This window comes from Typopeltis vanoorti, chromosome 5 (assembly GCF_054136105.1).
Source record: "Typopeltis vanoorti isolate ZY-2024b chromosome 5, IOZ_Tvanoo_1.0, whole genome shotgun sequence".
Lineage (NCBI taxonomy): Eukaryota > Metazoa > Arthropoda > Arachnida > Uropygi > Thelyphonidae > Typopeltis > Typopeltis vanoorti.
In genome coordinates this window covers 31,000,964-31,289,321 of record NC_143553.1, presented here as the reverse complement: position 1 = coordinate 31,289,321, position 288,358 = coordinate 31,000,964, and the positions used below count along the sequence as shown (strand labels likewise).

General features: G+C 35.3%; 1 protein-coding gene across 1 annotated transcript; it reads left to right on the top strand.

Moving 5' to 3' along the window:
• The first annotated feature begins 150,167 nt into the window (after window positions 1-150,167).
• On the top strand, window positions 150,168-266,312 carry Sil1 (Sil1 nucleotide exchange factor). Its single transcript, XM_090392971.1, has 7 exons — window positions 150,168-150,489; window positions 160,519-160,752; window positions 177,116-177,378; window positions 199,770-199,952; window positions 224,594-224,715; window positions 249,011-249,278; window positions 266,241-266,312. Exons 2-7 carry the CDS (start codon window positions 160,545-160,547, stop codon window positions 266,310-266,312), a joined length of 1,116 nt encoding a protein of 371 aa, XP_090249097.1. The 5' UTR covers window positions 150,168-150,489; window positions 160,519-160,544.
• The last annotated feature ends 22,046 nt before the right edge of the window (window positions 266,313-288,358 follow it).

Genomic DNA, 288,358 nt, shown 5'->3' with positions numbered 1-288,358 from the left:
TCATATCCCACTTTTCGAAATCAAAGAAACATTCCTTGAATTTTTTTTCTAGAGAAAGTTCAGAATTATGTCTAGAATGATTTCGAACTTTCTGCCAGTCTGGCTAGCCAAGTGAATAGCGTTTTTGCTCTTCATAGGTGACGGATTAGAATCCCATTACAGTATGGGCGTTTGTGAATGTCTTTAGTTGGTAAATAAAGGTGAATTTAGTTGGTAAATTTAGTGCTACATCTTCTGTAGTTACATACCAGAGACTACAGAAGATGTAGCACTTAGCATGTGGGTGGGGCGTTAAAAACAAAGGCTCAAAAACCTAATTCTTGTTCGGAAATTAACTAAATTTAGTCGTGTTAGCTTCCAGAAATCAATTAAACAATCCCTAGCTTACCTTAACCGGAACCATAGAAACCAAATATACACAACCAAGAATATTAGCGATAAAAAGAGAACAGCATGAGACATAGTCTACAGTCGAATACAAGATGACGAGAGTACAACAAACACAAGTGACAGGTTAATACCACTCGTCCCGAAGTCCGTCCGAATTTTGTGCTTCTAACGCTCCTGACGTTCCTTTTATAAGCATAACATTGTATTAATCAACACAAAAAAGGTGAGATTTATGCTCCATTTTGTAACCTTCAACTGGCCGACTGATATCGGTTGTTAAAAGGGGGAATACTGTACTTTAGTTTTATGAATGCCAATTATTGCTAGTAGCGGGATGATAGCTTCGTTTTTCTTTTGTACGTTTCAGGATAGTCCGTCTTTTATTTGTTCACGGGTTAACAATGTTTCCAGTAGAAGGTAAAGGATTCTATCGCCCATGTGACAAGCTATTTGTTCTCACTCCAGCATGTCATTACACCTAAAGTGTCCGGTAATAGCAGGCACAGAGATGAGTAGCATTCCTTTTGGCAGTCTCCCATATGTGACCGACTCTAGAATAAAGCAATTATCGAGGAACGCCAACGTCTTTATTCCTTAACACACAATTGATTCCTTCAATGGTAGTACTCCTTTCTTCTAAGCAGCTCCGTTAGAATACCGTACACGCTTAACCCCTGAACTCATGGAGGCTGCTTGTGTGGCCTTTTGACACCGTCAATATATCTTTCTAAACACCGGTGTTAGTGACAGCCACCCAACAACAAGAAGATGACCTCTAGGTGTCCGAGTGGGTGGCCTACACGTGAACTGCGCAGCCCCCTCTTTCCAGGTACAGAGCAAGCTTTGCTCGCCGAAATTGTCATTGAAATGTTACTGCCAAGTGCCTTTGGCTGGGGAGGTCTCTCTCTATTGCACGAGACTGCGGTTTATTGAGAGTTCCCACGGTCGCATATCGGGTTTTTATCATCGTAGCCAGAATTATTGTTAACGGTAAAGCTCCGGGATTAAACCGAACAGTGAACGGAAAGCAGTACTGTATTATTTTTAAACGTTTCTGCTCCAAAAAGATCAGGGAAAAAAATTAAACCTTCTGTATACAATTTATCCAATATCACTTGATCACTATTTTTTTTCCAGCAAAATCTTCCAAAATTTTATCAGATTTTAAATTTCTTGCTACATCATGTAGCCTTAACAGGTTCAATCGACTTCTCGTGGTTAAAGCTGCTAGTATTAGCGATTAAAGAGATGTTTTTCATGATAATTTCTGTATTAATATGTATTATATTAACATTTGTTATAATATACAAACAGACAAGTGACTCCAAATATTAACATCATATCATTTGATGCTACGGTTCTTTCCTCGATTTGTTTCTTAATCGAATTCTTTAAGTTTATATTTTACGAAATATTAATTTAAAAACGATTATTCTGTTTAAGAATTTTACTTTTCCAGTAGTTTCGCATTAAAAAAAAAAAAAATGACAAACAGTGGAAATAATGAGTGTAAGGAGATAAGAATCATAACCTTGCCTTCTAATTTTTTAAGTTTGTTCTGCTTTAATGCTTGATCTGGCAGGACAGATCAGAATGCAAAATTGAAAAGAACTAGAGCTTTTTTTTTTTTTTTTTTGGTTAAAACATTAGTAAACATCAGTGGCGAATTCCCCATGTTTGCTGCGCAAGCTCATTAATTGAGAAAGAAGTAATATTTATTTGTTAATAAATGCATGCATTTATAAGCATTCTATTTTAGGCTTTTGTTTTTGTAGACAGAAGACGTCTTAAGCTAGCGCGGCAATAATTGAGCTTTGCGTTGTGTATCGAAGGCCGATGCTTGCTCGTCTAGTCAAAGTTACCTTGGCTTGCTCGGTTGTAGGAGCTTCCAAGTCCTCGCTGCAGCACGGTGATTTCATGCGCTCGCATAGCCATATCCGCTCCCTCCACGTCGTCATAAGGCCATACGCAGTCAAAGTAGCTATAGCCAGTGAGCTTCATCCAGCCTTTACAAGTGTGCGTGTTGCTTGGGAAAATTAAGTTACAACCAAGTTTTTATGGCGATGTTATTAACCAGTTCATAAAGAAGAACCGTAGGGTAGAATTTGTATTCAAGTCGCTAAATTGAAAAAGATAGAATATCATTTGTAAAATAAATGTTGTATTTGTATGATTAGATGTACATAAATTTCTAAATATATAGTTTTAAATGGTCAGTAATTCATTATTCCGCTAATAAGACTTCAATCACACCTCTCACTCCCTGAATGATAACAAGAGCAAGCGTGAATTTCAAGACCAGCATTCGCCCCTGGTAAACATTAATAATCACGTGGATTTGTTTGCTATTTTTATCCAGTTGGATGCTGCTACTTTTAATGAGCACAGTTTGTTGACAATTTGCACCAGTGTGTGTGTGTGTGTCACTATTGGGTGGAACGAGAGGCATTCCCAGAATGCAGTAGGAAACACAATTGATACAAAATACAGCAGAAATAAATAATTAGTTTTCTTTCTTATTTTATAATATTAATGTATTGTTTTTAAAACATGCGATCTCTGAACAAATTATACGTATATACTTTTTTATATCTTAGCCGATAGCAGTTTGGTTGTTTAGTTTCTTTCAGTTCCCTCTTCTAACCTGTGTTATATTTTGTAACGAAACAGCTCACTTATGTTTCTGTCGGAGGTGATGCTAGTTTTCTGTGATTGTGTGTAGTAGTGACAGCGGCGCAATTAGCATGCTGCAAGACTGCGCGGGTTCAAGAGGTAACTGAAAGCACTGAATGGGTGCTACTCAAGGCCTCTTGCGAAGGGATAAAAGAAAGCGTAGATACGATGCTGTAGTCGCTACGGCATCGCAACTACGCTTTAGGAAATGTTCCCATGAAGTTGGGAGCATTTCCAACTTTCATTAACTTTCAGTTAATGAAAGTTGGAAATTAATAACTTCATGGGAACATTTCCATTCTTCTTAAGATTTCTTTTAGTGACAGAGATAGGTATTAAAAACTTAGAACTAATTTCATCATTTGTTCTGACACGTTTTTATGCTTATTGTGTGTTTACATATCGCGTTAAAAATGCGGAGATCATTTTATAGGGAATATGTTGACGTTTTTGTTTTCTTGGAAGCTTTTGAGAGAAAGAAAGGTACGAAAATATCACTTCCTATAATGTACAATTTCATGTTTACTGTACAAAAGATTTGTGAAAAGAATGAGGAGAAAAAAAGAGCGATCCCAATGGATAATTTTTGAAATCAAATCACTGCAGTTTCATTGTTCTAAAATATTTTGCATTTTTAATGTTTTATTGCTAATATTTTTTATTTGTTTGTTTATTCATATTGACTAAAAATAATTCGGTAACTACGGAAGGGTTATAACTTTAAAAGGAGATACTCGCATAATTCTCGCCAATAACTGTTCGATTAAATTCAAATAAATGAGTTTAAAATCGTTTTTTTTCTCTTTTTTTTTTTTTTTGTAAAAAAAAAAGAGAAAAAATCTTGAAACTTTTAAATATTTTTACAGATACAAATCAGTGCATCAACATTTAACAAATAATCCAAAAATACAAGTTCAAGTCGCCCATTAATGCTTTCTTTAATTATACAAATAGCATACGTGTGTGTGTGTTTATCCGCGATATAGACGAGTAGAAGTTTCTTTGGCCCATACCCCAAATAAGATTCGGCACCCTTGTATTAACTCATGATGCCTTCCCGTCCGTATGAAACTACTCCAGAGCGGCAGATGAAATGATTTTGATGAAGCATTATATTTAAGATTTTGAGGGGGAGGGATCCGAGGAAAAGTCCTGCCAACTCCGTGTGAGACGGGTAAATTGGCCGTCAATAATACGGAAATTGCAGTGAAAAGCTCATCCAGGATATTATTGGAACCCCGATCTTTCCAACCTACGGGCATTGTCGAAATCCGCCGAGCTGAAGAAGCTCTTGATATTTCGAACGAGCAGAAATGGTGAATTGACGTAATTCACCATTACATCAATTAAAAACCCCCTTAGTGTAATCCACCCCATAATAGCATAAGTTTGATTATGCGATATTAGAAATGTAGTAAAAAAGTAATAAAAACGCTTGTTTTTCTTTTTAAGGAATATTTAATTTTTAACCAATAATTTTTTAAGGTTGCGGCGACGAGAAAAGAAATACTCAGTGTCCACTATAGCAAACAGAACTGGCTCTGGTTGTTGGGGGGGAGGGGAGGGAAGCGTTGGCTAAAAGACAGTTTAACCGACGCACATCCCCCTTGAATAATTAAATATATACAATAACAAGTATATTAAAAAAAAGAAAAAGAAAGAAAGAAACAGGGAAAATGCTATATAAATAGAAAAACAAATACAAAACATCTGCGATACTAAATAGCGAGTTTTATTTGGCCCTCGGTTTAAACTGTCCCGTGTGAGAAAAGATAAATGCATTTCTCTCTCTCTCCCCCCCCTCTCTCTCTCTTATTTCACGGTGTTTATGTTTTTCTTATTTAAAAAAAAAGTGTTTTTGATTGATTGATGTGTAAGAAGAAGGAAAAGCGTCTGCAACGAGTATTTTCCTTATGAAAAATAATGGATGACATTTATAGCATTAATAGTTTTAGTTCAGAAATTAGATTTCACTTTCTATTTTGAAATATGTGTAGCCATCTGAACGAAAGAAAGTGTTCCTCGAGCATAGATTAGTTGACCATCTCTGCTATACAGATAAAAATAAAGGCGCGTGTTGTACCTTTCGCGGAATCAGATAGAATTCAGATACGGGTGGAGTCCGTCGCCGTTTGGTCATGTTGGCCTGGTTAACAGTGCTAATGGTCTAGTTACTAGACCATTAGCAGTGTTAATGGTCTAGTCTAGTATCTACCAGGAAACGTTTGTTATGTAGGTCGATTTTATAGAATTTTCTTACAGGAAAGTCAGCAGCTAGTAGAATTCCTTACGGTACGTCATATGTATCAGTTCGACAAATACACCTTTTCATTTAGTAAAATTGTCGATTGATTTTGATGACATTTAGGGCAGACGTTGAAATATTTTCATCTGCCACTTTTGCGAAGCCGGAGAATAAACGAAATGTCCGTTGTGAGAAACTGTTGATCGTTTCGAATTTAATGGGCAACCTTTCCAGAGGCTTCTATATTTTGTTGGTGTTGATGCTAGTCAAAAGCACGGATCCCTATCTATTAAGGTCCTTCTTCTCTCTTTAATATGGCGTAACTACTCAAAAATTGTGTGCATCCCATAATAATACCTCGGTATACTGTTTTCAGTAACTCATTTGGTTCATCAACGTTTTTTCAAGTTTAGAAGCAAAATTCAGAACATCAGAACCTAAAATCATGCTCTGTAGCAGTTTTTCTCAACGTAGGGCGTACGCCCCACAGGGAGCAATTTGAATATTTTTGGGAGAAATTTGAACATGTACATATTTATACATATTTATATTATACTTTTTCAGAACTTGGCTGACATTAGGCTAGAGGAAGGGGGGGGGGTGGATCAAAATCTTTGAGACGTTGAGGTGGGACATGATCCAAAAAACGTTGAGAAACACTGCTCTGTAGTGTTATAACAACGGAGTATACGGTTGGCAGTCTTTTCAGGCAGTATCTGGAATGAGAAAGTTTCATTGCCTATTATTGAAATTTTATCAGAGTTTTAGAACAGAAAAAAAAAACTCAAGACAAAATCGCATGCTCCTTTGCAGTAATAACAGCTCAGAATCTGAAGTTCATTTTATTGCATTTAGTACACTCTAATAAAAACCTCATTGAGAAATCATGGAAGTTGATTTTGATGGACATCGTAAACAAGCCGTGTAATTGAAACTTCACGTATAATCATTGTTTTTCCTCCTGTTTGTTTCCCTTACTCTTTTCTCTATGTGGGCGAGCGTGAAAGGAGACCACACAGCTACAAGTTCAGTCCAGTACTTAATCCGTAGTTTAATCCTTGCCTTCTATCCCGGATTAGTTGTCGGCGTCTCTGGACTTGCCCTGTCACTCCTAAAGCCGGCACCGAAGTCTTGAAATTTGAACACTCAGGGTAATAGAGAAGGGTTTGGTATCCTCGTGAACCACATGTCGTCCCACCTGAACTCTAGTGGTGTTTTAGCTTGGATAAAAATAAATCTCATTACTGCATTTTAAAGGCAAGAAAAGCTTTGTATTTGTCATTTTACTCTGTCCTTAGAAGACGCCGTAAGATCAGAATCTGCTTTAAAAGAACTTCATAGAAGTACTCTATTGTGAGAAAGGAAAGGTTTATGTAGGTCAAATAATTCCGCAGGCTGTAATGGGAAGCGCTAAGTACGGAGAGGATAATGCTTAATGAACATAACAGGTACAGGTTTATCTGAGCAAGTCCTGGTTATTGCATTTCAAGTCATACGTATATGCACCTCTACTGATATATAAATTTTAACTTGCCCGTTGTTTTGCCAGATAATCATGAAACTTTTTTAAAATTTATTAAAAAGTATTTAAATTACATCATTCCTCAGTTTGTTCACTCTTCCATGAGTTCCATTAAGTTTCCTGAGGTATCGATTCAATTTTGCATTATTCTTGGAGTCCCTATCAAGAGGAATCGTAGATCTTGAAGAAATACGGCTCTTCACCGTTCGATGTAGGATCCCTACCTTACTTGCTCGAGACCTAAAATGGCTTCAAAAAGTTTAATATTTGGTCTCTAGAGCAGAGTTTCTGGTAGTACCGACTCTCCATATTTTGAGAGCAAACCCTGTGCAAGATAGGATTTTTTTACCCAAGATTTCTTGGGTAAAAAAACGCGCCTAGAAATTTTGTGGACAGAATAACCTCGCATTTTCTTCTCAGTGTTTCGTATTTCGGTCAAAATCCTCAAATTATAAATTTTTAGTTATTCAATATAATTGAAAATGAGGGCAAACGTTCTTGACAAATGAAAGATCGTGAATAATTTTTGATGAGTTTTAAATTTGAGAAAAATCTTTCTGCAAATGCACCTGTCACCGGGTTAATAGGATTTAATTTCGGATAATATTTTACAGATTATAAATTTCAGTACCTCTAAAGTACTGAAAGCATATTTAATTATTAAAATAAATAATAAATAAACTTCGATTAGATCATCTGAATTTAATTTTAAATATATTTCAGCAATGATTTGTATGCGATTCAAAGCTTCTTTTTATCTATCACATCGCAGTATTCATAACTATAAGAATTATAGAATTTCGGAATTTGTAAACGGATAGCGCTTACTGCTTTTAGTTTTAGTGTTGTAAAAAAAGTACCTAATTTAATATAATAGAATTTTTCATATATATATATATATATATATATATATATATATATACTGTACGATGTTTTTTAAACATCGTTCTACTTATTGGAGTTGGAAAAAAAGAGGTTATCGGAGAGAGGATAACGATGATCGGCATTATTCATTATACCACTTGAACCCATAGGTGTTATAGCTCGTGTACTAGAGAAATGTAATTTCGTTTAGCTTAATTTTGCTCTTAAAATAGTCCGATCGAAAGCAAAAACTCAGCTGGTCCAACAAATTTTTGTCGAATTCTTAAGTAAAATATCAAATTTTATTACATTTCCGTCTGGTGAAAACGGAGTTAATGACGTCGTATCATTTGGAATTGTTTTGCCACTTAAATTGCTCCTGTTCAAAGTAAAACTGAGATAGCTTGACATAATACAAGATCGTAATTATAACTCTTATTGAAATCCGCCTCATTAGAGTAGATAAATAACATGCATATACGAACAAAACGAATCTGAAAGATGTTTAATCATTTTGCGAAACTCACCTAAAAAGCCTTTCGTTTATATGCTGATCTTCATTTGATGGAATGATAATCGAATTGTTATGAGTGACTTTTTATTTATTTCGTATGGGATTCTCCCTATCCTCCCCCGTCCCTTAGGAGGACTAAGGGGAAGGGACGGATTCGGAAGAGTGTACCATTTTATGACATGGGGGGGGGTAAAACAGTGTTGCTTTAAACCAGTGGTTTTTAAACTGTGGATCGCAACTCCTTCTGGTTATGGGTGTCGCAGCAAACATTGATAAAAATGCGAAAATAAAACATTTATTGTAGAACTATTGAAATCATTATACCCTACAACCTTTCATTCTACATTTGTTTCGTTTATTGCAGAAATAAACGTCGTCAAGCATGATTACACAAACACAAATCGTTCGTATGATTAACCACTGGAAGCCAAAGGTAAACTTTTGGCTTCCAGTGGTTTTTTTTTTTTTTTTTTTTTTTGTAAGTCTCAATCATATCGCCTTTCTTATCTGCATATGTGAAGTTTGTAAACTAAACTATATAAACATTTAATTATATAATATTAAGCATAACTTTATGCGTGCTTTTATTCCAATAAATATGTTCATTATTTCTATTTCTCATTTTATCGAAAACTGCTCAAAAACTGCCAGATTAATCAGCACTGCCAAGGAGTCACTAATAATTTCGTCTTATGAAAAGGGGAACACGGATAAAAAAATTTAAGAGTCTGTTGGCTTAAATTGTTCATATAGAACACTATCGCCACCTGGACACAGGTACCCCTAAATGAGCTGAGGAAAAAGTTTAAAAATGTCTACATTTTTCTCTTCTGAATCTGGACTTGAAAAATACAATCTTAATAAAGTTCAATTTGGTGAGTTATGGGCTATAATCTGAATATCAATTTTTGGAAATCCTAATCATTGTCCCCCCCCCCACCCACACACTTCCCTAATTTGTACGGAATTATTATTATTATTATTATTATTATTAAGAGAGACCTCCAGGGAGTCAGGGAGTCAGGGACTCATCGGGGGGAGGCCACATACTACCCGTACAAGCTATGGGCTGGTACGGGTATGGGTAATATATCATACTTGTTCTCGAATTCATTGACACTGCTTGCACACACAACATCCAATGGCAATTCATTCCAATCACGCACTACTCTTATGAGAGAAAAATTTAGATCTCATTTCCTTCTTAGCGGCATTCATTCTCAGCTTCCAAGGATGCCCTCTTGTCCTTTCCCAACTCTCCATAAAATGAAAAATTCCATCAACTGAAATCCTGCATGATCCTTTCAGGAGTTTGTAAGTCTCAATCATATTTCCCCTTTTCTCCTTTTTGCTAGTGTCTGCAGTCTACAATTCTCAATCTGTCTTCATAATCAGTATTCCACAATCCTGATATCATTTTTAATAATCTCCTTTGCACTCTCTCCAATATATCAGAATCACAACGGAGACCAGACCTGCAATATGAATAATGAATGAATGATACAATATATGGTATGAATGATGTCCCAGTAAAATAACGGTACTGTGAAACTCAAGTTTTTTATAATTGTCTGGGATCTTTTTTGCTCCCCCCCCCTTTTTCGTTAAGACATGGGAGCGGAGGAGGGAGGAGAAGTCCGCAGCTCTGGTATAGGACACATCATAACAGCGGGAATGTCAAAAAGTTTCGGTTAAAATATGAACTTATTATTTACGGATGAGCAGCTTAGAATGTTGGTCTCTAAACCTGTTCTAGGTGAATTTCATCTGTAAAATTCATTTTAAAAAAATCAAAGTCAGATCAATGATAAGTGACATGTTCAAGCTCCATAGCCACGAATTTTATGTAATTTCTTTCCACCCAAGCAAGTGTGAAACAAGCGCATATAAGATGATACATCACTTATACTTCTGTTTATTTTTACTTTTCTGTATCATCGTCGACATAATATTTCACCGATGTCTGGTTTTATAACTTAATAATAACGAATAGCTATAGTATAGTTAGTAGTTATCTTTAGTGGCCATTGCAAATTTTTACCTTTTTACGAAATAAATGAACATGCAGAATTGATTAGAAATTTAATTTTATTCTTGGCATGATCTTTCACATTTTAGTTGATCCAATAATGTGCATTTAATTGTCAGTACCCCCCCACACCCCAATTCTGAATACAGTATGTATGATGCAATTTATGATCCCACTACTTTATGCTGGAGCAACTATGCTCACTGTTATATATATCGAATTTGCCGAAAGCTATAACTTAATCAAATAAATAAATAATAATAATCTATCTTCATAATTATCTCCATGATTAAATTTTTCAAAATGAATTTCTTCTACTTCTTCAAAAAATGAAAGCAAAATCCCGCATTAAGTATTTCAGACTTAAGTGTGTTTTATAGACGAGGTTGAAACGCTAAAATAAATAAATAATTTCTAAAAATGCGCGGTATACAAATATCCTCATATTTTTCAAAATGCTGCTCAGCATTGAAGGAAGGAGCTATCATGCGGTCATATTTCCTTACTCATTTCGAGGATAACTAACAAAGCAAGCTACAGTGTTTTATAATACATATTAAGTATTCCAGAAAGAATATATACAGCACTTTGTTACAGATTTTCACAGCTCCCGAAAAAGCAATTTTCCGTTCCTTGTCGTGTTTTGATTGGAGGGAAATCTGGTGCTGAAATTTGATTTCTTCTTCGGTGTTAAAAACAACATATGTGTGGCCAACAGTGAGAAGGACATTCACAGTAGAAATTGAGCTGTTCTAGATTACAATATTGTGTAATCATGACTGCAACGTTACATTGAATTTTCAGCGAAAAACTACAGATCCGATTGCTTAAAAGCAAATACGCGCTTTTATTTCGTCATCAATGCTGTACTTAGCGACAGATGCTTTCTGTGACAGCTGTAAACAGCAAAATGAATGTTCAGCCTTGTAGTGTGTTTTCTGTGGGTAGGATCAGCCAGGAGGGATAAACTAAAACCCTTTTCTAGAAAAAAGGACAGAAGAAGAGAAAATGTCATTCGATTCTGAACACTGATAAGCAACAATCCACTTCCGAACAGGAAATTGATTTTGTAGTAGTTTTACGTGGGAGGACTGAATGCAATGAACGGTAACTCACTCCGATGCTTATCTGCTATAGAAGGCTTCAGCAAACGAAATTTTTGAATCAGATAATTAAAATAAGACTAAATCTACAAAGACAAATAATGTTTTGTCCAACGGTAAAGAAAAAACGGTTAAAATTAGGTGTTGTGTATATTATTATTATTATTTTTTTTTTTTTTTTTTGGTCACTCCCCCCACGAACCTGTGGTATATTTACTATCCTCGTTGACTTACGTTTTCTTAAAATTGTTTAATCTTTTTTTTTTTAAAAAAAGTCTATCATTCTAGTTTTCCGGTAATCCGGAAACCTTGCTCTAAACACTGATCTTCAAGCCACTTTAAGTCACCAGTAAACGGGGTGATGGTCTCACACCAGGCGATGAAATTCATCTCCTACTCACAGACATTTACAAAATATCCATACTCATGCGATTCGAATTCCACTATGAGCATTACAATGTAGGACGAGACCTAAGCTCCGTTCTCGTCGTGAGGAAAGAAATCTGTTGGTTGAAGAGTGGTTTCAACTCACCAGGTCGACATATAAAGATTCCTTTCATCGTGATGAGAACTGACCCCAGGTGTTTTGCAGTCGAAGAGCACGTCTTCTTGTTCTTCTAACAACGGAGGCACCATCGATCTTAAACCAGCGACCAGTTCGAATCCAGATTTTTTTCAGCCGAAGGATAACCATCTCGATTCAACCAACTAGCCTACTCAGATTCGCTTGCATAATTCCCATATTTATTGTTGTACTATTGGTTCATAGTAAGCCAAATTGGAAGCCTGTAAACTTGCAAATATTTTTCAGTCATCTATAAAGCTTAATCTGGAAAAGCATTTTAAGAGGAAATAGTACTTTTGTCATTAAACATCTACAGTCCATTTTGCATAGTTTAGTTTGATTAGATGAGAACTTCTATTTGTCGAACTACTGTATATTAAAAAAATCCTAGAAATGTAGATAACTATTTGGGAATACTTTCTTCCACTTTGTTTAATTTGGTTTTGTTTTTCATATTCGAAATGTTATTAAAATTATTTTTTAAAAAATCGATTTTTTAATCTAAAAAACAGCTTTCAGTTTAAAATTAACGATTAGAAAAAAATTAAAAGTTTAAATTTTTAATTTTACTAAAGTTTAAATTAAAGTTTAATTTAATTTTATGTTTTCACATAAATCACATCCAATAATCACATCGTCGATGGCACTAAAATCATCTTAAATAAAATAAATCCTCTTAATGCATTTTCCATTTTCAAACGGAGTATGTGGTACTGTATTACGACTTTTGGAAAATCGATCGATTCCATCTCATCCACTCAATATCGCCTATGTTAAGTAGATCCCCACTGCGTGCTAGCAGTAATGTTTCCTAATTTTAACTAGTAATTATCTGTATATAATTATTTTTTCAGTCGATTTTGAAACCGACTGAAAAAAATGGCAAGAAAAAAGTTCCTGTACTTGAGGACTACGAATGAACCTGTTAAGTCTTTCTTCTGATGAATCCAACTAGCAACGCCACTATAAAATTTATTAAAGAAGAAAAATAAATTTAAAATAACTTAACAATTTTTTCGTTTAATTTAAATTTAATTAAAACAAAGATCCTCGTAATACCATCTTATAGCCCATATGATATCTGTCTTCGATCTCCAGAGAGCACGGACCCAATGCCCGATCCCACCTAAGAAAACAGGTGCGTCATGCACCTGTCTTTCACTCTGACATGTTTTCGAAAGGTAGGTGAAATCAAAATTACGATGATTTGTCCAGTCATAGCAGAGATGGTACTATGGATGGAATATGTAATGAGTTGCTTTTACATGCTTCCAAACACAAAATATATAATCAGAATAATCACGTAGCGGTTAGATTTTTTCTTTTGAGACAAATTGCACGTTTGCAGTTAGCGAACTACGGGCTCAATACATATCTGAGCAATGTTAATTATGACGTAGCCAAAGTTTATCATGATCTCTATTAAGTATATAACGTATACGAAACGTATTATAAGCTTAAACTCTTTAACCAATAATCGGCACCTGGGGTTTGGTAAGGCAGGGAACAGAAGCTAACGTCCATAGCGAAGGTAATAATGAGAACATTCAAGGCGATGGTACTTTCATTGTACCCCCAAGGGCTCCAATTCGTTCTTGGCCTGGAGACTAACGTTACAGGACATTATGGTCATTTGCCAGAGTGGTTAATAGCCGTGTGCTTTTGTCTTCTATAGCCCTCCTCTTAGTATTTCCCAAACCGCCGTGCCCTGTGGGACAGATTGAACCTTCGCCGATCCACTTAGTACTCATTAGCTGACCGCAGACTGTCGACGCCAGACAAACGGATTCTCTCACTATTCCCACCCCTGACCGTTCCCAGCACGGAGCTCGAGAAGGGTAGCATTGCGTATTTCGGTAACGGAAGCCTCAGAAATGTCTTTATGTTAGCTATCATCAGTTGCCGTATAAAGTTTATAGCATAGCGTGTGAATCCGTGAGAAATTGCCGCTACGACTGCTCTGATTACGGCAATGAATACGAGGGTAAATAACTTGTTTACGAGTGGGTCTTCTAAATTGGAAGGAAAGAAATTGAAACTTCCGCCTTATATGACACTAATGACGAATAACATACAACACCTTAACCTGCAGTTCGCGCTGATTGTTCGAATACTTGCGGTACATCTGATTAAGAATCAAACTGAACTTCCAAACAATTCAACTGAATTCTTCTTACAGAATGTAAATGTGCTGTTTTTTGAGTTCACCAGAGGTCTTTTGAGGATCTGGTGTCCATGATGGATCCTTTTATCAAGTGAAAATGTAGACTTTTAATAGCTACTGACAACTTTTTCTATTCAGTATTCCTGCATACAAAGCATACATAGAAAGAGTTGATTGTTGATTAGGATTACCTAATGATGGGTGGTAGGTTCTCCTCACCGAATGTGATACCACTTTTGTTTATTGAAGTTCTGAAGGAATAAAAAATCCTGTTTGAACTCAATATTTAATTTCCAAAACTGGATTGCTGGCTTATTCAACTCTTGGTCCACTCACATTCTTCGGTAATGATAAAAGCTTATCTAAATATAACATACTCCAATATTGTAAGTTGCAAAGAAGTTTTGCGGTAGTAATTATAATCCTTTTTACATATCACTGAGGTATTTCGTGCTTCGCTATCTCCTTTTTAATTTTAAATTAAAACTTAATATCAGCCTTTAGTAATCACGCTTTTTTGGGAGGCTGTAAATAAATATACAACATAAGAGGATTTGTGGTTTATATGGATGATAGTCATTAAATTAATGAATTCGGATGAAATTCGTTGAATTTTTGGGGATGAAAAAAAAACCTTCCCGACCTTTATTAAGTGATATACTTTTCTTAGATTCACAAGAACTTCTCCTTGAAAACTAGACAGAGATGGTAAATAGTACATGAGACTAATAGTACATAGTAAATAGTACATACTCCTAATCTCTCCGGATGGAGAGATTAGGATCTATTTCCAAGAACAAATATTACAAGATACCGTGTTGTTGTATGAAATCACTCGTCCTATATGTCCAAACTCTGAAAATTTTAAGATGTTTCTGTTTGAGGTTTTACGGCAGGACAAACTCAAACCCCTCTTCGGATCGCACATTCGATATTTTCCAGTTATCTTCGGATAGTACCAGGAGTTCTTAATCGCATAATTTTTCTAATATTCATGATATATAAAGGAAAATTAAAATTAAATAAAATGAAAAGAATGACGAGTCCGCCCAACAATAGGATGCCCTTTAAGTTTTAGAGCAGGGATCGGGAACATTTTTGAACCAAAGAGCCATTCCACCAAAAAAATTAATTAAAACAAAGTTTTGGGAGCCGCAACTTCAATTCGATTTTCCCTGGTGACTTAAAGTTGCAGTTAGTTCAAACTTAGGTAAATTTGTTTTTAATTCAGTACTTCCAGATATCAAATATCACTTTTATGTTTGCATATAAACTTTTATATGTTCAATAAATAAAACAGCATTAAGTTTGATTAAGTTTTTAATCACAAAATATGTTTAAGTAAGTATAATATTGCAAAAAAAGTCAATTGTATTGCAAAAAGAATTAGTCCGAACAAAAATACAATATATATATTTTAATAGATATTTGATTGTTTTAATTTAAAATTCGCTAATGAGACTTTTGATTTTGCATCTTCTCAGCCAATTTACTTAAATCTGGATTGTATGTCGTGCATTTTAATAGTAATTCGGCTTTCAAACTTTCATCAGTCAATTTGTTCCTATACTTATTTTTAATGTAATCCATTGAAGAGAAAAATTGTTCGCAATTGTACGTTGAACCGAAAAGAGTCAAAACCCCAAAAGCAAGTCGCCTGGCATTTGAATAATTAGCTGGGAAAGAATTCCAACATTTAAATATAATTTCCTGTGGTGTTTCTTCCATAGTTCACTCATTTTCTTCAATTTGTGCTACCATTTCCTGAAGTTTTTGTACCCAGATGCTTTTATTCTGAATTTCCAGAAGCTCCATTTGTAGTTCTGCAATTGATATTCCAGGAAAAGTTTCAATATCTATTAATTTTAAATTGCAATTTAACGGATGTAATATAAATTTCATCATCTCCTGATGTTTTTTAAAATCCTGAAATATGCTTGTAAATGAATCTAAAATTGCAGTAATCGTTTCAGCGAATATTTTGCAATCAACTTTTTCTTGATTTAAAATCAATCTATATTTTTTAGATTTCCAAATTATATAAATTTTTCTTCAGTAATATCTTCGAAAACACTCTTAGTTTCTGTTCAAAGGTAAGGACTTCCTCCAGTAATTGTAAAGCTGTGTTTCCCTTCCCTCGCAACTTCAAATTTAGCTTATTAAATGTTCTGTCATATCAAGCAAAAAACAAAAATTTTGTATCCATTCGGGATTACTGAGAAGTTCCACATGATTTACGTTATAATTTTTAGTGGTTAAGAAAGCTGTTACTTCTTCCTGAAGAAAACATTTTAATGCTTTTCCTCTTGATGACCATCGTACAGATGTAAATGTCACTAAATCTTTATGTTGACTACCTAGTTCCTCTAAAAATGTGTCAAAAAGTCTGTGATTCAACGCCTGAAATCGGATGAAATTGATCATTGGCACAACAACATCCATCACTCTTTTTAGTTGTGGTAATAATCCCAAAGAATTTGCAACTAAGGCTTCTTGATGCAAAATGCAGTGAAATGAAATAACTTCATGTGGAATAGGGGTGGAGAATAATTTAACAAACCCCTTATATTTCGCAATCATAGAAGGCGCGCCATCGGTCGCAATGCATACTATATTATTAATATTTAAATTTTTATTCTGTAAACTTGTTAGAAGGTTTTCTGAAATATCTTGACCTGTAGTGTGTCCTTTAAGTGTTAGCAGATCAAGAACTTCTGCTCGAATACCGGAAGATGTGATATATTTAACCATCACGCAGCATTGTGCCATATCGGAAAATCATTTGATTCATCAACCGCAATAGATATCAAATCGGCAGAATTAATATCCATAATTTGCATATTTGAAACTTCTGCAGAAATTGTTATAATCCGTTCTTGACAGTTCTAGCCAAAAGAGGTAAATCTTTAATTTTTTTTACGTATCTCGTCCTTATTGTTCATATCCTTAAATAGAATTTCAGAAACATTATACATGCCTTATATATGCATTATACATTATATATGGGATGTAATATCCCTTAACTTAAATAAGTTTATGTCGCCGAATTGAAGCCTTTGGCTCTTCATATAATTAATAATTATACATGCAATTTTTTAAAAATTTACCATCGGTAAAAGGTTTTTCCCGCTTTTGCTGTTTCAAGGCAAAAAACTTGCTTCAGTAGTATTCGACGAAGATTTCGTCCAAGTTGACAAATTTCTTTGCTGAAGCAATGTTGTCTTTTGTAATTCTTCAATATTTTTTTTTTCTATTATCACGCTCAGGATATTTTTTACTGAAGTCTAAATGTTTTCCTCGAAAATGTTGTTCAACATTACTTGATTTGTTATTTTGAAGCCGTAGATGGCAAATTAAACCTTGCGGATTTCCATTTACTTCTATAAATGCAAAATTCTCTATCCACATTTTATTGAATCCTCTGTTTTCTTCGATTATTATTATTATTATTATTCCTGATACCTCCAAGGAGTCCGAAGACTCATCGCGGGAGGACATCTTCAACTGTCTCTACACCTTACTTCTACTACGAATCAACGCCATCTACCGCCCACCTCCAACACCACCACAACTAGTAATTTTTGTCTGTAAATTGCGTGTGTTCTGAAGGGCCGATTTGTATGTATGCGGGATGAAAAACCCGAGTTTCCGGGAGATAAAACCCTGCTACCTCCGTATGAGATTGGCTAACTCACCATCGATTGAAATCGTCCAGATAAAGATTAGTATTGCTTCGTTGTCCTTATAATTAACTGCTTCGTTGTCCTTATAATTAACTGCTTCAGAGTGCCTTACACCGCACTGAATCTTTATCACAATTTCGTAAATACGTTTACAACAATTTCAATTTCTCGTGCTTATTCTAATTTATGTGTAACAAGAATAATATTTACCAACTGAAGATCAGAGAGAGAAATAGACCTACGAGAATTGATGTAAAATTCGCTGCTTACTTTCTGTGTCTTCTAAAATCAAAATAAGAAAGTACCCAGTAGTAGAACTTCTTTCTATTAATAATTAGTTTGCTTATATATAATGCGTTTAATGGTATTGATGTGAAAAATAATTTTATAAAGTTTAAAAAATTCATTGTGTAGAACATTAGTGCTCCTTATTTAATTCGACGAAAAAGGTGGCTTATAAAATCCATATACGCGGTGTCCATTCCCTAAAGTCTCTCCTGTTGAAATGACTAATCCAAATCATTGCTTTTTAGAGATTATGGTCTGAGGCGATGTGATGTTTCGCTGATTCTATGTCCAATTTATTTTTTACCTAACTTTTATAACGTTACTACTGTTTTTCTTTTTAATTATTTGTTAATAGTTAGATGTAATTCTAAGGAAGTTTTAGACGTAAAATAAAAATAAGCAAAATCGGTTCCATATTTTTGTTTTCAAAGTTATGTTGATGGACAATTTTGATAACTACGTCTTGTTAAAGAGGAAAAAAATAACAGACAGTAGATCCTCAGGATAAGTTATATCCTTAAGTTTTCTTTTAAAAGTTAACTTATTAAATATATCTATTTAAAAAAAATGATGAATACGTATAACTGTAATTTGCCCATTTTATTTAGCAAAAATGGGCCCTACAAAATTCGAATAGTAAAAAAAATAAAAGCATTTTAATTTGATAACATTTAGAATCTTCATAATAATATTATGTACATAATCTTTGTGTAGTATATTTTAATGTTTAATCAAAAATTATGACCAATTTCCTAATAGTTCGTACGCTTTCTCTCTTGCTGCCACGGATTCCATAAGATCTCAGGATGTTACAGGAGGCATGATGATGTACTTCGTACTCCTGATGACGAAGTACATGATGATGTACTTCGTCATCAGGAGTACCTCTCTGGTGTGCGAGGTAGAGGTCTCTACGTATCGTTCCCACGGCATAGCGGAAAACGAGATCCATCGTGAAAGGCAACTTTTTTCCCCCCGGTATTGAACGGCCCATTGGTGGCTCTCAGATGCAAACTATAGATTTAATCGTCGATTAATAGGCATAAGCATGGATAGTCTGACTAGGAGCTTACTTTGCAGTCTCATAAAGAGGAGGATATGTTGGATTGCGGCATGTGAAATACCGCCATTCCTCTCCTACTTAAATTCTTTGGTCATCCGTTCACATTTTTCCACCTATGGTTTGCACAAGGCAGAAAATCTGCATTCATTATGAGTATCTAATGCGCGGTCATCCACGATTGGCCTGGCAACTGCTTTCCTTCCCAGTCTCCATCCATCCACTCTTGGAACAGCTTAACTATAGCACTTCCCGAACAACCTACAACATTTGCAGTTTTCTGGACACTGCTACCCTTCAACCAATATCCTACAATCATGCCTTATTGCGAGATCACGTCACTTGCCTAAGTCAATCAGCAACTTCGAATGAACAGCACACACCACACACCTCTATCATGTATACTGCCTTTTTCCTGATGCGACTGCCATCAGCAGATTAGTATAGCTTATGGTGAAATAACAAGGGTCGGTCATAATATTTTGGCCGAATACTGTACCTAATGACGTACTTACTCTGTTTGTTCCTAAATCTCAATCATTCAATTTTGTAAGGTCTTCTTTTTCCTATAATGCATAATTGCATAATGTATAATGCCTAATATTTGTCTTGACAGAAATCCTTCATCAGTTCTTCGTCTTAAAAAGTATGATCAGGGTTTATGGATTATCTGCCGCTGTTACGGTACTGATACTATCAAACCATTGATGTGCAGCCTTTCACTGGTAGACTTCATATATATATATATATATATATATATATACATTCAAAATACCAAGTAATTTCATGTAAACTTGGTTTTTAATTCTATTTCCCAAGTGAGCAAACAGACAAGTAAGTCAAGTTTGCGCCTGCACGTAGTGCAAGTGCAGGGGAAAACTTGACTTACTTGTCTGTTTGCTCACTTGGGAAAGAGGATTAAAAACCAGGTTTATATAAAATTACTTAGTATCTTGAATACATAATATACCCAAGTTAAAAAACTTTCTACATATATACAGTGGCGCACTCAGGATTTAATCTTGGAGGGGGCCGAGCATTCAGAATTTAATCTTGGGGGGGGGGGGGTTGAGTAGACGATTTTTGAATACATATTAAGCATCGCATACGCCCAATGACTGAGCATGTACAATGATCGCTAATTCATAAGTAGTATAGAAATAGAAGACACGACACAACATAAATAAAAAAAAGTGAATTTTAATTTGGAAAAGATTTTTGGAAATTTTTCTAGTGTTTTTCCTTTTCTTTTTTTTGGGGGGGGGGGGAGGGCCCCTTGGCCCCCTCCATGGGTGCGCTACTGTATATATATATATAATCAGTAGTTACATTGACTCGGTGATTAGATATGTTCAATCTTTTTTTGACTGACTGAAACCGAGATAAAGATAAGTTAATTTAATGGAGCACATAACATGTTTCGTCAAAATGGCTTCTTCAGGTGTGGTAACACTTGAAGCAAATTAAAAAACATAAAACAACATAGAAACACTGTGCTATTATAATAACAGACTTGTGAACTGAAGTTAAGTTTGAATTGTTGTTAGTCTGTTCTGTAGTTCTGTTGTGCAAATGCGAGCGTATGAGATCACGCGTACGCCAGTATCTAATGGCAGAACTATGCGAGTCAGGTAGACTATAACTAAGATTGCTGTTGATATGAGACGAGTCTAGGGCAATTTCTCTGGACTCAACTATGCGCCGTTCCACTTCATCGTGACAAATATAAACGTTGGATGTTGCATCCCAATCTACTCCGTGTTAGCGGCCTTCATCGTTTGTGTTCACTGAATATAAGACGTGACTTGAGAGTGCGCTTGCTCTGACTCTATTAGATAGAACGGATTATAGCGACAATTCTAACTTAACTTCTGTTCACAAGTCTGTTATTACAATAGTACAGTGTTTTTATGGTTTTTTATGTTTTTTAATTTGCTTCAAGTGTTACCACATCTGAAGAAGTCATTTTGACGAAACATGTTGTGTGCTCCATTAAATTAACTTGTTATCTATTTTCTCGGTTTCAGTCAGTCAAAAAAAGATGAATATATATATATATATATATATATATATATATATATATATGTATATAGAACGTAAGAAAGAACGTAAGAAGTTTTCTGGTTAGAAATGACTTTTCAAAAATGATTTTGCCCTCCAGAACGCATGTAAGATCAAAGTTAAATAATATATTTCGCTGTAAGCATCAGTTCATTCAAATGATTTAATTTATTGATTAAAGTAAGAGAACAGAATTCGGTTAAATAGGGTCGGATGAAACCAGCATTTGAACCTAATTAGATACATTAATAAGCATTATGGTCTCTGAAACGAAGTAACACTTATCCCTTTCTATAACTCAGCATATGTTACGGATAAGGAAGGACATTTCTATTTACTTTCAGGGCCTTTACCAAATACAAAGTTAAGTAAGATGTAACTTACTTGTTTAGGTCGGTATGCAACTACGTCTTTTTTCTCATACAATTAAAACACTTTATATTCTTTATTAAGAAATCAAGTGACATGTTCTTAGTTGTATAATGAAACCTGTGGAGCATTCATGACTAAACACACACAAGTGACTACAGTAGTAAGATTTTTAATAAGTAAATATTTCGTCCTAAGTATCATAGGATATCTTCAGTACAGTTAATTCAAACAATACTAGGAACTACATATAGTTAGGGCGCATGCTTATAATGGAATCCCTCTATGCGTGCAGTAGCGTGTTGTAGAATTACATTAAAATATATCTGGGTTTAAAAAAAATACATTAAAATGAGATACCATATATAAATATTATTTTACACAATTTAGGATGATAATTTCCAAGAGTTTAGGGATAGTCAGAACGTCATTACGGTTCAAATTAGGCCTGTGACGTAGGGCTTCAGCACTTTCTTTATATAAACGTTCATGTTTATATGAAGATCTATGTAGAAATTTAGTCTTCTTCCAATGGATCCTATGGTTTGGGTTTTCAATTCCGTGTTGTGCGAGGCCAGATTTCTGTGGTTTGATAAGACAGATGTGGTCTTGATGTTCCGAAATGCGTTTTGCTAATTTTTGAAAGACGTTCGGAGATGCCTTTGATATAAGGTATGGGAATCCTACGGGTTTGTTCTCGTCTAGTTTGTTCTTGTCTACAAACCCGTAGGATTCCCATACCTTATATCAAAGACATCTCCGAACGTCTTTCAAAAATTATGAAGAAATATAAATTGGCTGCTACCTACAAACCAATTAACCAAATCTACAATTGGTTACCTTCTCCCGGATGCCACCTGGCGTATACGAGGTCCCATGCTCCTGTAAATTGTCCTACTATGGACAGACAGGTAGATCCATTAGCAAGCGCATTTCGGAACATCAAGACCACATCTGTCTTATCAAACCACAGAAATCTGGCCTCGCACAACACGGAATTGAAAACCCAAACCATAGGATCCATTGGAAGAAGACTAAACTTCTACATAGATCTTCATATAAACATGAACGTTTATATAAAGAAAGTGCTGAAGCCCTACATCACAGACCTAATTTGAACCGTCATGACGTTCTGACTATCCCTAAAGTCTGGGAAATTGTTATCCTAAATTGTGTAAAATAATATTTATATATGTTATCTCATTTTAATGTAATTTTTTTTAACCCAGATATATTTTAATGTAATTGGAATGATACCACAGGAATGGAAGGAATGTATGATAGTTCCATCGCACAATGGTGGTGCAAAAACTGATGTGTCTAACTACCGACCTATTAGTATCTCTGGTGTGGTATTGAAGATTTTAGCGAAGTTGGTAAGAACTCGCATACAGAAATGAGTACACAAGCGTTCTATACTATGCAGGGAACAGCATATCTTTACTAAAGGAAGGTCATGTTTTAGCAATTTTCTCATATTTCATAACAATGTTACGGCCGAGTTGGATAAAGGAAATGGATACACTATGATAATGTTGGATTTTTCTAAGGCATCTGATAAGATACCACACGATAGGCTGCTGTGTAAACTGGAGAATATGGGACTAAAATATAATCTATTGACTTGGATTAGGGGATGGTTGAGAGACAGATATCAAAAAGTAGTATACAGTGGGTGTGAATCCGCCAGATTTAAGGTAACCAGTGGTGTACCTCAGGGTTCAGTCCTTGGGCCATTATTGTTCAATATATACATTAACGACATCAAGCAGGGTCTATCACCAGATTTGCAATTGTTTGCTGATGATGCGAAGATAGGCAGGGCAATCAGGGATGCTACTGATATTCAGAAATTACAAAATGATTTGAATAGACTGGAAATCTGGGCAAACGAAAATGGCTGTCAGTTTAATGTTAGTAAGTGTAAAGTTATGCACTTTGGAGAGTTCCAGCGGCATATCATATTAGCGGGGTTATGCTACAAGAAACTGAAGAGGCAAGGGATCTTGGTGAATAAGAATTTGAAGTTCAAATGTCACATAGCAAAAGTTGCAAATACAACTCAGAGGATAATTGCTATGTTGAAGCGAACCTTGACATGTAAGGATAAAGAAGTAATTTTTGCCTCTTTATAAGGCTTTGATAAGACCACACTTGGATTCCTGTGTGCAGATTTGGTCTCCCGGGTTCCAAGGGGATAAAGAAGCTTTGGAAAGGGTGCAGAGAAGAGTTACAAAGATTATATCCAGATTATGGGATTTAGATTATGAGGGCAGATTGCGAGTATGTGGATTACAGACTCTGTTAACAGGAGAAAGAGGGGTCTATATGATAGAGGTCTATAAACTTTTGAATGGGTGTTATAGCATTTCAAATGATGAAATTTTTCGTTATATAGAAGGCGGGGAGAGAACACGGGGCATCCATGGAAGTTAAGGTTGTTCTCGGTCAAGAAAGCCAGGTTTTTCTCCCAGAGAGCAGTGAGTGAGTGGAATAATTTGCCCTTAGGGGTAGTGAGTGCATCTAGTGTAAATGAATTTAAGGTAAGGTATGATAGCTGGGTTGGGTAATTTACAGCCTCCCTAAATGAGCCCTTGACTCCCTAGAGGTCTCAGATAATAATAATAATAATAATAATAATTCTACAACACGCTACTGCACGCATAGAGGGATTCCACTGTAAGCATGCGCCCTAACTGTATGTAATTCCTATTATTGTTTGAATTAACTGTACTGAAGATGTCCTGTGATACTTAGGACGAAATATTACCTTATTAAAAATCTTACTACTGTGGTTACGTGTGTATGTTTAGTCATGACATTTTCTTAAATGTGCGTGTCTTTTTTTTTTTTTTGTAGTAGTTATCTTAAAGAAATGTAGCTCATGCAAAATCAGCATATCAGACTTTGTATAGCTGTAAATCCTACAAAGAATTTTCTTTTAATCTCTGATATTTTCCCCTCTCACTTGGATAATTAATTACCAGAGTACGAAATCGGTACACTCGAATACGTATGCAGATAGTCGGTATATGTGCATATCCAGTTGTTATTGTTCATATAGTTTTTCATCATTCAGAAATAAGCTGCCATATTGATTTCGAAATTTTTCGAAAGTTGTTAACAAGTTGTTTTCAAGTTGTTAACACCTCTGTCGAGGTGTTAACAACTTGCTCGGCTATTTGCTTACCTAACGATAAACATTAAGTGTACCAGATTTTTAAGTTTGTATTTGAATTATGTCATTTCTATCAGCGCTCAAGTGTACTTCCCCCTTCCCCCCTGATAAAATATTGCAACTAGCGTGCTCAGTTCAGAGGCACTGGAAATCATTGAATTATTACCCTTCTCAGCTTAAGAAACTGGTCAGATAGAAGCAGAGGCAAAGCGGAACTACTGGAGGAGACTCAGAATTTGGAGAGCATGTGACAGAGAAGAATTATGGAAATGCAACTGTAATAAATTTGATTCCATTACTGTGTAACGGACTGGAGCCAAGTGGCGGTCATGCACTATCGAAATTACAGTCGGCCCGAGTCCGTTAATTTAAATGGACTATTTTAGGAAAAATGAAGTGGTTTGATGCTATAAATACAGGCTTAATTAATTAATTCTAATTGATGTTTGTATTTCATTCCATTACGAGAAGGAGGATAAAACTATTCAGTTAGATGAAAATAAATAAATAGAAATAAAATGGTTTTGTCCACTGTATAAATAACATTTATATTTAGAACAATTTTTGTCCATTATGGAATCACATAATGGACAAAAATTGTTCTGAAAAACCATTGATATTGGTGTTCATTTGTGCATAAATATCAGCAGACAATTTTTTTGACACTCATGGATAATATTGATATTTCATGTTAATTAGTGTATTTCACTAGCTGGTTATAAAAGCGAAATTTCAAGGCCATGTATAATAAGTAGCGGAGCTGGGGATTCACCAGAGTAGCTCTTCGAGAGGGTTTCCAATTTTTCTGCTACCCGACTAAATTACAATGGATTAAGCTCTAAAATAACATTTTAGAGTTTAATTTTTAATTTAGTTTTTTTTTTTAAATCCGTTATAATCGACACCGTTTAGTGTCAATATTTTCTTTTGCCATTTTTGTTTGATTTTTAAGAATTCATTGTCAACGAGGTTACATCCGCAGAACTCGTGACCGTTATCATATCCATCGTATGTCTTGTATAATTTTTGCATTGGATCGATCCTAATTGGAGTTCTAATATATGTAACAGTTTTATGTTATTCTGTTTTATGTTATTTTATTTATTTTTATTTTTATTTTATTTTATTTTACGTTAGAGATGTAATCTCTAATGTAAAATACCCACGTAAAGGCAATCAACAAGCCATGGTCGGTGTTGATTGGGAGGGGGGGATGTTGATTCGCTAATACTATATTTTAGTTATCACCAGGAGGTTATTATTTCTTTCCAAGTAGTGAGGGTAAGTGTAGATTAGTGTAGAAATATAACTGTTATAAGACGAAATGGACTTCAATAAAGTTATAATTCTGTTTGACACATTATGGATGTTGTATTATTTTCATTTGTTCACAAACCTTATGCCTCCCTGAATGCATAAAAAAATTAATTACTTCAAAATACAGTAGGACACCCCACACACACGAGTTCTGCCGTGTAGTTAGTGGATTGCTGAAGCTCTTTTTAAAAATGTCTGATTTTTAATTTCTCTAGGACAGTAACGCAGAAAAATTTAGTTTTCACTAAAGATTAAGAATTACAAGGTATCTAATTGATGACTAACCTACGGTCAAAGTTAACATGTTACTGTAAGTCTACTAGTTAGAAATCAATCACTAGGAAAACTCAAAAAATACAGGAAGGACAAGGGAAGACAAGATGCTTTTTTTTTTAATATAAAAAGATATATCATGAATATAAATACATTTATGAGGGAATTCTTGTTTGCATTCATTGGTTGAATATTGAAGGGTAAAAAAAAAACCCTCATAATTATTGTCCTTCCATAATCATTTTATCTTGCGAACAATATTGATGTGTACGAATGAAATACCACGTAATATTCTTAAATTCTGGACCGGTGATTCCTTAATTTCTAGTATCCCTCCTACTGAAATTAATTAATAAATAAAATAAATGAATGAAACTTAATATTTTATTACTTTATTATTATTATTATTAATAAAAATGTAAATTATTCTTAATATTATTAAAGAAAAAAACTAATAGCACCTGTCAAGCAGATTCATAGTTTTCTTCTGTCTCTCTCTCTCTCTCTCTCTGTTTGTCTGTCTCTTATGAGACAAGACTCTACAGCTGTATTAAGGAATCCATGGTACCCATATTTCCCCCTTGTGGTCCTTGTTTCGATGAATGCATATTATCCTTCAGTAGCTAGCATTCAAATTTGATACCAACTCAAGTTACTCTCAGACGAATCCTTGAGAAACTTCTAACTACTACTGTCAGTCATTCATTGTCTAGTCAGTCTGATATAATAATGCAAAATTCTTATTCGGTAAATATTTAGCATTTTTAATAAAATGACGACTTGCACTTTAATTTGGATTCAAGAACGTGTAATATTTTCCACAAGAAAATTCAAGCAAAGTCTATGGAAAAATTTTGTATAAAAAAATTCAAATTTTTTTTTCATATTCTTCTTCTTCTTCTTCTGCAGCTTCTCCAACTTAAGTGGGGTCACTGTTGATGATGAATCTCCTCCACATTCTCCTGTCTTGGGCTGTCACCACATCCAAGTTCTTCATCCTCAAGTCCCCTTCTACCAGCTCCATCCATCTCTTCTTTGGCTGCCCACGCTTCCTCCTTCCTTGCACATCCATTTGCATGACCATTTTTTTTCATATTTTGATATAGATATCCATTGTGCAGGGATTATGAATGGAGGAAGTGCATCGTGACTATTGCTGTAGTCATGTGTGCATTGGATTCACTGACTGTTCTCAATAATTGATCTTCAAGTCTGGTTAATAACACTCCTGCTATAAGCAGAATTGTTTTTAATGATTTTCCTATGAACAATTTTGTCCAATCACATATTTGGATCTATGAGAAATATCAGAACTGATCTTATCCGCTTTGCTAGATTTCCTGCAGCAAAGCAGAAAACTATAATTTCTGACAGTGATTCAAAGCTGCACTGAAATACTGACATTCGCTATTTTCTAAAGAGCGAATGATTTAGCTCATGTGTATATCGAGTGTATGTTAGTTAACAGTTCGTCAAACGTTTAACGAAGTAATTTAACTAAAACACCATTAAAATAATCGCAAGCACCTCTCCAATGGTATTATTATCTTCGGTCACAGTGAATACTAGAACTTGGAACCAACTTCACGATGCGTCTGCGCACACAAGCGGAATTCTCCAGGTGATAAATAGTTTCCAGTGGCGGTTAATAAAAGCTTCGGAACTCCATTGTTCCTCTACGTGCTGTCGTAATGCAGCGTCTTTCGGTGTTTCCGCACACCTCACTACGACCGACTTGCGGGATGCTGGGACTGACTAAGCACCAAAGCGACACAGTTATTGGAGTCTTCAATCAACCCAAATTGTTTAGACCACGTTTCTGCACTTCTGCCCCCTTCTGTACTCCATCGGCAGGGTGAGGTATTAAAACGGCACAGCCATTAGTGCCGCGTTTGTTGCGTAGATGGGGGTTTAATTCTGGAGGAAGAGGAATTCCATCATTCTAATGTCGCCAACCGATAAGGCAGTAAGAGAGAGAATTTGAAAATCCATGGACGCGTTCTCTCTCTCTCTCTCCAACACAGAGAGGAGAGAGAGATCTACATACGTACATATATATACACACACAAATAGAACAGCGGAGCAAAGCCTGGATAAGTTAGAAAGTGAGTTAGAAAGGCTGAATGTTTTTCTGTTTTTTTTAATGTAAACTATTTTGGATTTAATAAGCAGATCAGTGTGTGCTTTTTTCTCATTGGAGAAAATATTTTGCGCTACTTATTTCGGTCTTCGTAATATCACTATGATTTACTGATAATAAATGGGGATTAAGATCGCATTTAAAAGACTTTCTGCAATGTACTTATTCTCAATATTTTTTTTTTTTTCCCTCAGTGGATAACACCTCTGCTTTGTTACCGAAGTCTGCGAGTGAATGGATGATCAAGTATTAAAGTGGGACACGGTTTTAAAGCAGTGTTTCTTAAACTGTGTTCTGCGGAACCCTAGGATTCAGCAAAAACTTGTGGGCGTTCCCTAGAGCTGTGCACGCATTTATAACTTGATTAGATGTCTTTTCTGGAAAAAATCTTTCGTGAATGGGAACAATACTATCTGGCGAACGTATGTGAGGAGGGTCTTTATTCATTGCTACGGATGTGATTTACCAGTGATTACGCCGCAGTGAAAAAAATTAATATTACAATAATTATTTGTTTAATTTATTTACTGATATGAGTAAACATCGTAAGTTAGATTTCTTTTTGAAACAACAAACCTTTCTTTATGGGAAAAGTCTGTTTTTAAAAGAAATCTAAATTACGCTGTTTACTCATATCAGTAAATAGATTTAATAAATAAGATTACAACATTTAAAAATAAGGTTAAAACATTTGAGAAACACTGCTTTAAAGTATATATTGCTTAGATTTTCTAGTTACAGGTGAGTAAAGTACTCCCCACCCCGTTTAACCCTAAAATTCATTGCAAGTTGAATCCGAGATTATTATGGAAGTAAATATTGTATGAAGAACACAGTATGGCGGGCTGTCTTTTCTTCCATAATACAAAGATACGGAAGCAAAATAAAAAGTACATTTTTTGACTTTTGTCAAAATGGGGAGTGGAAAAAAATCTCTAAAAATATATATATATATATATATATATATATATATATAAATTGTATGTATATATTGTATGTATATAATTTAACTGCGTAAAACCATTGAAACGAAACCTCTTTTTCATTAGACGTCAAGCACGTCCGATAATTTTCAGAAAAAAGACATTCGTGTGCCAAAGGCACGTGACATGTTATTCCAGTACTGTATATCGTGTGTTGTAATTTGTAGATGAAATTTATTGATTTCCAAGAAAGTGTTACTAATATCCGTGTTAATTTTTATTCCGATAATATAAAGAACAATGTCATACTTATAGTTCCCGCGGCATAGCCTAGTGGCTATGCGCTTCGCAACAATATGTTTGGGGGGAGGAGTGTCCTAGGTTCGATTTCCGTCGATGATGAGAGGAGCTTAACGATCTGCCATAGCCAATTTTTTTTTTTTTTTTTTTCTCAGTTTATCTGGAGTTTTTCATCTCGCAAGCAGGCAACCGGACCAGTGAACATACACGGATTGCAGTCAGAAATACTGATCCAGCCATAGGTCTGATTCGTCAGCTATGCCTGTTCCGGAGCCCCGATAAAATTTGGGGGGACTGAGATGATGCCGTACCTCCACGTAAAGGGGACTCACGGCCGTGTATCATCATACGATTATTATGATCATACTTATAAGAAATGAAATAAACTTTATTTTAAAAATAGTTTGATACGAATGTTTCAATTATTGTAAAACGTTTTTGTTTTGTTTTTATTTTGCTTATATGCTGAAGACTTTTACTCGGCTGTAAGACTGTATTCGCTGCGTTATCAAAATCGCATGTCAGCTAGTGTTTGTATTAAAAATCTAATACAAGTATTTAAAAAATAAAATAAAGCCTCCCTGAAGATTTGAAGAAGCCGCAGGTTTCACCCTCTTAAGCTGATCATCTATGTTTACAACCGTTCGCGTGCGAGGTTCGCCTAAGGCAAACGCAGTCAGTTTTCACTGATGAAATTTCAAATTATTAAAATTTCAGTGGGGCGGAGGAGATAAGAATTAAAGATTCGAATGACTGCATTTGAATTACTGTGCTTGACAGTTCTGAAAAACAAAAATAACAAAAATAATAATAACAACAATCGTCACAAAAAATAATAATAAATAATAATTCTTTCTTCTTTGGCAGTAAGGAGCACTTCTAGATCAGGAGAATTATTTCATTCGAATATTTTACGGTACCTTTCAGTTGGAAAGAACCGGGGCTCCACTCTTGTCCAAGAGGCGAAGAACCTTTATTAGGGCTTTTCTCTTGAAGGCGAGTTAGCCCATCTCCTATGGGATGAAGGGTTTCCCTCCCGGAAACGCGGTGATTCATCACGCAATCAAGCAAACCGGACAGGAGAACACACGCAATTTCCATTCAAAAGTATACTCATAGGCACAGGACTAGTCACCTTATCGCAGAATTAGGGTTACATAATAAGATACTTTGAAAGTTGTGGGCGCTTAAAGGCCTGTTAGAACCTCTGATACTGAAGATAATGAATCGGAATATTTAGAATTTATGCTTCAAGCACTATCGCGGTTGCAACGACGTATCGAGTTCTATACTGGCAGTGTATTCATAACATAAAACTTTTTTCCGTTGAGCGACAGAGTACGGAATAGTTCGAATGAAGAACTATTCGATATAATGCCGAAAAGTGCAGCTACTCTTCTGGTATGTGAAGTGCGCCAGCTCCTCTGCATGTGTCAGTATTAAGACATCACAACAAAATAATCCCAAGAAGACCTCTTTGTCGGAAGCATTGAAATGTTCGAGATCAGATAAGGATGGGGGGGGAAAAATGCTATCGAACTGTTAGTAGGCAAATAAGTCAGTCCATTTCCAGTTATACGATAAATCATATCTTTTTTTCTTTCTTTTTTTTTTTTTTTATTTAAACGGCAGACGATCCACATTGTACACCGCTTTAAGCAAGGAAATATGGAAACTGGTTATCTAAAGATTGAATAATCAGTCAAAGAATCAGGATGAGTCTATGGATCCATCGTGAACAGTAGTGGGGGAGGGGGAGGCAGTGCTGGTCCGAGGAATATTTTCCTTAACACATTTCGTCACCTAACACTTTTTGAAGCCTCTCATGCTGACTGTCAGTTCATCTTGAATGGTTGCCAGGAACAAGATAACACGCCGTACAGTTATGGGCTTATTTAATGCAGGAGTAGTTCCATGAACACGAGTCTGTCCTTTGTTTCATTAACCTGCGTCGGCTGCCTTTCTGAACTGCATTTAGCATTTAGAATGTGCACAGGAGTATTGATCCCATCCTCTTTCACATTCACTTTGTGAAGATGCTCTCTTGTCTTTTGTTTTGATTTGTCATTATGGGTTTATATTCATGAAGAACAGTCCGTCATGTTACGGACTGAATGCCAAGTTATGACAGTTTTGAAACCTAAAGGAAGTGTACGACAGTTTTGAAACCTAAAGGAAGTGTACGACAGTTGTGCTTAATAAAGTGGCCGCTGAATCTTTATGCCGGTTAATGATCATTGCAGTTTGAAAAATGTAATCACGAACAACAATGCTAAACATAACCTTTTTTTTTTTACCTGTTGAGCAAAAATTATCGTTTCATTCTAAAGATCCTAAAGTTGTGAAAATTTACCTTTTCGAATGTGTGAGGTATTACTTCAACACCTGAAAACGGCAGTACAGAAAGTTATTGGCACTAAAATTTACGCTGGTTTGTTTGTCATTTTTTGATTACGTGAACGGAAGAGATTCTCTGGGAAACTGTTAAATGCATTCGCACGTGTTTGGTGCTTTCAACATTGATGATTATTTGTTCGAAGCATGAACACCTTTTGCTGGTTAGAATGGAACAGAAGCGATTTTAGTTAATAGATGTCTATTTAATTTTGCTCATAAATGTCTGTCCGCATTTCTCGTCATTTCTTTTTTCATGGTTATGACGCCATTAGTGGAGGATTTATAAACTAATTTGGGCAAACACAAATACAGGTAACCCTCATGTAACGTGGTACTTATATAACGCGGTTTACAAATTGTAGTAACTCTTGTTGAACGCAGTACTTATACAACGCGATTTCGATATAAGACGATCTACAAACTGTAACACTTTATCTTTTCATATACAATATTTCTCAACGCGCGACTTAAAAATTAAATTTTATCTTCGTTAAATTTGCGTCTGCCCGCATGTAGTTATAAGTAGCGAATTTATATTACGGGAAATACCTTTTAGCACGCATGTACGTCCATTGTTTACTGTATAAAGTATTTATTGTTGAAAATTGTCTTCGTTTTCTGCCAGGAAAGAGCATTAAAAATCATAAGTGTGTTAATCTCAAGCTGAGCACTTTATTTTTTGGTGAATTACATACAATACGTAATGCTTTTTTTATGTCAAAAAAAATGTTTATAGTAATGGCCACTTAGTGCGCTTTTGCGATATACGCGTTTGTTAATAGGGATAAACCCATCCACTGTAAACTGCCAAGGTAACAGTTGAACAAGACTGAAGATACATTGGTTTCGATCAGCACATGAGACTCAACCTTCGAGAACTTCTTCATAAGTGCTCCAAACTCTTCAATAGTGAATTAATTGATGGGGAAATAGATTTAAATGATGAGGAACTGGTACAATTAATAGATGAAGTCGAATCAAATGGCGGGAAAAGGTCTGCCAAAGATTCTGATTGTGATGAATTCGTTAAAGAATTCAGTTTAAAGAAATTAGCAATAGGATTGGACTTGGCAAGAAAAAAATTTTATGGATAATGATCTCTCAATGGCGCGCACCGTAACATTCACGAGACAGTTAGATATTTGTTTAGCTCCGTATTTCTGATTTCAAGTGATCCGGCCACTCGTAAATAAAGAACATCTACGAAATGTTAGTTTTGAAGAGAGTGATGACAATCAAAATATGCACTTTATTTTATTTTGCCTAAAACATTTATGTATTATATGCAATGAAGTTTACGTACAATTTATAATTTTTTATAATTTTATACAATGTATTTGTTTCATAGTTTATGTGTTTTCTTAACTTACATGAATTACCTGAATTAAAAAATATATTTTTGTTGGATATGTCATTGTTTATACAATTAAAAAAAAAAAAAAGATTTCGAAACCTAAACCTACTTTTTCTATGTGATCTGAGTCTCGCATAACGCGATTTATATAGCGAGGCATTTTTGTGGAACCTAACATCCGCGTTATACGAGGATTACCTGTATTGTGAGTTACTCTTTTACATTATTGTTATTGTCTTTTTCTATAATAATTGTATTCATCGAAGATTACCCACACTGCTGATTCAGGATGATGTTGGATCTACATTTGCCGTATCTCTGATGTATGCATTTCACTATATACTACTTGATTATGATCTTTTTCTTTTGTTGTTGTTTGTTATTTTTAGGTAGGTTTTGTAAAATGCTTCTGCACCGCCAGATTATTTTAAATTCTATTGAATCTCCTTGATGCGACAGATTTTAATAAAATTTTAATATTTGCAAACGTCAGACAGTTTGTCGGAATATTCCAATTTTGATTTAAATGACAAAATTCGGCACACAATAATGCAATATTATATGTTAGGAACGACATTAAATCTCTGTGGGATGAAAAATCCGAAGTTTCTGCCTCAGATTTTTTCATCTCACAAAACAGCACATACTGGACATATTCCAAACAGTTCTAGATGGTTTTATTTATTTAGTTTATTACTGTTGTTGTTTTACCTTCTGTGTAAGCTACAGCACATTGTAAATTTATCATACTTATGACACAAATAAAGAACCTATTTGGGAGCTAAAATGCATTAATTATGATGTCGAACACTTTATCTACTTTTTAAACACAATTCGGGGGGGGTGCGCTCTTTTAGTGTATATTGTAGTTAATCTTGTGAAATGATGCAATAATCAGCACATATTTACATAATTGACGAGCATAAATTGATCAGATGCAAATATATCTTTCTATTTAAACCATGCAGCTGTATACTGAAAGAGAAAGTGTGTGCGCACGCGCGATAGAGAGAGAGAGAGAGAGAGAGAGAGAGAGAGAGAGAGAGAGAGAGACTCTACATCATATTACAGTCTCTCTCTCTCTCTCTAATATCCCTATTATAGGAGTCGAATCCCATTTAGAACCTCCACTTTCCAGTTGAAGGTTACTTTTCCAGCTGCATTCGGAGCTGAGTTTTATTTACTCCCGAAACTTGCGCGTTTTCCCCAGAATGGATAAATAACACATCGGCTATTATATTTGTATTATGTGATTGTTTATACAGTACAAACATGAAATCTTGATTGCGCCGTCGTAATACTAAATAGTTTGAACAACAGTTTTATTCTATCGTGCTCTTTAGCTTACCACTGAAAGCCAATTTAAATTTTCTTTTATTCCGAATTCATTTTTTCTTGTCAATTTAAATTGATAAGAAAATGGTAGTAAGATTCGGTTCACACATTGACAGCAGACTTGTCCACCCAGCTGTTTTTGTCTGCAGATTCATTTCAGGTTCGTAATTGGATGAGTGGTAACTGCGTTCCAACATTTTCACCTTCAAAAGAAGTAGAACAGAGATTTTTTGCAGCCTGTCCAGATCGGGATTTGTACCGCACTTTGAGTGCATTTCAAATGATGCACACCGAATTAATTTCCATACTTTTGATCTTCCGTTATCTGTAAAAGAAGAGTTTTTTTTTTCTATTCAAGTGATCACAAGGGATTATTGAACTTTTTTTAAAAAAAAATTATAATTTTGTTCTGTCTCATAATATCCAAACATACGGACATTCCTGAAGCGAAAGATGGACACCAATATCGCTTCTATCACCTAAAGCCAGGTGGGTGGTCCGTTAAGTTAATTTGCAGGGTTCATAGTGTATCAGTTAGGTGGTGCCGAAGGTCAGTAAGATATCAGGGATGAACAGGGTTGTCTCGGCGGAAAGGTGAGCTATGTCGGACAGAAGCGATAGGGAACATTCTGGCGCCAACCACAGACAATGTCACAAACACGCTGTTACCTAGTACCGATGCGAGAGAGAGAGAGAGAGAGAGAGAGAGAGAGAGAGTCGTTCACATAATTCGCCTTTAATGCTTAAAAGATGCTTTGGAGTTACTAAAGCAGCGTCTGTCAGTCACCAAGAGAAAGTTGTCTCTGTTAAGAAAAATCTTACGTCTACTAAAATCTTTTTTTTTGGGGGGGGGGGATTTCTCCCCCCCCCCCAAAAAAAAAGATTTTCCATACGCTATTACAGGCAAATATATGTCCGCGTGGAATTATTTTATATTTTGTTTAACCTGTTTGTTATTTTTGTCTCTCTGTGGAAAAGGTTAAGCTGACCGTGTGTTTGAAACTGGTGTGGCGTCACTTCCATATTATTACATCCGTTTTTACGTACCTAGCAAGCTATACTATTATTATTGCGTTGAACAATTGGCAAAAAACAGAAATGCCGTATATTGATCATAATTGTTTTGTAAGAAAATTTAAAGAGGCCTCAAATATGTTCCCCCCCCACACGCATACACACAATACAACTAAAACCAAGCTTTCATTCTACACCGTTTAGTCTGCATTAATTAACAATCTAATAACTTCGCACCTGTCTTTGACTATTTATGTACTGCTGTAGCCTTTGACCTTCTGTACAGCTGTTACCTTAGCTGTAATTTTGTTTATATGCAGATACTGCATTGCTAAACTTAATTTTTGTGCATGTATATTGTTTACTAATTTCTCTTTCCCTATTTATGTACTGCTGTAACATTTGCGATAATATTATTTATATGTAGATACTGCATTGCTCGACTTGGTTTTGGTACATGCATATTGGTTACTAGTTTGTCTTTGACTATTTATGTATTGTTCTTACCTTAGCTATGGCACATTATGACCTGTGCTGTTCTTGCGCCAATAAACCATAAAACAATCAGCTGACAAGTTTCTCGTCCGTGGTAGGCTCTACATGAACTTGGCTCTATATAAACCTAAACAGTCGAATAGTGCATTAATCCAATCTACAGTCTACTACGTGTGTCTGTTTTGCGGGAGTGAGAGATTGCTTCTGTTTCGGTAGCAAACCTATATATATATATATATATATATATATATATATATACAAAACGCGAGTATATGAAAAAGCTGAATATATATGTAAAAACGGTTCAGCTATCAAATTTAGCTTATCTTAGCTTAAAAGACTGTAAACCATAAAGTTGATCTATTTTAAATCAGGCAATTACTATCTTTTTTTCTTCGCGTTTGAGAGCTAGAGTTGAGGTGTACAAAGAGCTTCTTTAAATAACTTTTAATATAACGATCCGAGAACAAATTACAAACAGAATTTTAACTTCGGGATATTTAACCTGTTGCTGTATTAATTTGTCTATCTATAGAAAGATCTTGTAGACATCGTGTAGACACAACTTTGGGAAATGCAGAACTGATTTCGTTCTGTCACTAAGGATTTATATGCGGGCATTACTGAGAAAAAAAAAATTATGAATGTGTGCGTATTTTTTATATGCATCGGGGGTAACCATAGCACGACAGGAACAACGGCAGACAGCGACACGAGTGGGAATACTGATATAGACAGCGAGACAGTTGCTTTATGGGAGGAGGGGCAAAGGCACATCTAGGATTTGTTAGTGGACTGGAATTAGAAGAATTAAAAGGTGTTTTGCTTACCCTTTGGTTAAAGAGATCTATATAAGAAAATCAGAGAGAAGAGTCGTCCGAAAGGCCTTCGTTCTTAATTTTCGAGTGAGGTTTCTATCAGTTTATTTTAAGGATTAACTGACTATTTTTTTTATTTCTATACTTCGTCTGCATATGACTTATAGAATTTCCATTCCGTTATAAAACTCAATTTTCCTTCCTTTCTCAGCATGTTCCATCCGTACGAAAAAAAAAAAAAAAAGTCAAAGCTTTCTAAATTAATCTCGAATTAAAATAAAATCTTTTTACAATAGAAAATTTTGTTGTTATTATATAGAGTTCCGGACCCATCTCAGGAGACCACACTACAATCTTGCTTTTGCAATCCACAATCTCTAGCTCCTTTAGAGATATCCATTATTTCTTCCATTCGCCATTCAAAATCCTAAGCGGCATTTAATGATTTCTCTCTTGTCGGCTCTTCAAGAGAATCTCTGACGCTCAACGTCTTCGAACTGATACTTGACCCGTTGTTGCCTTCTTCTGGCACATGAGGCGGTATTGCTTGTAGTGGGAGTTCAAATCGAACAAACAGCTTGTGCGGTTAGTAGCACGCTGATTTGGAAGAACGAAGCGACTCTTGTGAAGACGTCCAGCAGAGGCGAACAAGGCCAGGCCTTTTCTGACTCGATAATTTTCCAATTAGAACTATCCACGGAGCCAGATCGGTATCGCCACAGCCAATCGACGAACTGCGGGAGTTCCAGAGGTCAGGTGCACTGTGCCAAGTAGAAAGAACGACGGGTGGCAAGCGGTGGTAACTGTAAACTCGGCGTGCTATACTCGAACCCACTGAAGGACAAGTGATCACGCGGGGTGCTGAAGACTGTAGGAAAAGCAATAAAAGTCTGCTTCACAAGTGAAAATGGAAGTACCGATTGATATTTAAGTTGGACCCATGTATGTTCTTTGGCTTCAAAATAATAGACAGCAGTTCTCGTTCTCACGAGATTCAAAATACGTGATGGTATTTTCGGTTGTAACTAATTGAATTGCTCTGTATTTCTTACATCTAATAGCAGATTCAAGAAACGAATTTGTAGCAACACAGAGAGAGAGAGAGAGAGAGAGAGAGAGAGAGAGAGAGAGACGAGCAATGATTTCTGAAAGATGAGGACGAATTAGGGTGTGTTCTAAGTGCTACTATATTCGTCAGACCAATGCCATCACTTAAATTATAATACAGGTAATCCTTGTGTAATGCAGATGTTAGGTTCCATAGAAATACCGCGTTATATAAATCGCGTGTTATGCGAGACTCAGATCACATAGAAAAAGTAGGGTTAGGTTTCGAAATCGTTTTTTTTTTCTATATATATATATATATAAACAATAACATAACCAACAAAAATTTTTTTTATTTAATCAGATAATTCATGTAAGTTACGAAAACATATAAACTATGAAACAAATACATAGTATAAACTTACAAAATTAAAAATTGTATTGCCCATAATGCGCAAATGTTTTAGGCAAAATAAAATATAGTGGATACTTTAATCGTCATCACTGTCTTCAAAACTAACATTTCGTAGATGTTCTTTATTTACGAGTGGCCAGACGTCGTCATCACTTGAAATCTCTTGGGCATTATTATTATTATTATTATTATTATTATTATTATTATTATTATTATTATTATTATTATTACCCAAGACTCTATGGAGTCAAACACTCATCATTTATATAATATAATTCTCAGTGCATACTTCGGCTGGTTTAATTATCAAGAAGTCAGTAATAAAACCTTACTTACCACTATGCTGCAATTTTTTTTATTAAGTTCATGATATGAAGCTAAACAAATATCCAATTATCTTGTGAATTTTCCGGAGCGCTCCATTGAGGGATCATTATCCGTAAAATAACTTCTGCTAATTTCTTTAAACTGAATTCTTTAACGGATTCATCACAATCAGAATCTTCGGCAGAACTTTACTCATTTCGACGCATCTATTAATTGTACCAATTCCTCCTCATTTAAATCTATTTTCCCATCAATTAATTTACTAATTTCGTTTTCAACCATATCGCAAAAGCCCTGTAAGTGGCCATTACTATAAAAGTAAATTTTTTACATAAAAAAGCATTACATATTGTATGTAACTCATCAGAATATAAAGTGCTCAGCTTGAGATTAACATACTTATGATTTTTAATGCGCTTTTCTGTAAACAATTGACGTACATGCGTGCTTGAAGGGTATTTCCCCTAATATAAATTCGCTACTTATAACTACATGTGTAATACGGGTAGACGCAAATTTAACGAAGATAAAATTTGATTTTTAAGTCGCGCAGTGAAAAATATCTGAAAAGATAAAGGGTTACTACAATTTGCAGAACGCGTTATATCGAAACTGCGTTGTATAAGTATCGCGTTATACCAGGGTTACGTGTATTACAATTCGAAAGGATTCAAGTAGCGAAGGAAGTGAAAATTATCACGATTGCATTTCGACATAATCACTTATTTGCAGTAAGACAGCTGATATGAATACCGCTTGTATCACTCTCTCGCTGATTAGATGGTCAATACACCGTCATTGAGATGACACACCGAAATTATTCCACGCATTTATTCTGGGGAGATTGTCGCTGAATCTTTCATTTCTAGAGTAGTGTGCATTAGGATATGCTTAGTGAGCTTCTATTTGTAACTATGCGGATGGCTTTACTTTTCCCCGTCACTTTACGTAATTGCGATGCAATCCATATTTTCATCGAAGCGTGTTCATTTGTTTAGCGTTTATTTCTGGTCTGTGCTTATGGAAGGAAGTACCCTTTATCTTCTTATCTTCTTTCATTCTCTTCTGAAGCTGGTAAACTCACTTTCGGTTTTCGTGGAAGTCCAAAAGTTTAGAAAGGTGTAATTAAGGCCACACAGGCTAATAACGAAACAAATAATAATATCTGCATTTTCTTAACCGAATCAAACACAGAAGGTATAAATAAAGGGATACAAAATGGATAATCGTCAACTTGATTTCATCATATGTCTAACCGTGAATGATTATAAACCTGATTATTTAAAAGTAGTGTTCGGATTGTGGAATTTCTTTAGGTGCTTTAAAACTCTTTTGTCATTCAAACGCTTGATCGCCAGACAAACTGAATTTGAAAATTCGTTTAAAAAACCAAAACCAAAAACAGCACTGTTTCTCAATCTAACCATATGTCTGCTTTTAACCTACCACATATTTATTCAAAAAGAAAGGGAAAAAAAAAACTATCGCTTTATTATTCTTTAGTTTGTTTCTATATAACTTTTTTTGATTAGTAACATTGTTTTTATTTTTAACAATTTTCTTTTCTAGCACCAATTTAAATTATTGATATGCTTTTTGTTATTATGTCATTAACACTAATTTCTGTCATTTATCGAGAAAAAACTATTCACTTTTTTTTTATAGGGACCTTTACTTTTAATCAGGATAAGGACCATATAAAGATGAAAAAAAAAATCTGAACAACTTCAGTATTTTTGGCAGCTATTTTCGAATAATTGGAACTCTACTTTTAATGTTCAGTCGAAGATGAGATAGTAGGTTTCGTAGTAGATGGAGTAAACGTTCAACCAAACAGATGAACGCACTCAACTCATAGTCACAATGCATTCATCCTCGTCGACTAAGCTGGCTCGGCATTACTTCTAAATAACCTAATCTGGCTTCTAATAATACAAGAATAGACAAGAACCGACTTTTCTTACTAAATTAATAACGTAAATTCTTTGCTTTTCTTCGCATAGAGAAAAAGAAAGAAAATATCGTATTTGTAACTCTCCGTGGCATCTTAGGAACTAATCTTCCTCGTTTTCCCTCCAGGCGGATTTCTTTCATGAACAGTTCTTTACTATATTACATCTGCCGGGTCGCAAGTAGTGTCCTCAGGACGGGACAATGCTATTCGAAATCCTCCTTAAAATTCTTGATTTAGAAGAGAGCAGTTAGGCTTAATAATTTTTTCTCACGGATGGATTCTCTCCATACACGGGCGTACATTTTCTTCTACAACTGAATTAGCCAACCAATTTCTCCCCTTCTGAATTCATCGATTTGAATATATTGTTATTCGAATTGTCTACTTTTTTAAATTGAAATTATCTTCTAGATACACTTTTTGTCTCAAAAAAAATAATAATAAATATAAAAGAAGCCAATTTTCTCATTAAAAATAAAAAATTTAAAATTTTATGCGACTTACTTGGTAGAGCTAAAAGCGAATCATGAAAGTTATAGAATCTTTAAAAATCCCATTTAGATACTTATACCTTTTCTTATACCTGAATAAGAAAAGGTATAAGAATACGATGTCTGAAGCCATGAATATCTTTGGAGTTCTTTGGTTCTGTACTTTTCAGATGCAAATCTACCTTCAAAAAGGTAAATTGCTATTATTATTTACCTTTCTTTAATCCTTTTAACTCAAAAAAGGGTTCAGGACATATATAATGGAATTTTTTTCATTAGGTAAAGCTCTTAAAAAATCTTTTATAATTTTCGAGAAGATGGAAGTTAAAACCAAACAAATTCAACATTTCATTTTCCACAATTCTGCTGAATCCCATATACTAGCGTACCAAAAAAAAATTCCACCCGCACAATCTACATTCTTTATTGAAAAAACAAAATCGGAGATACTTTTAAACTCCAGTTTGAAATTAGTTTAATGACATTATCATACCGTTGCAGTTATCGTCGTCTATTTTCTAGATGTCTGCTTCTAAATGTGCGGTCGAATTCATGGCACGTACACTCACTTACAGCGAGGTTGGTGACTAAAGAGACCGCGGTTTCAGGTGAGGTAGAGGACTCAGAATTAGAAATTTTGAATCCTCTATCTCACAGTGGTGTAAAACTTCTTTACATCCTTGGGAGAGCAATGACGGGAAAACATTACTTCCGCAAACAGTATTTGTATTGGCTAAAACTAGTGAGATAATATTAGTAAAATAATTTTTCTTTGTCTTCGGTCTCCAAGTACTTTTTGGTTTATTAAAAATGCTCGATTTTGTGACCTTACGTGTCTGTGTATTATTATTGGTATCGGTTCTCAATAAGACCCTTCCTTTTGGCATTGATATAGATGAATATCACTAGAGGAAGATGACATAAATTATTTTTTTTTCCCTGCGAATTTTCACTATTATCAAAACACATCGAGAAAGTTTCTAAAACAAGGGAAACATATTGCTATGCTTTGTTGATTGAGAAAAAAAAAAAAGAAAATATACTACAAAGAAAGAGCCCCAAATAATCTATTGCAAGTAGTTCTGATTTATGCCAACGTATGGAAATTATTCGAGACAGTCATGAAGAAGGTGCGTTTCACAATAGCATTAGTGCATAACGACCGTTTTTTTGTTTTTTTTCTATCACAGCAGTTAGCAGTTCATCCTCGAACCATTTTAAGATTACTAATGCACTACAGTTTTATTTGTTGTCACATGTAACGCATATGAAAAAAAAAAAAAAAAAAAGCCGAAAACCAGCATGTCGACAGCGAAACAAAATAAATTTATCTCAATGCAAGTACAACAAGCAACCAGATTTGCCCTTGAAAACACAGAGAATTTAGAAAAAAAATAAGTAGTACCAATAACAGTAGTAGCATATATAAAGAAACATATCTTTGGCATGAGATACACGAGTCTGACATTATTAAAAAAAAAAAAACCTCGATTTCTGTCCATGGGAACAACATAATCAGTAAACACTTCTGATTAGTGCTTTTATTAGGTTCTGTTAGGCTGTTTTTCAGTCATATTATTCGACCACACTGAAGTTTTTTATTTTTCAATTTTATTTCTATTTTTTATTCTGCAGTGCAGACAGTAACAGAAAAGTGGTTCAGTAGAATCAATATTTCTTTGCTGTGGCATTCTGTTGTAATACGCAGAGAGTAGCAGCATGCATAATTTTTTTGCCTGTCCCCCCCAAAGCATTCCAGTGCGATGACAAATTCTAAGAAGCCTTTGTTAGAGCGGGACTGCTTAGGAAAGATTGAAGAAGATTTTATGAGTCAACAACAATTATATTGACTGGCATCTCTCTCTCTCTCTCTCTCTCAGTTGACGACAGTTCTCAAATTAAAAAAAAAATCCCTTTATGGAAGTCCAAATGGAAAGAAAAAATATTTCGACATCTTTTTGTTTCATCCATAAATTACTCGAAAATATATAAGACTCCTTTATATTTATTTCTGCTATACTGATTTTCTCAGGTTTGAGATTGAATCCTGAAGGTATCACTGGCTACACGTGAGTCCCGTGTCATTCTAAGAATTAACGGGTGATACACATTTTGTAAATCACCGAAACACTATATAACACCGGAGTTATGTAAACAAGTCAACTGGTGGATTCTGGCATCTTCAGTCATTGAGTAGATAGCACTTTTGGTTCCTAACGTATAAAATGTGGGTTCTAATCCTACTGTAGGTGAAGATTTTTATGAACGTCGTAGGCCTAGATGATTTTTCTGGGCCGATGTGAAACCATCACCCTTGTTTCCAGGAGGCCTGAGGTGCTGAAAAAGCTCCATGTTTTTATTATCCGGAGTAGGGTTTTTCGAATTATCTGTCCTTTCACTCTCGGCATTAAAGTGTACAAGGTTTCCAACCGGCCCGTGAACACACACGGATTTACAGTCATAAATACATACTTAATCCCTCATTAAGAGAGCTCAACCATTCCTACGACGGATGAGGAACGGGGGAAACCCTATACGAATAAAAAAAAAAATCATAAAAAATATGGCGCTAAGGAAATTTAAGAAGGAAAAAAGTGAATTGACTTTTATTCTTGATTGTAGTCATGCAAAATTTCCTAAAGCTTTATTGGTTATTCTCATTTCCGACTTTTATAATTTTTTTTATTTATTATTGAATTGCTTTCGTAGTGATATTTGGAAAAATGCTATTCTTAATATGGATTTCATTTAAATTCACATACATTAACTTAATTTATGTGAATTAAGGTGAATTTATGTGAACCTCTGAAGGCCATTTTACAGTAGTTAAAATGAAGAAGCAAGTTTCTGCATATTTTGTTTCCCTATTCATTAGTTTAAGATTTATAATCAACATTTAATTAGTTAATATTTAAAAGATTTATTTGTAAATGAAGGCGAGCAACGAAAGAAATTTTTACACGGTCGAAATTCAGTTTCGGCATTTTCCCCTCTTTTTTTCTTATTTTAAGGATTCTTGCTTTAAATTATCAAGAAATTCTACTACAGACACCATGTGCCAAAATATTATTATTATTATTATTATTATTATTATTATTAAGGATTATTATATTATTATATTCTATAGGAATACTTTTTTTTGGGGGGGGAGGTAATGGGTGGATATTTCGAGAACTTGCGAAAATATTTTCGATCGTTTTTAGTTTGACTGGCCCTACTTGTATTATATTAACTGTTTAGCGCCATCTACGTCTATTCGAAAAATTAATTTATATTTTTTGTCCATTCAGACTTGCACAATTCCAGCAACAAATCATTCAAAGATTTACCATAGCGCTTAAAGGCATCTTTAAGTGATATGGTGAGATTTGTAAACGGCTGCATAAAATGATTCCACACAGTATTTCTGTAAAGGTTTAGTGTCCAATACGCATGACAATTCCACGTATAACACGGATGCTTACGTATCATCCTTTGAAACTCCGCAAGCAGAGGGGAGGGACTAGAGGTTAGCGATCGTAGTGAAGCACCAAAGAGATTCACTGAACACCTGTTAGGTGGAGAAGAACGAAAAATCGTAGATACGCCGTTGACTTCGTTTCATTCCGACATTGCCAATCTGAAGAAACTTAGAAAGCCGATCTGAGTGGCGTGATTTTTACAACACAGCAAATTTTAAATTTATATTCTGCATGAAGAAATATAATTATCATCTGAGAAATCCGTTCGAACGATTTCTGTAAGCTGATCGATCTCTGGAGGCCTGTGATTGTTAAACGCACGTGTGACTATTGTGCTCTTTCTGCAAGCTCCATAAAGAACTGAAACTATTTCACGTTTATCGATAATTGTTCGTTAAATGGATTCCCTAAAATTCACCGTGCCCTTTCCGGGTAGCATTGACACACCGGGAGGCTAGTTTACGGTCAGCAGTAAACATTAGAGCGACTCGATACTTCGGCAAGTCACGACATTATATCGTAATAGGAGACATTTCCACTGCCTTTATAGTTCACATTCAAAGGTTTTGTATGGAAAAGGTGAGTTGATGAAGAGCGGCTCATAGTAACGTCTGCTTCTCACAATCTTCTTGGTTAATGCACTTCGACAGGGAGTGCCCGTAGTTCGTCAATTTTATGTATAACTCGTAAAACGAAAACAATAAATAGATAAAATGATGAGGGAGGAAGTAAAAACCTTTGTTTCTGTTTGCTAAACTCAGAGTGGACGGGCAACAAGAAATGAGAGAAAAATGTCTTCAACTAAGTTATATTTCACTCATTTTACCTCTTCTACCTCAAAGATTAGTAGCCTCATCAGAATTTACGTGGAGAATTCCACAGAAATTTCCGTACTGAGGGGCTGCTCAACATATTTGAAAAGAGAAACTTGCGGTCAAGAACAAGCTAGGTTCAGGCTAACAGGGGTTGTCATTATTAGATTTTCACTTTAAAACAATAGTTGAGAAATCATGGCAATATAACAATTCGGTGATGTAAGCGGGAATACATGATTTATATTAGTTGTAACTGAGCAGTTAGAACTGAATGTCAAGATGCACATCATCTTCCCTCTTATTCGTCATCTGTGTGGATTATATTATGACGAAAGAAGTATTAAACCTGATATAAAAATCGAATGCATTCAACCCAACTCTTTATGTAGAAAAAGCAAAGTGCAAGTCTTCACGATTCTTTAAATAAAACTGAAAACTGCTGTAACAATGTTGGCTTAAAAATCGACGATAAAAAGTCCGACTATGAAAACAGACAGGAACATTGAAAACATCAGTTGAATCCTGAATGGGAAACGTGTAGAACAAATAAAAACACTTCAGCAATTTAGGCATAATTTTTGATGAAGATAGCAAAGTAAATATGAAATGACCAACAGAATAAGCAAAGCTGGCATGATGCAAGTCAATTTTTTTATGTGATTCCACCCACGAAAGGTTTTTACTGTAAACTTATAGTGCATTTGTATGGAGGGTGGGTTATGGATTTTTTTAAAATACATTTTAAAATTAATTACATATTTTTGTATTATTTATTTTTTTTTTTACGTAGTCTGGAAACCCTGCTCTAGAGACCTAACATGGATCTCTTTCAATGAAAGAGATCCATGGCAATCACAAATATTCATGCTCACCGCGGGATTCGAACTCATTAACCACAAAAGAACATATTTATGTGGAACAAGAAAGAAATTGGCCAAAGCACTAATATACAAAACAGCGTTCAAACGAAATTTACTCATGGATCTGAAAGTTGGTTTGAAACAGTTCATCTGACAATAAGTACTTGCATAAATAAACTATTTCTACCCACGAAAATTTCGAGAACAAAAGATGAAGGTTCTGAGAAAAATTAGATGAGAGAATATATGGAATCAGTGGCAGAATCATATCACAAATGAATATGGGTGGAAGGAAGGAAACACACATTAATATTGTTAGAATTCAATGGTGTGTGAGTAGAACTAATTTCTTGTAGCATGATCACTTAAACTAGGGATGCACAGATCGCGGCCCTCCGTTGATTTGCTGGCGGCCCGCCTCACCGTGTGTTATTTTAACTTTAACAAGTTATACAATAGGTAATTTTTAAAAATGGTACATGCGCAAAGCGAAGTAGCTGTGACGTCACGATTGCCTGTCTCCTTAGGATAATCGGTTAGTAATAATGTTAACAAATTTTATAATTCGTCTATTTGTCATATGAGTATTTTGTTTTCGTAGGTGCGGTTGCTACAATTAATTATCACCCATAGGAAACGGTAAAAAATAAATTCTACAATGGATAAAGCAGGGCCAAGTAGGAAACGCAAACTACAGGATGAAAAACGGCAGTTTCAGGATAGCTGGACCAAAAAATATGGTTTTGTGCAGTCGTTTAATAATATCGTGTGCTTGATTTGCAAAAGTGCTGTAGCCACACCAAAAGAATACAATATAAGGAGACACTATGAAAGTCTGCATTCTACATTTTCAAATCTACCCGAAGGACTACGTAAACAAAAGATTTCATTTTTGAAACGAGAATTGACAGGTCAGCAAGTGATGTTTACAAAACCTATTCAAGATTCGGAAATCGCAACAGAAATAAGTTTTGAAATATCTCGCCTTATAGCAAAAAGGCCGACCATTTACAGATGGAGATTTCGTTAAAGATTGCCTTGAGATAGCTGCTAAAAAAATTTGTCCTAAATCAGCCAAAAATGTTGAGAAAATTCAGTTAAACAGGATGACTGTGCAAAGAAGAAGAAGAAGAAGAATTACTGCAATGTCGGAAAATGTAAAGGACCAATTAAATATTATTCAAAGAAATTTGCCTATTTTTCATTAGCTATTGATGAATCAACTGCCATTACTTCCACAGCCCAGTTGTTAATATTTGCGCGTGGAATAACGCAAGAGTTTGAGGTAAGTGAGGAACTGATTGGAATGAGTTCATTGTCAGATCAAACGAAAGGTAATGAATGACATGTTCACTGGGCTTTTGGAACAGTGTTCCAAAATTGATTTAGATCTGACAAAATTATCAGGTATCACGACTGACGGAGCTCCTTCCATGATAGGAGCTAATTCTGGATTGGTAACATTATTGAAATAGCATTTGGGACAGCATGACGATGAGTTGATACAATTCCAATGTATAATCCACCAGGAGAGCATGTGCCCTAAGAAACTTGAATTTGAACATGTCATGAAAGTTGTGGTTTCAATTTAAATTTAATCACCGACAATTTAAAAAATTTCTTGAAGACATTGAAAGTGAATATGGTGACTTAAATTTTTACACAGAAGTGAGGTGGCTAAGTCGTGGAGACAAACATTGGAGCGGTTCATAAATTTAATTGATGAAATTGAAATCTTCATGACTGAAAAAAACAAAAACGTCCCTGACATAAAAAATCCGGATTGGTTATGTGACTTAACCTTTCTGGTTGACATTACTAACCATTTAAATATGTTAAATACGCGACTTCAGGGCAAAGATCAATTGGTTACTGAACTTTACGGCCACATTTTGTCTTTTCAGTGCAAGTTAAATCTATTTGAAATCCAACTGAAGTCAGGGAATTACATCCATTTTCCTAATTATAAGAAAGTTTCTGAAAAGTTCAATGTCAACTTCAAAACTGTGCATTTTGAAAAGATTGATAACTTGATATCAGCCTTCAAGGATCGGTTTTCTGATTTTAAAAAAAGTGAAACCGTTGCTAGATTTATTTAGCAATCCTTTTGCCATTTTGCCCGAAAATGCACCCGAATCAGTACAGTTAGAACTCATCGACATTCAAAACGATGAGAGCCTGCGAAATAAATTTAACGAAGGCAGTTTATTAAACTTCTATCGTTGTATCGATAAAAACAATTATAAATGGTTGCTAGATAATGCTTTAAAATGTGCAAGCCTCTTTGGCTCAACATATATTTGTGAACAAACTTTTTCAGTCGTGAATATTAACAAATCGAAATATAGGAACCTCTTGACTGATGAAAATTTAGAATCAATTTTGCGGTTGGCTACTACAAAAAACTCGAACCAAATATCAAAACAATTGTCAAATCAATGCAATATCACGCATCAAATTAAATTCACTTACTTTTTATTACCTTTTTTGTAACAATTATGATAGGTATAAATAAAATAAACAATATATGGTAAGTTTTTTTGTGGCGGCCCTCCCATAAGTAACAGTGGAACTATGCGGCCCTCGGCCTTAACAAGTTTTTGTATCCCTGACTTAAACAGAATGGTAGAGAAAGGGTTAGTAAAACAGGCATTTGATTGCAAGAAAAATACTCAGAGGAAGACCAAGATCTAGGTGGATTGATGCAGTTAGAAGACTGAAATGTAAGATCTGACAATAATTGATAATTGGGAAATATAACGAGGAAAATAGTTGATAAGAAGTTGTCATAATGTAAACTTGTGATGTAGTACTATTATAGCACCTTGTACACTCCTTGAGGGTACGTATCAGGAATTGGATGATGATGATGATGCTATTTAATATGTGAACCGAGATGTCATTTGATTAAGCGAAACATTAATTCCCAAATTTAGCTCTGTTGAAACATATCTTTTGTATGATGCCTGTACGGAAAGAAGAACAAGAAGAGAGAGAGAGAGAGAGAGAGATTGGGCTGGGCATCAAGCCACACATGCCATACCTCATGTATATCGTGATCATCAAAATGGCAGGATCTAGCTCCGTCAAACTCACCTCTTTGGCCTGTTTTTCAGGTGATGTTTAGTGATCTAGATCTGGACAAAATATATAGAATATAATACAAAATTCCAAACTGTGATGTTTCTAATGTTTTTTCCATAGTTTTGCTGCAAAGGAGAGCGATGCAACACAGCACCTTATGACAGCAGTTTTCAGCAATTCTCCTATTGGCTGGATTTCGCCGATTGAAGTTCTACTGTTTATTGCAATATGATGTACAAGAGCAGGTTCATGTAAATTTTTAAAAAAATGTAAGTATTTTTTCCACTGAAAATGGAAATATGAACTTTTTTTTTTTCTTTAGAGTGGAACTCTGACTGCGACTGCTCCGTCATTTACTCCCTGATAGTATTGGAAGTGGTGGAGCCAGACGTTAGATTTAGAAAAGGGTGAGATTCACACAAAAAGGGAGGCGCGATCGATTGAAATATTAGAAGAGGTGAGAGTGACAAATAATTTTTTTTTTTTTCCAAACAGTTTTTGCTTGATTAATGCAATCAACTAAATTTTAATAATAACTATAAATATATATTGATAGCTTTCTTTTTTGTTATTTAATTGAAATTTCACGATCTTTATTCCACTGTAGGTGGGTGTCGTTCCTCGCTCTTATCCTCCTTCTGAATCTGCCATTACGAAGGCATATCTGTGTTTTATTGCCAGCGACAATACATCTTAGGGTCCAAGCGGTTTTGCCCAATGTTTGTCTGTGAGATTGCGAATTCATCTTGTACAGACTTGATGGCAGTGGAGTCTGCTGATGACTCCGGAGTCAGAACTGTGATTAATCTGCAGTTTGGTTTGTCATCAACGGTCATTTTCTTCACAACAGTTCCCCTAGGTTTTTTCAATTTTCTCATTAGTTACGGATGGGCACTCTCATCATTCTTCATCGGCGGCACTTGTTCTGCCCGTTTTTCCACATGTCATTTCACTCTTACACGCTTCACTATAGCAAAATACGATAAGAATCCAGTGCTGAAACGTTTTGAATTGCTACATCTGCAGCCACAATAATTGAATTACTGCATGCTCTTCGATAAACAGCATGCAAACACACTGAAGATGCCATGAGAAGGCAGATAATTTAACAAGAAAACTAACGAAGAGGTCTAATGAATTGTTTAACAACGAGATTTCATCTTTGGGGTTGGAATAGGAGAATACGCGACAAAGATGAAATAAATAAATAAATAAACATCATACATGCTTTCTGACATGTCCTCTGACAAAAGTACAAAAATCATTTGTTAAAAAGAGATGCATTTCGTGACGTCAGCTGTTTGCTGCGTGCTATTTAAAAATACACATTCGGATTTATATTAACAAGTAGCAAGCAGTGTGGGGGATGGCTCTAATATAACATCCTTTTGACTATAAAGGCAGCTGGAATAGAATGTATTACACTTATTTACTATTCCAGCATGAGATTTTTTTCTAATAGAATAATAATAATATAAGGGAATTTAGTCAGCAGCGAACAGAAAGCACTGCGGAACATCTCTCTAAGTGCACTAGGTGCACTTAGAGAGATCTCGGTGCACTGGATCGGCGCTGTGACGTATTTATTTATTTTAATGTGAATTTATTATTACTTTTTTTAAATACAGTACTATTTGTATTGTCTTTACCAACAATAGGTAAATTTTAAAACATTAATCACAGAAAGGTATTATTTAAAATTGGTATATGTTATTGTACTGTAAAATGTATTCATATATTAATGAATAAACTAAGACGCCTGCAAAAGGTGGGGGAGAGGAGTTAATGAGGCGTGAAGATAAATAACCTACGAGTTCTGGCACTTTTTAATTTTTTTTTTTTTTAATTTATCATTATACTGCTGGATTTAATGAATTTGAGTGAATATTGCATAATAAGTAAAGATCGCGGTTGAGGTGGCCTGAAAATTTATATTTTTAAGCGCTCTTTAATTATCTGTTATGTATACGTCATCCATATATATATTAAATACGTTCCCGCCAAGAGACTGAAGGATTCATTATAACCTATTGCCATTGCTTCCCGTTTCCCTACTATAAATAATGTTTAAAGGCCGATTTGCTATAAGTAGAAAAAAATTGTGTTTCAAAATTATTGAGTGCATTCGCAACTTTTAACTGAGATTCAGTAAAGATGGAAGATCCAAAAATGAAGTATAACAAATAATGATAAGAAATGAAGACGGTGAGTTTTCAGAATCATTTTGTCCTAATGACAATGGGCTTCATCTTCTTCTTCTTAGTGTCCGCCAAATACTAAGCTCATTTTCATTTGCATGCATGACGAGACCACGTCCCAGGTGACCACTATCCGTTTATGACTATCTAAGGCCGAACACCTGCCTACGGTAGTCAAACTAATCCTAACCATTCCATTCTTTGTTCGCCGTAGGGAAATTAGTTTCGGCCGAAAGTCCAAAGGAAAACCGCCTCGCAATGAAGAGACACAACGACGACGGATGAACCAGATAAACAATAGGCATAATGACATCCCACCGCCGTCACAGGGACCGCCGTTAGGAGAGGCACCGTTCGCTATGTTAGATAGCTTAGCTTTCCCAAGCTAATGAGTTGGCCGAGACCTGCAGGCCCATATGATCAACATGGTTTCGAAGCAGTGGACGGAGGCCAAGACAGAGTTTCGGCTGCTGCTGCTGTTTTAAATGTTGTCGTCAGGAACGATATTGCCCCTCATCAAGAAGGTAGGGGAAAGGGAAGCGAAGTTTTATGGTATTTCGCGACTACCGTGCTGCAAGATGGACTGGGCCATATAACCATTCGATCCGTGAGAAAAGAACTTTCCTCAACCCAAACGGATCGATCCCTCAGGCTATCTCAGCCATTTTTTGTCACCTTTCTCAATCGAAGTTTCTTCAATGCTTTGCTACTGTTTGCTTAAACGGTGAGTGTAGAGACATCTATATTTAGACCACTTGCTAAAGTCTAACCTTGTTTACCAGGTAAATGGAAGGCAGTAGCGATCGATATTTCAATGTGGTTTTCTAAGAAAAACAAAAACAACAGCTACCTTGACGATGTTTTTGTGCTTCTGGAAAAAGTGCTGAAACCACAATTGCCCTCAAGTGGTGTTGTCGACTGAAGCGTCGAGTTTTTAAAACCCTTTTGCAATTCGGGAAGACAAAGGGTTGATTGTATGCTTCTGTGTAGAACAGTAATAAAAACTTTTTGTGTCTCGTAAACATTACTAAAGTAACACCAGTCAAGTTTTTGGACAAAGAGAGGTTGCAATCGTTAGTCATTATGGTTAGACACAATGGCAACAAACAATTCGATGAAACGTATTGTATTGTATCGTAGATGCATTTTATTGCTCTTTGAAAACTTTTTTCCCTTTAAATATTTTCCCCCGGCTAGTTTTGCTGCCACACAAGATAAACCTACATGTTCTTGAAATACTTTTAAACATAAATCAGAGTGGGAGCAGATTTTATTCCGTTATAACTGAGCTAGATAACAAATGATAAGAAATGAAGATGAAAGATGAAATTATACTGATTTAATATATAATTTTAAATAACTATATACGCAGAGCGTTTCAGAAAGTGATAATTTTTAGTCACCCTGCTTATTTGCAAATGCATTGTTTCATTTTATACATCTCCAGCCCTTGTCCATTTTGAACCATCATATAAAAAATCTATTAATAGTGCTAAGAGATAGTGGTAAATATAATCTAACAGGTTAAATGTTTATAAATACTGTATAATTAGAAATATATATTAAATGTATATTTCTGATGTTACAGTCAATTATTTTAAATATTTTTTCTAGATGAATGATAGAAATCTTATACGCCATCTACAGGCCAAGGGAAAAAAAAATGATGCATCCTTTTACCGAAGGGAAATTATAATAACTGTAAAAATTCGCAGAAGACACACGTTCTACTTCTAATATATCCAGGTAACAAATTTTATGAATATATTTCTTAGCCACAGCAGAGAATGCAAGCGTATTATTGGGTTTTGCTTTTAAAGCGAAGACTTTCTTTATATATATATATATATATATATATATATATATATATATATATATATATATATAAAGTTACCCACAAACTGGTCTTAAGATTTCGTTAATTTCAAAAAAAAAAAAAAAACATAATGCGGCGAATTCGTCAGTCATCCATGTTTCTTTGGATTTCTTAGTTGAGAATGTACATAGCTTAATGTTTTTTTTTTTTTTAATAAATAAAATCTAACGTAGTAGCTACAGTTGTTAAATTAAAGAGAAAAAGAAGGAGAAGGGGAGAAAAAGAATTTAACTGTCGTGAAATTTAGAATAATATTTACAACTGAAATTTATTATTGAAGTCCTTCATTGCTTTAATAATGGCGATGAAATTTCTTAGCAGTTCCACGAAAATGGTAATTGAACGCGGTGTACAAATTGGAACTATTTCGTCTTTATGAAAGAAAGCAACCACATAATTAGCGAATAAATAAAAGTATATTTTCTTCAACATGTCGTCTTCGAAAAACAAAAACTTCTGGAATGAAATTAAACGTGTGGTCATAAAATAAATACGAGACCATAAAAAGCCGAGAGTTAATAAATAAGGGGCTTATACGGACATAAACGAATCACATAAATTTTCTAGGAAATATCGCATGTTGTCTTTCTACAGAGTAATGACTTCGCTTATCATTCCACGTCGCTATTCAAGACCTATATAGATTCCCGTTCTTCTGCTTTAAGATTAGATTTTTATTAAGGACCTACGCAATAGCCCTCACAAAACCAATACTAGCATTAGAAGCGAAGTATACTGCGGACGAGTCTGCAGCTGATCCCGTTCAGTAAATTGCTTTCAAAGATGTCAGTAACAAGACTGTCATATTAGGTTTCCATGTCCACAGCGACATTCTTTAGCTGTCACTAGAGGGCCATCAGTTGCCTTTTCAAGACATCGTCTGTTGCAGCTCGTGCTCCTACTGTTGCATGACATGTTAGCCATGTTATTAGTGGCCCGTAGCTGAAAGAAATGAGATCCTAATGATTAAACACAGTGTTATTTCATGCCATAAACTGTTCTGTGCAGTGACACCACCAATTATATTAAAGACTCGCGAACCACGCTACTATTCATGAAGGTTAGCATATTAAGTTTTAATTCCATTTATTTTAAATTAGAGATTCAATTTACTCAAAGTTAGGTTAATTTTTAAGTTCTTTAATATTCGTTTCTTATTTATTCAGTAAAAATTACTTAAAACTTAAAAAAATATGAATAAATTAAAGAACGAAACGCATGTAGACTTTTTGTTACAGACTTTAATACAAAATGCAATGTCGTGAGGATAAGTCGTCTGCTGTTGCGTTTTCCTGTTTAATTAAATGGATGAATTTCGCTGAAACGGACATACCAGTTATTATTATTATTATTTTTAATTTATTTATTATTATTTTTTAATTAATTTATTATTTTTTAAAAAAATTTATTTATTATTCTTTTTAAATATATCGTTATATCCGTTTTAGTCCAGATTAGTTAATATGCTTTGACATTTTGCGAATAGCTCCATTTATTATAAGTCCATGGAGTCTCGGGACTTATCGCTGGAGGTCATTACACCAAACCATCACTGTTTAAAGACTACCTCATAAGACGCTAATCCATCTCGTGTGGCTATTTCATACTAACTACCTCTCAAATGTAGTTGGTATGGTATTGTCATAATGTTTATATGTCTGTTATAAGTTATATATTTTTATGTTTGTTAATTGTTCTGTGAAATTCATATGTAATATGGTTTTATTATGTTAAACTTTCCCTTATTATGCAAAAGCAATAATGGAATATACAGTGCAGGGAGCATGCGCAAATTGCTTTGTTAGAGTACCCTGAACGAAAGTTTTAATCTGCTCAAATATCATGCCATTTGAAGGTTGCTGTTTTTGAGATCAATGATAAACATGTTGATCCTGTTTATTCTACTAGGTAACGACTTTTAATGAGATTGTCGTGTTTATACTATGATTAAATAAGCTAATAAAGTCCTCGGGTTAATGAAAACCTTAAACACTCGGCAATGACAAAACAAGCACCAAAGAACACACGCGATTATCACGCCTTTTATCATACACTGGCTTCATAAGCTTGGTTACTTCGGCCCGTAATTCAAAACAGTTCATCCAACTCAGAAATGAACTTCTGAAAGTACTATTATTCTAGATGTAATGAAAACAGATTAGACTCTGAAGCGCCCAATAACTAAAATAAAGTGCAGTTAAAAAAAAAAAAACATTCTTATGGAACATTTTTAAAGCAGGGTAACATTATGTGTACATAAGAACACGCACACTGTTGCTGCCACAACATTCTTAGTGGGGAACATAAATTTCTGAAATGGATGTGGTAGTGGGCTCGTAAAGCACTACCACGATTAAAACCTCACTTGGCATTATTTCATCTGCCTTGCAAAAGCGATTCACTGATCTCGCTAAGAAAATAACGTGGTTGGTTGAAACTTGAGGATATTCATAAAGCAAGTTGTCTGTTGTTCATGTAATGTGATGATTTTTTTTTCGGGGGGGGGTATAATAATTTAGTAATTACTGCAAATAAATGCATGTAAATAATCATATGTAATGTTTTTTTTTTGCGACTGCACAGCCAGGGAACTTGATTTTTAATTTACAACAAAAATTATGACAGTTGTGATCTTAGATTTTTATTGTTTGGCTTATTCAATAAATTCTAACCATGTAAATAATCTGAGGTTATATTTATGATCCGCTTCCACGATGAGTCCTGGGCGTTGGAGGGAGTGGCAGTGTAATAACGATATAATCTAGTAGAGTTTTTGCCATACGTTTTCCGTTTTGTCATCTTGTTGACCGAGTAATTATCATATCCACTCTCCAACTGACAGATCTGTGGGTTCGAATCCCGCCGTAGCTATGGGCCGTTGTGAATTGTCTTCAGGTGGGAGATGAATTTCATCGTCTGATGTGAAACTAACGCCCCGCTTGAAATCGGCTTGAAAAAGTTCCATGTTTGGTCTCTAGAGCATGGTTTCCAAACTATGTAAAAAATAAAGTACGAAAACTATGAAATTAATAAACAAGTAGAAAAAGTCATGAGCCCACTTAAGGTGCTATAGATTTACAAAAACCTTTCTTGGGTGGTAGCCATATATATATATATATATATATATATACATATATATATATATATATATATATATATATATATATATATATAAATATAAACCTGGTTTTTTTTTTTTTACTCCATTTCCCAAGTAAGCAAACAGACAAGTCAGCCAAGTTTGCGCCTGCAAGTGTTGCAAGTCTAGCTGACCCTGTACGTAGTGCAAGTCTAGGCAACTCGTAGTAAAGGGAGTATAAGCTCTGATCACTATTCTTAATATTTACCCTTAATGTAAAGCACATCTCCTGGAAGAGATGTATGATGCTATGTATTAAATGCAAGGGCCACTACCCAGATCTGTTTCGACCTTATGAATAAGTAAAGCCGTCTCTAAAAATTCGGACGATCTCTAGGGATCGTCCGAATTTTTAGAGACGGCTAAGATGACGAAAGATCGTCCATCCACCACTGAGATGGACGACCTTTCGCCCATCTCAGTGATGGCCTTCCACCTACCACCACCACCACCGAGCAGAACCGCTCATATTCCGGAGAAAAGCATCCACCGACACAGCCCCTCACCGGGCAATGCCTGAGAACACCTTCTTCGGAGACTCAAAATGCTCTCCCAGGGCAAACCCCCCGAAATCAAGCCCCCCCCCTCAGCGGGAGCAAAACTTCGGAAGAAACCTACGAGAGCAAAACTCATAATAGCTACCCAGACCGGTTTCGACCTTTATTGAGGTCTCACAGTGGGAGCCAGGCTAAGAAATACTAAGTTTTAAGTAATACAGAGCTTATAAATATTTTACCAAAACAAGTTACCATAAGGTGCTTTGACCTTATTAAATAAAAATCGCTGGATGAGCGATAGATGTAGAAAGTTTTTAACCTAGGATATAATATATGTTAAAGATGCCAAGCTATTTTAAATATAAATTTTTTTTTTTTTTACTCCATTTCCTGTATTACTTAAAACTTAGTATTTCTTAGCCTGGCTCCCACTGACGAGACCTCAATAAAGGTCGAAACCGGTCTGGGTAGTGGCCCTTGCCTTTAATACATAGCATCATACATCTCCTCCAGGAGATGCGCTTTGCATTAAGGGTAAATATTAAGAATAGTGATCAGAGCTTATACTCCCTTTACCACGAGTTGCCTTGACTTGCATTACGTGCAGGGTCAGCTAGACTTGCAGGCGCAAACTTGACTGACTTGTCTGTTTGTTTATTTGGGAAATGGAGTAAAAAAAACTAGGTTTATATTTAAAATAGTTTGGTATCTTTAGCATATATTATACCCAAGGTAAAAAATATATATATATATAAAATATATATATATATATATATATATATATATATATATATATATATATATATATATATATATATATATATATATATATATATATATATATATATATATATATATAACTGCTGTTAAGCTTACTGTTGTGAAGAGATGAACTAGAAAATACTATTATTTACAAGTCTAGAATTGGACTGTTGCTATAACTTAATGTCTGTAACTAGGAGTAGGATATAAACTCAGCCTATCACTTATTCGCTCTCCAACCAGAGTCCCACAGTGAACACGTATGCTTCGTGAATGCCTATTCATTTATTCATTCGTTCATTCATCAGTGATTCTAACAGGCACTTAGCCCCCACGACCTTCCAACTATTCTTGGAAGGTCGTGGGGGCTAACCAATTCAACGATGAAGTTGTTAGCCCTGTGATTCCCAGAGTGTCCTATGTTTGTAGATACGTGTGTTCACGGAGACGGTTTGCCTGTTCTGGAGGACGAAAAACCCAAGTTTCTGGGTGAAAAAGCCCACAACCTCCGTTTGAGACCGGCTAACTCACTTTTCGTCGAAAGAGGAATCGAACTGGACTCGAACCCAGGTCTTTCCAACCAAAGGACCTTATCTATACCGACTGAGCTACGGAGGCTCTTCGTGAATGTCTATAGACATTCACGAAGACATTCACTAAATGATGTTTATCGTCCGCTGTGAGACCACCACCCTGCTTACTGGAAAGCTAGAAGCGGCTTGAACGTGTTCTTCCATGTTTGGTCTCTAGGGCACCCTTTCTGGATTATGTAATCCCTTAGCCCGCGGAACTCATTACTCATAAAATCTTATAAATTAAGTGCGTGTAGATTTCTCATTTTCCTATACGAGAATTTTATGACTTTTCCCTAAGAAGCGCAAACGGAGATTTATCAACAAAAATTAAATATTTTCTGTTAACTATGAACTTGAACGTAGAAGCTCAGTGCTTTTAGACTTTTGATTTGAAAATGGTTTAGCTGTAATTTATAAATCTTCAAACTGAGGCATTTATGGAATATTTTCTAGAATGATGTTCTCATATTTTTCGTAGCTATCCGTGAGTGAGTTTTGATTGTTTGTCAGAACAAATAACGAATTACAACTATTTAGGTATACAACTGAACTGAAAAGGAAGGCCACATCTAGAAGTAAGTCAGAGAATAAGTTGCAAAAGCTGCAAGAATATCAGGATGCTTGAACGAAACAATATGGAAAAATAAACATCTTAGAGTTGAGACAAAAACCAGAATTTATAAAGCAGTAATCAGGCCTATTATGACATATAATTCAGAAACAAGACCACAGACTAGGAAAACAAGACAAATTTTAAATACAGGTGAAATTAATATATTAAGAAAAATAGTAAATAAAACTAGTTATATAAAATAAAAAAAATACAGATATAAGAAAACAGTGTGAAATACAAGCAATAAACACTTGAGTAGCAACCCGAAGAATAAAATGGATTGAACACGTGGAAAGAAGAGGTGAAGATAGAATAATAAAACAAGTCTATAGTTGGAAACCAAAGAATAAGAGAAGAACAGGAAGACCGAGAAAAAGATTAAAAGGTACTATTAAAGATAAGTCTTAGTAGCAACAGATACTACATCTAATGCGTGAAGAAGAAGTAAGAAACCAAGTGTACCAAACAAACGAATTTGAACCTTTATTCTCTGGTGAATTAAGTATCTTGAAATAGCTTAAATTTATCAAAAATTAAATATTTAGTAAATATCGTTAAATCAATGCAAAATGTTGGCTCATAAGGTTTGTTTAATAGGGGGAAAAACTGCAAATAATTTCTATCAGAAAATTGTAGTTAGCGCTCAAAGTGAGTTGAACTTCTCCGTAATGCAATCATTTTATCATGTAAAAGACCCTGTTCACTTCTTTCCGTGACACCGATTTTATTTTGTTTTTGGTTGCTTGCAATAAAATGATTTTATCATTCTTAAATATTACAAAGTTATTAATGCTAAGAATATAATAAAATATTGCCCGTAGTTAGGTACATCATATATATTTCTCGCTAAAATAGAAAAGGAGAACAATTCGTGATTCTGCTTTTATAAAATCAGACCTAATAATACCCCTGCATAAAGGGACACTATGGAACCCTGTCATATATGAGTACACATCTTGTGGTGTACAGGCTTGTTTCATATTTCTGGGTTCCATTTGACATCAGCACATTAATTACTTCATTAAATTGCCGTTCACGCAACAAAGCGAACAGTTGATCCCCTACTGGGATCCAAGTGTAGAGCCGTAAGGTGAACTATGTACTAGCCTGAGCATCACTTGATATTGTTCTAGTGCTGGGGAGTCACTCATCAGAGAAACCATTTCCTGTACAAGACCAGGTCCCATCAACTGGAACCTGTGTAAAGTACTATGCTCATAAGCCTGAACAGGATCGGTTTACGCTGAAAAATAACGGCAAGCATCTACTGGGGGCCTGTATATAATAGTAGCTGACTACTTGCGACAGTATCAGGGCTCAGGAAATTTGAGATCAGGAAACATGGCGAACGGAGACTCTTTTTTTAACTGTCGTACTTTATTTTTGTAGCATCTTTAAGCTCTGATCGATCTTGGGGCTACCAACTGTGTAATATGCTGATGGAAATGAGCTAAGCCTACTTAATAACTACTCCATAAAACGGGAAAGCTTTCGCTTATCAATGACGCTACATATAATGAATTGCGGCGTGTGCATGTTGAGGGGGGGGAGGATTTTGACATCACGTCATTCAGGTAGTAAACTAACTTGAAGAAAGGTATATTTCAGATATTTTCTCCATATCCCTTAATTTAACTACTGGTTAACAAATATTTGTGATGTTGCAATTATCTAAGAGGAAAAAAAAATCTTAATAGATGATATCATCGTCACAGTTACGTCAGTGCGTAGGCCCATACTGTATTTTGTGAACATTCACCTCCAAATCTAACGAAACAGGACGGATATCCCCTTATTCCGACGATCTGCTATGTCTGTCAACTGCTTTTGTTCCTTGGACGGCTTGCATGCTATGCCGAATGAAAAATCCCAAAGTGAGAGACTCTTTTTTACCTCTCTATGAGACAGCCAAAGTTACTTGCAATATTGTCAAATCCTATAAAGTTATCCTACATCATCACCAGCATTCGATCCCTGATCTTTCCAGTCGAAGGAAAAACGTCGCAATTTCCTCGAGACTGTTCTAAGAAAGCCCTGATGAAATACTATGAACCAAAAATTAAACCGGGGGGAAAAAGTAGTAGTGTACTTTTTTTTCTATTTTTTTGTACACATTGCAGTTAGTAGGATCCTGTCGTAAGTCGCGTGTGCTTTAAAAAAACTTGACATAGATTAATGTAACGTGTTCCACTTTAGCCATTCATTATAAAAGATGATTCTTGCCAATAAATCCAAGGTTTTCGGATAAATATCATCTCATGCTGCGTGCTGCATGGCAGTTGGCTTAATATGAACTGAATATGACTACTGAAAACTATTATTCGATCAAACCGGTTGCCAATAATATGTATTAATACGAACAAATCACTTATCTGCAACTTCTCTCTCTCTCTCTCTCTCTCTCTCTCTCTCTCTCTAGTCCTTTTATTATTACTATTGTTATCATCATCATCATCTACTGATATACAGTACTATCAATTAATAACAAAAGCAAAAGTCTAATATAGTAATGAAATTTGCCAAAATAATAGTAATAAATTGGTCATTTTCATTTTTATGTACTGAACTTTCGGCAAGGACTCTTCCCCACACCTGGTTGCTTATGCAATTTTGAATAAATTAAAATCTCAAGAGTGATAAGGGAGATAATGAGAATGAGAGAGAAAAAATTATCTCCAGACGATTAAATTAACACTGTCTATTCATTCTGTACCGTAATAGGGAATAGCAACATCTCTTTTAACAGGTTAGAATGCTCTCGCGTGTATAAAAATATATTTTCTTAAAACAGTATTAAATTTCAAAGAAATGAAACTTGTTACTTTTCTTTTGCTCGTTTGTTTATTTTGGTGAAGTTCAATATGATTTTCATACATTTTATACAGTAAATTGGAAATACACTCATTCGATGGCATGAACGGCATGCGTATCACCAATCACCATAGTTAAATCGCAAACGAGGGGGGGGGGGTTTAAATTCAAGAAACTAATTTTACTTGTCTCGTTTTTTCTAGTGAAAAAGGCACATCCTCAGAAAGATTTTTAAATTTTTTTTTTAACTATGTGCTGTTTTATACATTAATTTGCATTAATTTGGTGGTTTGGTATGTATATGTAGCATTTTACCAACCGATTTTGTTTATCCAATACCGGTCGTGTGTGAGTGCATGCGTGAGAGTTTTCCGGTTTAAAACTCCAAATGAAAATAGTATAAAGAACACGGAGGTGTTCTCTTTATGACTCGATCATAATACAGAAACTGAAATTTGCGATCTATGAATATCTGCTGCGCTTCGCTTTTATTATGGCTTCAGTAACTGAGAACAGTTTGCTTTTGCACAATATTACGATCAGAGCTATAAAATTGCTTCTGCATCTCATATGATAGTGGAACCTAAAAAGAGACGGGAGACGATGTAAGTTCATCCCAAAAGTCCAACTTGTTAATTTTGTCTGCTGCTGAGAATTGGACGTTTTTATAAACCATCTTCCTTCGAATTTCTGTGGATGTTGTTGAGAGTCCTTCAGTTATTATTTATGGAAATTATCATTTCGACACTTTCGACTATTATTACTTGACACCTCCAAGGACTCATCGCGGGAGGGCACACTACACTACTGTTTACTTAATCCTCCAACTACACGACACTACCACTACCACCAGTAAATTACGTGTGTTCTCTTCGCTGGGGTAGAAAATCAGATTTTCCAGGAGAAAAACTCCGTTACCTCCATAACATAACCGATCTCATACCTCCGTATGAGATCGACTAACTGACCTTCAATTGAAAAGCCCATAATAAAAATTCCTCTTCGATTCACGACGAGAATCGAACTCTCTTTTCCGATCGAGGGGCGCGATGTGCCTTTGTTTTTCCAATTCCGCCACGGAGGCGCTATTTGACTGTGTTGATCGCCTTTCTATCACAACTTTAAATTTGTATTCTCAACCATTTATTACTATAATATTTTATTTCTTTATTGGTGCAAGAAAACGAAATGCAAACTGTAACCATATCCATGCAAACAGTGCCATATCCCTATTAATTGTAGAGTAGTATAACTTTGTGTGCATTTGGTTTGCTCATTAGGAAGGAAAGGATTAAAAGCAAAGCAGAATATTGCTGAGAATGTATTGATTGTAGATATGCTATACGAAGGGAAATGTTTAGCCCAGAAAAAAAGGAATGACTTATTTCTTTCTTGTTCTTCCTATGACATGAACACAAAATTAATATCGGAGGGAGAAGCGGACCACTCGTTTCCATTTAATAGATTGCTTGTAAAAAGAAAAAAAGAAAGAAAGAAAAAGAAAATAAAAAAAAACATTAATGGGAATTCGCATCTGAGCACTTTTTTTTTTTTTAGCTTATGATGACCAAAATAGAACTACTTTGTAGTTTGATAATGCCAAACTTATTTTTAACTTACTCCCTTTGGCTGATAATTATTATCTTTCATTTCATTCACTTGCATTCATCAGGTAGCAATACGAAGCAGAATTGGGTCTAAAATTATACTTCAGTGATAACAACTAATGGATATTCCGTTCCATAACTGAATACTTCATTTAAATAAACTGTTTACAGTTTGTTAATTAGAACAGTGAACTATTTCCGATAAATTGAATATTAAACAACTGCAATTGTATAGAGCATAGTAAATATGCAGATACAATTGTAGTTTCGTGTTTTGTAGCATTTTGTTATTACCCAAGCCTAGTGTGCAAGCAGCGCGCAATTTATAGAGGACGTCGTGTTTATTTGGAGTATCATCATCAGTATACCTCAAGCTATGGATAGCAATTCAGTTGATTCCTGCTTGCAAGTGGCTATTATTACAAGGGAGAAGGAATAGCCTGCACTGCGCATTGCGCAGTTCTATGGAGATCAACACCCTACAACATCATTTGACTTCTCAAGCCAATCAGAAGTAATGTGGTCGGTGACGTTGAGAGTGAGACGTCTGCTTCCTCAGTGGGATTGGCGGTAGCCATCCAGCAGCGGAGTTGTAGTCCAGTTGATTGTTCGAATGGATGATTTCCCTTCCAAGTTTACGTTACTGTTAATGACCCCCTGTTTTATTGTCGTGGGATTAAATGAGGCCACCGGTAGCTCTGATCGCGATACAAAAACTACTGACCTTCTGATACAGACACGAAAGTCATAAGTCCTATAGAGTGAGTGTTCAGCTAACATCGAGAGGCCGCGTGGACTTTGTGTTTTGGTTACTTCGATCTCAATTGTAGACTCGCTACTTCGGAACTTTTTGACGGACAGCCATGCAGACACAAATGCTACCTTTTGCTTATTCGCTCTCCTGCCCTCCTTTTGTCGATGTGTCCGGAACAGGGACGGCGACCACCTCGTCACCCGATGGAACCCCGAGCCCACCTGCGTACGTTAGTGCGTTTTATGACACCATGCTAGCCGCAGCGGCTGTCACTACAAACGCGGGAGTAACCGTTCCAGCGTCGCAGCAAATTTTCTCTATGCCGTACGGTGCGACCTCGTTAGCCTTCAAGCCCTCTCCATTCGCTGCATCGTCTCCGAGTTCAAAGGCGAATAAGCACGGCAGTTGCCATTTAGGCTTTCGCAGACAGAAATCCAATTCGGCCTTCACTATCGAAGCTATACTGGGGCTGAATAAGTGCAGCGAAGAGCTCGACGATATTTCCGGACAAAAGGGTTCCCACAAAGACTCTTCCTTCGGAACCGCCAGACTGACCGACTGTCTCCGACATGATCGTCTGGTTTCTACTAGTCCGTATACCGTTCGATCATCACTAACAGCAGCATCTCCTCTCTCTCCAGATTCTACAGCTAAAGGTAAGCATATTCATTATGCATTCTTATGTAATTAATTTTGATATCGTTTACATCAGTTTTACTTTCAAGCTTTTCCAGAGTTTTGTAGTTGACGCTGAGCTGCTAATTGTTTGACACAAAACAAGATAACAAATGATACGAAATATGTTGATGTTGAATATTCATTGGTTATGCAATATGCCAAAAAAGTGCAAACCTTCTCTACTTTATTATATCATTCCAAAAGAGGGGAAAAGCAAAAGATAGCCAATAATTTTGAGGAAAAACCATAAAAATCATTGAAATTAACGGTTGCGTTTCTACAGCTGACAACAGTGGTGATGTGATGGTATATAAAATGCAAGTGGTAACAAAAGAAAAACGAATTGTTATGGAAATTATCAACACAAATCGAACAACCAGTGAAAATCATTCCACTTTTAAAATGTAGTTTAGAATACGTGAATTCGCATTTTTCAATAATTCACTAAGATATACAAAATTACTAAATTACGAGATAACAAAATTCTATTTATACGAGTAATATTGGCAGAAGCATGTTTATGCATAGCTTTCGCTTTGAGAAGTAAATGCACAGCGTTTTAATAAAAATTCTAGTTTCTCCTGGGAATTCCCCCCCCCCTTTTTTTTTTGATAATCAATGGCTTCTGCTTTTGTTATGGAGCGGGGACACATCCACACACGGCATGAATGTAATTATGAATTATAAAATTAAAATTATATAAAGTCAAAACAGCGTCTCTCTGCCAAAAGCGAAGGGTTTGCCCACTCAATTATCGAAGCTGAGCGAATAGAAAATTACTCTGTGTGTGTGTGTGTGTGTGTGTGTGTGTGTGTGTGTGTGTGTGTGTGTGTGTGTGTGTGTGTGTGTGTGTGTTATTTTTGAATCTTAGCCCTATTTCATTCAGCTAAAATCCGTGACCTTTCCATTCATTGTTCAGAAAAATTGAATTAGCTTTCGTTCATTGTTTCACTGAAGTGTACAGAAAGATATAGCTGCATGCTTTTACTGATGCGCTAGATTAAGTATTCTGTTTTAGAAGCTGAATAATGCCTGAATAACATTTTAAAGTTGAAGCCAATATGCATGGAATCGTTAATTTTCTTATGGTAACACAAACTTTGACCGAGTTCTCCTCGAATAATGTTGATTGCTGAAGATCATAAAATCTCGCTATCAATTTTTTTTCTCGTCAGCCATTTTCTTCTTTCTTGTTACCTTCATTCTGTGCATTGAGAGTGAAACCATTCTAGAGCCGAAAAGTTTCAACTATTTATATTAAAAAAAATCGTTTTAAAATTTGAAAGGTTTTGTGGAGAAAACTTTCACATCATACGATGAAGAAGAGCAAATATATACATATATATATATATATATATATATATATATATATATATATATATATATATATATATATATATATATTAAAAAAATGAATTATTTATAATCATTCTAATGTTCAGAAATTACTCTGGAGTACGGCATTGGAAAGAGCGTAGTGAACAGAATGAGATTTCAATTTGATATCATTAGTTTTAGTTGGAGAGCAGCATTTATATTGCGAGAGCTATCTTCTTAACTCTCCTAAAATTGTTAATTCTGTTCGCTCTGATTCTGTTGAAGAAATTTGTGTTAGATGATTTTTATTGTATTTTGACATGGAGATATTTCGATAACTGATACCAGAACTTCGCCTTGTGGTAAGATAAATTGATTAATCATTAAAATCAGCTTTCATTCCTTCCATTTCTCATTTATTTTTACTGATATACATTTCCTGATAATTACTGATAATTTTTGTCGCGGTACATAAGCAAATAAATAAACATACGAAGTCTTTGGCAGTTTTTTTTCGTTGTTGTCACTTTCGCAAGCGCTGAATTTAGACTTATCTCATAAAGGGAGAGCCGATCCCTGAGTGGGCATATAAACTGATTGTTTAGTTGCACCAACGCAATTAAGGCTATGAAGTGAAGCTATGTAACGTGTATGCATTCTCTAGAGTGCGGTATGAAAAACCGAGATTTTTTTAAAAAGTTTTCGAGGAGAACCTTGTCCCCTCTCCTGTATGAGACTAGCTATTTCCCTGTAGAAAAAAAGTCTTTAGAAATGTTCGTCGCATTTTAGGTGTTTCGAGCTGAGATCCTTGTAAAAAAAGAAAAGAAAAAGCCGAACCGTGACGCTGTTACGCAGGATGCAGAAAGCAGCACTGTGCCGATGTTCATGTTAGTTTGAATGCGGAAAGCTTCATCCGGTAGCAGAAGTGCCTCTTTTTTGATGTATATCCTGGTTCAGAGTTATGTATGATCAAGAATTTCGTTTTTTCTTAAATAAAACGGTTTCCTATACAAGATCAATAAAACTTGGCAACTTCACTCTTTCGACGAGGCTTCTTCATATACAACGAAATCCCGCATAAAATATACTTTCGAAACTAAATAAGAAAAAAGTGAAATCATAACGCATAACGTGTGTTAGTACCAGCAGTGAAAGTTCTGAATTTAGTAGAATGTTTATGCAAACCCGAAGCAGACACTTAGCAAATGGAGAAAGATTGGGTGTAAGAATGACTCATGTAACAGAAGTTAACACACAGTACTAATGAATGCAGTATTGCTATCACTTCCTAATATACAAAACACTGCAGTAAAATATTATAACAATTAACAAAAAAAAAAAAAATAGCAAAAAACGTTCCGTTTCAGGTTTTCTTTCGTATGGACATAACGTTATATTGACCTAACGAAAATTAGTTGATTATGGAAGTTATTTAAATATCTATTTTGTTTGTTAATTATATTTAATCATTTGTTCATCATGTGACGCCGCCGCATCTTAATTTCTGCTCCGCTGCATACTGCATAAACTTCTAATGTTCGAAGTCTTCATCAGCATTATTGGAAAAATAGTAAATTTCCCCCTTTTCCTTTTTTTCTTTCTTCCCCCTTCCCCATTGTGGAAATTGTTGTGGAATTTAACAACCCGAAACAGTTGTGATTGGTCAATCGACTAAGTATTGAGTTCCTTCAATACTTAGTCGATTATGTCAATATTAACATGTCAATATTATTTCCCGACCCTTAACGAGCTGCCTTCAGCAGCTCGTTAAGGGTCGGGAAATAATATTGACATGTTGATAAGCGACTGTTCACGTTCCACAGGTGGTTGTCCGAGAAAGATAGACGTATAACTATCCTACCCGTTTGATCTCTGAGACGAGATTTCATTGTACATCTCGTATAAACCCTTAGTAACCATCCATATGGTAAACAGAAATTTTCATAGCTCATCTAGAACTTTCAGATAGTCTTCATGCTCATCCAGAATCGTCTCAGTATAGCTCGAGGAATGAATACCCTTCCGAAAGAGTTTCTGTTGTTATTGGTATTGTAATAAGAAGTTTTTCCTCCACAGTGACGATGAGTTTTGAAGGTGATGATGATAAGGAATAAATCTACTCGGTCTTGAATCTCAGCAGCAGCAAAAGGAAAATAATTTAATGAAGAAAAGTTCAATTTTCTTTTTAAAATTTAAAATTTTAAGTTCAAATCATCGTTATTGTTAGAATGTTTCCATTCTGTTTCGAGCCATGTAAACTTTCGATCTTGCCATGTCGAGTTATGACCTTCTCTGCTTTCGAAGAATAGGAATTATTATTATTTGAAAATTCTGTCAGATCCAAGCCAAATTGGAATTTCAGCTGTGCCAATTGTGTATGTGTGTGTGTCCTTAAGTACTTTAGTCTTAGTTAATCCTTTTATTATTATTTAGAATTATAACAGTTATGTTTGGCTGTTTCCTCACATTTATATTATCTTACCGAATCCATATTAATTTATTTTAAGTTAGGATTTTGTAGGATTTTTTTAATCAAAAATTTGTTGGTTAATCATCGAATGTAAAATATTTAGAAGCACAAGCTAATTTGTGCATTATCTTAATAATTTTGAATAAAAAAAATTCAAATCTGTTTTTATGATGCAGTTTTAGAATTATGATAAAAATCTTTTTTCAAATATTGTGCCGTTAGCTGTCTCATTCTCTTATAAAAGAATTAAATGATCCAAAAAGATTAGGACAATCAAATAATAGTATTATTAAATTTTAAACAATCGTATAAATGAGGCACTTATAAGTTGCAGAATTTTTTTTTTTTTTTTAATCGTTTACAGCTAGTTAACGATACGAATAATATTCACTAGCGAACCACACTTGATAATTATCAAGTGTTGTAGATGCAGTTCCTGCTACTGACACTCTAAGCGTGATTTTTATATTAGGATACACATTGTTTATATGAAATCTTAAGTCTAGCTAGTTAATATGATCTTTCAGTGAAAGAAATTTGATTCTGAGTTTGCTCGTGATGTACTAAAAACTGAATTAGAACCAGCAGGCTTTCTTACCTTATTTCCATAGCTGCGATTTTCTTACATTTCCATTGAAACTATTCTATCACTTACTTTAGTACCAGAATTTTGTAGATTAATACAGGAAATATAATTCATATAGGAAATATAATAACTTAATTTACAATGATGGTCTTTAAAAAGAATGTGCTTCTTGCAACGAATGATGTCTGGGTGTGTGATTAGGGAGACAAGATTATACAAAAATTGTAAAAGTTTAGATTTTTGTTTTTGTACACGACTGCAAGTTGGCACATGAGCGACTCAAGGGACCCGATAAAACAAGTGCACGATCTCCTTCACATAATATATATATATATATATATATATATATATATATATATATATATATTAAAATATGAGAAAAACAGGCGAAAAGAGATGCTTGCCTATTTCACATAACATGTGAAGAAAAATGGCTGAAAAACAAGACGTCACATGAAATACTCGCGACGAGTCCTTGGAGATGTCACAATAATAATACGGGATGTGTGACCTTCTTTTCCATGCACCAATGCACCAGGTTAAATTTAGCAGCAGGTGATATAGCGGGTGGATGCATTTCGTTGGATTAGTTTTTTTTTTTTTTAATTTGGATTTATGGCCGAAGCAACTCAGGCTAGTGTGTTATGTGTTAATTACGTGTGTTCTAATGGTGTTCTTGGACGGAAAACACTTGCCACCTCCGTATGAGACTGGCTAACTGACCTTCAGTTGAAAAGTCTGATAAAGGTTCTTGGCGTCCTAGACGCGATTCGAGCCCAGGCATTTCCAACCATCATCGAAACCGACAGCTACTGCCGCAACTGAAAGCATGAGTTGTTGCCGATGTCATCTGATAACCAAGTGTGCTTTTAAGCTAGTCTGCCGGCTTGGGGTAAGAAAAACCAGAGAATCTGGACTGAGGTGTTTTCGCTATGTATGCATACATCCGACTGCGTCATTCTAGTGAGGTCGCTTACTTCTCCAAAAAGGAGGAATTTTTGTTTTTGGACAAGTTAGCCTTCCTAGAGATTTGGCTGTCCGATTTGAATAGATCCAATTGAATGCATTCTTTGATATTATAGAGATGGACTTTATTTCCACTATAATCAGTGGTAGCTAATTGATTCTTTGGAACAAAAAGTATTGCACTATTATTTTATTCAAAGAAAGATTGATGTCCGTGTGTTCCACTTCGTTCATCTTATTTGCCTTCCTCTTTCATTGCACGATTAGTAGATTAGACCAAAGACTTAGAGCGAAGACTTATGTTATGATCCATGCATTAATTTATTATTATTTTACGCAGCGATGCTTTGCCTTTGGTATTGTTTGAAAAAAATATTCAGGGTAAACTGACATGTGCTTGATAATCTCACCAGTATTTTGATTAAATATTTACAGGTAGTTGTAGTTAGGTTATCAAGAGCTAAAGGCCATGTTGTAGTCTTTTGTCAGAACATTCTATGCAACAGAGCATGGGAACGACTGCATCGCACTGGTTTATTTCGAAATACAAGTAAAATATAATATTCTAACGCCTTTTCATCCTCTAGAGCAGTGGTATCAAACTCAAATTGCATGCGGGCCGAATGCACGATGTGAAAGCAGCTGACGGGCCGGAATTTTTTTTTTTTAACAAAATGAGAGTGAATATATTGAACCGTACTTACCCCTAATGTATGGATACCACCTCTTTATAACCTTTATAATTATGAAACCCTTTTATCACCTTTATAACTTGAGAATAAATAATGACAACCTATTCTCTTTCTTTTATTTATTAAATTTTTTCTCGACACATAGAAAAAATACATGTTTGTATGTAAATAATTATAAAACTTCTTTATTTCTTACTGCAACTTGACACTTGATGGCGTTTCGATTCTGATAGTTTGTAGCCTTGGAGAAAAATTACTAGAAACTATCTTCATCACGGATTGTAGATGCTCATCGGTCAATCGGGTTCTTTTCTTAGACTTATTAATTTTCAACTTCGAAAAAAACCGTTCACATATAAATGTACTCCCAAACAAATTATTCTTATTGCAAAAATTCGTAACTGAGGGTATTTATCTTTTGACAAGTACGCATAAAAGTTAATGAAATCTGTATACCTTCAAATCTTTGAATAAGAGTTATATCACACTGTAAATTAATTAGCTCCATTTGTAGATTTTCTGGTTATTCACGCTCGTTTTTAATGGTAATGAAAATAATGTAAAATCGGACTCCAAATCATTAAAATCTTTAAATCTTTCTTCAAATTCTTGTCGTAATTATGCTATTTTTCTTGTATATTCTTGAGATTTTCCGTTTGAAATAATAGTGCAGGATTTAAGGTGTAGGAAATGTACGAAATGTTTTGATTCCAGTTGTGTTTCCCATAATTGCAATTTAACTTTAAAAGCTTTAATACAAGCATACATGTCAGCGAAAAGTTTATTCTTTCCTTGCAGCTCTTTATTGAGAATATTTAACTGACCGGTTAAGCCAACAAGAAATATTAAATCTGTTATCCATGTATCATTACGTAGCTCGTCGATGGTTTTATTTTTTTGTGTCATGAAAATTTTGATTTCATTTTTTAAATCAAAAAACCGTTTTAATACAACTCCTCGACTTAACCACCTCACCTCGTTATAATAAATCATTTCCATACTCGCTTTCAATTTCTTCAAGCAATGCAACAAATTCTCGATGATTCGGAGCTCGTCCACGGATAAAGTTTACTGTTTTAGTTACTGTTTCCATAACATTATCCACTGCAAACTTTTGGCACAAAGTGCTTCTTGATGAATAATGCAATCTATAGTGCAAAATTTATTCTGAAAATTTTCTTCTTTCACTATATTTCTTAATTTTACCGCTACTCCATTTTTTTTACCAACCATAGCAGCTGCACCATCACTTGCAAATCCAACTATTTTATCCCAACTTAATTTATATTTATCTATTACAGTTTTTATTTCAGAAAAAATATCCTGTGCACTAGTTTTTCCTTTCATAGGAATTATATCGAATAATTCCTCAATTACTTCAAATTCATCAGTAACACCTCGTACGAAAACGGCAAGTTGTGCTATATCTGATGTCAGTACTCTCATCAACTGCTATTGAGAATGCTGCAAAATCTATACTTTTTTCTTTTAACTGACATCTACATCACTAGCGATTTCGTTAATACGTTCCGCTACCGTGTTGGTTGACAAACTAATATTTTTAAATAATTGTTGTTTGTCAGGACAAAGAAGTTCAGCAGGCTTAATCAAACAATCTTTAAGGAATTCGCCATCAGTAAATGGTTTTGATTGTTTTGCAATGATGTGCACGAGAGCAAAACTTGCATGAACTGTTGCTTCAGTGGATTCATTTGCTTCAGTAAAAAAATTTTGTTGTCTTTGTAAGCCAGATTTCAGAAACTAACGTTTCTTCCCTCAATTTGCCTTCCAACATTTCAAATTTTTCTTCATGATTCGTTTCGTAATGGCGATAAATTGTATTATTTTGGAACGGATATTCCCTTATTACAAATAAAACATTCAGTTTTATTGCGCATAACACCACAAAAGTATATAATTTCCCATTTATCTTGAAAAACACGTCCTTTTTCGTCCAATTTTCTTTTACTCTTTGTTAAAGACATGGCTTGCAGTTTAATCTCTTAAATTAAAATCACTATTATAATTTTATTTACAACTTTAATTCAACAAGATGAATTTTCGTATGAAAGCAACACTCAAAAGTTATGCACAATTCTAAACGATGGGTATTGATATAATGTAGATCTAACAACAAGCACAAATAAGCAGGTTTTATAAGCCGTACGTTAGTTTGTCTCTATATTGCAATATGAACTGCGCAGCTGTGCACGGAAACACCAGAATACTGAAGCGCCACCAACTGTCGGCTGGCGAACTAAATTTACGGATTGTAAATTGTAGATATGGACTGAGCTTATGCGCACATAAGCTCAGTACATATCTCTATGTCTCTAAAACTATAAGCACCGTATTTACAATAAATACATAATTGAAATGTATTTGCGGGCCATGTAAAATTGCTTCGGGGGCCGGATGCGGCCCACGGGCCGCCAGTTTGAGACTACTGCTCTAGAGGGAGCAGGCGACACTCGCAATATTTTTAACTAGCAATATTTTTATGTTCTCGGTGTATTCTGCGGTCGGCTTTTTCTGAGTAGTGGGGATACAAATCTAAGTTTCTTCCTAAGACAGAAAAACGCACTATTTGCCTGTACCAAAGATTAATTAACTCTGAATTCTGGAAAAAAAAAAAAGGCCCAGAAAAAGTTGTTCAAGTCATTGACCAGAATAAAACCTATAAAGTCTTTGACTTAGTGCCATGGAAGTTACCACAAGCATCGACCTCTTAGCATTTTTCAATATACCCAATTTAATGTAGAACATGATTGAAGTGTTTGCGTTTTATAATACCAGTGGTGCCTCTCAGTGCTCGCCACAATCGCGATCGCGGAGAAACTTTCTTGTCGTTTCTTACTTAATAGTCGTATTAAGTAAGTGCGCTTACAAATAGCGGAGCTTGACCAATAAAAGTGAACGTGATATATTCTGCATTAGTATAGTAAACTACAGGAAGGTTGACTATACTCATTATTTTATACTTATAGAAAATATTTCAAAGCATCCATTTTTTAGATGGGATTTCTTGCTGATTTTGAGTACACTCCATAAGTGCACACTATGATCACATTGAGTACACGCAAAAAAAAAAAATATCCAAGTGGGTATTTCTTTAATTTGATATTTTTATTCATTTTCCGTTATCCCATTAGTATTTTATTTTTATTTTCCATTTTTAACCATGCTTAATATACAAATGACAAATGATGAAATGAGTATACATTCTGCAGATAATTGTTAAGTGAGCCTAGCCTGGTTATTTGCGATCTGTCAGATATTGAATTCCCAGGAAATCAGGAGAACTTTTATTCTTCTAAAGAATTTTACAAATTAGTTCCGTTTATTTTTTGTTGTTTTTTAAAGTTTATTATAATTAATTTGTTTATTTTGAGGAATTTTGGGTCCATTGAAATCCTCTTTCTTCGACCTAATTTCTTACATCCGTAATTAAGGTCAGTTTTCATTTAGGTTCATTTTTTACAGGCGTGTTAGATCGGTTTCCTCCTTATTCCTACTTCCGAGTCAAGCAGTTGCTGACAGCGGGCACTTTTCATAGATCGAACGGCTTATGTGCAACTGTAACACTCTTACTTCACTAATCTCTTTATTGGAATTGCTGGCTTTTTTTTTTTAATCGATAAAAGTTTTTGCTTTAAATGACACACAAGATTTATTGAAAACATTTAATTTATATCAGTACATATAGATATTACTGTGGTTAGTTCTTAACTCTGTTATTTATGCGAAATTAATTTAAAAATGCGATAAAATTCACAATCCTCGAAATCCAGGCTAGTTCAGACATAGAAATCATGTCATAGAACCTCACATGATTAAGATTGTTGGATACATAAAATCGGGCTTAGATGATCCGTTTTTTTTTTTTCCCTTTTAATTTCAGTATCACTGAAAATATTGAGAACTCTTCTGACTTTCGTTATTATTAATGCAAATTTCACCGGTTACGTATAGTCCCCCCCCCCCAAGTCGTACTAACCGAGAAACAATATTTTCTGTAAAGGGAAACGGAAAAATTGCCCAGAATCGCTAGTTTGTGATAAATCTATGTCAATTTGTATAAGGAAATGCCTTCGAAGAGAAATATCCAAGGCAACATTCCACTGCTTGGAGTTGCAGCCTGATAGACTTGTCTTAACGCTCCCAAAATAAAATAAAATAAATGCAAGGATGGCTAGATGAAGTGTCTATTCTAATGCTATGCGGTTTCAGGTTCCATTTTCGACAGTTCTAAAAGAAAGCCTACTGGAGTCATCTTTTTCTCTTCTGCACAGCACTATTATTGTTTCTTTTTAGTCTTCGCTTGATGGATCTGTAAAATGCACTCTTGGTTTCTTCGGAAGAGGCCCAAAAATAATGCGGATGCAAAACCGAACAAAGGAATACCTGCGTGCCCATTATTCTTGTTACCTATCATGAGCGTGTGTGTTTGTGTGTTTTATCACTGTTCCATCCGTAATATATCGTCCCTCAGATTTGCCAGCATTTACTTTTTAACCGTTTGTTTTAGAGGAGAACGAGTGTGCAGAGATTCTGTGACACCAGCTTTTCCCCTTGAGGCTGGCGATGTTTCGGTGGAAGTAGAAGACGGACTGCTGTCCGAGGCTGCAGTATCAATAACGACCGCGTGGTCGGGATGTTTGGGCGACATATAACTTGTCAAAACACTTGACTCCAATAAAGGCGCTGACAAATAGCTTCATGCCGCGGAAGCAGAGAGCTACGCTACTCACGTCAAACGCGGCAGTTATTAAGCTTGTCATCGTTAGAGTAGTCACCGCGTTCCGCACTGTTAAAAGCGGTAAAGCGAGCATGGAACGCCCGCCTCTGTGTTGGAGCATGGAGAATATGCAGACGTGTACTGTGATCCAGGCACGCGCTGTAGGCGGGAAGCGGGTGTTGGTAAAAAGGTTGCTCGCGTGCCGCACAAACGTGCGTCCCTTGTACACTTGCCTTTGTTAGTGTTTGGCGGAGTGTTGCTTTTGTGCGAGTGGTTTGATTAGCCTAGTTGTATAGGACAGCAGGATTTTGACGAGGCCGTGAGTGATACATGGGGCTTGGGGAATGTAATAAGGCCTTCTGTAATTGTGGAGGAGCTTGCAACACTCGCATTTGCCAGAAATGAGCGCTTGTTTTAATTCATCAGCGGTTGCCCGCTGGCTTCACAGTTGTTGAAATACACCCACCCAAAGAGGTGACTAAGATATGACTGCGATTTGAATGCTCGCCTAACGGCGTCATTACTATAGAAAAGATTTAGAATACTTAGAAATAAAATTATTTTGCGGCACTGTTTATCTTCCTTCAATCAGCATGCTAAAAACAGGCTGCAGTATACCTTGATAAACAATAGCTACGATTCGGTTAAACAAAACGTAATAATCATAATGAAAAAGCCGTTCAGTTGTTGCTTATTGATACGTTGATGCTCTTTACAGCTTCGATACTATAAAATATTTTTTGCTTTTAACGAATGATAAGGTCACATTCAAATGCAATCATAATTCGCTGTGCAAAGTTGATCCAGCCATAGTAATGTACCCTTAAATTGAATGAAATGTCCCATACCTTTGGAAATACTCTGGTAGAGTTTTGTTTTATTCCAGATTCTAGTTTACACACGACCCCCCCCCCCCAAATGTGTAACTAAATTTTGTATCCAGTTTAGTTATTTGATGGTTTTGGACAGAGTTATCAAATTAATGAGACAATCCTGTGCTGTCCTCGCCGCCTTGCTGTTCACCTCACTGTGTAGTAAACCTTTAAAGCTTGTTGTTCAAGTATAGCCATTCTTTATGCTCGTGTATGGTATTTTGTTTTAAAGAGGTCTTACAGTAAGGTGGGTGGGGGGATTAATTATTATTATTACGTAACACCTCCAAGGAGGACTCATCGCGGAAGGATTCACCTCCACCGTCTACACTACCCAGGCTACCATTAATATAAGAACGCCACTATCTATACATTGTGCCACAATCCATTAACTACATACAGTACTACCCACTGCGCCGCCACTAATGTTTTTTTTTTCTTTTTTTGTCTGTAAATTACGTTTGTGCTAGGGCCGGTTTGCCTGTATGTGGGATGGTAAATCCAATTTTGCTGGGAGGGAAAAACTGTTTCCTTCGTCACGAGATCGGCTCACTCACCTTCAATGGAGAAAACCCATATAAAGATATTTCTGTCGTAAACAACGAGAATCGAACTCAAGTCTTTTCCAACTGACGGGCGCAATGTTCTGTCGTTCTTTCATTTGCGCTACGGAGGTGCTTCATGACAACGCTTAAATTAATCTTCTTCAGGATAAACTTTTGTTTTACTTTTCTTATTCATAGAAGCACTTTCTCGTGATTTTGTAAAACTTAAATTTTTTCCCCCAGCACGGTCCAATACCGCTTTAATTTTTTTTTAATTATTTTAGTTTTACGAAAATTCTTTTAACTTCTGTTTTATTTTTATTATTACAATGACGTCTTTAATTGTGAATCATCATTTATGATAACTTGCTGTCACATTGAATCGTAATAGCTCAAATTCGTCGCAAGCTGCAGTCTAATTGAAGTGTCTTTTTTTTTTATTCTTATTTTTTAAATCAGAATGTGTGCTTTGTGCAAAGCCGCAGGACAGAGGGTGTAGGTGCATACGAAATGGAAGTTTTATTTCATGAACTTGAGCATTTGACAGCTCCTCTCTTATTTAATGGCTGGTGAATAAGCAATGGGAACATTACATAGATCTACTGTACTGAATTTTAAAAATGTATTTTCCCGCTATTACGGCCAAAGTTACTAAGGCTGTGATTCGTGTTATTAATCTGCTCTTCTGACGGTTTATTTTTTTAATGCTTTTTTTTAAATGCTGAATGAAAAACGATAGTTTCCAAAAGGGGGGGACCCTTCATCCTTCGTAGGAGGATGGGATGAAACACTCTTAGAAAGGTTTTTCAGGAATGTCCTAGACGGCATTCGAACCTAGGTCTTTTCAAGAAAAGGACATTGGCGATACCGCCTGAGCTACATTGGTTCAATATTTGAAGCAAAACGGCGTTCTGAAATCAAATTCATACTATTCAGACCAATACGGTAATAAAAATGTACGTTGTATACGAATTACGATGACATACACACACTCATTGCGAGCTGGATTCAAATATGGTCTTATTGTCAGAAGGCGATGAAAGAGGAGGCCGTGTTTCATTGGTAGAGCTATTCAGCTCATTTATAACATAAAAAAAAAATGCTCCAGAAAGAAAATAATACATGATTTTAAATATCCATCTGATCTGATTTTCCCCTTCGGTTCGTTTCCGACCGTAGATGACTTTGTAGGCATTTCCCAGAAAGTTTCTGGTAAGATTTTTACAGGATAGTTCACCATTGCTCCCCCCCCCCCCCCCATTTTATCCTGGCTCAGGACCGGCATATGGCTGGGACGCATTCATGACTGTAATCCATGTGTGTTCACGGGGCCGGTTTGCCTGTTCTGGGGGACGAAAAACCGGAGTTTCCGGGTTAAAAAATCCCTACCTCCGTATGAGACCCGCTAACTCACCTTTAGTCGAAAGAGACCAGATAAAGGTTCCTGACGTCACTGACAGGAATCGAACCCAGGTCTTTCCGACCAAAGGGCTTCGTCTATACTGACTGAGCTACGGGGCTCTTAATATCTATCTTTCTAATTTTTTTTTTTTTTATCGTTCTTGCGCACGATATCCTTCAAGGGCAGTTATATCATCAATTGTGAAGAAACACCTGCAAGATCTCAGCACCAAGCTACTAAATATAATAATAAATAACTGGATACGGAATCTATTGTAGAGAATATAGTCTTCGTGGGTATAACAATAAGGCGGTTCACCCCCCATCCCCACTGCTAACCTGCATTGGAGCGGGCTTCGTGGTAATATTTCCTACCATTTGTCCTGTTTGGATCAGCAGCCTGAAGCAGGTATAATTAGGTTGTTTATAATCTAGCAGAGTGTAATTTGTCGTTGTCAGTTATGATTGATTAAAAAAAGTTACTTTCATTCGAGTAGAGTTACCTCCAGTTGAACACACTTAACTCACGTTCATAGATCCCTTAATGGAATTTGAATCTAAATACTTATAGAAGTATCAATGTACACGCGACTCGAAGCGTAGTGATATGTAGCAGAGGACATACCAGTGGGAGTGCTTGTGCTCAGTATATGATATGCCTAAACGAGTCCATCTTGCCCTACGTATTTATTTCATCCCCTTTCTCAGTAATGGATAAATCTCCCAGAAACGAACTTATTCATTACTTAAAAACCAGCCATTTAATCAGTGGTCGTCATCATCATCATGGCTCCCAGCTTTCATTCCAAGCGAAGTGTCTTACTGTCAGCCTGCTTCCGTAACACTAGCCATGGAAAGCTTTCTAGAAATTCAAACTGGCTCATTTCAGACAAATCTGATGTGGCATAATGATTTTTTTAACAGTCTATTAACAGTGATTACTCGTTTTACTATTTGCCATGGCATGGCGGAAGGCTGTATTTGTTTGTGTCTTAATGGGGATTCTGTTCTTTTCATTTACTCTTTTCTTCCTATACATCAGTGACCTGATTTCATACCACGTTCATAATTCTCTTGACATCTCATAATGCTCAGTACATCTCATTCACAGAGCCACCGTAACTAACATGATGATGCCATTTTGTTGCAAAAGAGCTTGGTTCGAATCCCATGTAAGAAGACAAGAACCATTACAAGGTCTTTTCAACTGAGGCTAAGTTAGTCCGTCAAATATGGCTAACTCACCTGTCGAAAAGTCCTTACAAGGATTTTTCCTTCCTGAAAGTGTTTTCACCCCCAAAACAAGCTAACTAAGTCATAACACGCAATTAACAGACATAAACATCCCCCCCCCACCACCACACACCCATAGCCTTGGTTGCTTCGGTTCCATAGTGTTCCGTGTTTAGTTTCCACACAGAAAGAGTACTTTCACAGATTTAGAACGTGCTTCCATCTTCAAATTCCTCACGTGCTATGATGATTCAAATTTAAAATAAACATCAGCAATTCATTCTCTGTAATATGTTCTAAATTTTGCAATCCATACAGGATTGCTGTGCTATCCCACGTGTCTTATATTATTACTTTAATTCCGTTACGTAAACAGGATAATGATTTATTGTTATCTTCAGTCATTCGTAGACCATCCCTGAATTGCCCGGGATTTGAAGAACATAGGTGCAATCTGTTTCTAAATCTTTCGCTAGACATTTACTACAAAAAAAAAAAAAAAAAAATCACGGTCGTCACGCAGAAAATGCTAATATTAGCCTTGTGGTGTATCTGTCGAAAAATTAAGACAACATTTTTCCACACGGCTAATATTAACACGTGACCATCGTGATTATTTTATTTTATTTTTTTATGATAAAAAAATAATAAATACCTAGTGAAAGATTTAGAAATAGTTCGGTTTACGTTTATAAAGAAAATAAAATTGCAATAACTTTTGATAGCTGTTTAGATTCGCCATTTGCCGTGATCGGTTTGGTTTGGGTTTTAATTACGGATGAATCAACTGACTAGGCGGCTAGTGTAGTACATCTTATTAATTACATATGTTTTCAGCTCAGGTTGTCTGTTTTGGGATGAAAAATGCGGGCTACCAGGAAAAAAAAAAACATAATCGGGTGTACTCGGTATAGAATGAGGGTCACACTCTCTGGGGGAAGAAATTCGTGAAGGATGACATTCTCTGATAGAAGAGAGGAAGAGTATCTCATAATGATGTCACATGATATTTTCTTTCAAAAAAATTGAGCTTTTCAGATTAGAAACAGTACCTTACCATGTTTTAAATTATTCAAAAAATTCGGAAAATTATAAACTAAAAATAATTTTTTAAAACATCTTGAATATTCAAAATTCAGAAATGACTTAATCTGAAAATTTTGCTATCAAAACTTGACGCATTTTAGTCCTTTTTAAGGATGATTTTTGGCAAAGATTTCTTACACCTTAAGAAATAGTCTGTATTTTGAAAAAAAAAACGAGGATTTCTGTTATTGCACACACTTTCTGTGGGTATGCCGTGATGGTGTTAAGTTTTAAGGGATCCGTCGGGCATGCAGTGGGCCTTAATGAACCTCTTCTTAGGTCCAGTTTGGTCCTACATAGTGGGAACTCTAAAAGGAACCGGGTGATTTTTGCGTCACTGTATTCAAAGACTACTTACAAATGGGATAAAAGCTTTTGGTAATGGAGAAGTGAACAATGAACAGTTAGAAAGTTTCAGCTGAATGCGGTTATCTGTTCTCACACGGAGGTCACAAGATTTTCCTCCCAAAAGCCGGATGCGTTATGTCCACAAAATAGATAAATTAGTTTATGCTTCACTCGGCTTTAGTTGTCTTGTGGGTTATGCTCAAGAACCACCGCAAGTCTTGTTCGGAATACATTCTTATTTCTTGATAATTTTATCCTAAGAGAAATTATTATCATAATGAGCAGTGGTCGAAGTGCCTTTACTTAAATTTGCACATGGTTGTGCTTTACTTTGGGTAAGCAAAATTTTAATCGTTTTACGAGTTAGAAAACCCGTCATTTTTTAAAAGAAACTATTTTATTCAAGAATTATATAATTCAGAGATTTTTTTTCCTCTTACGAATTCTGTCAAAAAAAAGAAGGAAACGTGAGTTTTTATCCCGAAAATATGTTCGTATAACATGTTTACTCTCTAATGCACAACATGTATTAGACAGGGGGATGCAGAAATTGGACACCCTAAATAGAGTGCTAAAGGTTCTGTGCAGAGTAGCAATGAAGTAAGAAGTGGATTTTTACGCATGTTTTATTTAACGTATGCGACACTGCTGCATCCATTCGATTGTTTGGTAACCAACTGATTATGATAATGACGGCACTCTCTCGTCTGTGTTTGCTAAGTCACAATTTAAATATTGATGGTTGTTATTTTATAACTGGGTTTCAAGTTAATACGTGTCCGAGTAGTGTTTTTTTTTTTTTTTTTGAGAGGGGGGGGGGGAATTGTAGCGTCAGCAATTTCATGAGGAGTTAAGCCTGAGCTTATTAGACTATTCACCCTTTCATGTTTTCAGCTTTATTTAAAAGAGCTAAGGAAATACTTCCATATCTACGTTACATATATATACGTAATTTCACTTCTCATTCTTCGATTATGTCTATCAAGAATCGCTGATGCCCTTCGGTTGAAGGACAATCTTCCCCCCCCGGGGGGGATGTTCAATTTCGTCTGCCACGCGAACCTTTATAAGGACGTCAATCTCATATAGGTGGCGGGGTGTTTTTCCTGGAAACTGAATTTTCATATCATAAAACAGGAATAACGCAGGAGAACATACAATTTTCACATATAAAATGTCTCACAGCACTGGCCTGATAGACTTAGTTGCCTCGGTTGTAATTCCACAACAACGACAACGTCTTATTGAAGAATTCGAAGCAGTGTAGTTAACGGATCGAGCTGTGTGCAGCAGTGTCTGCAGTAACAAGTGTAGCGTCCATGACTCCATATTACAGAGACGAGCTCAGACATTCTGAGATGTGACGCTTCAGCTTGAGTAATATTCTTATGTTTAATTTGTGTTGTTCTTTCAAATACTAGCCTTTTGAATACTGCGTCTGTTCTGACGCCTGGTTTTTTCCTTTCAGTCATTTCTGACCGTAGGTAACTTTGTAGGCATTGCCCACAAAGTATTCCTGGTGACATTTTTACAGAGTAATTCACTATTGCTTCCCCCAACCCCTAAATTTTATCCTGGATGGGGACCGGCATGTTCTGACAAAAAAAAAAAACCACTAGTACTATTATGGCAGTTGGGATGAATATTTTTGCTTCAGCTGAATATAAAAACAGTAATTGAAAGCATCACAAAACTCTTATATTCAGTAAACGAAATGTGTCAGTTACTTTTTTTATTTTTTATTTATTTATTTATTTATTTTTTTTTTACCGTGTCATTTTGGTACGGTGAGCAAAGTTGTCAGCAGGCCACTCGCAGTCATGCTTCAAATATTTATTATTCAAATAATAATTATTTGAATTATTATTTGCTTTGAAACTGCAAAACCCAAATTATTTCCATGTTTTTTTTAATTATTATTTCTTTAAAAATAATATGAAATGCTGTGAAAGCCTCACCGTCGCCGATAATTTCATAAAAATAATTAATAATTAAAAAAAAAATCGGTGGGATGTATAGAAATAGTGCAGTTTAATGACTACATTCCTAAGATTTGAAAAACAACTCTCTTCAGCCAGTGAATATTTTTTTCGTACAACAACGTGTAATAGTCCTTAGGAATATTTCACTTCTACATGTTAAGTGTATTAAATTAACTGAATTTCTTCACTCCTGCTTTTTTTTCCTCTTCCCTCTGCTGATCACAGTTCGCTCAGGCATCTTTCATTCAGTTCGGTTTTGAGCTCTTCTCATCAACATTTTAGTCGTTTCCAACCACATCTGTCTATATCGTACTTCAGCTAAATCAGTACTGTGATGATACAACTAGAAACGTAATTCAAAATTTATGAAAAATTAATTTTTTTTAAAAAATTAGCATGTATTTATGGGCTAAGATAATTTTTTCTGGTTACTATTTTTTATGTTTTGTGTGAAGCAATTCTTTACGTAAATTGCATAATTAATTCAACTTTTATTTGTTTGTTTTGACAGAAAACAAGCCATCCAAGGCTCATTCTACTCCAAATATCAAAGATGCATCTACTGTTCGAGACCACAGAGGAGGAGGAGGAGGAGGAGGAGGAATCAATCCAAGCAAACCTAGTCCCGGAGGAGGAAAAACTAAGCGGGTACGTACCATCTTTACTCCTGAGCAGCTGGAGAGATTGGAGAGCGAATTTGAAAGGCAACAGTATATGGTAGGCCCAGAGCGTCTTTATTTAGCTTCAGCCCTCAATCTGACAGAAGCCCAAGTTAAAGTTTGGTTTCAGAATCGTCGTATCAAATGGCGCAAACAACATTTGGAAATGCAACAAGCTCGACTTGCTCAGTTGAGGCAGGAGACGGAAGCAGAAGTAGAAAGCGAAACCGAGGCACCGACATTAATGGACGCTTCGGCAGGACATTGGGAAGATATCCTGGAAGGAAATAAGTAGGAGCCGCAGGCTGAAATCTTGTAAATAGACTTCATTTATAACGTGTATAAAGGAATAAGTCATCGCGTGGCATTTTCGGCTGCGGCAGTTTTGCAACATTTCTTATTGTGTGTCGTCGTTAAAGCCGACGATTTGAACACTAATAACATTGCCAATGAGCACTTTTTTGCCCAGAGTGCAATCTGTTTTGTTCGTTGTTTGCGCAGCTGAGAATACTGTGAACAGATCGCGTCAGTCATATCCAGAGGTATCCCCGAGGGGAAATACAATAAAAATATTAACGTAACTCGCTGTAATAAATTCTATCGCCCGTTAGAGAGCTGTTGTAAATATTTTTGTGAATGATATATTTGCTGCATTCAAGTGATATTCTCGTATTGTATAAATACTAGGCATAGTACGCTTAGAGAGTTGTATAGTTATTAATGTTTTCCTTCATCTAGTCCTCATGAGTGTTTTCATTGGCCACCGTCATTAATTAAAACATCAGTTGGTTTTGTCTCCATCGGTGGATCCTTGAAATATTTTAAAGTAGATCTCACTTATTCTGCACGTGTAGCAGGTGGCTAGCGTAACGGTCTTTGAGCTGCATTTTGTGAATTTTGGAGAAAAAATCACGAACATGAAGTTATTTCTTTCAATACCTGCAAATGATGTTAATAGATTGTATTATCTGGAGTTCTTCTTTGTTGTGAAATTGCTTAAACGAAGAAAAGTGAATAAGAGGACATCGGTGTTGTCTTAATTCAATAAATATTCTTCGGCCTAAAAAAAACATAAATAAAAAAATAAAGAAATTTCTACTAGCCATACGTGTAGATATAAGATATTATTTAATATTTAAAAAGTATTAATTTATTGAACTGTTGGTTTTAACCTTATTCAAGTAGAATATTCACTTGCACTTCGGTGTAACAAATAGCTGCTTGTTTCTCTGTGATTACTCAATCTTGATTTGCTTTAATAAAATTATATGAACATACTAAATAGATACTTGTGTATAGCAGTCTCTTTACGACCATTGATTTATTCATCTGTTCCATAATAGATTGAAGATACTGATTATGAACGCAGTCACCGATACTCTTTTTTATTCACACACAACTTTATTAAACCCAGATTCATACCGAAGCAACACCTTGTTGTCTTCCGACATTAAGAGTTCAAGTAATAGTAACAAATCTTATATTCAGAATTTCCCGGGACACTTCAAATGTTCCTAATGAACTCAACGTAATATCTATTATTATAGTAGAATTACTTCGAGTTGTTTTGGAATAAAATTTATAATCCATTATTAACAATCACTTCTGTTTCTGATTTTATTAATTACTCTTAACAGAGGGGGATAAAAACATCCATTTCTTAAACCAAACAACCCACAGTGGTTATTTGTGGTCAAAGGTAGAAAAGGGGAAGATGGTTCTATGGACGCGATGCGTTGGTCCAAAGTGCTTTTCCTGCTCCAACTAATTTGCTCTGCGCATCAACGGGAGATTAATTTCTCTGGTGTACTTTATAGAATCAAAAAAAAAAGCTTTATATTGTACCAAATTTGTATCTTTGTAGAAAATTGTGTGCAAAATATATTGACGTTTTGTCATGTTCCATTTCAAAATCAGTACTCAGGATATAAGCTACCCTTTTCTATTTTCTATCTCGTTCATTAATAATTATTATACGCGTGATTCACGATGTGAAGCATGTGGGCTTTCAGAATATCAAAGACCAAGGCGTGTATAGTTTGAAGGAAATGAATCTAATGAAGAAAAACAAATTTATTAACCTCTATTTGAAATAGAAAACCCACTTTACATTAGGTTTGTTACATCCATGTAATGGCTGAAAGGCAATGAAAAATAAAAATTGTTAGAAATATCTTGATTAACTGAATTGACATCTGATTCCGTGTGTCCATTTCGATACCGAAATTTCCACTAAAAGAATATATTTAACCGGCTTAAAATTATTTGATAGATACATTTAGAAATCGGAATTCATTGTTATTACGAACTTAAAAAAAAAAACAAAAAAAACCTGCAGAATGTATTCCACCTCATTTGGTTTATGAACGCAATTCGCAGAAGCGCCCGCAGATACGGAGAAGAAATTCAATACACGGATATGCGAAGGCTGAGCATTTAGCGTCATCTTACAGAAATGAATAATGACGTTGTCAAATTCTTTATCATGCCCATGCAAAGAATTATGGGCTTTGCATATGATATGGTGGTGGTAGTACCGATCATAATTTGTAAAATATATTTATCTCATGTCATCATTTAAATATTAGACATCGCGATACATATTAGGGTAAAAATTCAAACGTATTATGCAACAAATCCTGCAAGTTACCTTCAGTATTTTTGTTTTCTCATTATTATATTTAATTCGAAATAATAGGAAATCTTTCAGAAAGAATCAGGCAATTTCCTGTTATATTTCAATAAATGTCCTTCGTAACAATTGTTTAAATGCAATGCGCAGGTAAAATTATCACTAGTAAGAAAAGTAGCAAGCATAAACATCCGTATTACAAGCTGTTTAATAATCGTTAGTTCAAAGAATAAACACTGCAAAGCTATCGGACATCGCTAATAATACGACTACTGTTATCGCTAAATGATCACGAAGCATATTTAGAAATTCGCGGAACACATTTCGAGCAGCCGAAAAGTAGTCACTAACAGGAGGATGTCTGTATATATGCCTATCATAGCAACACTGTTTCTCTTTGTTATAGTAACTGAGAATATCTAATCAAGGTGCGTTGTTCTACACCTATATCGACTTCAAACACTTGATTGTCCTTAGCACGCTTTAAGCAATAATTAATTTGATTTATTTAAGTGGAGTGACGTCTATAAAATAATATACAAAGTTTGGTCGAAAAATACCTAGCCTTATTGTATAAAAAAATAACTGCTTTAATAATTATTTAGCATATAATTTAGCATATTTTCTCTTAACTTTATGGTTAGTGTCGGGGGTTAAAAAAGGAGCTGTGTTGAAACAAATTTATTAATATGTTATTTTTTATATTAGTTTATCATTAAAATTGTCTCTAATATGACAAACTGCTTTGAATATATCAAGAATCTTTTCATTATTCACATACACACAAATAAGATTTAGTTTTATTGGTTTTATTCGAAGCTCTTTCATTGCGCTTAAAAATAATCGAACTATTCGTATTTATAATCGCTTCGGGGTAAATAGTTACGATTCCGAGCTAATATGTGTGCTTAAGGATGGATGGATATTATAATTCTGCTTTATTATGCACGCGCATTGTTGTTAAATAACCCATGTTTTGAGTAGCTTAACCAAGCTGATTGCATTATAAAAATAAATATGGAAATTATCGGAAGATCATAAAAACGTTTCTTGAATGATTTAAATTATTTAATTTAGACCAAAATTAAACCGCAATGATAATTGCTGCTTTAAGTGCTACTGATAGGCGGACAACCCCACTGTAAATATTAGATTACCTATTTTGTGCTAAATAACTAAAAAAGGATTACTTATTTGAATTAAGAATAGTTTGAGTCTTTTAGGAAGTAATAAATCTACCCTGATTTCAATCAAATAATAAATCAGTCCGTTTGTTAAAGACAGATGCAGTTGATAACATTTCCAACCAACTCTAGCTACAGAAGTGTGTTTTTAATTTCAATTTTTTAATGCTCTGCATAATCTCTCCGTTTTTTAAGGAGATGGGGATTCAGAATTTTTCGGAAGAAAAGTTCTACTAGTTAAGCTGAAAAATATATAATACAATACTTTGAAACATTATAACAGAGTTTAGAAGAAGAGAATTCAACGAAGAGGAGACAGCAAATGAATGAGCAGTAGCTTGTTCTTCGACATGTGTGAGATAAGGATCGATATTGGTTTAATATGGAGAAAGACGCGATAATTCTCTTTCACTTTAGCAGTTAAATTAGTTAAGCGAAATTTCAGTTCGCATAAACTTCGATGAAATTAATTACAGAATAATTATGGGCAATCATATCTACAAACAGGATTTTTCACAAGGGCCATCGAAACATGGTCTACAAATGATTATGGAATTAATAATTTCTTGCATCACGTGATGCAAGGAAACATCAGAAGCGGAAAATTTTAATGATTTCTCATTTGGAAGTTTCCTGTTATTATTCCCGTGTCTCTGTGATATGTCTACAAATTTACAAATGAGATTTACTCTGACGTTTATGTGCAGGCTGAGTTCGGTTCATCGTTGATAGAATCTACATGTCACAAGCGCCTCGCTTGTAGGCGAATTATGAGGAGCTGCTTGATTATCCTTGCAATTAGGGAAAATATTTAGGAATAGGAATAGGGCACCACTGACCTTTCTTCGGTTTACTAATGTGATGATGAACTTAGAAAAGAAAAAAAGGAAGCACAACAAGGAGGTAATTCTAGAGATAATTATACATGAAGTGTTTAGCCTTTTTATTCACTTCTCACTGGACGTTACTCTCAAACCACGTGCTGGCTTTTTTTTTATTTTTTCCAAAAAAAGTCGACAGTATAGCATTTTCAGCGATGGCGAATCAAATTCATATGATTTGACCTCCGATCATCTGCTTGCAATACTTGCATGTATCAGATGTTGCATAGGTTTAAAGATGGAAATGCATTCGCCTTTTCACGAACAGAATCGATGCCGCAGCTCGATTTCGCATTTATCACAATAAAGCTATTGTGCTGAATGCATCTCAGAAAAAAAAAAAAAAGAAAAAAACCTATATATATATATATATATATAACGAAATTTAATCTCTACTCCGTAGTTTACTGTGTCTGGTCGGTCAGTGTCGTATATTCTCCCGCAATTTAACCCTTTTGTATAAAACCGCTCATTGATAATAGCCATTAATATTCCTCACATAACGGGATTCGAACCATACGTCTTGCCTGTCAAAGGCAAACGACTGCGCTACATACTAACACAAAATAAAATAAATAAATTGCTGGGAAAACAATTTTTTCTTTATTGTAAAACAACAAAGTCGTCACTGTTTGTAAAAGGATTCGGGAAATGTATCAGAACATTTTTTTCTCTGTCCTCGCACACCAAATAAAACTAATTCTACAACAGGACAGGAAAGAGGGGTAAAAAGTACAGAACTCGCAGCTCATTTTAGTAAATGAAATTTTATTTTGTATGCTGTGTATAAGGACTGCGAAGATTTTTACATTGTCTTTAGATAATTCTCATTACTGGTAGCACTATTAATTTTTCCGTAGGTGCCGTCATTACTTCTTCGCTTTCGTATTATGCACGTAATAGGCTAAAATGAGTCTCTCTCTCTCTCTCTCTCTCTCTCTCCTCTCGGATAGCGTCTGGAGATGTTTACAACGAAGCAATCAATTATTTCAAGATGAAAAATTTAGAATAAGTCATGACGACAGCAGCCCAAACTAGATATGTCGGTCGCTTAATTAAAGCGCTATCCGATGTCTTTTTTAATAGAAAAAAATAAAAAATCTTTAAGTATGTTTTTCCGAAAACTTCATCCAGAAGAAGCACACGACAAATAGAAAAAAGAAGAAATACAATCGAGAAGAAAAGTAACGACGCGGCCGATAATAATTGAATGAAAATAAGATCCAGGCAACAAAGAGCTTAATCAAAAGTCCCGAAGAGTTCGCTTCATTGGACGCTGATGGGAGACAGTGATGTAACCATAGGAACGAGCCGAGAGTGACGAGCCCGGCTATCATTTAATGCTACATTAATTAGAGTAACGTCATAGAGTCGACAAACTCGGCTTACATTCGTTGGTATTTGTTGTAAGAAAGAAACAACGGGATTTTTACAGCAGTAACTGGTAATTAGTAGCCATTAAATCTGGCTAATGTTCAGCTGGAAGGGGAAAACCGTGAATGTTGAGTTTACTGTTAATTAGCTGAAAATAAAGCCCATTGTGTTTCCACTCCAAGTCGCTCTCTGCAAATTAAATTACACTTTTTCTTATTTAGTTGCTAAGTAATAGAGATAAGCCTGTTTTATTTGAACAACAGTGGAATTGGAGGAAAAATTTAGGAACATTTTCTCTGACACGTAACACCAAATAAAAAAGAAGATTTCACTCGGTATTCTTGGCAAAAACTGCTAGGTTTTGCAATATTTTCGCTAGTTTTCAGTGCTAAGATACAATTTTAAAAGAATTGGAGAAACGCCTTTTCGTTAGGAAAAAAATTAGAGTATCAGCGGACATTCAGCTTTTATAAAAAAATTTGTGACGTCTTTTAACCGCAAAAGGTTAGAAACCGGAGAAACAAATTAAAATGTAATTTAATTTACGGTGGACAACTTGGATTGGAAACACTAATGTTCCTTAAGTGTGTGTCAGCTAAATTTATAGCACATTAATACCAAGAGTGGGCTTAGAGTCAGATAATCTGGGAGCGCTACTCTCAACACTAAAGCTTTTATTTTTCAAGCCACTCCAGACAAGGTGGGGATTTTCACACTTCGCATTCGAAATCACCTGAGCACTTTTATAAACATCCATCTGCTTTTGGCAACAAGTGGAAACTATTCAGACCAGTTCAGTGTTAAAAGTTGTCTTTGAAAAATAGTTTTTCCCTCCTTAGGTGGTTTTTGCTTGATTTTTTTAACTTATGAAAATATGAAAATGCAATAAAAGACCAACTCCAGAATTCTTTCTGACATTTCTCTTAAATTTCTTCCTGGGATTTCTACCAAACACAATCATTGCAATGTTTTTCGAACCTTACACTACGATTAGACTACAATCGAATCATAGTGTACGGATTTCCTATAAACTAATAGTCCTACACCAAACTTGTGTAGTCTGCATCGATCGTTCGTAGCTGTAATTCCGTATAACCGCAATGAAAACTACGAAGTCAAAATTGTTTTTATTCTACTACTTTCTTACGCACTAGAAAGTAATTACCTTTCAGTTCGGGGATTTGTAAGACAGATTGAGGTTTGAGCTATTTTAAACTTGAAATTCCATACAACAAGAAATCTTAAAAAATCTATTTTTTCTGCTTTATAAAAAATTCAGTTTGAAATTATCTAGCTTAAATATTCAGTTGAAAAGTATTTAAAAAATATTCTGGGAAAATTATTTTGTGAAACTTTTCGGTAAACCCAGGAAATTTTTTTTTTTTTTTTTTTGTGGATAATATCAAATCTTTTTCAATGTATGTATACTTGACAATCATGCAAAATTTAATAAAAGTATATTGCTACATTCTCTATTTCACAGGAAGATATTATTCAGATTTCTAAGTAATATTATTTTCAATAATACAAGCTTGAAAAAAATTGAAGGTAAAATACCAAACCAAAATTTTAAATGCTTAAAGATGTCAAAATTTGAGGCCAGGATATGTTTTTACTAAAAATAAACAAATATTCTATTTAGTCGAAAATGGTGAAATCTATTGTGCAGCACGACATATTTTTTCTCGGTGGAATTATTTTACAAGATATATATATATACACACGATATATTTTACAAGATATACGTGTATATACACACACACGTTGATATATATATATATATATATTCTAATTTCGAACGGATTATTCTTAGCTAACAATCGCTGATAAAGAAACTAATTGCTAATACTACATCGGCATTTGGTTTATCAGCGTTTCTTCTCATATTGTTCGTAATACAAGAAATAGATAACTTCACCATAATTTTTTTTTTTTTTTTTAATAAAAACGACTCGCAAATATGATCGCGGTATCCAGGATCTAGTAATGGATTTTCAGTTGGCAAAACAGTAATAAAGCTGAGGACGCTGTAATAAGCAGTCCGGAGTTTACTTCACTTCAAGTGGCAGCCTAATCATTTCTGTCATCTAATATCACAACCGGATTACGAGATGAACTCACACTGGAACTTCAGATTACTTCCTCCTAAAAAACAAACAAAGCGATTTGCGAACACACACACACACACACACACATCCGTCGACAGGCACATTCTGGCCCTCTCAAATAACTTTACCTTTTTAATATAAATTTATTTGGTTATTATCCTGCCTTTTTGTGGGTCGAGGAATCATTTCTCTTTTGGGACTAGAGACGAAGTTAAATATATTGAAGTAGCGATATTGTTATTATGACACCTCCAAGGACTCATCGTGGGAGGACACTCTACTTTTCTCTTCACATCTCCACTATTTAATTTAATTCTCCAGCTACACACCACGCCATCTACCTCTCACCATCAACAAGAATAGTATTTTTTCTCGGTAAATGGCGTGTGTTCTAATGGCCGATTTGCCTGTATGAAAAACCTGAGTTTCCGGGAGAAAACAAATCCTGCGACCTCCGTATGAGATCTGCTAAATCTGCCAGCATAGACTGAAGTTCAGAATATCAACCTATTCCGGAATTGGAGGGCAAGATTTAAAGACCAAAGTGAAAGAGGATGAAGATGAGGAATATAACAATGCACATAACTATGGAAAGCACTACATATTCTGGGATTCATTCTTCCTTTTCCTATCACGCATCTTAGTCCAAATGGTTTGTTACGGTCTCATGTCACCGCTTTCTTTGTCTTCCAATTTTTCATTTTCCATTTGTTTTATATTGATACACTAATTTTGGTAGTCTACTTCTATTCTATTAAGGTGTTCATTAAGCATTTTTTGTTTATATTTACTTACGCAATAATGAATTGTTTTATATTCAGGAATTGTAAAATTTCTTCATTTGTTTTATGATCCTACTTGGTATATCCATCTGTTTTTCTGAGAATTTTCATTTCTTATTTGAATTCGGATTTGGATTCATTACAAAAACTTATTAATACATGGTAAAATTTAACTTTATGGCAACTATCTACAACTAAAAGCGTATAGAAAACGCTCGTGTGTGTGTGTGTGTGTGTTGTTTGAAATTGTATATCGGTGACATTTTTAATAGGATTCTAAATTGATGATACTCATACATTATTTACAATAAATCTCGTAGCAAAAACAGCCTCATAGTTAGCACAGTAAAGCGAAGTTCTCGTTTTCAAAAGTATCCAGATGGTCTCGATTCGGTGAATAGCAAATGCAAATGTCAGTTCTTTCATTCATAATTCGAAAACATACTTTTTAAAGGGACAAAAGCTTTTCCCTTATTTAATTTTTATTTCCGCTGATTACTTTTGTATAGCAATATACAGTAAGATTACTAAACCGTAATACAGTTTAAAATAATTATAGAAGAAATATGCTTCAGGGATCAGCAAGGTGTGAGAATTGAAAACACACACACACACACACACACACACACACACACACACACACACACACACACACACACACACACACACACACACACACACACACACACACACACACACACACACACACACACACACATCGTCATCTGTCAATACACAGTGGAAATTTTTAATGTGACCTCTCCTCTACCAAAGACAGGGTGTCACTTATGTTGCAAAACTCGAACAATAAAAATTCAATACGCATTTTATATAATTTTATATAGGATACATTTATTTCTTGATAATTAACTAATAAATGGACTTAAAGAAATTAAAAGCTAGGGGAATTGATTAGAAAAAGCATGCGAATAGAGAAACATATCTCTCCCTCCCTGGGATCTAGGATTCCTGCGATCACAGGGTAATAAGTCATCCATCCATCTGATCCCGTCCGCCCAAGACGGGCCGAGTCCCCGATTAGGGTTTTAGGGAATTTAACGCAGGTAGCTTGCCTCCCCTCTAAGGATATTTTATGTTTGTAGATATGGGTGTTCATGGTGCCAGTTCATCTGTTTGTGGAATGAAAAACACCAGTTTTCAAGAGGGCAAACTCTGTTATCTCCATATGAGACCGGATCACTTTCAGTTGAAAAGTCCTGAGTGCTTTTCAACTGAAAGTGAAGGTTGGTTTCAACCAAAAAGCTCCTTCTATACCGATTAAGCTACGGAGGCTCTCAGGAATTTGGACTGGTTTTTGTTCAACTTTTTTTTTTTTTTTTTGGTAGCGAAGCGATCCTCAGAACAGTCTTCCAATATAATATACTGGAAGACTATCCACGAGAATCGCATATATAAAGACTTGGTGTCTGTTCATATTTAAGGTTTGGCGAAGTGGTGTTTTTCGGCAAATAGTAGTTTTGGAATGGACTTCTCTGGATAGTCATTGAGGATGAATTGATGGTGTCAAAATTACAGTTCTTGTCGTTTGTTCTCATTTATTTATTTTTGGAGAATGCCGTCATTTTAAAGGGTTTGAATAATACCATCCTTCTGAAAGAGCATGAAGAAACCTTGCCTGTTCGAGTGCATTTCCGATAAATATCTACGGACATACCATCTTTATATATACACACACACACACTAGGGGGACTCTGCCCCCCCCCCCTGACGCCTACGGTGCCCAATCCCCGAGTTCCGGATTAGTTGGCCAATTCTCCTTGAATTCTGATGACTCGAATTTTGAAGACTCGACACACTGAGTTTCAAAACGGTAGACCCTGAGTTGACAAAAAACGGTACAAAAAAAGCTTATCATTTTATATTATGAAGTATATATATATATATATATATATTTGGTGAATATATTAGTATAACCAGTGTGATTTATCAACAAAGAAATAAAATGTATGTGGGATGAACTTATTCCGTCCAGGTAGAGCGTAAAGAAATACCAGATTTAAGAATTTGGGTGAACCTTATAACTTAAGAGTCAACTAGAGAGATTTTAAGTTCTATGGGTGGGTTGAGAATCTTAAATGTTGAGTCTTTTTTTTTTTTAAAGTGTTTGTCAAGGTAGAATTAATATTTAACAAAAAAATGCGTTGATGAATCCGACCGAATAAGGAATAGTTTTGATTTATAAACAAATGTGTTTGATTATGATTACTATTACTTTAGCTTCCTTTATTACTTTTAAGATGATCGTGTCCTTTTTTTGTTTGTGAAGACCTTCCTTTCTGAGTTAGTAATGTTACTTTTTTTTGGGGGGGGGGTAAAGGGCGATTACAGTAGTGCTTCAGTTTTGCATCAGACAGCGATATTTTTTGATAAATGATGAGACGACCTCTCTTGTACTGCACATGATGTCCATCACCACATTTTTGGAATGAAACGAAGCGTGACTGCGACACAAAACCTTTCCTTAAATGTTTATTTCAACTCGATTTACAGGAATGATTGGAGGGGCTAATGGTTACTTTTTCGTTAGGTACCTGAATGCCTTTGTTCCTACTAAAAAAATATGAAAATTTTTCTCTAGATGCTTTATAAAAGCGCGATTACTCATTGATATTTAGTGATTAATTCATATTATTAGTATTATCCCACATTTCTGTGTCGACGATGGCTACCGAACGTGTAAATTGAGCCAAATTATCCGGTGTGTGTCGACAGTGAATCTGGTTGAACGAATCTCTCGCTCTCTCTCTCTCTCTCTCTCTGAGAAGAGTGAAGGAAACCTTATTATAAATACTTTTCGCTTTTGGAGACTTAATATTTTTCTTTGATTTTCTTAAAAAATTCTGAATTATCTACTTGTCCTGGCATCTTTTATAAAAAAGTCAGAAGTTTAAAAAGAGAAGTTTTTTTTTTTTCATTTCGTTTTCTGAAGATGGCGTTTTTCGCATGTAAGAGCTTCCCATCGAGGTATTTGGATTTTTAAGTAGCCACGTCATCATACTAGCATAGGTTTACTATATTTGTACTCTTAACGGTTTATCTTAGAATTAGAATATCTACATATCCTGCTTTTTCAAGATAGGTAGATATACTGTACCTGTTCTATCTAGTCACTTGTTTTTTGCTGAAATAATCAGTTTACCTATACTAGTTTGTAAAAATCAGTAAATCACTTGGAGGCACTTGTAAATTGTGACGTCTGTTAAATTACCTATTTGCGTCAAGGTCTCAGTCTCAGAAGAACTCCTGAGTTGCAGGTTGTAGTGGTTTATCGATTTTTTGGAAAGCAAAGTTGCTTTTATTCAGTTGTTGTTTATTCAAAATGGTGGCTGACTTGTTGGAACTGAGTTGTGTTCTTTTGCGATGATTTTTGAAACAGTGTGCTCTCAAGAATTTTGTTGCCGATACCACATCTTTGTAATATTGTTGTTTTGTAATGTTTTAGAAATGTCATTATACCATTGTGAATGGTTGGATTCACTGTGTTTTGTGTGATTGGAAATATTTCTTCAGCGAATCTTTCTTTAGAACACAAAATGTCCTCGAAATTAGGCTGAACGTGATATGCAAATTTTACTATTTCGAAGCGTAAAAAAGTCTCTCGTTGTGTTTCGCTTTGTTCGTTTTTCAAGAATGTTATACTGTTCACTAAAGTGTCATACGCAAATAGTGAAATGCGTTTCTCAGACTTTATTAAGAAATGAAACGTTACACTCGTGCGCAATATCTGTCATTAAAGGACAATCTTCTAATTGTTGAAAAGAATAACGAAAGGAATTACAAGAAATACCAGCCACTAGGGAATGAGGATCGCAATTCCCCCTCCTCGTTGTAATGTTTACGCACGTCTTTGATGGTTGCTATTCGGATTAAAGCGAAATTACGTTACAATGGGTTGGCATGATTAGTCAAAAGCGTCTATAAAAGATGAATCAAACAAGTCTGCAATAAGTAATGCATATCCCATATAACTCTGTGTTTGTTTATTAGAATCTGTACATTCACGAATCCTACTAGTTATTATTATTATTTTTTTTTAATGTAGTTATTTAAACATCTACAGTTTCAATGCTGCTCGTGTGCCATGAAGGAAATATACGAGGGGAGGTCGGAAAGTTCTGGTAAACATCTAGAACAAAAATGATATTAAAGCAACTCATATAACCACAAGAAAGAAAATATAAGAACATGAGTTACCTTCTCTGCTACTAGTATGTTCTTTCTTGTGGGGTATATTGCTTTAATATCATTTTTGTTCTTGGTATTTATCAGAACTTTCCAGTCCCTTCGTATGGCAAAAATATTCTCTCTCTCTCTCTCTCGTGTATATTAACATTTTGATATAGGGGCATTTTTGAAGGGCATTTTTTACCTTATCTTTGATGGCACAGAGTTTGTGGAATTCGAATATGTTTTCTTGACCTAACAGTAAGGAATTTTTCACGCTGGTTTGAGACAAAAGGTCAAATACTTCTGATTAATTTTGCAGCAGCAAAAAACAGTGGTCATCATTTCCTTACAAGTGCACATACCCGCGGGTGTGACAATTGCAAAGATGGACAAATGGTGACATGGTGGCCATTTTTGAACAGGAAAGAAACGCTTGCTAAATCTTCCTCTACGAGAGCACATACCCGCGGGTGTGACAATTGCAAAGATGGACAAATGGTGACATGGTGGCCATTTTTGAACAGGAAAGAAACGCTTGCTAAATCTTCCTCTACGAGAGCACATACCAAATAAGGTAACATTTTTCTAGGATACTGTTTAGTTAGAATTAAGGTCTTGACCATTTTTTTTAATGTTTTATATCTACTCTGCGCATCCTTCTTTGTAATTAGGGTCGTGGATCAGCCACATTATAAGCACTTCCATTGAAATGCATTCATCAAGAAGAATAATTAGATTCGGTAATTAGTTAGTATACGGTATTTTCGAACTTGAAAGACTGTCAGTATTCAACTTAAAGGAATTTGCCAATATTGTCATGGAGCCTCCGCGGTACGCGTTTGGAAATGTTTTCCTGATTAATGAGTCTTCAATATGCTAAGAAATCCCACTTTCTTTCACAACACGCATTTCAGTGGCAGTTTTTTTTTTGGCTATAAAGGAAGGAGACAAATAACGATTACAACAGAGCGAAATCCTCTTCTCTTAAAAAAGATTTAATTTGAGAAATATTCTTACTCGGATCCTTATTCGATAAGTGCTTCATTCTTTGCGTATTGTATAAAGAAAACAGTGCTTGATAAAGAAATGTTTCATTTCGTGTTGATGTGGTCCATAATGAATACAACAGTTCTCTAATGAGGCCAAAGTGCTCCAACAAAGCCTCTGTCAGCTTTTCTATTGATGGTTGATCAAAGTGGATTGTACTTGATTCCTTACAGAAATTCTTCTTATCATGGATTTAGGCCAGGTGGCCTGTTTCAGCCCATTGCCATCGCTTTCTTGGTCTTCCAGTTCTTCCTTTTCCATGTATTTCATATCCGTATAGTATTTTTGGCAGTCTGGTACTGTCCATTCACTTTGGGTGTGCTGACATTTTTGTTTATATTTATTTATATAGTAATAAATTTTTATTATTATTTTTTTTATCAGAGATTGTAAAATTTCTTCATTTGTGTTATGGACCCACTTGGTTTTTCTGAGGGATTTTATTTCCGCTGTTTGAGTCCGTTTTTCATTCTTCTTTTTTTTATGCTCCATGTTTCATTTCCATATAATAAAATTCGCTTAGAAGATACGACGTTATATAGTCCGATTCTGCTGTGTTTTGTTCCAGAGATTGCTTAAATATATTATTATTATTACGTGACACCTCCAGGGAGTCCAAGGACTTATCTTGGGAAGGCACACTACTATTATGCCGTTTACTTTAACAATTTCACATAACAACAAAGGTATGTGAAAGCATTTACTTGTAAGATTTTACTATCTTTCACTATTTGGGGTTTTCTCCTTTGAAAGCCATTAAGTCTTTAATTTTGATATTCTCATATTAAATTGTTCTGAAATTTCATTTAATGATTTTAGTGATTTCTGTAAATCATCTTCTGATGTAGCTAATACAATGTGATCATCTGCAAATGGGTCATGCTATTTCCAGATTGTTATCATTTAATTTATATCTATGTTTAAAAGCAGAGGTGATAGGGTACATCCTTACCGTGCTCCTCCTGATATATCTTTCCATTCTGATATTTGTTCTAATTTGACTGCTATTTTATTTATTGAATAGACTGTAAGAGCTGGTTAAGTATATTTAGATCGGTTAATATTATAAATAACTTTTTCTATTAATTTTATCAAAGGCTTTTTCATAATTAACGAAGGCCACGTGTGTTTCTGTATGAAATTCTCTTCACTTTTCAATTAATATTTTTAAAGTGAAAATTGAGTCTCTGCAAGATCGGCCTTTTCGGAATTACTTCTGTTCTTCTAGTAGTTTGTCCTCTACAATACTGCTTAGTTTCTCTTTTAATATTCTTGCATATATTTTGTATCCTGCATTTAGCAGACATTTTCTTCCCCGAACAGTCTATCATAACTAGGAAAAAGATTTACGCTCTTTCTCAGCAATGATGTGATGGTCAGATTTTTTTTTTAAACGTTCTCCCAACTGTCATACCGTGCTCTCGTGGTTGTGTGCTTAGGTTTAATTCTTCTGTTCTATACCCCCCCCCCCCGACACCTCTGTTTCGAACACTATTGCAGTTCCCGTATATTTGTTCATATTGATATTCCTTTTGAAGTCCGCAATGGATTTTCCAGGGTTTCCTTTTCTCTTTTTTGTGCACGTTTGCTAAACAATCTTTGGTCTTTTCCTGCATCACCAAGTCTTGACAATTTCGTGTTTCATTTGATTTATTCTTCTGTTGTCTTTAATGATACGTGGACTTCATGAGCATTGACAATAAATCTTCTAATAAACTCGCAACAGTGGATATACTTCGCTTCTCGGTTTGTATACCTGATTGCTATCCAATTGTTATGAAATTTATAACTCTGTTGGAGGATGGAGCATTTCCAGTAGAAGCTCTTGGAAATGGGCTGGCATCAACCTCATTCTCAACTCTCAAATGAGAGTGATAGGAATTTAGTATTCAAACCAATGGCATATTTTCACAATTAATTTAAGGCGTTCTTACTCCTAAATTATTCTTAGTATAATCGATATGAATTTCTCTTAGGAAATTTTATCATCCTCTCTCTCTCTCTCACACACACACTGGAAACAAGTCGAAGCGGTGGGGGGGGGGGGGAGCATAAGCTTCCTTCTGTTGTCATAAGCGCCTCGTAGTGCAGTTGCTCTCTATAATAATACAGAAAACTTACAAGTAAAGGCGTTCGCTGTAAAACGCCTAATTAGCAACTATTATATTCACAGTGGTCTTTTTGCACGGATCCACGAAGTATCGACCATGCTTAAAAGTTAAAACATTCATTATAACGCGTCTTATCTCCTCAAGATTCTTAACGCTTATTCTGGAAAAAATGTTTACTTAGTGAAGCGAGTATTACACATTGAGTGTAGGTATGCAGAAAGTCTGCAAAATTTTACATTTCGTTTGACTGAAGAAAAGAGAAAGATAGTAATACGGATAAGGTGGCAGTACGAAGTTCGTCGGTTTTCGCAGCCTGCTATCCTTTCTCGGCCATGGAAGTTTCAGTTTCTCTTAGGAGAAACGAACTTTGCATTCAAACACTTCATAGTCTTGTTCTGTTTGTCGATTCTAGATAGAAATGAACTAACGCACAGTCAGAATCGGCGTGCCGCTCAGCTTTCTTTTCTAGATGTTGCAGAGCCGTGTACATATTTTCGTGAGGAAAAGAAATTAGTAATATTGTTATCGTATGAATAAGCATATGGAAGGTGGTGCATTCCGTCTTTATTCTTTCTTGAGCTGTTGGAGCAATGCTTCGTATTGACTTGGTCGCCGCCTGTTCCATTATGGAATGAATAGCCACGCGTGTTTGACACAGACACTGCTCTTCTGCATTCCATTGATCTACACAGAGGAGAAAAGGCGTATGTTTGAAGGAATTTCTTCTTTGATTTATACTCGTTTATTGTGATTTACATCTCTTGATGTAAACAATTTCTCAGGGTCGAAAATAAGCCAACACGCATGGTTCGAGCACATCGTGTTTTCAATCCAAGCCGGCCATTTTGATCTCAGTGTTTCTGTCATGGATGAACTTTATGATATGTGCAATTTCACATTCGGCCAGCATAAAGGAATGGCAAGCTTAGCGTTGCTGCCACCGAACTGCTTTTTCTTGGGACCACTCCAACAAAACGAGATTTTGTTTAAAGTGTGGGTGGGGGCGGAATTTCTCTTGTGCTTCGGATTAAAATCGAATTTCTGTGTGGAAACATGTTCCTCTTATTGGGGTCAATGAATAGCAGACCCCATTTGTTCGGACGTTGGCGTTGCTGGGGATATGTAATGCACGACCAGATTACGTCCCCACTTCCCTCCCTTCTTCTAAGGACCTGCCGGTGATGGATGAAAGCGTACGCCGTTAGTAAAAACAGGCAGGTACAGTCGGATTGCTTTAATTCGGAACTGGCGCAGTTCAAGTAAGCGTACACAATAACGATTTAATTGACATCGGCCGGCAGATCAGAGCGGTCCGGACTAATCCGTTCTCAGCCCCGTTATTAACCTTTGATACAGCGACGTAGCGCTTCTTTCTGCCTGATTACCTTGGTGCGTTGGCTCCTTTATTAGCCTCGTGGCAAGTACACTTCGTTGTCTCTCTTTCACCTCAAGAACTTTTCACAACGACCTCCATCTTAACGGAGGCATCGCAGGAATGTAATTAGTCCTTCTTGTTGCCATCGTCAGCGGCCAAGTCTCCTCGTGTGTGCGCACAGAAGCGCGCGAGCGAGCGAGAGAACACCCCCTTTTACTGCCGATCGTATGATTCGCGCTCGTAGCGACAGCCAGTGTTGCGCTGTCGGCATGCAATAAGACGAACGGACGGCTGGCATGTGGCTAGCCTCGGGTAACGGCCTGGCTCCGCGCATTTTTAGGATGTTATTGAAAACAGCGATGTTCAAAATGATGCTCGGCAAGTTCGTCGACGAGAAGAGCCTCCAGCCATGCACTCTTTTAAAGATTTCTTTTCTCCCCCCTCGTCCCCTTCTTGTGTTGTCCGTTAACTTTCATTTTATAAAGAAGTTTGCCGAAATTTGTTTTCGTATTTTTATTTGCTATTTAGGAGCAAGAGAAGCAATATTCAGGCAACGAATAACAAGAACGATACAAAGTCATTTGGCTGGTTGAATATATTGTTACATATTTGAATATCCGTGGAGGGCATCCATGCATACGTTGCGAAATGGAACGAACCCTCTGCTTGTGTGTGTGCGTGTGTGACGGAATTTATGGACAAACAGTTGCATAAATAAAATTTCATTACAGTATTGTTCAGGAACATCCGAAAATCTGCATCTCGTTGCCGAATTTATCCTCAGGGCATGCAGCAAATGCACGAGCATCTGTCCTTGTCGAATTTAAGCTACATAAATTATCATAATGTGAACATTTTTTTGTTAGTGGAAATTGGGGATGGGGAAGGTGATCTGTGGCTCCAGTGGAACAAAGAGAGATGAAATATGGGCGCCCGCGCGCGCGCGCACATCCACAAAACTGGTGCTGTTCGTTGTTGCTTCTTCGTGAGATCTTGGTTGCAAATCTTTCTTCAGTTCCTTTCTTGGCTGCGATTTTTTCTTTCTCGTTTTGGTTATTTGTTACTGTTGTATCATTTGTTTTTATGTGCTTACTCCGGGCTGGCTTTAAATAAATACTGCCGCATTGGAGCCAACTTACCATACCCAGACCAGGAAGAACGGTGTGGCGACCAAGGGCTCACAGTCTAAGTTATGCTTCCGAATTATTCCAGACATCTATTAAAGTCAAAAATCATTCGTACATTCTAGAAAATATAATTTATTTATTTCTAGCGCTTATTACGAGTGGAGATATCTACAGGTCAGAAAGAGATCAGAATTTACTGAAGATAGCTGTAAAGTGGGAGCTATTTACAGGTATCTTCGGTGATGTAAAAGATTGAACGTTTCGCGGATATTCACCATTAAAATGTATGGATTGTAGAAATTTTGGCAACACTCTTTGTGTAAGGCAACAGTAATCAAGTAATCTCACATGCTTTTAGTTTAACAGATACAAAATCGCACTTAACCAACGCACGGAATCGATTAGATTTAATCTCTCGTTTCTTATGCTTCTTCTCTCGTGATTCACAATCCACTTTTACTGAATAACGAGAGTGGTGTATTCCGCATATTGATCGTCGAGGGCTTAGTAGTCTTTTAGTTAAATCCCCGTGTATCTTTGAAAGATAGTCTGTCCTTTAGTTTAAAACTGCTATTTCAAATGCGTTTAAAATTGGACGAGATTTCCTATTATTGCATGACATCGCCACCATAGAGCCCAAGGAATCATTACGTGAGGGCCCCTGTACACTCAACCGCACCGTCTCTGTGTTGTGGGGAGTACAGTACCCTATTATGCTTCTTTTAATAATCTACCATCCACGCGCGCATACACACACACACACACTACACCATCCATAATAAGCCACTAATAGTACATAATCCACGCACCACATCAGTGTACCTTCCACTAAAAGTATTTTGGTTTGTTTAATTAATGTATTCTCCGGCCGATTTGCCCGTATTTCGTATGATGAAAAGAAAATTCATCTGCCTTAACTTTTTTTTATTTTATTTTTCAGTAACGAGAGTTTTTGTGTCCAGAGGATAAACTATAGCCTCTGTTATAAGGTGAATAATTTCTCATCTCATCTTCCTTTTCCCTCTTTTACCTTGCGGTGTCGAGGGTTTATTGATCATCGGACCTCAAACCGTTCACAGGATGAAAAATCCCAGAATAAACGGGGGGACCTACTGTCCACGCCTAAGACCGGCTAACTTGGCTATGGCTGAGGAAGATCCTTAAGCTCATTCCCGTCGGTATCGAACCTAGGATACTCCTTTCCTAGGCATGTGGTTGCGAAGCTCACAGCTACTAGGCTAACTGCGCGGATAATTCACGTCAGAATATTTTAACGTATACTTCACTGTCTGCTTACGCACAACTGTTTGTGTTTTCCCTCAACCTATCGGTTGGCAGATGTATATTACTACGGCATTATTATAGAACAAGATGTTTATTTTTACTTTCCTGTCCAGTGGTATTCTATGTCTGTAGATATGTGTATTTACGGAGATGGTTTTTGCCTGTTTTGGGGGACAAAAAAACCGAGTTTCTGGGAACAAAAATTCTCGCACTTCTCTATGAGAACGGAAACTTGCATCTCATTGAAAATCCGTGATAAAGGTTCTTCCCCTCATAGACAAGATTCGAACCCAGGTCTTTCAACCAAAGAATTTCCATACCTCTCCAGAATCTCGAGCTATGGAGAGTATACACACAGGTATTCGTAGTATTTTAACTTGAAACTGAACAAAAAACAGGAAAAAAATTTAAAAGAAAAAAAAAAGAAGGAAAAATGTGTCTAAAAGTCTTCAACTGGGAATTAAATCTTATTAAAAATTAGGAGGAAAACAAGCTGACTTTGTACACAGTGATGATGAATATTTAGCATCCTACCTTTTAATAATCAATAACTGGTGGTGTTAGCCATGAAAACCAGAATAGAAATTATTAGAATTCTAAATTAGATAATAGAAGAGATATTGAAAAAAATGAAATATTCAGATTTTTTGGTGACTTTCACAAAATGTATCAAGTACTTACTTCCTCTGCTCTGGCTGGATGGGTTTTTATTAATTAAAAATTGTCAAGCTGTCTTAATTTTGGTTTAAAGTGGATTGTTGTAATGACAGAATGTAAATGAAGCAATAACATACGAGAGCTGTGTATGCACAGCCAGCAGCTGCTGCTGGTTCATTTGTTGTGACAATTGAGTGACGACTGTCTCTGGTCATTAGCATATTTGACGTGTGCTGTAAACAGTTTGTTATGTACAGCTGATATTTTTTGTCTATGTTTACCTAATTTTGTCACCGAAAATGGTCGGTGTCGGATAGAAGTGAAAATTGAGAGGACGACGAATTTTAGCACCAAAATTCGTTAACAGCTGCTCACCAGGACAGCTTTTAATGCGCGTTGAAGCGAAGCCTTCAAAGGTTTCATTCACTTCAGCGTATGCAAAGTAAAAATGGACAAATCTGTTTGAGTGAAGCAAAATAATTTACTGTTTTTTTTTTTTGACTAAACAGTGCTTTATTAGATTAGAAAAAAACATCGTATTAAAAGTAACATGTTTATTTTTCTTGTGAAATATTCCTTTCCAAACTTAATAATCTTTCCTTTTTTTCCCCTTTCTCCCAAAGGTTAATTAACACGCATACTTTTGAAGAAGCAGTGCCCATTAATTAACCTTTTAGAGAGCTTACTGATTGTAATAATGCCGATCAATTCTTCCCCAATTTGAATTCATTTCGTCTTTGTGCATAATTATTTTATGATTCATTTTCAAGCTGTTTTCGCAGAAAACTAACTAAACCCATCAATAAGCTTATAAAAATAAACAGCTTCCCAAAGCTACTCCAACAACAGTTTTTCTAAAATGACAGTAGTTTCAATTTGCGCACCAGGGAAGAATCTATAATGACTTAACGACCGTACTTATTTGTCGTACAATTTTCAGCATTCGAAATCCCTCATTTATATCATTGCTTGTAAATGTTCGGCTCCATTTTCTGCTTCCCCCCTGAGATATTAGCAGTTAGGCTGATGTGTTCAGTTATAAACTGCTTTAAGTGACTTTGCCCGCTGCGAATAACATTTCTTTATTTTTCCAAAACCGTATGAGTCGGCGAAGTCTCTTTTTCCCATGGAAAGCCACGTTTTACAGCACCGCCGAGAAATCGCCTTGAGAACAACGGTTTCCTCGTTAACGGTTCCAGTGCTATAAAATCATTTGGAGAGGGGGGGGGGGGGGTTACGACTTCTTTGTTTACCTAAGGCGTTTTTACTGACGGCTCAGTAGACGAGTTGAGAGCGATTAGGACTGTCATCTGCACATTAAGCATGCGAAGGTAAAAGCATTTAAGCTACTGTTTAGGATATGAAGGATGGCGCTGATTAAGTGCTTGGGAGAAACACGGGACCGATCTATTTTGGCGTCCTTAAAAGAGCGACCAAAGAAAGAAAGAAAGAAAAACATCGTTTACAATAATATCACAAATGTAGACAATGATTTATGAAAGAGTTACTTTCCTGAAAAAGCATTGTACGCCTGATTATGCACAAAATCAGAAGCAGCCATGATATAATACGAGATATGTTCCAACAATAAAGTATCAGAAATATATCGATCTTCTTCGAAATAGTCGTGTAAAATGTCGTATAAAGTAACTGTCGTTCAGTCTTTTTTATTGATCTCTAAAATACGAGAAATCAATATTTAAATATGTGCCATAATCATCTTAAGTGACATTCCAACATATTTTACAATGTTCAACACTAAGTGCTGCAGATTATGGTTCATTTTCTACATTAGATTTCAATAAAAAAAATGTAATAATAATATTTTTTATGCTCATATAATTATGTATTTACAAGACATATTGCTCTAATATTGCCATTGTAATTTACAGTTGCAGTTGAATAAAATTACATTTTTACAGTCTATATACACTAACAGTAAACTATATACATTTACAAATTTTGCTTAAAAGCGTTTATTTATTTATTTTTAACATTTTCCATACGTTAAATTTAAATACTTTAGTTGTAATAAATGTTTTTTTTTTTTTTTTTTTTTTTTTTTCGTGTTGATCCCAGTCTCAGCCGCCATCCTCGATGCTTTTTATTCAGCTTATATGAGAATGACACTGGTTGGTTATTGTTTATTGGTTTTGCTTGCTGTGTTGGAAGTAGATTGACGCTTGATAGATCTGATGTTTACCACAGCCGTAGGATAAGAAATTCATTTACAAAAACACGCGTGCACGGGCACGCACACACACACACACGATAAGGAATGCCATGACGCGTTATGGAAAGCCTGAAGTAATATATTGTGTTTCATTAAGTTTGTAAGGTGTGTGGGGTGCGTGTTTCTTGTTCATAGTATGTCCTTAGCGCTCTTTTCAGGCTATTGTAGTTTGCAAGATTTCTGAACTCAAAAGGTAGTTTATTTAGCATATCCGGAATGTAGAAGCTTCGAGTGGTCTTTCCGTAGTGATTATTTTATTTATATGTGATATAATTAGTTGTCTGAGGTCTTGTTATACGGTATGTATTTCTGGCTATCCTGTAATTAATGGTTGGCATTAAAATAATATTTTAGCATAGCTGCATAATAACATAAATGTTTTGCTGTTAGTATTTTGTGTTTTGACATTGCGATGTGTATAAGCCGGTATCGTCTCTTTGTTCCAAAAAGATCAGTTTTATCTTTTTTGTACTGTAATGATATTAATCTATTTAGTTTGTAATGTGCACAGAACGCATACGTTGTTATAGCGTATCTTAGTATATTTTGTCATAGCGCTTTGTATATTAGTGTGTTTTCGCGTGTGGGAACTATCTTTTAACCTGTGTTGAATTTTTTCTTGACAATTATTCATAAGACTATAACACTTTTTTATAAAATCTTTATCAAGTAGCTTTATTTTTATCCTCCTACATGTTTCGCCAATCTGTTTCTATTGGCATCTTCAGGGAATACAAATCAGTAAGCACAAAATGAAGGTTACAGACTAGGTTATAACCGATGGTTCTAAATCATACAAAAAATTGGTATTGTGCGTGACAATGTGCGTGTCTCGTTAACTTGATTTATTCGTGATGACTCATGACGTAATTGTTATGAAAGTTCATTTCTTTGATATTTAATGATCTGATAAAAGTTTTCCAAATTTCTGGTAAAATTAGACCTTGATTCTTGTTTAGGTTTTCAGTTTTACGGACGACTGTAGCTGCTTCTTTAAAGGTTCTTGAATGGTAGTTATCTTCTATGTATGGCATAAGGCTCTTATCCCACTCAATGTGATGGTTAGTAGAGGCAAAGTGGCATGAAAGGCCTGAAATGTCTTGTCTGTTATTTCTGACATATCCTATGTGTTCTTTCTTTCTCGTTTCGAAGCTTCTAGATGTCTGACGTACGTAACTAATACCACATGAGCAAGGAATATTATATACGCCAGTATTTGTAGAATGGGTGAGGATCTTTCGGTGATCTTAAAAATTTCCGAATAGTATTGATTGGTTTGAATGCCACTCTGATCTTGTATGGTTTTAAAAGGTTAGCTAATTTTTTGGAAAGGTTGTTTTGGAAATTCTAACAAAGGGCTCGCATCGTCGATTAAAAAAAAGAAAAAAAAAAGCCTAACTGAGCCCTTATAAAACTTTTATTGCGACTTTGCAGAGCTTCTGACAGATATGATAATTCCTGTAGGATATCAATCATTAATGATCTTTTAAAAATTCCAAATTGGGAAGTCGGTTTAAAAAGCCCTTATATTTACTGTTCGACGCATGATGCTTGCATAAAACTGGGTAATTTCTCCACAAAGCAAGAGCCGTTCGTAAACTGTAAGCTGCTCATCGTGGCCAAACACACGGCCGATCTTTAAAATTTCGATACCAAGTCTTTTGCAATCGTATTTAATTCTCGTTGATTTTTTGGTGATTGATGATAAAAAGCATATAATGTATCCATAAATATTTCAAAATGATATATTTTTTTTAATGTTTTGTATCGAATCTTCTATTGCTAAGTGTAAACGATGAGCGCAATGCCAAATCACAACGCTGGGAAATTTTTGTAGAAGTTTGATTGCAACACCTGATTTGTTTCCTAACATTACACTAGCTCCATCAGAACAAAATGCAATGAAATGATTTTTTATATAGTTATCAGAAAATCCATATAATTTAAAGTAGCAATTATAGTAGCATGTATACATTCCACGGTGGCATTTTCTAGTTCTACAAGATTATTAAACAAGAAGAACAAGGGGTTCACAAATTTGAGAAAAATTTAACAAAGGGCTCGCGCGAGCCCCTTATAGCCCACCACTGCTGGTAGCTCTCCACTGCGGTTTGACCCGATACGTGTGATCTGTTTTCTATTTTGAAGGTAGTTTCTAAATCACTCGTGCAGAGGCCAATCTATTCCAACATGTCTTATATTTTCTAATAAGGTTTGATGTGTGAGTGTGTCAAATGCTTTAGTCAAATTGATAAAGACTACCATGACCAATTTTCTTTTTATATATGGTCCGAAAAATACGGTATTAATTACTGTATTTTTCGGACGATAACACGCACCCCAAATTTATGAATCGATTTTTAGAAAAAATATTTTATTATATAAAGATATTTACAAATTCTTACTTAATTTGTATTTATTGTTACAATCATTGGTATTAACGATATTCAGTTCATATTCACTCTCGGTATTATCACTGGTCTCGTTAATGTCACCGTTCGTATTACTTTCGTCTGAACTATTGTTGTCACTCCCTTCAAAACCTGCGCCATCTTCGGTACCATCCATCGCATTACTTATCCCGCATTTCTTAAATGACTTTATAATTATCTCTTCTTTCACAGCTTCCCATGAATTTTTCACCCAGGTACATACTTCTGAAATTGTTGGCCGTTTCATACGTCCTGTTGCTGTAACATCGTGATTTGGCTTTGCCATCCATTTGTTCCACTCTTCCCGCATAAAAGTTTTGAATGGTTTATTAATAGATCGATCCAAGGGTTGTAATTGACTTGTAAGGCCTCCAGGAATGACAGCTAATTCTGTATTCATTTCTTTTAGAAGCTTCTTGGTTGATTCTGTTTTATGCGCTCTGAATTGATCCCACACTAACATCGCAGGCTTTTTAAACAACGCACCTGGATGTTTTGCCCATATCTTTTGTATCCATAATTTCATTCTGTTTCGTCCATCCAGCTTCTTGAACGTGGATAATAATGCCACGAGGAATTTCATCTCTCGGTAACGTTTTTCTCTTGAAGATTAACATAGTGGGTAGTTTTGTTCCGTCCGCGCAACAAGAGGACACTTCATCCATGTTCGCAATTTGATTAAGCTCAAAGTTAAATTTCCTTCTCGCTAATATGACAAATCTATGGAATTCTTTAATTTTAGCTTCATAGTCAGCCGGCATTTTTTGGGCTAGAGTGGTTTTGGTACGCATGCATAACCCGTGTCTTTTCATAAATCTAAAGCACCAAGACTGTGATCCGGTAAAATCTAAAATTCCATTAGCAGTTGCCCATCGTTTCGCTTCAAAAATTATCATTTTCGTAGAAACAGATATTTTTATTTTTCGATGATTTTGTACCCAATTTTTCATTTGTACTTCTAATTCTGGCCATTTTTCTAGGTGCGAACGGAATGTTTTCTTGTGTTTACATAGCAGTTTTAATTGTGCCTCTTGTTTTCTCCACTCACGAACCATTTTTTGTGTTGGTGGTGGACCAAAAAGTCTTTCTGCTGCTCTGTTTCCATATTGTTTGGCATAATTTATCACATTTAATTTATAACTCACGTTATATGAAAGTCTTTTTTGTTTTACACTTTTTTTCTAATTTTAAGATAAATTTTAACGACTTATAAAAAATAATTCAAATGAACCGTACAAAAGCATATATGTTTATACACTAATGATTATTGACGCTCTAAATCGGTGATTCACCCACATGCAGCGTGATAACTTAGGTATCTACCTTCAGTGACGTACCTACTAATTTTGTTAACATACTGCGCCAGTAATTGAACTTCGCTAACAGCTTCGGTACAGTGTAGAGATTCGTATTTTAATATTACCTTCGGACCATAAGACGCACCCCAATTTTAAGTCGATTTTTCTATGTAAAAAGGTGCGTCTTATGGTCCGAAAAAGACGGTACGTCCGTAGTCTTCCAAGAGAGATGTTGCTCCCTTATTTTTCTGAAAACCGTATTGTGTTTTGGGGATAATATGAAAGTTTTCTGTGTATGTTGCGAGTTTCCTTAGTAGGATTCGCTCCATAATTTGATTGATAATTAGTAGTGTTGCTATGGGTCTGTAATTATTGCTTAAATTTATTTTTCCATGTTTGTATATGGGTGTGATTATGGCCGTTTTTAACATACTTGGTATTTGTCCGGTTTTAATTATTTTATTTATTAATTTTAGTAAGATCGAGCAGAGGCTAGTTACGTGCTGCTTAGTTCTTATACCGTCGATTCCTGGGCCTTTGGTTTGGTTAGAAGTTCTGCTTCTCTTATGGTTGGGAACCATAATGTTTGTTTTGCTTGTTTTGGAGTGGAGGATCATATTTTGTGAATGGAGAGATCTTTCTCTAGTTCTTGAATGGTGTCTATAAAGAATTGGTTAAAGTCATTGGCTAGTTGTTGGAAAGATTTAAAGTCTTTCACGAAGCTGTGTTATGGTTTCAGAGGCGGTGGTGTTGGGAGCACAATCAAGCATCTCGTTGATCAGATGCCAGGTTTCATGTTATTTACTGCAGAGGTTAATTTCTCTCTGTAGTAGTTTCTTTTTGCATTTCTTATTTGTGTTGTGACGCGATTCCTTATTATCCTACACTCGGTAAAGCCGCGTTATTAAAATAAATAAATAAATAATAACAATATTTTTTTTTAAATGTTAACAGTTTATTATCTTTGAAAGAAATCACATGACTATAGTATAACGTTTTGCTATATGTTATTACAATTATTATAATTAGGACAATATAATATTATAATTAATGATAAAAATTAATACATATAATAACAAGAACAAGTTAAAACAGTTAGAGAGTTATTTTTCTGCATTTTACAATTTACATTTCAATTTGTAGTTTATTTTAATTCAAGCTTTACATTTGGAGCTTCTTTTCTGTAGGCAGTAAAGAATGCTGAATGCATTCATTTCACTTTTGCACAAAAAATATTTTTTTAAATCGGTAATAATTTTTTCAATAATAAGTTTTTTTAATAACAATAATACTCCTATTAATCTTCGAGAATAGTTACATTTTTTAACACCATGATACAAAGATTTCATCGCTAAGTAAGCTCCATTGCTGGAGGTGTCACGTAATAATAATAATAATAATATATATTTTTAATAATAATAATAATTTATTACATATGATACATACCTTACATAGTTTTGGTTACATATGATACAACGTTACATACATTTGTTTACATATGATACATACATATCCTGATATTGAATAATAATAATAATAATAATTTTTTTTCGCAATAATAATTATGATAATTTATAACATGTCGTACATACATTACATACTTTTGATTACATATGATATAATATTGCATATATTTGATTACATGTGCTACATATTTTTATTTTATTTATTTATTTTTATCTTGGATGAGATGTTATTTCTCATCCTAGTTCTTGAATGGTGGCTATAGTATTGGTTAAAGTCATTGGCTAGTTGTTGGAAAGATATGCAGTTTCTTTTGCAATTAATCTATGTTCGATAAATATTAATATTCCACCCCCTCTTTTTGTTTTGCGGCATGATCTATGTTGTTGGAAGCCTGGAATTTGGAAAGCACTCGCTTCGTCATTAGTTATGGATACTTCTGTTAGGATCAATATATCAATAATATCAGTGTAATTCCTCAGATAAGCCTGTAACAATAACCAATGTTTTTGGATGCTTCTGATGTTAATATGCAATATTGAGAGACCTCTCGCTTGTGCTGTGTGTTGTTTCCATGCATCAAGCGAGTCGAAAGTACAATTGCTGTTGTATTCTGGTGTAATTGCATCTATCTGATGGTTCACATTCATTTTTGTTGTGTTGAGATCTTCTTTTAGAACTAAATTGGAGTCTTTTGTTTCACTTTGGCAACCTATCTATATCTTTCGAGCTTTTTATTTGTATAGACTTTGAAGTTTGTGATTTTCTCAAGAATATTTTGCCGTCTTTGATCCAAAAAATGGATACTTTTTCCTCTCTTTTCTTTTCTTGCATGGTTCAAAAGATTCTGATTGAAAGGTGTTAAATACTCAGATAGAAAGATTGGCGTATTGTCTTGCGATGCATTTAAATCCTTGACAACTGGTTTTTTTTCAGTCTGCTGACTTTTATGAGATTGTCTCTTGTAGTGCTTGTCAGACGAACTATGACTGGTTCGGGTAGTGTCAAGCCTTATTTTTTGTTCTTCCTGGGAATCTGATTTATGGTCTGAATATCATTATGCTGTATATAATAATATATAATAATAATATATTATTATATACAGCATATATAATATATTATTACATAATAATACATATATTATTATATGCATGCTATATAATAGTAATAGTAATAATAATAATAATAATAAAAGTACTTCGTGTTTGTTACAGAAAGTAAAATTAATACATTAAATTAATAACATTTTTTTAATACTTATTCAATCTTCGTAATTCATACGTACTATTACAATTTACACGATGCTCTTATGTGCCAACAATTACAGCCTCCTTTGATGAGTCTTGACTCTGGGAGGTGTTTGTATACTTTTTTATTTTATTTTATTTTATTATTTCTCAGATAAATTACATGCATTATATGAACACAATTATGCATAACAAATACTTTCTCGTACATAGTTTTTTAAATAATAATAATAACTGTTTACAACGTATATTATTATAATATTCATAATGATGATTATTACAGATGTTTCTTTGCAATTTTACACTCTATATATACAATATCAATGGATATAATCACTCTATATTGCATACTTTTGTTACAGTTATTACATACATTACATACATTTGATTACATATGACACTTACATTACTTATATTTGTTTACATATAATGCATACATTACATACATTGGTTTACATTTGATACGTACATTACATGCATTTTGTTACATATGATACATCTTGGATGAGAACTAATTTCTCTGCTTTCATCCTCGAAGCTTATATGTAAGCTTATCTGGGGATGACACCAGTTGGTTATTATTTATTGTTTTTATTTTCTGTGTTGGGAAGCTACGAAATCAATTACTGAGAAATTCGTGCGCGAATTTCACACACACACACACACACACACACACATGATAACTTGGAATGTCTTGATGATTCGCTGAACTGAAAGCTTGAACGAATGTATTGTGTTTCATTAAGTTTGTATGGTATTTTGGATGCGTGTTTCTTGTTCATAGTATGTCCTTAGAGCTCTATTCAGGCTATTGTAATTTGTAAGGTTTCTGTATTCAAAAGGTAATTTGTTTATCATATCTGGGATGTAGAAGTTTCGTGTGGCCTTTCCGAAGTGATTATTGTATTTATATGTGATATAATTAGTAGTCTGAGGTCTTGTTATACGGTATGTATTTCTAACTGTCCTGTAGTTGGCATCGAAATAATGTTTTAGCAAAGCTGCATAGTGACATAAATGTTTTGCTGTCAGTATTTTGTGTTCTGACATTGCAGTGTATTTAAAGTCGTTATTGTCTCTTTGTTCTCAAAAGATCAGTTTTATCATTTTGTATTGTAACGAGATTAATGTATTTAGTTTGTAGGGTGCACCGAAAGCGTACGTTGTTATAGCGTATCTTAGTATATTTTGGCATAGTGTTTTTATATTAGTGTTTTTAGACGTGTGGGAACAATATCTTTTAACTTGTAGAGTTTGCCAGTTATTGTTCGGAGTTTGTTGTGTAGATGTTTATGTGGCAATTCCAGTTCATATCCGCATCGAAGTAAATTCCAAGGTATCGTATTGTTTCAATCTCAGCGATTATTGTGGTTTTACTGTTCTGTGTGTTTTTTATGTTGGAGAGCGGATGTTGATGATTATATTTGTTATCAACTGGTTATTATGGATGGATATTATTGCTGTATCGTCTGCGTATTGGAATATCTTACCTTTGAGTGGTAGCTGATTAATATCGTGCGTGTAAATGTTGAACAGAGTTGGGGAGAGTACAGTTCCCGTGGTACTCCACAGGTTACTGGTAGCTCTCTGCTTCGGTTTGACCCGATACGTGTGATATTTTGAAGGTAGTTGAAGAAGTTTTGAAGAAGTTAACCACCTGTGAAGAGGCCCGTCTATTCTAACATGCCTCAGCTTTTCTAACAAGGTTTGATGTGTGAGTGTATCGAATGCTTTAGTTAGATCAATAAAGACTACCATGGCAATTTTGTTTTATCTAAGGCGGTATTAATTACGTTTGTAAAGTCTACCTAGAGAGAGACGTTGTTCCCTTATTTTTCTGAAAACCATATTGTGTTCTGGGGATAATATAAAAAGTCTCTGTGTATGCTGTGAGTTTCTTCAGTACGATCCGCTCCATAATTTGATTGATAATTGGTAATGTTGCTATGGGTCTGTAATTGCTGATTAAATTTCTTTTTCCATGTTTGTATATGGGTGTGATTATGGCGGTCTTTAGCATATTTGGTATCTGTCCTGTTTTAAATATTTTATTTATTAATTTTAGTAGGATTGGACTTAAACTAGTTGCATGTTGCTTTATATCTTTAGGTCTTATACCTTCAATTCCTGGGCCTTTGTTTGGTTTTATTTGATGTATTGCAGAGAGAAGTTCTGCTTTTTTTTATGGTTGGGAACCATAATGTCTGTTTTGATTGTGGTGCAAGTGGAGGGTCACGTTTTGTGATTGAAGGAATATTTCTGTGCCCTTCTTGGATGAAGTCTGCAAAGTATTGGTTAAAGTCATTTGCTAGTTGTTGGATAGGTTTTGCTTCTTTCATGAAGCTGTGTTTTATGGTTTCGGAGGCGGTGGTGTTGGGAACACAATCTAGCATCTCATTGATCAGATGCTAGGTTTGTTTCATGTTGTTTTGTGCAGAGGTTAGTTTGTCTCTGTAGTAGCTTCTTTTTGCATTTCTTATTTGTGTTGTAAGGCGATTCTTGTTATCTTATATTCATTTTTTAAAGCTTTGTTATTTGGATATCGCTTTAATTCTTTCCATAAAGCGTCCTTTCTGTGTATTTCTAGGATTAAGTTTTGTGTTATCCAAGGATTTTGTGTTGTTTTTGAACGAATTCTGACATTCTTTGTAGCTTTCTTATATATTTCCTCCAGTGTGATTTTAATGTTGTCGTATAAGATATCTGCTGAATCTGATGCCAGGTGTTCCCAGTCTGTTTTTCTTATTTCGTGGTTGACTATTTCTTCGTCTATTATTGTTTTCTGTCGCTTTTCTTCTGTGGAAATTGTATGGATATTGTCTTGGTGTGCAGGTTTAGAGCGGTGAAGTTGAGCATATTTCTTGGCGTGAAAGCCAGCAATTGAGTTTCGTGCAAGAATTTTATCATGTTTAGGTTTGGTGGCCTGTAAATAGCATTTAGTAGTATGGGATGCTGTCTATTGGTGGTATTAGTGATTTCGAGGCAAAAGGTTTCAGCATGCTCAAACTGATAGGCCGTTTCTTTTGCTATTAATTTTTGTTTGATAAATATTAATATTCCACCCCCTCTTTTTGTTTTGCGGCATGATCTATGTTGTTGGAAACCTGAAATTTGGAAAGCAGTCGCTTCGTCATATTTTATGGATACTTCTGTTAGAATCAATATATCAACAATATCAGTGTAATTCCTCAGATAAGTCTGTAACAATAACCAATGTTTTCGGATGCTTCTGATGTTAATATGTAAGACTGAGAGACCTCTCGCTTGTACTGTGTGTTGTTTCCATGCATCAAGCGATTCGAAAGTACAATTACTGATGTATTCTGGTGTAATTACATCTATCTGATAGTTCACATTCATTTTTCTTGTGTTAAGATCTTTTTATTGAACTAAGTTGGAGTCTTTTGTTTCACTCTTTTTATTTTATTTTTATTTTTATAGACTTTTGAAGTCTGTGACTTTAAGAATATTTTGCCGTCTTTGATCCATAAAAATCGATACTTTTTTCTGTTTTTTCTTTTCTTGCTTGGTTCAAAAGATTCTGATTGAAAGATGTTAAATACTCAGATAGAAAGATTGGCGTATTGTCTTGCGATGCATTTAAATCCTTGACTACTGGTTTTTTCAGTCTGCTGGCTTTTATGAGATTGTCTCTTGTGGCTTTGCTTGTCAGACGGATTATTACTGGTTCGGGTAGTGGCAAGCCTTGTTTTTTGTTCTTCCTGGGAATCCGATTTATGGTCTGAATATCATTATGATGTAGGGGGATGTCAAGTGCATGGCCTAACTTTAAAACTACGTCTCTGAGATTTTCTTTGGATTCAGTTTCTGGAAGACCGTTTATGACAAGGTCTTCTTTATGCTGTTGTTGGTTTAAAACTTCGTATTGTAGTTTCAGGGAATTAAATTCTTGACGGAGTTCCGATGTGTCTTTTATCATTTTGTGCTGCCTGTCAGTTAGTTTGTCTTTTACCGTTTGTAAGACTTCAAATTCGCTATTTTTTTGTTATAATAATAATAATAATAATAATAATAAATACTTGTTATATTTCATATTGCTGTTTAAAAGCCATCATCGGCACAAAACTCTTGTAGTTTCTATATTCGGCTATGAAATAATGTTGGATTCAATATCCACTTAATTTATACCATCATGTATTATATTATGTTTTATTGCTTGTTTGCCGAGGTCTGGAGAGTCATTTTGCTTGTTATCGTAGAATTTATGCCGATAAGAAAAAAACTAAAACTGTTCAAACGACTCTTGATAACTTCTTTTGATAAAAAATATTGCAGTAAATAATGTAGGTATACAAGTATTTATTAAACATTTACTTTGCATTCATTTTTTTATCTTTCCTAAAAGAGTAACATATAAAACGAATTATTAATACAGTAATTGATCATGGACGAATTGTCATTTTTACCATTGATTATTAGATTTGATTAACGCGGTAACATCGAGGGATTAATTAACCGCGTTAACCGAGGGATAATACCTGTATTCAGTTGCCCACACACTGCGCGGATGTACAATAAGCCTTGCGGCCTCTCGTGTGTAGGATATATGAACTTTGACTACAGTCAAAGGAATGGAAAAGGTAAAACGAAAATGGAAACGACAAAATATAATACACATAGCAAACTGGAATATAAGAGGAACAGCATATAAAGAAATAGAATCAGACCAAATGTTAAATGAAAGAAATTTTAAAATAGCAGTAATCACTGAAACAAAAAAGAAATTAAAAGGAACTATGAGAACTGAAAATTTTAATGTTATACAGTGAAGTCGACAGAGACCAAAGAACACAAACAGGAGTCATGATTTGGATTCATAACTCCCTTTCAAAACAGTTAAAACATTATCAATTATGGAATGAAAGAATAATAGAAGCTAGAATAAAAATAGATAGAGGTTATTTAACAGTAATTGGTTTATATGCCCCAGAAGAGAACAGGATAATATTGAATTTTATAATCAGCTACAAAATATATATAGTCAAATAAATAAAAATGATTATGTAAGTTTAGCAGGAGACTTAAATGCAAAAATTGGAAACACGAAAATGAATAATAATATAGGAATATATGGAGAACATACTCTAAACAGGAATGGTAAAAAAAATTGATCGACTTTGTAGTTTATAATAACCTAAAAATAATGAATTCTTTCTATAAACATAAAGACATACATAAATATACTTGGCCAGCAAAAGGATGTAAATCAATATTAGATTATTTTATTTTAAATTAAAAGACATCAAAGTTTTCGTTAGATGTTAGTGTTCACAGAGGATATGAAATAAGCAGTAATAACTTCCTCGTTAAAATAAAAGTAAGATTACTACCTAAATGGCTACAACTAACAAGAATAGAAAGAAAATTTAAAACGTTTGTTTATAAAACTAGATTATTAAATGACACAAATATACAATGGCTATATGAACAAAGAATTAGCCAATATCTAGATAAAATAAAACAAAATGAAAAAATAGAAATAGAATGGCTTAATATAAAAACGATACTTTTAATATAAAATATTGTTTTTAATATAAAAATAATACTTAGGAAAGACCAAAAAATTCAATAAAAGGCAAAAAACTGAAGATGTGGGATGATACAACCAAAGAAATAATCAAAATGAAAAAAGAAGTCTATCATAAATGGTTAAGCAGTAAAAGATTAGAAGATGAAATAGAATATAAAATAATAAGAGCCATAGCTAAAAGAGAAGTCAGAAAAAGACAGAGAATCATGGACAAATTCGTTTCTGATTTAGAACATGATTTATATAAAATAAGACCCAATGTATTATTATTTGACACCTACAGGGAGTCCAAAGACTCATCGAGGGAGAGTGTGCTAACAGCATCGAACGATTGATCCCCTTCCAACTACTAACCGCGCTCAAATTTACTTAACTGAGCCATTATTAGCAGAAGCTCTACCAATCGACCAATAAGCTTTTGAAACACCTAAATGCAGATACTAAAGAAAACATAAAATTAAACACCGAATTGAAATTAGAAGAATTTTTAAATTTCTACACAGAATTGTGGACAGATAAATATTTTAAAAAAGACAACTGGCAAATATTTAATGAAAATGAAAAGGATATAACTAAAGAAGAATTAGAAATCAGCCCTGAAAGAAACAAGAAACGGAAAATCACCTGGAGAAGATAAGCTAGGTTCAGAACTATATAAATATGCAGGAACAAGATTCAAAGAAAGACTCCTATTATTTTTAAACAAAATTTATACAATTGATAACCCTCCAATAGAATGGAAAAAAACAATTGTGATTCGTATCTTTAAAAAAAAAAGATAATAGAGATGACCCTAAAAACTATAGAGGTATAAGTATACTAAATTCCTGTTACAAAATATGTAGCAGAATTTTAAATAGCAAACTAATGAAATATTCCGAAAACTTTATTTTAGAGGTACAGAATGGATTTAGAAAAGGACGATCATGTATAGATCCAGCCTTTTGCCTAAAATTAATAATAGAGAAAAGAAGAGAATACAATTTAGAAACACACATTGCATTTATTGATTTTGAAAAAGCATTTGACAAAGTTAAAAGAAGCATTTTATTTAACATATTAAAAGATAGACAAATACCAAATAATATCCTAAAAGCTATCTTTTATATATAAAAGTATATATGAAAATAACCAAATACAAATAAGATTAAATCATGAGCTATCGTATAAGAGAGAGATAAACCAAGAGGTCCGACAGGGATGCCCCTCTCAGCAACTCTCTTTAATAGTTACCGAAATGAAATAATAATAAAATGGAATAAAAATTTCCATCAATGTATTAAACTTTCTCCTACTATGAACTTAAACACTCTCCTTTTTTTGCCGACGACCAAATAATAATTAAAAATTCTGAAGATAAACTACAGAAAGCTATTTTAAATCTAAATGAGATAGCCAAAGATTATGGTATGATAATATCAACAGAAAAATCAAAAACTATGGCCTTTAAAGGACAAGATCCAACAAGAACTAAAATAGTAATAGATAACAAGATCTTAGAACAGGTGAATTCATTTAATTACTTAGGATGTATGATTACATATGAAAATGAAAAAGATATAAACTAAAAATTGCAAAATATTTAAAAATAACAGGTGTAATTAACTATATTTAAACCAGACCTAGTTCAAAAACAAACCAGACTAAAAGTATACAATACATTAGCCCTACAAGTCTTAATGTATGGAAGGGAAATCTGGATAATAAAACAAAAAGACAAACGAAGATTAATAACAGCGGAAATGAAGTTTATGAGAAAAACTGCAAAGTATACTCTATTTGATCACAAAAGAAACGAAGAAATTATGAAAGAATTAAACCAAGAATCAGTAATAGAAAAAATTAAAAAATATAAACATAAATGGATGGAACACGTTCAAAGAATGAAAACAGAAAGATTACCAAAACAAGCCTTAAAGTACAAGCCATTAGGAAAGAGAAAACTTTTTGCAAGACGTCCTCTTAAAAGATTCAACGATGATTTCTAAGGCCGTAACAGGCCATGCTAGGCCTAAATCCTTGATCGCATGGTGATGATGATGATGACTGCAGTCAAAGTAATTATGGTACACCCACACTTCGTAGAGCCGACCTTGGCAAGAAGCGTCAGTTCATGCGGAAGGGGAGGAAGAAATAAAGGATGTACGAACTGGTCACCAACATGCGAAATCACGTACTTTATACGTAAATTTTCCAACTGTTGTACAAGCAAAATATTTACCACTTTAATAACTAGAATTTTTATAAAAGAAAAGATTATTTTCCGACGTGTAATAATAAACAACTCATCCCACAATACGGATTGATTACCCTATTATCGGAATGGATTCTCCTTCTTTTGACATGCGCTGAAGTGTCGAAGGGTCTCGCATCTAGGGGAGTACAGTCATGTGACGAAAGCGTGTTCTTCAGTTGCATGTTGTTTGGAGCAAATTAATACGCTCTACTTGTTTTTTAAGAAAATTATTATAGAGAGCCATTACTACAATACGGTATGATATAATAATGCTGAGGGACGGCACCCATGCGACGCATTTATGTAACCCAAATTGTAGACGCCCTCATCTTGAAGTATAGTTCTTGCTTTGTTACTCATTTACTAACGGGAAATCAAGTGCAGTAACAGAATATAACAAATATGTTACAGTGACTTGAGACTTCCATCTCGTAAGTATTTACAACTTTCAAGAAATTTATTCAAATTGTATGCATTTTACAAAATTTTAAACATCTGTCGTAATTTCCTGACAATCCAAGAAGTAACAGACGGTAATATTTAGGCTTCCAATTTGACTATAGTATTTGATGGAACACTAATAATAATAATTGTATTGATCTCTCTCAATACAATAATACAATACACTATACACAATACAATTTTTTTTTTTTTTTTTTTTAAAGTTTGAGAAAGAGTGATTATACATACAAATTTCTGCATTTGTTTATTAGGATTACTTGTAGATGAGTGAGGCAAGTTAATCCCACCTACTTCGAAGCTTGGGTTAGCTTTTATGAACAGAGTGGGATTTAGCCTTCACTATTTGTGTTGTTGCTACTGTTTATGTATGGGGTGTAGGCATCGGATGCTATTGATTTGTGATGTGTATATTACTGTTAATGGTTTCTTAACTTTGTTGGTATATTTTCCAGAGTTCGTCTTTTAATGTTCTGTAGTTATCTACGTGTTTTAACTTTCTTGGTAGGTTGTTGAGTTGCGTGGGTATCTGATGTGATCTCACAAAAGAATCGTATGAGTTGTTGAAGGGTGTGGGGATGTAGAGAGTTGTTATAGGTCGTGTTATACGATATGTGTCTCTGTTGTTTCGATAGGTGATGTTGAAGTAATTCCATGTTAATGTCATGTAGTGTTTCAGGTTTTTAATGCTCAGAATTCTGTGCATCGCCATGTGCTTGTCGGACATTGGTTGTTGCGTGTAAGGTGTCCAAATCACTGTTGACACGATTTTCCTGTGTAGTGTTTCTAATTTTGTTAGGTGGCTGTTTGATGTATTTGCATATATTGTTATTCCGTATCTGAGGAGGGATCCAGAGTTTGGTGTGTAGGTATTCTATATGTTTTGTCCATTTAAGTTGGGAATCTATATAGAGACCAAGGTATTTTGCGTGTGTTACAGGTTTGATTTCGGAACACTGGCAGGTATTTTTGTTGTTAATGCAGCGGTATGTGTGACAATGTATCGATAACGATGCGGGGCGTATGATTCTTGGGTTGTGTATTATTAACATCTGTGTTTTGATGCCGTTGATTAGAATTGCGTTTTGGTGGAAGTATGTTGTGATTTCGTTTAGGTCTTGTTGTGCTTTGCAGAGAGCTGTGTTAATGTCTGTGTGGATTGCTAGTAGTGCAGTGTCATCTGCGTATTGAAATATTTGACTTCTTATGGACATGTTATGAACATCGTTAATGTATATGTTGAATAGAGTGGGTGATAATATGGCACCTTGAGGTATACCGTGTTTTACTTGTATACTCCGACTGTGACATGTACCTATTTTTGTTACTTGTGTTCTGTTTGAGAGGTAGTTCTTGAACCATGTATGCAGTGTTCCTCTTATACCTATTGAGTATAGTTTGGTGAGTAGTATGTCATGTTCAAGTGTGTCAAATGCTTTGGTTAGGTCCAGTAGTATAAGGACGGCGCACTTGTTTTTGTCGAGAGCTTTGTTTATTGTGTCGGCGATGTCTTCTAATAAAGTAATGGTGCTTTTTGTTTTCTGAAAGCCATATTGGTTTTGTGAGATGATGTTGTACTTCTGTAAATAGTTCTGTAGTCTGGTGTGTGTTATTTTTTCTAGAATTTTTGAGATGACTGGTAGTGTAGCTATTGGTCTGTAGTTCTGAGTATCGTTTTTTTGCTGTGTTTGTATGTTGGCGTAATTACTGCAGTTTTTAGTTGTTGTGGTATAATGCCTGTGTCGAATATTATGTCACGAGTTTCAAAAGTATTGGATTTATTTGTTCAAAGTGTGTTATAAGGTCTGTGAGTCTTAATTTGTCTATTCCTGGAGTGGTCTTTGGTTTTAGTTGTAGGATTGCTTCTTTCAGTTCCTGTTTTGTTATGGGTGGAAAATACGTCGTTTGTTGTTGATTTTGTGTCGGTAGTTTTTTGTTGATCGTTGGTAGTTTGTCTTTTTTGAGTTGTGTGATGTTGCTTGTGAAAGCATGGTTGAATGAGTCTGCTAGTTCCTCTTGGTTTGTGTCCTGACCGAAGCTTTTTGCAATAAAGTCTTGTGCTGAAGTTTTCTTTTTTCAGGTTACTAATTCGTTGAGTGTAGCCCATGTTTGCTTAATGTTGTCGTTATATTCCATGAATTTTTGGAAGTAGTAGCGTCTTTTTGCCCTACGAATTTTTGTGTTAGTTTATTTCTTGTGTTTTTGTATAAGGTTTGTAAATGTGTGTTACTGGGTGACTTTTTAAGTTTTTTCCATATGTTTTCTTTTATAGTAATTGTATTTAATATGTCGTCATTTATCCATGGATTGTTGTCTGCTTGTCGCCTCGTTTGTGTAGGTTTTGTTGCTTTTTTGTATATTTCTTTGAACTTTAGTTGAAAATTCTCGTATAATATTACAGGATCGTTTATTTTAAGTAGGGAATTCCAGTCTGTATTTTTTACTTGGTTATCGATAATGCTCTTTAGTATGATCGAGTTTTGTCGACTTTTGTGGTGGTGGGAGGGGGGGGGTAGGGAACGTAATAGAAAGAAGTTGAGACAAAGTAGTGATCGGCAATTTTTACATTAATTACTGATGATGTATATGTATGGATGGGAGCCCGTATGTTGATATGATCAATGCATGATTGTTAGTGAGTTAATGAGTATTTCTCCTCTTGTTGGAGAGTTAATGGTAGGGTTTATGTTGTACTGACTTAGTATATCAAGATGTGTGAGTGGTTGAAGAAGCGTGGTCAAGAGTATTTATGTTAATGTCTGCTATTAGGATGAGCCTGTGTGTTGTACGCGGTTCGATGCCACTTAGCCATGTTTCTAACTCGTGAAGAAAACTGAGTGGATTATTATCTGGGGGTCTGTATATTGTGTTTATTGTGTATTCGATACTATTGGCTATTTGTGAGTTCCAAAATTAGTGTTTCCGCATGTTCGAAGTGAGTTTGTTTTTCTGTCACATTGTATTTTTCTTTGATAAATGCCACAATGCCACCTCCTCTTTTGTTTGGTCTACATAAGTTGTAGGTTTGATAATTATTTATGTTGTATGCGTAAATTTCTGTGTCGTTTATTGTAACTTCGATCAGTATTAGCGCATCTATGTTTATCATGGTACAATTGAGCTGTGTTATCAATGTAAGCCAGTGTTTTTTTATACTTCTTATGTTTGTGTGTATGATAGTGAAGTTGGTGTTGGTGGAAATGTTGTCTGACCATTTCTTCAAAGAGTCAAAGACCTTGAAGTTTATGTTGTCTGACTGGATATGTTCGCCTATGTTTGAGATCTCCATTATATAGTTTTTAAATGAGTTCTAATCTTATTCTTAAGGATGCGAAAAGTTAGTGTTCTATATTGGTAGGCTGTGTAAGTCGGATTCACTTGTAATTATGTATACTCGAGTGTTTTCATTCTTTCTCAAAAATATCTGGGAATTCTTTCTCCACAGGAACTTGTAGTTTTTCTCTGTTTTTGTCTTCCTTGCTTGGTATAGAAGATTTTTGAAGTATGGAGTCCAGTGTTCCGTTATACAGATTGGTGTTGGGAGTTTCTTATCAGTTAGGATCGTTGTTGTCGGCCTTGTTTTCTTGCTTGTTGTAAGAATGGAGTCTCTCAGATTTCTGTTGGTAAAAGGAGCGATGATTGGTGGCGGTCTCTCTTTATTTTTTTGTGGGCCTCGGTTGATATAGGTGATATCTGTGGTTGCGATTTGAATTCCAATTTTGCTGCCGATCAGTTGCATTATGTTGCTTAAGTCTTCTGTATTTTCTTTCGTTATTCCCTCAATTTGAAGTTCTTTTTTTTCTTTCTTTTTGTAGCATGTGTTCCATTTGACACTTGAGTGTGTTTACTTCTTTTCGCAATTCTTGATTTTCGCGTTGGAGTGTTTCTTGTGTTTCTATCGCTACCGTTAATTTCGCCTTTATTTCTCGCACGGTTCCTAACATTTTTTCAGAGGTCTCGTTATTGAACTGTATGTAATGCTCATACTCCTCGAATTTTTTGTTAATTTGTTCCATGTGTGCATTTAATAAGTCTTTCACCATGAGTTTAAATGAATCAAAGTTAATTTTAGGATCCGGAAGCGGCTTACCTTGATGTGCGTTGTTACTTTTCTTTGGTGTCTGGTGTTCTTCGTTTTCTCACGGCACTGTTGACATCGCCATTCGGTCCGTTTCACGGATCCTTTTGCTTTCCACGTGCTATTAATAATAATAATAATAATAATAATAATAATATGAAATGTATAATGAAATGAATAATAATGTCTCAGATAAATTACATACATCTGATTATTACAGACATTTTTTGCATGTTTTCACATTATGTATAAAATAAAAATTTTTCTGTTTTCATCGTACAGAGTATTTACATATTTACAATTAACGCATATTACACTTGATGCTCTGTACATTGCAATGTACACAGTTCAAGGGCACATTATTTCTTTTCAATATTTTTTCTTTGAATACAAATGCATATATATATATATATATATATATATATATCTCCATTATTATTATACACCGTACTAACTGTTTTGTTACATAATTTGCAGTCTTGGAATTTTTTTTTAATTTTTTTTTTTTACATATAATAATTTTTATTGATCTCTCAAATATTTACATATACTGTAATGGTCATCCTTGAGTAACATTCAGTATATTATTTTACAAGGTTCAGCACTAAGTGCTACATATAATGAAATTTCAATAATAATGATGTAACATAGTTTTTTTTGCTATCTTTAAAAATAACAATCATAGTAATAATTTACAATTATGTAGTGCAGAGTTAACACAAGTTATATAATATTACATGTAGTTTACTATTTATTTATTTATTTTATTTTATTAAAGTTTGAGAAAGAGTGATTATACAACAGTATTTACACATGTGCAATTAAAATATTATATTTCGTATTTCTCACAAACATACAATGTAAACTCATTATTTACATATTTTATTAATAATAAGAATAGTTTATTTCATTATTTTTTTCCTGTTACATAGTAATATTATATTAATGATATTATCACATATTAATCGGTATCTTCTTTATTGTTTTATATACTTTACTGACTGTTTTGATACATTTCTGCATTTGATTATAAGAATTACGTGTAGATGAGTGAGGCAAGTTAATCCCACCTACTTCGAAGCTTGGGTTAGCTTTTATGAAGAGAGTGGGATTTAGCCTTCACTATTTATGTTATTGTTACTGTTTGTGCATGGGCTGTAGGCATTGGATGCTGGTGATTCGTGATGTGTATATTAGTGTTAATGGTATATTAGCTTTGTTGGTATATTTTCCAGAGTTCGTTTTTTAATGTTCTGTAGTTATCTACGTGTTTTAACTTTCTTGGTAGGTTGTTGAATTGCGTAGGTATCTGATGTGATCTCACAAAAGAACCGTATGAGTTGTTGAAGGGTGTGGGGATGTCGAGAGTTGTTGTAGGTCGTGTTATACGATATGTGTCTCTGTTGTTTCGAAAGATGATGTGGAAGTAATTCCTTGTTAATGTCATGTAGTGTTTCAGGTTTTTAATGCTCAGAATTCTGTGCATCGCCATGTGCTTGTCGGATATTGGTTGTTGCGTGTAAGGTGTCCAAATCGCTGTTGACACAATTTTCCTGTGTAATGTTTCTAATTTTGTTAGGTGGCTGTTTGATGTGTTTGCATAGACTGTTATACCGTATCTGAGTATGGTTTCGCAGATATCGTGAATATAGGAGTTTTTTTTTTATGTTGAATGGAATAATGTCTTTTACTCGGAAGAGTTTTGCTGCGATGATCCGGAGTTTGGTTGTAGGTATTCTATATGTTTTGTGCATTTAAGGTGGCAATCTATATTATGAGGAATAATAATAATAATAATAATAATAATAATAATAATAATATATTTTTTTAACATATGATACATACATTACATATATTTGATTACATATGATACATACTTGATTACATATATTTCTTTAAAAAAATTCGATCCTTTTTCTTTTAATTAAAATTATGATTAATATTGTGATTACATATTTACAGCATAAGATTACCTATTTACAACAGGTTTAATTCCGTTTTTTTTTTTTTTTTTGTAACAATGAAATTCGTACAGATTTTTTTTCTTTCTTTTCTTTTTTTCCCCTGTATAATGTAACAACAACAACAATAATAATAATACAGGCATTTATTCATTTAACAATGAGTTATATATATATTTACAATTTTGATTTTTTTTTTTTAAGTATATTTAAGCGCTGTAACTGAAACACTGAAATATGATATATGGGTTTGGATTTTTTTTTAAATTTTTTTATTTTGTTATATTTTTAATCTTGGATGAGATGTAATTTCTCAGCTTTCGTCCTCGAAGCTTATTTGTAAGCTTATCTGAGCATGATGCCAATTAGTTATTATATATTGGTTTGTTTGCTGTGTTGGGAAGTTACCAAATCTCTGTTTAATAGGTTTGATTTCCACTGCAGCCGTTGATTGTGAAATTTGCGCAGGCCACGCACACGCACACACACACACACACACACACATACGATAATTTGGAATGTCTTGATGAGTCGCTGAACTGAGAGCTTGAACGAATGTATTGTGTTTTATTAAGTTTATATGGTATTTTGGATGCGTGTTTCTTGTTCATAGTATGTCCTTAGAGTTCTTTTCAGGCTATTTTAGTTTGTAAGGTTTCTATATTCAAAAGGTAATTTGTTTATCATGTCTGGGATGTAGAAGTTTCGCGTGGCCTTTCCGTAGTGATTATTGTATTTATATGTGATATAATTAGTTGTCTGAGGTCTTGTTATACGGTATGTATTTCTGACTGTCCTGTAGTTGGCATTGAAATAATGTTTTAGCAAAGCTGCATAGTGACATAAATGTTTTGCTGTCAGTATTTTGTCTTCTGACATTGCAGTGTATTTAAAGTCGTTATTGTCTCTTTGTTCTCAAAAGATCAGTTTTATCATTTTGTACTGTAACGAGATTAATGTATTTAGTTTGTAGGGTGCACCGAAAGCATACGTTGTTATAGCGTATCTTAGTATATTTTGGCATACTGCTTTGTATATTAGTGTTTTTAGGCGTGTGGGAACAATATCTTTTAACTTGTAGAGTTTGCCAGTTATTGTTCGGAGTTTGTTGTGTAGATCAGTGCTTCCCAAACTTCTGGATGTCAGGGCCCCCTTTACAAATATTAAAATATTTCACGCCCCCCCCTCGAAAAAAATTGTAGTAGAGAGATATATTATTATAATATTTATTGTATTTATATCCAATACAAAACATACACAGCGAATATTGCAAAAATCAAATGCATATATTACATTTTTTGCCTCTTACTGTTTGGTTCTGAAGACGATGCGGGCTGTTCTGGTAAAATATGAAATACTGTCCTTTTTTTTTGAGTAGCGGGATTTTTTTTTTTTAATTTTTTTCAGCCACTTATCCATCTCAGGGTTAAATTTTTTAACGTAGAATAGATCAAATAATATCACCACTTATCGATACTGGCACACCAAAGACTGATAACATGAAATTAGTGAATATTACCTGAATAAGGGAATCCCCGGACCAGGAATATTTTTCTCCTTTGTGACTTTTCTCCCTTTATGGTAATTAAGGCTAACGCGAAACATACAGCAAAGGCAGGTTATTAAAACGTGCATATTATTGGTGCGGTATTAACAAAAGATCGCGCAACCGAAAGATAAAAGCATAGCTGACAATTGAATTGAAATGCTAACTCTCTTCAATCGAATTCCATATGTGAAACTGCCATAACATTCATTATATATATAGATTACTTAGTCTTAACATTTTTACGAATTTTAACACTTTCGGTTGAATTTTATTGCTGCCTTGGGAAATCGAACTCACGCACATCTAATTAATAACAATAGTTTTTAGTTAGATACTGTGTTTGCCCATGCAACATATGATTTTGTTTCAGTCTATACAGCATAGTTTCTGTATGAGGGGACATGTGATTCATTAATTAGTGTGTTTTTATCCCAGTTGTCTCTAATTGCACTATTTGTTGAGAAATATATTACTCAGACTCCTCATACCTTATTCACTGGCATAATAAAAGTACTTGTTTTTATTGCCTCTGCAGTATAGTGACTTTTAGGGAGGGGGTGTTGTTTACCACTGCAAGCTGAGTTACTATCTCCCCACATGAACTTGTTTAAGCTTTTTTTCATGTGTGAAGTATATGCGAAACTTTTATTGGTGACAGAAAACTAGCTCGGATGACAGTGATAATATAAAACGAGTTTTGATATGTATATAAAGTCAATATCAACAGTCTCTGATTACGAACGCGTGATGAAAGGGAAGCTGTATCAGGAAGATTTGGAGCTTCCCTGGAGAGCATTCGAAATAAATACAATTAACCACTGCTTTGAAATGAAACATATGAATAAGCAATATTTACTAATATTCATTAAGCGCCCGAAATACGCAGGAAGCAAAGTTTGTGAACCAACACCAATGTGTGAATTTTTCCATTAAAATATAAAAAATAACAAAAAAAGAAATAATAAATAATAAAAGTTAAATAAGTTTCTTTTAAAATAAAAAAAATCTACTTAGTCTTAAAACATTTTAAATTTGTTTTTATTATTTCACGCCCTCCCCTCAACAAAACCTACGGCCCCCAAAGGGGGCCGCGGCCCACAGTTTGGGAAGCGCTGGTGTAGATGGTTTATGTGGCTATTCCAGTTCATATCCGCATCGAAGTAAATTCCACGGTATCGTATTGTTTCGACCTGAGTGATTATTGTGGTTTTACTGTTCTGTGTGTTTTTTATGTTGAAGAGTGGGTGTTGGATGGTTATATATTTGTTATCAACTGGTGGAGTCAGTGGATTTCTGAAATAATTAATTTTGTCTTATCTGAGTTTAGGTGTATGGAGTTTTTCGTGAGCCAGTCTATGAGCAGATTTATGTCATGTTGCATATTTGTTTGGGCTATGCTTGCGTTATTATGGACGGATATTGTAGTTGTATCATCTGCGTATTGGAAGATCTTACCTTTGAGAGGTAGCTGATTATTATCGTGCGTTTAAATGTTGAATAATAATAATAATAATTATTATTATTATTATTAATAATTGTCCAAATCCAACCCCTCTTCTTCTTCTTCAACCTTTTGGTTCTGTCCACTGCTGGACGAAGGTCTCCCCCCATGGTTTTCCTGATCACTCGGTTTTCTGCCTCTCCCATCCATCTCACTCCTGCAATTTGTTCCAGTTCATGCTTCCACCTTCTTCTCGGTTTTCCTCTTTGTCTTGCTGCATCCATTGGTCTCTATTCTGTTGTTTTTCCATTACTTTACATTATATGCATTTCATTACATAATCTAACCCTACTTGCAAAAAAAAAAAAAAAGTTAAACTGTGTAATAGCAGTCGAAGTCTTCCAAACACGTACCATCAAACAGTAAAATTAACACCTGGCTTGCGACCAGTAAAGAAACATAACCGTGAAACCACCGCCATCTATTATCTTCCTCAGATAAGCTCTGTCAAGCCTCGAGGAAGAAATCGGAAATTCCTCCCAAAGAAAGAATATAATACATTATACAGAAAAAAAGAAAAGAAAGAAAAAATCAGTAAGAATTTCATTGTTACAAAAAAAAAAAACAAACAAAAAAAACTAAACCTGTTGTAAATATGTAATCTTGTGCTTTGTAAATATGCAATCAGAATATACAATCATAATTTTAATAATAATAAAAAAAAGGATTGAAATTTTAAAAAAAATATAAGCAATGTATGTATCATATGTAATCAAATGCATGTAATGTAAAGTAATGGACCAATCATATGGAATGAAACGCACGTAATGTATGTATCATACGTAATCAAATGTATGTACGCAATGTAAGTATCACATGTAATTTGAATATGTAATCACAAATTTTAATTAAAAATTTATTATTATTATTATTATTATTATTTAAAAATATTATTAACTTGCAAGTATCTGTTATTCACAATTGTAATGTATTATAAATATTATATATATATATATGTGTATATATAATTATTACTGTAAAACTATAAAAATTAATTATTTTTTTTAAAACATTTTATTATGTCTCAGATAAATTACATACATAGACATAATAAAATGTTTTAAAAAAAATATTATTATTATAATATTTCTTCCCCCCCCCCCCTCTCTCCCTCGCGAGGGAGAGAGAGGGGGGAGAGAGAGAAAGAGGTTTATACCATTACATACAAAAAACCGCTTGTAATTACTCTATCATATAAGCGACAACCGCCTACAAACTTCCACATGAGCTCACACTCAAATATCTTGCTGTGATTCAGCATCACAGTAGTTTAATGTTTTGCAACAACAGTCTTTCTGTTTCTCAGAGGCACTTCTTTCCAACATTCGATTTACGGCTGCAGCAAAACACGAGACCAACATAACAACTTAAAAAAAAAGAAAAAAGAAATAGCAACTCCATACGTAGCGCAATTGGAAGAACAGCGAAACATTTCTCCCATCGATTGGAAAAGACCTGGGTTCGATTCTCGTTGTGACGAAGGGAATCCTTGTATGGGCTTTTTCAAGTGAAGGTGAGTTAGCTGATCTCATACAGTGGTATTAGGGTTTTTTCTTGGAAACTCGGATTTTTCATCCCGCGTACAGACAAATCGGCCTTCGGAACACACGCAATTTAAACACAAAAAATGCTGTTGTTGGTGATGATGATGATAGACGGTAAATGGCATTGGCTGTAGTAGTAGGAGAATTAAGTTGTGATGAGATGTATTCAGCGAAGTAGAGTAGATTGCCCTCCCGCGATGAGTTCTTGGACGCCCTGGAGGTGCCACGTAATACTACTACTACTAATATCAAATTAGACATTTGTCATAATAGAAACACACCAATTTTAGTAACTATACGCAAGTATTAGCAACCATGCTCATTTATACGGTAAAGCAACTGAGCGGTTTAACGTTTTAAGTAAAACTTCCACAATAATAATAATAACATCATTATATATATATATATATATATACAGGGTGTTCGGGATAAATTTGACAGTTTCGTAAGGAAAAAGAAAATCTTCTTTATATCTATTAAATTTAATGAATTGACAAAAAAACATTACAGGCAGAGTTAATTACAATACTATCAACAAGATTTACTCAAAATAACCACCATTAGCATCGATCACAGCTTCAATTCTGCTTCGGAACCTCGAACAAGCTGATGCTACAGTCTCCTTGGGAAGGGCCGCAAAAACTGTTTTAATTTTATCCATTAACTGGGCTTTTGTATTACTGGAAGTGCGATTGGTGTCTTTTTCAACTGCGCCCCATACAAAATAATCCATGGGGTTAAGGTCTGGGGAGTTTGGAGGCCAAACATTTGGACTGGTGAAGTCGTAGAAATTTTCAGACAACCATTTTTGACTTTTCCCAGAGGTGTGGCAAGGGGCCGAATCCTGCTGCCATACATACGGCCTACCATTGGCTACCCTTGTTATCCAGGGCTTGACTACAGTTAGAAACTCCACGAACAAAGCCCGAATTCCAATGCCAGGGTTCTTCAACACCTGTTCCTGCAGATTTGCGAGGAATTCTGCTGTACGAACGCAATCAGATCGTCTGCTAGGGATCTTTCTTCTTGCTACATCCTCGTAGTCACCATTGCAAGTCTCTAGTTCATGCCTGATTGTTTTTACTGTATTCAGGGAGCATTGGGCAGCAGTCGTAATATCCTTATTTTGATGGCGGGCACGAATCATCATGATACAAGTTATTCTCTTCCATTATTCAGGTGGGTTCCAGCTATCCATCCTTTCTGACATCTTGTATATGAATGAAGAAGGGTCCAACCTTTTAAATGAAGAGAAGTGTGTGTTAATACATGTAACTTACGGAAAAATATAATTAATTATAAATATGTCAAATTTATCCCGAACACCCTGTATATATATATATATATATATATAAAGTTATATTATTATTGCTAATTTAAGGGGGTCTTGCTTCTGCAGGAGGAAAAAAAAATTAAAATATGACATTTCATATGTCAGCTAAAAAGGGCGGAAAGCAATTCTATATTATGCAAATATGTAACCATCCATTACAATTTTTTTATTATTATTCTATTTGGCAAGAACATCTTAATAGCGGTCTTCTAGTATCTTATCTTCTTCTTATAAGCACAGCTTGACTTTCGAATGATGTAATCAATATTAACTGTTAACATTACTGAGTTACCATTTAGTATTATTATAATTTGGGGGAAATTTTATTTGAAGGAAGTGCTATGAGGAGTATTATATCATCTCGTTGAAGCAATGTATTAAGTTCATCAGTAGTTCCTCCCAGTGTTTTTTAGTACTGTTGGTCTTCTAAAATTTGTGATACCACTTTCCCCTCAAATATCCATTCACTTATATTTGACGTAATGGTCACCATCTTTAACAATATCTGTATTGCTATGTATTCTTTTCGCGAGTTTTTTTCCCTACTGGCTCGGGTGTCTAATGCAGTTGGCTTAATCTGATCGCCACGATAATCTATATTTAGAGAGCGTTAGACATAAGTATTGAAAAATAATAATAATTACAATACCTGCAGTTAATTCTTGAAGGTTAAATTTGAGTTATAAACTTCCTTTCGTTCGAAATTTATCAAGATTGTATTCAAGAAATAGCCGATCAGTTTTGACGCCTGAACTAAATTAGCTACGCTTGAGAACCATTATTTTGCAAGTTCGAAAAGTGAACGAATTTTCCTAACGCTAGCAAATTAGATGTTTTACTGTCCACGCTAGTTTCCAGAACGAAGTTATTGATAGGATGATCTGTATGCAGAATCCAGTCTATCTTAATCACCACTGATCCAAGGATCCTTCTCCCCCCCCCGTCGAAGAGCATGGATGTGTGCGAATGTCTTTAGGTGGAAAATGAAAAGTCTGTGAGACCAACAGTCTGCAGTATCCTGAAATGGCTTGAAAAAGTTCCATGTTTATCTTCTGGAGTTTGATTTACCGATTACTGACCCTTACTCCCCTCACGATATTAATGGGCTATAAGTGTAAAGCATTCGTAAATGGGATCATTATTAAATAAATAAATAACATAACGGAAATCTTGCGATTTTTAGTATGATTTCTATTTCCTTGACCGAAAGGACATATTCTTTGGCAAATTATTTTAGAGCATGTTATCCGTCATGCTTTAAATTTCAAAAAGTTATAAAGTGAGAGAAGAGACTGAGGATGATTTCAAGTGTAAGTCAGTCCCTTTTACGATTGAACTGCTGACGCACCGAACTTGTTACTCCCCTTCATCGTTCAGTCGAAATAGTCCTCCCGGATTTATTCCGCGAGAACTACATCTCGCTATCTGAGATCTGTTCCGAAATATTTCGTCATCATCCGGTCACATATGTGATATAATATATGTGTAGGTGTGTGTAGTGCAGGAATTTTCTCTGTTAAAGTAGTCCTAGGTTTAAGAATGAGTGATGACTTTTTTTTTTAAATTATTCCATTTTTATCGGCAAACTACAAAATGATTCGAAATGGTAATAAATAAGCCTTACTGACTTGAAATTTAATGAAATTTGACATTAGGATCACTATTAAAATTTGAAATCACTTTATTTAGAAAGAATGAAATTATATCTGCAGTCAGAAGTGGATCAAGCGGGTTTCGGACCTGACGGCCGCCAGAGGCTCCGAACCATGTGGAAATATTGAAAGCGATCTATGAGAACGATATTACGCATTTTTGATGAATTGGAACAGTTTCTACTATTTTAAAAAGAAGATAAAGACCAATTCAATGCTGCTACTCAAGTATACCAGGCTGCAAGAGAAATGTCGTCAACTTTTCCAAATGTAGAAATTTTTAGGGGCCCCGTAAATTTTACCGCCAGGGGTTCCAACCGGCTTTATCCGCCTCAGTTATATGCTATAACAATGGCTTTAAGTTGCAACTGTTTTGATAATAACAGTTGAAATTTAAATGAAAGGTTTCACTACCCAATAATGCTATTAAGAAGAACGTCCCCCCCCCCCGAATATTTTCTTCCTGGCTATTTATGCAGAGAAATATATACTATAAATTATAAGAATTCTTTTAAATATTTATTCTATAACGTTTTAATTATTATTATTATTATTATTATAAAACCTCCATGGAGTCAAAGACTCATCGTGGGAGGTCCACCGTTATACACACAGTTTATCATACCGCGCCTTAAATATATTCACTGTCTCTGCACTAACCACACTCTCGGACAATGTATTCCAATCACTCACCACTCCCCATGCAAAAAACCTGCTCCTCACTCCCTTGCTTACACACTCCTTATACAGCTTCCAGGGACGACCTCTTGTTCTCACCCTATCTTCATCCATTCTATGCAAAACCTCCCCGATATTAATCTGGTAATAATCTCTTAACAGTTTATATGTCTTGATTATATTCCCTCTACTCCTTCTATCCACCAAGTTCTGCAAATTGCATTTTCTCAATCTATCTTCATACACAACATTCCAGAGACCAGAAACCATCTTAGTCAATCGCCTCTGAACTTTTTCCAACGCAATTTCATCTTTTTGAAAACCAGGTGACCAGATCTGTGCACAGTAATCCATATGTGGCCTGATCAAAGCCTTATACAAAGGAACCATAACATCCTTACTTCTACAAGTCAATGTTCTCCGCATCATTCCCATTATCCGCTGTGTTGTCTTCACAATTTTAATAACATGTCCCTGAAATTTTAAGTCATTGTCTACAGTCACTCCCAGATCTCTCATCTCCTCTACCTCCTCCAAGATATTTCCACCGATTGTGTACTTTACATCCCATCTCTGCTTCCCAAATTTCAAAACCTTACACTTTGAAACATTGAATTGACATCCCCACTCATTCACCCAGTGTAATGTCAATTGTTTATTTATTTAAAGAGAAGACTCCGGATCCATTCTAAAAATGGGTTTACCAAATGTTTGGAATTTTTTTAAAAAGTAAATATTTTTCTATTATGTGACATTTTTTTATAAAACTACCACGTTCCACCTTCCGCAAGCCTGCATTATGGACGAGCACTCGAGAATGAGAAATACGAGCGCATGCATTTTTCTAGCCCCCTCTTCAAATTGTTCTGTATGTACAAGCTACTCGGACGGTATTTTAAAGCAATGTAAAAAAGGCGGACACAAAACATAAACTTTAATAAAAATATATATCCATTTAATATTAAAAGATAAAAATATATATATCATTAAAATACTTAATATTCGAAATATTTTTCTCTCGCTCTCGCCGAAGCAAAGCTCTCGATGATGCCTTCGGGATCTGGACTTCCTCGATTCCCAGTTTTCTGGAGCAGTTAAGTAATTATCACCTCCGTTATTATGTCATCGATTTTACTGCTCGTTAGTATACAGCAGTGCTTCCCAAACTTATGAATGGAAAGACCCCCTTGGAAAAATTAAAATATTTCACGGCTCCCATCGAAAAAAAAATCGTAATACAGACATATTATTATAATCTTTATTGTTATTTATATTCAATACAAAACATACACAGCGAATATTCCAAAAATCAAATGCAAATATTACATTTTTAGCATCTTACATACACATTTGACATGCCACACACTTAGTCTTAAAACATTTTAAATTTGTTTTCATTATTTCACGGCCCCCCTCAACAAAACTAAACAGCCCCACCAAGGGGGCCGCGGCCCACAGTTTGAAAAGCGCTGGTGTACAGAATAGATGTAGTGAAAACCTTCAGTCGGAATATATATTTGACTACTATACTGGTGACATCTGTTGTTCATTATTGAAACTAATTCGAATATGTTTTGCTGCATCGAAGATTCAGTACACGAACGCTATGGTATAACGGTATAACTAATACAAGGTACAAATATTGTGTGTAGTCATTTCAGTATAGTGATCTCCTAATCAAAATCACACTGAGAATATCAGGCACCAATTTTGGTTTGAATACAATTGGCCAGTTGAATGTGTTGAGCCAGGACGGGGTTACAGAATGGATACACGGCAAAATTTCCACATGCCGAATTTGACTAATTTCGATATACTAATATATACATCTAATAAAGGCTTCTTTATACTATTTATAAGTTGTGTTGATTCGCATCTTTTAATGTTTTCCATCATGTTTAACGACTCAGATTGTCATATGCTTTTCATGGTCTAAAATACCAGGTTGGTTTTTCTCTCTCTCTCTCTCTCTCTCTCTCTCTCTCTGTTTTTTGACTTTCCTCTATTATTTGTTGTAAATACTGCACTTCACGTTCTCTTCTTTTCCTGATTTTCTTCCGCTGTCCTCTGAAATGTATGTAATTTTCTGTTTAATATGCTGCATAATAATCTTACAATTTTCTCATTTATCTTCATTTCCTCCTTCCCTTTTTGTAATAAATAACTGACTAATCCTGTTTTGTTAATCGTATATAGTTTTTTTTTTTTTTTAATTTCTGGGTGATATTAAATAGCATTCTTAGAGTCTACGTGGCTTGTTTAGTTTTGGATTTAAGACTGACGCAACTAAGGCTTTTTTTTTTATTTTTTAGACCAGTGTATTATGTCACCATAATACATTTTAATTGGATGCGTTCGTCTGGCTAGTCTATCGGGTCTGCTTGGCATCTTCATAACTTTCATGACATCTGGTCTCAGAAGAAAGACCGTTACAAGTTCGATTGTAGTCACTCACCAAAAATTTTTTTTTCGATTTTAGAATTAATTGATCTTTGGCACAGGCATTTAGGAGTGTTACATCTAGAAGCAACTCGGGTTTTTAATCCTAGGACTGAGCAAAATCTTTCTTATAAACAAATAACTTACAAACAAATAACTGCTGATTAGGAAACATCACCTCACATCTGATAACCCACTCAACCTCTACGATAGTAACGAGCGGAAATCAGCTGTCTGTCGATTTCCGGGAAAAAAAAAAAAAAGTTGAGACTACTTTTGAGTGCCACTTACTTTGTCCAGACCAAGAACCTTTACAATCTAACTGAAGCTGAGTTACATGTTGTTGTTTCAGCCTGAATTCAAAAACACTGGGACAACCATAGTAAACCTTTCTATGTACTCGGATGATATTGTACTACCACTGTTAATGAAACAACAGCAGCACTAAACCAGTGTTAATATTTCTAGTGTTTACAGTTCACCGTTAAGCTGAAGGTTCATAGAATATATCCAGTTCTCTTTCAGTGACCAGCTTATTACTTCTGAAAAATAAATTAAAAAGAGGAGTTGAGCTATTTACATCCATGTTTATCTTTACGATTGTCATCGTTTATATTTATTTTTAGTAATGTTTTTTTTTCTTTATTCTGCGTTGTTTGACAAAGAAGTTCGCTAATAAGCCTTGGGAGGTAATATGGACGGTTTGTATGAAATGTTCAACATGGGATTGTCAGAGTTGGCAGCACTGGCCATCTCGAATCTAGTAATACTGTTTGCAAGTTTGGTGTCAAGGAGTCGACTGTTAGTCGAAGGGTAAACTGAACTAAACTAAACGCTTCTTGTAATTAAAACGTGTAGGTAAGAAGTATTTTTCCTGTTTTGATAAGCTTCGCTTCCCCCACCCCCATTTTCATTTTCTCGTTACGTGTTGGCCTATCACGGCCAAGTAATTTGGCTTCTTTGAAACCTAATTAATGATCTGAGATGAAAACTCTGCAACTTCTGTATGAGACTGGCTAACTCATCTCTAGTTAGGAAGCCCTGAGAAAGGTCTTTGCCTCCTAAACAGGATTCAAACTCAAGTCTTTTCAACCAAAGGGCATCGTCGAATTTGACTGAGCTACGAAGGCTCTTTCCCCCCCCCCCCGCCCTCTCTCTCTCTCTCTCTCTCTCTCTTGAATATACAAAGAATTGAACTTAAATATTATTTTAATACCATAATTTGCTGTGCTCAATACTTCAGTTACTATTTTAAATAAGATAGTAGAATTCGGCTAAGAAGGTCTTCTTAAGTGAACTGCATCGTCCGGAAGAAAAGCAACGTAAGATTGCCTTAAAGTAAACAAACATTTACAAAGAACATCATCATATGGCGTTACATGGAAATTTGTTGTTCGAAAACAACGATCCACAACAGCAATACTATATACTGTATACAATATAGTATATAATATAGACAATATACGATTTACTAGCAGCAATGCTGTATTAATAAGCAAGGCTATTCTCAATATATTTCTAGTTTCTAATACTCTAAACAGGAAATTTAATTTAATGTGCTTATTTCACACTCTTCCATAATAAGATCTATACTACTCTTCCTTCCCCCCCCCCAAAAGTTGTTTGTTTATTTAATTAGTTTCATATGTAAGTAACATACGTTAGTCGATAAAATCTTTAAACTAATTGCAAGATCAAGCTCTTCCCCTTTTTACCCTTCATCTGATGCCTTTTGCTTCCTGTTTATAAAATCAAAACGTTAGAAATAGTGTTTGTTAGAGATAACAAACTGTTAAAAATAGTGTTTTGATGTTTCTTTAATTTTTTACATGCCAATCAAAGTTTGTCATATAAATATTTGATTATTGCTCACAGAATGATAGAATACCATTCTGCGAGCAATAATCAAATATTTATATAACATAGAAAAATGTGAAAAATAGGTTCTAGAATAATGGATTATTCTGCCACCTTCTTGAAGAAAAGTACCCCCCCCCACTTTTTTTTTTTTTTTAATTATTCGGAAATATCTCTTCTATTGTTTCTTTATTATAAAGACATAAGAGGATCGAGCGGTGATACAAGGAGCACGAGTAGCGAGCACAGAACTGAGAACTCAAGAGATAGAGTAGCAGAGACGACTGTTTCATCTCCTTAGGCGAAAATCGCCTCATGAAAACGAATATCTTGTAAATCGTTATCCAGTGAACATTATATTTGTACGTGGAAGCCTGGTGGAACAAAAAAAGAAAATCTCTCACAAGCACTCTTACAATTAGAAAATTATATTTGTGAAAGATTATATAAATTTTAATATTTAAATTTTATATGCTTTTCCTGTATATAAAAAAATTATATACAGGAAACGTTTTGGACCGTTCAGAAGAAAAACGGTAACTGCTGAACCAATGCTCGATAGATAAACGTCTCTTAATATAGTCGGTCTTGTATCGTTTGAGACTACGTGGCATAATTTGAAAAGTAGTCCGATCAGCATGTTAATAACTTCGTGCGTGTAATGTAGAATAACAGAAAAACGTGAAAATAGGTTGTGAAGAACTGCAAAAGGGATATCGAGTTGTAACGAGTTGACACCTACGCATATTTGCTAAAAGCACATTAGCATGGAATATAATACAAAAAGTCAATTTTTTTTTCTCGTTGGTTCCTTATAAAGTGCATTGAAGAGCTTAAAATGAATTTTTATTTGTATTGATACAATTAGCACATTTTGCAGGAAATCCATTCAATTTAGCTCAAGCAAATTGTATCGAATGTGATGATAGGCTTCAGTCACACTGGAAATGCTTCACAACCTATTTTTCACATTTTTCTATGTTATTCTACCATTCTGTGAACAGAGTTATTAAACAAGTTAATGTCAGTATGTTTGATTTTAATTATTCTGTTTATAAAAGAACAGGAGATATAAATTCGATCACGAGTGGATCCAGTAAACCTCAAATCCTACATTTGCTTGAATCAAGAGTGTAGGATTTCAAGTTTGAGCATAAACCAGGAGATTATGGTTGAAAATCCTCCATATGTCTGCCAGTGCAGCATTGTCAAGATGTACTTTTAATTGCGCATATCCTTTCCCCCCCGCTTTTAGGGTCACTTCATATTTTATCTAATGTGAGGATTTCAAGTTAGTTCGTCTCCAGCTACTATGATGTAATGGAGCATCGTATAAGTATGGCTGCAATTCCAGGAAGAATCCACTGTTCTGTTGAATGGAGCATTTATCTGATTACACTTTCACTGACCTGTTGCCAAGATTCTCCCTTCTGCATCCCTTTAGATATTAAAGAAAGCTCAAAGGATTTAGGACAATAATGAGAACCCCCTGCTCCATATGTCTGCCGTGTTAGACCTTCCAACGTTCTAATAAGATAGGAGTGGGTATCTTTCTGCTAACGTTTTTATATCTTTATATCTGTTGAAGTATGCCCTTTAGAGAAAAAACAACCTGATATAATATATATGGTACGGCACAAGTTTCCGTATAACTTGTTTAACTAGACTGTGGAATCCTCTAACATTTCATGTGGCAAAAGCAGAAGGGAAATACTAGTATTTGTGAAGTGTAACTGGTAAGTCTTTAATTTCCAGATTTTGGGTGAATCCGATGAATTCAATTTGTGAAGGAGAAACAGTCCTGCTTCTTACAAATTATTTTCAGATTTTTGAAGTTGCTTGCCATTATTTCAATTTGATGGCTGCTGTTCTTGATTTGGAAGTTGTTTGTTATTGTTATTATTATTAATTTTGTTTCATGAGATTGTTTAGGTAGCATACCGAGAGAACTTTGCATCAGTGTACTTTATTATTTTTCTTTAGTTGGATACCTCTCCTTCCTTTTATTTGCGTGAGATTGGATAATTATAGTCCATGAACTCGTCTGAGTTTGAAGAGGCTTCATTTTGACGATCTACAGCCTTCTCTATCTTTACATTTTTTAATAATTCCTCCTCCTCCTTTTAGAATTTGTTCCTTATTTTTTAGTTAGTCTTTTAATTTCTTCTGTTATGTATATATATATATATATATATATATAAAACCACAATCTTGCAGAAATTTATCCCAACGTAAATACTGCCCTAAGGATATTGTTAACAATTCCTGTTAGCATAACAAGTGCGGAAAGAAGTTTTTCCAAGCTTGAACTGATTAAAAATTATTCGAACAGCAATGACCAAGAAAGATTGGTTGGTCTAGCAACTATATCGATAGAGGCGGACATAGCTTGTAATTTAAATTTAGAAGAGCTTATAAACAGTTTTATTGTACGATATCCCTGTAAAGCAAACATTTAATTAATATTATTTATGTAATTGTTCTGGATTAATATTTCTCTTCTAACAAAAACACAATAGCAATTGGAGATTTTCTTATATTTTTGTCTTATAATCCATCAGAGGCAATATTTAATCGTTTGCTTCAGGGTGCGATCTAATCTGACAACGGCCCTAACTCCTGCTGTTCTGACACTTTTGTACTAATTTCTAGTTGATAATCTCAAGCAGTTTATGGAATTTTACCCAGTGTGATTTGTTTTAAAGCGCCCTCTTTGCTAGACTAAATTGGAAGCTCCAGAAACTCTTCTTTATTGGCCTCTGATGTGCATGCTGTCCTGTTCTACCGGTGCTGCAGCTCTTTCGGTGAGAGTTCTAAGGGAACAGGTAGTAATGTGCTGCTCCAAACTTCACATTTCTGGCAGAATTGGGACACTGACTGGCGATATGTCCAACGTCTACACAGCTCAAACATTGGATTTATAAAACCCACAAAAAAGAGCAATATAGCAAATACAAGTAGCTATAACCAACAAGAAAACGGTGATATTGCATCTGGATCAAATGAAATTGATAAGGGTGTGTCGTCTGACATCTCTAGAGGACAAACTAGGAAGAAGATAAAAATCTTCGTAAGTATGATATGAATTACTTGAAATGTGGATTTTCATGGACAGGAAATGAAGAGGAACCTATTCCCAATTTTGTTCTATTAAAAATAAATCATATTTTTTGTTTACATGAACATATAAATTCAAATAAAATAGACATTTACAATGAAATATACTTTATTTATTTATTATTTCATAAGGGGGTGCTTGGTAATGATGAAAATTTAAGAAGGGGTACGCGGATATCCGAAGTTTGAGAAACACTGGTCCATCATTTTTCAACTGAAAGAAAATAATCAACCTAAAATAAATAAAAAATTGGATTAACTAAATTATTATTATTATTATTATTATTATTATTATTATTATTATTATTATTATTATTATTATTATTATATCATACTTTTTATTTTATTTTATTTTTTCATATCATTCTCGCACACGAGAGACCTCAAGGCATACAGCATATAAATGCTGTGCGTGCGGGCTGGAGTCAAGCGTATAGTAATCTGCTGATATTCTTCTCAAATAACTGGAGATTGTAGTTCTCGTAGAATATACCCAGGAAGACTTCCGACTGAACGATGAATAGAAGTAACAAGTTCGGTAAATCAGCAGTTCAGTTGTAAAAGGATGTTGGACTGCTGTTGCTCGTGCTCCTGTAGGTTTCGCAGAAATGGGGGGAATAATGGATGCTAGTTCTGCTGAATAAAGCTAATCTAAATATCTGTAGAAGACACAATCAGTGTGGAAACTGACCGTCTTTGAGAGCGTCTGAAGACTCCCTGTAAGCGAGAGGTCATTAATCAACTGAACCGTTCTCTTCTGAAAGAATTTTAGACGGATTTGAGATTTATATGCAATAAATGAGCCGAAAGGATGGCCGCTTCTCTGAAGAAGAAGGAGTTGGAATCAGTCCAAGAATAGAGATCTGGTCTTCACTTTTCAGTTAAGCATTATCAAAGATAAGGGAATAACTAAGATTTTCTTTGCGAGGCAGCTGACATGGTGACCACCTTGTTATTGCTCCAATATATGATGGTGTGCAGATCAGGGCACTTATCATTGACGATGTTTAAACCTGAAATGTTTATGCACTGCAAGATTTGTTTATGCATAGAATGAGAGTGCTATCACCAGCATAAAAATTATTAATGGGGTTGGAGGTCAGTGAAATAGGTCGTTTATGTATATGAGGAAGTGGCTTGGTGTAATAACAGAATCCTAAAAAGCATCTGCATTAACAGGAAAATCTGAAGAGAGAACATCTTCCACCTTTGCACGTTGTGAACGACCTGAAAAAACGCAATCTTATAAATGCAGGAAGGCAGACCATAAATGATCGCTGAGAAACCCTCGATGCTAGATCCTATCAAATGCCTTGGAAATTTCAGGTTTAATGAGCACAGATTTCTCCAACCTTTCAATGGCTTATGTCCAAAGGTTGATGATATAGTGTATGAGATTTGCTGTGGATCTTGAGTGACAAAATCTCCAGTTGCTGATTAACTGACAGCTCTTCAGATGTAAAAGAAGTTGACTGTTGATAACTTTCTTCATTACTTTGGAAACCTTTTTATTATGTTGTCCAAGGTTTTTCTTATGCCTTTCTGCCAGAAAGCTACGGGGGGGGGTTTCAATGCAATATTCCAAGTAAATGAGATAATTTGTCTTCTTATCTAACTTTTGGGGAATGAGTGGGCAGTTCAATCTCCACTGGCAGCCAATCAGAGATAGCTGACCTAAGGCTATCACTAATTAAGCAGCACGCAGTGAAGAGAGAGAGAGACGGCTCAACAAGTGCGCCATCTCGTGGTCCCTAACCCTAACACAATATAACACAATATATTTATTGTCTGAAATAATGTGGGTTCTATGGTCGATTTTCTTGAGTTTACGGGACGAAAAACCCGAGTTTACGGGAGAAAAAATCCGCTTGCCGTGCCAGAGATCGACTAATTCTGGAACCAGTCGAAAAAAGGCTTAGAAAAATTTCTTCTAGTCGCGACTAGCTTTGAAACAAAGTCTTCCTTGATGCGGTCAAGCGCCGTGGGTGCAAATGTCACATCCACTGAGCTATATATGTTAAAGATTCCACGAAATTTTATAAACTTGGGTTTAATCCTTTTTTCCCCAAGTAAACAAACAAGCAAGCAAAGCAAATTTGAGCCTGAAGTATTTGCTTGTTTGCTTACTTTGGGAAAAAAGCATTAAAACCAAGTTTATAAAATTTCTTGGTATCTTTAACGTATAGTACACACAAGGTAAAAAACTTTCTCTCTCTCTCTCTCTCTCTCTATATATATTTTTTCTTTTGCTATAAACTCAGATGAAATAATTTTAAACTAAAACTAACTTAGTCCATGGGTGTTTATATCCATGGTTCGCTTCCTTATACCATTATAAGTTTAGATATATACCGATTAGAACTTTTTCTAGGCCTTTTTTCGTAGGCTTTCGAGTTATCCTTGGCATGGGCAGATAAGATATTTTCTGCTGGAAACTTGGGTGTTTAACCCTCGCATTAAAAAAGAAAAATAATAAATTTAAAAAATAATAATTAGTTAACGCATTTACACCAAAAATAAATAAAATAAAGTAATTAATAAAAAGAAAATAAATAAATTAATTAATATAAAATAAATAGTTTTTGGATAAAATAAAATAAAATAATTAATTCGTACAGATAACAATAGTATGATTTGTTAGGGTTTTGGTCTAAGATATTGCATTAATTGTTTGTCGTCCTGTGTATTTCTCTCACTCCAGAAAAGCCTTGGTTCAATGATGGCTTAGGCTTATTTTACTTGCCAAGAAATTATATTCGTGCTTTAATAGTTTATCCAAGCATCAATAAACAAAATTAGTATGTGAGTAGTGTACCTGTATGTATAGGCAGTCGACTTGACATCACTTGGTTCAGTATTCCATAAGCTATATTGAGGTCTCATCAGCAGAAGATAGACTTGACATCACTTGGTTCAGTATTCCATAAGCTATATTGAGGTCTCATCAGCAGAAGATAGACCCATGAAGAAACTAAGGTTAGATCAATGCAGAAGCCACTCTGGATCAGAATATTTATTCAAAGTTGACAAGTATTTTACTAATATAGTGATTGTCAGCTTACGCTTGGATAATGGATTAAATAAAACACATAATTTCTTGTCAAGTGGCTGTATCACATGCTTATATAGTGGTGGATATGACTATATTCACAACAATGACTCATACAAGTATACAAGGTAGCTCATGGTCTTGCAATCTTCACAGACAAACATACAGTAAAATGGGCAGTACTGAAGATTTCAGTGACTTTCGACGCGATATTTTCATAGGATGCTATCTTTGCAACAACTCACTTCAGAAAATTTCTATCCTGCTGCAGCTGCCACGATCAACTGCAAGTGTTGTTATTATGAAGTGGAAATGCCCACAGGCAACAACTGCACAATCGCGACCTGGTAGGTCACATAAAATCAGAGAGCAGTACTCTTTGCGATACTTCAAAGAGTTTGGAGCACGTGAAACGAAAAAATGTCCTATTCTCGGTTGAAACACTCACTACAAAATTCTGAAATGCCTCTACAAGCAAGAGGAAGCTAAAGAAAATGGGTTTCCATGGCTGTGTAGCCTTATACAAGTCTAAAATCAGAGCAATGCTAAGCATTGGATGGAGTGGCATAAAGCTCACCACCATCGGACTCTTGAATGTGTTTTGCAAATTATGAAGTTGGGTAAAGGAGGAGATGGTCTGGATTTGTTTTTCATGGTTCGGACTGACCCCAGTGATGGGGAATCCTAAAGTTGTGGCCTATAATGACATTCTACACAATTCTGTGCTTCCAACTATTTCGCAACTGTTTTGTGAAAGAACTTTCCGATGAGGTAATTGTTGTGTCCATAAAGTAATGAATGAGGGTGGTCTGAAAAGTTCTCGGCCTCGACCATAGATGGTAACACTATCGGCAAGTGTTTTTCTTGGTTGGTACATCTGTTATAAGCATCCGGGTGAAATTGCAACTCATTCTATCAAGTAGTTTGTTTTATACAGCTGTCTGAAGCAAAAGTGTTGTATCCCTTGAAATGTATAAAACTTAGTATAGTGCGGTTATAAAATTCTTTGTAAAAGAAGGTATAACCCCAAAAGAAATTCATTCGAAGTTCAAAGTTTATGGGCCCTCTTCTCCTTTGTTTTCAACAATTAAGAAATAGGCTGCCGAGTTTAAACGTGGCCGTACCAGCCTTGAAGATGATCCACATCCAAAAAGTGTAACAACACCAGAAATCATTGATCCAGTGCAGGATATGATATTGGATGACCGGTGAGTCAAAGTGCGTGAAATTGCTGAGACTATAGGCATTTCAAAAGAACGTGTAAGATATATTTTGCATGAAGAATTGCAAGTGAAAACACTTTGCGCGAGATTCGTGCCAGGCTTGCTCACAGCAGATCAAAAACGCACTTGTATGAAAATCTCTGAACAGTACTCGGAACGTTTTAACAAGAATAAAACTGATTTCGTGCGTCAATTTATTACTATGGATGAGATTTGGATTCACCATTACACACCATAATGCAAACAGCAGTCAAAACAGTGGACAGAAGCCGGTTGTTCAGTGCCAAAGAAGACAAAGTCGGTTCTATCAGCAGAAAAGGTCATGGCATCAGTGTTTTCGGATGCTAAAGCGCATTTTGTTTATTAATTATCTTGAAAAGGGCAAAACAATAACTGGGGAATATTATTCTGATCTTTTAACCAAACTATACGAAAAAATTCGTGTGAAAAGACCCTGTTTGCAGAAGGGAAAAAATCATCTTTCATCAGGACAATGCACCTGCCCACAAAGGTGTTTTGCAGTGGGAAAATTAATGGATTACACTATGAATTGTTGGAACATCCACCCTATTCCCCAGATTCGACTCCCTCTGACTTCTATCCTTTCCGAAAACTAAAACTCTTCCTCGCTGGTCAGCGTTTTTCTTCGAATCAAGAGGTGATTGCAACTGTAGAGGGATAGTAAGCAGATCTTACTGAGAACCACTACAGGGATGGGATAATGGTGCTGGAGCATCGCCGGAACAAATGTGTTATTTTTAAGGCAGATTATGCTGAAAAATAAAAGTAATTTTGAAATTATAAATTCGTTTTTTCGTTGTTAGGCCGAGAACTTTTCAGATCACCCTCGTATCAACACAATGATGACCTCATCCACAAAGTGAGAACTGTACAGGAATGATTTGAGATGATTGGTGTTGAAGAACTCTACTGGCCTATGTAGAGCCCTGTGTCATTCCCTTTGAGCACGCATCCGTGCAATCGGCATTGGAATGCCGATTGCAAGCCAAGTCAAACTGCCTGACATCAGACTGATGTCAGGATCTGGATCTTGATCATGATCCTGATCTGCTCAAAGAAAGGAAAGAAATTACTGCAGCAACATATTTTACTGTAAAGCCTTCCCAGAAGACTGAAGGCTATTATAGCAGCAAAAGGTGGACCAACTCCATATTAGTTTGAGAGTAGGTATGATGAAGTGTACGGTGAGGTGTATGATGTGTATGTGTGTGTATGTGAGGTGTATGGTGTATGAAGTGTATGATGAGGTAGTGCACTTTATAACCAAGAGAAACAATTATCTCTGATCTAGAGTATTTTCATAATATGGGGCATACTGTTTTACTGCTTGTATGTAGAAACTAAAATCAAGGCAATGCTAAGCATTAGCTGGAGTGGTCTAAAGCTCACCACCATTGATTTAGCCTAATATCCTTATAGCTCTAGCTCCCACCGATGGGACCTCCATAAAGGCAAAAACCAGTCTAGGAAGACAGATAAGAGCCTGTGTTCTCTATTAGTGATGGCTGAATTCAAAGTAGTTCTTATCTTCTTCAAAAACGTTAATCATGGATAAATCCGCCTATACTCTATGCAGAATAAAATGCATAAGGGGATTTATTTATTTATAAGCTAATTCACTTTTAACCAAAGAACTCATTTACAAGCTTTTAGCGCTGTGGAAATGACTTTTACCATAGCGCTAGGCAACCCAAAATAAGACGTTCATTGTTCGATTCTAGTCACTGAGCAGAGGAGCTTTTCTAACTCTTTCTTCATCAGGTTCCCGAGTTAGTCGATCACTGTCGGAAGCAAGGTGGTTTTTCTCGAAACTGAAAAAAATCAAGAAACCTGCAGAACTCATACAATTTCCTGCAATCATGTATTAGTCTAAAGTTAGAGAATACGAAATGACGGCTTTGTTGTCTGTCGTCTCTTCACCAGATACCGTTTAAAATAAGTGATAGTTTTGGACTTGTTATCTCTACTTGGCTAATGGTGGAGTTTGATTTCCCATCAGGCTCTAATAATTAGAATAAGACAGGGAGTAAAAGGCATTCGCATTTATTTTCTTTCTTTTCTTTTTTTTCCCGAAACTAATAACTAATTTTAGGACGATCGATTTCCTATCTGAATATACCACCAAAGCTGGACAACTCGACACTTTTGTTTCACACTCCTTATTCTTTTTTCAGTTGATTCTACCTTGGTTCTTATCTGCAACGATAGCATAAAATGAAGAGTTAAGATGCTAATGGCAATAATACTGTGTGCTCCCTTAGATAATCATTAATGATCAAGCGAAGTTTTTGTGAATTATGAACTTTAACTAGATTATTATTAATAATAATTTTGCTTATTCTGATTCTTTCACTACTAGAGGGCAGGGTGTTATAAATCTGTTGGCAAACTGTTACATTGGAACACGTGTATTTAAGTAATATTCTATGCTTGTCTTCTACGTGTAATGCCATCCCTATTTTATGTTTGCGATTATCGTAGTGTCGAAGTGTGTTATAATATCGTTATGAGTTAAATATATTTATTTCCTGAACTGGTGTGAGTAAGAATAAAAAATGATCCCGTGTTTGAAATTTAAAAAAAAAATATATATTTTTAAAATGTTTTTATAATGTCATTATGACATTATAAAATTGTCTGCCAAATATATTTTATTGAGGATGTCTATGAGAAAGAGAATGCAATTGCCCATACCTGGCTTGCAAAAAGTAATGCAGAAATTCGTTGTTGAAAGTTTTGATAGATGTGAACGACACTTTAGGGGTCTCACATTGTCGATTATGCCTTTTTAAGCTACTAAGGAGTCCGAAGACTCGCCGCGGGAGACCCAAACTATTCACACAATATCCATCATATACCTCTCCTTGAACTCATTGAAAGACTGGTATGATGTGGTCTAAATAATGCCTATAATTTATTACAATCAAGATTGACATAAATTCCTTTTTTCTGAACAATAAATCATGGTATTATAGCATCATATCTCAAGTTGCAGTATTGAAGTAATAGTTTAACTTGACCCCCCCCCCCCAGTACATTCTTCTAGAAATGTAGATTCCTGTTTTCTCTTTAGATCTGTACATCTTTTGACCATTTTCACTGGGGCCTATGAAGGCTCTCTTTCTTACACAGCAAGTTAGCTGTTGATTTTAAGGTTATGTGACCAGATGTACAGCATTATGCCATATTGTATAACATTTACCGGTCCTGTACAGCAAAATGTACAGCATTTGAAATATTTTATTCACCTTAACAGAAAGAGTAAACTACAAACATACATTAGTTGTTTATTCTGAGGAACTTTTTCATGTAAAATTATTTTTTGATTATATGCCAAACTTAAGTTCGACAAAATTATCGTCAATCAATGTAATCTAAATTTATATAATACCAACGTTTTTGTTTTTACTACTATAATTTACATAGTGTATGTTTAATGTATGTAATTTGTATTCTGTTTGGTAAAATTATCTATTTTTACTGTGTTCACAACTATCTGTAACAAATTGTGACTGGGATAATGCCATAATAAATATTATTATTATTACCATAAAACAAAGTTTAGATATGATATCTGTTGCTTTTAAATTTCATTCATAAAATAAACAATTACACATGACAGCAAAAGCTGTATTCCCCCCCCCCCTTCCTTTTTTTTAATAATAAAGGTACTTTAAGTTATTGTTAGTTTGAGGGCTTTCAGTACTTCACTCATGTCGATACAAAATTGATTGTGGAGCAAAGGAAACCACAAAATGATATATTGACCATGGTTATAGTAATGGTAATTTAAAAAATGATATTTTGTTGTATGTTTCAAAATCAAAGTTTTACCTGCAGACATAATATTACAATCGTTTTTGATATCATAGATTCCAGGTATTCGCAGAAGTGATACTTTGCTATATCATTTTTTAATGTTTAAAAATTGGAAAGTTTATAATTATTTTAAAATATTTTTTATTTTTTAATAATCATGTTTAAACCATGTCAGTAAAAAGAAAACGAAGGGATTGCAAAATGACATATAATTTGAAAAAAGAGTATCCATTTATTAAAGAGTATGAACAGGAGGGATATGTTTCATGTACAATCTGTTTGGGAAAATTTTCTGTGACCTCTGGAGGAAAGCGCGATATCACAAGGCATTTAGCTTCTGATAAGCATAAGAAAGCTCTACAGGCAGCTTCTTCATCCGTAAAGATGACCAATTTTCTCCGTCAAACTGAATTTGGGATGAATTAGCGATTGCAGAGACTGTATTTTCTTTCCATACCATATATCACAATCAAACTTTTAGATCCATGGACTGTACATCCAAACTGATCTGCAAATTATTCGACAGCAAATTCACATGCACAAGGACAAAAACAGAAGCTATCATCAAGCATGTATTAGCACCACATGCATTGAAAGAACTTGGTAAGGAATTACAAAATATAAACTTTATATCTGTGTTTTCTGATGCATCAAACCATAATGATGTAAAACTTTTTCCTACTATCATTCGTTATTTTGATTCAAAAAGTGGTGTGAAGAATAAGAATATTGATTTTGTGTCCCAACCTGGGGAAACTGCAGAGCTTATCAGCAATTCTATCTTAACTGTTCTTGAAAAAAACAATTTATCTAAGAAGGTTGTTGCACATTGTGCTGATAATGCAAATACCAATTTTGGTGGTGTAGCTAGAAAGGGTATTAACAATTTCTTCGCTATACTGAACAGAAGTTTTGAGCAAAATATTATTGGAGTAGGTTGTGTAGCTCATATAGTTCACAATGTTATTCAAACTGCTGCTGAACTTTTACCACTAGACATAGTCTATTGTAACAAAAATTTATAGCCATTTTTACATTTACACTGTCAGAGTAGAATCTTTGAAAGAACTCTGTGAAGAAGCAGAAGTTGAATATCACAAAATACTAGGCTACAGTAAAACTAGATGTCTAGCTTTAATGCCTGTGATTGAGAGGATTCTGAAATTATATAGTCCATTGAAGTCATATTTCTTATCCCTTGATAAGTGTTCAAGTATAATTGAACTCTTTTTCAATGATAATACCTCTCAGTTGTGGTTAACATTTCTTCATAGTCCAGCATCAGTATTTGAGGCAGTAGTCAGAAACATTGAAGGAAATGATTGTACAATAACGGAAGTCTCAGAGAAACTCGATATGCTAAAAGAAAAATACAGAGAATGTCTCGAATCAAACTACGTTCCTATCGGCATAAGAAGAGATTTAAGAATTTTTGAAAAAGAGGGAAGCATAAAAAAAAAATTGTTTATTTCTCACGTTAAAACTTTTTACAGTAACTGTTTGGAATTTTTGGACATGTGGTCATCCCAGTTCCTTGAAATTAAGACATTTAAATAGGTGAATCTTAAAAGTAGGATATCATGGCATGATTTTGAGGCATCGTTGGAGTATATAGATTCTAATTTTGGAAAAAATCATATCATGGAATATATGAAAATAACCTTTTTGATGAAGTTTCTTGTTTAAAGAAGTATATAATTGATTCAAAAATTGAAGAATGGAAGGAGAAAAAAACTCCTATAGGAGATAGATGGGTTGAGATATTTGCTTTTTTGAGAAACAAAAAAGTGTCTTATGGTAATATAAAAAAAAACAGTGGAATTTGTCCTTTGCTTACCTGTGACAAATGCTGTTACAGAAAGAGTATTTTCATTTGTGAATAAATTATGGACTGCAGAGAAAACACAATTAAAATTTGAGACAATAAAGGCCATTCTTATTGTGAAATATAATATGGTTGATTCCTGTGAAGATTTTATGAGTGAAATATCAGATGATGATGAATTATTGAAAAGAATTCATTCTTCCGAAAAATGTTTAAATTGTTCATTTGGAGAGTTTTAATAGATATTTATTCTATAAGATAAATAAGTTTTGTGTGGTATTTACTTTTGCATATATTATTAAGAATTTAAATAAAAGTTGCTTTTAATAAACATCTATTCATTGTACAAATAAAATAAGTTTTTTTGGAATATTTACTTTGTATCCATTATTGAGAATTTAAATAAAAATTTCTTGATAGTTTAGCAGTAACAATATTATTAATTAGTAATAATAAGAATAAAAGCAGAATATTTTATTGAAAAGGTATGATTATGTTTCTGTTGGGATAAGAAGAAATACAGCAATTTTAGAATATACGCCTAGAGGGAAGGCAAACCTGCAAAGCAGGAAACAAAAGCTATGCAACCAGTGGAACGTGTCCAGCATTGGTCCTTGGATAATCTGGTCACTATATTTTAAGGTATTCAGAATGTGCTTGCTACATCCTTGTGTATTTGTTATGTTGTATTGATCTACAGCATTGAAACAGCATGCTCAGACCTGACTAACTAACCTAATGATAATTAAATCTGCAGCAATTCTTGATTCTGTGCCTGTATTTTTGATATTAAGTCTCCTGCAGGAAATTGCATCTTCATAGATATCTATGACACTACTGAAGTTGAATTCTCAACCACAGAGCATGCCATAAGTCAGTACATGAATAAAGAAAAGTTGTGTGATCTGTATTATTATATAGCTCATAGATATGTAGTCATGGGAGATTGCTACACTGCACTGCACAATCCTTCCACCCATCACCACTGTACTTTATGTATTAATTGATGCATTCTTTGGTTTTGCAAGGGTGGGGTCGGGGAGGAAGGTTTCCTGGAAGGGATTCATCTCTGTAGGAGACGAGCTAAGTTACATTCATTTGAAAAAGCCCTTATGAAGGTTATTATATTTTGAAGTCCCTTATATAATAAAATTGCAATTAAACATTAATTTAAGACACTTAATGAGGTACTTGACTGAAATAAATACTGGTAACAAATAAGTTATACAGTTATTTATATACGTGATTATTCAGATTCCAAGAAAGGAGTTTCTGTGAGATTTTATGGAACATGCAGGAATAGTAAAATGCAAAGATGTTTTTATATTTTTTTAAACAAGAAGTGGAGATGCATTTAGAAAAAAAATTCAGCTAGAAAAAACTCAAACAAATTTCATCCTTTCTAGTTGCATTTTTTCTAAATGCTTATTCATATCTCCTTATAAAAAATGTGCATATATATTTATGCATATATTTTATTTATTTTCTAAATACCTATCCCTATTCCCTTATAAAAAAATATCTGTGCGTATTCTTATTATTATTCCTTCTGTCCTCTTTTACCTTGCGGTGTTGAGGATTTTTTCTACATTTAACCCCTACTGTATCGAGGATAAGGTGGTTAGTCCTATGCCTCCCTACACACACACACACACACACACACACACACACACACACACACACACACACACACACACACACACACACACAGTTCATGTTCATAGAAACTGCATCACCTTATATAAATGTAGGTTTTAGTAATTAAATGGGCATTTTCATTGGTTTATCATTAAATATTTCATTGTATTGCATCATCTATCATTCCCAGGGTGACAGAGATTCAGTTTACTACTACATAGTCCAATATGAAGTAAAATATTGGTTTTTAAGTTTTGCAGGGCATTATCGTTATGCAATTATCGTTTTCAGTGTAGCTAAAAATGTACGGGAAGAGCATATAATGAATGCAAAATGGAGCATTGACCATCACTAAGAGGATTAGTTGATGTTGCTTTATTCCTATTAGGATAAGAAAATAAGTAAAATATCTCTGTCTTAAAAGGATGATACTCAGGTAGATTTCACAGTGTTTTGATTTATGATTTATTTTCTTTGCTTTTGTATAAAGAAGGGCTAGTCACCTTATCCTTGGGACAGGTACAACTTAGAAGGGCTTAAGATAGCTCTGTAACAGATCAGTAGGCTTAACACATAGGAAGGGAGAAGAAGAGGAGTAATAGTTGCTGCTATTGTGTCAGAATAATTTTTTTTATGCTATAAGTAGACAGCAAGAGTTAGTCTTCACATGTTTGTGCTGAGATTGTCATGGCTAGTTACATGCAGTTAACACCTCGCAGAAAAAATGTGATTCAAGCTTTGAATAGAGAAGGTTATTCCTCTTGTGAAATAGCTGCTGTCGAAAGTGAAGGAAAGTAAGAAGGGGACAGGAAGAAAGCCACTGTCTACACCAGTGGTTCTTAACTGGTGTTCCGCGAGAAGTTCTGGAATTTGTCATTTTTAAATTAATTTGTCAGCACAAATTAATTTAATGATGGTTTAATTGATGATAATTAATTATTAATCAAGAATTAATTATCAGTTATTGATTAATAATAAAAAATCAGCTAAATTACCAATTAATTAATTTATACATTACAAAATAACCAAGGTGTTCCGTGAAAATTTCAAGATTTGTGAAGTGTTCTGTAGTCGAAAAAAGTTTGAGAAACACTGGTCTACACCATGGCAAGATTGAGTTCTAAAACGGTTTTTCCTCAAAAATCGGCATGCATCATCTGGAGAACTTATATGGGACTGGGAAGAACAAACAGGAGTTAGGACAAGCTCTGTAACTGTCAGGAGAAGACTAATTTGGTAGGGTTTCATTTTAGAACACCTGCCCTAAAAAGAAATCCTTGTTAACCAAAAAAAAAAAAAAAAGAAAAGAAAAAGAGATCGATTCAGTTAAATTGGTGCAAAGAGCATGCCAAATGGACCACTGATCAGTGGAAAAGAGTAATTTTTTCTGACAAGAGAAAGCTTACCTGCAGGGTGTTGACAGACAGACAGTTCTAAGACAATCAGAGAAAAAATTCAACCCTGGCTGTCTGGTCTTTAACCAAAAAAAAAAAAAAGATCAATTCAGTTAAATTGGTGCAAAGAGCATGCCAAATGGACCACTGATCAGTGGAAAAGAGTAATTTTTTTCTGATGAGAGAAGGCACCTGCAGGGCATTGACAGCAGACAGACAGTTCTAAGACAGTCAGAGGAAAAATTCAACCCTGGCTGACTGGTCTCAACAGTCAAATTTTTAGCTGGTCAGATGATCTGGAGCTGCATGTCTTATCATGGTGTTGGTCACTTGCATTTCACAAAAGGTTCAGTGAATGCACAGGTGTACCAGAATATTTTAGAATTGCTGCTTACTCTCGGAGACCACTTTACTGTAACAAACTGCCTCTTTCAGGATGACTCGGCCCTTTGTCATAAGGCAAAAAATAAGTAATGTCATTATAACCGTAAAATTTGCCATACTAAATTAAGTTTAGTACTTAAAAAAAGCTTCAATTTTAATTGCAGGTTAATAAGTGGCTCAATTAACAAGTTAATAAGTGGCTCTGATTCAGTGATTACGATGGCCAGGAAACAGCCAGATCTCAACCCCATTGAGAATTTGTGGTAGTACCAAATGGAGAGTGAAATATACAAGAGACCAAAAACATTGGGAGCTCCAAGAAGTGGCATAAGGGTATGGAATCATGAATTGACAGTTGCATCCATCAAGAAATTGATTTTGTCAATGTCCAGCTGATGCCAAGCTGTAATAAAAGCAAGGGACCCACAAAGCACTAAACAGCAAAAAGTGAATTTTTAGTTTTAAATGTTAGTAAAACTGTCTAGTTGAATTAACTTTTGATACTGGTATTTGTTTTTCCGGTGAAAATATCACTGTCCACTGCATTTTGAAATATTTACATATTTGTCAAGTTTGTTGTCATTTCCTAATTATGTCACATCTTGTACTTAAAAAAGCCAAATATTAATAAAAATTAAGCTGCTGTATTATCTTCTTCATTATTTGTGACAATTATTGTGTTGTTATCCCTTTTCAGATAGGCATTCAAATTTAATTACCAAAAAAAAATGGCTACAGCAGGTGATGTGGTTTCTGTCAACATGAGTGTGTGTTCACACACACACACACACACACACTTTAAGAATATTATGGATATCTGTCATTTTTTTTTTTTTGTCATGAATCCTTGATGTTATATGATATTATCTACCTTTTTTTTTCTCATTGCAAAATTTGTTATATTCAAATTAATTTTAGGCAGTTTCAAAGAATCAGTTATAAACTGCCTTTTGGTGGTTTTTGTTTTAGTTATTAACTCTGCATACAACTGGTAGGTTTTCAAAACTTGTAACATGTGGAATCTGTTAATGTGATCTTGAAGAGCTGGAGATTTTTGATCATTGGGTAGAAAGGTATAGGGAAAGCCTTTCTAGATAAATGAAAAGGAAGAATTTTGGTTCAAGAAGTTTGAGGCTGATCAGTGGTGGCTACTTTTGTTTTTATGTTTAGAGGAAAGTTTGGAGCTGTACCCATAAGAATACTTAATAGAAAAGATGGGATGCAAGAATCGGGACTATGTGAAATGATCCCAGGGAGTCTGAAGGATGGGTCATATATTAAGTGGATTGCCATAACTGCTTTTGTTAAAGGAAAGATCATGTTTTAGTAACCTATCCTTTTATAATAGCCACAGCAGAGTTGGATATTGCTAGAAACAGTAGGTAGACTTAGTATATTGGATGAGAGAGAGAGCATGCTGTAGTTATTGGAATCGATCTTATATTGTTGAAAGTTTTTTTTGCTTGGTAATACTGCAAATTAAAGATACCAAGAAATTATATTCTTGGTTTTAATCCTTTATCCAAGTGTAAACAACGTTTGCATGTGAAGTAGAGGCTAATGACTTCACATCAGTTGCCTTAGTTCCCATAATGTATAGCATTATGGGAACTAAGGAAGGGCCACTATCTAGACTGGTTAAGTTAGTAATGCAGAAGTCATATTTTCACGCCTTATTATTAAATTACTTTGGATTAGAGAAAGATGTTGGAAGTGTGACACCTTTTAGCAACTAGTATAGGAAAATGACTTCTGTAATACTTCAACCTTGGTATTACCTCTGGGTCTGGCTCCCACTGAAGAGACCTAAATAAAGGTCGAAACCAGTCTGGGTAGTGACCCTTCCCATTATGCATAGCATTATACATCTCCACAAGGAGATGTGCTTTACATTATGGGATACTAAGGCAAATGATGTGAAGTCAGTCTACCTTTGCCACGAGTTGCCCCAGTCCTGAAGATACTTCAGGTGCAAACTTTGTTAGCTTACACTTGAATAAAGGATTAAACTAAATATATAATTTAATGTTTGAACATGTTCACGTCGAGACGATAGTGACTCGCGCCTCGCAGTTAACAGCACCCTCTGCAACAGCCATTATACTGCAGATGCAAGAAAAACAAGTAGTTTTATTGTATCCCTCAATAAGGTACACGAAACTTTTGCAGTCTGTGTAATATCACCTGTATTTCTGAACAAACAGTGCAATTACTGACAGCTGGAATAAAAACGGCACTAACTAATGAATTACATGTCTCACAGAAACTATGCTGTATAGACTCGAGCAAAACCATATGTTGCATTAGAAACACAGTATCTAACTAAAAACTATTTTCCAATTTTTCAATTACATGAAATAAGAGTTTGTTTTATTGCATTTGAAATTCTCGATGTCATTATGGCAGATCACAAAGTCTAACTTCAAATAAAATTCTACCACAAATTGAAACATGGCATATAATGCTTATGTGAGTTCGTCTGCAGCTCAAATAAGTAGCAATAAAATTCAACCAAGGGTTGAAACTTTGTGCGAGTTGAGCCTGCTGGTAATGAGAAGTTCCATCGGAACGACAAACGACACCCCTTCGTGAATGTGTTAAAACTAAGAAATATATAGTGAATGTTGTTAGGACAGTTTCAGATGTTATAGAATTCGGTTGAAGAGAATTAGTATTTCAACACAACAATAGTTGGTTACCTTTGGGTCGAGTGATCTTTTGTTAATACTGCACCAATCATATGCACGTCTTCATAGCTGCTCTTTCATGTAAAACAAAATTTAACTTGTACATATTGTAACAATAAAAAAAAAGCTAATAATTTATAAGCTTATAAAAAAGGATATCACTTGTAAACCGTTGATGTGTCAGTAAAATTCTCAGATGTGCCACAGGTTCGCCATCTATGCTATAGGTTGTGAGCCCTTTACCACTGGCATTCACATTAAATAGATTTTATACATTATGAAAAATTATGGAGAGAACTACCGTGTTAGAGCAAAACTTTAGTTTAATATAAACCAAAATGAATAGTTGACGTTTCGACCTTCATATCAAGGTCGTCATCCGAAGCATACAGATATATACAAAGAAACAAGCTTCACTACAATCTACATGGTTTGTTAAAGTTACTGACCAACTGTTACAACAATTATTGGCCTGACCTCTGATGAGAAAAAAAAAAAAAAACCTTTATTACATCAAAGTTAGAGTCCTATTATTATCTATTCGGTTACAAAATTAAATTGGGCTGAAAATTGCTTAAAGTCCTAAAGTATGCTGGAAACTAAGTAGGCTGAATATGTGCCAATTTTTATGCTACCATTATTGTTGAGATTAGGGTGGTTAATCGGAATTTCACAGGCTTCTTTAAATTTTCATTCATACAGGTTTTTGTATGTAAAGAGTATTTACTTTTCCAATCAGTTTGGTGTAGGGTGTTGAAAGCGTGATCTGAGAGGTCTGCTTCACCAAAATTGTTATATTAATGTTTTTTTGTGTTTTTTTTTACATATAGGGATGGTACATCCAGTTTCACCAATATAAGGTAAGTTACAGGTGCAGTAGATGCAATAAACTCCAGGATGTGCCAATGGGAGGAGAGGATCCTTAGAGGAGTTGAATATTTTTTTTAATTTTATAGGTGGTTTAAGTGGCATTAAGATTATAATGGTCTAGGATTCTATTGATTTTTTCTGATAACCCTTTAATGTATGGGATGGCTATGGTTTTACTGTAATCTATATTCTTTTTTACTATATTCAGGACTTAATGTGTAGCAATTTTATTTTCCTCTTGCATGTCAAAATTTAGATTTGTAATTATAATGATTTCTGTTTATACTCTTATTTAGATATAAAGTGAAATCTATGGGGAAATATGAAAGGCAATGGTTATTACCTCCTACTGTACCTTACTTGCCTTTTTTTTTCTGCCTTCGGTAAAACTGAAGATGATAAAAAGCAGGGAGCACTAACGGTTATTCAAAGTGAGAATGAAGAAACAGATGTAGTAAATGAAAGTGATACTGATGAAGAAAGTGGAGATGTTTTTCAACCAACAGAAGAATGGCAACAAATAAAACCAGGTATGATGTCAGTTAATTTTTATTTTATTAAAAAATGTTTCATTTGAGATCTTATGTTTTATCATGTTGTTTAAAGTGAAAAAAAAGACTCATAATGGGAGGTCATATCATCACCATCAAACCATGCTTTAAACTTGCTGTTTCTGCACATTCTTAAACAATGTACTCCACTTACCTACCACTGCCCAAGCAGTAAATCTCTCTCTTTTTTGTGCACACCTCTATACAACTTTCAGGACCTCAGGTTTTTTTCTTCTTTTCATCTAATTAAAAAAAAAAAAAAAAAAAAAATCTTTTCTGCATTATTTTAGTACAAACCTCTTGCCTAAGTATGACACAATCATATCATCTCTCCTTTTCCTATCATCCTATTAGATGATATTCCCTCAATATGTCTTCACACCCAGCATTCCAGAAATAATGCTGCTCTAATTGTTCTCCTTGGGGGAGAAATCTTCACATAGCTGTCCAAATGAAGCTCAGTAAAGGTCTTGTATAGTGGAACTGTAATCTCTTTATTAGTATCTTGATGCTCTCATTATTGCAGTAATCTTTTGTGGTGTTCTTGCAGTAAGTCCTTTAGATTTCAGGTCATGCACCATCACTGACAGGTTCCTTACTTTCTCCCTTCTTTTTAATATATTCCCACCAATTGAATGCGTAGCATCCCATCTTTGCTTTCCAAATCTCAGAATATTACATTTTGCAATACTGTATGCAAATCCACTTCTGTCCACATGGTCTGTTCAAATCCCAAGAAAGTTAATGTTAGTTTTGGCCCTTTGTAGCTCAAGTTTTGTGTTATCTGCAAAAATTGACACATCCCCCTATGATGCAATATTATTTGGTAGTGATAGGGTAGCCTCGAGATATAAAATTAGTCAGAATGATCCTTTATGTGAATGGACATGTGTAGATCTTTCTGCATAGGGGAGAAGGAGTGTTTCCACCCTATGTACTCTTTGGTATGTAATGGTGGTCCAATCTCATGCTGATACTTCTGCAGATGTTTCAGACTGTATGTAGCACATACAGTTTGGTCTCCAGAGGTGTGTTTTGGTCAGTTGTGCAGCTACCTTTTTAATATAAGCAGTTGTGGATGATATCTTAAAAAATGAGTATCTATAGCAGTATATATACATGTTGCTTTAAATGACAACATGTATGGCAAGTAATGTTTGTATTAGTTGATCTTAGCTGATCACACACCTCTCCATATTTGATGTTGTTCCACCTATTTATGGATTGCTTTCTACCACCAGTTTATTGTGTGGCATAACAAACTTTTTTTCCCCCCTAATATATGCAGGTGAAATCTGCAAATGTCATTTGGTGTGACACATTGTGGAGCGACAAAAATTGCAAACTGACTTGTTCCTCTACTGGAAATAGAAACAGAACAGAAGCCATTTTTGGAATATATAAATGCATTGATGTATCACTACCTGCCATAAATGATCATCAAAAACACAAGTATTTTATTTGTCATCATCGTGTTGATACGAGGGTGGTCTGAAAAGTTCTTGGCCTAACAACAAAAAAAATGAATTTATAATTTCAAAATTATTTTTATTTTTCAACATAATCCCCCCTTAAGACTAATACATTTATTCCAGCAATGTTCCAGCACCATTATCCCATCCTTGTAGTGGTTCTCAGTAAGACCTGCAAAATACCCCTCTACAGTTGCAATCACTTCTTGATTCGAAGAAAAATGCTGACCAGTGAGGAAGAGTTTTAGTTTTGGGAAGAGATAGAAATAAGAGGCAGCCAAATCTGGGGAATAGGGTGGATGTTCCAACAACTCATAGTGCAGATCCTTTAATATTCCCATTGCCAAAACACCTTTGTGGGCAGGTGCATTGTCCTGATGAAAGATGATTTTTCTCCTTCTGCAAACCAGGTCTTTTCACATGAATTTTTTCGTCTAGTGGTTAAAAGATCAGAATAATATTCCCCAGTTATCGTTTTGCCCTTTACAAGTTAATAAATAAACAAAATGCGTTTTAGCATCCAAAAACACCAATGCCATGACCTTTCTAGTGATAGAACCGACTTTGTCTTCTTTGGCACTGAACAACTGTCTTCTGTCCACTGTTTTGACTCTTTAGGATTCTGGTGTGTAATGGTCAATCCAAGTCTCATCCATAGTAATAAATTGATGCACGAAATCAGTTTTATTCTTGTTAAAACGCTCCAAGCACTGTTCAGAGATTTTCATGCGAGTGCGTTTTTGATCTGCTGTGAGCAAGCCCAGCACCAATCTTGTGTAAAGTTTTTTTCACTTATATCCTACACGTTCTTTTGAAATGCCTATAGTCTTCGCAATTTCACGCACTTTGACTCACCGGTCATCTGATACCATATCGTGCACATGATCAATGATTTCTGGTGTTGTTACACGTTGTGGATGTGGATCATCTTCAAGGCTTTTACGGCCATGTTTAAACTCGGCAGCTCATTTCCTAATTGTTGAAAACGAAGAAGAGTGCCCAAACTTTTATGAATTTTGAATGAATTTCATTTGCCGTTAAACCTTTCACGAAGCATTTTATAACTGCACGATACTTAATTTTATCCATTTCAAGAGATACAGACAACACTTTTGATTCAGACAGCTGCGTAAAACAAACTACTTGATAGAATGACTTGCAATTTCAAACAGATACTTAAAGGTCAAAGCTGTATAACTGAGAGGAGACCTCCACATAGCCTTTAAAGGAATGTGGAGAACCGACCAGGGCTTCTGACCTAATGTCCAATCCTCACCTTCTCGTGGTGCACCCTGTTGGGTATCTAATTGGATACTGAACGAACGAGGATGGGCTGGCAATTTGGGATTAAGCCGACCAAATTGTATTCTTATTGGTTAAACCAAAATAAAAAATAATGGTACAACATGACAGAATTTCATGCCAGCTGGGGCGTCGCCCGGTTAAACAAGGCCCCCGTTGTTTTCGCCAGGGAACCAGGGCGAACAGCGAAAAGTCAGCTACTGGAACAAATCTGAAAACAAACCCCCAACTCAACATCACCAGAGTAAAAGATCGGTACTATCAACGTAAGAAGCCTGAATGGCAAAGAAATGAAGCTAGCTGAGGAATTAAATAAGTACCAGATCGACATAATAGGGGTGACTGAAACAAAAAAGACCAAAACTGGCGAGATCTTTCTGAGCAATAAATACAAAATGTTATATTCAGGCATTGACAATCAAGGAAAAGAAGGAGTAGCCATAGTATTCAACACAAAATGCGAGGCTAATCTTCTTGAATGGCAGTCAGTCTCAAGTAGAGTAATGTGGGCAAATATGAGAATGGGGAACTGGACAATGAGACTTATTTGTGCCTATGGTCCCACAGAAGGTTCTACTAAGGTAGAAGTGGAGGATTTTTTTGAGACTTTAGAAAAAGCAACTGACACAATGAAAAATGAAAAGTTGGTCCTTGTTGGGGATCTAAATAGCAGAGTAGGAAATGATTGTGAGACATACAAAAATATTTTGGGAAAATTTGGAGAAAAGAGCAAAGCTAATAGTAATGGTAAATAACTGTTGGATTTCTGCTCAGGACATGGACTAGTTATCACTAACACCATGTTCCAACATAAAAATGTGCACAAATTCACATGGAGAGAAGAGGCTAGGAATAAGAAGAGTCTCATTGACTATGTTATTGTTGATAGTGATGTTTTCTCCTTGGTGAAGGACACCAGAGTGTACAGAGAATTTGAAATTGGAAGTGATCACTATTTAGTCTTGAGCACGATAAAATTGAATTTAATATTGAAAAGAATAACATGTAAGAAAGTTTTAAAGCGAATAAAAGTTGAGCAGCTCTCAGATGTGAACTGTAGACTAAAATACACAAAGATTATTGAAGAAAAAATGAAAGAGTTTGAAAACAGGAACCAAACCTTGTAGGTTTAGTGGCAAGACCTGAAGAAAACACTGATTGATTCAGCTAGAGAGGCATGTGGTGAGGTTGTCTGCAAGGATAGAAAAATTATAACTCCATGGTGGACACAGGAAGTTAAAGAGGCAGTGAAGGAAAAGAAGAAAGCATATCAAAAGTTTCTGGCAAATAAGTCGGCTTTTGCTCTTAGAGAATAAAGAGACGAATGTAAGAAAGTGAAACACTGTAAAACTAGCTAAACAAAAGTCATGGGAGGACTTTGGCAAGAATATAGAAAATAAATATCAAGAAGGTGGCAAAATATTCTGGCGGTTGTTGAAGAAGCTTAAGAATGGAGGAAAGAGTGCTGTAATTAGAGGAATTAGAGATGATAAAAAGGAATTAGAGATGACATGAAAACGGGAGAAAAAGACATCCTTGAAGTATGGAGTAATTACTTTGAAAAACTGCTAAATGAAACAAGCAGTGATGACAGCACAGTGGTAAAAAACACTGCCCAGGCATGCAGCCAAGAATACATATCCATACTTGAAGTAGAAAAAGCCATCAAAGGCTTGAAATGTGGAAAGGCAGCAGGAGTAGATGATATTCGACCAGAAATGCTGAAGTATGGTGGTATAAGAGTCTTACAGTGGCTGCACTGCATAGTTCAGAAAGCCTGGACAGAGGGACGAATTCCCGATGATTGGAGTAGAGCTCTCATAGCACCCTTATATAAAAAGGGAAATAAAACTGCATGTGAGAATTACATAGGTATTTCTCTACTGAGTGTTCCTGGCAAGATCTATGCAAGTATACTTGAGAATCAGTTGAGAAGAATTGTTGAAGAAAAGCTTGGTGAAGAACAAGCTGGATTCAGGCCAAATAGAGGCTGTCAGGATCAGATCTTCACTTTACGACAAATAGTCGAGAAAGCATGGGAATATAACAAAGATCTGTATTTAAGTTTTGTCGATTTGGAAAAGGCATATGATAAGGTGCCAAGAGAGAAGCTATTCAATACGCTGCAGTTATATGGTGTCAATGGGGCATTATATCAAGCAATGCTTAGTCTTTATTTGAGTTGTAAGTCAGCAGTTAGAATTGAAGGAAGTACAGGAAGATGGTTTAATGTTAAATCTGGTGTGAGACAAGGATGTACATTATCCCCTCTGTTATTCATTATCTATATGGATCACATTATGAAGGAAAGTGGTATTAAACATGATATCAAAATTGGAGATGTTAATGTCAGCTCTTTGCTTTATGCAGATGATGTTATACTTCTAAATAAATCTGCTACAAGTCTGCAAGATTCTCTGACTAAATTGAATAGCTGTTGTAATAGATATGGTATGAAGGTCAGCAATAAAAAGACAAAGACAATGAAAATAGGCAGAATCATTGAAAATGTAAACTGTGTTGTGAATGGAGAACCTGTGGAACAAGTAAAACATTTCAGCTATTTAGGCACGATTTTTACTGAAGATTGTAAATTAAATATAGAAATAGACAACAGAATCAGCAAAGCTGATATGGTGGGAAGTCAATTGAATAAATTCATATGGAATAAGATAGAAATTAGTCAGAACACTAAATTAGCTGTATACAAGACAGTGTTCAAACCAGTTTTAACTTATGGATCTGAGAGCTGGGTCAGAAGTAAAACACTTGACCAAAGACTAGAGACCACAGATATGAGAGTCCTGAGAAAGATTATTGGCGTGAACAGATGGCATCAATGGCAGTATCATATTAAAAATGAGGATATTAGGAAAGAACTTGACATTGTCAGCATCCAGGAATGTGTTAGCAGAGCTAATCTCAGGTGGTATGGTCACTTAAACAGAATGGGCAAGGAAAGATTAGCAAAACAAGTGTTCTCTGCCAGGTTGGCAGCAAAACGACCCAGAGGAAGACCAAGATATAGGTGGATTGATACGGTACAAAGTGCTTTAGACGATAGAAATATAAGATCTGATAATGTTGGAGTCTTGACAAGTAACAGACTGATTTGGAGGAAAATTGTAGATAGGAAATTAATGATGTAATTTTTTTCATGTAATACTATCATATCCTGTACACCCCTTGAGGGTACATGTTAGGAATTTGATGATGATGCTTATGACAGAGGTACTAACTTCGAAAAAAACTTGCCAATAGTGTTGCCATCTATGGTTGAGGCTGAGACTTTTCAGACAACCCACGTATATTGAAACATTCATAATGTTACAATATACTAATTTTTTTTTAAAGAATGTTTGCACTTATCTGCTTTCTGTGAAATGTGTTAAGCTTTATTTTGAGCTACATTTTTTGGATCCCACCCACTGTTCAAAGTAGCTTTTAACTGGTTTCCTTCTCTGCTTTTTAATATAAAGCCGATAAGTTTCAGTGAATTGTTCTTTCTTATAGGTATTTCTTTTCAGTCCCAGAGGAAGACAAATCTCGATGGATTGATACAATTAAAGGTGCCTTTAGAAGACTGTGATTTATGAGATATCTTAGATATTGGAACCTAACAAATAACAGATTATTTTGAAGAAGATTCTTGATAAGCTAATAATAAAGCAAACTTATTTTGTTCTAACCCAGTATCTTCTAGTTCTTGAGATATCAAGAAATAATGTCTGAAATAGAATGAAGTGCAATATCTGAAGTTTGTTATTTCTTCTAATTAAGCCTACTCTCCTAGAAAATACTTCATTGTTTAGGGACAAGTTAGTTCTCATCAGTTATCGAATTATTGCTATTTGTTGAATGGTTTGATTTATTTGTTAGATATTTCCAAGATCTGATAAAATTGCGCTTAGTTCTGGTCTGGTAGATCTATAGATCTGAAACTTGTTTTTGAAATGTGTAGTCTGATGCACAAAACTTACTGTCAAACTTTATACCAATTGTAAATTTCTCAGAATAGTTATACTTGTCAGAACAAATTCTAGGACTTCATTTAATTAATTTCCCCTCTCCCATAATGAACGTAACCATGGTTTCAAGATATTGGGTATTTTTAATATATATATACAGGGTGTTCGGGATAAATTTGACATATTTATAATTAATTATATTTTTCCGTAAGTTACTTGTATTAACACACACTTCTCTTCATTTAAAAGTTTGGACCCTTCTTCATTCATATACAAGATGTCAGAAAGGATGGATAGCTGGAACCCACCTGAATCATGGAAGAGAATAACTTGTATCATGATGATTCGTGCCCGCCATCAAAATAAGGATATTACGACTGCTGCCCAATGCTCCCTGAATACAGTAAAAACAATCAGGCATGAACTAGAGACTTGCAATGGTGACTACGAGGATGTAGCAAGAAGAAAGATCCCTAGCAGACGATCTGATTGCGTTCGTACAGCAGAATTCCTCGCAAATCTGCAGGAACAGGTGTTGAAGAACCCTGGCATTGGAATTCGGGCTTTGTTCGTGGAGTTGCTAACTGTAGTCAAGCCCTGGATAACAAGGGTGGCCAATGGTAGGCCATATGTATGGCAGCAGGATTCGGCCCCTTGCCACACCTCTGGGAAAAGTCAAAAATGGTTGTCTGAAAATTTCTACGACTTCACCAGTCCAAATGTTTGGCCTCCAAACTCCCCAGACCTTAACCCCATGGATTATTTTGTATGGGGCGCAGTTGAAAAAGACACCAATCGCACTTCCAGTAATACAAAAGCCCAGTTAATGGATAAAATTAAAACAGTTTTTGCGGCCCTTCCCAGGGAGACTGTAGCATCAGCTTGTTCGAGGTTCCGAAGCAGAATTGAAGCTGTGATCGATGCTAATGGTGGTTATTTTGAGTAAATCTTGTTGATAGTATTGTAATTAACTCTGCCTGTAATGTTTTTTTGTCAATTCATTAAATTTAATAGATACAAAGAAGATTTTCTTTTTCCTTACGAAACTGTCAAATTTATCCCGAACACCCTGTATATATACTGCTTTTGACATCCCAACAACTGAGTTTGCAACTATCTGCAAGAAACTTCTTCGGTGGCTATAGCTTGTATCAGTTATTCTAACATTAGTTATTTACATTTTGGTTTTGTTGATCTTTTTATAATTTTTTTTTAGTCAGATTTATTAACAGAAATGGTTAGAACTGATTCTGCTCTTCTTAGACCTGGATAGAGTGATGAATTCCAGATGACTGGAGTAGAAATCTCTTAGTACCCATATAAAAAAAGTGAAATAAAACTGAATGTGAGAATTATACAGATATTTCCCTACTAAGTGTTGCCTGGTAAGATTTATGCAAGTATACTTGATAAATGGCTGAGAAGGATTATGAAAGGGAAGCTTGGTGAAGAACAAGCTGGATTCAGGACAAATAGAGGCTGTCAGGATCAGAATTTTAACTTTATGGCAAATAGTTGAGAAATCATGGGAATATAACAAAGATCTCTATTTAGGTTTTGTAGATCTGAAAAAGGCATATGACAAGGTGCTAAGAGAAAAGCTATTCAAAACACTACAGTTGTATGGTGTCAATGGGGCATATCAAGCAATACTTAGTCTTTATTTGAGTTGTAAGTCAGCAGTTAGAATTGAAGGAAGTACAGGAAGATGGTTTAATGTTAGAATCTGGTGTGAGACAAGGATGTACATTATCTCCTTTGTTATTCATTATCTATATGGATCACATTATGAATGAAAGTGGAATTAAACCTGATATCAAAATTGGAAATGTTAATCTGCGCCCTTTACTTTATGTGGATGATGTTATACTTCTAAATAAATCCAGTACAAGTCTGTAAGATTCCCTGACTAAATTGAATGACTGTTGTAACAGATATGTCTTCTTGTAATTGCTGACCTTCATATCATATTTATTATAACAGTTATGAAAATAGGTGCAGCCACTGTAAGACTTTTATACCTCCATACTTGAGCATTTCTGGTTGAATATCACTATTCCAGCTGCCTTTTCACATTTCAGGTTTTTGATGGCTTTTTCAAGTATAAATATGTATTCCTGATTGTATGTCAGTTTTTTTTTTTTATTTATTTATTTATTTATTTTTTTTCCGTACCACTGTGCTGTCATCACTGCTTGTTCCATTTAGCAGTTTTTCAAAGTAATTATTCCATACATCAAGGATATTTTTTCTCCAGTTTTCCTGTCACTTTTGTGATCTCTAATTCCTTTTATAGCATCCTCTCCTCCATTTCTGAAATTTTTCAACAATCTTCAGAATATCTTGCCACTTCTTGATATTTATTTTCTATGTTCTTACCAAAGTTTTTCCATGACTTTTGTTTTGTCATCAACTTGAATAAAATAAAATATAAAAAAGTTGTATTTATTAAAATTATGTTTGTCTTTTTTTAAGAGCCCTCCATAGCTCAATTGGTTCTGAAAATACCCCTGGTTGGAAAGACCTTGATTTGAATCCTGTCTAAGCCTTTGACAGGACTTTTCATTGAAGGTGAGTTAGCCAATCTTTACAGTAGAAGGGTTCCCCTTCTGGTAATACAGGTTTTTTTCTGCTGAATTGAACAACCTGGTCAACAACTATTTGACACTGCACTGATAGGCTCAATAGAAAACAAGCTATTGAGCTTATCAGTGCAGTGTGGAATGGGATAGGATATCTGTTCTTCTGAATGTTGATAACTCTTTAAACATTAAATTAAATGCCTTAAATTAAACTCAATGACCTATATCATTGTTATACTAAAATAGTGTAGCATACTGAAAAAAAAGAAATGATTTTTCCAAGTAAGAACAAAATGAACTTGGACAAAATACAATGAAAATTTTTTATATTCTTATTTTATATATATGCAGTCATTAACCCAATGTTAACCATCTTTCTATGTAACTTTAAATGAAACAGTATTGGTGGCCAAAATCTTTTTTTTGTCTTTCCTGTCAGATTATAGAATAAACATAGAAAAAAAAAAAACTGTTCTGTTTCATTATCTGACCTCAAGCTTCAAGTAATCAAGATATCATGTGTCATATCATGTAATAAGAGATTTATTTGAAACTATCTTTGTAATATTTATCATACAGACCAATGTGTGATTCGGTTTAAAAGTAAATTATATTCCCTTAATACACTTAATTGTATATGTATGTTTAACTAATGAATTGCAAATCTGCCTAGATTTCCCATAGTGACAACAGTTCTATTCATAAAACTGTCATAGGATTTACACAATTTCACAGAATATTACTTAGAATTAATAATATGAAATGGCAGTTGCTGGTATATTGTATCTGTATGTACTTTCAGCAATGCATGCTGGCTAGCAATTGTATTAATTTTTGACAGTGGTGATACTGGAGACTAGTTACTAACCATTACCAAAGGTTAGGACTAGAGTGCTTCCACCTTCACTTTTGAGGGATTATTTATTATTTTTTAGTGTGTCCTTTTTTTATTTATACATTGAAGATGAGTAGTGCCAGATTGTGTGAGGCTGAGAATAATGTGGGAAATGTTTGGTATATCAAGAAATAGCTAATGCTTCTATGCATAGCTATTCATGAAGAAAAGATACTGTTAAGAGAGAGTGGTGAGGATTGCCTGGAATTTTGGTAGGTAAATAATGTTGATAAATAATCATTGCTGAGAGTAAATATTTTGGCATCTTTTTAAGTTTAATCTGAGATTTGAGGAACCAGTTAGAGATGTTCAAGTTACATAGAAAGATAGGTTGACTGCAGAAAATAAGTTTGTGGATAAAATGTTGAATTTAACAGTGGTAGAGGCAGCAAATGAATGCCATTTTTATTAAACGTTTTATTAAAATTTTGGAAAGAGAAGGTTAAATAGTTAATTTGTGAGATGAATACCTAACTTATTTATCTATTTTTATTTTTTTTATGTGAATGTAACCCACAACATATTGGGAACTTATACATTTAGTCTTGGACCAAGAGTTAATTCCTGTAACCTTGTTCTTGAGACTAAACATACTTTTCAAGTCATATTGAAGCTGCCAGTAAGCAGAGTGGTGGTCTTGCACTAGGTCTTCCATCACCTAAAGACTTCCATAAGTATCCATGTTACAGTGGTATTCAAGCTCCCAACTGTTGGAGAGCAGGACTGTCCACTTGTCCAACCAAACTGGTAAATGAATTAATATGATTACTAATCCTATAGTGAAAAAAAAAAAATCATATGGCATTTGAAATGGCCATATGTGTTTAGAGCAGCTGTGTACAGTTCAGTCAGCTTATTCACCTGCTGACAGGAAACTTCCTAAGATGAATTAAATCTTACACCTTTCTAATTAATAGGCTTTTGTACTAGGTTTGTTATTTTGCTTTTTTTTTTATTTTTTTTATTAGGGATGCTTAAGGGTCAAAGCTGTATAACTGAGAGCAGACCTCCATATAGCCTTTAAAAGAATGCAGAAAACCGACCAAGGCTTCTGACCTAATGTCCAGTCCTCACCTTCTTGTGGTGCACCCTGTTGGGTATCCACCTGGATACTGAACGAACGAGGGATGGCAATTTGGGATTTAGCCGACCAAATTGTATTCTTACTGGCTTAAACCAAAATAAAAAATGATGGTACAACATGAGAAAGGGAGCTAGCTGAAGAATTAGATAAGTACCAGATCGACATGATAGGGGTGACTGAAACAAAAAAAGACAAAAACTGGTGAGATCTTTCTGAGCAACAAATACAAAATGTTATATTCAGGCAATGACAATCAAGGAAAAGAAGGGGTAGCCATAGTATTCAACACTAAATACAAGGCTAATGTTGAATTACAGGCAATCTCAAGTAGAGTGATGTGGGCAAATATCAGAATGGGGAACTGGACAATGAGATTTGTGCCTGTGGTCCCAGAGAAGGTTTTACTAAGGTAGAAGTGGAAGAATTTTTTGAGGCTTTAGAGAATGCAACTGACACAATGAAAAAGGAAAAGTTGGTCCGGGTTGGGGATCTAAATAGCAGAGTAGGAAATGATTGTCAGACATACAAAAATATTTTGGGAAAATTTGGAGAAAAGAGCAAAGCTAATAGTAATGGCAAATTCCTGTTGTATTTCTGTTCAGGACATGGTTATTACTAAAACCATGTTCCAACATAAAAATGTGCACAAATTCACATGGAGAGAAGAGGCAAGGAATAAGAAAAGTCAATAACAACATCATCATCAAATTCCTGCATTGTACCCTCAAGGGGTGTACAGGATATGATAGTACTACATGAAAAAAATTACATCATTACTAACTTCCTATCTACAATTTTCCTCCAAATAAGTCTGTTACTTGTCAAGACTCCAACATTATCAGATCTTATAATTCTATTGTCTAAGGCACTTTGTTTTTTTATTTTTTTATTTATAAGTATAACATCATCTGCATAAAGCAGAGAGCTGACATTAACATCTCCAATTTTGATATCATGTTTAATACCACTTTCCTTCATAATGTGATCCATATAGATAATGAATAACAGAGGGGATAATGTACATCCTTATCCTTGTCTCACACCAGATTTAACATTAAACCATCTTCTTGTACTTCCTTCAATTCTAACTGCTGACTTACAACTCAAATAAAGACTAAGTATTGCTTGATATAATCCCCCATTGACACCATATAACTGTAGAGTATTGAATAGCTTCTCTCTTGGCACCTTGTCATATGCCTTTTGCAAATCGACAAAACTTAAATACAGATCTCTGTTATATTCCCATGCTTTCTCGACTATTAGTCGTAAAGTGAAGATCTGATCCTGACAACCTCTATTTGGCCTGAATCCAGCTTGTTCTTCACGAAGCTTTTCTTCCACAATTCTTCTCAACCGTTTCTCAGGTATACTTGCATAGATCTTGCCAGCAACACTCAGTAGGAAATACCTCTGTAATTCTCACATTCAGTTTTATTTCCCTTTTTATTGGGTACTATGAGAGCTCTACTCCAATCATCGGGAATTGGTCCCTGTGTCCAGGCTTTCTGAACTATGCAGTGCAGCCACTGTAAGACTCTTATACCACCATACTTCAGCATTTCTGGTCGAATATCATCTGCTGCTGCCTTTCCACATTTCAAGCCTTTGATGGCTTTTTCTACTTCAAGTATGGATATGTATTCCTGACTGCATGCCTGGTCAGTGTTTTTTACCACTGTGCTGTCATCACTGCTTATTTCATTTAGCAGTTTTTCAAAGTAATTACTCCATACTTCAAGGATATCTTTTTCTCCTGTTTTCATGTGTAACTCCTTTTACAGCACTCTTTCCTCCATTCCTAAGCTTCTTCAACAACCTCCAGAATATATTGCCAACTTCTTGATATTTATCCCATGACTATTGTTTAGCAAGTTTTACACAGTGTTTAGCATTCTTGCATTTGTCTCTGTATTCTCTAAGAGCACAAGCCGACTTATTTGCCAGTAACTGTTGATATGCTTTCTTCTTTTCCTTCAATGCCTCTTTAACTTCCTGTGTCCACAAGGGAGTTCTGATTTTTTTTATCCTTGCAGACAACCTCACCACATGCCTCTCAGAATCAATCAATGTTTTCTTCAGAGTTTGCCACTGAATCTCCAAGGTTTGATTCCTGTTCTCAGACTCTTTCATTTTTTCTTCAATAATCTTTGTGTATTTTATACAGTTCACATCTGAGAGCTGCTAAACTTTTATTCGCTTTAAAACTTTCTTACATGTCATTCGAAATTGGAATTGATCACTATTTAGTCTTGAGCAGGATAAAATTGAATTTCATATTGAAAAGAATAACATGTAAAAAAGTTTAAAAGTGAATAAAAATTGAGCAGCTCTCAGATGGAACTATAGACTAAAATACACAAAAATTATTGAAGAAAAAATGAAAGAGTTTGAAAACAGGAACCAAACCTTGTAGGTTTAGTGGCAAGACCTGAAGAAAACACTGATTGATTCAGCTAGAGAGGCATGTGGTGAGGTTGTCTGCAAGGATAGAAAAATCATAACTCCATGGTGGACACAGGAAGTTAAAGAGGCAGTGAAGGAAAAGAAGAAAACATATCAGAAGTTTCTGGCAAATAAGTCAGCTTGTGCTCTTAGAGAATAAAGAGACGAATGTAAGAAAGTGAAACACTGTGTAAAACTAGGTAAACAAAATTCATATGAGGACTTTGGCAAGAACATAGAAAATAAATATCAAGAAGGTGGCAAAATATTCGGGAGGTTGTTGAAGAAGCTTAGAAATGGAGGAAAGAGTGCTGTAAAATTAATTAGAGATGATAAAGATAACATGAAAATGGGAGAAAAAGATATCATTGAAGTATGGAGTAATTACTTTGAAAAATTGCAAAATGAAACAAGCAGTGATAGCACAGTGATTAAAAAAAAAAAAAAAAAAAAAAAAAAAAAAAAAAAAAACCCACTCAACAAGCACACAGTCAGGAATACATATCCATACTTGAAGTAGAAAAAGCCATCAAAGGCTTGAAATGTGGAAAGGCAGCAGGAGTAGATGATATTCGACCAGAAATGCTGAAGTATGGTGGTATAAAAGTCTTACAGTGGCTGCACTGCATAGTTCAGAAAGCCTGGACAGAGGGACGAATTCCAGATGATTGGAGTAGAGCTCTCATAGTACCCATATATAAAAAGGGAAATAAAACTGAATGTGAGAATTACAGAGGTATTTCACTACTGAGTGTTCCTGGTAAGATTTATGCAAGTATACTTGAGAAACGGTTGAGAAGAATTGTGGAAGAAATGCTTGGTGAAGAACATGCTGGATTCAGGCCAAATAGAGGTTGTCAGGATCAGATCTTCACTTTACGACTAATAGTCGAGAAAGCATGGGAATATAACAATGATCTGTATTTAAGTTTTGTCGATTTGGAAAAGGCATACGACAAGGTGCCAAGAGAGAAGCTATACAATACTCTACAGTTATATGGTGTCAATGGAGCATTTTATCAAGCAATACTTAGTCTTTATTTGAGTTGTAAGTCAGCAGTTAGAATTGAAGGAAGTACAGGAAGATGGTTTAATGTTAAATCTGGCGTGAGACAAGGATGAGCATTATCCCCCCTCTGTTATTCATTATCTATATGAATCACATTATGAATGAAAGTGGGATTAAACCTGATATCAAAATTGGAAATGTTAGTCTAAGCCCTTTACTTTATGTGGATGATGTTATATTTCTAAATAAATCCGCTACAAGTCTGTAAGATTCCCTGACTAAATTGAATAACTGTTGTAATAGATATGGTATGAAGGTCAGCAATACAAAGACAATGAAAATGGGCAGAATCGTTGAAAATGCAACTGCATTGTGAACGGAGAAAACCTGTGGAACAAGTAAAACATTTCAGCTACTTAGGCAGATTTTTAGTGAAGATGGTAAATTAAATATAGAAATAGACAACAGAATCAACAAAGCTGGTATGGTGAAAGTCAGTTGAATAAATTCATATGAAATAAGAGAGAAATTAGTCAGAACACTAAATTAGCTGTGTACAAGACGTGTTCGAACCAGTTTTAACTTATGGATCTGAGAGCTGGGTCAGAAGTAAAACACTTGACCAAAAGGCTAGAAACCGCAGATATTAGAGGCATGAACAGATGGCAACAATGGCAGTATCATATTCAAAACGAGGCTATTAGAAAGGAACTTGACATTGTCAGCATTCACTTAAACAGAATGGGTGATGAAAGATGAGCAAAACAAGTGTTCTCTGCCAGGTTAGCAGCAAAACAACTAAGAGGAAGACCAAGATATAGGTGGATTGATATGGTACAAAGTGCCTTAGACGTTAGAAATATACGATCTGATAGTGTTGGAATCTTAACAAGTAACAGACTGATTTGGAGATAGGGAGTAAGATATTATAGATAGGAAGTTAATAATGATGTAAATTTTTCATGTAGTGCTATGATATCCTGTACACCCCTTGAGGGTAAATGGCAGGAATTTGATGATGATGGTAGTTTTAAAACATTTACCATAATTAAAAGCATTCACAGGTGGAGGCAAAAGCATAAATGAGGTAAAAATGCATCACTTTATTAAGCATCTTCACTCATGTTTGCAGGACTCTAGGTGTTAGATGATTTTTTTTTTTTACCCCCTTTGCCAGTGTGAAACTGCTTATTGGAAGCCTGAAATTTTGGGTTTTAGTATCTTTTCATAATGGTAAAGAAGCTTCATGAGTTATTTATATCTATATCTTGATGAGGTTATAATCTTGTTGAGTCTGTAAGTTCATAGAAAGCAGGTTTTCAGTGCGATTTGAGCATACAGGTTGAAGGATTTGAACTTGCAAGTTGAGAGTAGGTATGCCAGTAGTTTATTCAGTTATTCACCGACACCACCATCTATGCATAAAAATATATTTATTCTCTAGCACATGAGAATGGAGGCAATAGATTATAAATGATGATCACTTTTAGATTTAAAAGTTCACTTATGCAAAATTAACAAGTATTTAAGTTTGATATATATTATATACTAATGTTGAAATTTGTTTTTACTCCTATCTATATAGGACAGATTCTTCCATCTGGATTGCATGTGAGACTCAATTTACAGACTGGTGAAAAAGAAGCAAAACTAATGAGTAGAGATGCAGTTTTGGAAAAGACTGCAGATGAAGTAGCAGAGGTAAAAGGAGAAAAATATGAACTCTGGAAGACAGATAATGGACGGAAAGGAGTGATTAATAAGCAGAACAGGAAATTTAATGCTGAAGAACTGAGGGAAGCACTAAAATCTTTTAAGGCTGAAGAATATGAACAGAATACAGAGCAGGTATTAAGCTATATGTTATATTGGTATTAAAAGGTATTATGAAAGAAGTATAATTCCTGTTAAAATTATTTACTAATACTTGCTTTTCAGCAATTTAATTACTATATAATATATGTTTATATAAACTTCTTATTTTGGCAACAAGTGAAGGGTTCTCTTGAGAAAAAAAAAATTTTTTCCCCTTCATCAAAAGATTGTCATTTTGTGTTTTTGATTAGTATGAGAAGAAAACTTCAACTGTATCCTGAATGGAGAAGTTATAGAACAAGTAAAACATTGCAGCTATTTAGGCACAATTTTTAGTGAAGATGGCAAATTAAATAGCAAAATAGACAACAGAATTAGTAAATCTGGTATGGTAGGAAGTCATCTGAATAAATTTATATGGAATAAGAAAGCAGTGTTAGTCAAAATGTTAAACTAGCTGTATACAAGACAGTGTTCAAACTAATTTTAACTTGTGGATCTCAGAGCTGGGTTAGAAATAAAACATTTGGTCAACGATGGAGACCACAGATATGGGAGTTCTGAGGAAGATTAGGGAAGTAAACAGATAGCATCAATAGCAGTTTCATAGTAAAAATGAGGATATTAGGAAAGAACTTGCTATTGTTAGCATTCAGGAATGTGTTAGTAGAGCTAATCTCAGGTGGTATGGTCACTTAAACAGAATGGAAGAGGAGGAAAGATTAGCAAAACAAGTGTTCTTTGTTAGGTCAGGAAAAAAAAAAAAATGTAGGTGGATTGTACAGTAAAAAGTGTCTTAGAAAACCAAAATATAAGATGTGATAGTCTTGTGATAGTGTTAGTCTTGAGAGGTAACAGATGAGTTTGAAGGAAAATTGCCAATATTTAGTACTATATGAACATGTTATCTCATTGCTATCATAATATCCCATATATCCCTGGATGGCTACATATTAGGAATTTGATTATTATGATTAGTATGAGTGATTTCTGTGCATTTTTCAAAAGTAATTTTCACTTTTTTTGATAACTGACTTTAGCCACCCTCTTGTCTACTTTAATTACTGAAATGTATTCATTAGATTATGAGTAAAAGTTGGAAGTTTTGTGTGTAATTCATTAATATTTAAGATGGGATGGAGATGACTTTACCAGATGAGGAAGCACATTTTTGGAGCAAGTGCAGCAAAAAAGCAACAAAGTCCAATAGTAGTCAAGAATGAGAATATTGTGAGAGGAAGTGAAAATAAAGGAATAAATAGTGTGGTATCGATAAAGGTGGCAGTTATTTCATATCCAAACATAAGCAGTACAGTAGTAAGTGGGTGATACAGCATTATTTACGACAAATTAGGATACATTACAAATGAGAACAGCTTAAATTTGGTAGGTGAATTATACAGGGAATAATAAAAGTATGAAGAAAAAAGAAACTATACATAAGTTATATACAATAAATATGGTCAGATGTTCCTCCAGTATCTTGTTCAATCAACTGCTCTTTTCTGTGCAGGATATAAGGTCCTCTTTTGTGCAAGGTGATTGCAGAAGGGGAGAAGAAAGGTATTCCATGGACTGGGTTGCCCCACATTCGAAATTATCTGGTTCAGTGAGGTAGCCCCATTTGATGAGGTTTTGTTTGCCGCATTCTGTCGTTCAAAGTCTGTTGAGGCTTTTCCAAGTATTCCAGTCCAAGTGGGCACCATGTGAAAGATGTTCAGCTGTTGGAATACAAGTATTATTCTCAGGGTATAGCAAGCCGAAGTCTTGCTATATCCTGAGAATAGTTTTGCAAGTTGAAGTCTTGTCTCTGGAGGGTTTTTAGGTGGTTCAATTGCTAGAAAGCTATGTCGGGATCTTAGTCTTTTGGACACTGTGGTCTGGCCAAATAGTGGGTGGTGTTCATCTGTTTGCTTCTTTCGTCAGCTGAGAATGCAGATCATCAAATTGAAGGGGGTGCAATACCAGCCAAAATATACAGGTCTCTTAGTGGTGTTGGTTTCAGGCATCCTGTAATTAAGTGGCAGCTTTCATTCAATGCTGGGTCAAGTTCTTCAGCATGGCAGGATCTGGACCATACCAGGCAGGAATATTCAGCAGAAGAATAGCAAATGGCCAAGGCAGAAGATGTCAGTGTGCTAGGGTCTGCACCTCGTTTGGAGGAGGTAGGCTTTCTTAGTATATCATTTCTTGCATTCACTTTTGCCTTTGTTTTTTCTATGTGTGTGTTTTATATGAAGGAGTGTGATCGAGAGTCAAACTGAGGTAGATAGGATTCCAGGAATTTTCTATATTAGAGATTTCCCAAGAAATCTGTAGCTTCTTATTGGCTTCCTTATTACGGTGGAAAAGTACAGTCTGGGTTTTCAAGGGATTTGGTTTTAATTGATTACTGCTATAATATGTGGTTAGACTATTTATGGCAAGTGATAGAGTAGTTTCAATGGACTTGAAATTTTTTGATTGAGTGGCTATGGCAAGGTTATCAGCATAGCTAAAATTCCTAGTTCCTGGAAAGATAGGGAGGTCATTGACATAGATGTTGAAAAGTAAAGGGATTCCAGTGGCACTTCCTTCCCCCACCCCCAGGTTTACAAAAAAGTGTCTGTTTTCCAAAAGTGATTGGATCAAGAGGACAAGGTGATAGCCTCTAGTTATTCTGTATACAGCCATAACCCGACTTATGCAGTTTCATATATGTACGTATTCCCGTCCCGCTTCACCACTAGTTATTTCTTTCTGGTGGCGGCCGCATTCGCCATTGTTGCCCATGCTGTGAACAAGCACTGATGTGTTTCGTGCGGTCTCCATTCATACATGATTTTTATAGTCAACAAACCTTGATATTGTTTAATGTCATGTTCTTGATAAAAATTTTATCACATAAAAATAATAATGTTGTCCAAAAGAAGCAAGTCTGATTCTTCTACAGCTAGCAAGAAAAGAAAAACATTGACTTTGGAAATAAAACCTCGGCATTATTAAGGATTTTGAAGGCGGAATGAAAATTTGTGAGCTAGAAAAGAAGTTTGATCTACAGGAATCCACAGAACAATCATAAAAGAAGGGTTTACAGATTTTGGAGGTCATGGATTCTAACGAGGAACGAATTGTAGCCACAAGGCAAGGAATAAAAAAAAAAATCAATAACTTGCTATGAAGAAATTTTGCCTGACAAGAAAAAGATGTTATGCAGTCAGTCGAATCTATTAGATTTTATGAAACCATTGACATCAAAATAACTTTTTTTTTTATGTACGAAAAAAACTATAATTATGATTATATTTCTTAAAAATTATAGGTGTTTTTTTAAACCTTTGGTCCCAATTAACTAATATTTTGTATGTTTGTATGCAAAATTATACCCGAGTTACACGAATTCGACTTTCGCGCTTTTTGTTGGTCCCACCTACCGCGTAACTTCGGGGTATGACTGTATTTTATTTCTGAGTGCGAGGTGGTTTATGGTATCATATGCTGCAATTAGGTCTACAAAAACTGCTCCTGTGGCTAGTTTTTGCTCATAACCATTTTCTATATATTGAATGAGGTTGAGAATTTGTGATATACAGGATTTACCTTGTCGAAAACCAGCCTGCTCAGCAACAAGATGGAGTTTGATTAGGGTTTGACTAGCCTATTCAAAATTAATCATTCATAGAGTTTAAAGGGATTCCAGTTGCACTTCCTACCCCTACCCCCAGGTTTACAAAAAAGTGTCTGTTTTCCAGGTTGCTGAGTAGTGATATAGGTCTGTAATTTTTTGCTTTGGTTGGAATTTTCCCTGGTTTCAGAAATGTCACCACTTTAGCATGCCTCCAGATAGTTGGTATCCTTAGGATTCTGAGGCAAGTGTTGTATAGGTTTAATAACCACTCTTTAGTCCTGAATCCAAAGTGTTTAATTTGTTCATTGCAGATATCATCAAGGCCTGCAGATTTTCTAGGTTTTAATAGGTTTATGGCAGCGATGAATTCAGTGATGGTGAAATCTGAGGTAATCATATTTTGTTTCTCACTTAGGGTTCTAAATATCTTATTTTTTGGGTGCTTCTTAGGGAATTTTCCATTCTGCAGCAGCTGTTGAGCTATTTGATTCGCTGTTACCTGTGGATGCTCATATGGCTTAGTGAAATCTTTCCTAATTCTGTTGATAAAGTTCCATGCCTTTCTACTACTATGGGTCATATCAAGGGCTTCTATTTCTTTTTTTCATGAGGATTGCCTTTCCTCTGCCATCTTGGAGCATAATTTTTCTCCTACATGGATAGTCTCCTCTGAGAAGGGGTTGGTGTTGTGAAGTTGTAATCAGCATGCTGGGGTTGTATGTCACTGGAAAATGTAGTTTGTGCAGCATCCTCGGGAGATGTGTTTGGAGATTTTCCTCCGTATTTTTATGAATTGGGGATACTCATAAGGATTTGGAGGGACTGGTTCTATGGAGTGGTCAAGATCCTCCATGAAAATCTTCCAATTAGTTTTTTTGAAATTAAATAGTTGTCTGTAAGGTACTATGTTAGGCATAATGGCTGGGTTGAATTGAAGCATTATAGGTCTACGTTGAGTATCTGGAATGAGATTCAAAACCTTTTTAACACAAATGTTGGATATTTCTGGGCTAACAAATATGAGATCAGGGTTATAGCCTCGCTTCCATCTGCCACTTTTGAAAGATGCAGGGAGTTTTGGATTATGTATCAGGTTTAGAGAAATGTTTTCAGCCATTTTTCAATAAGTTCTCTATCTTCATTGGACTTTGTGTAACTCCAGTTAATACTATTGCTGTTAAAGTCACCTAATACAACATTAGCCATGTATGCTGAAAGTTTATTTTTCACTTGGTTAGACTATAATAAATTTAGTTTAATCCTTTATCCAAGTGTGAACAAACAAAGTTTGCACCTGAAAATATCTTCAGGACTGGGATAAGGTAGTACAACACCAGGTATCTCCACCTCTGGGCCTGGCTCCCACTGAAGAGACCTCAATAAAGGTCGAAACTAGTCTGGGTAGTGGCCTTTCCCTTAATGCATAGTTATACATATCTGCAAGGAGATGTGTTTTGCATTACGGGAGATACTGAGATAGGAGTGATGTTAGCTTGCTCCACCTTTGCTGTGAGTTGCCCGGTGTTGTACTACCTTACCCTAGTCCTGAAGATATTTTCAGGTGCAAACTTTGTTTGCTCACACTTGGATAAAGGATTAAACTAAATTTATTATAGCCATGTATGCATTATTATTGATGAGGATGTTGGGAAAGGAAAAAGCTTCTGTTGGTTTATAAACTGAGGTGATTGGGATATTTTTAAATGTGATTGTAATAATCTCAATGTTTCTGTTGTTTGTTGACAACAGAGACATTGAGATTATTACAGCTCAATGGACGATGGAATTAAGTTTTCTTTTGTAAATACTGCACTACCATATTTATCATGGGATATCTCTGAGTTTCATGCCATGTGTAAAAGTTTATATTTACTTTTTATCAATTATTTTAATTATTTAATGAATGGAGTCTACTGTGGCATTGTAATATTTTTCTTATTTATTTTATATCGTAGTTGCTTGAGCTTGTTCAAACTGTTTAAAGACTTCAATTTCTAATTCACGCATAAAACTCAATTAATCCGAATCCTTTAATCCTTAACTTAGTTTTATTCCTCCCCCCCTCTCAAGGCAATAAATATGCTCTTGCACATGCTTGAATTGTAGACTTGGCTCCAGCCAGAGGCTTTTTCTAAGTTCTTAATCTACTTTGCCATATTTCACTTGTATTGATCCTTAAAAATTTTTATTTTTTTTATCGCTGCACCATTAAGGATCACATAAAAGAATTGTTATTCCTTCCCTTACATATATGAGAAATATTTAGCTAAGCACAATAATAACTTTATTTCAAGCAACTCCTATTAGTTAATCAGTCAGTCGTGGCTATTGCTACTCTTAGGTCACACAGGTTTGGTATTTTTATGAGAAGTGCATTGGTTAAACAAGATCAGGCAAGCTATTAACAAAAACAACATGTTTATTCTTACTAAGACAAATTATATACAACATTCAAACAACACATCTCATGTGTCTGGTTCTAACTAAGACAAGAGTACACTGGAGACAATACTTGTCACGTGTCTAACTTTCCACAAAGTCAATTAAGCATTTCACTTAAGCTTTAAGACAAAGAAATCATAATTACACATAACTTCTCAGACACTTGGATGATACTTAACACACTTAACTTTCTCTCAGGGTACTTTCTTCGGGGTGCTTAAGGGTCAAAGCTGTATAACTGAGAGGAGACCTCCACATAGCTTTTAAAAGAATGCGGAGAACCGATCAGGGCTTCTGACGTAATGTCCAATCCTCACCTTTTCGTGGTGCACCCTGTTGGGTATCTACCTGGATACTGAACGAATGAGGATGGGCTGGCAATTTGGGATTAACTGATCAAATTGTATTGTTATTGGCTTAAATCAATATACAAAATGATTGGTACATGATGACAAAATTTCATGTCGGCTGGGGCATTGCCCAGTTAAACAAGGCCCCCATTGTTTTTGCCAGGGAACCAGGGTGATCAGCGAAAAGTCAGCTACTAGAACAGATCTGAAAGCACACCCCAACTCAAAATCACCAGAGTTTAAAGATTGGTACTATCAACATAAGAAGCCTGAATGGTAAAGAAATGGAACTAGCTGAGGAATTAGATAAGTACCAGATCGACATAATAGCGATGACTGAAACAAAAAAAAAGACAAAAACTGGTGAGATCTTTCTGAGCAATAAATAAAAAATGTTATTCAGGCAATGACAATCCAGAAAAAGAAGTGGGTAGCCATAGTATTCAACACTAAATACGAGGCTAATCTTCTTGAATGGCAGGCAGACTCAAGTAGAGTGATGTGGGCAAATATCAGAATGGGGAACTGGACAATAAGACTTATTTGGGCCTATGGTCCCACAGAAGGTTCTACTAAGGTGGAAGTGGAGGAATTTTTTGAGGCTCTAGAGAAAGCTACTGACACAATGAAAAAGGAAAAGTTGGTCCTTGTTGGGGATCTAAATAGCTGAGTAGGAAGTGATTGTCAGACATACAAAAATGTTTTGGGAAAATTTGGAGAAAAGAGCTAAGCTAATAATAATAGCAAATACCTCTTGGATTTCTGCTCAGGACATGGACTGGTTATTACTAAAACCATGTTCCAACATAAAAATGTGCACAAATTCACATGGAGAGAAGAGGCAAGGAATAAGAAAAGTCTCATTGACTATGTTATTGTTGATAGTAATGTTTTCTTCCTGGTGCAGGACACCAGAGTGTAGCGAGGATTTGAAATTGGAAGTGATCACTATTTAGTCTTGAGCAGGATAAAATTGAATTTCATATTGAAAAGAATGAAATGTAAGAAAGTTTTAAAGTGAATAGAAGTTGAGCAGTTCTTAGATGTAAACTGTAGACTAAAATACACAGATTATTGAAAAAAAAAATGAAAGAGTTTGAGAACAAGAACCAAACCTTGGAGATTCAGTGGCAACCTTGAAGAAAATCCTGATTGATTCAGCTAGAGAGGCATGTGGTGAGCTAGTCTGCAAGGATAGAAAAATTAGAACTCCATTGTGGACACAGGAAGTTAAAGAGACAGTGAAGGAAAAGAAGAAAGCACATCAAAAGTTCCTGGCAAATAAATCAGCTTGTGCTCTTAGAGAATATAGAGACAAATGTAAGAAAGCTAAACACTGTGTAAAATTAGCTAAACAAAAGTCATGGGAGGACTTTGGCAAGAACATAGAAAATAAATATCAAGAAGGTGGTAATATATTCTGGAGATTGTTGAAGAAGCTTAGAAATGGAGGAAAGAGTGCTGTAAAAGGAGTTAGAGATGATAATGGTGACATGAAAATGGGAGAAAAAGATATCATTGAAGTATGGAGTAATTACTTTGAAAAATTGCTAAATGAAACAAGCAGTAATAGCACAGTGGCAAAAAAAAAAAAAAAAAAAAAAAAAAAAAAAAAAAAAAACACTCAACAGGCATACAGTCAGGAATACATGTCCATACTTGAAGTAGAAAAAGCCATCAAGGGCCTGAAATGTGGAAAGGCAGCGAGAGTAGATGATATTCGACCAGAAATGCTGAGGTATGGTATAAAAGTCTTCCAATGGCTGCACTGCATGGTTCAGAAGGCCTGGACAGAGAGAAGAATTCCTGATGATTGGAGTAGAGCTCTAATAGTACCCATATATAAAAAGGGAAGTAAAACTGAATTTGAGAATTTCAGAGGTATTTCGCTACTGAGTGTTCCAGGCAAGATTTATGCCAGTATACTTGAGAAATGGTTGAGAAGAATTGCGGAAGAAAAGCTTGGTGAAGAATAAGCTGGATTCAGGACAAATAGAGGCTGTCAGAATCAGATGTTCACTTTACGACAATCGGTTGAGAAAGCATGAGAATATAACAAAGATCTGTATTTAAGTTTTGTCGATCTGGAAAAGGTATATGACAAGGTACCAATAGGAAAGCTATTCAATACGCTACAGCTATGTGGTGTCAATGGGGCATTATAATAAGCAATACTTAGTCTTTATTTGAGTTGCAAGTCAGTAGTTAGAATTGAAGGAAGTACAGAAGATGGTTTAATGTTAAATCTGGTGTGAGACAAGGATGAACATTATCCCCCTCTGTTATTCATTATCTATATGGATCACGCTATGAAGGAAAGTGGTATTAAACATGATATCAGAATTGGAGATGTTAATGTCAGTTCTTTGCTTTATGCAGACAATGTTATACAGGGTGTTCGGGATAAATTTGACAGTTTCGTGAGGAAAAAGAAAATCTTCTTTGTATCTATTAAATTTAATGAATTGACAAAAAACATTACAGGCAGAGTTAATTACAATACTATCAACAAGATTTACTCAAAATAACCACCATTAGCATCGATCACAGCTTCAATCCTGCTTCGGAACCTCGAACAAGCTGATGCTACAGTCTCCCTGGGAAGGGCCGCAAAAACTGTTTTAATTTTATCCATTAACTGGGCTTTTGTATTACTGGAAGTGCGATTGGTGTCTTTTTCAACTGCACCCCATACAAAATAATCCATGGGGTTAAGGTTTGGGCAGTTTGGAGGCCAAACATTTGGACTGGTGAAGTCGTAGAAATTTTCAGACAACCATTTTTGACTTTTCCCAGAGGTGTGGCAAGGTGCCGAATCCTGCTGCCATACATACGGCCTACCATTGGCTACCCTTGTTATCCAGGGCTTGACTACAGTGTTTAGCAACTCCACGTAGTCATCTGAAGTCAACCTGAGGCCCTCTTGGAAAAAATGCGGAGGCATCACATTGCCTTCAGAGGATACACATCCGAAAACCATCACAGTTTGGGGAAATTTAGTCTGCATTACACGAGGAATGTCCTTTGTACTGTATGCAAGCCATCTGTTATTCTGCGTGTTGTGTTTTTGATCCTGGCAAAAGTTTTTCTCATCGGAAAAGAACCAGATTGTTTGTGGTTCCGCAGGATGTTTCACTCTGCTTAGAAGTTTCTTCGCGTTTATCAAACGTTTTTCACGGGCCTTTTCTGTAAGCAGCTGACCTTTGCGGCGCTTGTATGAGTAGTAGCGGAGGTCTTCATTGAGTGCAAGCTTCATAGTAGAGGCTGCAACATTCATTTCACGTGACAAAGCCCGAATTCCAATGCCAGGGTTCTTCAACACCTGTTCCTGCAGATTTGCGAGGAATTCTGCTGTACGAACGCAATCAGATCGTCTGCTAGGGATCTTTCTTCTTGCTACATCCTCGTAGTCACCATTGCAAGTCTCTAGTTCATGCCTGATTGTTTTTACTGTATTCAGGGAGCATTGGGCAGCAGTCGAAATATCCTTATTTTGATGGCCGGCACGAATCATCATGATACAAGTTATTCTCTTCCATGATTCAGGTAGGTTCCAGCTATCCATCCTTTCTGATATCTTGTATATGAATGAAGAAGGGTTCAACCTTTTAAATGAAGAGAAGTGTGTGTTAATACATGTAACTTACGGAAAAATATAATTAATTATAAATATGTCAAATTTATCCCGAACACCCTGTACTTCTAAATAAATCCGCTACAAGTTTGCAAGATTCCCTGACTGAATTGAATAACTTTTTTAAATAGATATGATATGAAGGTCAGCAGTAAAAAGACAAAGACAATGAAAATAGGCAGAATCGTTGCAAATTTCAACTGTTTTGAATGGGGAACCTGTAGAACAAGTAAAATATTTCAGCTACTTAGGCACAATTTTTAGTGAAGATGGTAAATTAAATATGGAAATAGACAACAGAATCAACAAAGCTGGTTGGTAGGAAGTCAATTGAATAAATTCATATGGAATAAGAGAGAAATTAGTCGGAACACTAAATTAGCTGTATACAAGACAGTGTTCAAACCAGTTTTAACTTATGGATCTGAGAGCTGGGTCAGAAGTAAAACACTTGACCAAAGACTAGAGATTGCAGATATGAGAGTTCTGAGAAAGATTATAGGCATGAACAGATGGTATCAATGGCAATATATTAAAAACGAGGATATTAGGAAAGAACTTGACATTGTTAGCATCCAGAAATGCGTTAGCAGAGCTAATCTCAGGTGGTATGGTCACTTGAACAGAATGGGCGAGGAAAGATTAGCAAAACAGGTGTTCTCTGCCAGGTTGGCAGGAAAGCGACCCAGAGGAAGACCAAGATATAGTTGGATTGATACGGTACAAAGTGCCTTTTGATGATAGAAATATAAGATCTGATAATGTCGGAGTCTTGACAAGTAACAGACTGATTTGGAGGAAAATTGTAGATAGGAAGTTGGTAATGATGTAAATTTTTCATGTAGTAATATTATATCCTGTACACCAGTGAGGGTACATGTCAGGAATTTGATGATGAACTTTCTGTCATGTTGTAAACGATAAAAGGCAAAACTTAAACCACATTCACTCTTTGCATTACATAACATTGGCAAATCTGTAGATCTCTGTATTCTACTATTCACACTCAAACTAAAATATGACTTTCCGATTCTTTCTAACACCTTCTATGCCACTGAATAACAGAACCAACATTTGTCGTTGAACTTCGCAATCTAGAATATTACATGAAACATTCTTCTTGCACTCTTTCTAGTTTATTACATAGTCTTAGATCCTAAAGGATTATGGACAATTTCCACTTCTTACCAGCTAACTTTCGATCGGGCACTAGGATATGGATGCGATAATTCAGCACACATGTAGATCATTGAGGAAATCACACGGTGGGATATTTTGAAAAGTCCGTCTCTTTTACTAGCGAACTTCCCGTCTTCATCGGAACTGCTGCTCGCGGGAAATGTGACTCTCTCCGTCCTCTGAATGGCTTGGCACAGGAACATACTTCGAAAAGAGAGCCCCTAGCCACTCAATCCATCTTTTATATCATTCCCCCAACCTTGGCCCTTCTTCTCTAAAGTCCCCCGGATTTACTGGAGGGTTTTCTTCGTCATCCACGCCATCACTGTGTTTTGGCGGGAAAACTCATAATCTAGTGACCTTTGCGACTGTTGTTAGCCTTAGGTCTCTTAGCCCTATTTGAGCTTAATTTTAAGTACAAATCTAGTGGTTCTTATTCATATATTTTAGCATTTAGTTACAACATTTATCTCAGTACAGTGAGTTATACATTCTTTTACTTACAGTATAATATGTAATTTAATTGCCCATGTAAAATCGACATAGAAAAAATATTTCTATTTTTTTTCTATACGAGATTTTACACATGGATGTAAGGTCTGCTGGCACCTTTCCCTCTGTGAGTTTCTTGCAGGCAGAGCACATCACAGTCATTATCTCTGCAAATATTTGCAATGAGATCTTGCCTGACACTGGAGAAACATTCAGTATTAAATGATATTATTTTTAGGCCTGGACCCAGGTGGGATACTATAGGGCAGGAATTTGGGAGCATTTTAGTTTGATCACTTGCTTTTGGTTGATAGCAGTTTTTGCTTCCCCTAATGGGTACTAATAGGACACAGGAATGAGAACCTAGCTGTTGCACACCTCAAAGTGGCAGTGCAAGTTATGAATAAGAGAATGATTGTGGAAAATTGCAACAGAAATAAGAAAATGAATGGAAGTGGCAAAACTTTCATGATTAAGAAACTTGAAAGCGGAGTAAATGAAATCAGTAGATGGCTAATGACAAAGAATGATTTGAGGAATATACAAGATAGAATTTGATAGCAAGGTAAGAAGTATAACTGATGGTGGACTGAAAGATGGTATGTTAAAGATAAGAATACAGTGCTATGAGAGATAAGTATCAAATGCATATGTATGCAAAAAAAAGGAATGCCATGAAGTATACCTGAAGCTATAAGGAATAAGTGCAGGAAATAACTGTGCTGATTGATGCAAATACTTGCATGGCATTGATGTGATGCAAAATTTGTGTGTTAGAGTAGTGAAAAGAGAAGTAATTTAGTTCAGGTAGTTGATGGGCGGTGGTCATGTTGAATTCTAATTATTAAGTTTCATTAGAAATAGGATATTTGGCTAGGAGGACTAACTGCAAAATTACTGTTTTCATAATTACTTATGTGATTAAGTAATTGGAAGATTTCTACATACTCAAGCATTTGTCCTTTGCTTGCAGCAGAAGGTGATAAATGCTTGGATATGTATAGAACAAGGTGTTAGTTTTTTTCTTGTCTAGTAAAAGATAACCATCGATTTATCAAAAACATCAAATATTTCAAAGAAATACCAATTGATCTCTGGAAATCATCTAACCTTAGCCCACCACAATGCTAATGTACTATAGTTCTACAAACATTTGTGGATAAAAACTTTACTGCAGTTTCCTACATAACACTTCTTTCACACCCTGGTAGAGTAAGCCTTCCCTGCTCAATCAGTATCAGTGAACCCTTTTGAAAGATCTGGGTTTGAATCCTACCTAGGGTGTGAATAATTTTTTATATGGGCTTTCAACTGAAGGTGAACTGGCTAGTCTCATAAGGTGGCATGGTTTTCCTCTTGGAAACTAGGGTTTTTCATTCCTCAAAACAAACATGGTCAAAAGAACATATACAATTAAGACAATGCACAGCTTTGTAGTTTTAGTTGCTTCTGCTTTAATTGCAACTGCAACCTGGCAGAACTGTTGAGCAAAATATACACCAAGTCAGTAATTTTTTTTTTAAAGTATAGACAATAAAGCAATTTCAGGCTGGTTACTAGATGTACCATTTGGTTAACAAGTCTATGGAACTGCTTTGCTACTGATTTTGAGTAGAGAGAAGAGAAGAGATGATTGAATTTGAGTGATATTTGATACCTGCATTCAAAGAAAGAAGGCATTTATTACCTGCAATTTATTATAACTGATTTTGCAAGTATTACTATTAATTGTCCTATATTGATTTTGAATAAAAATTATAGTTTGAAATTGCCTGTTTCATTTTACACAGATTCAGTTTTGATGAAAACTTTTCTGTTATGAAAACTTTTCTATAAGAATAAAAAAGGTATTTATATATATTTTCTATAAGAGGATTAATTATGAGGTGCAATTGTGTAAATTGTAACTTGTAGGAATACCAATATGAATAATAGCTCTGATGTACATAGTCAAGTTTTTTAACATAGATGGGAAATAAGCTTTCTTTCCTTTTTTTTTTTTTTTTTTTTTAAATGTACAGAAATAATTCAGAATTTATTTCAGAAAATTATATTTATAACTTGTTTTCAGTATTATCTTGAAAAACATAATTGTTCAGCTGTTAATGCTATGTTGAAGAGAAAAAACTGAATTGCAACAGGAAATGTTTGTGCAATTTTAGTAATGACTGAAACTACGTATATATTGTGGTGGTGAATCAGATATTGTGCTAGCTGGTAGCAATTTTGTTCTATGGATGTGTTTCTTAAACATTTGTAGATCAATCTCAGAGGGGGAGGGGTGGGAAATGTGGCATAGGAAATGATCTTCCAAAGAAGGCTAAATGAAATATGAGAAGTTTGAAGCCAGACTGTGTATGAATGTTGACTAGATGCTTATGTTTTCAAATGTAAAAGAAAGTGGTAGAATTGTTGGTGCAGTTTAGTGTGGCTGTGCCAGTGAAAACACCTAATAGACTGTTGAAACAGAGCATCTATGAAAAGTGATGGGGAGAGAGAGTTTAAATGAGAGAAATCATCTGCTAAACAGATTGTCCTTTTAGTGAAAGTAGTCTTCAATGGAGGAGGACACTTTTTTTAAGACTGAAGAGCCTATTCATGATGTAAGGCTAGTGGTGTCAGTCTAAGAAGAGAAATCAGATGTTGACTGAAGATCTGAATATTGTCAAAAGAAAGAGGGAGCAAAATGATTTCTCTTATGACAATTGAAAATTTTACTGGACAAGAAATTAGTCATTTTAATAATATAATTTTTTAAAGAATTGTAAACAAGAATTAAAACAGTTATATTATAAACAATATGCTGGATTTAATTCTTGATCCAAGCTTGAAAAAAAAATGTTTTGTGTGTAAAGTATTTTCACAACTAGGTTACTTGTACATAGTGGCTAACTTCCCATCAGATTGCCCCTGTATCCCATAATGCATAGCATTTTCCTCCTTTCAGCAATGTATATTGCTATGCATTATGGTAAGGGTGACTGACTCTTTTATCGAGTCATTAATTGGAGCTGGACCTGTGAAGATATCAAGAGCTATATCAGCACAGAAATCATATGGGGGATTATTCACTGGATAGAGAAATGGCAAAAATGTTTTCACTAGACATGGAAAAATGTGGAGGATTTCTTTGTTGGAAATATAGTGATGCTGTACACCCAAAGACTAATTGCAGCAATCAGCCTTGCAAAAACCATTGTTAAAAAAGAAAGGTGTCTTCTGTTGGGCCTTTGTTATAAATTGTCTCCTTTTCTTTCTTTATTATTATTACTAGTGTTGCAAATATCAATTCTATCGCATATGTCCTCTATGTTGAATAGACTTGCATTGTAGTTATGCATTCCACATTAGTAATAACAAACTAAGCCTTATATGATTTTTTTAGCTTAACCTTAAGGGCCACCAGAAAATTACCCATTCCTGAATCCTATATATTATCCTTATTACTCAAACAAATTTATTTTTTACTGTGCCAGCTTGAGCCTTAAAGTTAGGAATAGACACTACCTTTAGGTTAACTATAGAATTTCAGGTGTTACTAGCAATATAATTAAATTCCTAGAAACTTGGAATCTCTGGCTTAATCTTATTCTTGTTTGCAGTCGTGCCCTTACTTTCACTTGGGGTATTCCTGCACAATCTCACGTACTCAGGTTTGATTTTTATGAAGGGTCAGAGTCAGTCAACATGATCAGATACACATACATTTAAAGAATCAAACATTTATTAAATTAAATTGATTATCAAATTCTAAAGTTAAATCATTACCTCTCATTCACTCTCAATCATTAATCAATTTCAGTATTCTACCTCAAAGTATCAGCATTTCAATGTCTCAATATTTAAGTACATAATACACTTAAGGTTACAATTCATTCTTAACACTAAGTTTAGAATATAAGCAAAATTTCAATATCTCAATGACTCAGAACATGTCACACTTTAAGTTTACAATTTACTTTATACATTAAATTCAGATTATTAGCAAAACTCAATACCTCATTAACTCAGTATATGTTATTAAAAATTACAATTCATTTTTCTCATTAAGGCACTTTAACACACTCTTTGAATTCTCTCAGAACAATCAATACAGAATCTTTATTGGGTTGAAAGTTCCAAAAGTTCGTCTCAAGAAAATAATCATTTATATTCAGATCTAAACTTTTCACTCTTTCCTGTAATACAATCTTAAATCCCACTCTCTTAAATATATGTCAATCTCAAAAAGGCTAGAATAAGTGAGAGTACTTATCTAATTTTGTCTTCGGTTTCCTTGACATCCTTCGTCCTTTGTTTTCAAATCTGGATTTCTCGATATCAATGCCACGTGGTTTACACATGCTCGTTGGGCTGGACGCTAGTCTTCTGCCTAGATTTTACGTAGTTTGGACTTCTACTATGGCCTGCGATTTTATATTGCCAACTCTACTACGGTGACATACTGAACTTTGTCGTAAGTCAGCCCTCAAATATGAGAGCTGAGCAGCGAAGATTACTCGAAGAGAAATTTCAGGAACAAGAAAAAACGGGGGGGGGAGGGATTTCCTTCCGTATCACGGGTTATATACCTTCTCCAAGAGCGCCACCTTTTCGTGTTTGAAATTTTCCATCGTTTCACCCATTGGTCTCCGTTTGGGTGACTACACCAATTTACATACGGGACTTCTTGGTTCGGGGAACGTATGCGTCAGCGTACTTTCAAAGATATGGTGCCCTCAGGTATTTTTCTGACCTTACTGCATTTAGGGTGATCTTTGCCCTATGTCGTCGAATAGTTCGCATTCTTTCTTTTGCATTTTGTTAATAATTCTCTCTTATTCTGCCCTTTTTTCTGACCTATATTTATTCTAGACACTCAGGTATAAGTTTCAAAATTCACAAAATTATTATACAGAAAGTAGTTACAAACAAAAAACACATTTTTTCTGCTAAAGGATAAGTATGTAATTTTGATTTTATGTAAATTGTTAGTCTGGAATGGTGACGTCAGAAAATCCTGAAGGCGCCGATTTCAGATCTAACACCATGTAGATAAATATTGCCTGCAAGGTGACCATTCAAAAATAAATGGACTACTGAATTATAAAGGATACCATACCATTTGTCAAGACCAAAACAATGTCAAAATACTTCTTGAAATTGCACAAAGGATTTGTTTGACCATGTTTATGAACTGAATGTTTTAATAATCATGGGTGAATTGAGCTCTAGAGAAAAAGATGTATCACTGTAAGTGTAATTAACATTGAGTTACAAAATTCCACTTGATTGGCCATCCCTCTGGGTTCATGGTACTAAAAGTGTGCATGGTGTTCTATTTCACACCATGGTGTGCATGGTGGATAGAATTCTTCATTATGTTCTACATAATATAATTTGCAAACTGCTATGAACATGGAAATCCTTCTCGAGAAGAATTCTTCTGGTGTTTCCTCAGTCAGTCACATCTTGTTCACCTGCATCCTCAGAAGAAATACAAACTATAGGAAATGGTCTGTTCATTTGTAATTTATAGAAAACTGCTGAACATTTCGGTATCGAGGCTAGCTGGTGAACGGACGTGCTATCGGAGAGCTCCTGAGAGATTTGTGTTTTTTGTTGATTTATTGGTGTTTTGGATTCAATTTAATGGACTTAAGTGTTTAATTTTGGTATATTATTAGAGCTTTATTAATGTGGTTAGTGTACTAAAGTGTTTTATAACATAATCTATGTCGGGAAGTCGCCGCTAGATGAATTCGTAATGAGTAGTGTTCGTGCAAGCTCCAGATAAGATAAGTATCATTTTCAGTTATCGATACAAATTACTTAATATTGTGTAGTTTTGTTTTGTTTGCCTTGCGTATTTTAGTGCGTCTATTTTTGGTGTGTTATAACGTTTAATTTGACAAAACACGTTACAGATAAATATGGCACCTGTGCGTAGGAAAATGGCAGCCAGTAATGAAGGTTCGCCATCGTTATCAAAGAACGGTAGCATAAAAGAAATGAGTCAGTGTACTAGCTGTGAAATGTACGCTTTGCGGAGTGCGGTCGGAGTGTGGTTAGATGATGATAAAGGATTGAATGTGTGTAGAAAATGTAGGGAGAATGCGGAATTGAAGTGTATTTCGGATCGTGAGTGTGATATTTTTGTCAACCTTCAGAATGAAGGAAATAGGGATATGACAAGAAACGGCAAGGTTGTACATGAAAATTGTGAGAGTGTGAATGATAGTATAAATGGTTTCTCAGAGAACAAAAAAGATGAGATAGATGCATTGAGTGAGATCGCGTTGTTGAATAGTGCGATAGAAAGAGCAAAACAGCAGCTAGAGTGCATGAACAAAAGTAGACTGAATGAACCAACCAATAATAAAAGGTATGACAGGAAAAATAGACGTATGAATGTGAACATGAACAAAATGAAGGATAGAGTGCTGTATGGAGACTCGTTAGTACGAGGTGTGTTAGTAGAGGATTTGACAAAATCGTACCAACCTGGTGCGACCATAAAGGACGTAACTGCATCTATTAGAGAGCAAAAGGAAAAGGTGAAAGAAATGATTGTTGTGGCAGGTACGAATGATTTGAAAGGAGATAAAATGGAAATGATAGAAGACCTGAATGAATTGTTTGAGGTAGCAAAAGAAAAGAGTGAGAGAGTTAGAATGATTAGTCTTTTGCCACGGTATGACAGTGAAATGTTTAAAAGGAGGGCTATAATTGCAAATGACTTTATGCGTGGGTTATGTATGACGAGTGGTGTGGAATTTGTGGATGTGTGGAGTGAGTTTGATGGGCGAAAGGATCTATATAAGATGGATGGCTTGCATTTGAATGGTTACCGTGTAAGAAGACTTGAGAAAGTGTTGCTGAATGTAGTGGATGTGCAAATTCAGGGAAACTAGATTTGTTAGGGGGGGTAGAGATACAGTCCTTATGGAGGCAGTTGAATGTAAGAATGAATATAATATGCCAGAGCAAATAAGGACAACAAATCAGAGTGGGATAGTTAATATAAGGCATCAAGGTAGGGTTGGGGCTAATGGGGGTCTTAAATTCATGTACACTAATACTAGGAGTATTAGGAACAAGAAGGAAGAGTTTTTGGCCATGGTTGGCACTTCTAGACCACAGGTTATAGGTATTAGTGAAACATGGCTGACTGTAGATGATATAACTAGTGGGATTGAATGTGATGGGTATAGTGTGTTCAGGAATGACAGAGAGAATAAAATGGGGGGAGGAGTATTGTTGATGATAGCTGATGAGCTCCAGCCAAGGAGAATAGAAGTTGAATTGCAGGATAGAGAAAAGAGCACATTTGAGGCCATTTGGTGTGAGATTGTGGCTAGCAGAACTAAATATACAATTGGGTGCTGCTATAGACCAGGTGATGGAAAAGATGGTGGTGACAGTATGCACAAGCAAATAGAAGAAATGGGTGGAAGGAGGGTGATTATTATGGGAGATTTCAACTATGGTCGCATCGATTGGAGTGAGGAGAGGACACATGGGAGGAAGGAACTGGATTTTATGCGGTTATTAAGGGATAACTATCTGCGACAGCATGTAATGGAAAATACTAGGGGGTCAGAGAGTGCTTGACCTAGTAATTACATCTGAGGATTTGGCTGTAACAAATATGACCACATTGCCACCAATCGGTGAGAGTGATCATAGGGTCTTAACTTGGGAGGTGGCTAAAGGTGTAGAATTTTCAATTAAGACAGGGTACATGTGGAATTATCGGGCGGGAAAGTATGGAGTTTGATTGGTTCAGTGCCATGGCATGTACAACTGCAAGGACTAGAAGTTGATAGTGCATGGGAGGTAGTTAAGAAGTGCTTGCATGAAGCAATGGCTGACTGTATACCTAGAGTCCGAATAATAAATCAAGTAGGGGTTAAATGGATGAATAACACCATTAAGCTTGAGTTGCAAAAAAAGAAACAACTATGGAGGGAATTTAAGGAGAAGGGTGACCGGCAGGCACATGAACGGTATAAAGCGCAGGCCAGAAGGGTGACGAGTGTGGTAAGAAAAGCAAAAAAGGATTACGAAAGAACATTGGCCATGCAGGCTAAAGAGAATCCTAAACAGTTTTTTAGATATGTAGCAAGTAAAAGGAAAAATGTACATGGCAGATTGATTTTAAAGAATGCCGATGGTGGGGAGGTAACTGAATCAGTTGAGATAGTTGAGTTACTGAGTGAGCACTTTGCAAAAGTATATCATCCAGGTGGTGACATTGCAGAAACGAATAAACCAGTAGATTATACGGGAATTGTGGTTAATGAAGTGGAGGTGAGTAGTCTATTGCATAACCTCAATGTCAATACATCTGTGGGATTGGATGGTATACCAGCTCGTGTTGTACGAGAAGCAGCTAAAGAATTGTCGGTACCCTTGACCATTATGTTTAATTTGAGTCTCGGGTCTGGGTTAGTTCCGAGCGGGTGGAAAGAGGGGAAAATAGTTCCACTGCATAAAGGTGGTTCCAAGACTGCTGTTGTAAATTACCGACCGATTAGCATATCAGGAATCATTGTCAAGGTCTTAGAGAAAATAGTCAAGAGGAAAATACAAGATTGGATAGAAGAAAATGGGATACTGTATCGGGGACAGCATGGTTTTGTGAAGGGTAGGTCATGCCTCAGTAACTTGCTCACGTATTATAACACAGTGACGGCTGAACTGGATAAGGGTAATGGGTTTACGGTGATTCTGCTGGACCTTGCCAAAGCCTTTGACAGGATTCCACATGGAATTCTAGTCAGTAAATTGCAGCATATGGGAATGGACATGGGGTTGGTGAGATGGATAGGAGGGTGGTTGACGGAGAGATATCAGAGAGTGGTTTACTTGGGAGTGGAGTCCACAAGACGGCCTGTGACTAGTGGTGTGCCACAAGGATCTGTTCTTGGACCACTGCTGTTTAATTTGTTCATAAATGATTTAGGAAATGATCTGAGAGGAACAGTTCATTTGTTTGCGGATGATGCGAAGTTGGGTAGGGCAATAGTGAATGCAGATGACGTCAAAATTTTGCGGGATGATTTGGATAGATTGGAGGTCTGGGCTAAGGAGAATGGATGTCAGTTTAATGTGGCAAAATGTAAGGTTATGCACTTTGGGGTGAAAAGATTGGCGGCAGATTACTGCATTGGTGGAACCCTGCTCCAGAAAATTGATGAGGCACGAGATTTGGGAGTGTTGGTAGATAAGGAATTGAAATTTAGGGGACACATTGCAAAAGTGACCAAAACAGCTCATCAAATCACTTGGTTGCTGAGGAATACGTTGACAAGCAGAGACAAGCAGGTTATTGTTCCTCTCTATCGAGCCTTGATAAGACCCCATCTAGACTACTGCGCTCAGATTTGGTCACCTAGGTTTCTTCTTGATGGGGAGGAGGTGGAGAGGATCCAGAGGCGAGTGACCAAGATGATAGCAGGTCTGTGGAATGAACCGTATGAGAACAGGTTGAGGATTTGTGGGTTGCAAAAATTGGTTGATAGGCGGAGGAGGGGAGATATGATTGAGACATTCAAATTACTGAAGGGTTTCTATAAAATTAATTCAGAAGATATTTTTGAGAACAGGGCTGGTTGTGGGAGGACTAGGGGACATCCATGGAAACTGGGCAAAAGTGTGGTTAGTAAAGGTGTTAGAGCTGGGTTCTTTACTTTTAGAGTAGTGAATGAGTGGAATGCGCTCCCTGAGTCTGTAGTGGATGCTGTGACAGTGAATGAGTTTAAGGCGAGGTATGATAGATACTGTATGAATGTCAAATAGTTGTGATGAATATGATTTGGGGCCTCCCTCGATGAGTCTAATGACTCCCTGGAGTTGCCCGTAATAATAGTAATAATAATAATTTTCAGAATTCTTCAGTTTGGAAAACTGCTGTTATTCAGTTTACTGGCATATTTCTATTATAAAACAAAAAAAAGCATACTGAATTCAGCATACAAAGCATCTGCATGATTTGAGACATTACAATTCCTGATTATAGCAAGCAAGAAACATTTCTAGTTTCTTTCAAAGTTGTGAGCCATAACATGTGATATACGGTTAGTGATTGAAGGAGGTTGTATTTTTGAGAACCTACTGTAAACATTTTTGAATGAACACTTTACCCTATATTACATGTTTTCATTTTTTAAAATTCAAACAGCCACAACTGTTTGGTATCACACTGATCTTTTATGAGAAATGTTTTTACTTCAAAATACTTCTGCATATAGTAGAAGTATTTACTTATAGCAGAAATGCTCCTGAAGTTAAACATTCCTTCTAAGTCATCCTGTGTAGGTAATGGTTTTTTAGTCTTTCATGCAATTTATTTCAAATTTATCCTGTTACAACATTAGGCTCAGTTTTATTCCACTCTGCAACAGTAAAATTAGCACTTTTGCAATTGACAAAATGGAAACTGCAAATTCTTTACTTTAGGAAAAGCTTTTTAAAAGAATTTTGCCTGTTTTAGAGATGCTGACAGTGAGTAAATTTGTATATGTGACTTACAAATTAGCAAAATATATAAAATATAGCAAAATATTACATGATTTTACTGTTTGTATGACCAGTGACTGTTGCATGCTGAGGAATTATGAGAAAAATCATCTCTAATTATTAAAATCAGTTTTCAAATGTAATTGCTGAAACATAGCATGATTGCATTTTAATAAAGCCTAAGTCATAAATGAAATATTATCCTACTTTTATCTAGGACATTAAACGTGTGAGGGATAAATTTCGCACTATTGAAGACTTGAAGAAAGAATTTTCTGAACTTAATATTGATATCAAAACGGATGCAGAAATTTTAACTGATCACATTAAAAAGTATAGTAAAGCTAATGATGAAGAGAAAAATACTATTTTGCAAGATATGGAATATTTAGTACACCAGGTAACTTGTAATTATTTTTTCTGTTTGTTCATACATTGATAATACACTCTCTATAATTTTTAGTTTCTGATTTATAAGAAAAAACGTCATGCTTCTTTCTTTTATATGCTTACCATCAGAATGTAGTTGTTGACTGTATTTGTATTTTCATGAAATATGATTTGATGTTTTCTTCAGGAATATCCTACAAGTTTTTGGCATTTGTCTTAATATTATCTTTTTTATTATGTCATAATTTTTTTTCTCCAAATTGATGAACCCAAATAATCTAGCCTTAAGATCTTGAGGAGTCTCTGAACTTAGGCATACTGTGGCCAAAGCAGTCCAAAACATCTGGAAAGCAAAGGCTAGAAGGGTACACCAAAGAAGCTGATCTAGCCACAAATACTCAAATTTTGTAAGTTCTTCCTAAATTGACATGAAAAGTTCAGATATCTATGGATGTCTGTGAAGAATTTCTTGGCAAACCTTGGGACAGTCATTTCATCAGATGAATTGTTATATACAGTGAAAAACTGGATTTTTTCTACAAAATCAAATGCTAAAAGGACATTCTATCAATGCCAATCTATTCTCAACAACTAGATATTATACTATTCTGCACAAGTGTTACCTAGCATTAGTCATTCAGAAATAGTCCTGATTTGACATTGTGAGATTGTATATAACATTTGAGGTGCAGAAAAAAAAAATGAACTGAAGACTGAACTCATTCATATACAGAGTAGCCCATGAGTCGTGGAGTTTAAAATGTAAATAACTGTTTCGATTATTAATTTTTTTATTTTTTCAGGTATTGTAAGGGATATAAGAAATAATCGTGGAAAGGTTCACAACCCAACAACAAACCAAAATTGTGCAACTTTGTGATTATCTGTGGTTATCAGCAATAATTTTGCGAAGATCTGCAATTAGATATGATGGCTTCAAACTTCTTCCTATGGGGTTACCTGAAGGAATAAGATGTATGTAAATAAGCCCCTTACAATCCAACATCTGAAGAACATTAGTGCTACAGCCAGAAACATTAAGTTGTCATGGAACATGCTATAGAAAGGACCCATCTTTGTGAAGATGAAAATGGAAGGCATTTACATGTGGTTTTTCATAATTAATCAAAAAAAATCTACAGGTTCTGTATTTCATTATAACAAAGAAGAAAAATAATTAATAAATAAAAGCTGTTAAATGTTTAAACCCTTTTATAACTTATGGGCCCCTGTAGTTCTCATCTTGCATCTGATTACCATTTATATTAGTACTGTGGGTAGGCTAAAGTTTTTATTGTTTTTACATATTTCAGAAACCCCTGCTCTGGAGAGTTAACATGAACTTTTTCAAGCTACTTCAGTAAGCTGGGTGTGGTCTCAGACTGGGCATTGAAATTAATCTCCCACCTAAAAAAAGAGGAGCTAACTTTCTATTCAGATGTTTTGTAGTTATTTTCTGCCACCTTGTCCTGTGGATTCAAACTGCTTGTGAAGATAAACAACTGATTAGCTATGAGTTAAGTGATGTAGTGGAAATGTAGATAGAGTAAATAATATTCAAACAAAGCTCAAATACAAAAGTACATTTTAATCAATATAGCAAACACTGCTATGACAAAGTACTACTGAAAAGTCTCAATCAAAGGCCCCGTAGGTACAATGACATGCTGAAAGAAATTCACTGTAGTAAATTATTATCCTGTGAATTATTCCTGTGGTTCCTTTCCTATGCATTTGATAGAGTGAGTTGACTGTATGAAAGATTTAATAGTTAGACTTCATAATTCAGGAAGGCTTGGTTAGAACCGAATTCTGAATGACTGGAGTTAAAGTCCCACAGTACCCATCTATAAAAAGGAAACGGTATGAAAATTGCAGAGGAATTTCCTAATGGAGTGGTCTAGATGAGCTTTGTAAGCATATACTCAAAGAGGCCAAGAAAATTGCATAACTTGGAACAGCAAGCTGAGTTCCAGCCAGATAGTTCTCGGAGTTAGACTTTTTACTTGAAGACAGAGATGAAATTTTGGGCATGTAACAATGCTCGTTATTTAAGCTTTGTAGATATGGGGGGGAAAAAAGCATAAGGTGCAAAGAGAAATTCTTTGTAATACTGCAGTTATGTGGTTTAGATGGAACTTTATACAGAACAACATATAGCCAATATCTACTGTAAGCCAGCAGTTAGATACAGAAAATAGTTTGATGTAAAACGATGTGTACAGCAAGGTTGTTTGTTATCCCTCATTATTATTATAAATTAAAGATGCCAAGAAATTATATTCTTAGTTTAATCCTTTATTCGAGTGTATTAGAGTGTAAGAAAACAAAGTTTGTGAATGAAGAAACTTCACAATTTGGCAACTGAGAGGAGACCTCCACATAGCCTTTAAAGGAATGCGGAGAACCGACCACGGCTTCTGACCTAATGTCCAATCCTCACCTTCTCGTGGTGCACCCTGTTGGGTATCTACTTTGATACTGAACGAACGAGGATGGGCTGGCAATTTGGGATTTAGCCGACCAAATTGTATTCTTATTGGTTAAACCAAAATAAAAAATGATGGTACAACATGACAAAATTTCATGCCGGCTGGGGCGTCGCCCGGTTAAACAAGGCCCCCGTTGTTTTCGCCAGGGAACCAGGGCGAACAGCGAAAAGTCAGCTACTGGAACAAATCTGAAAACAAACCCCAACTCAACATCACCAGAGTTAAAGATCGGTACTATCAACGTAAGAAGCCTGAATGGCAAAGAAATGGAGCTAGCTGAGGAATTAGATAAGTACCAGATCGACATAATAGGGGTGACTGAAACAAAAAAGACCAAAACTGGTGAGATCTTTCTGAGCAATAAATACAAAATGTTATATTCAGGCAATAACAATCAAGGAAAAGGAGTAGCCATAGTATTCAACACAAAATACGAGGCTAATCTTCTTGAATGGCAGTCAGTCTCAAGTAGAGTAATGTGGGCAAATATGAGAATGGGGAACTGGACAATGAGACTTATTTGTGCCTATGGTCCGACAGAAGGTTCTACTAAGGTAGAAGTGGAGGAATTTTTTGAGGCTTTAGAAAAAGCAACTGACACAATGAAAAAGGAAAAGTTGGTCCTTGTTGGGGATCTAAATAGTAGAGTAGGAAATGATTGTGAGACATACAAAAATATTTTGGGAAAATTTCGAGAAAAGAGCAAAGCTAATAATAATGGCAAATATCTGTTGGATTTCTGCTCAGGACATGGACTGGTTATTACTAACACCATGTTCCAACATAAAAATGTGCACAAATTCACATGGAGAGAAGAGGCTAGGAATAAGAAAAGTCTCATTGACTATGTTATTGTTGATAGTGATGTTTTCTCCCTGGTGCAGGACACCAGAGTGTACAGAGGATTTGAAATTGGAAGTGATCACTATTTAGTCTTGAGCAGGATAAAATTGAATTTCATATTGAAAAGAATAACATGTAAGAAAGTTTTAAAGCGAATAAAAGTTGAGCAGCTCTCAGATGTAAACTGTAGACTAAAATACAGAAATATTATTGAAAAGAAAATGAAAGAGTTTGAGAACAGGAATCAAACCTTGGAGATTCAGTGGCAAACTCTGAAGGAAACATTGATTGATTCTGCCAGTGAGGCATGTGGTGAGGTTGTGTGCAAAGATAAAAAAATCAGAACTCCCTGGTGGACACAGGAAGTTAAAGAGGCAGTGAAGGAAAAGAAGAACAGCATATCAAAAGTTCCTGGCAAATAAGTCAGCTTTTACTCTTACAGAATACAGAGACAAATGTAAGAAAGCTAAAGAGTGTGTAAAACTAGCTAAACAAAAGTCATGGGAGGACTTTGGCAAGAATATAGAAAATAAATATCAAGAAGGTGGCAAAATATTCTGGAGGTTGTTGAAGAAGCTTAGGAATGGAGGAAAGAGTGCTGTAAAAGGAATTAGAGATGATAAAGGTGAAATGAAAACAGGAGAAAAAGATATCCTTGAAGTATGGAGTAATTACTTTGAAAAACTGCTAAATGAAACAAGCAGTGATGACAGCACAGTGATAAAAAACACTGACCAGGCATGCAGTCAGGAATACATATCCATACTTGAAGTAGAAAAAGCCATCAAAGGCTTGAAATGTTGAAAGGCAGCAGGAGTCGATGATATTCGACCAGAAATGCTGAAGTATGGTGGTGTGAGAGTCTTACAGTGGCTGCACTGCATAGTTCAGAATGCCTGGACAGAGGGACGAATTCCCGATGATTGGAGTAGAGCTCTCATAGTACCCATATATAAAAAGGGAAATAAAACTGAATGTGAGAATTACAGAGGTATTTCCCTACTGAGTGTTCCTGGCAAGATCTATGCAAGTATACTTGAGAAACGGTTGAGAAGAATTGTGGAAGAAAAGCTTGGTGAAGAACAAGCTGGATTCAGGCCAAATAGAGGCTGTCAGGATCAGATCTTCACTTTACGACAAATAGTCGAGAAAGCATGGGAATATAACAATGATCTGTATTTAAGTTTTGTCGATTTGGAAAAGGCATATGATAAGGTGCCAAGAGAGAAGCTATTCAATACGCTGCAGTTATATGGTGTCAATGGGGCATTATATCAAGCAATACTTAGTCTTTATTTGAGTTGTGAGTCAGCAGTTAGAATTGAAGGAAGTACAGGAAGATGGTTTAATGTTAAATCTGGTGTGAGACAAGGATGTACATTATCCCCTCTGTTATTCATTATCTATATGGATCACATTATGAAGGAATGTGGTATTAAACCTGATATCAAAATTGGAGATGTTAATGTCAGCTCTTTGCTTTATGCGGATGATGTTATACTTCTAAATAAATCCGCTACAAGTCTGCAAGATTCTCTGACTAAATTGAATAGCTGTTGTAATAGATATGGTATGAAGGTCAGCAATAAAAAGACAAAGACAATGAAAATAGGCAGAATCATTGAAAATGTCAACTGTGTTGTGAATGGAGAACCTGTGGAACAAGTAAAACATTTCAGCTACTTAGGCACAATTTTTACTGAAGATGGTAAACTAAATATAGAAATAGACAACAGAATCAACAAAGCTGGTATCGTGGGAAGTCAATTGAATAAATTCATATGGAATAAGAAAGAAATTAGTCGGAACACTAAATTAGCTGTATACAAGACAGTGTTCAAACCAATTTTAACTTATGGATCTGAGAGCTGGGTCAGAAGTAAAACACTTGACCAAAGACTAGAGACCGCAGATATGAGAGTCCTGAGAAAGATTAGAGGCGTGAACAGATGGCATCAATGGCAATATCTTATTAAAAATGAGGATATTAGGAAAGAACTTGACATTGTCAGCATCCAGGAATGCGTTAGCAGAGCTAATCTCAGATGGTATGGTCACTTAAATAGAATGGGAGAGGAAAGATTAGCAAAACAAGTGTTCTCTGCCAGGTTGGCAGGAAAACGACTCAGAGGAAGACCAAGATATAGGTGGATTGATACGGTACAAAGTGCCTTAGACGATAGAAATATAAGATCTGATAATGTTGGAGTCTTGACAAGTAACAGACTGATTTGGAGGAAAATTGTAGATAGGAAGTTAGTAATGATGTAATTTTTTCATGTAGTACTGTCATATCCTGTGCACCCCTTGAGGGTACATGGCAGGAATTTGATGATGATGATGTATATAGAGGCTAATGACCTCACATCACTTGCCTTTATATCCCATAATGCAAAGCACATATCCCTATGGACACGTGTAATGCTATGCATTATGGGAAGGTCACTACCCCGACTGGTTTCGACCTTTATTGAGGTCTTGTAATAATTAAGACTATGCCATTTGTTATATTATATACATTTTGTATTTCTGTTACCCTACTTTGTCTTTAATTTCTCTTAATTATCCATGAATGGATGACTGCCTTAACTATTTACTGCTGACATTTAACTATTTCTACTGTATCTTATTTGTCATGCTCTATAGCAGGGGTTGCCAAACTTCTTTGACCGTCGACCCCGTCAAGAGTTTCTTGACTTTTTATCGACCCCCTCTATTTTACTATTAATTATGACAGGACAAGCAAAAAAAGACGCTTATGTGAGTTTTTAAATTGTTTATTTTATAGTTTATTGGTAAATACGTCATTTTGGCATACATCATTGGCCTCCATAACTATTTTCATGACTCCATCTTACAGGTCCTATTCATGTCACTGTTCCCACAATTCACTCTTAATCACGTTGTCATTCAGGATGCAGGTAATCCAAGTTAACCGAATTGAATATTACCCGTACAATGATGTCTTATATTTTTCTATCAACCCCTGACCCCGAATCAACACATAACAATGTTATATCTACCCCTGGGGGTCGATATCGACCACTTCGGTGACCACCGCTCTATAATCTAGCAAATTTATTTGTTTTATGACTGCACCAACCAGTTACACTATATATTGAGTGTGAGATTATAAGATCTTAAATCCAAGACAGCAGATATCGTTTATATTCCCCCACTTATATATATCCTTACATTAAATTAGTCGTGGCTTAATTATAAATCCCAATAAACTTCTTTTCAGGTTTGGATTTTTTTTAGGATAGTGCATTGACAGAATCAATCCAATGCGTTGTTCACAAACCATTTAATTAAGTCAGAAGGAAATATTTACAGAATGATTCACATATATGTACAGTCATTACAATTCTCTTGCTAGTCTCAATTCCTTCTAATCTAACCTTAGCTCTAAGTTAATTCACAATCTAGGATAACATTAACTGAATATAAGGCATACTTTGTTTAAGCCTAATTCAACATTAATATATATTATCTCATTAACATGGACACTCTTGACATATATTCTTGTTCAGTATTATCACTACTTACAATTTTTGTTACGGTCTTTCATATTAACCTTTTATTCACATGTGAGTCTCGTCTTTCTTTCCGCTTGCTGACTTGTTCCTGTTTTCCTGCTAAATTTCTTCCTTGTCTGCGTTGTCGACTATGCCTTGCCCTATTGGACCTTTAACATGGTGGTGATGCGCAGCTCTTTCTTTTTGAGACGAACAACGCAATACTTTATCACATGGCGACTGACCCAGGTAGAAGACTCAGAACTCATGACGTTTCTCTTTAGATTCCTGACAGCGAACCTAACATGTCGGTGGATCCAGGAAAGAGAAGAAATAGAAAACCCTAAGACAAAATTCCTTCTAAACAAGTTGTCTTATATAGAAGCATGGACTTCTGTTGTTCGCATATGTGCGTCTCTCAAAAATGGTCGCATATTAACCTTCTGACATGCTGACATTCTTCACTTGTCTTTGGAATTCTCTATCCATGGTAATTCTTAGAATTCTTTACTATGGTCAAGTATTGATCTTTGGACATGATGATGTCATTCTTTGTGCATCTGCATACATCAAGGCCCACCTTTCCTAATTGGGTTGTGGGGGCAACAGCTGCAAGAGGAACTTCCAATGGTCACGATCTTCTGCCACCAAGCTCAGGTGTTCTAGTGGGATTCCCCAACGTGTCCACCCAAGGTTTCAGATATAATCTATCCAGCGAGTCCTTGGCCTTCCACGTGGCCTCCCACCCTCTGGCATGGGGAAAGAGGGCCTGCTGAGGAGCCTCTCTTGTGGCATTCTGACCAGGTGCCCGTACGAACATAACTGTGATCTCTCAACATAGAGAAGCAGCGTTGAGTTTTGAGGGTTTCCCGAATTGTAGCGCTTCTGACTATGTCGAGTCTTGTCAGCCCCGCAACCCCTCGAAGGACCTCATTTCAGCTACTTGGATTCGTGTCTATATTCTTTCGGTCATTACCCAACTCTCATGACCATAGGTGAGGATGGGGACATAGACTGTATTGAAAACAGCCAGCTTTGCCTTCTGGCTTAACTCCCGCTTCAATACTACCGAACGGCCAAGCTCCTGCAATATTGAGCTTGCTAAGCCAATTTGAGTATCTAGCTCTATGTCCCACTTTCCATCATTCGTGAATATGGACCCAAGGTATTTAAACTACTCCACCTGCCTCGTTGGGACTCCACTTACATGTAGAGTGCACTGGGATGGTTGTCTTGAGACCACAAATGTTTCAGTTTTGGCCACACTGCTCTTAATTCCAGCATCTACACAAACAGCTATAAACCTTTCCAGGGTCTGCTGGAAGTCATCTGTAGAAGAGCTAAGCAGAACTAGGTCATCTGCAAAAAGCAGACATCCAATACTACATCTTCCAATTCTGACACACTTACTGCCTTGGCTGTGCCTATCAATCCATTCCATAAATATTATGAAAAGGAGGGGTGACAGAACACACCCTTGGCAGAGGCCAATGGAGACTGTGAAAGGTTCAGACTTTGCTGTTTACCCTGACACAAAACTCTGGGCATTCATACAGGGACTTGATGGCAGCTAATAGTTGGCCATCCACTCCATACTCCTGTGCTACTTGCCAAAGCTTATCCCGAGGAACCCGGTCATATGCCTTCTCCAAGTCCACAAAACATGTATAGACATACTTGGAATACTCCCAAGATTTCTCAACGACTTGCCTTAAAGTGAAGATTTGGTCAGTTGTGCTTCTACCAGGACGAAAGCCACATTGTTCTTCCTGGAACTTTGACTCAACTATGCTCCTGCACTGTCTTTCCAAGCACCTAGCATACACTTTCCCAGGCAGGCTGAGCAGAGAGATGCCACGATAGTTACTGCAATCCTTCTGGTCTCCCTTCTTGAAGACTGGTATTATTATGCCTGTCTGCCATTGCTTTGGTGCTCACCCAGATATCCAAGCAGCCTGACACACTCGAGTCAGCCAGAAAACACCGTCTCGATTTAAGGCTTTTAGCATCTCGGGCCGAATTTCATCACTGCCAGCGGCCCTGCCCGATTTTAGTGATTTTATTGCTGAATGGACCTCTTCTGCTGTGAGACTAGTCATTGGCCTGATCTGCACCTCTTGGATGTCCACAACTGCTGGGCCACCCAGGTTAAGAAGGCTCTCAAAGTATTCCCTCCATCTGTGGAGGATATCCTTCTCGGTTGTTAAAAGTGCACCATCAGAGGCCTTAATTGCCCTCGCTATGTGCGATTTCCTCCCTCGAAGGTGGCGGATGGTCTGCCAGAATACTTTGTTTGCATTTGCATAGGATGAGTCTAATCTTTCTCCAAAGGATTCCCAAGCCTTCTGCTTTACTGCCTCAGCATACTGCAAATGCATCTCAGGTGACCTGACCCTAAGCCATGTTAGGTAGGACTCCTCTTTTGCCCATACAGTTTTTTTGACTTCTTGGTTCCACCAAGGTGTCCTTTTCTCACTGCCCGTTGCCACGCTGAGTTGCTTTCTGCCACAGCATGAGAGTGCCAGCTGTTCTGAACAGCTTCCACTCCTCCTCAACATCTACAGTATGCTTGGGAATCCCTTTGAACCTGGAGGAAATGTCATCTGCAAAATTCTTCCTCACTGCCTCATTTTGCAATGCCTCCCATTTCACACGGTATAGCTGCTTAGGTCTACCAGCATTGATGGTAGCATCTGGTTTCTGAAGCCGTAGAGTGCACACAACAAGGTGGTGGTCAGTTGACAGTTCTACCCTTCTCCTCACACGAACGTCCAACACTGAGGAAAATAGGTCTGCTGAGACTATAAAGAAGTCAATCAGAGACCTTTGTTCTAGTGTATCCCTGTACTTTATGGACTTTTCGGTGCTGGAAGAAGATATTCATTATGGACAAGCTGTTAGTACAGCAGAAGTCCAATAATTTCAACCCATTCGCTTTTCAACCCATAAGGTCAGGGTTGCCGTTTCTCTGTGCATATGCATCTTTGGAAATTTCCATCTATGACAATTCCTGGAATTTTTCACTATTTTTCTAATTAGACCTACTGATTTAACATGATGACATCATGAGCCACATTATTTTAACTAAAGCTCATTACAAGATTACTACGGAAAATATTATTTCAGTCAAAATTTAACATTTCTCTGAGTAGATTCTCCTAAACAAAAAATGAACACAAGTTATGAAGTCACATATCAAGAGATTTTACAGTCTCATTAGTCGGAGTCAGTGAGAGCCTTGGATAAAGGATTAAACCAAGAATATAATTTCTTGGCATCTTTAATTTATAGTATAACCAAGTGGAAAAACTCTCTCTGGATTAGAGGTAGATGTTTATGAGGAAAATGTGAGGACTCACAGAGAAGATGGGCAGCTTTCTGAGGGGATGGTGCAGAACATCAGTAGAGTGGAAGTGAAAGGAGGCCATGAAGAGGATGAAGAATGAAAAATCGGTGGGCCCAGACAGGATTCCACTGGAGGCATGGAAGGCCTGGAGAAGAGGGAATTGACCTACTGTGGGACCTGTTCATGAAAGTTTGCCAACAGGAAAATATACCTGAGGAATGGAGGAAAAGTACTCTTGTCCCTATCTACAAGGGTAAAGGGGATGCACAAGACTAAGAATTACAGAGGAATAAAGTTGCTGTCCCACACAATGAAAATCCTAGAAAGGGTTCTTGATGGAAGACTGAGGAAGGAGGTGGAGATTGCAAAGGAGCAATTTGGCTTCATGCCTGGTCGATCAGCCACAGATGCTATCTTTGGGGGTACGACAGATGATGGAAAAGTTTCGAGAGAAGTAACAGGAGTTACATCTGGTATTTATTGATCTGGAGAAAGCATATGATAGGGTGCCAAGGCAAGAAGTCTGGAGGTGTATGAGGGAGAAGAAGGTACCGGAGAAATATGTCAGGTTGGTGCAGGAGATGTACAGAAATGTGAAGACAAGTGTTTGAACCTGCCTGGGAGTGACAGAAAGTTTTCCAGTGACAGTTGGCTTGCATCAAGGGTCTGCATTAAGTCCGTTCCTGTTTAATATTGTGATGGAGGAAGTGTGAGAAGATGCACCTTGGACTATGTTGTATGCAGATGACATTGTGCTGTGTGCATAATCAAGAGAAGAAGTAGTAGCCAAACTGGAAAGTACTGGAAGAGAGAGGTATGAAACTGAGCAGAAGTAAGACCGAGTATATGTATTGCAAAGTGGATGGCAGCCAGGAGATGGAGCTGGAAGGAAATGTCATCAGGCAGGTGAGTGACTTTAGATACTTAGGTTCAACAATAAAAGAGGATGGTGAGGCTGAGAAGGAAGTGGGTTGCAGGATGGAGGAACTGGAGAGAGAGATTGCTTGAGTGCTATGTAATAAGAGGGTGCCGATCAATCTAAAAGGCAAAATTTACAGGACAGTAGTGAGACCAACTATGATGTATGCTTTGGAAACTGTGGCCCTGAGGGAAAATAACATCAGCAGAATAGAGGTAGCGGAGATGAGAATGCTTAGGTGGATGTGCCGTGTGACCAGAAAGGATCATCTGAGAAATGACTGTAAGGGGAACGGTGAAAGTTACGAACTTAGGAGCAAAGATACAGGAGGCAAGGTGTTGAGATGGTTTGGTCATGTGATGAGGATGGAGGAAGAGTATGTGGGAAGAAAAGTCATGCAGATGGATGTGCAGGGGAAGAGGAAGCATGGACGGCCAAAGAAGAGATGGTGGTGGAGGACTTGAGGATGAAAAACTTGGATGTGGCTAGCCCAAGGCAGGAAGTTATGGAGGAGACTCACCACAAACAGCGACCCTACTTAAGTGGGAATAGCTGCAGAAGAAGTAATAAGGTGTGACACCTTTTGGCTACTTGTATATGGAAATATGACTTCTGCATTACTTCAATTTTGGTATCACTTCTGGGTCTGGCTTCCACTGATGAGACCTCAATAAAGGTCACAACTGGTCGTGGTAGTGACTTTTCTGATAATGCATAGCATATACATTCCCGTAAGGATGTGTTTTGCATTATGGGATACTAAGGCAAGTTACTTCGCATGCAAACTTTGTTTACTTACACATGGATAAGGGATTAAACCAGAATATAATTTCTTGGTATCTTTAATTTATATTATAACCAAGTGGGAAAACATCTAATGTATCTTCTTCTTTGAGTACCATCTCCTATTGGTGGTCAGCGACCACCTTGGCAAATTTTGAGCAATCCTCACCACTCTGAATAGTCCCTCAGCGTTCATGCCAGTCCACTGTTTGTCTGCCAGCCAAGATTTTCTTTGTCTTCCTTGTCTATCTTCTTCCATTTATCTTTCCTTTTATAATCAATTGAAGTATCTTATATTTTTCATTATGAAGTAGGTGACCAAGATATGCAGTTTTCCTTCTTTTTATGGTATCTAAAAGTTCATGTGATTTTCTCCATTTGTATATGGAAATCTCAAAGGCTTCAAATTTTTTTATTGATGTTGTCTTTTAAGTTTCTGCACCATACAGCAGTACAGACCATACGTAGCATTTAACCATGCATACTGTAAGCTCTAAATTTAAATTTTTACAAATTAAACCAAAAATTTTTTTGCCATTTCAATTCTGACTTTTATTTCCATTTCTGGGTTGCATTCGTCATTTAATCAGCATCTGAAATATTTAAACTTGTCATTCGTCTTTCTATTTGTTTCCCATTTAAAGAAAGTGCTGAATTAAGAATGGGTTTCTTGCTTATAACCATGAATTTAGTTTTGATATTTATTTTTAATTCAATTTTTTCACCCTCTTTGTTCATTAGTTCCAGAAGATTTTGAAGATCCTGAATATTGTCACCCAGGAGAGCTGTGTCATCAGCATATTGGATGTTACTGATGATTTCATTATTTATATTAATCCTTTCCTCTCTTCCTTTTAAGATTTTTTGAAATATGGCTTCTGAGTATATGTTAAAAAGATGTGACAGCACACATCCTTGCCTTACTCCTCATTTGATGTTAATGGAGTCTGTAATAATGTCATCAACTTGAACAGATGCCTTTGGTTCCAATATGAGTTTTCAAAGATCCTGATATCTTTACCATCTAATCCAATTCTTTTTAATAGTGCAATCATGAGATGGACTAGTCATTACTAACACCATGTTCCAATATAAAGCTGTGCACAAATTCACAATTGTGTGAATATGCAAGAAATACATTTCATTGACTATGTTATTGTTGATAGTGATATCTTCATACTAGCTCAAGACAACAATATATTGCAGATTTGAAATAGGAAGTGATTGCCACTTATTTTTGAGCATGATAAAATTGAATATCATATTAAAAAGAAGTGTGTATGGTTGTTTGCGTGTGTGTGTGTATATATACACATAAATTAAGTAACTTTCAGAGATGAACTAGACTCAAATACACAAATAATATTCAAGAAAAAATAAAAAAAGGGTTTGTAAACAAGAACCAAACATCATGAGATTTGGTTGCAGACCCTAACAAAAAAACATTGATTTGTTCAGAGAAACATGTGAAATTCTTTGCAAGGATAGAAAAATCAGAACTCCATGATGGACTTTTGAAGTTAGACTAGTAATGCTATGAGAGAATACAGAAAAATATAAGCTAAACAAGGTAATTGAATGACTTTGGTAAGAACATAGAAAATAAATATCAGGAAAGTGACAAAATATTCTGGAGGATATTGAGAAAAGCTTAGAAATAGAAAAAATAGTACTGGTAAAGGAATCAGATGACAAAGGGGACATGAAAACTGAAAGTAGAGATATTCTGGACGTTTGAAGTACTTTGAAAGATTGCTATATGAAACAAACAGTGACAGCTCAATGATAGAAAATGTTAAAGAGGATGAAGTCCGCAGTATATATATATCTACTCTATATATATAAAAAGATAAGCCGAAATTTGAAATGTTTTTGTCACATTTTTTGTCTTACCAGCTTACCAGCCCGAAACTTGCGTGGGGGGGGGGGGAAATTGGGCATTGTAGGCACCAGGTGGGCAGAGTGCCCCTAGTGTGTGTGTGTGTGTGTGTGTGTGTATCAATACTTGAGGTAGAGAAAGCCATCAAAAATCTGAAATGTTGGAAGGCCAGCAGCTGAAATAGATGATATTCTACCAAAATGCTAAGATATTGAAGCCCTGGTCAGAGAATCAAATTCTGGATGATTAGAGTAGAGCTCTCATAGTATTCATCTATAAAAAGAGAAATACAACTGAATGAGAATTCAGCTGTATTTTCCTTTTTATAGATGAGAATCTATAAAAAGGGAAATTACAGAGGAATTTCCCTACTGAATGCTTTTAGTAAGATTTATGCAAGAACACTTGAGAAATGGCTGAGAGATTATGGAAGACAAGCTTGAAGATAACAAGCTGGATTCAGGCAAAAAAAAAAGAGGTGGTCAGGATCAAAGTTTCACTTTAAGAAAAATAGTGGAGAAGTCATAGGATGATAAGGATCTGGAAAAGGCATATGATAATATGCCAAGAGAAAAGCATTCTCAACTTGCTAGTTATATGGTGTAAATGGGACATTATGGGAAAAAAAAGTGGTATTAAAGCTGACATGAAGATTTGGAGATGTTAATCTCAGCTTTATTCTTTATGCAGATGATGGTAGACTTCTACTAAATAAATCTAATACAAGTCTGCAGGATACCCTGACTAAATTGAATAACTGCTATGATAAAATGAAAAAGTATGAAAATCAGCAATAAAAAGACAATGAAAATAGGCAGAAACATCAACTGCATTTTGAATGGAGAATCTAGAACAGAACAAAAAAAAACAAAAACATTTCAGCTATTTAGGCATAAATTTTAGTGAAGATGGTAAATTAAATATGAAAATAGACAGTGGAATTAGGAAAGCTGGTATGGTAGGAAATCAGCTGAATACATTTATATGGAATAAGAAAGAAATTAGTCAAAATATTAGATTAGCTGTATAAAATGTAATATTCAAATCAGTTTTAACTTATGGATCTGAGAGTTGGGTTAGAAATAAAACACTTGACCAAAGACTAGAGACCATAAATATAAGAGTCCTAGAAAGATTAGGGGCATGAACAGATGGCATCAATGGCAGTATCATATTAAAAATGGATTTTAGAAAGAACTTGACATTGGCTATCACATTCCTGAATGCAAGCAGTCTCAGGTGGTATGGTCAGAATGGGAGAGGGAAGGTAAGTAAAACAAGTGTTCTTTGTCAGTTTGAGGAAAAAGACCCAGAGGAAGACCGAGAAGATCTAGGTGGACTGATACAATAAGAAGTACCTTAGAAGGCAGAAGTATAAGATCCAATAATACCAGAGTTGTGACCAATTAACATTTATTTTGAGGGGAAAACTGTCAATATGAAGTTAGTAATGATGTAACATTTTCATGTGGTACTATTATGATATCCTGTGTACTCTTGAGGATACATGTCAGGAGCTTGATGATGTGAAATATTTTTTTTTTTTTTTTTTGTAGAGGATAGTTTAAGGCTCCAGAAATTCACTTGCTACTGGTGAGTTATCAGATACAAGTAAATTTTCAGCCTCGTTCTAAATGCATTCAAATTATTATTTTTTTTTGCATAATAATTCAGTTTTTTTTTTTAAATCTTCATTCATTCAAAAGACATTTCAGTGATTGATTACACCACATTTTTTATTATTCAGTTATACAATATACTGAATTAATAGTTCCCGACAAGTTTTGTAAATCGTAGAATTTCCATCTTCAGGGGTAAATAGTATAACTTAAAGTTTAAACAAGAGAAATTAATAAATACAAATCATAACTGTCTGGCTATTCATAAACTCAAATAACAGAATGCAGATATAAAATGTTATTGACATTGAACAATACTGGATGATGTCACATATTCTTGTTCTCGTTCATACAGTCCGAGCTCAGATTGAGGTAGAATTTTTATTAGAGCTGACCACGCTTGATGGAGAATTAAACCTTGATTTTTTTATTGCATTGGGTTGAGTTTTTCAGCATATTAGCAGCTTCTTTAAATTTTCTTATGTAGCAGTTGTTTTCTATGTATGACATCGTCATTTTTTGCCAGAGTTCGTGTCCAGTGGAAGTGGTATGGAAAGCAAGACCCGTTTTTTTTTTTTTTTTTTTGTTCTCTTTTGTATTGTACATCTTTTTGGTGTTCAGCCATGCGTATTTCTCCAGATCTTCCTGTCTGTCCTACATAGCAAATCCTGCAAGAGCAATGGATTTTGTAGACTTGGTTTTTTAAGAGGATGATGAGGTGGTTTTGGTGGATGTAGGAATCTTGAGATTTTTTTCATAGGAAGGAAGGCTACTTTTACATTGTGTTTGTTCATTAATTTGGCTAGCTTATCTGTAACATTTTTGATATGAGGAAGCGAGATTGTGTTTTTGTAATCCTGTTTTATTGTGTTGTTAGTTGGAGCATTTTAAGGATTCTCTTGGTGGTTTTTGTTTCATATCCATTATGTTGGACGATTTCTGTTAAGTATTTTAGTTCTTCATTACATCTTTCTTGTGTGCTGGAGATATTGTATGCTCTGTCTCGAAGAGTTTTAATTAAGCTTATTTTTTGTGAAGGATGGTGGTGTGAGGCTGCATTTAGAAATCTTCCTATGTTGGTTGGCTTCCTATATACTGAGAAGGAGAGTTTATTTTCTTCATTAACTTCTAATAGAATATCTAGAAAAGGAAGTTTTCTATTTTCTTCTTGTTCTAAAGTGAATTTTATGGTGTTATGCAAATTGTTGAGATAATCTTTAAAATTGATAAGTTCATCTGCTGTTCCATTCCATATGATGGAAATATCGTCTACATAGCCATATTTTTGTTTTTTTATGGTAATTCTTTAGAGCTTTCTTTTCAAATATTTCCATAAACGCAATCTTGCTTCCTTATATCAGTGTTCCGGACTGGTAGACCGGTTCTCCTTGAATTCTGATGACTCGAATTTTGAAGACTCGTCACTCAGGGTAGCCACTGAGTTTCAAAACATTTCAAAAAATCGTGACATAAAAAGGCTTATTATATATATCATCATCATCAAATTCCTGCTATGTACCCTCAAGGGGTGTACAGGATATGATAGTACTACATGAAAAAAATTACATCATTATTAATATCCTATCTTCAATTTTCCTCCAAATAGTCTGTTACTTGTCAAGACTCCAACATTATCAGATCTTATATTTCTATCGTCTAAGGCGCTTTGTACCGTATCAATCTACCTATATCTTGGTCTTCCTCTGGGTCGTTTTCCTGCCAACCTGGCAGAGAACACTTGTTTTGCTAATCTTTCCTCTCCCATTCTGTTCAAGTGACCATACCACCTGAGATTAGATCTGCTAACGCATTCCTGGATGACAATATCAAGTTATTTCCTAATATCCTCGTTTTTAATATGATATTGCCATTGATGCAATCTGTTCACGCCGATAATCTTTCTCAGGACTCTCATATCTGTGGTCTCTAGTCTTTGGGCAAGTGTTTTACTTCTGACCCAGCTCTCAGATCCATAAGTTAAAACTGGTTTGAACACTGTCTTGTATACAGCTAATTTAGTGTTACTACTAATTTCTCTCTTATTCCATATGAATTTATTCAATTGACTTCTCACCATACCAGCTTTGCTGATTCTGTTGTCTATTTCCATATTTAATTTGCCATCTTCAGTAAAAATCGTGCCTAAATAGCTGAAATGTTTTACTTGTTCCACAGGTTCTCCATTCAAAACAGTTGACATTTTCAATGATTCTGCCTATTTTCATTGTCTATGTCTTTTTATTGCTGACCTTCATACCATATCTATTACAACAGCTATTCAATTTAGTCAGAGAATCTTGCAGACTTGTAGCGGATTTATTTAGAAGTATAACATCATCTGCATAAAGCAAAGAGCTGACATTAACATCTCCAATTTTGATATCATATTTAATACCACTTTCCTTCATAATGTGATCCATATAGATAGTGAATAACAGAGGGGATAATGTACATCCCTGTCTCACACCAGATTTAACATTAAACCATCTTCCTGTACTTCCTTCAATTCTAACTGCTGACTTACAACTCAAATAAAGACTAAGCATTGCTTGATATAATGTCCCATTGACACCATATAACTGCAGCGTATTGAATAGCTTCTCTCTTGGCACCTTATCATATGCCTTTTCCAAATCGTCAAAACTTACATACAGATCTTTGTTATATTCCCATGCTTTCTCAACTATTTGTCGTAAAGTGAAGATCTGATCCTGACAGCCTCTATTTGGCCTGAATCCAGATTGTTCTTCACCAAGCTTTTCTTCCACAATTCTTCTCAACCATTTCTCAAGTATACTTGCATAGATCTTGCCAGGAACACTCGGTAGGGAAATACCTCTGTAATTCTCACATGCAGTTTTATTTCCCTTTTTATATATGGGTACTATGAGAGCTCTACTCCAATCATCGGGAATTCGTCCCTCTGTCCAGGCATTCTGAACTATGCAGTGCAGCCACTGTAAGACTCTCACACCACCATACTTCAGCATTTCTGGTCGAATATCATCGACTCCTGCTGCCTTTCCACATTTCAAGCCTTTGATGGCTTTTTCTACCTTCAAGTATGGATATGTATTCCTGACTGCATGCCTGGTCAGTGTTTTTTTACCACTATGCTGTCATCACTGCTTGTTTCATTTAGAAGTTTTTCAAAGTAATTACTCCATACTTCAAGGATATCTTTTTCTCCCGTTTTCATGTCACCTTTATCATCTCTAATTCCTTCTACAGCACTCTTTCCTCCATTCCTAAGCTTCAACAACTTCCAGAATATTTTGCCACCTTCTTGATATTTATTTTCTATGTTCTTGCCAAAGTCCTCCCATGACTTTTGTTTAGCCTTCTTGCATTTGTCTCTATATTCTCTAAGAGCACAAGCTGACTCATTTGACAGGAACTTTTGATATGCTTTTTTCTTTTCCTTCACTGCCTCTTTAACTTCCTCTGTCCACAAGGGAGTTCTGATTTTTTTATCCTTACAGACAACCTCACCACATGCCTCTCTGGCAGAATCAATGTTTTCTTCAGAGTTTGCCACTGAATCTCCAAGGTTTGATTCCTGTTCTCAAACTCTTTCATTTTTTCTTCAATAATCTTTGTGTATTTTAGTCTACAGTTCACATCTAAGAGCTGCTCAACTTTTATTCGCTTTAAAACTTTCTTACATGTTATTCTTTTCAATATGAAATTCAATTTTATCTAGCTCAAGACTAGATAGTGATCTCTTCCAATTTCAAATCCTCTGTAAACTCTGGTGTCCTGCACCAGGGAGAAAACATCACTATCAACAATAACATAGGCAATGAGACTTTTCTTATTCCTAGCCTCTTCTCTCCATGTGAATTTGTGCACATTTTTATGTTGGAACATGGCGTTAGTAATAACCTGTCCATGTCCTGAGTAGAAATCCAACTGATATTTGCCATTATTATTAGCTTTGCTCTTTTCTCCAAATTTTCCCCAAATATTTTTGTATGTCTTGCAATCATTTCCTACTCTGCTATTTAGATCCCTATCAAGGACCAACTTTTCATTTTTCATTGTGTCAGTTGCTTTTTCTAAAGCTTCAAAAAATTCCTCCACTTCTACCTTAGTAGCACCTTCTGTGGGACCATGGGCACAAATAAGTCTCATTGTCCAGTTCCCCATTCTCATATTTGCCCACATTACTCTACTTGAGACTGACTTCCATTCAAGAAGATTAGCCTCGTATTTTGTGTTGAATACTATGGCTACTCCTTCTTTTCCTAGATTGTCATTGCCTGAATATAACATTTTGTATTTATTGCTCAGAAAGATCTCACCAGTTTGTCTTTTTTGTTTCACTCACCCCTATTATGTCGATCTGGTACTTATCTAATTCCTCAGCTAGCTCCATTTCTTTGCCATTCAGGCTTCTTACGTTGATAGTACCGATCTTTAACTCTGGTGATGTTGAGTTGGGGTTTGTTTTCAGATTTGTTCCAGTAGCTGACTTTTCGCTGTTCGCCTTGGTTCCCTGGCGAAAACAACGGGGGCCTTGTTTAACGGGCGACGCCCCAGCCAGCATGAAATTTTGTAAATAAATCCCAAATTGCCAGCCCATCCTCGTTCGTTCAGTATCCAAGTAGATACCCAACAGGGTGCACCACGAGAAGGTGAGGATTGGACATTAGGTCAGAAGCCCTGGTCGGTTCTCCGCATTCCTTTAAAGGCTATGTGGAGGTCTCCTCTCAGTTATACAGCTTTGACCCTTAAGCACCCCCCATTATATATATATAAGATAGATTATAAACACACACATTAAAATTAGCACAATCTGATTAAATGCTGTAGTACATCCATACATTTTTTTCTTTCATCACCTTAAGTCGGTACTCAATTGTAATATAGTATTGTCCTAATCTTATTTTCACAGTTTACAACATTAATTAGCTTAGTATAATTAAATACTTGAAAATTTTGCATTACTAAAATGTTTTCTAATACTGTTGTTTTAAAAAATAGTTATCTTGCAAATTCAAATAAAGACTGAGTGCATCATGAAAAGAGAGTCTGGCTATACTTTGAGTGCCACCTACTTTCTTGTTTTTGTGATTTTTGTCTTTCCTGTTAAATTATTGTTCATGAATAATTTAATTTATCCTTCATCATAAACAATAAATGAAAGAAAACACAAAGTGAGTTAGAAGGTAAATTTAGTTTGCTAATTCATTTCATCACTTAAGTTTGTGATCAGCCATGTTGTAGTTGTACATTTTAAATCCACTTTAAAAAAGAAAGCATATTTCTGTATATTTATGTAATGTATAGTGAGAATCAAAGAATGTACTACTTTGTTTAATCAACATCATTTAGTTAAAGATACCAAGCAATTTTAAAACTGGTTTTACTCCATATCCCAAGTAAGCAAACAGACAAACAAGTCAAGTTTGTGCTTGCAAGTGTTGCAAGTCTAGCTAATCCTACAGGTAGTGCAAGACCAAGGCAACTCATGGTAAAAGAATAAGCTCTGATCACTAATCTTAATATTTACCCTTAATTCCAAAACACATCTCCTAGAGGAGATGTATGATGTTTTGTATTAAAGGCAAGGGAGCCACATATTAAGATTAGTGATTAGAGCTTATTCTACTTTTACCATGAGTTGCCTTGGTCTTGCACTACCTGTAGGATCAGCTAGACTTGCAACACTTGCAGGCACAAACTTGACTTGTTTGTCTGTTTGCTTACTTGGGATATGGAGTAAAACCAGTTTTAAAATTGCTTGGTATCTTTAACATTTATTATACCCAAGGTAAAATACTTTCTGCATATATCATTTAGTTTGTTTGTTTATTTATTTTATTAAATCACCTATAACAATATTTATATTAAGCTAACTGATACCTTTGACAAGTACAATTTTCTTGTGTGATTTGCAAATGAACACAATATGCAGGTAATTAAATGGGGTGGAATGTAGATTTAGTTTGCTAATTCATTTCATCATTTAAGTTTAAAGAAATAAATTATAATTAGTGAAAAATGAATAACTATATAATATGCACATATAAAGTACAACATTCAACCAGAGCTGGGGCTTGAAAGATTTTGTACTAGCTCACTAGTCAGGCAAATATCTCACTGAAATGAGGATTCATTTCAGATGTTACTATGGGTGTATGCTGCTCAGGTTGCCTAATATATCAGTCACATGCTTAATCCTGGATCTCAGTTTATTAGCATTTTGTTAATGCTGTGGCAGATGTTTACTTTGTATTTTTACCAGTGTTGAAGCAAATATATTAGTGTGTTTAATAGTCTGAAGAAGAAATTCATGCATTTTGAGTGATAAGGTTTATTTATTTTATTAATAATACAGTGCTTTTTACATTTCTGTTTCCAACACTTAAGGTATGTCTTGAATTGCTTTTATGGAAAAAAGCAGTTTCTTCTCTGCCATTATAAGTAAATGTTGAAAACATTCAGTATCATAAAAACTCTTACTAAAATAAACACATAACTACATTAGTATATTCCTGAATTCTGATTGGCTCTGAAAGATCAAATAGACAGGGAGAATGATGTCATATGGCACAGTGGCAACTCAAAAAAACAGTTGAATATTTAGGTTACAGTTAGTATAATGAAATATTTTGGGAAAGTAACTGTTTCTTTCTCAAGTTGCCAAGTTTAAAATCCATTATTAACAGTTGGATTCTGCATATTTCATTACTGAGTAAGAAATAAGTTATTTCTGAGTATCTTTTTAGATTGCTGTACCAGAATTAATTGGTTACCTTGTGATGTAACTGAGCAGCTCTAAAGATAAAAGGATGTGTGCATATCCTGCTCTTCCAATGGTTGTATTCCATTATAGTGTAGTCTGATAATATATTAGTGTAAATATATTTATAATAATCAATCCAGATGATTCAATGGCAATAATATATTGGCCTGGACTCTTGTGTAGACATAATAATGTTTGATGTCTGTACACTAGTTATTACTGGATGAATTGCACTCAGATTTGGTATAGGAAACCCTTACAAAATTTTGTTGAACCATTCCAATTTTCAGTTCACCTCTGTTCAGGACTACAAAGGGACTGTGTCAAAATTATATATTGCAATAACTGACTTATTGGAATTCATTGAACTGTGGGATTTGGAAAACATTCAAGAAGGTCTGTGCAGTTCAGTTTTAGTACCAACTGGCTCACTTTTATTGGAAAATTTTGGCACAGACGTTCCAAAATGAATTTAATTCCACTCTGGCTGGATGCAATTTAATGAAATCTTGTGGTTAAGATCTTTATTAAAATTTGTCAGTTTTGATTTCAGTCTGACCATTACTGTTTTGAAAAAATTAGGTAAGCAAAATTTATTTGTCTGAAGATAAATTGCCATCTACACAATTAGCATATACACTTACAGAATAATGTTCTAAAATACAGAAAAATAATTGTTAGTGTTACGTATTGTTACCCAACACTTTAAAACCATATTTCACAAGAAAATTACTTTTTTGATGAATTATAAAAGAAATTCATTGAAAATTATCCATGTTTTTTTTTTATCAGTTGCTTTTGTTACAAATTGAACAATGAGTTGGTTATTCAATGAATTACTTTTTTGATGAATTGTCATTTGAATGGTAGGAAAAAGACCCAGAGGGAAACCAAGATCTATGTGTATTGATACAGTAAGAAGTGTTTTTAGAAGGCCAAAATATAAGATCTGGCATTGTTAGTCTTGACAGGAAAAAAAAAAATCATCTAACGCCTTTTTATTCCCGTATACGGGGAGTAGGCGAGGCCATTTAGCCCTATCTAACTTTTGGAGACTGAGTGGGCAGTTCAATCTCCACAGTTACCAATCGGAGATAAATGGCCCAAGGCTATCACTAATTAAGCGGTACGCAGTGAGGAGAGACGGCTCAAATGTGCTGCCATCTCGTGGTCCCTAACCCTAACACAATATATTTAATGTCTGAAATAATGTGGGTTCTACGGTCGATTTTCTTGAGTTACGGGACGAAATACCCGGGTTTCCGGGAGGAAAAACCCGCTTGCCCGTACCAGAGATCTACTAACTCAGGAACCGGTCGAAAAAAGGCTTAGAAAAATTTCCTCTAGTCGCTGACTAGACTCGAAACCAAGTCTTCCTTCGTGCAGCCAAGTGCCGTGGTGTGCAAACGCCACATCCACTGAGCTACACAGGCTCTTTAGTCTTGACAGATAACAGATTAATTTCATTGTTGATAGGAAATTGGTAAGGATGTAAACTTTTCATGTATTCATAATACTGTCGCATCCTGTAACCCTGTAAGGATTCATTTCAGGAATTTAATGATGCTGATAAATTATCTACAGTGCATATGCAAAAAATGCTAGATTCAATTTCTGAGATAAATGGTGTCACTATAAGAATGCTGTTCTGAAATGCTCTGTTTTATAATTCTTTGCAATTGTTTTCTTACTTGTTTTTGTTATTTTGCATGTGCTTTCTTGCAAGTAAAGGTTGGTCGATTGGTAGAGCCTCTGCTACTAATGGCTCGCAAAACGTTAAGCAAGTTTGAGCGCAGTTAGTAGTTGGAAGGGATCAATCGTCCGATGCTGTTGGCACACTCCCCCTCGATGAGTCTTTGGACTCCCTGGAGGTGTCACATAATAATAATAATAAAAAGTATGACAGTTGAAAGATAAAGGCACAGTTTAAAAAAAAATTCTCTAGCCATTACTGAAAGATAAGTTTTATTTATCAATTCTCTAACCATTATAAATTGGTCCCAAACTTGATATAAATTTGCATGTGGAGTCAACATCAAATTTTCTTTCTCACATGCCTTCAAACTAATATATGCATTAACCCTTACCAGCCATTAAAGATCAAATACGCACCCTCAAAAGTTTCGTATCCATCATAAATTTCAGTGTAATATCAATGGTATTAAAATTTTAATATGCACTTCGCATCCATGGAAATGTGGACGTATATATATATGTCCTGGCCAGTAGCGTGGTTAAATGCTATATGATATCTTAAAATCAAAATAAATTCTGTCTGCATCACCAAGGTGCAATATTGACATATTCAAATATCTCCAGTTGTTTCTGCATAATGCTACTTTTCAGTTTATGTTTTTATATATCTTTGTTGTGTAATAAACCAATCAGTAGTTTTATTTATAAACATATACAAAAAAAAGCTATTAATGCAACATATCAATAGTTTTTTTTTTTTAATTCTTGAATTCTTTCGAGGTGATATTGAAATTTAATATTTTCAGTATGATACCGCACAAGATTTTGTAAAAATGGGAGGCCTACAGTTGATTTTACCTGATCTGAATTCCACAACATCTGCAGTCCGTGCTTTAGTTGCATTTACCCTTGGATCTGCAATGCAGGGGTATGTACTTGAATAGGCAAAAAATGTTGCAATTTAGAAATTTCACTTTGTAGAATATTTTTTTTATTTAATTTAATTCTGCATTGAATTATATTGTTGACAATAAGTGCTCACTGTGCTCTTATAATGAAATTAGGCTATAATGAACCAATAGAAATTCCAGCTGAAGTTCTGTACCAGTAGTTCTCTTTGTAGGTTTGATATTGACAATCTTCAGTTGATAAAACTCACTGCTTGATTATTATAAAGGCTGAAAGTTTGAATCCTGTGTGTGTGTGTGTGTGTGTGTGTGTGTGTGTGTGTGTGTGTGTGTGTGTGTGTGTGTGTGTGTGTGTGTGTGTGTGTGTGTGTGTGTGTGTAAGGTACGGATATTTATAAAGGCCTGTTCTGATTGCTTACATAGATTTTTCTTTACCTGAAAATATTGTGAACGACAAAGTTCAAAAATTTGCAATAGCTAACTGCATTGACTAGTAGATGATACGAGGTTCCAAAATTGTTCACTGTCTTCAATGTACATATTTTTATTTTTAACTTAATGTGGGCTAATATCAGAATGGGGAATTGGACAGTGAGACTTATTTGTACCTATGGTCCCACAGAAGGTTCTACTAAGGTAGAAGTGGAGGAATTTTCTGATGCTTTAGAAAAAGCAACTGACACAATGGAAACAGAAAAGTTAGTCCTTGTTGGGGATCTAAATAGCAGAGTAGGAAACGATTGTCAGACATACAAAAATATTTTGGGAAAATTTGGAGAAAAGAGCAAAGCTAATAATAATGGCAAATATCTGTTGGATTTCTGCTCAGGACATGGACTGGTTATTACTAACACCATGTTCCAACATAAAAATGTGCACAAATTCAAATGGAGAGAAGAAGAAGCAAGGAATAAGAAAAGTCTCACTGACAATGTTATTGTTGATAGTGATGTTTTTTCCCTGGTGCAGGACACTAGAATGTACAGAGGATTTGAAATTGGAAGTGATCACTATTTAGTTTTGAGCAGGATAAAATTGAATTTCATATTGAAAAGAATAACATGTAAGAAAGTTTTAAAGAGAATAGAAGTTGAGCAGCTCTTAGATGTGAACTGTAGACTAAAATATACAAAGATTATTGGGAAAAAAAATGAGAGTTTGAGAACAAGAACCAAACTTTGGAGATTCAGTGGCAAACGTTGAAGAAAACCCTGATTGATTCAGCCAGAGAGATATGTGGTGAGGTAGTCTGCAAGGATAGAAAAGTCAGAACTTCATGGTGGACACAGGAAGTTAAAGAGGCATTGAAGGAAAAGAAGAAAGCATATCAAAAGTTCCTGGCAAATAAGTCAGCTTGTGCTCTTAGAGAATACAGAGACAAATGTAAGAAAGCTAAACACTGTGTAAAACTAGCTAAATAAAAGTCATGGGAGGACTTTGGCAAGATCATAGAAAATAAATATCAAGAAGGTGGTAAGATATTCTGGAAATTGTTGAAGAAGCTTAGAAATGGAGGAAAGAGTGCTGTAAAAGAAGTTAGAGATGATAATGGTGACATGAAAACGGAGAAAAAGATATCCTTGAAATATTGAGTAACTGCTTCGAAAAATTGCTAAATGAAACAAGCAGTCAGAGCACAGTGATTTAAAAAAAAAAAAAAAAAAAAAAAAAAAAAAAAAAAAAAAAAAAACACTCAACAAGCACACAGTCAGGAATACATATCCATACTTGAAGTAGAATAAGCCATCAAAGGCTTGAAATGTGGAAAGGCAGCAGCAGTAGATGATATTCGAACAGAAATGCTGAAGTATTGTGGTATAAAAGTCTTACAGTGGCTGCACTGCATAGTTCGGAAAGCCTGGACAGAGGGACGAATTCCTGATGATTGGAGTAGAGCTCTAATAGTACCCATATATAAAATGGGAAATAAAACTGAATGTGAGAATTATAGAAGTATTTCCCTACTGAGTGTTCCTGGCAAGATCTATGCAAGTATACTTGAGAAACGGTTGAGAAAAATTGTGGAAGAAAAGCTTGGTGAAGAACAATCTGGATTCAGGCCAAACAGAGGCTGTCAGGATCAGATCTTCACTTTACGACAAATAGTCGAGAAAGCATGGGAATATAACAAAGATCTGTATTTAAGTTTTGTCGATTTGGAAAAGGCATATGATAAGGTGCCAAGAGAGAAGCTATTCAATACGCTGCAGTTATATGGTGTCAATGGGGCATTATATCAAGCAATGCTTAGTCTTTATTTGAGTTGTAAGTCAGCAGTTAGAATTGAAGGAAGTACAGGAAGATGGTTTAATGTTAAATCTGGTGTGAGACAAGGATGTACATTATCCCCTCTGTTATTCATTATCTATGTGGATCACATTATGAAGGAAAGTGGTATTAAACATGATATCAGAATTGGAGATGTTAATATCAGCTCTTTGCTTTATGCGGACGATGTTGCAAGATTCCCTGACTAAATTGAATAACTGTTTAATAGATGTGGTATGAAGGTTAGCATTAAAAAGACAGACAATGAAAATAGGTAGAATTGTTGAAAATGTCAACTGTGAATTGGGATCCTGTGAAAGAAGTAAAACATTTCAGCTACTTAGGCACGATTTTTAATGAAGATGGTAAATTAAATATGGAAATAGACAACAGAATCAACAAAGCTGGTATGGTAGGAAGTCAATATAATAATTTCAAATGGAATAAGAGAGAAATTAGTCGGAACACTAAATTAGCTGTATACAAGACAGTGTTCAAACCATTTTTAACTTATGGATCTGGATCAGAAGTAAAACACTTGACCAAAGACTAGAGACCGCAGATATGAGAATACTGAGAAAGATTAGGGCCGTGAACAGATGGCATCAATGGCAATATCATATTAAAAACGAGGATATTAGGAAAGAACTTGACATTGTCAGCATCCAGGAATGCGTTAGCAGAGCTAATCTCAGGTGGTGTGGTATGGTCACTTAAACAGAATGGGAGAGGAAAGATTAGCAAAACAAGTGTTCTCTGCTAGGTTGGCAAGAAAACGATCCAGAGGAAGACCAAGATATAGGTGGATTGATACTGTTATGTCCCAAGCTTCCTTTTCTTTAGTCTTTATCTTGCAAATTGCCTTCGCCTATATTCTCCTAACTTCTACCTTCAAGATATCCCAGAATTTTCTATTAATATCTGAGTTATGGCTCCCCATAGTATCCCTAGTATTTGTATTTTTACTGCGCCCTTTGGGATATTTAGTTTAGGATATTATATACATAAACAGAGAAAAAGAACTCAAATATCTGAAAGTGTAACTGTTGCAGTCGTGACACTATTTCTTGTTACTCAACATTAATCTCTTAAACTTCCCGTTTCTTAACATTAATTCCCCGCGTGATTTGGCTCGAATGTTTCTAAGCGGTGCATTGGATTAGCAATATCAGACAACTTTTTTATCATTAAACATAAGGTTTATTATTTCTCTAAACATGGTACATATCAAAATACTCAACTAAATTACTTACACACTAAAATTAGCTTAATACACGTAGTTGGGCTATGATTCGACAAAAGTTACTACGATCATGCCGCCACAAAATTTCATACAAAACATGAATTCACTTAGCATGGACAAATTAGATTACTACACACTATTAGATTATTCAACTTCAAATACACTAACAAAATCAGTAACTACTCTAGCACATACTTATGACAATTCCGATTTTCTACACATTACATCAGGCATTCAAATTCCTCAGGCTACTTAATTATTCAATTCTCACTAATCAAACTCAAGATTAACAAAACCATTCACTTCATTAACACTACTTAATTATTCAATTCTCACTAATCAAACTCAAGATTAACAAAACCATTCACTTCATTAACACACAACTATGTCATTAACTTTCCTTTTACAATATAGTAGGCACTCAAGATTCATAGGACAATTAATTACTCACAAATTATCAACACTAGTTAGCTTGCTTTTAACACTATCAAATTCTAAAGTCCTATTATAATTTCTCCCTAATCACTTTAACAGTTCCGTGTTATGACAAAGGTACCTATCACAAACAATTTCTAGTTAACATAAGATAAAATTCACAATACCTTTCTTTAGCTTCACTTACGGGCCTTTACCTTCTACTGAACGAACTTGCTTGCTATAACGTCTTGCAATTCAGAGCTATACAAACATCTGCGCGGTCGGCTGTACTATCCGAGGACATCGATATCTTCACCCTTTCTTATGACTCTATGGCATATTTTGCTTTCTACATAGGAATACGGGAATAGCTTTCCCGCTCACCTTCGTTTCCTTGTTGTGGCATGAGGATATAAGCCATATCTCTCCACTCAGGAACACCGTGAAATCCACTAGAAAACCAAACTAAAAACCACCGTGACTATTCAAACGTTTCTTCTCCTCTGGCAAAAGGCAAAAAGCCTCAAGCCTCCTTGACTATCTAAACGTCTTCTCCAAAAAACCCAAAGAGCCTACTCTTCCCCAAAAGCCACGAGGGGGGGTTTACCCACCCTTTTATAGCTGCTCCCCTAACGGCGCCCTTTCTCACTTCTTTCTCCCGCCTCCTGCTTGTTTTTCGTCTGTCTACCAATTGGGTAGCATTTTGCCGCCTTACGTCATTTTGATCGGCAACTCGTAACGAAGTTTCTATCCGGGTATAGGCCCTAAGCGATATTCTGTTATTTCTCTTGTTAGCCTCTATCTTAACCCCTTTCAAATACCTTTCTCAGAATTCTACTTAAACTAAACAATAGACTTTTACATTTTTTTCAATTTATACTGGATGCAAGAATATTTTATTAATTAAATTATTCCTTTTATGAGGGTTTTTATTTATGTTATTTATTTTTCATGTTACACCATGATAACTGAGAATATTATATTCTCAAGATATCAGGTGTAACAATACGGTACAAAGTGCCTTAGACAATAGAATTATAAGATCTGATAATGTTGGAGGCTTGACAAGTAACAGACTGATTTGGAGGAAAATTGTAGACAGGAAGTTAGTAATGATATAAATTTTTCATGTAGTACTATCATATCCTGTACACCCCTTGAAGGTACATGTCAGGAATTTGATGATGACTTAATCTACCAAGGATAACAACCATATTTCAATTATGTTGTCATATGACATACAGCCTCTATCCAAAAAGAAACCGAACTTTTCGAAAATAGAAGAAACTACTGGTGCCACCTGTTGTATCTTTTTATTGTCGAAAGCAGCAACCTTCATTAGTGCTGTGTCAACTGTTTGACATTTGTTTCAATAGAAGAGCCAAGTTATAGTGCCAAGAGTGGCTGTGTTTTGACGAACGGTCGAGAAATGAGTTTCAAACAGAGAGCTGTGATTGACTTTTGTGTTAATCTTGGTAAAAGTTTTACTGAAACCCATCAAATGCTTCAAAAAGCATATGGTGATGAATGCTTATCACGTACTCAAGTTTACGAGTGGTTTAAGTGATTTCAAAGTGGTCGTGAGATGCTTGAGACGACGAAAAGCCAGGCCATCCAAAAACTGGACTGAGCAAAGTTAACATCCAGAAAAGTGCGTGATTTTATCAAAGAAAACCAGAAATCGTCTGTGAGATATTGAAGTTGAATTGGGGATTCCAAAATCAACTGTGCACAACATTTTGACTGAGAGTTTGGGCCTTCATAAATTGAATTTGCGGTTTATTCCCCACAAGTTGACCGACGATCAAAAAATGTATCGAATGGAACACTGCAAGCACCTCATTAAAACCGCATATAAGGACTCAAACTTCCTTGAAACGATCGTTACTAGTGAAGAAACGTGCTGTTTTGAGTATGAGCCCGAAATAAAGTGCCAGAGTGCTGAGTGGATACCACCAGAAGAGGGGCATCCGAAAAAAAAGTCGCTTGGAGAAGTCAAAAGTAAAGACAATGCTGATTTGTTTCTATGATTCTGAGGGCATTATCCACAAAGAATTTGTTCCATCTGGCCAGATGGTCAATTGTGAGTTTTATCTCAAAGTTTTGAAGCAAAGAATTTGTCACGTATGGCAGGGTTTCTCAAACATTTTCTACGACGGAACACTTCACAAATCCTGAGATTTTCACAGGACACCTTGGTTATTTTGTAATGTATTAATTAATAATTGTCAATTTAGCTGATTTTTATTAATTGATAATTAATAATTAATTTAATTGAGTTAATTAAAGCTTCAGTAAACCATCATTAAATTAATTTGTGCTGATTTTCATTGACATATCCCATTCTGATCACCAAATATATTTATAATATGATGAGTACTTACAAGTGAATGCAGACTTTTTCTCCTGTGTGCTGGTAGGCTTGGAGATCTTTGTAGGCTTGAGGTGGATGACTCACTATCTGTTCCATCACAAATACCTTCAATAAGAGATTTCTTAATACCAAAATTAAACAAAGTGCCTTGTCTGTTATTCATATTAGAATTTAAATCTGTATTCCTATTACTTTTAAAAAAAAATCACGGCACTCCGGTTTCAGAACAAGCACTTACACACTGCAATACGAACTTGCGAAGAAAGTATTCAGTATTACTAGATTGAGAACCAGATACAGACTTTCTTGATCTTCAGTTTCAGTGGAAACATTTTTTTATACTTCCTTGCTGATTGGTCACAGACATTTGCAACACAGATGTTATTTCGTTCAGTTTTGAGAACACACTGCCCATTGTTGTGATCGGCTTGCAGGCACTTTTTATGACCCGTCATAAACAGCGGTATTCCCTTTCCCAAATGTTGAAAGGTTTCGATGTGTGAAAATAAATGATACACAGATGTTATTAGTTGTTCTGGGTCTGAGCTTTTCGACATTCATGAATATTATTCTCCTCAGAATATTTCTACTATAAAATATTTATTCTTGAATAATGCTTAGAAAACTAAAATGACAAATTCCAGAACTTCTCGCGGAACACTAGTGTTCCGTGGAACGCAGTTTGAGAAACCCTGGCGTACGGCATGAATATCGTGATGCAGGCATCTAGTCAGTTTTGCACGATAATGCACCATCTCATCGTTCGAACATTGTGAGAGTTTTTGAGCAAAAACCAAGTTTGTGTGTTGGATCACTCGCCATATTCACCTGATTTAGCACCCTGTGACTTTTCTTTTCCATCAACTTCATTTGCCGATGAAAGGAAAGTGATAAGATACCATTGAAAACGTTCAAGCGACAGTAACCACAACCCTCAACAGTATCCCAAAAACTGATATAAGAAACTCATTTAATGAATTAATTTTCCTTGCCAAATGCTGTATCGAAGCTGAGGGAGAGCATATTGATTGAAATAAATGATTTGGATAATGATAATTGGCCCGTGTTTTATTTTCTCTCAAAAGTTCGGTTTCTTTTTGGACGGAGTGTACAAAAAGAGATCATATGCCTTAAACGAGTCTCTCTTTTTTTTTTTTTCTCATGTCTGTGCTGATTGGGTGCAGAAAACCATGCTCAGATAATTGCATTATATGCAGTGCTATAGGTAATACCATTGAAAGCAAAGAAATTTTGTTTTAAAACCGTAAACAAAAATATAATTAAATATTATCATAGCTTTAAAAAAAAAAAAAAAACTGGTTTCTTTACTGTTTAGATAAAATCTTCAGAACATTGAAGGATCCTCCCACCTCCATGCCTTACATGCATTTATTAAATGCATGTGAGGTCATAGCTCTGCTATTTAGAAGAAATCTAAAGAATTGAACTGTTATTTTTAATAGTGAACTTAAAATAGCATTGCTATACAGGATAAGAAAAGCCCTGCAATTGAGATTCGCCTAACTTTATGCAAGACTTTAGGGAACTGTGCCCTAGCATATCCAACAGTTGCTAGATGGATGGCCAAGTTTAAAACCAGGCATCCTTAGACAACAGATTACCCCAGGTCAGGAAGACCTTCCACACCTGAAAACATTGATGCAGTGCATGCCATGATCCTTGGTGATAGACAAATACCAGCCCAAAAACATTGCAAAGACTCTGGGGATATCCAGGGAATGAGTTGGGATCATTATCTACCAACATCTGGACATGCATCTTCCAGCAAAGTGGGTCCCCAAATGTTTGAATGCTGATCAAAAGAGAGAATGTGTGCTGTTATCTCAAAGGATTTTGAGTGATTTTGAGAAATCAGTACAAATTTTTTGGTTTGTATTGTGATGATACATACCTTCATCACTATGACCAAGAGATCAAACAACAGTCAATGGTGGGGAGACACAAAGGTTCTTCATTGCCAAAGAAGTTCCGAACCCAAAAGTCAGTAGGGAAGGTTCTTGCCATTGTCTTTTGGGATATGGATAGTATAATCCTTACTAAGTACCTGAAAAAAAAGGTGAAACTGTTACATCAGCAGTTTATTCAACAGTCTGAACGAATTGTGAAGGAGGTACTGAAGGAAAAACGTCTCAGGTAAATTGAGCAGAGCGCATTTCTTTTGCAGGACAACAAATCTACTCTGCTCATGAAACCCAACAATTTGTTGGGCTGTGAATGGAGCACAATACAGCTTTCTACAAAAGTATTATGATATACTGGAAACATTTTTCAAACCAAATTGTTGATAATTAATTTAAGAAATGTTTGTTTTCATGCTTACTCATAGTAATTGGTAGGTGTTAAGAGGTGGCATACTAGAAATTCAACTGTTTCGCATTTAATTAATTAGCGTATGATGATATAACAACTGTGAGTCCCTTGCAGTACTATCTTATGAAACTAATGTTGAAGCTATTGGTTATAATGTATTTTTTCTGTCAGTTGCATATGTTCTCTGGGTCTGGGAGAAGAAAAAAACTGCCACCACCACATGAGACTGGTAACTCACCTTCGATTGAAAATCTCTGATAAGTTTTCATATCCTAGATGAGATTTGAACTCAGGATTTTCCATCCTGAGGGTATCGTCAAAACTGACTGAGCTACGGAGTTAGTGTTTCACAGTTTGATTTATTGATAACCTGGGGAGAATCCCTATATTTTTAAACATTTTGTGACAAACTTTTAGATTCACTCTTGCTCAAACAGGTGAATGGGTAAAAAAATACTTTCAATTTGTCACCTGTCAATTCCAACCTTACAGATTGTCCCCCCCCCCCTCTTTATAGGCATACATCAATTTACACATTAAGAGTTAAAGTTAGAGATGCAATAGTTACTGTGGAAATGTTAGAGAACCCATAGCAAGTGAATAGGTGCAGTTTGTATGTATGCTGTGATACATGGAGCTCACATTGAACTAGTTCTCCAAAAGAAAGTTTTACGTTCCATATTGTCATTCACAATATTTGTTATACTTAAATTTCATACTAAATATTTGCATTTAAAATACTAGCATTACATGTATTTTCACTAAAAGCTGTTTTTTTTTTTTTTTTAAATTTGAAATTGATTTGTCATTGGCCTTTTGTGGAATGTGACTTAATACAACTGTTTACCAAAGTCTTGTTCCTTTTGAACTTTCTGCTGTGTTTTTCTCTGAAATACTTGTTATTAATCTTTCACCTTCCATTTAGTTTAAATGACTAAACAATGGATGACTTAAAAAAAAAAATTCTTGCCTGCATTTCGATATCATCCTTAGTATGAAGTTAATCAGAAATCCCCCCTCCCCATCTAATACTATTCTGTTCATTTTGAAGATGCTCTTGATAAGAATGAAAATTCTGTAATAAATATTTCCCCTTAACATGTCAAACTCAATGACTTACAGTGAAGTAACTTAAGGGTGTTGTGTCGGAAATAACTGGCCCACTATCAGTCAGCCATTTATTTCGGACCCAACATGAGAAGACATTGACTTGCGATAAAAACATGCTTATACTCTCAAGAGCAGGGATAAAGAAATATAAATTAATTGTAATCAAAGAGGGTATATCATTTTAATTAGTAAGATTGTTATAAAATAGTCCGAATTATATTCTAAAATCATGCCCAGTGTGGGAAAATTATGTTAAGGAAATTGGAATCATATGTCAACCAATCAAGAAGGTCAAATCACTACGTAAGAGTCCACAGTGACACAGCAGAAAAACTGCATAGTTATCCGGTAACCTCAGCTGTAACAGTTTCGTCAACAGAGGCGTGGAGAAAAGGATGTGATATCATCAATACCTGATGAATCAGAGATAGCTAAGTAGGTGACGAAAGCAGAGAGAGAGAGAGAGAGGGGGGGGGGGATGCTCGTGGATGAAATATAAGGAGCCGCATGCACTTTAAAAACTCTCGTGTTCCTGTATTTCATGTGTTCCGGTTCGAAGGCCGTGAAGGCTGAGGAAGCTTGTCCCCGGTATCCAGCAACTTTCCACGTTGCTGTGGGATCCAATATGTACAAGATACCCAACAGAACACCGGCAGACCAGTAGACAGAACCATTGGTAAAATCTGCTACCAATGTGAGGATGGCGAAGGAGATCTTTTGAGGAGAAAAGAAAGCAATAGACAGCAGAGCAACAAGAGAATCTTGCCACGTCCGATGAAAACCCGAGATTGAAGTTAAGGAACCTGCTTCACTGAGGAAATAGCTGGTAAGGTGTAGAACTTTTATTTTCGTATATCATAAGTCGTGTGGAAAGAGAGGAAACAGAAGGATAGAGAACTTTGAGCATAGCCCCGCTCGTACTATCTAAGTGATCCGTTTGGACTAATCGTCTGTGATAAGACCTTCCTATGGTAGTTTAATCTTTTGTGTAAAAGAGACATTATAGTAGAGCAGTTATGAGATGATTCAGTATTTATGATAATGTGTGAAGACCCTGTTCTTTATATTGAGCCTATACCTTATGTGAAATTTACAAGAAGTAGTTTCAATCCTCGAAATAAGATAATGACTATTAATTGAGTAAATATATCATGTGCACTTAGCTAAAGTTGTAATATTCAAAGATTGTATAACCATGAGAGTATCACTTAATCCTAATGCGAGAAACAGAAAAAGGGGTGATTAACTAATGCTCTTGACATAGAATTATATGAGCTGTGTGATAAGTGATACATAAGAGAGGCCTTAACAATTAGTGTTTGAGTGATTTTATTACAGTAGTATGAGTATTTATGCATGAGTTCATCTTTATATTTATGAGATATGATTTTAATGTAAATGCCATTAGTTCAAATAAATGTTTTCTCTTAATCTAAAACTTGAGGTCTTGTGTTTGAGACTGAACTACTGCTTAGAAAAGTTCGAACCTGTATATGTAAGGGGAAACCGTATAAGTGGGGGAATACTTTATAAGTACGGGAAAAGGGAAGCCACGACTGCATACCACTTGATCTCTAACCCAAGACAAATTGTTGATATAATTAGTAGTTTAAGTTTTAGTATCAAAAACTGGTTTCTGGCTGGTGCAGTCGATCTTAAATAAATTTGTCAGGAACTAATTTCAGGTGCATGTAACTTCATAAGAAAGGAGAAGTAAAGGACGTTACAATATATAAGAAATATAACAATGGCATAGACAGCAAACAGCTAGGGAAAGCAAAAATATAAAAGAAAGAAAACATCGATATAACAAGGGAAATATAATTAAATTTGTGATAGGATGGTTAATCCTATCTGCATAGTCTATTCCATCTATCAGTTATGCATATTCTTTGGCCAGTTTGTGTTTTGTGGGATTGCAAAACTAGTCAGAAAGGAAAGAAACCTTCTACTTCCATTTAAGACTGGTTAAATTAACCTTCAGTTAAAGTTCTCATAAAGTCTCTGCATCTTAGACAGGATTTGAACCTAGGTCTTTCCAGCAAGAGGATACTGTTAATGACTGAGCTAAAGGGGTTCCTTCATTTTATTCCTCTTCCTTATTTAGTTTTTTTTTAAAAAAGTGGCTGTTTAATTTCCTGTTAGCAGTAGAATGTTTAAAGGACTATAATAATTGTGATTGCCTTTGTTTACTTTGTAGATAACATGCAGTGGTATGATCATAAAACGGATATATTACTAAACACACACACACACATTCTCTCTCTCGGTGCAGAAAAAAACCGACCTATATCATGCATAATTGTTTTTAATAGTATATGTTACATATAGACTTGAAATATGAAAACATTCTTTTTGAGATTTTCTATACCATGAAGCAGTTAACAAATATTAGTTTTATGTGAAAATTCTTACATAAATAGCAACAGCTAAATATTTTGGGCTGGTGACAGCATATTTTGATTTACCTTATTGTTGATTGTTATTTATTTAGGAATGATAGATTGGAATATGGGGGGGTGCTTAAGGGTCAAAGCTGTATAACTGAGAGGAGACCTCCACATAGCCTTTAAAGGAATGTGGAAAACCGACCAGGGCTTCTGACCTAATGACTTCTAATCCTCACCTTCTTGTGGTGCACCCTGTTGGGTATCTACTTGGATACTGAACGAACGAGGATGGGCTGGCAATTCGGGATTTAGCCGACCAAATTGTGTTCTTATTGGTTAAACCAAAATAAAAAATGATGGTACAACATGACAAAATTTCATGCCGGCTGGGGCGTCGCCCGGTTAAACAAGGCCCCCGTTGTTTTCGCCAGGGAACCAGGGCGAACAACGAAAAGTCAGCTACTGGAACAAATCTGAAAACACCCCAACTCAACATCACCAGAGTTAAAGATCTTTCAACATAAGAAGCCTGAATGGCAAAGAAATGGAGCTAGCTGAGGAATTAGATAAGTACCAGATCGACATAATAGGGGTGAGTGAAACAAAAAAGACAAACTGGTGAGATCTTTCTGAGCAATAAATACAAAATGTTATATTCAGGAAATGACAATGAAGGAAAAGGAGTAGCCATAGTATTCAACACAAAATACGAGGCTAATCTTCTTGAATGGAAGTCAGTCTCAAGTAGAGTAATGTGGGCAAATATGAGAATGGGGAACTGGACAATGAGACTTATTTGTGCCTATAGTCCCACAGAAGGTTCTACTAAGGTAGAAGTGGAGGAATTTTTTGATGCTTTAGAAAAAGCAACTGACACAATGAAAAAGGAAAAGTTGGTCCTTGTTGGGGATCCGAATAGAGTAGGAAATGATTGTCAGGCATTCAAAAATATTTTGGAAAAATTTGGAGAAAAGAGCAAAGCTAATAATAATGGCAAATACCTGTTGGATTTCTGCTCAGGACATGGACTGGTTATTACTGACACCATGTTCCAACATAAAAATGTGCACAAATTCACATGGAGAGAAGAGGCAAGGAATAAGAAAAGTCTCATTGACTATGTTATTGTTCATAGTGATGTTTTCTCTGTGCAGGACACCAGAGTGTACAGAGGATTTGAAATTGAAAGTGATCACTATTTAGTCTTGAGCAGGATAAAATTGAATTTCATATTGAAAAGAATGACATGTAAGAAAGTTTTAAAGCGAATAAAAGTTGAGCAGCTCTCAGATGTGAACTGTAGACTAAAATACAGAAAGATTATTGAAGAAAAAATGAAAGAGTTTGAGAACAGGAATCAAACCTTGGAGATTCATTGGCAAACCTTGAAGAAAGCCCTGATTGAATCACCTAGAGTGGATGTGGTGAAGTTGTCTGCAAGGATAGAAAAATTAGAACTCCATGGTGGACACAGGAAGTTAAAGAGGCAGTAAAGGAAAAGAAGAAAGCATATCAAAAGTTCCTGGCAAATAAGTCAGCTTATGCTCTTAGAGAATACAGAGACAAATGTAAGAAAGCTAAACACTGTGTAAAACTAGCTAAACAAAAGTCATGGGAGGACTTTGGCAAGAACATAGAAAATAAATATCAAGAAGGTGGTAAGATTTTCTGGAGGCTGTTGAAGAAGCTTAGAAATGGAGGAAAGAGTGCTGTAAAAGGAGTTAGAGATGATAAAGGTGAAATGAAAACGGGAGAAAAAGATATCCTTGAAGTATGAAGTAATTACTTTGAAAAACTGCTAAATGAAACAAGCAGTGATGACAGCACAGTGGTAAAAAAAAAAAAAAAACACTGACCAGGCATACAGTCAGGAATACATGTCCATACTTGAAGTAGAAAAAGCCATCAAAGGCTTGAAATGTGGAAAGGCAGCAGGAGTACATGATATTCGACCAGAAATGTTGAAGTATGGTGGTATAAGAGTCTTACAGTGGCTGCACTACATAATTCAGAAAGCCTGGACAGAGGGACGAATTCCTGATGATTGGAGTAGAGTTCTCATAGTACCCATATATAAAAAGGGAAATAAAACAATGTGAGAATTACAGAGGTATTTCCTACTGAGTGTTCCTGGCAAGATCTATGCAAGTATACTTGAGAAACGGTTGAGAAGAATTGTGGAAGAAAAGCTTGGTGAAGAACAAGCTAGATTCAGGCCAAATAGAGGCTGTCAGGATCAGATCTTCACTTTACGACAAATAGTCGAGAAAACAACGGAATATAACAAAGATCTGTATTTAAGTTTTGTCGATTTGGAAAAGGCATATGACAAGGTGCCAAGAGAGAAGCTATTCAATATGCTACAGTTATATGTTGTCAGTGGGGCATTATATCAAGCAATACTTAGTCTTTATTTGAGTTGCAAGTCAGCAGTTAGAATTCAAGGAAGTACAGAAGATGGTTTAATGTTAAATCTGGTGTGAGACAAGGATATACATTATCTATATGGATCACATTATGAAGGAAAGTGGTATTAAACATGATATCAAAATTACAGATGTTAATGTTAGCTCTTTGCTTTATGCAGACGATGTTATACTTCTAAATAAATCCGCTACAAGTCTGCAAGATTCCCTGACTAAATTGAGTAACTGTTGTAATAGATATGGTATGAAGGTCAGCAATAAAAAGACAAAGACAATGAAAATAGGCAGAATCATTGAAAATGTCAACTGTGTTGTGAATGGAGAACCTGTGGAACAAGTAAAACATTTCAACTACTTAAGCACGAGTTTTAGTGAAGATGGTAAATTAAATATAAAAATAGACAACAGAATCAGCAAAGCTGGTATGGTGGGAAGTCAATTGAATAAATTCATATGGAATAAGAGAGAAATTAGTTGGAACACTAAATTACTGTATACAAGACAGTGTTCAAACCAGTTTTAACTTATGGATCTGAGAGCTGGGTCAGAAGTAAAACACTTCACCAAAGACTAGAGACCGCAGATATGAGAGTCCTGACCACACCACCTGAGATTAGCTCTGCTAATCTCAGGTGGTGTGGTCACTTAAACAGAATGGGCGAAGAAAGATTAGCAAAACAAGTGTTCTCTGCCAGGTTGGCAGCAAAACGACCCAGAGGAAGACTAAGATATAGGTGGATCAATACGGTACAAAGTGCCTTAGACCAGCGCTTCCCAAAATGTGGGCCGTGGCCCCCTTGGGGGCCGTAGGTTTTGTTGAGGGGAGGCCATGAAATAATGAAAACAAATTTAAAATGTTTTAAGACTAAGATTTTTTTTTTATTTTAAAAGAAACGTATTTAACTTTTATTATTTATTTCTTTTTTGTTATTTTTTATATTTTAATGGAAAAATTCACACATCGGTGTTGGTTCGCAAACTTTGCTTCCTGCATATTTCAGCGCTTAATGAATATTAGTAAATATTGCTTATTCATATGTTTCATTTCAAAGCAGTGGTTAATTGTATTTACTTCGAATGCTCTCCAGGGAAGCTCCAAATCTTCCTGTCCTTTCATCACACGTTTGTAATCAGGGACTGTTGATATTTACTTTATATACATATCAAAACTCGTTTTATATTATCACTGTCATCAGAGCTAGTTTTCTGTTACCAATAAAAGTTTCACATATACGTCACACAAGAAAAAAAGCTTAAGTTCATGTGGGGAGATGGTAACTCGCTTGCAGTGGTAAACAACATGCCTTCCCTAACAGCCACTATACTGCAGAGGCAATAAAAACAAGTACTTTTATTATGCCAGTGAATAAGGTATGAGGAGTCTGTGTAATATTTCTCAACAAATAGTGCAATTAGAGACAACTGGGATAAAAACACTAATTAATGAATCACATGTCCCTTCATACAGAAACTATGCTGTATAGACTGAAACAAAACCATATGTTGCACGGGCAAACACAGTATCTAACTAAAAACTATTGTTATTAATTAGATGTGTGCGAGTTCGATTTCTCAAGGCAGCAATAAAATTCAACCGAACGTGTTAAAATTCGTAAAAGTGTTAAAACTAAGTAACATATATATATAATGAATATTATGGCAGTTTCACATATGGAATTCGGTTGAAGAGAGTTAGCATTTCAACTCAATTGTTAGCTATGCTTTTATCTTTCGGTTGCGTGATCTTTTGTTAATACTGCACCAATCATATGAACTATTATAGTTACGGCTATTTTGCCTGCTTCAGTTTAGGAGTGCCCCTGTTTAAATGTCATTGGCTATTTACTCACGAATTCTTAGGGCATTGTAGATGTAAATTTACCAAAAAGTATATGTAGCATAATGAAGAGAAATTTACACATACCTTTTTCTGGGTGTTGCGGTTTATCTTCTTTAAAAAAAAAAAAAATAAAATAAAAAAAAATTCCGTGAACAATCGGAAGAAGCAGAAACAGACTCAATAAAAAGGACAGTATTTCATATTTTACCAAAACAGCCTGCATCGTCTTCAGATCCAAATGGTAAGAGGCAAAAAATGTAATATATGCATTTGATTTTTGCAATATTCGCTGTGTATGTTTTGTATGTTACAATAAATATTATAATATATCTCTCTATTACGATTGTTTTTAGAGGGGGGGTCGTGGAATATTTTAATTTTTGCAAAGGAGGCCCTGACATCCAGAAGTTTGGGAAGCACTGCCTTAGACGATGGAAATATAAGATCTGATAATGTTGGAGTCTTGACAAGTAACAGACTGATTTGCAGGAAAATTGTAGATAGAAAGTTAGTAATGATATAATTTTTTTCATGTAGTACTATGATATCCTGTACACCCCTTGAGGGTACATGGCAGAAATTTGATGATGAGATTGGAACATTTTTGCTTTGATTTTTATAATCACAACAGATGCACTGTAATTGTTCTGCATTCATCCAAAAGGAAGAAAATTGTTGTAAAATTATTCTCTTCTGTTTTATAGATTGCAATGTGTATGTAGTGTGGAAAAATGAATTTTAGAATTATTAGACCTTCTTTGAGTGCCATCTCCTATCGGAGGCCAGCAACCATCTTAGCAAATTTTGAGCAATCCTCAGCCACTCTGAACAGTCCCTCAGAGCTCATGCTAGTCCACTGTCTGATGTCTGCCAGCCAAGATTTTCTTCATCTTCCTTGTCCTCTTCTTTCATTTATCTTTCCTTTTATAATAAATTGAAGTATTATCTTATATTTTTCATTACGAAGTAGGTGACCAAGAGATGCAGTTTTTCTTCTTTTTATAGTATCGAAAAGTTCATGTGATTTTCCTCATTTGTTTCAGTACTTCTCGATGGGACGTTTTTGCTGTCCATAGGATTTTTGACATTTGTCTGTATAACCACATCTGAAAGGCTTAAAGTTTTTTTTTATCAACGTTCTCTTCAAGGTCCAAGTTTCAGCACCTATAGCAATACAGACCATGCATAACATTTAACCATGCATACTCAAAGCTCTAAATTTAAATTGCAGTTACAGTGTTGATTTCATTAGGTGAAAATTTTTTTCTTGCCATTTTAGCTTTTATTCCCATTTATGGGTTGCATTCTTTATTTTACCAGTATCCAAGATATTTAAATTTTGTCACTCTTTCTGTTTGTTTCCCCATTTAAAGAAAGTGCTGAATTTAGAATTGGTTTCTTCCTTATGACAGTGAATCTAGTTTCGGTGATATTTATTCTTAATCCCATTTTTTCGCTCTCTTCGTTTGCTAGTCTGAGAAGATTTTGAAGATCCTAAATATTGTTAGCCTGGAGAGCTGTGTCATCATCATAATGAATGTTATTGATGATTTCACCATTTACATTAATCCCTTCCTCTCTTTGTTTTAAGATTTTTTTTTTTTTTTTAAATATGGTTTCTGAGTATATGTTAAAAAGAAGGTGACAGCACACATCCTCGCCTATTTTGTTGTTAATGGAGTATGTAATAATGTCATCAACTTGAACAGATGCATTTGGTTCCAATATAAGTTTTCAGTGATCCTGATATCTTTACCATCTAATCCAATTATTTTTATTAAATCAATCATTTTAGTATGTTGGACTTTGTCAAATGCTTTCTCAAAATCGATGAAGCAAATAAATACTTCCTTGTTTTGGTCACTATACTTTTAGAATAAAATTTGAGAACAGAAAAGTCTCTCTCATTCTCAAACCGCTTCTAAAGCCAAATTGGGTATCACTGATGGTGTCTTAACATTTTCTGTATATTCTTTTTTGAATTATTTTCAGAAACATTTTGAGAACATGATTCATTAGACTGATCATTCTATAGTCATTACAAGTGTTTGCATTTGCTTTTTTAGGTAGCATGATGAAGGTCAACTGTAACCAGTCTTGAAGGATCATGCCTGTATCGTAGATCTTGTTAAATAGCTTTACTAATATAGTAATGCTATCACCTTCTAATAACTTGACTATTTCTGCTGGTATTCTATCAGGGCTAAGACTTTATCATTTTTAGCCGAGTTCAGCACATATTCTACCTATGATCTTGGAATGCATGGACCTTCTACCTGTTCATTAGCATTTTCTGAGTTGTTTTTTTTCTTAAATATACCTGAGGTCTCTTTCAGCTTTTTGTGTAGATTAAAACTGTCGTGATTTTCCTATAGAAATTCTATTTCTTTACATTTTTCATTCATCCAGATTTCTTTTGCTTCTTTGATCGTGTTTTAAATTATTTTCTGAACCTCCTTATATTTTGTTGGACTATGATTTTTATGTGATCTGTGTTGATCATTGAGAGAGAGAATTTCACTGGTTATCCAATCTTTTTTATTGCTCCATCAGGACACAAAATATTGATAATGAAGACAGATTTTAATTTGTCCCATGAGTCATCAACCCTCATGATGTCATCTTTCTTGATAAGTGCTATATCTTGATTCAGATCTTGATTGTTTTTTTTCTTGTCTCTGGGTTTTTAACTTTCCTAGATCAAACCTTTTTTGTTGGTTTCTTAAGTATAGCTTTCAATCTAAGTTTTAACTCTGTCACCAGTAGATTATGATTAGAAGCAATATCTGCACTAGGATAGGTTTTTGTATTCTTTATGGAACTTCAAAATCGTTGATTAATTAGCAAGTAATCAATTTGATTTTTGACTATATTTGTATTATTCTCCTCTGTTTTATAGCTTGCAATTTGTGTGTGTGTTTGTGGAAATATGAATTTTAGCATTGTTAAGCTAAAGAAACTAATATCTTTCTGAAAATATATTGTTATTTATTATTACTGTTTAATACTTTTTAGAGGTGTTTATCATTCCTCATTGTCATCATCGTTTCCTAATATGTACCCTCAGGGGATGTTTAGGCCACTACATGATTAAATTTATATTATCAATAATCTCCTATCAACAATTTTCCTTCAAATTAGTCTATTACTTGTCAGCATTCCAGTATTGTCATATCTAACATTTTGCTCTTCTAAGGTACTTCTGAATCAATCTACTTAGCCATTGGTCTTTGTCCTGCTGCCTTGGCATCAAACACCTGTTTTGTTAACCTTTCTTCTCCCATTCTGTTTTAAGTGGCTATACCACCTTAGATTAGCTCTTGGTCACACATTCTTGAATGCAAACAATGTCAAGTTCCTTCCTAATGTCTTCATTTTTAATCATTCTGCCAGTGACATCTGCTTGGGTGTTTTTGTCTCAGAACGTTTATATTTTTGGTCTTTTATCAAATGCTTTTTTTCTAACCCAACTGTTGAACATTGTCTTGTCTTGTGTACTGTTGAGTTAACTAATTTTTCTCTTATTCCATATAAATCTATTCAACTGGCTCCTCACCATATCAGCTTTGCTTATTGTATTGTCTGTTTCCAGATTTAACTTTTCATCTTCATTAAAAACTGTGCCTAACTAGTTGAAATGTTTTACTTATTCTGCAGGCTCTCTGTTCAGAATGCAGCTGAAGTTTTCTACATGCCTGCCTATTTTTAGTTTTGGACTTTTTATTGCTGATTTTTGTGCCAAATTTGTTACAGCTGTTATTCAATTTAGTTAAAGAATCCTGGAGATTTTGCACTGGATGTGTTTAGGAGTACAACATCTGCATAAAGCAAAGAGCTAAATTGATTGATTGATTTCTTCTCTTCCTGAGCAACATTTAATATCTTCACTTTTGATATTAGGTATAATGCCACTTTCTTTTATAACATGATTCATATAGATGAATAACAGTAGAGATAATATGCATCCTTGTCTCGCATCTGATTTTATATCTGACCATCTTCATGTATTTACTTAAATATAGACTATGCATTGTTCTGTATAACGTTCCATTTACCCTACTTAACTGTAATATTTTGAAAAGCTTTTCCTTGGGCACCTTGTATTCCTTTTCCAGATCTACAAAACTGAAATACAGATCCTTGTTATATTCCCATGATTTCTCAACTATTTTTCTTAAAGTGAAAATCTGCTCCTGATGACCTTTGTTTGGACTGAATCCTGATTTTTTTTCTCTCAGTTTTTCTCTTCCACAATTTTTCTCAGCCTCTTTTCAAGTATGCTTGCATAAATCTTACGTTGGACCACTTAGAGCAAATTTCTCTGTAATTCTCACATTGTTTTATTCCCTTTTTTATAGATGGGAACTATGAGAGCTCTACTCCAATCATCTGGAATTCAACCTTCTGACCAGGCCCTCTTAATTATGCAATGTAGCTACTGCAAAACTTTTATACCTCCATATTTGAGCATTTCTGGTTAAATATCATCTACTCCAGCTGCCATTCCACATTTCAAGTTTTTGATGGTGTTTTCTACTTCAAGTATTGAGATGTACTCCTGTTTGCATTTCTCTTGAAAATCTTCTACAGTAATTCTTTCACTACTTGTGTCATTTAAGTTTTTCAAAGTAATTACTCCAGTCATCTAGGGGATATCCTTACTTCAGTTTTCACGACACCTTTATCAGTACTCTTTGACTTTATGCTACTCTTTCCTCCATTTCTAAGCCTTTTGAATAGTCTCCAGAACATTTTGCTACCTTCCTGATATTTACTTTCTATATTCATACTAGTCTTCCCATGACTCCTTTTACAGCTACTTGTTTAGCTACTTTCACACATGGCTTAGCTCTTTTACATTTTTTTTTTTCTCTGTATTCTTTTAGGGCATCTGCTGACTTATTTGCTAGCAACTTTTGGTATGCATTCTTCTTTTTCAGGACTGCTTCTGTAACTTGTGTCAACCATGGTGTTCTTATTCTTCTATCCTTGCAGGCAACTTCACTGCATGCCTTCCTATTATTGATCACTGTTATCACACTATCAGTGTTTATCATTATCATAAAATAAGAATTTTCAGTGTTGCTTTGTTATCTAATAGAACTTAAAAAAATTCATTAATTTTTATCAAAGTGTAACATGTGAGTGACTTACTGCTCCTATAGTAATAAATTGAGTTATGAATAAAAAGTGATGAAAGAAATGGGATTAGTTCTTATTGCACAATAAGTTGAAAGATTGACTAAAATGATTGATGTATTGCAAACGTGAGATGAACACATTAGACAATAGCATTTCTCCATAGATCAACTACTGAAAATTAGCAGGTGAAGGCTTAAAATAAAATAAAAAAATTACACTAATTCAAGTATCTGTATAATTATGACATCTGAATTTCATTATGTCCTCCTGAGCTGTGAATTGTATTTATGAAGATTGGCAGCTTTTAGAAATTTTTGTCCTTTCTTCAAAAAAAGATGAAGAGAATCTTAATTTCTTGCTTTGCTTTGGTCTTTATCTTAAACATATTATTTTACAGCCTACATGTTTCTCTAATCTTTCAGCTGCACTTTCAATGTTTTGCTAAATAAAGAAAAACAGAATTGCAAAGTTAATAAGTTATTCAGTTGACATTCTTACTCATGATGAGCATGAATTGCACAAGATGATGTTTTATTAATTGGAAACCCTTTAGATATTGTTTTGATATGCTTTATTTTATAGATTTTTTATATGATGTCCATATTTGTGGAAAGATTATTCTGATTCAAGTTAATGCTGAATTAGATGACCTCCAGCTTCTTTAAAATTTTGATTTATGACACTAATCAGTCATGGATTGCATGTTAATGAACTTTGGGTGATTTTGCTAGACTTCATTTTTGAATAGCAATACACATGTTCAAAAGGAAGTGTGCTTTACATTATGAGATACTGAGGTGATGTGAGGTCAACAGCCTCTATATACAAGTAGCCTAGTTATGAAGATACTTCACTGTCTGACTTTGTTTGCTTACACTTGGCATGGGATTAAAACAAGAATATACTTTCTTGGCAAGTATAATTTGATAATAAAGTTGCTGTGTCCAAACCTGTAAGAACTGCTTTTAAAATTGATGAGAACATAGTTTAGAAAAAAAATGTTAAATTTGTGTGGTGAGTACCATTTATTTGTATTACCTAGCTAAGTAAAATTAGTTAAAATAGAATAAATTTTATGAACATTTCAGCTGCAGTACACCTTTTCATTGCAAAGTGATATGAAATTAGTTATGTGAAATTACATTGCTGGCACCTAAGTTGCTGGTATAAAAGCACAAAAAGGTTAATTTTCAAGAGGCGTCTAGAATGAAGGGATGAAAATAATGGAATGAGAACAGTTTTGCTTTATTAGCAGTTTATAAAGAGTAGCTCAAATAAAAAATTTTGAATTTTTCTTTTATCTCACACATAATGCTTGGGCTTCTTCATTAATTTTTTAATGAAGAAGCCCAACTTCTTCATTAACTGTCATTAATTTTTTTTATTTATTTATTTATTTTTTATTTAGACTTTGAGGTGATTTGGGGTGCATGTATTCAGCTACATGTAAATAAAACATACAAAACAGAGTTATGATTCAATCTAGGGCCTGCAGGGTAGGTGGTTGCCATGTTAAAAAAAATTGTCTGAAAATTTAAAAATAGAAAACAAAGTATGCACTTTGGACATTAAAATGACAGTAAAAAAAAAAAAATCAGAAATTGGACCATATGGAAATAAGTTGTGATTAATTTTTAAACCCTTTGAAATTGTGAAAATTCTGTGGATCCTCTGAAATTAAGGAAAAAATGTAAAAAATATTTTCCATCTAAAGAATAGGGTGACAAAATAACTTGTTTTATCAAAATCAAAAATTATGCAGCTTCAGACCTATGATAATTTCACTTGGAATGACCCTCTTTCATGATTATTCTTTGTCTCAGAATCATCACTGAAGACTGAGTATAGTTAATCTGTTGAGAGAAGTGCAGATCACATTTACATAAGATTCTTCAAGATTCTTGCTGTTATGTTTTTTTTAATATCGGTCTCAATCAAGTTAAAGTTGTAAACTTAAATTTTTGAGTATTTTGGGTGAGTGGTGGAATTGGGCTACTACTATCCAATGATGTAACGATTTCAGCCTCACTTGAATCAGGAAAATGGGACTTTTTCTGGCTTTCATAATTAGGATGGTAGTCTCCTGTCAAGTGGTAAAGCTTCTCTGCCTAAAAGAAGTGTACAGAGATATCCATGCCACAGTGGAATTTGAGCCCACAGTTTGTTGATTAGCTGGCTAAACCAGGCGAGCAAATTGTTTCATATTTCTAATGTATGATGAGTCTGTCTTTTGTATAATTGTGTATTCAATTAAGGTAGTAATTCTGTGTTTAAATAGTAGTTTTATCTGGGTTATACATTATGTAGAATCCAGTCTTTTTTCTTTTTTTTTTGTATAATTTCTTTTTTGAGTGTTTGTCTCTAGTTATAGTTTTTGTAAGGTGTCCCAAATTTTCTGGTCTCCCAGCTTTCTTTGATGGATGATTGTGTGTCAATTCGTATGTATCTTTATATAAACTATATACATGTGTATATATGTTTTCTTCTTTTTTCCTCATTAAATGGATTTTCATTCCTCTTTTAAATTATTATAATAATGCTTTATGAATTTGTTTAAATAAACCTAGTTTATTTATATGTATGTCACAAAAATATTGATAATACTGCAATATTAGATTTAAAAAAAAAAAATAGCATGCTCTCAAGTAACTGATTATTGTGTTAAGCTTTTTTAAGTAAGGACTTGACATTTCTATGTAAGCTTTCCCTTTTTTTCCCCCTGAACAGTGTTTACTATGTATATCCACTCTAATATTTCAATATTTTCCATTTAGCAATCCAAAAGTACAGATTGCAGTTCTTGAAAGGAATGCAATGCAGCAGCTTCTTCGTCTTGTTGCTCTCGATCCTGCACATCAAGTTCGGATTCGTGCCTTGTATGCCCTCTCTTGTCTTCTCAGACATTTTCCGTTAGCTCAACAGAGATTTATAGAGAGTGGTGGAGTAAGTGCACTAGCAGAGTTATTCAAACGGAGCAGCATTCAAGATTTTAAACTTCAGCTAAAAGCCATAACACTGTTACATGATTTAGTAATGGAACAGGTAAAATTCTAATATTTTAAAATCTGTATCCTAATATTTACATTCATCTTAATCATGAAATGCAGTTGGTAATTATTTTCCTGTTCATAATTAATCAAGAAATGTGAATTGTCATATCACAGGTAATATCTTAGTTTTTTATGTAGAAATAAGTGATTGCAAAACTACTTTAGTTAAGACATAGAACAGTTTGTTTGTTTGAAAGTAATTTTTGTTCCCATTACAGTAATTAGATGATTCAATTATAAAATATTTTCACTTTGTGGAAGTCTTTTGTGTAATTTAAATTTAGTTTATAACTTAAGATGAGCTTCAAACTGATTGGGATTTTTTTTTTTTTTTTTCACTATATAATTTAAAGAAATTACAACGTACTAGGATATACATTAAAATAAATTTTAATATATTTCAATATTTCGGCAACGTCACGTTGCCATTTTCAAGAACTTACGTACAAGACACATGCACGCAGGCACAACAAAACAGTAAGTGAGGAAGAAGTAGGAAGCTATTATTTCTCCTAAAGTCTTGATGGTGCCCTCTAGTGGGCAATGTTACTGATAGGAGAAATAATAGCTTCCTACTTCTTCCTCACTTACTGTTTTGTTGTGCCTGCGTGCACGTGTCTTGTACTTAAGTTCTTGAAAATGGCAACGTGACGTTGCTGAAATATTGAAATATATTAAAATTTATTTTAATGTATATCCTAGTACGTTGTAATTTCCATAAATTATATAGTGAAAATGCATAACCAACGTCTAAGCCTTTCCACGAGAATTGGGATTTTCTGAATATTAGCATTTTCCTATTACTATCAAATCCTTCCTATTATATTGCATCCTTTCTGTTTTAGAAGTAAAGGTTCCGTTATGTTGAGAGTGAATTTGTATCAGTTGACTCACTATAGCATAATTTTATAACAAACTACTGAAAAGTTCTGGCAAAAGCTTTTGAGTCTTTGGCCAGAACTATTCTGAAAGAAATGTAAACTCTCTAGAACAGATTATTCTTATGGTGTTAGTAAGTTTGTTATATAGAGAAAGTTGACAGTACAAAATCATTTAATTCATTCACATAAGGAAATCATTTCTGGAAACAAATATTATAATCTAATTAGTAACTGGGGTGTTTGTTCATACAAGACTCTTTTCAGGCAGAAAAAAAATGTACTAATGTAATTTAATACACTTCTTTCTGCCTGAAATGGAAGTTTGGAAATCTGCAGTAACCACCAGCAAAAACATTTGAACCTTTCTCAAATAGTTCTTAACATTCCCATTAAAATGTTTGTTCTCAAAATTTCCTCTCTGAGGCCAGAATGCAGCTAAGTATATTTCCATATTTGAAAGATGATGATTAAAAAAAAAAAAAGGCTCTAGCTCACTTAGTACTGATGATGATTCCCTTTTGGATTGAAAGACCTTGGTTTAATCCTGTCTAAGGCTAACTAAGGACTTCAATAGCCCTTTGATGAAGGTTATTCATGTGAATGTGATTTAGTCAGTCTCTATGAAAGTGGCAGGGTTTTTCATGCCTTAGAAAAATATTGTTAGAACAGGCCAGCTGGTCAGAAGAATGTATGTAATTTGCAGACAGTGTAGATAGGATCAACCATCTTATCATAAACAGTAATCAGACTAAGAAGCCACTTGACTGTGACAAGCTGTTGAACCTAGTTACAAAAGAGAAGATGATATATATTTCATGCCATTCTACCTTATAGCAATCCTTACCTCTTTAGCATGCATGTAAAAGCAATTTTTATTAAAGTAAATGTTTTTTTTTTATTACTATGACCAGCTTGTAGAATATGTTTGGCTGTGGCATTGTAAAGTATTGTTCTCTACTTCAATTTATTGTCTCTAATTTAATTTATACTCTATCTTTCTTAAATTTGATTTATTTTTTTGTCTACTAAAATTTCCCTTATGTTCTATTCATTTCTCATATATACGTGCGCTCTTAATACTTTACTCAACTTAACAATAATCTGCTTACCTTAGGCCCCACAATTAACCCTTTATAATCTTACGTATGTTTGCTCTGTTAGTGTAAGACTTTCCGCTATAACAGGTTACCAACTGCTACACTGTAATTTAGAGAAATTTATTTGTTTTACAACTGCGCCACTCTAAATTGTGTATACAGCATGAGAATTCATTTGAACATATATAAGATCTGATTCTTAACATACTCAATTCCTTAAAAGCTAGTCGTAGCAATTCTTACTTTAATTAGGCTCGCAGGTTCGATATTTATTTGGAAAAAGTGCATTGGCTAATAGATCAGGCAAGAGATTTACACAAACAAAACATGTTTATTTTATGCTAAAGTCAATTGTATAATGCATTTAGACAACTATCAAATAAAAGCTCTTAAAGACCTATCACTTGCTCAGCATGCAACATTTATAATTAGACATCACATATACAACACTTAATAAACTTATTTACACCACTTAGCTATTTTGAGCTGCCTCTTACGTTTATACTTAGTTAAACACTCTATTTAGGCATACATAGATTAACATTTAGTTTCTTCTCTCTATTCCTATAACTTAATAATTGACTAATTACAATTTAACCTCAGGAAGCATACATACAATCTCAAGTACAACTACTGTAACATTAACAGATCAGAACTTACATTTGTGTTTCACATACAGTCCTAACAACTTGGATGATACTTCCGTAAGTTCTGCTACACTTTGCCTTTCTTCTTGCTTCAACAGTGTAAGTAAATAAAGAAAAAATATTAGTGAGTAGAAAGCAGAACTCCTTTTAGTATAGGGTATAAATATGGTAATATATATCCTCATAAGGAATGAAAATTGTAACTATCTTATAATTTTAGCATTTAGTATTTATCATGCGAAGAAAACAGGAATTATATCTTAAATATATAAGAGCAAAATATCCTTGAGGATTGTGTCAAGGACATGTCTTGTAAACTTCTCAAAATATATAGTCAAATATTAACCCTAAAGAATACAAAGTGTCATTTAGATCACTAAATGAATGCATTACAAATCTTTTCTCTTAATAGCTAAATCCCTTAATAGCTTTATAAATCTTGTTAAAGTGTCCTTTAGAATTTGGGACCTGTAAAATTTAAGCATCTTCTCTGATGCAATTGCTCTTCATTAAAGTTAGGCATTAACTACTTTCAATGCATTGAATTTTATTTTAGAAAATACTAGGTTTTTCTCGAATAAAACTGGAAAAAAAAATCAATTTCTCTGTTATAGCTTAGCAAATGTAATTTGTTCTGCATTGTCCTCAAAATAAGTTACTCATGGAAAACTACTGTTACTACATTGTTTCTCTTTCAGTAGTGCTGAAGTGCTGCTAAAAAAAAGAAAGTATTCAGCAAAAATAGGTAATGGCATATCCTAAGACATTGTCAGAAAGATTGCCAAATATGTTTTTGAATCAACCAGCATACTTAATTGAATCAAGCAAGAATTGATTATAGTAACTAGCCTACTAAGGAAAAGCCTACTCCACAGTCTTTTAATTAGTCTTGAAAGTTAGCAAAATAGCTCTAGCAATAATTAAAAATTGAATCAGCATTATCATTGTGAATATCAGTGTCTACTTTATAAATTTCGTGGGCAGATGTACCTTCACATTTTTAAACAAATATTTTATATAGAATGTAGTCTTTATATATATAATTTCTTTTTTGAGTGCTTGTCTTTATAGTTTTTGTAAGGTGTCGCAAATTTTCTGGTCTCCCAGCTTTCTTTGATGGATCACATTCTTAAACAAATCTTTTTTAAAAAAAGCATTAGAAAAACAAGTTAATAAATCTGAGATAAAAATATGTATGATACTTCACTATTGCAGTTAAATTAATGAGGCACAACACATTTTGATTGCTATATGAATTTCTTTAAGGATGGTCTTTTTTTTTTTTTTTAATAAATGAACTTAAAAAGTGAATATATGCAGTTATGAATTTTTTAAAAGCAGTTATTGAATAAGAGTTTACACTGCTGACTGGCATTAACATTGATGTTCATTTGAGGTGAGATAGAGGCCAACAGGTATGCACAGTTTGTCTTTCTGTGTCTCTTCTATTAGAAGAATTAAATAAAACTTACTCTATTACTTTATGGCTACTACAGCGAGACCTTGAAACAGAAAATATTTGATAATTGTCATCTCTTTTCCTAAGTATAAGCAATCTGATGTTAAAAGGATCATTGTATCCACCTTAAAGGACTATCCAAACAAATAGCAAGGATCCTTTGCAAATATAATTTGTATACCACCTTCAAACCAGTCCCGAAGTTCTCATCTTTCTTACCACCTATCAAAGATAAATTATCACTTCTATCTTTGCTACTTTGGACAGACTGGTCGTTCTGTTACTGTTAGAATTGGAGAGTATCAAGATTATATAAGATTTTTGGAATCTGAAGGTTCAGGCCTTGCTTCTCATGCCATTGACACTAGACAGTTATCTGGAACCAAGATGCTATAGTAGGTTCAGATTTGATTGTATGTTTTTTTGAACTGTGTGAAGTCCTATGCTACCATCCTAATCTTAATTGGACAGATTGTGTGCCTATTTCTAAGTTTTGGGAAGTGATTGCTGTTGTTGTATAATTGTATAACTGCGACAGAGACCTAATATTATACACATGCTGTATGACTTGTTCTTGTATTCAGAATTTAAATGTTGTTACTAGTTCTTCTGAAAGAAGCTTAAGACATGTTTGAGTGAAATTATATTTAGTTTTCTCTTATGTGTGAAGCCATTTATTTAAAAAATTATATTATGTATAACTTGCATGTCTCTACTAACTTATAGTAACTCCAAAATTTTTTCTGAAGTGCCTTAGATTCAGGGAATGGCAATTGATTTTGTTTTTTGTGTTCTGGATTTGGGAGATGGGCAAAATATTCTGTTGATTTTGTGAAGGGGGAATGCCATTTGGCATAACAAAAAATGTCATGGATGTGATTGATTTCTGTGGATAGACTAGTGTGGTCTGAGCAGATGGTTCTCGCTTGATTAACTAAGGTTTTGATAACACCATATTGTTGGAGGTTGGTGATGTACAGTAGTTCTCCCCCCCCCCTTATCCTCGGATAAGTTCCAAGACCCTCAGTGGATACCTGAAACTGTAGCTAGTACCGAATCTTATATCTATACCTATGATAAAGTTTAATTTATAAATTAAGCACAGTAAGAGATTAACAACTAATAATAAAACAGAACAATTATAACAGTATGGTCATCCAGCAGGATGTAAGTCAATACGTTAAATCAACAGAGTTATAGGGGTTAGGGACTAAACTGTAATAAGTATTGTACTGTCATTTTAATTTTCAAACCTTATAAAACTGTACTGTTACTGCCACTATAAAACAGGAGAATAATCACCCAAATCTTCCTCCACAATCACATCTTCATTACCTTCCCCTTGTGAAGGACTAGGCTGCAGCTTTTCAGGTCTAATCTTTGCTTCTTTTTTTTTTGATGAAAATGTCCAATGTGCTTTGCTTATTCCTCTTCTTCTTTCATCATAAATTTGTTTATAGCAAGCAAACGCATCATGTACTTTCCTTTCTACTAATAAATAGCATTCAACATTGGGGTCCATGTCTTCAGCCATTTTGAGAACATTGCTAACTGGAGAGAACATTTCTGCAAGGCCCGTCACTTGAATCGTTTAACTACCTCTTTCTTGTTTCTCTTTTCCTGCTTCCTTTTCTCGTTCTTCCTCTTCTGTTCCTCCAATTCTTCATTGGTCAACTCTTCAGGAGCATTTTCTATGAGTTGAACTATATCATCATCATTCACTTTGAGATTCAGATTGTTTGCTAGGCCCACTATTTCTTCACTCAATTACAAAAGTCTTAATTTTTTTCAAAACTTCCAAAATCATGCACAAACCTTTTCAACGTCTTTGTCCATATACCACTCATACATTGAGAGGTTACTTCGTCCCAAGTCACAGCAATATTTTTAATAGCATGATAAATATTGAATGCTTTCCAGAATTGTATGAGAGTGTAATAATTTCCTTCAGTGGCAGAAATGGCTTATGAAAAAAGTTCTCCTTAGATAATAAGCCTTAAACACCGAAAGAACCACCTGATCCATTGGTTGGATCAACAAAGTAGTGTGTTTGGAGGTAGAACATAACCTTGATCCTGGGGTGAAGATCACCAATGTAAGGATGACCTGGAGGATTATCTAGAATTAATAAAATTTTAAATTCTACATTTTCTTTCACATGATAGCTTTCAAATTCCCTCACATTACAGTTGATTAAAGACATCCTCAAACAATTTTTGAGTCATCCACAACTTCTTATTGTTCCGATAATGAAATGAAAAAGTAGACTTCCTAATGTTTTTGAAGGCTTATGAATTCTCACTGTGCCATATCTCAAATGGTTTCAGTTTATATCCAGCCACATTATCCCCCTAACAGAATCGTAATACAATCTTTAAAAGCTTTGAAACCAGGCATAGATTTTAGCTTTTGGTGGATGAATGTCAGCTCGGACATTTTTTTCCCGAAACAAGGTGGTCTCATCCATATTAAATATTTGCTGTGGCAAATAATTTTCTTCTGTAATAATTTTATCCAATTTATTCACAAACTCCTTGGCAGGCTTCTAATTGGCACTTGCAGATTCACCATACATTTTCATAATATGCAGCACAAAACTGCTTGAATCTCATGAACCAACCAGAAGAAGCGCTGAATTCGTAGTCATAATCAGGCCTTGCTTTCTCCTTCAACATGTTGAAGAGACTTAGTGCCTTAGCAGTTATGGTCATAGTGCTAAGGAGTATATGCTTTTGGTTCAGGTCTTGTGTCTATGATGCAAGTAACTTTTCCATATCACTGATAGGACCTTGTCATTGCTTCATCACTATTGTCGATTTAATGGAAGCAGATCCTTTCATAGCCTCTATGATTTTATCCTTATTTTTCAAAGTTATCATAACTGTAGAATGAAATGAGACCATCCATAGTCATGTACACAAGGTCACATTGATGGGCTTACCAGCTTCATGTTACGTTATAACTGGTGACTTCGTTTCAAGATCAATTGCTTGCCTCTTTTTCTGCGATTCTTCACTAGGTTTTTTTTGATTGGATATGTAGTGGCCATGTTGCACAAAATATCATGAAATATTTAATGATAAGCACACACATAACCTATTTTTTCAAACAAAAAATCAGCAAGTTCTTCAACAGAGGAACTGTTGAAGAACTTGCTGGCTTCCAAGGGATGTTACTGTTGAATACGCTGTTGCCACTGTGCATGATGCATTGTTGCTAAATCTTTTTTTACTTTATGCTTGCTTGCATCTTGTTAGAAAGCATAGTCAAAAATGTTATTTATTCCCTTATGGCAGGGGTGTCAAACTGGCGCCTCCCAAAACAATTTCTTGCGGCCCACGATGCCTCAAGGAAAGATTTAAAAAAAAAAAAGTTGCTTTTTTATAATAAAACAAATACCATATTTACTCAAATATAACTCACCCTCGCATCCCTGTACCCTGATTTTACTTTACGAAAAAAGAAATTATAAAGTTTTGCATATACATTGCACACGAAAATAAAGTTAACCACTTTCACTTTGGGACGATAACTCTCTCCCAGCGGTAAACAACACTCCTCCCCAACTGCCACTATATTGCAGATGCAAGAAAAACAAGTTTTATTTGTACCACTGAATAAAGTACAGAGACATTTGCTGCCTGTGTAATATATTTCTCAACATGTGTAATATATTTCTTTAGTGCGATTAGAGACAACTGGGATAAAAACGGCACTAACTAATGAATCATGTGTCCCCTCCCACATTAACCATGCTGCTTAGACCCGAGCAAAACCATATGTTGCACCGGCAAATGCAGTATCTAACTAAAAACTATTGTTTTTAGTTAGATGAGTGCCCCCAGTAACTCAAACACAAACTGCAATAGAATTTGTAAACGTGTTAAAACATATAGACATAAGACATATAGAGTGAATGTTGTTATTACAGTTTCAGATATTATGGAATTTGGTTGAAGAGAATTAGCATTTCAACTCAAAGTCTTGACTGTGTGTTTTTGGTAATGCTATCTTTTGTTAATACCGCATCAATCATATGCACATCTTCATGACTGCTCTATCTCTGTTGGCCTACCATTGCTGTCTATTTCATGTTCTGCTTGCACTTCTCATTAGACATTCGTGAAGGGTGTTCATTACATATCTAAAAATCTTGTAAATTAATTGTAATTTTTACTTGGAATAATGGGATAAAGGATGACTCTATTTGGGTAGATGACTTTGACAGTGCATACAAGGAAACTGCTCTCGAGGCCGGAACTAGCGATAACAAATAGGAGATTCTTGTAAGTCATCCCCATTTTCAGTTTTTTCCTGAAAACTTTAGTTTCCAAAAATCCCTGCATATATCTCTCACCATGATTTTTTAGCTTTCATTTTGGGGAAAAAAAGTGCGAGTTATATTCGAGTAAATACGGTATAGATTTATTCGTTTTCATGCGACATTTATAGTTACAATATGGATGCAATGACCTGTGTTATATTTCTTTCTTTTTCTTCCCTTTTTATTATATATATTTGTATGTTTCACTACTCACTCATACACAGTTATTTCCCTTCTAGCTTCTGTAATAGTTTTCCAATAAATTTAGCAAATCAGCTATCACCCTCCTATCCTTAAACTAAAATTCAGGCCGCTCTTAAGTTTAGTCACGTGTAATTCTTTTATTCATAAGGCCTTTGTCTAAGTATGGGACAAGGCCTTAAAATATAACCTCTGAGACAGTCCGCTTTGTTAAATATTGATGAATTTATTTTTTTTGCTGCGCCAGCCAATACATAAGATAGATGAGACTCTTATCCAAGGTGGCTCTCTCAGAGTATTAGTGATGAACTTTCTAACACTAATTCAACTAATCTCAATTCACTTTATCTTTGCATGCAGTCGTGGTCTGGAAAATCAAACTATATTCATATATCCCTCCCGCTAGGTTCGATAATAATTTTATGAGTGGCTATTTGAATTCATAAGACAGGCTAGATTCAGGCGAATGCTATAAAACATATATTTATTTAGGTTTAAAAGATATACATGAGAAAATTAAAGTACATGGTTAACTTAATCATTTTCCTAGTAAAATTCTGATATCATTACTAACACAAGAATACATGCATAATAACTAGATCCACAGAGTTTTTCTATAAACATACAAGCTTCTGGCTTAATTTAATATTATCTTCAATCATTCTCTGAACACTACTCATATCTCAGTTATCTCACATACAGATAGATCCCTTCTAGGGAGACATTCTTCAAAACAGGGACAGGTCACTGCCAAATTGGGATAATCTCTAAAGTTCTCTACAGCATGTCCATACACAAATTAACCTATAGAGTTCACTCATTTCTTTAATTGGAAATCAGATACTTTAACATTCTACGTTACCGTCCCATGGAATGACTTTCTGTTCTATCATCCACCTTTGTTCTGTGATTCTCAGGATCACTTACGATAACAGCACGGCCTAGTTCTCCGAGTCAATAAGGCGATGTACCGACCCGGAATCTTCACGTTGGCGGAGAGCGCGAGCCAATGTCCATGAGCGCAGGAAACAGGAACCAAAAAGTCCCATGTGGGGGGAGCTTGACCCTTATATTCTTCCCTTTTTTCTCGGAGATTCTCGTGCTTAGCTACGTTTTTTACCGCACGGCACTCATCCACGTGTGCGTGGCCTTCTGAGAATGCGTTCTCGCTTTGCTTTCCTTATAATTTCTCTTTCCCTTAGGCCATACGTTATACTGGACGGCTAAAGTGTGACCCTTGGACTTTAACTTACATTCAACTTGCTTTCATACAATGCATAGCATGGGATACTCTAATTAAATTATAATCTTATATAAATTCCTCTATTTGACTCTGTACGAACGCATTTAGGCTCACATTTCTTCAGTTTTGCCTTAAAGTTATAATGTACATTTTAATCTTCATTGCCAAAGCACAACATTCTCTGCCTACAATTAAAGATAGTTGTTCCTGAAAAAAATAATCTTTTGTCCCAATTTTTGATTATTCAGGACACAACACCTGCTATAATATAATTGCAATAATAAAAATTTATATTGCAATTTCAATGTTAGATTCGATCATAATCAATCATAAACTATATTTATGCCTTGCTTGAATAAAAACTTTAGTTTACTATTACTAAAATTTTACAATTCGACGTTTCGACCTTTATGTTAAGGTCATCTTCTGGAGCGTACAAATATACACAAGAAACAAGCTATACTACAATCATACTGGTTCGTTAAAGACACTGACTAACAGCTACCACAATTGTTGGCCTGACCTCTGGTGGGAAAAAAAAAAAAAAAAAAAAATTATACATCAACGCTAAAGTCCTATTATTTGTGTTGTCTACTATATACATATATTAACATCATTCCAGCCAGTTGGAGTGGAATGGTTTCTAATAATAGCAGATTGGCTAGAGTCCTGACTTGTGTTGAATCTTTCAAATTAGGTTGGCTGAATGTGTGCCATCCAGATCCTTGGAATTTTCATACCATCTTTATTGTTGATATTTGGGTGGTTTATCAGGATTTCGCAGGATTCTTTAAATTTTCTTTCGTACCATCGTACCATGTTTCTTTCGTACTATGGAAAAAATCAACAGAATCCTACAACATTATACCCTTAATGCCACCTTTAAACCACCCACTAAACTTAAAACCATATTCAGCTCCTCTAAGGACCCTCTCCTCCCATTAGCACATCCTGGAGTCTATTGCATCCGCTGCACCTGTAACTTACCGTACATTGGTGAAACAGGACGGACAATCCCTATACGCAAAAAAGAACACATTAGACACATTAAATATAACCATCATGGTGAAGCAGGCCTCTCAGACCACGCACTCAACACCTTACACCAAATCAACTGGAAAAGCACCTGCTCCCTACACCGTACAAAAACATGGTACGAAAGAAAATTTAAAGAATCCTGCGAAATCCTGATAAACCACCCAAATATCAACAATAAAGATGGTATGAAAATTCCAAGGATCTGGATGGCACACATTCAGCCAACCTAATTTGAAAGATTCAACACAAGTCAGGACTCTAGCCAATCTGCTATTATTAGAAACCATTCCACTCCAACTGGCTGGAATGATGTTAATATAATGTTAATATATGTATATAGTAGACAACACAAATAATAGGACTTTAGCGTTGATGTATAATTTTTTTTTTTTTTTTTCCCCCACCAGAGGTCAGGCCAACAATTGTGGTAGCGGTTAGTCAGTGTCTTTAACGAACCAGTATGATTGTAGTATAGCTTGTTTCCTGTGTATATTTGTACGCTCCAGAAGATGACCTTAACATAAAGGTCGAAACGTCGAATTGTAAAATTTTAGTAATAGTAAACTAAAGTTTTTATTCAAACACGGTAGTTGTCTCCATAATTTCCAAAAATGCATTCGGATCACCGTGCAAGCCTAAAAGAAAGGATATATTTATGCCTTCATTGTTCATTTATAGCACGCTGCTGGTAGCGTGCTGAAAAAAATGTAATTCTATTGGCTACCAGCAATTTACGTGATGCACAGTATACACGCTCATGTGAATCCAGGCTGAGTTTATAATTGCCTGCTACAGTTAATCAGTGATCTTTGAAGCACATGTCAGTGCGGCGAACATGATTTAAAGACAACCTAGTGAGAGAATCCCTTTTATTATTATTTTTTATTTGCAATAGTATCATGCACTGGTCTACTGTTTTGTGTATTTTTATTCAATCATTTTTATAAAAATTGTTAATAATATTAATAATATATTTATTCACCAAGAATGTCACTTTCCAAGCCAACAAGAAAAAGAAAAATTGCTGATGAGGGGAGAAAATTTCAAGAAAAATGGGAATTGAATTACTTCTGCACTTAAACAAAGGACAAAATTGTGTGCATTATTTGTAACGAAACAGTTATGTCGCAAAGAATATAATATAAAAAGGCACTATGATAAAATTCACAAAGAACAATATTCACGCTTTGAGGGTATACTGAGAGAAGAAAAATTAAATGAAGAATTCACTTCAAAGTCAAAAACAAATATTTTCAAAAATTATGAAAGATAATGAATCAGCAGTGAGAGCCAGTTATGAAATCAGCTATTTATTTACGAAACATTCCAAACATTTTAGTGATGTTCCTTGGTTAAGGAGTGTATGATAAAAGCAGCCGAAAACAAATTTTGCAAGTATTTCGAGATATTTCTTTGTCCAGAAATACTGTGATCGAAAGAATAACCGAAATGGCAAATAATCTGCGTGACCAGTTGCAAAAAAATCTGCAAACGTACAGTGCTTTTCAATTGCACCTGATGAAAGTTTCAATATTCATGACTTGACTCAAGTTGCTTTGTTTCTTTGACTACAATATGAATATTAATGAAGAGTTCTTGGAAATGATTCCCATCCATGGAACCATTACATGGGAAGACATTTTTGATGCCATGTGGGACATTTTGGAAAAATACCAACTTCCTCTGAACAGGCTCGTAGCAGTGACAACCGATGGGGCTCCAGCAATGACAGCAAAAATAAAGGTTTTGCGTCAAGACTTGCAGCAAAATTAAAGGAAATGTATCCAGATATTCCAAAACTGCAATCTTTCCACTGCATTATTCATCAGCAGGTCCTGTGCTCCAATGTATTGGAAATGGGCAGCGTACTGAAGCCTGTGACAAATACTGTGAACTTCATCCGATCCAGAGGCCTCAACCACCACCAGTTTGCACAATTTCTAAAAGATTTGGAGAGTGAATTTCAAGGGCTACCGTATTACACAGAGATTTGTTGGTTATCTTGTCATAAAGTTCTAAAAAGCTTTTTTTTTTTACTTTTAGAGGAGATCAAATTGTTCCTAGAAATGAAAAATCACGATGTTGCATTTCTTAATGTGCAGACATGGGTACAAGATCTAGCATTCTTAGTTGATATTACAGGACATTTGAATGATTTAAATATCAAACTTCAGGGGAAAGATCAGTTAATAACACACATGTATGATACACTGGCAAGTTTTAGATGTAAATTAGTTTTGTTTCAAAATCATTTAAAACAGTATTTTCTAAATTACTTTCCTATGTGTGAACAGTTGAACAATAAGAATCAAAGTTTTACCTTTTCTTAATATTTCCCAAACTAGAAAAGATAAAAGAAGAATTTTATAGGCGATTTAAAGATTTTAATGGGCAAGAAGTTTTCTCGCTTTTTACAGATACTTTTTTCTTTAATTTTGAAAAAGCTATTTGTATTCAAATGGAACTTATTGATTTCCAAAATGATTCCATTCTAAAAGCGCAATACAAAGTTGGCGTACCAAATATATACAGTTGTTTAGGTCAAAAATATCTGGAAATAAAAAAGTTTTGCAAATATTCTGTGTTATTTTGGAAGCACCTATTTATGTGAACAGTTATTCTCATCTATGAAATGTAATAAAACAGCCCACAGATCAAGATTAACCGACGTCAATCTTTCTGCCATAATGAAATTCATATGCTCACAATCTTTGTGTCCAAATTTTGGCAGGCTGAAATGTCAAGTCGGGGGGAAAAAAATACTGAAATTAAATTACTATAATTATGCAAGTATATAAATATTTAACCTGAAAATATCATTTTACCCCAAAGTATTTTCAGTAACATTTAAAAAAAATTCCCCAATAGACCCCCCCCCCCCCCAAAGTATCAAACTAATAGGAGGGTCTGTAAATTTTTTGTGATGTTTTTCACTTGGTTAGAGTATAATAAATTTAGTTTAATCCTTTATCCAAGTGTGAGCAAACAAAGTTTGCGCCTGAAAGTATCTTCAGGACTGGGGTAAGGTGGTACAACACCAGGGCAACTCCTTGCAAAGGTGGAGCAAGCTACCAACACTCCTATCTCAGTATCTCCCACAATGCAAAACACATCTCCTTGCGGATATGTCTAATGTTATGCATTAAGGGAAGGGCTACTACCCAGACTAGTTTCGACCTTTATTGGTCTCTTCAGTGGGAGCCAGGCCCAAGTGGAAAAATAAACTTTCAACATCTTTCTCTAAATCCAGAGTAATTTATTAAAAAAGGGTGGCACACCATTTGGCAACTCCTATAGGTGGAGATGACCTTGCTAGTGCTTCTGCCTAGTATCTCCACTTGGGCGTGGCTCCCACTGAAGAGACCTCAATAAAGGTTGAAACTAGTAGGGGTAATGGCCCTTCCCTTAATGCATAACATTAGACATATCTGCAAGGAGATGTGTTTTGCATTGTGGGAGATACTGAGATAGGAGAGTTGGTAGCTTGCTCCACCTTTGCAAGGAGTTGCCCTGATGTTGTACCACCTTACCCCAGTCCTGAAGATACTTTCAGGCGCAAACTTTGTTTGCTCACACTTGGATAAAGGATTAAACTAAATTCATTATATTTTTTGATCATGTTTGTAGCAATCAAGTGCAACTATAGCATTACTCTTATTCAATTTGGCAGTGATTATGTTTTAGTTCGAAGAGATTATTTCTAGAATCTCTGCCACATCAATACAACATTTACAAAATGTAAACAAATTTGGCTGCCTCATTTTACCTGAAAAGTGAAAGGCTATTTTGAGACCTTCATTAAGTTTCCATCACTGCACCCATAAATGGTGCCAATTAGGACTGTAGTATCTTTCCTTTTATGCCGTGTTTGCTTTCCTGCTGGTTTACCTGTATGTCTGTATAGTTGTACTTCTTTGTGCTCTTGAAGATGCTCTTTGGTGACTAAGGCAAAATATTGGCATATTAATTTATTAGCTAAATAAATTTAATTATTTCTAGATGTGTTTTCTCCATTAAACTTCAGCATAAATGCCTGTGTGATCATTTTGCAGAGGTGTATTGTCCATGTGGGATATTGCAGTACCAGTTGTGAACTTGATGGGAGAATAGTCAGATGAATTGGAGATTCTTACAATATTGCAGAACCTTAATGCAAACACAACTGTGAGAATATATGGCATATTAGCTTATGTATTATGGCAATGTGTATGGGAAGTGGCACCTCTTCTGACCAAGCTGTTTATCTCAGTTCTGGTAAGGTGGAAAGTGGACAAAATTAGTTCTGCTGCATAAAGGAGGCTCTAAAACAGAAATAGAAATTATAGGTTAGTCACTATTTCAGGTAATGGAGAAGTTGGTAAAAGTACTCAGGACTGGATGGACAAGAATATGACCTGTTATTGGTGTGGGGGGGGGGCAACATGGTTTTCTGAAGAGTAAGTCTTGCTTTACTAATTTGCTTAATTTTTAAAGTGACAACTGGGTTTGATTAAAAAAATTTGCTACTCACTGATACCACTAGACTTTGCAAAGGCATTTGACAGGATTCCATATAGAACTCTGCATAAATTGGAACAAATGATGGGAATAAATATGAAGCTTGTTTATCCTCTGCTATTTAATTTGTACATCAATGATATAAGAAATGACTTAAGGGAAAATAAGTTGTTTGCTGATAAAATATTCATTGAAAGGTCATGTACTTTGGTGGGAAGAGATCACAAGATGTTTACTATATTGATGTAACTGAACAGCAGGAAATTGAGGCCAGTGATCTGGGGGTGATTTTTGAACAGAGATGAAGTTTAGAGGATATATTGCAAAGGTGGCCAAAACAGGCACATTAGATCATGTAGTTGTTGAATCAGGGATAAGGAGATAATTATTCCTCTTTATAAGACTTTAATAAGGTGGACTGCTGCATGTAGATCTGATTGCCTGGATTCCATAGGGATGAAGTATTGGAGAGAATCTGGAGACAAGTGACCAAGATTGTGATGGGTGTATGGAATGCTCCTTATGAGAACAGATAAGTCTTTGATTCCATGGGTATGAAGTGGTGGCGAGGATCTAGAGGCAAATAACATATTGACAGGTGTATGGAATACTTCATATGAGAATATATTAAAGGTCTTTGGCCTTCAAAATTAACTGATAGGCAACAAAAGAGCAGACATATTGAAGCATATATGTTATTAAAGGAGTTTTATAGGATTGACAGACTTTTTTCATTACATGGTGAGAAGGGAAAGAAAAAGGTGATCACTCCTGGAATTGTATAAGAGTGTGGTAAGCAAGGGTATTAGGACTAGATTTTTTGCTTAGAGGGTGAAGAATGGGTTGCCAGAGGTAGTTAAGTGTTTTGTTGATGAATGAGTTCAAGAAGAGGCATGATAGGTATTCTGTGAACTATGGTTAGAGCAGGTCTCCTGCAGTAAGTCTTGACTCACTGGAAATACAAAAGAAATAATAGCTGTGCTCTGCAGCACAGCTTATCAATGACAGAACTAAACAGAAATAAACCATACTTATAGGTGATTACATATCTTAATTAAAAAACAGTTTCTTCTTAGCTAAGAAGATGGAAAAACAGATTTTACTTTATCTGTTTTAAGAATAGAATGTTGTTTTTCTTCTGTTCTGAGGATTCATTGTAAATACCACTTTGAATTCCAAAGTGCACCTATTGAAAGGAGTTTCATCAAAGTCCATACTTTAGTATTATTACATGACTCCTCCAGGGAGTCCAAAGACTCATCGAGGGAGGGTACCTACTCCACAACTCTGTCTGCACCACTCGATCCACCAACTACAATGAACTGCAACTGCACCAACGGCACTATCACCAACCGCCAGCACTAGTATTTTACAGGCAATAACAAACATCCGTGGCAGGATTCAAACCTGCAGCTTTTTGGCTGGAGAGTGGATATGCTAACCACTCAGCCAATCAGGCCAAGTGGTGAGTTGGATGTAATTGTTATAGATGCATGTGTAAAATTTATGCATACATGAATCAGCAGGTATGAATTGATAGAGAAATAAATAAATTTCTCTTTTGCAGCAACTTACAGAAGAACATGCACAGAAAAGTGATAACATCCAACAAGAAAAGATGCTGCAGTATAAAAAGTGAGTTTTTTAATCGTATTCCTGTCCTTAATGTTTTATTAATTTATTTTATTCTCCTTTTATTTATAGATAAATCAACATTAAGTAAATTTTATATTTACTTGTAAACAGATAATGATGCTAGGAGGTTCACTCTATCTTTAGGTGATGTTGCAGTATTGCCAAGATGAAAGAGAGGTGGGAGCACAGATGGACAGAAATTGTGTCCAGCAGTCTTTGCAATCGACTGGAAGGTGTGATTGCCACTTTTGTGTATTTAGCTCTTTCAGAGTCAGACTTTGAAACAGTGCACTGTGTTGCTGCAGGCATGACTGTAGGCTACAAATGAAGTTGGAGTTGTTTTGAGCTGCTTAAGTTATACTGTTTTCTTGGACTACTTTGGCACACTTCATGGAAAACCATAGCTTGGATGAGGAATGAAGGTCCTTATTCCAACATGGATAACATGATCACAACAAGTATCTGGAGAATGAAAACGTTGACCATGGAAGGGAGGAATGAGGCTCAGATATCTTCCTACTTGCTGTTGTAGTGCTAAAGGATATCAAGTGCATGAATGGCTGAGGGAAAGTAGTTTCACTAGAAATGAAATTGAGATTACGATCTGAATTACCAGGAAATGTCACCTCGGCAATACCTGAAGGGAGAGCTGGTTAAGCAAAAGTCTAGTGGTGTTGATTGAGTAAAAAGAATTGGTCGGTGTTCTTATTGAAAGACGAACACATAAATAAAGTTACACTGCTCAAAATAATTAGGGGATATTTTAGTTTGTCAGATAATTATAAGTTTCTGCAAATATAACTATTGGGTACTTTATACATGAATAAATATTTCTTACTTATGGATAGGGTATAATTGATGAGATATTGTTTATATTTATTTAATCTGTACCTAAAAGAAGTAGTAGATGAAGGACTACAGATGTGTGAAGGGATAACTGTAAATGGAAGAAATATAACACATTTAAAGTATGCTGATGACATAGTTATCACTACAGACAGCCAAGAAAAATTAGAAAATATTCCGACCAAGCTGCATCAAACAAGAAATAATATGATATGAAAATCAATTTTAATAAAACAAAACTAATGGTAATAGGAAGAAAAAGAGAAGCAATCCAAATGAAAATAGGAAACAATAATATAGAACAAGTAATTCAATTACCTAGGATCAATGATCACTGAAAATATAGACTATTTTGAAACCATAAAACACAGAATCAATAATCGATGGATAACAATGAGTAGACCATAAAAAAAATATGGAACAATAAAAGATTAAGCAAATAACTCAAATTAAAGATATATAAAACACTGATAATTCCAACAGTACACTATGGCTCAGCATGCTGGATCTTAAGGAAAAAAAAAAAAATGGATAAACTCATTGCTTTTGAAATGAAATGCCTAAGAAAAATCAATAGAACACTGGGCAGAAAGAAAAACAAATGAAAAATTCAGAGAAGAACTTAACTTTAAAGAAACAATAATTACATCACTAAAAAAGAGCCAACTAAGCTGGTTTGGATATGTTTCAAGAATGAACCCAGAAAGACTACCAAACATATTATTAAATGGTAGAATTGAAGGACAGCCCAGCAGAGGAAGACCAAGAAAGAAAGATATAAATGGATTGACAACATTAAAGAAAGCATCCACTTAAACTCCATAATAGAACTACATAAAAAGACAGCAAATGGAAAGGAATGGCAGAAATTCATCTTTAAGGAACTCAACCCACCATGAGCGGAAGAGAAGAACTTGTGCCTCCTTCTAGGCACAATTTGGCAGTGTAGATGGTAACTGAACTATGTGCCAGCTGATTGGGAAGCTTTTTAAATGCACTGCTATCAGGTTTTGTTCTATATGCTATTTGGCAGCCAGCCTTGAAGATGGGAGGCTTTGGATCTGCATAGTATGTTTAGCATATCCTTCTCTTTTATACTTGGAGTTGCATGAATTAGTTTCTGGAAATACTGATTAGAACATTGTGAGGTTTCAGGGAATGTGTACATCAAGTAGCATGGCATGGGAACAAAGCAAAAAAAAAAGTGCAAGGGGTGTAGAGTTGTTAGTGTATTGTTGAGGAGAATGGTAATAATTGTAATGTCATATTAGGAAGAGGCCTAAAATACATTTTTATATAGGATAAATTTGAGTGTAGAAGACCTGTTTGTCAGAGATGATCTGCATCTGAGTGAATGGTAGTGTAAAAATGCATTGTGCTGCTGCATGTTTGGATAGGGAAATGAAAATTAGGTAGTGGGTTTCAGTTTAAGCTGTTGGAAAAGATGGGACACCAGTAATAGTGAGTGAGTGAAATAGGATTTGTAGGAATAATCTCATTGAAGTAGTAAAGGCGTATAAAAAGACCTGGTCACATGACAGGTGAGAAACTGTGGGGATGGAAAGGAAGATCAGGGATAAACTGTTCTTTGTATACCAATTCAGAGTATAAGGAATACAAGAGAAGACCCCACATTGATGTTATTGAGACCTGACTTATAAAGGATGATCTGTTGATGGGAATAGATCATAATGGATATTGCATTTTTTGAAAAGTCTAAGGATAAAAGAGGTGGGGGAATTGCTGTGGAATTATCTCCTCCAAGCAAAAGTTTAGGGAAGCAGTAATGAAAGTTATGGTTTTCTATTCTCATCATTACATCATCCTCTATCAACCATGTTTCAGTGACTGATGTGGCAAACCAACTAATTTGATTATGGCCACAAACTGTCTCTTTATTCCCTATATTCTCTGAATTGGAAGTGAGCAGGAAGGTCAGATATTTAGTGGAGTGTTACATGCCAGGTCAGGAGGGTGATTTTGAGATGAGTGGACAGATGAAATGAGTGGGAGGCAGGTGATAATTATGGATAACTTTAGGAGCAGGAAATAGGTAAGAAAATTGTTCCTTGAATCTTAGAAAATAGAAAGGTGGAGCTGTAGATCAGGGAAACAGATAATTACTTTCCATAGTATAATCAAAGCACCTAGGATTTAAATCCAGTTACTGATGTCAGTATTGCTAGTGATTATTATACATAAGTCATTTAGCATTTTCATGTTAATGAATTGGAAGTAGCATTAAATAAAATTTGGAAGGAACAAGATTGACTGTTCATGAAAGTGAAATATTTGGTATTTTAAAGAAACTGTGTTTGTTAATAAAGCCCGGTGTTAATGGCTGACATTATTATTGACTTGGTTGGCAAAAAGTCAGGCAACAGGTATATTCAAGAGTGGAGGGAAGGAAAAATGCTGCCACTGCATAATGTAGCAACCAAGTCAGTGCCAAAGTACTGTTAAAATTAAGAGGAATGGAAGTGGACTAGTGTGTAAATAGCCTAATTATAGGAATATTTTTGGAGACTGATAGGAGAGAGCAAATTGTGTATGACATTAGTCTTAAGAGAAAGGTGAAACAGGTGCCACAAGGTTCTGTTGTGGAGAGCTGGCATGGTTGGCTGAATTGTTAGCATATGGCTTTTCAACCAACTGGTTGCAGGTTTGAGTCCTGCTGCAGGCATGGGTGTTTATGATTGTCTTACCTTGTGTAATGCTGTAACCTTTGCTATGGTGCAGTATGATGACCTTTGCTGTCCTTCCACCATTAAAAGCATAAATCATCTGTTGTGGAGATGTAGGTCAGATTTGATGGGAGATGGTTGCTCGTAATGCTAAATTGAGCAGGTAAACAAGGATATCATTTCAATATGCTAAGTATAAAGTCATACACTTTGGCTAGAGAAGTTGAAGTATATTGTATTGATAGTGTCACTTCAAGAGGTGGAGAAGATGGATCTGAAGTATTGGTGGATAGTAAGTTGGAGTTCAGAGGACACATTGCAGAAGTTATGTTACTTACAATGGCTGCCATAATGCAAAAGACTGATAAGTAAAGACAAGGTAGTAGTGTCATTGTGTAAGGTACTAATCAAGCCATGTGTAAATTTGTGTGCACATCTGGTCAGTTGGATATCTGGATGATAAGGAAACATTTAGAAAGTCTGAAGGCAAGTGATTGAGGCTGTCTCTCTTTCTGGACTGGAATGTTGAGCTTGAAGAGACAGTATGATTGCAAAAAGTTAGTTGAGCAGAACCTGTTTAGATAAATACAAGCAAATTAATGCATTAGGTAATAGATAGTGGGAAAATTGAGGGATCATCCCTAAAAGGTGCTTAATTGTTACATGAATAAGAAAATGACTACTTTGTATTGAGTGGTGATTGAGTGGAATGCACTAACAATGTGACAAACCAAGATGTGGTGCACATTTTCCTCTGTAGAAAATATGGCCTCCCACAGTGAGTCTTGACATTATGGAGGCCTGAAAAATAAAAAAAAATTGAAAAATAGAGCTTGCCATAATTAAACGAGCAAAAAACTGATTTAGAAATGATGCAGAGTTTTGTCATCAAAAACACTTGTTTGGAGTTAATGAAATCTCTGACATAATGAAAAGCTTAGGCATGTAACACCACTGGAATGCAATAACTGAAATTACTTGCATTTTCAACACTATTGTCCTCGGAGCTGGTTATAATTATAGCTGTTACAAAACTTACAATACTTGTCTAGGTTGTAGAAATAATTCATGTAACTAAAAACTATTCGGCAAATTTGTAGGTGGATCTATGCTATCAGCTGTAGAATGGGGAGGGCATTGTCAAACAAATCCATTTTATTTTTCTGGTATATTTTGTTTGGTTATAACAATTTGCATAAATGGATCAAAGCAGATAAGAGTAATACTATATTTTGTTTGTTTTTTAAGGCTGCTATTTCTTCAGGGAATGAGGCAAACATGAAAAGTCAATTAATGGAACCAAATTCAAACTAAACCTCTAGAAGAACAACAAACCTAACATCAGAAGAATTGAAGCCAAGAACCATCAGTATAAGGAGCATCAAATGGAAAGTGGGGGGGGGTGGGGGGGGGGGGGGGTGGGGGGGGGGGGGGGTGGGGGGGGGGGGGGGTGGGGGGGGGGGGGGGTGGGGGGGGGGGGGGGTGGGGGGGGGGGGGGGTGGGGGGGGGGGGGGGTGGGGGGGGGGGGGGGTGGGGGGGGGGGGGGGTGGGGGGGGGGGGGGGTGGGGGGGGGGGGGGGTGGGGGGGGGGGGGGGTGGGGGGGGGGGGGGGTGGGGGGGGGGGGGGGTGGGGGGGGGGGGGGGTGGGGGGGGGGGGGGGTGGGGGGGGGGGGGGGTGGGGGGGGGGGGGGGTGGGGGGGGGGGGGGGTGGGGGGGGGGGGGGGTGGGGGGGGGGGGGGGTGGGGGGGGGGGGGGGTGGGGGGGGGGGGGGGTGGGGGGGGGGGGGGGTGGGGGGGGGGGGGGGTGGGGGGGGGGGGGGGTGGGGGGGGGGGGGGGTGGGGGGGGGGGGGGGTGGGGGGGGGGGGGGGTGGGGGGGGGGGGGGGTGGGGGGGGGAGATTAAGAAAGAATAAAACTTGACTACTGATGAATGTGGTAATCCAAGGACTGCGTTATAAAAAAAAAAAAAAAAAAAAAAAAAAAAAAAAAATCTGAGGGCCGCATCCAGAATAATAAATACAGTACATATTTTATACACATATATTATATATGTTGGAACAAAACAGTGCAAGAACACTTCTTTGACACATCTAATATTTGAAAACCACGTGTGTGTGTATACAGTGATGTAAAAACATCAAATAAAATTACCAACATTGAGATTGTCGATTATAATATCTCTGATAATTTTAATTCTATCAGTGATAGAATTAAAATATCTAATACACATTCGATTCAAATTGTTATTTTATTCTTCCGCTTGTGAAAATCAAAACTCACAGGCAGGCTGCACAAAATTGCACCGCAGGCCGTGTTTTGGACAGCCCTGGTCTAGACTATACTTATTGGGTGTGTGTGGGGAGGATTAATTGGTAATACATTATACAAATATTGTAGTCTCCCCCAACATAGATACCAGAAACTGCAGATAGTATCGAATCCCATATATATATATATACTGTGTTTTTTTTACATACATACCTATGATAAAGTTTAATTTATAAATTAGGCACAGTAAGAGATTAACAACTAATAATAGAACAATTATAATAATATACTGTAATAAAAGTTATCTGAATGTTGAATGGAATCTTAGTAGCCTCAGAATGTTTTTTTTCCTTATGAAGTTGAACTTTCACCTTTTCCCCTTAAACAAAGCACTTTATGGCTTCTATTTGGTTTATCCAAATTACTACTCTTGCACTTTCTGGCCATTATTAAGTAAAATTAGGGTTATTTGTACACAAGCATTGCGATATGGCTACTAACATGCAGGTAGCATATACAGTGCAGCGTGGATATGCTTGACAAAGGGATGATTCACATCCTTGGTGGGACGGCACGAGATTTCATCATGCTACTTAGAATGGCAGTTGTGTGGGTAACTGAAATTGCAGAAAGCAAACCCATGGATAGGGTGGAAGGAACTACTGTACTGATAGTTGAAAGTTTAAGTAGTAAGGACATGGTTAATGTTGCTTTTGCATATTGGTAGTTTTAATTCATCAGAAATACATATGAAAATAGTTCTAAATCATGTTGTTTAAAAATGAGCCAACTACACTGTAAAATATTTTTTGATAGGTGTATTAAAATAATACAGAAACTAGACTAGCATTTTCTCAAACATTATTTATGAAAGTACAATTCTTCACCATTCCTCTTGCCAAAAAGAGATGGAGAGAGAAGGGGAAAAAAAAACATGTCTTAACCACCGAAATAGCAATACAGATAAAATGTATATAAAAAAATATATGCTTCATATCCATATTATTTCTAATATCCAAAAGTGATATAGACTTCAATGGGCACTTTGCATCCATATAATTATGGATGCATATACATACATCATAGCCAGTACAGTAGTTAAGATAGCTGTTATATGAAACACTTTATACAGTATTATTGAATGACATTATCCAAAAGTTTGGGGAATTTGAATAGCATGCATGAACCAGTTGTAGTACATCATTCTGCTGCTATAAAGGGTTAGCATTTTTTGTGGTTTGGCAGTTTTCTTCTTCAACTGAAATGGTGAATTTTAAGGAACAAAGAATCTGCATTAAATTTTGCTTCAACTTAAAAAAAAAAATACTGTAGCAGTTGTCACAGTGGAAGCTGCTGAAAGAAGTGCACCAAGTTTGTTGCAATGTTTGATTTTTTACATCCACAAGGAATTTAACCCCATAGTTAAATTCCTTGTGGACAATGAAAATGTAACCAAAGTTTTATTATGAGATTTTGAAGTGGTTAAGGGAGAGCATTCAGCACAGATGTCCAGACAATTGGAAGAACAACTGGGTTCTCCACCATGACAACGCTTCAAGTTCCTGGCTTCCAAAAACACGAGCCCCCCCCCCCCCCCATTCACCTAACCTCACTCCCTGCAACTTTTTTTTCTGTCCCCCCCAAGACGAAATTCTAGCTTTGACATGATTAAGGAGATCTAGGCAGAATTGCAGGAGGTGCGCAACACAGTCACACTTGAGGACTTCCAGGGATGTGTGGAATCATGGACAATCCACTAGGATCACTGCTTTGAAGGAGATGGAAACTAGGAGTTTGGGTAATTAATTTTACTTTATTTATTTATTTTCTTTTTTTATGGTCATATTTCCCAAACTGCTGGGTAGTACCTTACATAATGTGAATAAACTTTGAACTTCATGAAAGCCATGCATATTAATAAGGGATTATTAATATATAATAGAGACCTTACCTATTCTTTTCATGCCCTTCACACAATGCTGAGATCCATCTTCTCCATTTACTTGCCTTTCGCAATTAATTCTCCCACTCCCTCCAACCAGCCATTTTTTTTTTATTTTTTGTGTGCCAAATTAGTTTGACTTCTTCTTGATCCATGTCAAAGCCATTTTAGCATTTCTCCTCTGTCTACTTCCATCTGCCTTTTTTTTTTTTTTTTAATTTCACTGCCAATGGTCTTTTTTTTTTTTTTTTGCTTTGTCTCTCATTTGGTATACATTATAGCCAAAATATTTTTGTGCAAAATAATGTTCAAAAAACTATTTAATTTGGTTTTATGTTTCTCATCATCCATATAAGGTATTTACATTGCTATTGAAGATCTTTGTTTTGTTACATTATGGATAGCAGGATGATTTTCATATTATCCAATCTTCTGAAAGCTCAATATCATTATTGGCTTCCAAGTTATGTAAAATAATAACCTATAGTGTGTGCTTTTACTATTTTATTAAAATTGTCAATTTTAATTTCTTTCTGGCACTGTTCAGTTTGAGCCTTTTGTTTTACTTCTGTTTAAATCCAATTTCCATGTCTTATAAAAGGCAGATCAGAAGCATTGTGTTATCAATGTTATGGTATTAAAGTCATCTGCATAATCCAGGTCATTCAATGATGGGAGGTTCCATTTTATTCCTCTCCTTAAGTCAGTCAATGACTAGGTTGAAAAGTATTCATATGTTGTGTAACTCTCACTTTCAAACATGAATTTCTTAAAAGAAATGCATGTTTGTTGTCACATATTCATCATATTCTGTAAACAACTTGAATAATTATTAGAAGCTAACAGAACTGTCACTGCTAAGATATAGTTCAGAACTCCTTACAAGAGTTCTCAACTATATTGTTCAGTTACATTCTTTATAGTAAACGTGATGTACGGTACTTCTTGAAACTAACTTGCTCATTAGCCTAAAGTCAGTACTCGCAATTTTTTATTTTTTTTTTTTCACTTTTGTGTATAAAAATTTTATTAAAAAAATTGTAGGTACTGATTTCGCATTTAGTGAAATCACCTTTGCTTGTAATTATGGTTGTCATTGTTTCTTTACATTGTGTAGAACTTAAATATTAACTACATCTGATAAGAAATTCTGGTTTATTTTACTAGGGCATAAACTATGAAAGTTTTTTGTATACTGAAAAGTTAACAACATACTATCCTAAGTGTTATTTGATGTATGATGTCTAGAAATGTGTATTGTCCCACATCAGTCTCCTCCAGACTGCTTTTGATCTTATAGGTCTTGTCACAGAGGTCTTTTGCAGAAACTGTGAATTAGCTGCATGTTTTCATATCCTCCACCCAAAGGGCAAAATGGTATATATAATTGGAGGTTTTTACTGTAATCGAGATTTGAGATGGCCAGTTTGTCACAGGATTGAGTTATAGTATACTGAACAAAAAAATTCCTGTTTTTGTATGAAGAAAATGTCTTCTGCCACAGAGATCTGGTTTAAAGTGTACTTCTTATGAAGTAAAATTTATTTATATTATAGGATACTGGTCAACTGCTGTTAGTACATTAAAAAAAAAAAATGAAAATGCTAAAGCTTAAATACTTGTTTGGTTAAACACCGTACTGGACACGCTAAGGGTGTCCAGTACGATCCCAAAACAAAATGCCAGAGCATACAGTGGCAATCCCCGAATTCACCCATCCTAAAAAAGTATGCATGTCACGTTCGCAGTTCAAGACCATGCTGGTGTGTTTCTTTGATCACAAGGGGGATAGTTGACTAGGAATTCATTGAATAGGGACAAATGGTCAACCAACAATGCTATTTAGAGGTGCTGAAAAGATTACAAGATTCTGTTCAGAGAAAAAGACCTGAATTGTGGCCTGACAAGTGGATTATCCATCATGACAATGTGCCAAGCCATAGTGTGCTCATCATGAGAGAGTTTCTGGCCACAAAATCGGTTACCGAATTAGGTCATCTTGCTTATTCACCTGACTTGGCTCCTTGTGATTTCTGGCTGTTTCCAAAATTAAAGACTGCGCTAAAAGGACGAAGATTTTCTGACATTGCTGATAAAGGAACTCGAGTATTCCGGAAAAAGAGTTCCAAGCCTGTTTCCAAAATTGGGAACACCATCTAAACCAGTGTATAAATGCACAAGGGGACCACTTCGAGGGTAACAGTAGCCACTAAATGTATTAGTTCCGAATGTAGGTTTTTACAGGTGCATTTCGGGAATTAAATTGGCACGCCTCGCATATTTATTTAGTTGGCTTCCTACCGTATCAGCTTTGTTAATTCTGTTGTCCATTTCCATATTTAATTTGCATCTTCACTAAAAATTGTACCTAAATAGCTGAAATGTTTTGTTCATTCTACAGGTTCTCCATTCAGGATGAAGCTGATGTTTTCAGTGTTTCTGCCTATTTTCATTGTCTTTTTATTGCTGATTTTCATACTAAATTTATAACAGCAGTTATTCAGTTTAGTCAAGGAATCTAAATAAATCCAGTACAGACGCACTGGATTTATTTAGAAGTATAACATCGTCTGCATAAAATGAAGAGCTGAGAAAAACCTGATATCAAAATTGGAATTAAATACCACTTTCCTTCATAATAGGATCCATACAGATGATAATATATATATATATATATATATATATATAATGTGTGTGCGTGTGTGTGCGTGCGCGCGCTTTCCTCTTGTAATGGATATACTGGGTGATCCAAAAGTAACAGAAAAAGTAATCAATAATTCAAAAAGTATAGACAGTAGAATGATGCAGTTTTCACAGAAAGACATGGGATTTTTTTTTAATAACGAAACGTTTTATTACCAGAATAGTTACATTTGCCACCGACAAGCGGCGCTTCAGTTTTGTCAGTAGTTTGTGCAGTGGCGCAGCACAGTTCGCAACACAGCTATGATTACAAATGTTCAATGTGACGGCCGTCATTCATTAGAATGGACTTCAGACGTGGCATGACACCCTGCACAGCATCTAAGAGGGTTTCAGCTGTAATTCTTATCACATGATGGCGAATAGCTTCTTTCAACATGGCCAATGATGTTGGCTGACCTCTGTACACTTATGACTTCAAGTAGCCCCATAATCAAAAGTCACAAGGTGTGTAAGGGCTGGAGATCTTGGTGGCCATTCGTGCAGGAAAGAGCGACTGAGGACACAGGCATCGCCAAATGTCGATTGCAGCAGGTGCTGGACAGGACCTGTGATGTGCGGAGGTGCTCCATCCTGCATGAATGTTTGCCTCTCTTGCAAGGAGGGACTGATGCTGTCTCTTAAAAGCGCTGCATAACGCTCGCCTGTGACAGAAACAGTTCGAAATGTACCGCTGTGGACTCAAAGAAAAAGTGGCCTATAATTAATGACGCAGTGAACCCACACCATGCTGTTGCTTTTGGCTGATGCAAAGGGGTTTCCACAATCGTGTGTGGGTTCTCTCTCTTGCCTAGATGCAGCAGTTGTGTGCATTTACATTAAGCAAAAAGTTTGCCTTTTCAGGACATTTGACAGCCAGTCCGCATTGTTTTTCATCTGTTGAAAAGCCCAATTTGCAATTTCATGGAACTGAAACCAACCGATGTCTCTCGAAATCGGTTGGTTTCAGTTCCTGTACGTGTTGGATTTTGTAAGGATACCTCTTGAGGATGATCCTGAGTGATCGCCACACAGTCCCGTACGAAATGCCAGTTCGTCTTGAAATTTCACACGCATTGCATTCCTCACGTGCGGAAGCTGCCAATTGTGTGTCGGTCTCATGCACAACTGCAATAGTTTTTTTGGGTCTCCCGCTTCCAAACTGCCATGGTATTCTTAGTGTCTCCAAACCCATAATTCAAATGCATCTATCCTCGTTCTTTCACTCTTTCTCAGGGTCCAACTTTCACATCCATACAGTACCACAGGGAATATCATTGCTTTCACGATTCTGATTTTTGTTGTGAGGCTAATATCTTTAAAGATCTTGCTTAAATTTGTCATTGCTTTCTTTCTGAGTAATAATCTTCTAACTTCTTCAGTACAATACCCATCTTTATCAATTTGGGATCCTAGGAGCACAAAATTGTTAACTACTTCCATTTTCACATGTAATAAGTTCCTCCAAATCTTCTTTGCATTCTGCTAGCAAGGTGGTATCATCTGAGTACCTCAAATTATTAATATTTCTTCCACCAATTTTAATTCCAACTGAAGACTCCTCCAGCCCTGCCATTCTTAAAATGTATTTGCTGTACAAGTTAGAGAGGCATGGAGATAAAATACATCCTTGTTGCACCCCTTTACCTATTGTGAAATACTCAGTTTCTTCAAGATCTGTTCAGACAGTAGCTTCTTGTTCATAATAAAGATTCCTCAGAAGGATAATGAAATGCTCTGGTACTCCCATTGTTCTTAACACATTCCAGTTTCACATGAGCTACAGCCTTGCTATAAGTCAAGGAAACAAAGGTAGACATTCTTTTTGATATTCTTGTGCTCTTTCTATTATCCATCTCACATTGGTGATCTGATCTCTTGTTCCTCTGGCATTTCTCTCTTCATGAATGGTTCCAGTCTTTTCTGAATGATCTTAAATAAGACTTTACTTGCATAAGAAATTAGTGCTATAGTTCTGTAATTTTCGCACTCTCTTGCATCGCCTTTCTTCAATAAAGATATATAAACTGACTTTCAATTCCCTAGGCCATGTAGTTGTGATCCAAATTCGGTGACATGGAGCTGTTAAAATTTTAACTGCCTCTTCTCTCAGGGCTCTGAGTGGCTCAATAGGTATTCCATCTCCTCCTGGTGCTTTCTTACTGGATAGCTGTTGCAGTGCCTACCTCACTTCACTCTCCAGTGCTACTGGCTCCTGCTCTTCAAATTCCTCAGTAATTTTGGAGTTCTTTCTGTAAAGGGCTTCTGTTTACTCTTTCCATCTTTCTTTGATGTCTGCAGCTTCTGTAAGATATCCTTAGTGTTTGCTTTTCAATATTGTCACTTTGGCTCTGAACTTCCATGTCAGTTCCCTGATCTTTTTGAAAAGATCCCTTGTTTTTGTCTTCTATCTGTTGGCATTCCTGATTAAAGTATTTTCCCTCGTCTTTGAAACTGCATTCAAATGCCGTACTTCCTGCAAATTTCCTGTGTCCTTCATTTTCCTCCTTTCCTGAGCAGTTTTGATGGCTTCTTCTTACAAACTGTTGGAATATTCTTCTTTGCTTCTGTTTTAATTATATCTTTAATCTCTTCCCATAGTTCATCTGGTTCTTTCACACAAATTGAGTGTGAATCTGTTCTGTATACTAATATTGTATTCAGTCAGTATGTTTCTATGATCATATCTGATCTGCATTTGTTTGTTTTCAGTTTCCGTAATTTCACATATATTGTAGCCACTAATAATTCATGGGCTGTTCCACAGTCTGCACAGACTGAATTGCACTTCTCCATCTTCTTTGTCCAAGTATATAGTCAATTTGATTTCTGTATTGTCCATCAGGTGATATCCATGTATATAATCTGTTTGTGCTATTTAAAGCAGGTGTTAGCAACAAACAAAGAATTCTCTGCACAAAACTTAACTAGTCTCCTCCCTGCAGTGTTATGAATACTTAAACCAAAACGACCTGTTATTCCTTGTTCCTCGTTTTCTCCCACTTTTACATTCCAATCTCTGATAAGTAGCTATAAATCTTGCTTTGGTGTTGCATCTATCACTTCTTGTAACTTTCCATAAAATTCTTCTATGTCTTCTGTTGCCTCTGTAGTGGGTGCATAAACCTGCATGATGGTCATATTCATTGGATGTCCACTGATTCTTAGCAAAATGATTCTGTCACTTACTGGATTATAGCCTAATGCATACCTAGCCATCTTTTTCCTGATTAAGAAAGATACTCCATTTTTACAACTTGTCTCATCTCCTGAGTAATACACCATAATAGTCTCCTGACTGAAAATGGCCCATTATTATCCAGCTTCTTACGCTCCATTCCATCTTTATTATTTCCAGCTTACCTTGGTTCATACTTCTAATATTCCAAGTTCCAATGTTGTGGATTCTTGTGAAACAGGGAGCCTCCCTTTTCCAACCAGCAACATCCATGACCAAGCTTCCTTCCGGGTTTGACCTGGACACATAACAACTAGTTCTACTCGTGGAAGTTCTTTGTTCTTTCCCAGTTGCATGTTTGGATGCCTTCAGGCCTGTGGGTCTTACCATCCAGCACCATATCGTACTTTCTCATTTTTGGCATGCTCATAGAATGTTCTTGGTGAGGTACAGAGGTGGTTTACCATTGCTTTTCTCTGGAATATTTTTAGACTTTCCAGTCTAGATCTTCACTGTTCTGTGAAAACGGGGGCACCTCTGGAAGGATGTGACTCTTCACCACGCGATACAGTCTTGGTAAAGTAGAGGCTAAGTCTCTGTATTAGAGATGTATTGTGCATATCTTTTACCCTGGAACAATTCCAGTAAGGAAATTATCCCTTATCCCCTATTAATATATAGTAATTTTTATTACATTTATTTAACTGCTTTTGTAGTGCCTTATAAAATTGTTCAGAATCCTCTTTCCTACCTTCTTCAGGGCTTACAAATAGAATCGATCATTTACAAAATTGTACTTTCATATTCTATTTTTCGATTTATTATAGGTTAAAATGATCAAACCACTAGAAGCTCTGTTATGTTGGTTCACTTCACTATATAGCATAATAAAACCATCTATATATATATATTTTTTTGTTTTGTTTCTGTTATCACGGTTATATTAATATTTTTAGTTTCACTAATTCCAATTCCTTTGTTATGCTTCACACATTCCATGTGGCTATTTTTGAAATGTCCGAGATTCCTAATCAGTTACCTTTTATCCTTACCTGGTTGTTTTCTGTTGTCTTGGTTCAATGAATTTTCCAGTTCAAGTGTCTGAGTTGTAAAATTTTTTTACTTGGTAAGGTAACCAGCCTTACGCAAACAAAATCAAATCGCATTTCTAACTGTACTTCTTACAAAGTGCACAGCAGATTTAAATGGGCTTTTAGTTACCTGAGAAAGTTAAGAAATGATCTATTTTGTGGTTCATGAGATAAACTTGTTCAATTGGTCAATGACACTATGCCTCTTGAATTCAAGAAAATGTATTCAGAAATCAATAAAAATAAATAACATTTTAATTAAACTGATGAGTATTTAACACTGAACAGCTAGATCAATGTAGTGACATCAACTGAAATAAACTGACTATATTATATTTACATTTGTGTGGTCAGCCTGATTGGCTGAGTAATAACATGTTTGTTCTCCAATTAAAAAGCTATGAATTCAAATCCCACTGTGGCATAAATGTTTCTAAATGTCTTTAGATGGTAAATCTTCATCTCCTAGTGTGAGGCCACCCTGCTTATTGGAAATGTTAAGTGGCTTGAGAAATGTTCATGTCTAGTTTCCAAAAGTGTTTCTGGATAACTCTTAGCCCACCCACAGTACCGATGTACTACAGTTTTATAATATGTGATGGGTCAAATTTACTGCCTTCCAAGTGCTCGAAGTAAAGTATCAGATTCATTACTTCAGATTTGTCTGTTAGACAGTTCAATGTACCATTATGTTCTTTGAAGGAAATTACTTCCTCCCTGAAGTTTTTATTGTATACTGAAATGAGAACTATTCACTCACAGATAACTGTATTCTAACATTTTCAGGCACCTGTCACACAAAAGAAGTGCTCTTATCCTAAGTAACTTGATCTGTGTATCTTCTAAAGTAAGAATAACTTGAATAAACTTGACTTATGCTAGTGTGGCAATTTTGATAATGCTAGATAGGGTAGCAGAAGAACTATGAGAGTTCTATCCCTTCTGGAAAATAAAAAGGAGTTATTCATGTATTTTAAGCTTGAGATAAATGCTGCAGTTCACTGAAATCTCATTCCAGCACTTTGTTTTATTAGCAAATAATAAATATATAGCCCAGCAACATTCTTTTACTTTTTTAGAACAATGAATGGTGCAATTTCATATTTCAAGACTTTTGATTTGATTTGATTTTCAAAAATTTCAAGGTTCTTCAAGAACCTTGAAATAAATGAAAGATCCTGAGAAAAAAGTGTGTCTTAATGGAGAAATAACTGAGGAAGTCAGCAAATTTGAGTACCTGGAATCCATCATTAATGTGAATAATTGTCAGAAGATTAGGATTGGCAAGATCTATTCAAAAGACTTGTCTATAATCTGGAAGGACAGATTTATCACCTCATGAACAAAGCTAAGGATTTTGAATACAGCTGTTTTTTTTTATTTATTTATTTTTAATAGCGATTATGGATACAAAACTTGGAACCTAAAGTTTAATAGAAAATGATAGCTGCTTTTGAGATGTGGTGTTTGGAGACTGTTAAGGATCTGATACTGAAAGGGCAGATAAATGGATGGGTGTGAAAGGGTTGGTAGAACTTTAAGACTCCTTAAGGGTATTGATAGAAGGAAAGCCAAAATACTTTGGATACAAAAGTTCCTGGAAAAAGAAGTAGTAAGCCCTCAGTGAGGGTGGTGTGTGGAGTGAATGGCCTTTGTAGAGTTGAAGCCTCAAAAGCATCTATCACAGTGTTTTCTTGGGACACTAATTTTGTAGACATATGCATTTCACACTAATCATGAAGATCTGGGGAATTTTTTTTTTTTTTAATTATGAAGAATGTGGTTGCATTCTTTGTTAAGTAGACATTCTTAAACTAGTTATCGAAACATGTTCACAATGCCTTATTTTTTATAAAAACTGTTACTCTTCTTTGCTCTATAAATTTTTCCATTTGTCATTTCCCCTTCCTCCCCTGGCATTGTGGGTGAGAAAGAATTTTCTACTTTTATTTCTGTGGAGCTTCACTCAAAAAGACAATATAACATTTTTGTTTGTTATACAGACTTAACGAATAGCTCAACATAACTTGAGGCCATCCCATTTATTGAATGTGAGTGTAGTTATGATCAAATGTGACATCACTTGTATTTGAGTGATGTTATATTGTGCATGAAATCATTAAAAAATACTTGGCAAAAGCATGAGTTTTTAGTTGAGAACCATCGAACAAACTCAGTAAGCTTGAAGAGAGGACAGAAAAAACAGCATTCTTTAACTTATACTTCTCATTAAGTGAGCTCATGAATATTTTAATAAATCATTTACATTATAAATAGCTATCTTTTTAAAAATGGAAGTGTGGCATGTTAAGATTTAGAGATGCACTTAAACTGCCTCAACTTCGGGAATACACTTACGTGCAGTTTATCTCTTTAACAAGCAATAAAAAATCTCGCTTAAGTCACTGTTTATTTATTGGATCCACCTGACAAAAAAAAAATTTCATTTTTAATGCAAATAAGTTAACCTTCATTAACGGACTACCTCATGGTTTAATATATGCTATTTTTTCTGACTATTCAATTTTCTTCACTTTCTTAGTTCTAAATAAATGCAGCTATAGCCAAAATTTGCACAATAACTTGAAACTTTTCATAGTGTTAATATCAGATTCATTTAATCCATAGTTGTGGAATGAAATGATGCAGAGCTCTAAGGCAAGTTAACTGCTGAAGAAAGGTTTGTGTCCTGATCATCTACCGCTATACTGTACTGGGAAGAGGATTACAAAATAGTTACTACTGTCTCCCTTGTTTTTGGTTACAAACTAACAGATCATATCCATGCTTTGTGTACTATCTAAATTTATTTTAGCTATACGTTGAAAATTGTCACTGCTACACATTGTGAATCTGGCCACAGTACTTTTTCCTAATATGTGAATCCTACCAACAGAAAGCTGTAGGCAGTGCATAATCTAGTAACTCTGCTCTAGAGTTACTAGATTATCTACTTACCAAACATGGCTTTTTTTTTTTAAAAGCCATGTCCATCTCCAATAAGCAGGGTAGCTGTTTCATAATGGATATTTAAATTAATTTACTATCTAAAGGCATTTGCTCACGCCACCCTAGGAGTCAAATCAGTGGTTGGGGAAGCAAAATACTCAGCCAACCAACCTGGTAGGGAACAAATCTTAGAACAGAAGTGTTTAAACTAAAGCTCCAACTGATTATTGTGTAACTAACTTGCTTTAAAACATAATTTGTGCTACAGTTTCAGTACCTGTTTTGTGCATTGGCAGATTACAGATTTCTGACAGTTACAACTAAAGCTTGAAATTGCACATTCATATGAGGAGCACATAAAGGAAGAGATATTTCACATACAGAGATGCTTGTTTGCCATGAATGTTCATTACAATAATACATATAACTAGCATTGGCACTGGTAGGAAATAAGCAAAAAGTTATTCATCTATCATCTCTCAAGGTCTTGAATTACAATTCCAACAAAATTACCCCAGAAATAAATTATGTAAAAGATATACAGTAAATCATATTTTAGCAACCTTTTCATTGTTAAAGCCAGACAAAATAAAGTAAAAAAAAGTTAACTCATCAATGTTCAAATTGTGCCAAGGCTGTGAAGAACTACAAAGGTTCTTCACACCCTTGACAGAATTTGAATGCAGATTTTTTCAACAAAAGGCTATTGTTACTAATGACTGAGCTACAGAGGCTCCATATCACAGTTATCTGGCTCATCAGTTTAGATTAATGTTTGTACCATGCAACAAAAAAAAAAAAACAAGTTTATGCTCTTCAGATCAGTCTTACAGCTTAATAGGTCTTGCTCTGATGTCACTTTTGACTATTAACAATATATTGATTTATTACTTAACTGTTTACTACTTATAATTGAAACAGAATTATTTCAAAGTGTGTATTATTACATCAAACTATATCTGGTTCATATACATCATATATATTATATAGAGCAGTTCATATTGAATGAGTAACAGCCTATTTCACTCCTTATGCAGGTAGTTGTAATTTGTGTAACAGAACTAGTCAGAGCAAGATCACATTTGTTAGCTTTAAGTTTGTGTTCTGTTGGCTGAAGTGATGCTAATTACTAAGAAAACTCTGCTCATGAAATAGTGAAATGAACAAACCCTTACTACATGGAGAATTGAAGATACGCACCATTAATGTAATCAATGGAGAAGTGGAACTCGCAGAAGAATTACAAGTGCCACATTGATATAACTGGTGATGCTGAGATTCTGCTAAATAATTATGTAACATCTTCTAGGAATCTAAAATTCATCATGGGAGGATAGCTATACACATCTCAGGTAATAGTAATAGTGAACAGGGTAAGGAAAGATTAACTTTAACATTCTACACTAAATGCAAAAATGAACTTCTCTGCACAGCAGCCAATCAATTTCAAGTAGAGTGAAGTTTTTTTGTTTGTGCCTATAGTCTAACAAAAAGTTCTGAGGAAGAGAAGGCAGCTGATAAAAATAAACCAATAAATGAAAGCTAGTCCTGTTGAAGATCTAACAGCAAAGTAGAAAATAAATACCAGATATACAGAAATGTTTTGGGAAAATTTGGAGAAGAATACAGCTAACAATGGTAAGTACCTGCAGGATTTTTATTTAGGACATGGACTTTACTAATATAATGTTTCAATATAAAGATTTTTTTTCTCTCTCTCACATATGAATGATCACAAGACCTACAGCAGATCGGTTGCCCAATGAAGCTCTTTGGGGGAAGACTCTTCTATAGAACAGATGTAGATGAATGAAAGAGGAGACAATGAGGTTGGTTTAGTGAGTATCAAGATGGACTGTAAAAGGGTGTTGGTTAGCAGCGGCTTCTTCTTTTAATGAATTTGGAGGAATAATAGTGGCCAATTCATTGCCATGAAAGTATCCATAAAAGAGGCAGAATCTGAACATCTGCAAGAGAGGGATCATTAAACTGGATTGCCCTCTTCTGGATAGAAACAAGCAATCCTAGAGAGGATTGTACCATCCCAAATATGGGAGCAATATTCCTTGGTTCGGAAGATTTGGAATTTGCATAGAGTTAGCAGCTATGTAGATGTGAAGCCTTATGAAAAAAAAAAAAAAAAAAAAACAGTTTTCTTAGCACCTGCAGAAGCCATAGATGAAATGTGTTTGTGCCAGGAAAGGTTAGTCCAAGAAGGGAAATCGGATCATATTCATGTACTGAATGCCATGGGAGGGTAGCGAGCTCTTTCTTTGAAAAATCGGACAGGACTGAGTTTTGGTGGCATTGACAACTGCAAGGTTGACCTTGTTCAATTGGAATATAGTTAGATCAGAGTTCGGGACATTGGTCGTGATGCATCATGAGGATTCTAGTACTTGGGCACTACAAGGTTTGTCAAATCAAAAGGAGGAACTGTTATCAACAAAGCTATGGATAGGATCTGAAGTCTGCAAGAGTGTGTCATTTATATACAAGAGGAAGAGTGGGTGAAAGAATGGAATCCTGGGGTACTCCAGCATTGGTGGGGAAATATGAGGAGAGGAAACCATTCACCATGACATGTAGTGAGCGACCAGTGAGAAAGTTGGCATTCCAGTTGCAGTGGAAGGCAGACCATATGATGGAAGCTTGCTAAGTAGGCCCCCTCTGAAATGTTGAGAGTAACCATGTCAGTTTCTCCAAATGTTTTAGTTTTGAGCATGATGAAAAGGAATATATGAAAAAGAAAAATATATACAAATATGATTCAAGGAAATCTGAACAAGTTACAAAACAAAACCCAAACCTCAATGGCAAATTGATTCAGCAGAGGTATGTGCAAAGTTGTTTGCAAGGAGACAAAAATCTAAATGTTATGGTGGGCTCAATTACTCTGAGGCAGTGCTGGAAAAGAAGAAAGCATACTTGAAGTTCTTAGAAAGTAAGTCAGCAGGCACCTTTAGAGAAAATACATGAAAGCTGAGGTATGTAGAAAAATGTATAAATCAGTATTCCTGTGACTTTCTTTTATCTTTGGTAAGAAGATAAGGAAATTTTATGAAAGTATTTGCATTTCCTGGATAATTTTCATCCAGGAAATGGAAGAAAGAGTACTGTAAAAGGAATCAGACATGACAAAAACTATGAGATAAATACAGGTAACCCTCGTATAACGCGGTTTCGATATAATGCAGTCTTCAAATTATAGTATCCCTTGTTGAACACGGTACTTATACAACGTGGTTTCGATATAAGACTCTACAAACTGTAGTGACCCTTTATCTTTTCATATATTTTTCAACGCGTGACTTAAAAATCAAATTTTATCTTCGTTAAATTTGCGTCTGCCCATATTGCGCATGTAGTTATAAGTAGTGAATTTATATTAGGGGGAATACCCTTTAGCACGCATATACATAAATTGTGGAAAATTGTCTTTGTTTTTTGCTGGGAAAGTGCATTAAAAATCATAAGTGTGTTAATCTCAAGCTGAGCACTTTATTTTCTGGTGAGTTACATATAATATGTAATGCTTTTTTTTATATAAAAAAATTATTTTTATAGTAATGGCCACTTAGAGTGTTTTTGCGATATGGTTGAAAATGAAATTAGTGAATTAATTGATGGGGAAATAGATTTAAATGAGGAGGAACTGGTACAATTAATAGATGATGTCGAACCAAATAGGGGAAAGTTCTGCCGAAGATTCTGATATGAATCCGTTTAAAGAAATTAGAAGGATTGAACTTGACAAGAAAGTTATTTTATGATAATGATCTCTTAATGGAGTGCTCCGGAAAATTCACGAGACAATTGGATATTTGTTTAGCTCCATATTATGAACTTAATAAAAAATTGCAGCATAGTAGAAAGCAAGGTCTTATTACTGACTTCTTCATAACTAAATCAGATTAAGTATGCAATGAGAATTATACAAATGATGTCCAAGAGAGTGATGACGATGTGCGGCCACTCGTAAATAAAGAACATCTACGAAATGTTAGCTTTGAAGAGAGTGATGCTCCGATGAATTAGAAAGACGTATCTTGGAATCCAAAGAAATAGCTCTCGACCCTACCCATCTAAACGACAATCTCAGTTACAGCCTACCTGATTCACATAGCACTGTAATCCAGTTTTGGCATACTCATGATATCATTCCCATGCACAGTGCTTCATGCCAGAACTAATGCTTGGACTCAATTTCAAACACAACTACTACTTGTTCTAAACTCAGTGTTGTCTAAAGTACAATATATTTTTAAGATGTCGTTTTCTCCATGGCACTGTATTCACCTGATGAAGTCGGCATTTCCGATGAAACTACTAGTGAAACCTTATTAAATCTCTTATATTTTTTCTCGGTGTTTAAGTCGGTTAATAATTATAAATATGTCATTAAACCGAGTC

What these genes read in the sequence shown, in the direction of transcription:
- Sil1 (XM_090392971.1), top strand. Translation starts at nt 160,545, where the DNA reads ATGAAAGGCAATGGTTATTACCTCCTACTGTACCTTACTTGCCTTTTT. An exon ending in TGGAATATTTAGTACACCAG is followed by an intron (nt 199,953 to 224,593) that starts GTAACTTGTAAT and finishes TAATATTTTCAG; the next exon opens with TATGATACCGCACAAGATTT. An exon ending in CTTGGATCTGCAATGCAGGG is followed by an intron (nt 224,716 to 249,010) that starts GTATGTACTTGA and finishes TTTTCCATTTAG; the next exon opens with CAATCCAAAAGTACAGATTG.